The following is a 288,358-nucleotide window of genomic DNA, read 5'->3' as shown; positions in this document are numbered from 1 at the left end:
GTCTAGATATTAACTCAAGTCAACAAGGTAATACTTAAAAGTAGTTTTTCTTACCTTGCTCCGTGCACAGAGTTGCCTGACTTTCACTTTCACGGCGTGCCTGCCGCTATAATCCGTTATTTGCTTCTTCAGAATGACTACCCTAGGAACGTGTTCAGTTGACCGTGGATGACTACTCAAGACGAAGTACGAGACCGTTTAAATAACGGGACGCGTCTTCTCGGTTCCTCTTGAGCCGCCCCCCTCGATCAATGAAGACTATCCCGGACAGAGCCCCCAATTGTGAGAGACACCGCTCACTTGATAATAATTTACACTTAGCCAAATTCTGAAGAAGTATTTTATTCAATCGATCTTGCGAGAACGGGTGCCGCCTGTCAACATTAGCAGACACACCGAATCAATACAGCAATATTTCTTATATACAATCTCTGAGAAACACAACCCGCCCTCTGCCTTGCTTGCCGTTTCCTTATCAGTCATTCCTTATTCGGACTTATGTTCATTTTGGCTTCCGCCTTGCTTCGCCTAGCAGTGATTTCTGAGAGCTCCTGGTGCATCCTTGAACCATCAGCTAAAATGATGTAGAATGAGGCCCCCATCTGCACCTGCATCTTGTTATTGTAAGTTCTGTTCATTCCCGAAGGTCAGTCACGTACAGTTACAAAAACTTTAGCACTGCAGCTTACACAAAACTCCACTTGACATCTGGGGCGTCATTCTCCGACCCCCCAGAGGGTCGGAGAATGGCCGTTGGCCGCCGTGAATCCCGCCCCCGCCCCCGCCGAAGTCTCCGAAGGGAGAAAAGTCGGCGGGGCGTTAATGGCGCCGCTGCCGCGGAGAATGTCACGGGTCTGCGCAAGGCAGCCGATTTTCGGCCTGCCGATATTCTCCCTTCCGGATGGGCCGAAGTCCCGTCGACGTGATGACCGTTCACGTCGACGTGAATCAAACCTCCTTTTCATCGGCGTGACCCGGTGCTCCAGGCTCACGCCGACCAGCGTGGAGGTGAGTGACGGCCTGGGGGGTTGGCTCTGGGCAGGAAATGGCGTGGCCGCAGTCTGATTGCGTGAGGAGAGGTGTGTCTCGGGTTGTGTGTGTGTGTGTGTGCGGCGGGGGGGGGGGGGGGGGGCGGTGGTTAGAGAAGGCTGGGCTCCGGGGGAGTGCCGGGAGGGGGGTCCGTGCCGGGGAGGGGGATGGGGGGGGGGGTCCGTGCTGGGGTGGAGGTTGGGGGTTGGGGGGGGGTTCGTGCTGGGGTGGAGGTTGGGGGGGTCCGTGCTGGGGTAGAGGTTGGGGGTTGGGGGGGGGTCCGTGCCGGGGTGGAGGTTGAGGGGGGGTCCGTGCTGGGGTGGAGGTTGGGGGTTGGGGGGGTGTCCGTGCTGGGGTGGAGGTTGGGGGGTGTCCGTGCCGAGGAGGGGGATGGGAGGGCAAGTGAGTTAGTCCACCTGGCCAGGTGCCAGCCTCCAACAGTTGGACCCATGCGGTCCATGCCACCTGGCTGGGGGAGGAGGGGATATGGGCAATGATGACATGTCGTCGTTCCCCTCCCCCCCACCAGGCCGTCATGTTTTCAGATCATCCAGCGATGTTGGCCGCCGTGGTGGCAGCCGTTCATGTCTATGTTGCCCTGGATGAGGAGGAGGAGGAGGAGGAGGTGCGTGCCAGAGAGGCGGCGCAGGCTGCCGCAGAGGGGCAGGCGGCAGCCTCCCAGGCTGGAGGGACACCTGACCGACAGGACGAGGAGGGGGAGGAGGACGTCGCGGCCCCACGGCAACGGAGGCACCCGAGGGCGCCCCGTGTGTACCGGCCCCGGCAGTCATACCAGGACCTCATGGACCGGGAATGCAGGAGGAGACTCCGGATGAGCCGGGAAACCGTGGCACACATCTGCCACCTGCTGGCACACCTGTCACCGCGTGGCACTGGCGGGGGACACCCTCTCCCCGTGTCCATCAAGGTTACGGTGGCCCTGAACTTTTATGCAACGGGGTCATTCCAGGCACCGAGTGGGGACCTGTCCGGCATATCGCAGACATCGGTGCACCGGTGCATCCGGGCAGTGACAGATGCCCTATATGCCATGGCGCACCGCTACATCCGCTTCCCCGTGGACCGGGCCAGCCAAGATGCCCGGGCCGTGGGCTTCTCTGCCGTGGCCGGGTTCCCCATGGTCCAGGGCGCTATCGATGGGATGCACGTCGCCGTGCGGCCACCTGCAGATAACAGGGCCGTGTTCACTAATAGGAAGGGGGCCTATTCGATGAACGTACAGGTGGTCTGCGACCACCGCATGATGATCCTGCACGTCTGCGCCCGTCACCCAGGCAGTGTACACGACTCATTCGTGTTGTCGCGGTCATCGATCCCCGGCATGTACGAGGGACGCCATCCCCGGCTGAGGGGCTAGTTGCTGGGCGACAGGGGCTACCCATTGCGATCGTGGCTGATGACGCCTATACGGAGGCCACGCAATGAGGCGGAGAACCGCTACAATGATGCCCATGTAGCGACAAGGGGAGTGATCGAGAGGTGCTTTGGCGTGCTGAAGATGCGTTTCAGGTGCCTGGACCTCTCTGGGGGCGCCCTCCAGTATCGGTCAGATAGGGTCGGCCGCATCATTGTGGTGTGCTGCGTCCTGCACAACATAGCCCAGCAGAGGGGCGATGTGCCGCAGGCAGAGGAGGGCGGAGTGGAGGAGCAGCAGGAAGAGGCGCAGTCCTCCCCAGATGAGGGGGATGGGGGCAATGGTCAGGGCAGATGGGGTAGACACAGGCGGGTGGCTGTCCACCGTTACCGGCTGGCCCAGCGGGCACGGGACAGACTGATAGACGCCCGCTTCACTGACTAGATGGGCGTGGGAATCGGGTAGTATGGCCACAGACCGCACACCATGGCAACAGCCGACCACCCACACCCCCCACCCATCCACCCACCCAGCACCCTCACCCCCCTCCCCAACCCCACCCACCCCACCCGCATGCACACCACCCACCCCCCCCCCCATTGCCGATCCCCCTGCGGCACAACGGGCCGGGCTCACACAGTTGCGGGTGGACGCGTGTCTATCGCAGGCCATGGAGGATGATGACAACCCGCCCTATGATGAGCTCCTGGCTCGACATCGTTGGACTATGTCTGACCCATGGCCACAGTACCACCATCCACCCGGACCATCCCTGCATGCGGCTGTGACACGGCAGCGCACGGTCCCGTCCTCTGCCCGGGGGATGTTGATGGCGGCCCAGGGGGAAGGGGGCAGACTCACCTGGGGCTGAGGTAAGACCACCCCTCACGCACACACTTGCGCTCAACGTACATGACACCCCCGCACACTTTGGACAGAGCACAAGGGCAGCTTCGGTAGGTGTAACATTAACTTTAATAACGAAAGGAGTTCATGCACGTGCCCTAGCCCCTAAAACTCATCTGTGCCCTGCACCCGTGCCAACTTACTCAGTGTCTAATTGTTTGGCCTTACGGGCCCTTTGACTACGTCTACGTGGTTCCCCAGACGGTACAGCAGAACTGGAGGTGGACTCCTGTGATTCCTGCCCTCTGACACTGGATCCCTTTGGCGGCCGTTTCCTGGGGCGTCCTGGCCTAGATGGGCCAGGCTGCGGCCCGGGCGACTGGGATGGCGAGCTGCCAGCCTGTCCTGCCGTTGCCCACCCGATGCACCTGGGACGGAAGGGGGGGAGTCCGAGGTGTCGCGGTGTACCGGGACCTCCCCTACAGAGGAAGCCGGGACGGACCACACCACCTCCTCCTCCCTCGGGGTGCCCGATGGCCCCCAGGCCTCTACATGGGTGGGGGGATGCGAACGGACTGGCCATCCGACGCCCCCCCGACATCTGGCGCTGGTATCGACAGGGGTCTGCAGGTTTGCAGCCATGGAGCCCAGGGGTTGGCAAACCCTGTCTGTGACAGTGCGACGCCGGCTCGCACATGGCCACTGGCGCTGATGCCCTCAGCGATGGCCTGTAGAGACTGGGCCATGGCCTGCTGAGACTGGGCCATGGCCTGCTGAGACTGGGCCATGGCCTGCTGAGACTGGGCCATGGCCTGCAGAGACTGGGCTATGGCGTTGAGCGCCTCTGCCATCTGGCGCTGGCACTGGCTCATGGCCTCCTGTGAGAGGGCAGCCATTTCCTGGGCCACAGACGCCGCCTGCACGGAAGGCCCCAGGCCTCGCAAACCGTTCCCCATGTCTGACACCGTCGCACCCATTGCCTCCACCGCGGACGCCACCCGTGCGGTGTCAGCCTGGGTGGCACGCATGACCGGCACCACTCCCAGCTCCTGGACGCGGGTGGACTCCTCCACCTGCGACCGCAGCCGCCGCAAGCCGCCCGTCACCCTCTTCGCTCGTCTCCGGGTCGGTGGTTGCATCGGACCTATGGGTTGGTGTGGTAACTCCAGGAACCCGGGATCCATCTGGGCGGCAGATGTTCGCTTGGGCTGGGCTGCCCTCCGACCGCCCGGCTCCTCTGCTGCTCCTACCTCCACCTGCTGTACCGGGACGGCTGTGTTGTGAGCACCAGTGAGTGTACCAGACGCCTCATCACTAAAGTGCCCAACCGTGGTGAGTGTTTCTGCGATGGTGGAGGGTGTTGGTGACAGCAGTGGCGTTGTGTCGTGCTCTTCGTCCCACTCTGAGTCCATGGCACTTTGGGGTGGGGGTTCGTCTCCACCCATCCACTCTGACTCACTGTCCGGTATTTCGTCTTCCTGGGTAGTGCTGTCCCGGGTAGGGGTGTCCTGGGTAGTGGTGTCCTGGGTAGTGGTGTCCTGGGTAGTGGTGTCCTGGCTCGGATGTGACGGGGGCCTGTGGCTGCCCCCCTCATCGCTGGGTGGTCGCTCCCGCACGTGACGGGGGTGTCGTCTCCCTGTTGCTCCAGGTCTCTCCGTCTCCTGTGGTCTCCGAGGGGCATCCTGCGGGCGTCGCATGCTGGAGGGTCCGGGGTCTCTCCGTCTCCCGTGGTCTCCGAGGGGCATCCTGCGGGCGTCGCATGCTGGAGGCTCCGGGTCTCTCCGTCTCCCGTGATCTCCGAGGGGCATCCTGCGGGCGTCGCATGCTGGAGGGTGCGGGTCTCTCCGTCTCCTGTGGTCTCCGAGGGGCATCCTGCGGGCGGTCTGCATCTGCGGGGATGGGTGCCTGGACGTTTGGTCCTGCGATACACAATGAAGCATGCATGGTTAGACATCAGGCAGTGATCAGGTGATACGGGGGAGGGGGATATAGGGGAGGGGGGATATGGGGACGGGCTGTCGGTGGCTCACTTGCCAATACGCCCCGACCTCTGCATCAGCAACCTCCCGGTCCTCAGGTCCACCAGCCAGTTCCAGGGCCCTATCCTCATGTACGGTCAGTGGCCTCTCATCAGCGGGGCCTCCTCCAGTCCTCACATGCTCCCTATTGTTGTGTGCACGCTTCTCCTGTGGGTGGGGGGGGGAGGGGTGGCAGGGGTAAAAGGCAACACTGTTAGGCAGGTATATGAATGCACGCCATCGGTTGCACGTGCATTGCAGAGGTTAAGGTTAGGGCTATATTCACTTGGGGATATGGGGGAGGGGGGGATATGGGGGGAGGGGGGGATATGGGGGAGGGGGGATATGGGGATATGGGGGAGGGGGGATATGGGGGAGGGGGTTATGGGGGATATGGGGGAGGGGGGATATGGGGGAGGGGGGATATGGGGGAGGGGGGATATGGGGGATATGGGGGGGATATGGGGGAGGGGGGATATGGGGGATATGGGAGAGGGGGGATATGGGGAGGGGGGATATGGGGGAGGGGGGGATATGGGGGAGGGGGGATATGGGGATATGGGGGAGGGGGGATATGGGGAGGGGGGGATATGGGGGAGGGGGGATATGGGGGATATGGGAGAGGGGGGATATGGGGGAGGGGGGATATGGGGGAGGGGGATATGGGGGAGGGGGGAATATGGGGGAGGGGGGATATGGGGAGGGGGGATATGGGGGAGGGGGGATATGGGGGAGGGGGGATATGGGGGAGGGGGGATATGGGGGAGGGGGATATGGGGGAGGGGGAATATGGGGGAGGGGGGATATGGGGGAGGGGGGTATGGGGGAGGGGGGATATGGGGGAGGGGGGATATGGGGGAGGGGAGATATGGGGGAGGGGGGATATGGGGGAGGGGGGATATGGGGGAGGCTCACCCTGCCTGCTCTGACGAGGTTGTTCACCTTCTTGTGGCACTGGGTGCCTGTCCGTGGTGTCAGGGCCACAGCGGTGACGGCCTCTGCCACTTCCCTCCACAGACGCCGGCTGTGGCGTGGGGCAACTCTGCGGCCGTGCCCGGGATACAGGGCATCCCTCCTCTGCTCCACCGCGTCCAGGAGCGCCTCCACATCGCGTGACTCGAACCTCGGGGCTGAGCGACGGCCAGCCATCCAGTCGGGTGTTGCGGTCGGGTGTTCCGGTCGGGTGGGGGGGAGCAGCGCGGCCTTATGATCCGTTACACCGTGCAGCGCGTATGACGCTGCACGGCGTGAACCACTGCGCAAGCGCGGATCCCGTTACGTCGCTGCTAGCCCATTTCGGGCCGGAGACTATCGACCCATTTTTCCGACGTGACGTAAGTCGGATTTGCGCCGTTTTTTGCGCCGATCGGCGGACTTTCCGCCGATAACGGAGAATTTCGCCCCTTATTTGTGAACCAGAGTTATTCATGTAAAAACAACATAAAATGCTCATTTCTCATAACCTCAAGTGAATGTCCCAATCAACATTTTGCTCTGTACAAACATCTTCAAGAAGTGATTTGATTTTAGCGCTTTTCATTTCCTGGTTAGCCGTCTGTGAGAATTCTTTAATGTGATTGGCTGTTTGGACAGCTAGAGATTCCCATTATAGAGCTATGATCAAGTTGTGGTGGTATGTATTAGGAGTAGTACGGTACCCAGTGATGCCGAGAGGCTATTGGTGGACAGACACTGGGTCCTGATTGGATCTGCCGCCTGCTAGCTCCACCCAGTAAGGCGGAGTATAAGAACCCGGGTTCTCCCAGCAGCTGCATTCTGTAACCGAGCTGCTGGGGAACAAGTCTGCCTAATAAAGCCATCGATTGACTTCATCTCTTCTCGCCTCGTGAGTGATTGATTGTGCTACGTAAGTGCACTGTGAAAACATTAAGTTCTCGCTACAGTGATTGCTGGATGTCTCAGCAAGGTTTTCTTCAAGGTCATTGACAAGTGTCCTTGCTTCACGCCGGCTGCCAAATCCAGGCCAGGATTTAGGCTCCTCAAAATTTATTTGGGCCTATACTTGAAATTAAATGGCTACAAATACACACTTCACTTGCTGGAAACGCTACAAAGCTTCTTCACCATAACCATTCTAACTGTTGTGATACTTGTTTGTAGGTTTATCTGAAACTAATTGGGAAAGAACCCCAGCGGACAATGATCGGTACATATCTCGGTCCCCCTCAATCAGGCAGGCTGTCATCAGCAATGCCCTGAAGTAACATGGACCAGGCCTGGACAGTTACATAATGAACAAGTCTGCCACAGGGGACATCTTCAGGCACGTAGCGTGAAGCCAAGCCGGTATACCTGCATTAAACAGCTCCCAAGTGCTCTTTTCACATTCACATGTTACACTGCGCAGTTACGATACTACAATGTTGTTTTTGAAGAGCTGTATTAAAGGTTACATTTTTTTCTTTAAAGAAAACCTTGGACTGAGTTTAAAGACCATTTTAAAATAGCTCATAGTTATCAAATAGAATTGGGGACTTACGGCTGAGTCTCCACTTCCGCAAAGGATGAAAGTGATCCTTATTTTTAATTATAGTTCATGTCGAGGAGATAACAAAGTGTTAACGTCCCATGGTAAGAATGTAAATTGTTCCTTGGCCAGGGCAAAAGTTAAGAACCACATGTGAGAAAAAGGCTGGTTGAAGTGTCGAGACCTTATTTGGGAGATGACTTGGCATTTTGTACAGGTCACATGATAACAGCGGCCATCTTAGCTTATTAGCAAAAAAAGCATTGAAAATGGCAGAAGGCACCAGATCTTCGAAGAACCATCTTGAAGAAGTTTCAACCAGGGAGAGACAGAGAAAGACTTCCAGAAGCAGCCAAGGCTTTTGCAGTAAGTAACTGGGCAGTTTGAAAGGGCCACACATATGCAGAATCAGAGCAAAGAACCTTCTCTGTTCCCTGTTAACCTGATTTCATCTGTTAGGTTCACCTGTAAAAGCGACCTCCAGAAATCCAACAATGGAAACCATCACGGCTGCAGAAACAATCCTACAACTTCAAAACCTTTGCTTCGTGTCAACTTCAAAAAGTACCAGGCCTGCATTGAGTATGGACAAAATTGAGCTAAATGTTATAGACACTGTTTCAACCATTTGTGTGCATGTGTGTGCCTGCATTAGTAACTTTTTCCAGAGCAATAGAATTAAATAAAATAACCTTTTATTTTTTAAGTAAAAAGGCTTTGCTGCTGGGTTATTTTTCAATAGATTCTTCTCAACTCCATATGTATGTGAGCACACATACAAATATTTTATTCATGGGTGGCTTTGTCTGTGATAGATGCAAACACCTACATGGTGCTGATGTCCAACTTTCATTTTAAAAAATCCATAAAAATGTCGGGCACTGTATTTTGCGCGATCGTCACAGAGTCAGCAATCTCGTTTGATTTTATCTTTTCTATCCTCGGAAAGGGGATTAATGCCACTGTCTGCAGCATTCCATCAATCACTTCATCTTTCACTCCCTGCTTTCAAATACAGTATATTAATAAAAGTCCACAATAGTATACACTGGAGTTCAGCCTGGTGCCAGTATGTTATACAAAACATTTATCTCGGCCTTGAAGTTTGATTTGGAGCCTGCTACTTGGATATGGGTTAGGAGCCACTATGAAAGTGAATGGAATCTTTCCTATTTCGCCCCCCCCCCCCCCCCCAAACTTGCCAGGTCTGTGAAAAATCTGTCCCCAACCAAGAACGTCTAGAAAATCGAAGTCCAACTGATCGAATTTCCCACACAGGACAGTCATTGGGTGCAAGTAGGAGGGTGAATCTTTTAAAAAATAAATTTCAAGTACCCAATTCGTTTTTTTCCAATTAAGGGGCAATTTAGTGTGGCCAATCCATCTCATGGGGGCAAAACTCACACAAACACTGGGAGAATGTGCCAACTCAACGCAGACAGTGACCCAGAGCCGGGATCGAACCTGGAACCCCGGCGTCGTGAGGCAGCGGTGCTAACCACTGACGTAACCATCTGACGTGATCTGTATGACCACAAAGATCCCGGTCGTAGTTGGAGAAGATGAGGATATGTTTCCAAATCCACCAATGATCATTTGAGTGAGGTTTCAGGATATACTAGCTACGCTTGCCAGCTGCCAATCACACCAATGTGCCAACTACTACAAGCTAAATCTATTTTTTGCACTTTTCATTAGCGTACATCGATCTGTGGTTCCTGCTAAAAAGAAAAGTTACTCTGTTCATTAGCAGAGCAAGTGTACAATAAATAATTAATCCATTTCTGGTGTTCGGTTATTCAGAAAAGAGGAAGAGTGTCAAAAAACATAGGAGTTTCCACCGCTTCTGAAAAATGTGGCATAGTAGCACAGTGGTTAGCACTGTTGCTTCACAGCTCCGGGTTTCCAGCATCGATTCCCGGCTTGGGTCACTGTCTGTGCGGAGTCTGCACGTTTCCTCCGGGTGCTCCGGTTTCCTCCCACAGTCCAAACATATGCAGATTAGGTGGATTGGCCATGCTAAATTGCCCCTCAGCGTCCAAAAGGGTTAGGTGGGGATAGGGTGGAGGTGCGGCTTAAGTAGGATGCTCTTTCCAAGGGCCGGTGCAGACTCGATGGGCCGAATGGCCTCCTTCTGCACTGTAAATTCCATGATTCTATGATATTCTTTTTAAGTCTCTAATTGATGAAAAGGCTGTTCAGAATCCCCCCTATAGATAATTGTACAGTAAACTGTGAAATAAGCAAGACTGGTCACTCTGAATGTTGCAGTTTCTACAGTTCCAACACTTTCTCCCTCCTTCAGTTCTGATGAGGAGTCAAAGGACTTGAAACTGTTTCTCTCCTAATAGATGCTGGCAGAACTTCCGCGCAAAATTATTCACATTTCTTTTGAAAGAAGGCAATTGGTGCAAGATGACCAGGTATAAAACGAAGCCTCAGTGGACCATTTATAAGCAGTCCGGTTTTCAGAGACTTCAGGGAGTGCTCACTCACTGAGGATGCAGTCCTTTCAATGAGATTTTAATCAGAGGTCCCTGGTGTCTGTTGGTTCAGTTGGATATCAATGATCACGCTTTGAGAAAGAGGATCATTCTGCGCTCAATCAACACAGCAAATAACATCCACGTCTCACTCAACTCATTGGCGACCTGCCTCCACCACAGGAAACCCCAGGCAGGTCGCCACCAGCTGCCGGCGGGACAGACCTGCCCTAGGTCTTTTATTATTTTCCTAAATATGTTTATGTTAAACTCCTGAAAGCCAGTTGATGGGTTAGGAGACAATCTCAACTCAGTTCTAGATTTATTCACGGAGTGAAACATTACAAGTGTATAACCCTGTGGTAGTATGCATTAGGGGTCATGTGGGACTGTGAAGCCGTGATGCTATTGGCTGACAGATCCCGGGTCCTGGTTGGCTGTTGATCCCTAGCTCCGCCCTGAAGGCGGAGTATAAGAACCTGGGCTTCACCCCGCAGCTCCAGTCTGTTGCTGAATTGCGGGGAACAAGTCACGCTTAATAAAGCCTCATCGACTTCACCTCTATTCGTCTCTCTCGTAATTCATTGTGCGCTACAATTTATTAAGCGTGCTTAAAGGACTATGGAGCTCAGGATCGCCCCGGAATGCCTGCGGATCAGCCCCCACGCAGTGAACGCGGCAGCAGTTTTTAAACACTGGCAGACTTGTTTCAAAGGCTACCTCCGAACGGCCCCCGGCCGGATCACAGAAGACCAGAAACTACAGGTCCTGCACTCGAGGGTAAGCCCGGAAATTTACCCTCTCATAGAAGACGCAGAGGATTTCCCGACGGCGCTCGCAGCACTAAAGAGCGTCTACGTTCGCCCAGTGAACCAGGTCTACGCACGCTACCAACTCGCAACGAGACGGTAAAGTCCCGGAGAATCGCTAGAGGAGTTCTACGCCGCGCTGCTAATTTTGGGACGGGGCTGCGGCTGCCCGCCGGTAAACGCGACTGAACACACGGACATGTTAATTCGCGATGCGTTTGTGGCAGGTATGAACTCTCCCCAAATCCGCCAAAGACTTTTAGAAAAAGAGTCGCTAGGACTCTCAGAGGCACGGGCCATCGCAGCTTCCCTAGATGTGGCCTCGCAAAACGCCCGCGCCTACGGCCCCGACCGCGCGGCAGCCCCTTGGGCTCCGTGCATCGACGGCTCCACGGGGTCCGAAGAAGACGCTGAGACACTACGACCACATCTGGCCTCGGTGACGCTGGATCAAGCACGGCCCCGGACGCTCCAGACGACGACAACAACGGTGCAGATCAACGGACACGAGACACCATGCCTGATCGACTCCGGGAGCACCGAAAGCTTCATCCACCCCGACACAGTAAGACGCTGTTTTTTGACCATCCGTCCCAGTACGCAAAAGATTTCCCTAGCTGCAGGATCCCACTCCGTAGAGATCAAAGGGTTCTGCATAGTGACCCTAACGGTGCAAGGAAGGGAGTTTAAAAACTACAGGCTCTACGTCCTTCCCCAACTCTGCGCGCCCACATTACTGGGATTAGATTTCCAGTGCAACCTGCAGAGCCTAACGTTTCAATTTGGCGGCCCAATACCCCCACTCACTATCTGCGGCCTCGCAACCCTCAAAGTTGAACCGCCATCCTTGTTTGCAAACCTCACCCCGGATTGCAAACCCGTCGCCACTAGGAGCAGACGGTACAGAGCCCAGGACCGGACATTTATCCGGTCCGAAGTCCAGCGATTGCTGAAGGAAGGCATAATCCAGGCCAGCAATAGTCCCTGGAGAGCACAGGTGGCAGTAGTAAAGACCGGGGAGAAGCAAAGGATGGTCATAGACTATAGCCAGACCATCAACAGGTACACACAGCTAGATGCGTACCCTCTCCCCCGCATATCCGACATGGTAAATCGGATTGCCCAATATAAGGTCTTCTCCACCGTGGACCTCAAGTCCGCCTATCACCAGCTCCCCATCCGCCCAAGTGACCGCAAGTACACAGCCTTCGAGGCAGATGGGCGACTATACCACTTCCTAAGGGTCCCATTTGGCGTCACAAACGGGGTCTCGGTCTTCCAACGGGAGATGGACCGAATGGTTGATCAACACGGGTTACAGGCCACGTTCCCGTATCTCGACAACGTAACCATCTGCGGCCACGATCAGCAGGACCACGACGCCAACTTCCAAAAATTCCTCCAGACCGCAAACGCCTTGAACCTCACATACAACGAGGACAAGTGCGTGTTTAGCACAAACTGGCTGGCCATCCTGGGATACGTAGTGCGCAATGGGATAATAGGCCCCGACCCCGAACGCATGCGCCCCCTTATGGAATTTCCCCTTCCCCACTGCTCCAAAGCCCTGAAACGATGCCTGGGGTTTTTTTCATATTACGCCCAGTGGGTCCCCCAGTATGCAGACAAGGCCCGCCCACTAATACAGACTACTACCTTCCCCCTGTCGACAGAGGCTCGCCAGGCCTTCAGCCGCATCAAAGCGGATATCGCAAAGGCCACGATGCGCGCCATCGACGAGTCCCTCCCCTTCCAGGTCGAGAGCGATGCCTCCGATGTAGCTCTAGCGGCCACCCTTAACCAAGCGGGCAGACCCGTGGCCTTCTTCTCCCGAACCCTCCACGCCTCAGAAATCCGCCACTCCTCAGTGGAAAAGGAAGCCCAAGCCATAGTGGAAGCTGTGCGACATTGGAGGCATTACCTGGCCGGCAGGAGATTCACTCTCCTCACTGACCAATGGTCGGTAGCTTTCATGTTCGATAATGCACAGCGGGACAAAATTAAAAATGACAAGATCTTAAGGTGGAGGATCGAGCTCTCCACCTTCAACTACGAGATCTTGTACCGTCCCGGAAAGCTGAACGAGCCGTCCGATGCCCTATCCCGTGGCACATGTGCCAACGCACAAATAGACCGTCTCCAAACCCTCCACGAGGACCTCTGCCACCCGGGGGTCACTCGGTTCTACCATTTTATAAAGTCCCGCAACCTCCCCTACTCTGTGGAGGAGGTCCGTACTGTCACCAGGAACTGCCACATCTGCGCTGAGTGCAAACCGCATTTTTTCAGGCCAGATAGAGCGCACCTGATCAAGGCTTCCCGCCCCTTTGAACGCCTCAGTCTGGATTTCAAAGGGCCCCTCCCCTCCACCGATCGAAACACATACTTCCTGAACGTGGTGGACGAGTACTCCCGTTTCCCTTTCGCCATCCCCTGCCCCGACATGACAGCGGCCACAGTTATTAAAGCCCTTAGCACTATATTCACACTGTTCGGTTGCCCCGCATATATCCATAGCGACAGGGGGTCCTCCTTCATGAGTGACGAGCTGCGCCAGTTCCTGCTCAGCAAGGGCATAGCCTCGAGCAGGACGACCAGCTACAACCCCCGGGGGAACGGGCAAGTAGAGAGGGAGAATGGCACGGTCTGGAAGACCGTCCTACTGGCCCTACGGTCCAGGGATCTCCCAGTTTCACGGTGGCAGGAGGTCCTCCCAGACGCTCTCCACTCCATCCGGTCGCTGCTGTGTACCACCACTAACCAAACGCCTCATGAGCGCCTCCTTGTCTTCCCCAGGAAGTCCTCCTCCGGAACGTCGCTGCCGACCTGGCTGGCGGCCCCAGGACCCATCTTGCTCTGGAAACATGTGCGGGCGCACAAGTCGGACCCGTTGGTCGAGAGGGTTCATCTCCTCCACGCGAACCCGCAGTACGCCTACGTGGCGTACCCCGACGGCCGACAAGACACGGTCTCCCTGCGAGACCTGGCGCCCGCCGGCAACACGCACACCCCCCGACACCGATCACCCCCTCCCTGCCACCGGCGCACCCCGCGACCGCCCCCTTCCCGGGAGGATCGGTCCTCCTCCCATGTCCGACCAGGAGTGAAACAGAAGCAGACACCGTAAAGCTCCCGGAGACGACAACGCGGGAACAAGCACCTGCACCACCACCGGGGCTGAGGCGATCAACAAGGAAGACCAGACCGCCCGCTCGACTCGTGGCATCGGTGTAACACAAGAATGTTGTGGACTTTAACGAGAATGTTCTTTTCCTCTTACGAATATTGTAAATAGTTCACAAACCCTGTACATAGCCCAATGTAGGGCAAAGTGTAGAGCATTGAAAGGACATGCCAAAAATTTTCTCCGCCCAGGACCAGCCTTGTAAACCCCTACCACCATGCGAAGCACCACCCTGCCGGGTTCATTTTTAACAAGGGGTGAATGTGGTAGTATGCATTAGGGGTCATGTGGGACTGTGAAGCCGTGATGCTATTGGCTGACAGATCCCGGGTCCTGGTTGGCTGTTGATCCCTAGCTCCGCCCTGAAGGCGGAGTATAAGAACCTGGGCTTCACCCCGCAGCTCCAGTCTGTTGCTGAACTGCGGGGAACAAGTCACGCTTAATAAAGCCTCATCGACTTCACCTCTATTCGTCTCTCTCGTAAGTCATTGTGCGCTACAAACCCCTAACTCCACTCCCACACCAGTGTCAATGTGTCCCTTTATATTCCTTTGACAGTACAAATGAACCAATTAACTAAAGCGATACTGTAACAAAAAAACAAAAACTTCAACGGAATCTTATCAAATTCAATTACCATGTTTTGGGGTAGCCATGATGTGGAGATGCCGGTGTTGGACTGGGGTGAGCACAGTAAGAAGTTTTACAAGACCAGGTTAAAGTCCAACAGGTTTGTTTCGATGTCACTAGCTTTCGGAGCGCTGCTCCTTCCTCAGGTGAGTTCCTGTTGTAAAACTTCTTACCATGTTTTGGGGGGCGCTGATACACTCCAGTCACTGCCAGTGGTTGTGAAAGGCCGGAAGCATTTTGGTGGGTACCACATGGTCTTTCTCCAATAACACCCACAAAAGAGAGGCAAGCACTCAGGACGAATTACACCCCCCCCCCTCCCCCATCTGCCCGCTGCCTGGACCTGTTCACAGCCACTTTGGCCAGGTCCAGGAACAGGCTAGCGAGGGGGTCTTCCGTCCTGCCCCCTGGGCTGGGTGGCCAAACGTCAGGAGTGTGGGGCTGAAGTGCAATCAAAATTTGAGGAGCAGACCCTTTAGATAATTAAACAGTAGCTGAAACCTCACACAACCTACGTAGAGATAGAACTCCTGAAGGGTGCAAACGTTAGAGACCATGATGTGCTTGAGCCATCTTAACCCTCTATTGCACGGGATTGCTGCATGCAACACCCTCTACGACAAACGCCCGATAGATAAAGGGAAGGGTACTTTGAGGCCCCTCCCACTGGAGGCCGCTGCCACCTCCAGACAGCAGGACAGGACACCAAGGCATGTCTAGACAGTTGATGAGGGTGAGGAAGTGGAGGGTGTCCGGCAGGAACCCGCACAGGAACTCCTCCAGCCTTGGTGGATTGGTGTAGAGTGAATGTATCTTTAGACTCTTCACAATGTCCCAAATAAACAAATGAACAAATAAACAAATTTACAAGTTAGCATCCAAATAAAGGGGCACTGTAACAAAAATCAAAATTTGAAAGGAAATTTATTTCAATTTTAAAATGTTTCAGAGGAAGATGTTGCTCTCGAGCCCCTGAGGCGCACACTGGTCATGGAAGGCCTGAAGCTGACTGGTGGACACCATGTGTCCCCCTCAACCACCCGCTGCCTGGACCACTTGGCCAGGCCTGGGGGCAGGCTAACGAGGAGGTCCACCGTTCTGCCTGACCCCCGCCCTCCCCCCCCCCCCCCCCCCCCCCCTCCACATCGGGTGGCCAAAGATCAAGAATGTGGGGTTGAAGTGCAACTCTCAAATAATCAAAAAGGTGCTGAAACCCCACACAACAAATGTACACATGAAACGCGAACTCCTCAAGGACCACAAAAAAATAGAGGCGACCTGGGGGGTCCGAGAACTATCTTATTCTTTTATTGCATGGGACTGCTGCTTGCAACAGCCTCGGTGATGGGGAGGACTCACATATAAAGAGCCCCTCACTGGAGCCTTCAGACAGCTGGGCATCATGGAATGTCCAGACGGTTGTCACGGGCGAGGAAGTGGTCCGTGCAGGAAACCTCTCTGTGCAGAGTGGAAAGGCACAGAGTGAATTTCCCAGTGCCTCGTTATACGTACTCAAGTATTCATCTAGTCAATGCCCATCACTCGTATGTGCTTAACCTTACTTTATACAATTAATAGTCAGCATTGTTAAGAGATCAACATGGAAGGTGGGATTAGGAACATAGGAACAAAGGAAATAGGAGCATGTCATGGGAATGTCACTTTAAGAAATATTTGTCTGCTCAAGTGGCTGCAGTGATGTCAGAGTGTGGGTGGAGCTGAGCTCTGGCTCTGCTTTTTAATTTCGCTTTGAGGAAAAGCTTGGGTGTGTCTGTGTTTTTTGGTTTTGTTTTAGTGTTGGAGCTGAAGCCAGCCAAAGAAGGTGTAATTTCGATCTCTGCAATCTAAAGACTATCTCTAGATCATTTGGTGAATTCAGAGTGATAACTGCTTTCAGTGGAGAATTTAAACCTGATGTGCTTCTGTGAAAAGGATTTTTGTCTTATGGATGTTGAACAGGAAAGTTTAAGGATTACTTAGAGTGTTATATTCTTTGGGGGGGGGGGGTGTATTTTAATTGATAGCTGCTAAGATGTTCACTATATGTTTTAAAAAGGTTAACTGAGTTCATAGAATAAACATTGTTTTGCTTTAAAAATTACTTTTAAATTTCTGCGGCACCACACCTGTAGAGTGGGCTGTGTGCTCCCTATACCACAATCTAGTAAAATACATGGGTCAGGTGAACTCAGTGATACACTTTGAGGTTCCTTAAACCTGGCCCATAACAAATTGGTGGCTCGAGGGGGAGAAAAGTCTATCTATTGGATTGGCTTAATTAAATTAAAGACAGTGAGGGGTGAGCATATTGTGGTTGCTTTTCAGGTAAGGTATTTCAGTTTAAGTAGGGAGTGTGTTGTGGACAACCTCAGAGGCTCTGAAGTTGTTGGGGGTGGAGACGGTCACATGTAGTACCTTATGGACAGAGACTAAAAACAGTCTTTTAGAGTTGGCAAAAACATTGCAGTTAATGTTACCTGACAAAATGTGAAAAGATGAGATAATTATGGCTTTGGCTAAGCATTTAAAATTGCCTGAGATACAGTTTGACTAATTGGAATCAGCAAAAATTAAGTTACAAATTAAACAAATGGAACACGAGAAAGAATTAAAGCAGCTTGAATATGAAAGAGACGAGAGAGGAAAAAGAAAGAGATAGAGAGGAAAAAGAAAAAGAGAGAGAAAAAAGGAAAACAGAAAGAATAGCCCTAGCAGAACAAAAAGAAAGAGAAAGGGAGATACAGATCAGGGGAAAAGATAAAGAGAGAGAGTAGAACTTCAGAAAATGGCCATGAAACATGATAGTCAGTTAAAATTGGCAGATGAAAAGGGAAATGTGCAGTTGGAGGACAGTGATGAGGATAGTGAGAAAGAGCGAGAAAGATCCTTGGTGAGGATCTATTTAAATATGTCCACGCAGTGCCAAGGTTTGATGAGAAGGAGGTAGAAGCCTTTTTCATTTCATTTGAGAAGGTAGCTAAACAAATGAAATGGCCACAGGACATGTGGGTATTACTGATTCAAACAAAGGTGGTAGGTAGGGCTAGTGAAGTGTTTGCATCACTATCGGAGGAGGTATCTGGGACGGATGAGGTGGTGAAAAAATCCATCTTAGGTGCATATGAACCAGCTCATAAATCAAAGCTTGGTTTCCGACATCAGTTTCAGCCTGTGAGGGATAGAAACTGGGGACATGAGAAATACTCAAGTGGTAGAGGCAAAGGTGATCTGATGGGAGATAATAAGGAGAGTGTACCTCAGATGAAAAAGGAAATCCAGGAGGGTGGAAGAGACATGAAAAGTTTCAAATGTTTTCACTGTAAGAAACTAGGCCATGTAAAGTCACAGTGTTGGTGGTGGAAGAAAAGCACTGGGAAGGCTGATATGGATAAGACAGTAGGGTTTGTTAAAGTGGTAAAGGAAAGCCCAAGTGAAGCGAAGGAGGTGCAAAAGATCGTACAGCCTGTTTACTTATGTGTATCAGGAGGAGCAGGTAACAAAGTCACAATTTTAACAGATACGGGAATTAGTCAATCTTTAATGGTAAGAGATGAGGAGTTATGTAGTTTGGGAGGAATAATGCCAGACAAGGTGGTAATATGTGGAATTCAGGGTGAGAAGAGTAGTGTTCCATTATATAAGGTAAGGATGGAAAGTCCAGTGAAGAGTGGTGAAGTGGTAGTAGGAGTAATAGAGAAACTATCTTGTCCAGGAATACAGTTTATCTTGGGTAATGATATAGCTGGATCGCAGGTGGGGAGTGATGCCTACTGTGGTTGTTAAGCCAGTGGAAAATCAGATAACAGAAGTGTTGAAGGACGAGTACCCTGGGATTTTTCTGGATTGTGTAGTAACAAGGTCGCAAAGTCACAGGTTAAGACAAGAGGAGAAATCAAAGAGTGAAGATAAAGTTAAAGTGCAATTATCAGAAACGATTTTTGATCGGATGATTGAAAAAGAACAAGAACAGGTGGAGGATGAGGCGGGTATTTTAGTTCAGGAAAATTGGCGGAGTTACAACAGAAAGATGTAGAAATAAACCGGATGTATCAGAAAGTATACACGGACGAGGAATCTGAGTGTATACCGGAGTGTTATTACAGTAAAAATGATGTCTTGATGAGAAAATGGAGACATTTACATATGCAGGCGGATGAAAAGTGGGCAGTAGTTCATCAAGTGGTATTGTCGGCAGGATATAGAAAGGAGGTGTTGCGAGTTGCACATGAGGTACCAGTGGGAGGTCATTTGGGAGTAAGGAAAACTCAAGCTAAAATACAAAAACATTTTTATTGGCCTGGACTACATAAAGATGTAGTTACATTTTGTCAATCATGTCACACATGTCAAGTGATAGGGAAACCTCAAGCAGTGATAAAACCAGCGCCCTCAATACCCATTCCAGCATTTGGGGAACCTTTTACAAGGGTCTTAATTGATTGCGTAGGACCACTTCCTAAAATGAAAAGTAGAAATCAATATCTTTTGACTATAATGGATGTGTCTATTAGGTTTCCAGAGGCCATTCCAGTACGCAATATTGCAGCTAAAACGATTGTGGAGGAGTTACTTAAATTCTTTACTAGATATGGACTACCCACAGAAATACAATCGGATCAAGGATCACATTTTACCTCAAAGTTATTCAAAGAAGCAATGGATAGCTTAGGAATAAAACAATTTAAATCAACTGCGTACCATCCAGAATTGCAGAGAGCATTAGAAAGGTGGCATCAGACATTAAAGACAATGTTGAGGGCTTATTGTCAAGATTATCCGGAGGATTGGCTAAAGGAATTCCATTTGTACTGTTTGCAATTAGGGATGCACCTAATGAGTCAACCAAATTCAGTCCTTTTGAACTAATTTTTGATCATGAGGTAAGAGGACCACTTAAATTGATTAAGGAAAAATTGGTGAGTGAGCAGTCGGAACTTACATTATTGTATTAAGTGTCAAATTTTAGGGAATTATCAAATAGAGCAGAGGAATTAGCTGGACAACATTTAAAAGTTACACAACATGTGATGAAACGGGTAGCGGACAAGAAATCCAAAGTTCGTAGTTTTGCCAGTGGGGATAAAGTTTTAGTATTGTTACCAGTGGTAGAGAACCTTTAAAAGCAAGGTTTTGTGGACCCTATCAGATTGAAAGGAAATTAAGTGAGGTGAATTATATGGTAAGAACGCCAGATAGAAGGAAAACTCACCGAGTGTCATGTGAATATGCTTAAAAGGTACTTTGAAAGGGAAGGAGAGAAAAAGGAGGCGGTTTTAATGATTCTACCTCAAAGTGATGAACCAAATCCAGATGACTGTGAATTTGCCATACCACAAATTAAATTGGAAAACGAGGATGTTCTTAAAAATTGGCATAAATTGTTGAGTTACCTTCCAGAGGAAAAATGAACTGACCTGAAAGAGTAATTGATGTCACATGGGCAAGTTTGTGGAGATAACGTGGGAAGCACTAAAATAGCTATACATGATGTAGATGTGGGAAATGCTGTTCCAATCAAACAACATCCATATAGACTTAACTCTTTAAAATTGGAACAGGTTAACAGAGAGATTGAGAGTATGCTTAAAAATGGCATAATTTAAGTGGGTTGCAGCCAATGGCGCTCACCCATCGTGATGGTACCAAAACTGGATGGTACCCAACGGCTGTGTGTGGACTATAGAAAGGTTAATGCAGTTACAAGAACGGACTCTTATCCTATCCCACATTGGAGGATTGCATTGAGAAGGTGGGACAATCCGCTTTTATTTCCAAATTGGATTTACTTAAAGGTTACTGGCAGCTACCTTTATCCGACAGGGCAAAGGAAATGTCAGCTTTTGTGACTCCAGATGGTATATACCAATTCAAAGTTATGCCATTTGGCATGAAAAACGCCCCAGCCACATTTCAACGGTTAACTAACAAAGTCGTTTCAGGATTACCCAATTGTGCGGTATACATCGACGATCTGGTAATTTTCAGCCAAACATAGAAAGAACATTTAAAGCAACTGATGGACTTGCTGGAGAAACGTCAAAAATTTCAGTGGACAGCAGAGTTTCAACAGGCATTTGACTGCCTGAAAGCTGTGATAACCATTGCTCCTGTGTTGGAGAATTACAAGGGACTCTGTGATCAGATTGAACTAAAGTATCTGACTTTAAAGAGAAATGCTGAGACGTAGAGAAATGGACGGATCGTGCAAAGATCTTCTTGTTCAAAGAGACTGTCAATCGAGAAGGATTCCAGTTGGAGGAAGAACAACTAAAATGGACTATGTTAATATGCCTGTTTGCGTGTGTTGTTTTTTGAAATGAACAAGTATATTTACTGTCTGCATTTCTTAAAGGATAGTGAAAAGGTTAAAAATGAAACCATCTTGAAGTTGATGGTTTATTTTTTTTCTTGTAGGGAGGTGTCATGGGAGTGTCACATTAAGAAATGTTTGTCTGCCCAAGTGGCTGCAGTAATGTCAGAGTGTGGGTGGAACTGAGCTCTGGCTCTGCTTTTTAGTTTCGCTTTGAGGAAAAGCTTGGGTGTTTTTTGGTTTCATTTTAGTGTTGGAGCCGAAGCCAGCCAAAGAAGGTGTAATTTTGATCTCTCTGCCATCTAAAGACTACCTCTAGATCATTTGGTGAATTCAGAGTGATAACTGCTTTCAGTAGAGAATTTAAACTTGCTGTGCTTCTGTAAAAAGAATTTTTGTCTTATGGATGTTAACAGGAAAGTTTAAGGATTACTTAGAGTGTTGTATTCTTTGGGGGGATGTATTTGAATTGATGGGTGCTAAGATGTCCACTGTATGTTTTAAAAAGGTGAACTGAATTCATAGAATAAACATTGTTTGCTTTAAAAAATACTCCCCCCCCCCCCCCCCCCCCCCCCCCACACCAACAAGGTCTAACAGCACTTAAACAGCACTTGCACAGGCAACCCCACTCAGTTCAAAATCATGGAGCTGAGACGACCGCCCCCATGATTCAGGGATGCAGACCTGGGGAGGCTCCTCCTTATGGGCACCAAGCAGGAGGAGGGCACTGGGGCCCAACACGGACTTGTCCCCTGGAGTGGGGATGGTGACCATCAGCTCCCAGAGTTCCACCCCTCAGATGAGACCGCCTCGCGAAGTCAGGACACAGGACAGGGCGACACGGCTATGCTTGTGCCGTCGACAAGTGCGTTGGGATCCTCCGGCCCCAGAGCCCCCAGAGGATGCCCGTCAGAGGCATCGAAGGCCACGGGACGAGGTAAGCAGCTGGCTGCCTCCACCTCAGATGCGCATCCTGGGGACACACCTTGATGTAGTGGTAGATCTAGGAGAGCGAAGTATGTTGAGAATCACTGAGGGCACCGGGGGGGAGGGGGGGCAGAGGGCAGGGGGCTGGGTAGGGGGTGGGGGCTGGGGGAGAGGGCAGGGGACTGGGTAGGGCGTGAGGGCAGAGTGAGGGGATGGGGGGGGGGGGGGGGGGGGGGGGAGTGTGGGGCGGCATCATCACTAGAGTGGGGCATTGTTGGAAGCCTGTGACACAATAAACACCTTTGACCACAAGCAGTACGACACCTCTGTCACTTTCTTCCGCAATGCAGCCCAATCTCTGAACCCTTGGCCTATCTCTCAAAGAATCTCCCCCTCCCCATAGCACTCATCCACTCTTCGGCCGTGGACATGTCCCTGGAGCTTCCACTGGGTGTTCGGATGTTGGCTGCTGCGAGTGTGGTGTTGCCTCCCGCAGTGTTCAGGCACAGTGTCCATGCATCAAAGTGTGATTGGGATGCTAGGCAATGCCTCCCACATGCCACATGGACCACCTACCCATAGGGATCCACTTGGCATGTGTCAAGTGCTCACTTAACCACAATTGCCAATTCCCTATTAGTTATAGCCTCGGCAGTCGGTGGGGCAGATGGGCAGGGGCTAGGGCTGCCCTCAGAATGGGTACACACGATCCAGAGGTTGGCATGCTAGTGCCATGCGCGGTTGCCCCTCCAGCTCCTCCCATCTCCCTATCGTCCCCCAGCTTTGCATGGCAGAGGGTGCCCCCCTCCTCCCCAGTGATGGACCCCCACCCCCTGCCAAGCATTGGAGCACTGGAGTGGCAAGCACAGTGCCCCGGGCTCTTTGCCTGTGAGCAAAGATGGCCATTCATCTTCTCGGCTCCCCACAGAAGCCCTTCCGCCAAGTTCATGTTTTTAAAAATCGGTGCCAGTGTGACCACTTGCTGGGGAGTCCGATGAATAGTGGGAGGCCATTGGATATGGGGTGGCTCCCGTTAATTGTATGGAAGTAGGGCTTAAGTGTAAATAATTGGTTTCTCGCCACGCTACGGTGGGATCCCGATTTCGCCGACGGGTTCGGGCTGGTTGCATCGCAAAGTGTTTGGCGCCTGGCGCGGTTCTCGTTTTCGGCCTTGTTTTGCCCGAGCGAGAGTGCAATGAGGCCTGAGAATCGTGCCTTCTGCCCCCTGGTTCTACACCTTCCAGCCAGGGGGAACATCCTTCCTGCATCTACCCTGTAAGGATTTTGCATGCTTTAATGGGATCACCTCTCATTCTCCTAAATTCTAGAGAATACAGGCCCGGTCTCTTCAATCTGTCGTCGGAGGACAGTTCCCCCATCACAGGGACCACTCGGCTAAACCTTTGTTGCGCTCTTTCTGTGGCAAGTATATCTTTCCTCAGATAGCCATCCCCGATGCTCTGGGTGTGGTATCACTGTGGTTGCATCAGTTTACAGGAACCCCCCAGGGTTAAGGACAGACTCACTGCTGAAGGAGCCCACAGCTCTTGATTTATTAATGTGCTGCTGTATAGATTCTACTCATCTTTCAGTTCTCTTTCAAAGGGGAACCCCAGGGAGCCGTTTGTTACATTAGGATTCCTGGTGAATGCTGAAGTGGGACCCACTTCCATTCCGGTTTCATCGAAGGCTGGACATTTACAATTTTTGAATAAAGCTGAGTGTAATGATATGTATATTAACCGGGATGTAAAGGGTTAACAAGTTAATGATAATATTTCTTACCACTAGAGGGAACCACAGAACAGTCACATATATATCATGTGGCTTGGGGATTCTGGGAGAAGATGGTGAGGCATGATAGAGAGCTTGATGTACTTGATAGTTCTGTTAGTTAGCGATAGCATAGTTTAATATAGAAACCTTCTACTTTAGGAATGTGAACAAATCTTTGTTAGTAGTGTAATAAATTTATAGTTTTGTCCGTTAACAAAGCTTTGTGTTCTTTATTCAACACTACGCATCCAAGTCATCCAGGTAAAACAAAATAGAGAACACAACATGCTACCAGAAGTGGACAATTTTAAATAGAGAACACAACACTGAGGAATCGCTAGAAGGATTGCACCTTCGATGAAGGAGGACTCGCTCCGATATTCATACTGTTAACCGAGGGCGCAATCCTGTGGAAGTGACAGGTGTCTTGCCCACCAATTAGAGAGCTGGGGTGAGCCCTGATTCGCATCTTTTCAGGAAGGCCTGCCACTCTGGCACTTAGCAGGCTACCTGTCGGCCTCCCCCCAGGATTAAGGACCCCCCCCCAGGTACAGGTGAGCGATGGCGGGAAGGGGATTGTGAGGGGGGGAAGGGGAGTGTGGGGGTGGCTGTCAGTGGGGCCTTCCCACCCCCTCTCCCACCTTCCCGTTGCCCAGTCCTTTAATCAGGCACCGAGTGCCTTTGAACGAGGGACCGCACCCAGCCCTCACCCCCTCCCCAGGAGGCCGCAAGCGAAGATTACTACCCGTGATGGAAGGATGAGGCCCTGAAATGAGGCCTACTTAAGGATCTCAATTGGCAGTGGGATGGGAAGGCCGTGCACAAGCCTCCCTGCCATGGACTCAATTGAGATGAAACCCCCACCTGCCACCCTCCTGCCAGTTTAAATGCTCCTGCCCCCAAACTCACCACAGAGGAGGGCACAAGATTCTGCCCACATGGTCTATCGATGATTCCTTTCTACCTGGCCACATCATTCAAATGTACTTCTTCCAAAAGAAATGTGAATAATTTTCCACCATGAAACTATCACTGTCGAGAAAATAATCGGCACAACAATAGTCAGTGTTTACACTGACAACAGCAAGCCAGACTATAAATCCAGATAGACAGGAACAGTCCGGCATATTTTCCTATCAGCGCTGTTTTGGTATAAACTGTGAACATGTTTATGCCAAACGTTTGTCTGTGTTTTGTAATGCAGGCATTAAATATTTTTAAATGAATTGATTAATCATGTGTTAAAATAATAGGCAGAAATTTGATACAAGCACATTAAAGATTCATATTAAATTAAAGTATGCCCCAGTGTATATTAAAAATAATAAACTTCAAAGTTACTGTTAGTAATATTAACAGATAAATGCTCAACATGTTGATGTAACGTTTCTCTATCCTCAATTAGACGGTTCATTGACTGGATCAGTTCCAGGGATATGGGCCAGGATTCTCTGGAATCCCGGCCAAGTGTTGACGCCGGCGTCAAATCCAGCGCGAGCGACTCCGGCATCAACGGGCCTCCAGGCACAGGCATTCACCCCTTCCTAGGGGACTTGTACGGGACCGGAGTGGGGTCCGCTGCTCAAGCGCAGACAGCTGGCCCACCATGGCCGGCGTGGGTCCGCGCATGCGCGTCTCCACGCCGGCCACCGGGCACAATGGCGGATCCCTACAGGGGCCCGGCGCGGAGGAACATAGGCCCCCACCAATATTAGCCCACCCGCCGATCGGTAGGCCCTGATCGCGGGCCTGGCCTCCGTGGAGGCCCTCCCCAGAGTCGGATCCCCCTGCCCCCTACCAGGACAGCCCCCGTAGCCAGAGCTCCGAGGTCCCGCTGGGTAGGACCATACGTAACCCACACCGGCGGGACTCGGCGGGCACTCGGCCTGTCGAAGCGCGGAGCGGCTTCCCTATGGGGGCGATTGCCGCTGATCCTCCAGTCGCCAGAGAATCGGCAGCCCGGCGGCGGAGCGGCGTGGCACGATTCCCGCGCGGATCAGTGAATCCTGGCCATGGTGTTCTATGTAATACAACCACTCCTCACATTGGTATCAGGGCATTAAAGTTACTGCTGTTATTATTACCACTCTACCAAATTAGGACAGGGCTGATTCTGGGGGCGGTACGATGGCACAGTGGTTAGCACTGCGGCCTCACGGCGCTGGGGCCCCGGGTTCGATCCCAGCCCCGGGTCACTGTCTGTGTGGAGTTTGCACATTCTCCCCGTGTCTGTGTGGGTTTCACCCCCACAGCCCAAAGATGTGCAGTGTAGGTGGATTGGCCACGTTAAATTTGTGGGCCCAGCACCGACCCCTGAGGCACACCACTAGTCACTGGCTGCCATCCTGAAAAAGACCCCTTTATCCCCACTCTCTGCCTTCTGCCAGTCAGCCAATCCTCTATCCATGCCAGGATCTTATCCTTAACACCATGGGCTCTTACTTTATTTAACAGTCTCCTGTGCGGCACATTGGCATTCTAGAAATTCTAGAAAGGCTTTCTAGAAATCTAAATAAATCACGTGCACTGGTTCTCCTTTATCTAACTTCCTTGTTACCTCCATAAAGAACTCTAACAGATTTGTCAGACATGACCTCCTCTTGATGAAGCCATGCTGACTCACTCAATAAAGATGGTACCCTTTCTCAGAAATGCCATTTGCAATAGAAGTTGCCTCTGCCTTTGTGCGCCCGAAGTGGGACTTCACAGTGACATTCTCCACACACTTCAAAATCAAGGTTGGCTCATAAATGGCAACTTTTGCTGCTCTTTTGAAGTTTTCTGATTCCCCTATTTTTAAGGTTAGAGTCCCTCTCCCCTCCAAGTAGCCTCCTTCCTGTGGTTTATGGCTTCCACTGATAGGTACCACAACACATTCGGTAAAAGGTCAATTTCCCATATTCTTGACCCGGATTCTCCGAAATCACGGCCAAGTGTTGACGCCGGCACAAAACCAGCACGAGCAACGCCGGCGTCAACGGGCCTCCAGGCCCAGTCATACTCCCCTTCCTCGGGGGCTAGCACGGCGCCGGAGTGCTGTGCGCTGCTCCGGCACTGAAGGCCGGCCCTACATGTCCGCCGTGGATCCGCGCATGCGCGCCATGGCCGTCTCCGCACCGTCCCCCGGGCAACATGGCGGAGCCCTACAGGGGCTCGGCGCGGAAGAACATAGGCGCCCGATCGTGGGCCTGGCCACCGTGGAGGCCCCCCCCCCGGAGTCGGCTCAACCCGCCCCCCCCTTCCACCACCCCCCTCCCCAACCAGGACGGTCCCCGCACCCAGAACTCTGAGGTCCCGCCGGGTAGGACCATACGCGAACGACGCCGGCAGGACTCGTCGGAATTCATTGGGCACTCGGCCCGTCGAGCGCGGGGAATCGCCACGGGGGCTGCTTTCAACGGCCCCTGACCAGCGCGATTGCGGCCCGGCGTCGGAGCGGCATGGTGGGATTCACCCCCCCCCACCCCCCGGCGATTCTGCTACCCGTCGCGGGCTCAGAGAATCCCGCCCAAGTCTTTTGCCGCTATCTGTCATCAACATCTCCTGTCAAACGCGTGAATCCGCTGTCCTTTTAGATTCAACCGTTCATATTGTAAGGAGTTTGGTTCGAGCCATTAAATACTCGCCGGGACTCTCACTTTTCCCGCTGGCAATGCACCTTCGCCACCGAGTTCCGCTGCGGCGTGGGGTGGCTTCAATGGGAAACAACACTGACAAGCGGCGGGAAGATAGAATCCCGCCACCAGCGAATGGTGCGCGGCGGGAAACACGGCCGGGGTACCGGAGAATCTAGCTCACTGTCTCAATAGTACAGTTCACAAACCACGGCATCAGTAAATCATTCTCCGCACAAACAGTTTCAGCCGAGGGCTTGGTTTTCATTGGGAGAGAAGGATAAATTTATCAATTTTATTTTTATTCCGTATAAACTAAAGATAGCTCGCGGTCTGTCTGCCCACAGGCTGCATTCTCTATGCAATGTACTTTTCTCATCGTAAGTGTATTTTTCTAGTAAAGTACCTGACGTTGTTAGTCTAGAGAGGCTGGATTTATAATGTTATCAGAGGAGGAATCAACACAATCTTCTCTGTGACAAGCTGTGCTTACCCAAGAAGCTAAAGTGGATAAACAAAGCAGTGTGCGCTGTAAAAGTCAGCTTTGATTTTTATTATCTCTGGATACTTTGGACGCCCACCGTACCACGGCAACAAGAAATGTTTAAGTTCAGTAGGTGGATGTGGTAATCTGTGTAGAGGTATTACGGTACCTGGTAATGCTGGAACACCATTGGTAGATATTGTATGTTTCCTATTGGTCAAGCTGTATGGTAGCTCCGCCTTGCAAGGCGGGGTATAAGAGCCCGTGCCGCCCCAGCAGCCTTCATTCTGTACCTGAGCTGCTGGGGGAAACATTTAGCTTATTAAAGCCTTCAGTTGGACTACAACCTCGCTTTAGTGGTCACTGATCGTGCATCAGTGGATCAAGGAAACATTGAAGCCAAGAGATTTAAGAATAAGCTGGGGTCTGGCATTTTAAAGCAGCAAATAAATTCTGTCTGGTTTTACAAGTTTGCAATGACAAAAAGCATTACTGTGCCCAACTGATGGCAACTTCTCATTATTTCTGGTGATTTTTGTATTCAATCTCGACCATAGGCGTGTCCCATTTTGTCTCACTGTACTCCACAACGATGGTGCAAGTACTTGTTACCTGGCTGCTTCACCCGAGACAGGTTTATTCCATGGAGCGACCAACTGCAAAAAATCAAAATGAGGGTAACTCTAGTCCCTGAACTTTAATGTGGTCCATCCAACCTTCAGACAAACAGCTTGAGAACATTTCAGATTTAGGAATGAGAAAGTTCAATAAAATGATGAAAGGTAAATGTTGGTAAATAGACGGCAAAGTACCAGGGTGGACGTTGGAGAGGTGGGCGAGGGCCATTCATGATGCAGAAACTCTGCTGGGGCGGGTCGAGCCATGGGTGACAGGCCGGGAAAGTGGCATTGAAACCCGTGGCCCCAATGGTGTCATCCTCCACTGTGCTGCTTGGAATTTAAATGAAAAGATTTGATGAGGCGCATCCCACGACGTTACACTGACGGGTGGGCTCAGGCTCAGTTTTTTTAAAGATCGGGGCATCATTTTTAAAGTTCACTCCGGTACATAACAGTTAAAATGGAACCCAGCCCACCCCTAGCCCCCTGCCCTACCCCGGACCACTCCCCCTCCTCTCCAGCACTTCATGGGCACTGCCCCTTAGCACTGCTCCCTGGCTCTGATCACTGTCACTCCGCACTGGCACTGCGCCCTGGCTCTGCCCCCAGACACTGCCCAGGCACTGCGCCCTGGCTCTGTCCCCAGACACTGCATGGGCACTGCTCCCTGGCTCTGCCCCCAGACACTGCCCAGGCACTGCACCCTGGCTCTGCCCCCAGACACTGCATGGGCACTGCGCCCTGGCTCTGCCCCCAGACACTGCATGGGCACTGCTCCCTGGCTCTGCCCCCAGACACTGCCCAGGCACTGCGCCCTGGCTCTGCCCCCAGACACTGCCCAGGCACTGCGCCCTGGCTCTGCCCTCAGACACTGCATGGGCACTGCGCCCTGGCTGTGCCCCCAGACACTGCATGGGCACTGTGCCCTGGCTCTGTCCCCAGACACTGCCCAGGCACTGCTCCCTGGCTCTGTCCCCAGACACTGCCCAGGCACTGCGCCCTGGCTCTGTCCCCAGACACTGCCCAGGCACTGCTCCCTGGCTCTGTCCCCAGACACTGCATGGGCACTGCACCCTGGCTCTGTCCCCAGACACTGCATGGGCACTGCTCCCTGGCTCTGCCCCCAGACACTGCCCAGGCACTGCACCCTGGCTCTGCCCCCAGACACTGCATGGGCACTGCGCCCTGGCTCTGCCCCCAGACACTGCATGGGCACTGCTCCCTGGCTCTGCCCCCAGACACTGCCCAGGCACTGCGCCCTGGCTCTGCCCCCAGACACTGCCCAGGCACTGCGCCCTGGCTCTGCCCTCAGACACTGCATGGGCACTGCGCCCTGGCTGTGCCCCCAGACACTGCATGGGCACTGTGCCCTGGCTCTGTCCCCAGACACTGCCCAGGCACTGCTCCCTGGCTCTGTCCCCAGACACTGCCCAGGCACTGCGCCCTGGCTCTGTCCCCAGACACTGCCCAGGCACTGCTCCCTGGCTCTGTCCCCAGACACTGCATGGGCACTGCACCCTGGCTCTGTCCCCAGACACTGCATGGGCACTGCGCCCTGGCTCTGCCCTCAGACACTGCATGGGCACTGCGCCCTGGCTCTGCCCTCAGACACTGCATGGGCACTGCGCCCTGGCTCTGCCCCCAGACACTGCCCAGGCACTGCACCCTGGCTCTGCACTCAGACACTGCCCAGGCACTGCGCCCTGGCTCTGCCCTCAGACACTGCATGGGCACTGCACCCTGGCTCTGCCCCCAGACACTGCCCAGGCACTGCGCCCTGGCTCTGCCCTCAGACACTGCATGGGCACTGTGCCCTGGCTCTGTCCCCAGACACTGCATGGGCACTGCGCCCTAGCTCTGCCCTCGGACACTGCATGGGCACTGCGCCCTGGCTCTGCCCCCAGACACTGCACCCTGGCTCTGCCCCCAGACACTGCCCAGGCACTGCGCCCTGGCTCTGCCCCCAGACACTGCCCAGGTACTGCGCACTGGCTCTGCCCCCAGACACTGCCCAGGCACTGCACCCTGGCTCTGTCCCCAGACACTGCCCAGGCACTGCGCCCTGGCTCTGCCCCCAGACACTGCCCAGGCACTGCGCCCTGGCTCTGCCCCCAGACACTGCCCAGGCACTGCACCCTGGCTCTGTCCCCAGACACTGCCCAGGCACTGCTCCCTGGCTCTGTCCCCAGACACTGCCCAGGCACTGCGCCCTGGCTCTGCCCCCAGACACTGCCCAGGCACTGCGCCCTGGCTCTGCCCCCAGACACTGCATGGGCACTGCGCCCTGGCTCTGCCCCCAGACACTGCATGGGCACTGCTCCCTGGCTCTGCCCCCAGACACTGCCCAGGCACTGCACCCTGGCTCTGCCCCCAGACACTGCATGGGCACTGCGCCCTGGCTCTGCCCCCAGACACTGCATGGGCACTGCTCCCTGGCTCTGCCCCCAGACACTGCCCAGGCACTGCGCCCTGGCTCTGCCCCCAGACACTGCCCAGGCACTGCGCCCTGGCTCTGCCCTCAGACACTGCATGGGCACTGCGCCCTGGCTGTGCCCCCAGACACTGCATGGGCACTGTGCCCTGGCTCTGCCCCCAGACACTGCCCAGGCACTGCGCCCTGGCTCTGCCCCCAGACACTGCCCAGGCACTGCGCCCTGGCTCTGCCCTCAGACACGGCATGGGCACTGTGCCCTGGCTCTGTCCCCAGACACTGCCCAGGCACTGCTCCCTGGCTCTGTCCCCAGACACTGCCCAGGCACTGCGCCCTGGCTCTGTCCCCAGACACTGCATGGGCACTGCACCCTGGCTCTGTCCCCAGACACTGCATGGGCACTGCGCCCTGGCTCTGCCCTCAGACACTGCATGGGCACTGCGCCCTGGCTCTGCCCTCAGACACTGCATGGGCACTGCGCCCTGGCTCTGCCCCCAGACACTGCCCAGGCACTGTACCCTGGCTCTGTCCCCTGACACTGCCCAGGCACTGCGCCCTGGCTCTGCCCTCAGACACTGCATGGGCACTGTGCCCTGGCTCTGTCCCCAGACACTGCATGGGCACTGCGCCCTGGCTCTGCCCTCGGACACTGCATGGGCACTGCGCCCTGGCTCTGCCCCCAGACACTGCCCAGGCACTGCACCCTGGCTCTGCCCCCAGACACTGCCCAGGCACTGCGCCCTGGCTCTGCCCCCAGACACTGCCCAGGCACTGCGCACTGGCTCTGCCCCAGACACTGCCCAGGCACTGCACCCTGGCTCTGTCCCCAGACACTGCCCAGGCACTGCGCCCTGGCTCTGCCCCCAGACACTGCCCAGGCACTGCGCCCTGGCTCTGCCCCCAGACACTGCCCAGGCACTGCACCCTGGCTCTGTCCCCAGACACTGCCCAGGCACTGCTCCCTGGCTCTGTCCCCAGACACTGCCCAGGCACTGCGCCCTGGCTCTGCCCCCAGACACTGCCCAGGCACTGCGCCCTGGCTCTGCCCCCAGACACTGCATGGGCACTGCGCCCTGGCTCTGCCCCCAGACACTGCATGGGCACTGTGCCCTGGCTCTACCCCCAGACACTGCATGGGCACTGCGCCCTGGCTCTGCCCTCAGACACTGCATGGGCACTGCTCCCTGGCTCTGCACTCAGACACTGCATGGGCACTGCACCCTGGCTCTGTCCCCTGACACTGCCCAGGCACTGCGCCCTGGCTCTGCCCTCAGACACTGCATGGGCACTGTGCCCTGGCTCTGTCCCCAGACACTGCATGGACACTGCGCCCTGGCTCTGCCCTCGGACACTGCATGGGCACTGCGCCCTGGCTCTGCCCCCAGACACTGCCCAGGCACTGCGCACTGGCTCTGCCCCCAGACACTGCCCAGGCACTGCACCCTGGCTCTGCCCCCAGACACTGCCCAGGCACTGCGCCTTGGCTCTGCCCCCAGACACTGCCCAGGCACTGCGCACTGGCTCTGCCCCCAGACACTGCCCAGGCACTGCACCCTGGCTCTGTCCCCAGACACTGCCCAGGCACTGCTCCCTGGCTCTGTCCCCAGACACTGCCCAGGCACTGCGCCCTGGCTCTGCCCCCAGACACTGCATGGGCACTGCGCCCTGGCTCTGCCCCCAGACACTGCATGGGCACTGTGCCCTGGCTCTGCCCCCAGACACTGCATGGGCACTGCGCCCTGGCTCTGTCCCCAGACACTGCATGGGCACTGCGCCCTGGCTCTGCCCTCAGACACTGCCCAGGCACTGCACCCTGGCTCTGCCCCCAGACACTGCCCAGGCACTGCACCCTGGCTCTGTCCCCAGACACTGCCCAGGCACTGCGCCCTGGCTCTGTCCCCAGACACTGCCCAGGCACTGCGCCCTGGCTCTGCCCCCAGACACTGCATGGGCACTGCGCCCTGGCTCTGCCCCCAGACACTGCATGGGCACTGTGCCCTGGCTCTACCCCCAGACACTGCATGGGCACTGCGCCCTGGCTCTGCCCTCAGACACTGCCCAGGCACTGCGCCCTTGCTCTGCCCTCAGACACTGCCCAGGCACTGCGCCCTGGCTCTGCCCCCAGACACTGCATGGGCACTGCGCCCTGGCTCTGGCCTCAGACACTGCATGGGCACTGCGCCCTGGCTCTGCCCCCAGACACTGCCCAGGCACTGCGCACTGGCTCTGCCCCAGACACTGCCCAGGCACTGCACCCTGGCTCTGCCCCCAGACACTGCATGGGCACTGTGCCCTGGCTCTGCCCCCAGACACTGCCCAGGCACTGCACCCTGGCTCTGCCCCCAGACACTGCATGGGCACTGCGCCCTGGCTCTGCCCCCAGACACTGCCCAGGCACTGCGCCCTGGCTCTGCCCCCAGACACTGCATGGGCACTGCGCCCTGGCTCTGCCCTCGGACACTGCATGGGCACTGCGCACTGGCTCTGCCCCCAGACACTGCACCCTGGCTCTGCCCCCAGACACTGCCCAGGTACTGCGCACTGGCTCTGCCCCCAGACACTGCCCAGGCACTGCACCCTGGCTCTGTCCCCAGACACTGCCCAGGCACTGCGCCCTGGCTCTGCCCCCAGACACTGCCCAGGCACTGCGCCCTGGCTCTGCCCCCAGACACTGCCCAGGCACTGCACCCTGGCTCTGTCCCCAGACACTGCCCAGGCACTGCTCCCTGGCTCTGTCCCCAGACACTGCCCAGGCACTGCGCCCTGGCTCTGCCCCCAGACACTGCCCAGGCACTGCGCCCTGGCTCTGCCCCCAGACACTGCATGGGCACTGCGCCCTGGCTCTGCCCCCAGACACTGCATGGGCACTGCTCCCTGGCTCTGCCCCCAGACACTGCCCAGGCACTGCACCCTGGCTCTGCCCCCAGACACTGCATGGGCACTGCGCCCTGGCTCTGCCCCCAGACACTGCATGGGCACTGCTCCCTGGCTCTGCCCCCAGACACTGCCCAGGCACTGCGCCCTGGCTCTGCCCCCAGACACTGCCCAGGCACTGCGCCCTGGCTCTGCCCTCAGACACTGCATGGGCACTGCGCCCTGGCTGTGCCCCCAGACACTGCATGGGCACTGTGCCCTGGCTCTGCCCCCAGACACTGCCCAGGCACTGCGCCCTGGCACTGCCCCCAGACACTGCCCAGGCACTGCGCCCTGGCTCTGCCCTCAGACACGGCATGGGCACTGTGCCCTGGCTCTGTCCCCAGACACTGCCCAGGCACTGCTCCCTGGCTCTGTCCCCAGACACTGCCCAGGCACTGCGCCCTGGCTCTGTCCCCAGACACTGCATGGGCACTGCACCCTGGCTCTGTCCCCAGACACTGCATGGGCACTGCGCCCTGGCTCTGCCCTCAGACACTGCATGGGCACTGCGCCCTGGCTCTGCCCTCAGACACTGCATGGGCACTGCGCCCTGGCTCTGCCCCCAGACACTGCCCAGGCACTGTACCCTGGCTCTGTCCCCTGACACTGCCCAGGCACTGCGCCCTGGCTCTGCCCTCAGACACTGCATGGGCACTGTGCCCTGGCTCTGTCCCCAGACACTGCATGGGCACTGCGCCCTGGCTCTGCCCTCGGACACTGCATGGGCACTGCGCCCTGGCTCTGCCCCCAGACACTGCCCAGGCACTGCACCCTGGCTCTGCCCCCAGACACTGCCCAGGCACTGCGCCCTGGCTCTGCCCCCAGACACTGCCCAGGCACTGCGCACTGGCTCTGCCCCAGACACTGCCCAGGCACTGCACCCTGGCTCTGTCCCCAGACACTGCCCAGGCACTGCACCCTGGCTCTGCCCCCAGACACTGCCCAGGCACTGCGCCCTGGCTCTGCCCCCAGACACTGCCCAGGCACTGCGCACTGGCTCTGCCCCAGACACTGCCCAGGCACTGCGCCCTGGCTCTGCCCCCAGACACTGCCCAGGCACTGCGCCCTGGCTCTGCCCCCAGACACTGCCCAGGCACTGCACCCTGGCTCTGTCCCCAGACACTGCCCAGGCACTGCACCCTGGCTCTGCCCCCAGACACTGCCCAGGCACTGCGCCTTGGCTCTGCCCCCAGACACTGCCCAGGCACTGCGCACTGGCTCTGCCCCCAGACACTGCCCAGGCACTGCACCCTGGCTCTGTCCCCAGACACTGCCCAGGCACTGCTCCCTGGCTCTGTCCCCAGACACTGCCCAGGCACTGCGCCCTGGCTCTGCCCCCAGACACTGCATGGGCACTGCGCCCTGGCTCTGCCCCCAGACACTGCATGGGCACTGTGCCCTGGCTCTGCCCCCAGACACTGCATGGGCACTGCGCCCTGGCTCTGTCCCCAGACACTGCATGGGCACTGCGCCCTGGCTCTGCCCTCAGACACTGCCCAGGCACTGCACCCTGGCTCTGCCCCCAGACACTGCCCAGGCACTGCACCCTGGCTCTGTCCCCAGACACTGCCCAGGCACTGCGCCCTGGCTCTGTCCCCAGACACTGCCCAGGCACTGCGCCCTGGCTCTGCCCCCAGACACTGCATGGGCACTGCGCCCTGGCTCTGCCCCCAGACACTGCATGGGCACTGTGCCCTGGCTCTACCCCCAGACACTGCATGGGCACTGCGCCCTGGCTCTGCCCTCAGACACTGCCCAGGCACTGCGCCCTTGCTCTGCCCTCAGACACTGCCCAGGCACTGCGCCCTGGCTCTGCCCCCAGACACTGCATGGGCACTGCGCCCTGGCTCTGGCCTCAGACACTGCATGGGCACTGCGCCCTGGCTCTGCCCCCAGACACTGCCCAGGCACTGCGCACTGGCTCTGCCCCAGACACTGCCCAGGCACTGCACCCTGGCTCTGCCCCCAGACACTGCATGGGCACTGTGCCCTGGCTCTGCCCCCAGACACTGCCCAGGCACTGCACCCTGGCTCTGCCCCCAGACACTGCATGGGCACTGCGCCCTGGCTCTGTCCCCTGACACTGCCCAGGCACTGCGCCCTGGCTCTGCCCTCAGACACTGCATGGGCACTGTGCCCTGGCTCTGTCCCCAGACACTGCATGGGCACTGCGCCCTGGCTCTGCCCTCGGACACTGCATGGGCACTGCGCCCTGGCTCTGCCCCCAGACACTGCACCCTGGCTCTGCCCCCAGACACTGCCCAGGCACTGCGCCCTGGCTCTGCCCCCAGACACTGCCCAGGTACTGCGCACTGGCTCTGCCCCCAGACACTGCCCAGGCACTGCACCCTGGCTCTGTCCCCAGACACTGCCCAGGCACTGCGCCCTGGCTCTGCCCCCAGACACTGCCCAGGCACTGCGCCCTGGCTCTGCCCCCAGACACTGCCCAGGCACTGCACCCTGGCTCTGTCCCCAGACACTGCCCAGGCACTGCTCCCTGGCTCTGTCCCCAGACACTGCCCAGGCACTGCGCCCTGGCTCTGCCCCCAGACACTGCCCAGGCACTGCGCCCTGGCTCTGCCCCCAGACACTGCATGGGCACTGCGCCCTGGCTCTGCCCCCAGACACTGCATGGGCACTGCTCCCTGGCTCTGCCCCCAGACACTGCCCAGGCACTGCACCCTGGCTCTGCCCCCAGACACTGCATGGGCACTGCGCCCTGGCTCTGCCCCCAGACACTGCATGGGCACTGCTCCCTGGCTCTGCCCCCAGACACTGCCCAGGCACTGCACCCTGGCTCTGCCCTCAGACACTGCCCAGGCACTGCGCCCTGGCTCTGCCCCCAGACACTGCCCAGGCACTGCGCCCTGGCTCTGCCCTCAGACACTGCATGGGCACTGCGCCCTGGCTGTGCCCCCAGACACTGCATGGGCACTGTGCCCTGGCTCTGCCCCCAGACACTGCCCAGGCACTGCGCCCTGGCTCTGCCCCCAGACACTGCCCAGGCACTGCGCCCTGGCTCTGCCCTCAGACACGGCATGGGCACTGTGCCCTGGCTCTGTCCCCAGACACTGCCCAGGCACTGCTCCCTGGCTCTGTCCCCAGACACTGCCCAGGCACTGCGCCCTGGCTCTGTCCCCAGACACTGCATGGGCACTGCACCCTGGCTCTGTCCCCAGACACTGCATGGGCACTGCGCCCTGGCTCTGCCCTCAGACACTGCATGGGCACTGCGCCCTGGCTCTGCCCTCAGACACTGCATGGGCACTGCGCCCTGGCTCTGCCCCCAGACACTGCCCAGGCACTGTACCCTGGCTCTGTCCCCTGACACTGCCCAGGCACTGCGCCCTGGCTCTGCCCTCAGACACTGCATGGGCACTGTGCCCTGGCTCTGTCCCCAGACACTGCATGGGCACTGCGCCCTGGCTCTGCCCTCGGACACTGCATGGGCACTGCGCCCTGGCTCTGCCCCCAGACACTGCCCAGGCACTGCACCCTGGCTCTGCCCCCAGACACTGCCCAGGCACTGCGCCCTGGCTCTGCCCCCAGACACTGCCCAGGCACTGCGCACTGGCTCTGCCCCAGACACTGCCCAGGCACTGCACCCTGGCTCTGTCCCCAGACACTGCCCAGGCACTGCGCCCTGGCTCTGCCCCCAGACACTGCCCAGGCACTGCGCCCTGGCTCTGCCCCCAGACACTGCCCAGGCACTGCGCCCTGGCTCTGCCCCCAGACACTGCCCAGGCACTGCACCCTGGCTCTGTCCCCAGACACTGCCCAGGCACTGCTCCCTGGCTCTGTCCCCAGACACTGCCCAGGCACTGCGCCCTGGCTCTGCCCCCAGACACTGCCCAGGCACTGCGCCCTGGCTCTGCCCCCAGACACTGCATGGGCACTGCGCCCTGGCTCTGCCCCCAGACACTGCATGGGCACTGTGCCCTGGCTCTACCCCCAGACACTGCATGGGCACTGCGCCCTGGCTCTGCCCTCAGACACTGCATGGGCACTGTGCCCTGGCTCTGTCCCCAGACACTGCATGGGCACTGCGCCCTGGCTCTGCACTCAGACACTGCATGGGCACTGCACCCTGGCTCTGTCCCCTGACACTGCATGGGCACTGCTCCCTGGCTCTGCCCCCAGACACTGCCCAGGCACTGCACCCTGGCTCTGCCCCCAGACACTGCATGGGCACTGCACCCTGGCTCTGTCCCCTGACACTGCATGGGCACTGCTCCCTGGCTCTGCCCCCAGACACTGCCCAGGCACTGCGCCCTGGCTCTGCCCCCAGACACTGCCCAGGCACTGCACCCTGGCTCTGCACTCAGACACTGCATGGGCACTGCACCCTGGCTCTGTCCCCTGACACTGCATGGGCACTGCTCCCTGGCTCTGCCCCCAGACACTGCCCAGGCACTGCACCCTGGCTCTGCCCCCAGACACTGCATGGGCACTGCGCCCTGGCTCTGCCCTCGGACACTGCATGGGCACTGCGCCCTGGCTCTGCCCCCAGACACTGCCCAGGCACTGCACCCTGGCTCTGCCCCCAGACACTGCCCAGGCACTGCGCCCTGGCTCTGCCCTCAGACACTGCATGGGCACTGTGCCCTGGCTCTGTCCCCAGACACTGCATGGACACTGCGCCCTGGCTCTGCCCTCGGACACTGCATGGGCACTGCGCCCTGGCTCTGCCCCCAGACACTGCCCAGGCACTGCGCACTGGCTCTGCCCCCAGACACTGCCCAGGCACTGCACCCTGGCTCTGCCCCCAGACACTGCCCAGGCACTGCGCCTTGGCTCTGCCCCCAGACACTGCCCAGGCACTGCGCACTGGCTCTGCCCCCAGACACTGCCCAGGCACTGCACCCTGGCTCTGTCCCCAGACACTGCCCAGGCACTGCTCCCTGGCTCTGTCCCCAGACACTGCCCAGGCACTGCGCCCTGGCTCTGCCCCCAGACACTGCATGGGCACTGCGCCCTGGCTCTGCCCCCAGACACTGCATGGGCACTGTGCCCTGGCTCTGCCCCCAGACACTGCATGGGCACTGCGCCCTGGCTCTGTCCCCAGACACTGCATGGGCACTGCGCCCTGGCTCTGCCCTCAGACACTGCCCAGGCACTGCACCCTGGCTCTGCCCCCAGACACTGCCCAGGCACTGCACCCTGGCTCTGTCCCCAGACACTGCCCAGGCACTGCGCCCTGGCTCTGTCCCCAGACACTGCATGGGCACTGTGCCCTGGCTCTGCCCCCAGACACTGCATGGGCACTGCGCCCTGGCTCTGTCCCCAGACACTGCATGGGCACTGTGCCCTGGCTCTGTCCCCAGACACTGCCCAGGCACTGCGCCCTGGCTCTGTCCCCAGACACTGCCCAGGCACTGCGCCCTGGCTCTGCCCCCAGACACTGCATGGGCACTGCGCCCTGGCTCTGCCCCCAGACACTGCATGGGCACTGTGCCCTGGCTCTACCCCCAGACACTGCATGGGCACTGCGCCCTGGCTCTGCCCTCAGACACTGCCCAGGCACTGCGCCCTTGCTCTGCCCTCAGACACTGCCCAGGCACTGCGCCCTGGCTCTGCCCCCAGACACTGCATGGGCACTGCGCCCTGGCTCTGGCCTCAGACACTGCATGGGCACTGCGCCCTGGCTCTGCCCCCAGACACTGCCCAGGCACTGCGCACTGGCTCTGCCCCAGACACTGCCCAGGCACTGCACCCTGGCTCTGCCCCCAGACACTGCATGGGCACTGTGCCCTGGCTCTGCCCCCAGACACTGCCCAGGCACTGCACCCTGGCTCTGCCCCCAGACACTGCATGGGCACTGCGCCCTGGCTCTGCCCTCAGACACTGCCCAGGCACTGCGCCCTGGCTCTGCCCCCAGACACTGCCCAGGCACTGCGCCCTGGCTCTGCCCCCAGACACTGCCCAGGCACTGCGCCCTGGCTCTGCCCCCAGTCACTGCATGGGCACTGCACCCTGGCTCTGTCCCCAGACACTGCATGGGCACTGCGCCCTGGCTCTGTCCCCAGACACTGCATGGGCACTGCGCCCTGGCTCTGCCCCCAGACACTGCATGGGCACTGCTCCCTGGCTCTGTCCCCAGACACTGCATGGGCACTGCGCCCTGGCTCTGCCCCCAGACACTACATGGGCACTGCGCCCTGGCTCTGCCCTCAGATACTGCATGGGCACTGCGCACTGCATGGGCACTGCGCACTGGCTCTGCCCTCAGACACTGCATGGGCACTGCGCACTGCATGGGCACTGCGCCCTGGCTCTGCCCCCAGACACTGCCCAGGCACTGCGCACTGGCTCTGCCCCCAGACACTGCATGGGCACTGCGCCCTGGCTCTGCCCCCAGACACTGCATGGGCACTGCGCCCTGGCTCTGCCCTCAGACACTGCATGGGCACTGCGCACTGCATGGGCACTGCGCACTGGCTCTGCCCTCAGACACTGCATGGGCACTGCGCACTGCATGGGCACTGCGCCCTGGCTCTGCCCCCAGACACTGCCCAGGCACTGCTCCCTGGCTCTGCTCCACCCACCATCCCGCCCTGGTCTCTGAGCAGCAACGCCGGGATTCCCGTGAAGTCGCTGGTGGGGACAATCGCAACGAGACCTCCCGCCGACGTAAAACACCATTTGGGCCTTTTGCGAGATTTTCTTCTCCCGTCTCAGAACCTGCCCGAGAAGATTGGGAGCGGAATATCTCTGCCAATGACTTGACTTTCGCCAGGACTGGAAGCTCCCGGCAACAGGCAGGAAAACTCCATTCCGCTCATTTGGCTGTAAAGCGTTTTGGGAAGTCTTGTGACCGGAGAAGATACAAGTTGTTTATTATTTTAAAAATTATTTCTCAAAGCCATAAGGCAAGGATCAGAATTAACAGGTCGTTCACCCCAGTGGGGCTTTCCAGTCCCGCCAATGGCACACCCTCATCCTGGATTTCCCGGCATTTCAATGGGAAATCCTGTTGACAATGACGAGACCAAGAGATCCCGCTGCCAATCAATGCGGGCCACCTATTCTGCGGTGGATCATGCAGTAAATCCCACCCATTATGTTCGATACAGTTCTTCAGGCAATTGGAATATTCACAAGAAAAAACTCCCTGTAAACAAAAGCAGTGGCATGTCTATCCTCGGGAGCAGAAAGTGAGGCACGAGTTACCAGTCAACTGAATGGAGTGCCCTATCGTGTCAGGAAAATGCGCGTAAACTACTTGATTGGGCTCTCAAGGTGGACCTCAGGTGAAGGTGACCACACAGCGGTTAAACTGAACGCTGTGGAACGCCTGTGAAACAAAACAAATTTAAACCCTGAGGATGTTTAAACAGTACATTCCTTACCAAAGATAAGACAGTTAGTGTTGTGGCTAGGCTAAGGAGTAGCTGAGTCATGTGCGACATTAATATACCATCCCTTTTGTGACTGTACAAAAGCTTAGATTGGAAAGTTAAGGTTTAAATATTTATGTGTTAGAAGTGCCTGACATTGCAAGAGGTGAACATTTTGGACACATGTCCACACAGATTGGTCAATTGTATAGTGTCATAATATCCACTCATGTATATAATAAGATGCAGACAGGCAGTGAATGACACATAGGATGACCAGTGTGGTGGTATGTATTAGGGGTAGTGCAGTACCTGTGATACCGAGAGGCTATTGGTAGACAGACACTGGGTCCTGATTGGATCTGCCGCCTGCTGGCTCCACCCAGTAAGGCGGAGTATAAGAACCCGGGTTCTCCCAGCAGCCGCATTCTGTAACTGAGCTGCTGGGGAACAAGTCTGCTTAATAAAGCCTTTGATTGACTTCATCTCTTCTCGCCTCGTGAGTAATTGATTGTGCTACAACCAGTAAGCATACAATACAGCACAGCCAATCACCAGACAGGACACTACCACTATAAAGCCAGAGGGCACTAGGTTTCCTTCTCTCTCGGGACTCAGCTACTGAGACAGTCAGATTCCACGAGCTAGCAAGCACAAACACCATGCGGTAGCTAGGAAGTCTGGTCAGGCTACTGCAAGGTCACTAGTCAGACCAGTATAGTGTTGACCCACAGTTGAATATGTACAGCAGTTCATCTAGTTGAATAAAATAGTGTTGGATCTTCTCCTGTGTTAGACGTCTGTTTCTAACTTCCCTGCATCGAGTGCAGTCCACATCGAACCTACCTGCCAAACACATCATGGTACCAGTGTGATATTGATCTTGACGGACCTACCTCGAGTGAATCAGCGTCGACCAGCAAGCAGCCATGCAGCGAAATGGAAAACATCCAGCCTCTTCTGCAGCTCCGCATATCCGGCAACCTCGGCGCCATCCAGCCTTCTCCGCAACTCCGCATCTCCGGCTACCTCGCGCCAACTGGAAAATCTTCAAGCAGAAGTTCCTCTTGTACATCGAGGCCTCCGACCTCGAGGCAGCATCGGATGCCAGGAAGATCGCGCTATTTCTCTCCACTGCGGGGGACCACGCCATCCATATCTACAATTCGTTTACGTTCACTGATGGCGAAGACAAAATGAAATTCAAAACAGTCCTGCTGAAGTTCGACAGCCACTGCAACATTGGGGTGAATGAGAGCTTTGAACGGTACATCTTCCAGCAGAGGCTTCAGGGTAAGGATGAACCTTTTCAGTCCTTCTTGACCCATCTCCGCATCCTAGCGCAGTCATGTAACTATGACTCGATGGCTGATTCCATGATCCGGGATCAGATCGTTTTCGGGTTCCAGTCCGACTCCCTGCGGCAGCAGCTCCTTAAAATCAAACAGTTGACCCTTTGTCGTTATCGAGACGTGCGTTGTCCATGAGCATGCCAAGAATCGTTACTCCCACATCAGGGCGGCAGAAACTGCAAAGCTGGCCTCCCACGAGGCAGAACGGGTGCAGGCTATTGCACAGATGCAGGGCCTGAGCATCGAGGAGAGTGGCCGTTTTGCGTGCTTTTCCCGGGTCCCTGCGCATGCGCGCCACGACCGCAGTGGACGACGAGACCGAAAACCCGACTGCGCAGGTGCGTATGTTGGCCAACCGCACTGCGCATGCGCGATGGCGCATGGATCGCGCTGACGTCAGCGTCATGACATGTCTGAATTGTGGCTCCGCCCACTTAAAGCGGCAATGTCCGGCAAGAGGACGGCGATGTCTCCAGTGCCGCAAGCTTGGCCACTACGCAGCCCTCTGCAGATCTGCCCCACCGCTCAGCAGCCAGCGATCCCAGCTGCGGCGCAGAAGTATCCGCTCAATACAACAAGGCACGCCAGATTCTGATCCCGACAGCCCAACGGACCCTGATGCTGACTGCCTCAAGTCTCCATATCGGTTGGGCATCATAACCACACATGAGCTGGCCTCCACCACACCTGCGCAATGCCTCTCAATCCTCAGTGTGGATCCCGACGACGAATGGTGTGCTGTCCTCACAGTTAACAAGGCTCGCATCTGATTTAAACTGGACACCGGTGCGTCTGCGAACCTCATCTCACAATCTGACCTTGACACCATCCGTGCCAGACCAAGCATTCTTCCACCGGCCTGCCAGCTCCTTGACTACAATGGCAATGCCATATCTGCCAGTGGCTCGTGTCAACTAGGGGTATCCAACAAGGTGGTCAAGGCAACGTTACGATTTGAAATCATCAGGCCTGACAAGGCGTCCCTGCTCGATGCTCGCGCCTGCAAGCTCCTGAACCTGGTTCAGCGAGTCCACACCATGTCATCATCACCGGCGACGGCCTCGCCCGATGGAAATTTGCAAGCCGATATCGGCGACATTATCACGCAGTACCACAGTGTATTCGATGGGATCGGCACGCTCCCGTACCGATACAAAATACTGCTCAAGCCGAACGCCACCCGTGTAATCCATGCGCCACGCTGGGTGCCGGCACCCCTCAAGGATCATCTGAAAAAGCAACTACAGGACCTCCAACACCAGAGCATCATCTCGAAGGTCATGGAGCCAACAGACTGGGTCAGCTCCATGGTCTGCGTAAAGAAGCCATCAGGGGAGCTCCGCATTTGCATTGATGCCAAGGATCTAAACCGCAACATCATGCGGGAGCACTACCCGATCCCGAAGCGTGAAGTGTTAACCAGTGAGATGGAAAGGGATAAGTATACACCGCAGGGCAAGAGTTATAGCTGGGGGAAGGGCAATTATGATGCCATTAGACGTGACTTGGGGGGGATAAGGTGGAGAAGTAGGCTGCAAGTGTTGGGCACACTGGATAAGTGGGGCTTGTTCAAGGATCAGCTACTGCGTGTTCTTGATAAGTATGTACCGGTCAGACAGGGAGGAAGGCGTCGAGCGAGGGAACCGTGCTTTACCAAGGAAGTGGAATCTCTTGTTAAGAGGAAGAAGGAGGCCTATGTGAAGATGAGGTGTGAAGTTTCAGTTGGGGCGGTGGATAGTTACAAGGTAGCGAGGAAGGATCTAAAGAGAGAGCTAAGACGAGCAAGGAGGGGACATGAGAAGTATTTGGCAGGAAGGATCAAGGAAAACCCAAAAGCTTTCTATAGGTATGTCAGGAATAAGCGAATGACTAGGGAAAGAGTAGGACCAGTCAAGGACAGGGATGGGAAATTGTGTGTGGAGTCTGAAGAGATAGGCGAGATACTAAATGAATATTTTTCGTCAGTATTCACTCAGGAAAAAGATAATGTTGTGGAGGAGAATGCTGAGCCCCAGGCTATTAGAATAGATGGCATTGAGGTACGTAGGGAAGAGGTGTTGGCAATTCTGGACAGGCTGAAAATAGATAAGTCCCCGGGACCTGATGGGATTTATCCTAGGATTCTCTGGGAGGCCAGGGAAGAGATTGCTGGACCTTTGGCTTTGATTTTTATGTCATCATTGGCTACAGGAATAGTGCCAGAGGACTGGAGGACAGCAAATGTGGTCCCTTTGTTCAAAAAGGGGAGCAGAGACAACCCCGGCAACTATAGACCGGTGAGCCTCACGTCTGTAGTGGGTAAAGTCTTGGAGGGGATTATAAGAGACAAGATTTATAATCATCTAGATAGGAATAATATGATCAGGGATAGTCAGCATGGCTTTGTGAAGGGTAGGTCATGCCTCACAAACCTTATTGAGTTCTTTGAGAAGGTGACTGAACAGGTAGACGAGGGTAGAGCAGTTGATGTGGTGTATATGGATTTCAGCAAAGCGTTTGATAAGGTTCCCCACGGTAGGCTATTGCAAAAAATACGGAGGCTGGGGATTGAGGGTGATTTAGAGATGTGGATCAGAAATTGGCTAGCTGAAAGAAGACAGAGGGTGGTGGTTGATGGGATATGTTCAGAATGGAGTACAGTCACAAGTGGAGTACCACAAGGATCTGTTCTGGGGCCGTTGCTGTTTGTCATTTTTATCAATGACCTAGAGGAGGGCGCAGAAGGGTGGGTGAGTAAATTTGCAGACGATACTAAAGTCGGTGGTGTTGTCGATAGTGTGGAAGGATGTAGCAGGTTACAGAGGGATATAGATAAGCTGCAGAGCTGGACTGAGAGGTGGCAAATGGAGTTTAATGTAGAGAAGTGTGAGGTGATTCACTTTGGAAGGAATAACAGGAATGCGGAATATTTGGCTAATGGTAAAGTTCTTGAAAGTGTGGATGAGCAGAGGGATCTAGGTGTCCATGTACATAGATCCCTGAAAGTTGCCACCCAGGTTGATAGGGTTGTGAAGAAGGCCTATGGAGTGTTGGCCTTTATTGGTAGAGGGATTGAGTTCCGGAGTCGGGAGGTCATGTTGCAGCTGTACAGAACTCTGGTACGGCTGCATTTGGAGTATTGCGTACAGTTCTGGTCACCGCATTATAGGAAGGACGTGGAGGCTTTGGAGCGGGTACAGAGGAGATTTACCAGGATGTTGCCTGGTATGGAGGGAAAATCTTATGAGGAAAGGCTGATGGACTTGAGGTTGTTTTCGTTGGAGAGAAGAAGGTTAAGAGGAGACTTAATAAAGGCATACAAAATGATCAGGGGGTTGGATAGGGTGGACAGTAAGAGCCTTCTCCCGCGGATGGATATGGCTGGCACGAGGGGACATAACTTTAAACTGAGGGGTAATAGATATAGGACAGAGGTCAGAGGTAGGTTCTTTACGCAAAGAGTAGTGAGGCCGTGGAATGCCCTACCTGTTACAGTAGTGAACTCGCCAACATTGAGGGCATTTAAAAGTTTATTGGATAAACATATGGATGATAATGGCATAGTGTAGGTTAGATGGCTTTTGTTTCGGTGCAACATCGTGGGCCGAAGGGCCTGTACTGCGCTGTATTTTTCTATGTTCTATGTTCTATGTTCTGTGGCTCATGCCAAATTCTTCACTAAGCTGGACGCCTCCCGGGGTTTTTGGCAAATACAGCTGGATGCGTCCAGTCGCAAGCTGTGCACGTTCAACACCCCGTTCGGCCGCTACTGTTACAACCGCATGCCTTTCGGTATCATATCTGCCTCCGAAGTGTTTCATCTCATCATGGAGCAGATAATGGAGGGCATCGAGGGGGCACGAGTGTACGTTGACGACGTGGTCATCTGCTCCACAACGCCTCAGGACACATCGCTCGCCTCAAGCAGGTCTTCCAGCGAATTCATGAACATAGTCTCCAGCTCAACAGGGCCAAGTGCTCATTTGGTCAATCTGATATAAAGTTTCTAGGTGACCACATCTCGCGGCAGGGTGTGCGGCCAGACGCCGACAAGGTCTTGGCAATCAACGCCATGAAGACCCCAGAGGACAAGATGGCGGTCCTCTGCTTCCTCGGGATGGTCAACTTTCTCGGGAAATTCATTCCCAATATGGCATCCCACACCACGGCCCTCTGCCATCTCGTCAAGAAGTCAACGGAATTCCAGTGGCTGCCCACACATGAAGAGGAATGGCGATAGCTGAAAGCAAAGCTCACCACAGCCCCAGTTCTAGCGTTCTTCAACCCAACCAAGGAAACCAAGATATCAACTGATGCAAGCCGGGACGGCATTGGGGCGGTGCTCCTCCAGCGAGATGACTCCTCATCCTGGGCTCCAGTGGCGTATGCCTCCAGGGCCATGATGCCCACTGAGCAACGGTATGCCCAGATCGAAAAGGAGTGTCTGGGTCTCCTGACCGGAATAGTCAAGTTTCATGACTACGTTTACGGCCTGCCGAAATTCATGGTGGAAACGGACCACAGGCCTCTAGTCCACATAATCCAGAAGGATTTAAATGACATGACACCTCGGTTACAGAAAATTCTTCTTCGACTCCGCCGCTATGACTTCGAACTTGTCTACACGCCAGGCAAAGAGCTGATCATTGCAGATGCCCTATCCCGGTCCATCACCACACCGTGTGAACAAGGTGACTTCATCTGCCACATAGGAGCGCAAGTGCAATTGTGTGCCACCAACCTTCCGGCCTCTGAAGAACGGGTGGTCCAAATTCGTGAGGAAACGGCCAAGGATCCTTTACTGCAGCGCGTGATGCAGCACCTTACCCATGGCTGGCAGAAGGGACAATGTCCCCAATTCTTTAATGTTAAAGACGAGCTGACGGTTGTGGAGGGAATCCTTCTGAAACTCGACAGGATCGTTATTCCTCAAAGCATGCAGGCTGTGGTGCTGGGTCAACTCCATGAGGGTCACCTTGGAGTCGGGAAATGCCGACGCAGAGCTCGGGAGGCGGTTTACTGGCCGGGCATTAACCAGGATATTGCCAACACGGTCCTCAACTGCCCCACCTGTCAGAAGTTTCAACCGGCTCAACCCAAGGAAACACTGCAACAGCATGAGATCGTGACCTCTCCGTGGTCCAAAGTAGGTGTAGACCTTTTTCACGCCAAAGGGCGTGACTACGTACTCCTGGTCGACTACTTCTCCAGTTATCCAGAAGTGGTGAAACTGTCCGACCTCACATCGAAGGCGGCCATCAAATCCTGCAAAGAAACGTTCGCCAGGCACGGGATTCCGCTCACGGTAATGAGCAACAACGGTCCATGCTTTTACAGCCAGGAATGGTCTGATTTTGCACAGTCCTACAACTTCCGTCACGTTACCTCCAGTCCCCAATACCCGCAATCAAACGGGAAGGCCGAGAAAGGGGTCCATATTGTCAAGCGGTTGCTGTGCAAAGCTGCACACTCAGGCTCCGACTTCAACCTGGCGATGCTGGCATACAGGGCAATCCCACTGTCCACTGGGTTGTCTCCAGCGCAGATGCTCATGAATCGCACTCTGAGGACCACAGTTCCAGCCATCCATGTTCCAGACCTTGACCACCTCACCGCACTACAAAAAGTGCAGCAGTCCCGGGCCCAACAGAAGGCCACTTGTGATGCTCATGCCACGGATTTACCTGAGCTGGCTCCAGCCGATCATGTTCGCGTCCAGTTGCCTGAAGGCGGTTGGTCAGCCACAGCTGTTGTTGTCAAACAAGTTGCCCTGGGGTCTTTCATTGTTCGCATGGCTGATGGCTCCCTGCTACGGCGCAACAGACGGGCATTGCGAAGAGTTCCACGCCCACCACCTGACCGCAGTGCTCCGCCGGCTATCATGCTTCCTCCGGACGTACCCTGCCACGAGGCCACCGATCTGCCAGCGATCCTGCCGGCCCACGCGACCATTGCAATGGCAGCGATCCCACCTCTCCACGGGCAGGCGGCTCCTGATCCACCTCTGCGGCGATCGACAAGAATTCGTCGCCCACCACAAAGACTGAATCTGTAGACTTAACTTTTGTAAATTTTTGTGACTGAATCCATCGACTTAACTCTTGTAAATATTGCTTAGTTTGCCATGTATCTGCACTATCGACACCTTCCCTTGTATATATGTTTGTTCAATCACCGTTTGTATATAGTCAGGCTTATATATATATATATATATATATATATATACACACCTCAGTATTTATTTAACTCAAAATAAAAGGGGAAAATGTCATAATATCCATTCATGTATATAATGAGATGCAGACAGGCAGTGATTGACACATAGGATGACCAGTAAGCATACAACACAGCACAGCCAATCAACAGACAGGACACTACCACTATAAAGCCAGAGGGCACTAGGTTTCCCGCTCCCTCGGGACCCAGTAACTGAGACAGTCGGAGTCCACGAGCTAGCAAGCACAAACACCATGCGGTAGCTAGGAAGTCTGGTCAGGCTACTACAAGGTCACTAGTCAGATCAGCATAGTGTCAACCCACAGCTGAATATGTCCAGCAGTTCATCTGGTTGAATAAAACAGTGTTGGATCTTCTCCTGTGTTAGACGTCTGTTTCTAACTTCCCTGCATCGAGTGCAGTCCACATCGAACCACCCTGCCAAACCCATCATATAGAATAGGGGTTGCCTTTAAACTTAGGATATATTGAGGGCTGCTTGGAAAACGCGTTGTTAAATTCTCCTTGTCTTCATTAGAGTGTGCGTGTGTGTCTGTGCGTGTGTGTGAGTGTGTGTGTGTATGTGTGTGTGTGGCAAATGACAATATGGGCACAACAATGCAACAGGGCAACCATGTAACCACGCAACCATGCAACAGGAAAATAAATTCTGTTGTGCAACTGAGAAAAATGGAAGTGGAGCTCTGGCCACGCCAGCAATTCACCCATACTGTGGAGGGAGACCCTGACACCAATTCCTTTGGCTTCTTGTTTCGGATGCCTGGGCCCGACTAAAAATCTATTGCTCCATTCTTTCATCCAGGCCATGAATGGGATGGAGAAAAGTTGAACCCCGCCCCCCCCCCCCCCCCCCCCCCCCGAAATGTGAGACAGGCTGAGGAAGAGGGAAGGCCCGAAAATGAGTTTTTCAAAAGCTCTGCAGGCGACAGAAATTAGCTTGTAGTTGTTCCCTCGTTGGAAAGATTGGTGAATATCTCATCATTGTTTACTAGACGGAGAACAGTTTTCCATGTTGCATTCGCCATAGCAATGTCTCCACCAATCAGAGACCACTTGCCAAGCCACACTCTCTTCCCATGCAGTATAAATTGTTGTTCCATTTACTGTTGGTAATGTTGTGAGCTGTCCTGATCAGTGGAAGATACAAAAGCTGAGACAGCATGAGCGGGGTTCTCTGTCCCACCGCACCCGTTTTCTGGTGCGCCGCACCCCCGCTGACAGTGGGATCCTCCGTCCTGCCAGCTGGCCAATGGGGTTTCCCATTGTGGGCACCCCCACGCCATTGGGAAATCTGCGGGCGTGAGTGCGCTGCCAGCGAAGGGGAGGATCCCGCTGACAGAGAATCAGCCCCATGTCTCTTCATTCAGCACGACTCAACCTCTGTCCTACCAGGTGACTGGAAATGTTCTTGAAGGGTCATCGCTGTTGAAATGTCGGAAGCCCAGCAGCCAATTTACTCGCAGAAAGCTCCCGCAAACAGCAACGTTATAATGACCAGATAATCTGTTTCTTGTGCTGTTGAATGAGGAATGAATATTGGTCAGGATGTCAGGAATAACATCCTGCTCTTCATAGATTCTTTCACACCCACCTGTACCGGCACATGATGTGTCGCATTACCATCTCGGCAGAACAACAGCACCACCTGCGGTGCCACACTCCCCCAGTATTGCCCTGGAGTGCCAGACTTGAGTTTTGTGCTGAAGCCCTGGAGTGGGATTTGAACCTGGAACCTTGTGTCTCAGGGGTGAGAATGCTGCCCACTGAGCCATGGATGACAAATGAAAAAGAAAATACAGAAGAGAAAAGTATCAGTGGTGGGGGAGCAGGGGCGATGGGGAGAAGGTCAAAGAGGTTATCTCTATACAAGGAGTTGTAAGATTCCAAAGCCCTGGTCAAGTTGATTATTATTCAATGTGGCTTTACTCCAATTAAGATAATAAATTAACGCTTGGAGCCAGGACGAGATGACCTTTTCCCCTTGGTGGAGGGATCAATGACCAGAGGGCATAGCTTTAAGGTCAGGGGCAAGAGTTTCGAGGGGATGTGAGGGAAAACCCTTTCACCCAGAGGGGGGTGGGAGTCTGGAACTCGCTGCCTGAAAGGGGGGTGGAGGCAGAGGCCCTCATAACATTTAAGTATTTAGATGTGCACTTGTGATGCCAAGGTATACAAGGCTATGGGCCAAGTGCTGGAAAATGGGATTAGAATAGTTAGGTTTGTGCCACACAAGTGCCAGGCAATGACCATCTCCTACAAGAGAGGATCTGACCACCGCCCCTTGACATTCAATGGCATTACCATCGCTGAATCCCCCACAATCAACATCCTGGGGTTATCATTGATCAGAAACTGAACTGGACTAGCCATATTAATACTGTGGCTATCAGGACAGGTCAAAGACTAGGAATCCTATGGAGAGTAACTCACCTCCTGACCCCTCCAAAGCCTGCCCACCATCTACAAGGCACAAGCCAGGAGTGTGATGGAAAATTCCCCACTTGCCTGATGAGTGCAGCTCCAACAACACTCAAGAAGCTCAACACAATCTAGGGCAAAGTAGTCCGCTTGATGCTACACCTTCCACAAACATTCAAACCCTCTACCACCGACGAACAATGGCAGCCGTGTGCACCATCCACAAGATGCACTGCAGTAACTCACCACGGTTCCTTAGAAACCACAATCCAAACCCACGACCACTACCATCTAGAAGGACAAGAGCAGCAGATACCTGGGAACCCCACCACCTGGAGGTTCCCCTACAAGTCACTCACCACCCCGCCTTGGTGGTGTTCCTTCACTGTCGCTGGGGCAACATCCTGGAACTCCCTCCCTAACAGCACAGTGGGTGTACCCACACCTCAAGGACTGCGGTGGTTCAAGAAGTCAACTCATCACCACCTTCTGAAGGGCAACTAGGGATGGGCAATAAATGCTGGCCTCACCAGCGACGTCCGCATCCCGTAAATGGATTTTTAAAATGGTGGTCATTTTGACTGGCGTCTGCCCGATGAGCCAAAGAGCCAATTCTGTGCTGTAGAACTCCACCACTCTGTGACTTTCAACGTCATGTTCTGTCTTTCTGCATAAACTCTGCCCCATCTCTTCAGTAAAAAGTTCACTTGCTTTTAAAGCCGACATTGCGCTGGGAAGATGGCTGGTTACTCGCAGCACGGTCGTAAAGCCTGTTCAGAGTCCAGCGTTTACATCTCTACTTCACCCAATGCATCATCATACAGATATCGAACATAAACCGCCGGACAAGAGGAGGAAGTGCGAGTTTGCAGGCTGGTAATGAGGCTGTTGAAGTCTTTAAAATGTCTGTGACTAGATCTGTTTTTTTAAATTCTGGGATGTGAAGTCAGATCTCCTGGGTAACAATGAATCATAATTGCAGCTTATTCTGCGGCTTTGTCTCAGAACATCGAATTTATACAGTGCAGAAGGAGGCCATTCGGCCCATCGAGTCTGCACTGATCCTCTGAAAGAGCACCCTACCTTGGCCCACTCCTCCGCAATATCCCCGGACCCCCACATCTTTTGGACACTAAGGGCAATTTATCATGGCCAATACACCTAACCTGCACATCTTTGGACTGTGGGAGGAAACCGGAGCACCCGGAGGAAACCCACGCAGACACGGGGAGAAAGTGCAAATACCACGCAGACAGTCACCCGAGGTCGGAATTGAACCCGGGTCCCTGACGCTATGAGGCAGCGGTGCTAGCCACTGCGCCGCCGTGCCGCCTTTGTTACGAAGGCAAAAAAGACTTGCATTGGTATAGCACCTTTTGCACAACCTCAGGCGGTTCCAACGTTCTTTCAAGCTGATGAAATATTTGTTGAAGTCTAGTCCCTTTCGTCAGGTCATCAAGGCAATTGCTGCAAATGCTGGAGCAGCCCTGGCCCTGGAATGGAGCTTTGGGTTTTTCCGATTTTCAGACAAGAAAATGCGACGCTCGCCCCCAGTGGCTAGCGGGGTGTGAAGACCAGACACAAAAAGAGGTTGAAAAAAGTGAAATGAAATGAGAGATCTGGATTAAGCTGTGATGGACAGACACTCAAATGCACACACAAGGAGAGCTGTGTCCAGCTCCCTCCCACCAGTGCAACTTGGTAACAACTGTAAATGTAAGTGTAAACATTTCAGAATCGCAATGTAAATGTAAGTGTAAACATTTCAGAATCGCAATGAACCGGGCTGTGTTGGGGCCAGATCTCCCATCCCAATCCCCTCGCCATATTAATGCTGTGGCTACCAGAACTGGTCAGAGGCTAGGAATCCTACGGCAAGTAACTCCCCTCCTGCCCCCCCCCAATCAAGCAGCCCCGCTTGATTGCTCCACCTTCCACAAACATTCAATCCCTCCACCACTGATGAACAGTGGCAGCCGTACAAGATGCACTGCAGTAACTCGCCAAGGTTCCTTAGGCAGCACCTTTCAAACCCACAATCACTACCATCTAGAAGGACAAGAACATAGATACCTGGGAACCCCACCAGCTGGAGGCTCCCCGCCAAGTCACTCACCACCCCGACTTGGAAATATATCGCCGCTCCTTCACTGTCGCTGGGGCAAAATCCTGGAACTCACTCTCTAACGGCATAGTGGGTGTACCTACACCTCAGGGACTGCCGCGGTTCAAGAAGGCAGCTCACCACCACCTTCTGAAGGGCAACAATTCTTGCCCTTGTTCTCAGGAGATGTAATTCAGTCGGTGTAACCGCAGTGTATGTGACTCAAAGCAGCAAATCCAGTGGTTCCAGTAAAGTCACATCATCGTTCCAGGATTAGCAATGCCTCGATTAGAAAATTCCCATCCTTGTTTTCAAGCCCCTTGATGACCCGGCCCTTCCCTGTCTCTGAAATCTCCCCTCAAACCTCCAAAATATCTGTCCTCTAAGTCTGGCCTCTTGAACATCCCGGATTGCAATCGCTCCCCCATTGGTGGCCATGGCTTCAGCTGACAGGTCCCCAAGCTCTGGACTCCCCTCACTAAACCTCTAAACAAGCTGGATTCTCCCGCTGGAAGTGAGAACACCGTGCAGTTAAAATGCAGGTGATGCAAATGGGCCAGAACTCTGCCCACACGAAACACAAGCGATTCCCGCCAACGCTGGCGTCTGATTCGCTGGGGCCAGGAATCTGGTTAAAGAGCCCCACCCGCTGGAGCTGATTATTATGAGCGCTCCACTCAACACACTCTGTCATTCCAGCCAAGACGATGGCTGCACGGAGACCTGACACCCCCCCCCCCTCCCGATTCTGAGAGTCCGTGATTGACCGTATGCTGGGTGCCATTGAGGAGAGGAGGGACATCCTCTTTCCCGGCGTGGGACAGAGACTGAAGCCCGCCCTACTGAACAGCTACTGGGAAGATAAAAGGTGTGGATAAAGTAGGCGTGGAGCGGATGCTTCCTGTTGTGGGGCATTCTCGAACAAGTTGTTGTGGTCCTAGGATAAGAGGTAGCAAATTTAAAATGGAATTGAGGAGAAACTACTTCTCCCAAAGGGTTGTGAATCTGTGGAATTCGCTATCGCAGGATGCAGTGGATGCTGGGACAGTGAGTAAATTTTAAGAAGTAGTTAGACAGATTTGTAATTGGGAATGAGTTGAAGGGTTATGGAGAACGGGCAGGACGGTGGAGTTCAGGCCAGGGTGAGATCAACCTTGATCGAATGGCGGAGCAGACTCGATGGGCTGAATGGCCTAATTCTGCTCCTATATCTCATGAGCTTTTGAAGAGGGGGGCAGAAGCTGTCAGTGTGGCCAGCCTCACCAGGACAACTGGCACACAATGGCCTCCTTAGGGCAGCTCGGGTGAATGACCACCTCTGTGTCCCCGGCATTGCTCTCATCCCTCGCTCCTCACTTCACCCCCCAAATTCCACTCCACCTGCCCGCATCTCACAACCCACCATCCACCAAACCACAACACATTTATTGCCCTCTTTGGCCAGGAGCTTTGTACATGCATTCTGCCAGAGCCCCCATAATAATAATAATCTTTATTGTCACAAGTAGATTTACATTAACCCTGCAATGAAGTCACTGTGAAAATCCCCTAGTCGCCACATTCTGGCGCCTGTTCAGGTATGATGTGTTATATGAGTTGGTTTAACACTGCCTGCAACGGGATGCAGTGAGACTAGAAACAGGCTTCCGACACAGGAGATGGTCCAACACTGTTTTATTGAACCTGCTGGTTGCTGTACATAATCTGCTGTGGGTTGACATTCTATTAATCTCACTGATAACCTCCTACTGGCTTGACCAGACTGGCTCTCTGTCACATGGAGACGGTGCTCACGGCCCTGTGCACCCTGACTATCTCTGTAGCTGTATCCAGTGAGAAGAGGCAGAGTCTTGATGCCTCGTGTGTTTTATAGTGGTGGTGTCCCCTGCAGTGTCCTGTCTGGTGATTGGTTGTTCTGTGTCCTGTGTGTTTATTGGTTATTCTGTGTGTCCGTCGCTGCCTGTCTGTACCTCATTATATACATGAGTGGATATTATGACAGGGTACACAGAGGGAGAATTCAGAATGTCTAAATGACCTAATAGCACGTTTTTCGGGACTTGTGGGAGGAAACCGGAGCACCCGGAGGAAACCCACGCAGACACGGGGAGAACGTGGAGACTCCGCACAGACAGTGACCCAAGCCGGGAATCGAATCGAGGACCCTGGCGCCTTAAAGCAACAGTGCTAACCACTGTGCTACCGTGTGGCCCAATGTTGTAACAATGTTGCAGGAAATTGACAATCCAAAGCGGTACACTTTGTACACTGGTACAGTCATAGTGGTATTGTCACTGGACTACTAATCCAGACACCCGGGATAATGGGCTGGGCACCTGGGGTCAAATCCCACCACAGCCGGTGATTAGGGCTTAGGGCACAACATTGTAGATTGGTAAATTGTCATAATTAAACACTCTAGCACCACCAGTCCGACCTGCCTCTAACCTCTGTCTGACAGGTGTGAAGGATGGGCTGGGCCTGGGTGTTGTGCGTCCTGTTAGATGGTCAGGGGAGGGGTGAGAGGGTCAGGGGAAGGGGGGTGCTGTGTGTGTGTGTGGGCGGGGGGAACAAGTGGGACAGGACAGCAGAGCTGCCAGTGGCCAGGGCTCCTAGTGTATAAACCGAGAGGTGGTGAGGTTGTCCCGTGTGTGCCGGCCCTGGTCACACATTGGGCAGCGTGCCCTGCCAGCTCCGGCTCCACGATGGATCTTCCTGGAAATGATCCTCGTCCTTCCTCTGTAGATGAGGCCTGCCGTTTTTCTTCCTCTTCCAACATGTCATCCCTCTGCTGCGGGATGTTATGCAGGACGCAGCGGGCCAGCGCGATGCTCGAGTCCCTCAGGGGCTTCCCACCAGAGCGGTCCAGGCATCGGAAACGCATCTTGAGCAAGATGATGTACCGCTTGATGACGCTCCGGCTTGCTGCATGAGCGTCGTTATAACTGGTTTCCACTCGAACGTCTGGAAGGTGCCAGGAACTGATGAGTGCGCCAGGATGCACACGTCATACACGCTGCCTGATTATCAGGTGCAGAGATCCATGATGTGCAGCTGGTGGTCACACACCAACTGAACATTCATGGAGTGGAAGCCCTTCTTATTGATGAACCGGTGTTGGAAGGTGACATTGATAACCCCCTGGGCCTGGGGCATGCCAATGAGGGTGGCATAGTGCATAGGGCATCTGTCTCAGCATGGATGCACCTGTGTGCGACCGATTACAAAATCCCACACAGGTCCTTGCTCGAGCCCTGAATAAGCCAGAGGCAGTGGGCAGCACGGTAGCATTGTGGATAGCACAATTTCTTCACAGCTCCAGGGTCCCAGGTTCGATTCCAGCTTGGGTCACTGTCTGTGCGGAGTCTGCACGTCCTCGCCGTGTGTGCGTGGGATTCCTCCGGGTGCTCCGGTTTCCTCCCACAGTCCAAAGATGTGCAGGTTAGGTGGATTGGCCATGCTAAATTGCCATTAGTGTCCAAAATTGCCCTTAGTGTTGGGTGGGGTTACTGGGTTATGGGGAGAGGGTGGAGGTGTTGACCTTGGGTGGGGTGCTCTTTCCAGGAGCCGGTGCAGACTCGATGGGCCGAATGGCCTTCTTCTGCACTGTAAATTCTATGAAATAAACATTCAGAGCGACATGGGGTGGGGTCAGGAGAGGGGGGACTCTGATACAGGTGTCAAATTGAGGATTCCTGAAAGGATGGACCTGGTTGATGGGGATCTAGCCAAAGCAGCAGCCTGGCTCTGTAAGTCCTGGCTAAAGACCGCCACCCGCTGGCAGATAAGGGAATAGCAATTGATGGGCAGAGCTGTGGTCGCTGAACTGGTAAACAACAAACCCTCGAGCAATGCGCCGGGGTTCCAGGTTCGAATCCCACCACCGCAGTAGATGGTAAACTGTCCTGGGGCAGGCACGGGCGATTCACTAAAACAAAAAAACAAAAAAAAGCCCACCAAAATTAGTCTGAGCCACAGGCACGGAATCACTTTACGATACGACAAATCTAGTGAAAGGTAAAACTACAAGAGAGACCAATGGTTTAGGTTTAACCAGCTTGAACCAGATATTTTATTTGAACTTCTCTCAAATTATTTAGAAGTCACCTGGTGAAAGTTAAGATTGTGATAGGTAAGGGCAGCACGGTGGCGCAGTGGTTAGCACTGCAGCCTCACGGCGCCGAGGTCCCAGGTTCGACCCCGGCTCTGGGTCACTGTCCGTGTGGGGTTTGCACATTCTCCCCGTGTTTGTGTGGGTTTCGCCCCCACAGCCCAAAGATGTGCAGGGTGGGTGGATTGGCCACGCTAAATTGCCCCTTAATTGGAAAAAATGAATTGGGTACTCTAAATTTATTTTAAAATTTTAAAAAGAAAAGATTGAGAGAGTTTGGCGCATCTGGCCGCCACTTTCTGTAACAAGGTTAATCAATTTTAATACAATTGATTTTACCCCTCTTCTGACCGTACTGAGTCATGCTGACTTTCATCTCGGGAGAACCAAATCAGGCACTGTTGGCAAGCTATTCCTCTACGGAAGGCATCGTGATCGAACCCAATGCTGTCTCCCGCTGACGTGTAGGTACACGCTTCCCAGCAGAAGTCAATGATGTCCATCCGGGGGAGAGTGGGGCCCCCGGCTGAATTCTGACCAATGTTCCAGCTCAGTGGGGACAGTTCAGCCGGATCCAGGTTTGGATGTTCCCGTCACCACTGACGGAGCCTACAGTGGCTTTGCCTTCAATCATCTTGGTCCCAAGCTCTGGAATTCCCTCATGAACCGCCCTTTCCTCCTTCAAAACCCTCCTTAACACCTATCCCTTGCCAAGCTCCTATAGACACCTCTCCTATGTATACTTAGTGAAAAGACAAGCATCCAAATTTGCTGGTTTAATTGGTAAAATAACAGGCACTTCAGTGGGCACTGTAACCGGGATATTTTACCAAGTTACACTGAAGCACCATGGGTTACATTTTGCCTCATGAGACACAATGACATTGGGAAGACTGAATCAGTCACCTTCAGCACTGGGTGTCCTCAATGTTGACAATTGAAAGGGTCCAGAGGAGGGTCACAAGAATGTTCCCTGGAATGAAGAGCTTGTCGGTTGAGGACTCTGGGTCTGTACTCGATGGAGTTTAGAAGGTTGAGGTGGGATCTTATTGAAACTGAGGTGGGATCTTATTGAATACTGTAAGGCCTGTATAGAGTGGACATGGAGAGGGCAGCACGGTAGCACAGTGGCTAGCATTGTGGCTTCACAGGGGCAGGGTCCCAGGGTCCCCGCTGGGTCACTGTCGGTGAGGAGTCTGTACGTTCTCCCCGTGTGTGCGTGGGTTTCCTCCGGGTGCTCCGGTTTCCTCCCACAGTCCAAAGACGTGCAGGTTAGGTGGATTGGCCATGCTAAATTGCCCTTAGTGTCCAGAAAAAAAGGTTAGGAGGGGTTACTGGGTTACAGGGATAGGGTGGAAGTGAGGGTTTAATGTGGGTCGGTGCAGACTCGATGGGCCGAATGGCCTCCTTCTGCACTACATGTTCTATGTTCTGTGTCTAAGTTCTATGTTTCCAGTAGTAGGAAAAAAACTAGAACCAGAGGGAACAACCTCAGTCTTAAGAGACGATCCTTTAAAACTGAGATGAGGAGGAATTTCTTCAGCCAGAAAAGCGTTTCAGTAAAGCGTTTGATAAGGTTCCCCATGGTAGGCTACTGCAGAAAATACGCAGGCATGGGATTCAGGGTGATTTAGCAGTTTGGATCAGAGATTGGCTAGCTGGAAGAAGACAAAGGGTGGTGGTTGATGGGAAATGTTCAGATTGGAGCCCAGTTACTAGTGGTGTACCACAAGGATCTGTTTTGGGGCCACTGCTGTTTGTCATTTTTATAAATGACCTGGAGGAGGGCGTAGAAGGATGGGTGAGTAAATTTGCAGATGACACTAAAGTCGGTGGAGTTGTGGGACAGTGTGGAAGGATGTTACAAGTTACAGAGAGACATAGATAAGCTGCAGCGCTGGGCTGAGAGGTGGCAAATGGATTTAATGCAGAAAAGTGTGGATGATTCATTTTGGAAGGAATAACAGGAAGACAGCGTAACTGGGCTAATGGCAAGATTCTTGGTAGTGTGGATGAGCAGAGAGATCTCGGTGTCCATGTACACAGATCCTGAAGTTGCCACCCAGGTTGAGAGGGTTGTTAAGAAGGCGTACGGTGTGTTAGCTTTTATTGGTAAAGGGATTGAGTTTTGGAGCCATGAGGTTATGTTGCAGCTGTACAAAACTCTCTGGTGCGGCCGCATTTGGAGTATTGCATGCAATTCTGGTCGCCGCATTATAGGAAGGATGTGGAAGCATTGGAAAGGGTGCAGAGGAGATTTACCAGAATGTTGCCTGGGATGGAGGGAAGATCTTATGAGGGAAGGCTGAGGGACTTGAGGCTGTTTTCGTTAGAGAGAAGAAGGTTAAGAGGTGACTTAATTGAGGCATACAAGATGATCAGAGGATTAGATAGGTTGGACAGTGAGAGCCTTTTTCGTCGGATGGTGATGTCTAGCACGCGGGGACATAGCTTTAAATTGAGGGGCGATAGATATAAGACAGATGTCAGAGGTAGGTTCTTTACTCAGAGAGTAGTAAGGGTGTGGAATGCCCTACCTGCAACAGTAGTGGACTCGCCAACACTAAGGGCATTCAAATGGTCATTGGATAGACATATGGATGATAAGGGAATAGTGTAAATGGGCTTTAGAGTGGTTTCACAGGTCGACGCAACATCGAGGGCCGAAGGGCCTGTACTGCGCTGTAATGTTCTATATAGAGGGTGGTGAATCTGTGGAACTCTTTGCCGCAGAAGGCTGTGGAGGCCAAGTCACGGAGTGTCTTTAAGACAGAGATAGATAGGTTCTTGATTGATATGGGGATCAGGGGTTATGGAGAGAAGGCAGGAGAATGGGGATGTGAACAATATCAGCCATGATTGAATGGCGGAGCAGACTCGATGGGCCGAGTGGCCTAATTCTATGCCTTATGGTCTTATGTTAGAAGGGCTGCTCCAGAGCTTGGTTACAATAGCAGCGGACGCAGGCACGTCGGATATGGAGCAGGAATGGTCGAACCACCGTTTTTTTAACTACTTATCAGTGGTTAATTAGGCTTAACATTGTTACTGCTCTGATCCGCTCAAAAACTGATATTTCATCGATTCCCAGGATTTGGGGCAAAACTGCGTTGCCGGAAAAACAAACGTCACCCTGCCGGCGAAGTGGTGAAATTTGGTTTAATTCTGACACTGCCACTAGATGGCGGTGCCAGTCTGCAGAAAACTGAAACTTGTTGACATGAATCCAGAAGATAGCGCCACCTAGGGAAGGGGAGAAGAAATTGTTACAGAGGTCGATACAGCACAGAAAAGACCCTTGGACCCATCGCGTCATTGTCGGTCAAAAACAACCATCTCAGTAGTCAAACCCCATTGTCCAGCACTTGGCCCATTGCCTTGTCAGCTTTGGCATTGCAGGTGCACATCCAAATATTTCTTAAATGTTATGAGAGTAGAGGGGTCAATAACCAGGCGCCATCTAATGGTCAATTATAATATTACATTAACCGTTTATATTTTTTTATTATAGAATTTACAGTGCAGGAGGCCATTCGGCCCATCGAGTCTGCACCAGCTCTTGGAAAGAGCACCCTACCCAAACCCACACCTCCACCCTATACCCATAACCCAGTAACCCCACCCAACACTAAGGGCAATTTAGCACGGCCAATCCACCTAACCTGCACATCTTTGGACTGTGGGAGGAAACCGGAGCACCCGGAGGAAACCCACGCAGACACGGGGAGAACGTGCAGACTCGCTACCGGAGGAGGCGGTGGAAGCAGGGACGATAGTGACATTTAAGGGGCACCTTGACAAATACATGAATAGGATGGGAATAGAGGGATACGGACCCAGGAAGTGTAGAGGATTGTAGTTTAGTCGGGCAGCATGGTCAGCACGGGCTTGGAGGGCCGAAGGGCCTGTTCCTGTGCTGTACATTTCTTTGTTCTTTGTTCCGCACAGACAGTGACCCAAGCCGGGAATCGAACCTGGGACCCTGGAGCTGTGAAGCAATTGTGCTAACCACTATGCTGCCGTGCTGCCCTTTATGGTAAGGGGCAGGAGGTATGAGGGGATGTGAGGAAAAACCATTTCACCCAGAGGCTGTTGGGAATCTGGAATTCCCTGCCTGAAAGGGTGGTAAAGGCGGGAACCCTCACGACATTTAAAAAGCATTTAGATGGCCACTTGGAAAAAAAAGAAAGACAAGGAGGAACATCAGGGACGCACAACACAGGGGGGGGAGGAAGAAGAAGAGAGAGCCTGAGAGGGACAAAAGGAACGGCAGGGAGGGAGGTGGGAGTGGGAAATCCCCCCCTCCTCCATCCACAAGATGGACACGGCCGAAGCCGATGGGGGCGGGGGGGGGGGGGGGGGGGGGAGAGAAACGAGAAGAAGGGGGAACACCTCCCAGATCGATCAGAGTGGGCATTTGGGGCGTTGGGCAGGTGGAGGGGGGTTAGGGAGAGGGGGGCTGGGGTGGGGGGGGGGGGGGTAGGGAGGACTGTACGCCGAGTCAGGTGGCGGCAGACTGTAAAGAGAGAAACCTAAGAAAAAGCCTTTTTGTACTGGACAATAAATGAAAACGAACGGCAATGTATATAATTTTGCAAATGCCAATAAAAAGATTTTTTTTAAAGTGAGCACTTGAAACGCCAGAGCATACAAGGTTAAAGGCCAAGTGCTGGATAGTGGGATGAGCATAGATAGGTGCTTAATGGCTAGTACACACATGATGGGCCAAAGTGTCTCTCTTTGTGCTGTAGCGCTTTATGACTCTGTGACTCATTCGGCCGGTGTGCATGACTCCCAGTGGCACAGAAGCACAATCATATTTTCTGGAATACTGTCAGTAGTTTTCCTCCAATAAGAATAAGATAACCAAGAATAACAAGAACTTGAATTTATATCGTGCCCTTAATGCAACAAAATGGCCCAAGTTGCTTCAACAGAGCATTATAAAACAAAGTACACCGCAAGGTGGAGAGTCAGGGAGGAGGAGGGGGCTGGAATTCCAGGGCCGAGGGCCTAGGGAACTAAAGGCATGGGTCGCCAATGGTGGAGTAGTTAAAATCGAGCTCAAGAGGCTAGGAATAGAGAAGCGCAAAGATTTCAGAGGGTTCCGAGGCTGGACAAGGTTATAGAGGGGGGGGGGGGGGGGGGGGGGGTAGAGGCCATGGGTGAATTTTCAAAGCAAGGTTGATAATTTTAAAATAAAGGTGCTGCTTAATTAGTTGCTAGCGGAGGCCAGTGGACATGGGGGTCAGAGCGAAATGGGATTCAGTGCGTGACAGTAGAGTTTTGGAAGGTCAAGTTGATTGAGGGTACAACATGGGATGGAGCCACCAGTGTGTAGAAACGGTCAAGGTTTGAGGTAACGGAGCTGTGGGCGAGGGTTTCAGCGGCCGACGGGCTGAGGAATTGGCAACGTTGGGCAGCGCTACAGGTGGAATTAAGCAGCCTTATTGATGCCATGGATATGCGTTTGAAAGGACATCTTGGGGTCGAATGACTCTGAAATTGTGAACGGCTCCTATTCCAACCCCTGTGCGAGAGATGGAGTTGGCACTGAGGGAGTGGACTTTGTGGGAGAGACTAAAAACAATAGGAGTAAAATCCCGCTCACCCCAGTACCGGATGTCGGAAAGCCATTTGACAATGTAGAGACATGGGAGGGACTAAGAGAAGTGGTGGTGTTGGTAATCTGGGTGCTGTCAGTGTACATGTCAAAATTGTGACGTTGAGGGATATTTATGGAACTACTTCATTTATGCACAAAAGCACTACCATCTGGTTTTGAATCAAGAATATTGGTTTGGCACACCGTAATTGAGACAGACATACACGATCGACCTTCCTTGGTTAACTGCAATCCTCCTGGCTGCAAGCTCCTCCCCAGTTGTTTCCAAAGGCCCTCTGTGGAGTGGACCCATCAGTTTACTCCAGATAAAGTGAAACTCACCCATTGAGGAGGAACATCATGCAAGTGACATATAGGAGTGGCAACCAGATCTAGGCCGCTGTAGATGGAAGCCTAGTTTCACCACAGCACGTAGAAGACTCGACCCCAAGATAATTCCATCAGGATGGACTCAACCTTATTCTTTCTTTAGGGGCGGCACGGTGGCACAGTGATTAGCACTGCTGCCTCATGGTGCCGAGGACCCGGGTTCAATCCTGGCCCCAGGTCACTCTCTGTGTGGAGTTTGCACATTCTCCCCGTCTGCGAGGGTCTCACCCCCACAACCAAAAGATGTGCAGGCTAGGTGGATTGGCCACGCTAAACTGCCTCTTAATTGAAAAAAAGAATTGGGTACTCTAAATTTTTTTTTTTTTTAAACGTATTCTTTCTTTTATGCATTCATGGGGTGTGGCTGGGCCAGCAATTATTGCTCAGCCCTGAGAGCAATTAAGAGTCAACCACATTACTGTGTTTCTAGAGTCACATGTAGACCAGACCAGGTAAGGATGACAGATTTCCTTCCCTAAAGGACGCTAGTGAACCAGATGGGTTTTTACGACAATTGCTTCATGGTCACCATTAGACTTTGTTTTTAAAATTCCAGATTCGTATTTAATTCACATCTCACCATCTGCCACGGTGGGATTCGAATCCTGGTGTTCAGAGCATTACCTAGATTACTAGTCCAGTGGCAATTCCACTGCGTCACTGCCTCCCCACAAGCTCTGAAACAAGCTTGGCTGAGAGCAGCCCATTTTGAGAATGTTATGGAGTTAATCGGAAAATCAACAATCATACTGCCCCAGCAAAATTATCTCCGTTTGAAATTATATAAATCCGTTCTGACATTCAGATGGCAGAAACATTCATTGTTTGTTGAGAGACTTTTATGTGTGCTGTGAAGTGGTTCTTGTGATATACAATTTCCCTAATAACACACAATGTGCACCTATTTCCAATGCCCCCAATAACACAGGATGATGTGCACCAATGTACAATTCCCCCAATAACATAGGATGATGTGCACCAATGTACAATTCCCCCAATAACACAGGGCAATGTGCACTAATATACAATTCCTCCAATAACACAGGATGATGTGCACCAATGTGCAATTCCCCCAATAACACAGGATGATGTGCACCAATGTACAATTCCCCCAATAACACAGGATGATGTGCACTAATATACAATTCCTCCAATAACACAGGATGATGTGCACCAATGTGCAATTCCCCCAATAACACGGGATGATGTGCACCAATGTACAATTCCCCCAATAACACAGGATGATGTGCACTAATATACAATTCCCCCAATAACACAGGATGATGTGCACCAATGTACAATTCCCCCAATAACATAGGATGATGTGCACTAATATACAATTCCTCCAATAACACAGGATGATGTGCATCAATGTACAATTCCCCCAATAACACAGGATGATGTGCACCAATGTACAATTCCCCCAATAACACAGGATGATGTGCACCAATGTACAATTCCCCCAATAACATAGGATGATGTGCACTAATATACAATGCCCCCAATAACACAGGATGATGTGCACCAATATACAATTCCCCCAATAACACAGGATGATGTGCACCAATGTACAATTCCCCCAATAACATAGGATGATGTGCGCTAATATACAATTCCCCCAATAACACAGGATGATGTGCATCAATGTACAATTCTCCCAATAACACAGGATGATGTACAACCAATATACAATTCCCCCAATAACATCGACGATGTGCACCAATATACAATTCTCCCAATAACACAGGGTGATCTGCACTAATGTACAATTCCCCCAATAACACAGGATGATATGCACCAATATACAATTCCCCCAATAACACAGGATGATGTGCACCAATATACAATTCCCCCAATAACACAGGATGATGTGCACCAATATACAATTCCCCCAATAACACAGGATGATGTGCACCAATATACAATTCCCCCAATAACACAGGATGATGTGCACCAATATACAATTCCCCCAATAACACAGGATGATGTGCACCAATATGCAATTCCCCCAATAACACAGGGTGATCTGCACTAATATACAATTCCCCCAATAACACAGGGTGATGTGCACCAATATACAATTCCCCCAATAACACAGGGTGATGTGCACCAATATACAATTCCCCCAATAACACAGGGTGATCTGCACTAATATACAATTCCCCCAATAACACAGGGTGATGTGCACCAATATGCAATTCCCCCAATAACACAGGGTGATCTGCACTAATATACAATTCCCCCAATAACACAGGGTGATGTGCACCAATATACAATTCCCCCAATAACACAGGGTGATGTGCACCAATATACAATTCCCCCAATAACACAGGGTGATGTGCACCAATATACAATTCCCCCAATAACACAGGGTGATGTGCACCAATATACAATTCCCCCAATAACACAGGGTGATGTGCACCAATATACAATTCCCCCAATAACACAGGGTGATGTGCACCAATATACAATTCCCCCAATAACACAGGGTGATGTGCACCAATATACAATTCCCCCAATAACACAGGGTGATGTGCACCAATATACAATTCCCCCAATAACACAGGGTGATGTGCACCAATATACAATTCCCCCAATAACACAGGGTGATGTGCACCAATATATAAAGTCACCCAGCACCTCCTTTCAATTTTAAAATTATGAATGAATAGTAAAATAAGTGCCCCATCCCACAGTATTCTCATTCAAAAGGAGAGAATCCCCCAAATTCTAATTTTTCTCTGACATTTCTAGGTTGCTTCAGCTGGCACTGTGATACACGGACCATGTTCTCCACCACAAAGAATTTTGCTGGGAATCCTTTGCTAATATCTTTGCCCAAATCGCCCCCATAATTCTATCTCTAGCTGCAAGGCAAAGCCGGGACTTGGGAAGCACTACTTCTGGCCTGGATTCAAAAATTCTTTGTCTGCAAGATGATTTGACAAGACAACCTAAAGGGGAGAAATAAAAACCCCATTGTGTATTAGTTCAGATCCCAACTTCAGATGTGCAAACGGTATCTTATTGATCAATGCACACAGTGTGAGGAAGGGGCCGACTGATTCTGGTATATGGGCAATGTGGTGTGATGTACTTTAATAGGCGGAGAAACATGGTCCAAGAGTCTGGGCGCAGTGGGCAAGTGTGGAGACATGTAGGGGAATTGGAGATGGAGAATTGTCAGACTTATTGTTCCAGCTTTTTTATCTACATGTACGGAAATGGATCGGAAATATTCCTCGGTGGGATGAAAAGAAGTGCTCAGCAAAAATAACAGTGAAAGAAAGCCCAAGGTGAAGACATTAAGTGGAGTCTTGCGAGCAAGACAGACACAGGGTGATGCAGGGCCTGCCTCCCCAATTGGTGATTAGCGTGTACCTACATTCCCGTGAGGCCGGCTGCAAAATGGTGCTCGGCTGGCAGCCCAACGCTCCATTTAGTGATCAGCGCTCGCATCCAGTGGGGCTGCACACCAAACCACCATCCAGACCTTGCAAAAGGACGGCTGCTGCTTAAAGTATTCCACAGCCTGGAAATCGCCACCAATGGGACCAGTAGATATAAAGCCAAATAAATGATTGCGGCCAGCGTTTGAACAATACCGCCATGCCTGCACAATTAGGGGCGGATAACAAATACAGGCCTTGCCACCAATGTTCACATTTCATGAAAGAATAAATGCTCAGCAGATCAGGAAAATGGACTGTATTTCAACCTGCGAAACATGCCTTAGCTTTGCATTTCGGGCTTACTGCAGCTGACATCAAAAGGATAGCTGCGTGATGTTTTGAAGTGCTGAGCATGCCATGGCATTTAGAGAACTGTGGAAGAGGGAGATTGCAAGCGAGACAAAAATGACTCCCTAGATATGAAAATCTGAGTGGAAAGAAAAAAAACTGGCTGTTCTGTAGTACTTCCCAAAACCCGTACTCTTGAAGCGCTGTTATAATGTAAGAAAACACGGCAGCCTAATTAGCCAGGTCACGCTAACAAAATTCATCAAACTATTTTTGTCCCGGTCTCCATGCTTCATTCAGGCAGGATTATCAAGCAAAAGTCAGCCCAACGTGTCCAATCAATGATGAGCAGCAATTAATAAAGGAAATATAGAACTGTCCGGCCAAAACAGTAGACCATATGTCATGGTCCAATCGCATGGTGGTCTTTGTGGTGATCTTTGTGAGGGTGACTTCAGGATGGAACGTGTTGTGATAACAAAGCCAGTTGAAGTTCTTTTCATGAACTAAACTAATTTTATTTACACTACTTGATTTAAAGTTCAACACTTATTCCTATGGTAAACAAATATATTATTAAACTACTCACTAACACTATCTCTATATTCTATATCAATTTGGATTGATCTCTGTTTGTGTTAATACATGTTTAGTTAATGTGAAGTCAGTACAGCCAGATGATCACTAGATTGGGGCAGCATGGTAGCATTGTGGATAGGACAATTGCTTCACAGCTCCAGGGTCCCAAGTTCGATTCCGACTTGGGTCACTGTCTGTGCGGAGTCTGCACATCCTCCCCGTGTCTGCGTGGGTTTCCTCTGGGTGCTCCAGTTATCTCCCACAGCCCAAAGATGTGCAGGTTAGGAGGATTGGCTATGCTAAAATTGCCCTTAAGTGTTGGGTGGCGTTACTGGGTTATGGGGATAGGGCGGACCTTGGGTAGGGATGCTCTTTCCACGATCCGGTGCATACTCGATGGGCCGAATGGCCTCCTTCTGCACTGTAAATTCTATGATCTATGGCAACACTAATTTTTTAAAAAAATATTTTATTGAAAATTTTTGGTCAACCAACACAGTACATTGTGCATCCTTTACACAATATTATAACAACACAAATAACAATGACCTATTTTATAAACAGAAAATGAATAAATAATAAATAACAAAAATGAAAACTAACCCTAATTGGCAACTGCCTTATCACAAGTAACACTCTCCAAAAATATAATTTAACAGTCCAATATATAATTATCTGTAGCCACGACCTATACATACTATACAGTATATATTAACAAACCTGAGAGTCCTTCTGGTTCCTCCCCCCCCCCCCCGATCCTGGGCTGCTGCTGCTGCCTTCTTTTTCCATTCCATCTATCTTTCTGCGAGGTATTCGACGAACGGTTGCCACCGCCTGGTGAACCCTTGAGCCGACCCCCTTAGAACGAACTTAATCCGCTCTAGCTTTATAAACCCTGCCATGTCATTTATCCAGGTCTCCACCCCCGGGGGCTTGGCTTCTTTCCACATTAGCAATATCCTGCGCCGGGCTACTAGGGACGCAAAGGCCAAAACATCGGCCTCTCTCGCCTCCTGCACTCCCGGCTCTTGTGCAACCCCAAATATAGCCAACCCCCAGCTTGGTTCGACCCGGACCCCCACTACTTTTGAAAGCACCTTTGTCACCCCCCTCCAAAACCCCTGTAGTGCCAGGCATGACCAAAACATATGGGTATGATTCGCTGGGCTTCTCGAGCACCTCGCACACCTATCCTCCACCCCAAAAAATTTACTGAGCCGTGCTCCAGTCATATGCGCCCTGTGTAATACCTTAAACTGAATCAGGCTTAGCCTAGCACATGAGGACGACGAGTTTACCCTGCTTAGGGCATCTGCCCACAGCCCCTCCTAGATCTCCTCCCCCAGCTCTTCTTCCCATTTCCCTTTTAGTTCATCTACCATAGTCTCCCCTTCGTCCCTCATTTCCCTATATATATCTGACACCTTACCATCCCCCACCCATGTCTTTGAGATCACTCTGTCCTGCACCTCGTGTCGGGAGCTGCGGGAATTCCCTCACCTGTTGCCTCGCAAAAGCCCTCAGTTGCATATACCTGAATGCATTCCCTTGGGGCAACCCATATTTCTCGGTCAGCGCTCCCAGACTCGCGAACTTCCCATCCACAAACAGATCTTTCAGTTGCGTTATTTCTGCTCTTTGCCACATTCCATATCCCCCATCCATTCCCCCCGGGGCAAACCTATGGTTGTTTCTTATCGGGGACCCCCCCAAGGCTCCAGTCTTTCCCCTATGCCGTCTCCACTGTCCCCAAATCTTCAGTGTAGGCACCACCACCGGGCTTGTGGTGTAGTTCCTCGGTGAGAACGGCAATGGGGCTGTCACCATAGCCTGCAGGCTAGTCCCCCTACAGGACGCCCTCTCTAATCTCTTCCACGCCGCTCTCTCCTCCTCTCCCATCCACTTACTCAGCATTGAAATATTAGCGGCCCAATAATACTCACTTAGGTCGGTGGTGCCAGCCCCCCCCTATCCCTGCTACGCTGTAAGAAGCCCTTCCTCACTCTCGGGGTCTTCCCGGCCCACACAAAACCCATGATGCTCTTTTCAATCCTTTTTAAAAAAGCCTTCGTGATCACCACCGGGAGGCACTGAAACACAAAGAGGAATCTCGGGAGGACCACCATCTTAACCGCCTGCACCCTCCCTGCCAGTGACAGGGATACCATATCCCATCTCTTGAAATCCTCCTCCATTTGTTCCACCAACTGCGTTAAATTTAACCTATGCAATGTGCCCCAATTCTTGGCTATCTGGATCCCCAGGTAACGAAAGTCCCTTGTTACCTTCCTCAACGGTAGGTCCTCGATTTCTCTACTCTGCTCCCCTGGATGCACCACAAACAACTCACTTTTCCCCATGTTCAATTTATACCCTGAAAAATCCCCAAACTCCCCAAGTATCCGCATTATTTCTGGCATCCCCTCCGCCGGGCTGCCACATATAGTAACAAATCGTCCGCATACAAAGATACCCGGTGTTCTTCTCCTCCTCTAAGTACTCCCCTCCACTTCTTGGAACCCCTCAACGCTATCGCCAGGGGCTCAATCGCCAGTGCAAACAATAATGGGGACAGAGGGCATCCCTGCCTTGTCCCTCTATGGAGCCGAAAATATGCAGATCCCCGTCCATTCGTGACCACGCTCGCCATCGGGGCCCTATACAACAGCTGCACCCATCTAAATTACTCCTCTTCAAAACCAAATCTCCTCAACACCTCCCACAAATAATCCCACTCCACTCTATCAAATGCTTTCTCGGCATCCATCGCCACTACTATCTCCTTTTCCCCCTCTGGTGGGGGCATCATCATTACCCTTAACAGCCTCCGTCTATTCGTGTTCAGCTGTCTCCCCTTCACAAACCCAGATTGGTCCTCGTGGACCACCCCCGGGACACATTCCTCTATTCTCATTGCCATTACCTTGGCCAGGATCTTGGCATCTACATTTAGGAGGGAAATAGGTCTATAGGACCCGCATTGTAGCGGATCCTTTTCCTTCTTTAAGAGAAGCGATATCGTTGCTTCAGACATAGTCGGGGGCAGTTGTCCCCTTTCCTTTGCCTCATTAAAGGTCCTCGTCAATACCGGGGCGAGCAAGTCCACATATTTTCTATAGAATTCGACTGGGAATCCATCCGGTCCCGGGGCCTTTCCCGCCTGCATGCTCCTAATTCCTTTCACCACTTCTTCTACCTCGATCTGTGCTCCCAGTCCCACCCTTTCCTGCTCTTCCACCTTGGGAAATTCCAGCCGATCCAAAAAGCCCATCATTCTCTCCCTCCCATCCGGGGGTTGAGCTTCATATAATTTTTTATAAAATGTCTTGAACACTCCATTCACTCTCTCCGCTCCCTGCTCCATCTCTCCTTCCTCATCCCTCATTCCCCCTATTTCCCTCGCTGCTCCCCTTTTCCTCAATTGGTGTGCCAGCAACCTGCTCGCCTTCTCCCCATATTCGTACTGTACACCCTGTGCCTTCCTCCATTGTGCCTCTGCAGTGCCCGTAGTCAGCAAGTCAAATTCTACATGTAGCCTTTGCCTTTCCCTGTACAGTCCCTCCTCCGGTGCTTCCGCATATTGTCTGTCCACCCTCAAAAGTTCTTGCAGCAACCGCTCCCATTCCTTACTCTCCTGCTTCCCTTTATGTGCCCTTATTGATATCAGCTCCCCTCTAACCACCGCCTTCAGCGCCTCCCAGACCACTCCCACCTGGACCTCCCCATTATCATTGAGTTCCAAGTACTTTTCAATGCACCCCCTCACCCTTAGACACACCCCCTCATCTGCCATTAGTCCCATGTCCATTCTCCAGGGTGGGCGCCCTCCTGTTTCCTCCCCTATCTCCAAGTCTACCCAGTGTGGAGCGTGATCCGAAATGGCTATAGCCGTATACTCCGTTCCCCTCACCTTCGGGATCAACGCCCTTCCCAGCACAAAAAAGTCTATTCGCGAGTAGACTTTATGGACATAGGAGAAAAACGAGAACTCCTTACTCCTAGGTCTGCTAAATCTCCACGGGTCTACACCTCCCATCTGCTCCATAAAATCTTTAAGTACCTTGGCTGCTGCCGGCTTCTTCCAGTCCTGGACTTTGACCTATCCAGCCCTGGTTCCAACACCGTATTAAAATCTCCCCCCATTATCAGCTTTCCCATCTCTAGGTCCGGAATGCGTCCTAGCATCCGCCTCATAAAATTGGCATCATCCCAGTTCGGGGCACATACGTTTACCAAAACCACCGGCTCCCCATGTAGTTTGCCACTCACCATCACGTATCTGCCCCCGTTATCCGCCACTATAGTCTTTGCCTCGAACATTACCCGCTTCCCCACTAATATAGCCACCCCCCTGTTTTTCGCATCTAGCCCCGAATGGAACACCTGCCCCACCCATCCTTTGCGTAGCCTAACCTGGTCTATCAGTTTCAGGTGCGTTTCCTGTAACATAACCACATCTGCCTTAAGTTTCTTAAGGTGTGCGAGTACCCGTGCCCTCTTTATCGGCCCGTTCAGCCCTCTCACGTTCCACGTGATCAGCCGGGTTGGGGGGGCTTCCTACCCCCCCCCTTGTCGATTAGCCATCCCCTTTTTCCAGATCCTCACCCGGTTCCCACGCAGCTGTATCTCCCCCAGGCGGTGCCCCCCCGCCCATCCCCTCCCATACCAGCTCCCCCCTCTCCCCAGCAGCAGCAACCCAGTAATTCCCCCCTCCCACCCCCCCTCCCATACCAGCTCCCCCCTCTCCCCAGCAGCAGCAACCCAGTAATTCCCCCCTCCCCCCCCCCCCCCCGCTAGATCCCCCGCTAGCGTAATTACTCCCCCCATGTTGCTCCCAGAAGTCAGCAAACTCTGGCCGACCTCGGCTTCCCCCGTGACCTCGGCTCGCACCGTGCGACGCCCCCTCCTTCCTGCTTCTCTATTCCCGCCATGATTATCATAGCGCGGGAACCAAGCCCGCGCTTCTCCCTTGGCCCCGCCCCTAATGGCCAACGCCCCATCTCCTCCAACTCCCCTCCTCACCACCTGTGGAAGAGAGAAAAGTTACCACATCGCAGGATTAGTACATAAAACTCCTCTTTCCCCCCTTTTTAACCCCCCTCTTTGCCCCCCACATTCGCCCCACCACTTTGTTCAAACATTCTTTTTAATAACCCGCTCATTCCAGTTTTTCTTCCACAATAAAAGTCTACGCTTCATCCGCCGTCTCAAAGTAGTGGTGCCTCCCTCGATATGTGACCCACAGTCTTGCCGGTTGCAGCATTTCAAATTTTATCTTCTTTTTATGAAGCACCGCCTTGGCCCGATTAAAGCTCGCCCTCCTTCTCGCCACCTCCGCACTCCAGTCTTGATAAACGCGGATCACCGCGTTCTCCCATTTACTGCTCCGAGTTTTCTTTGCCCATCTAAGGACCATTTCTCTATCCTTAAAACGGAGGAATCTCACCACTATGGCTCTGGGAATTTCTCCTGCTCTCGGTCCTCGCGCCATCACTCAGTATGCTCCCTCCACCTCCAACGGACCCGCCAGGGCCTCCGCTCCCATTAACGAGTGCAGCATTGTGCTCACATATGCCCCGACGTCCGCTCCCTCCGCTCCTTCAGGAAGACCAAGAATCCTCAGGTTGTTCCTCCTTGCGTTGTTCTCCAGTGCCTCCAACCTTTCCACACATCGTTTCTGATGTGCCTCATGCGTCTCCGTCTTCACCACCAGGCCCTGTATGTCGTCCTCATTCTCGGCTGCCTTTGCCTTCACGACCCGAAGCTCCCGCTCCTGGGTCTTTTGTTCCTCCTTTAGCCCTTCGATCGCCTGTAGTATCGGGGCCAACAGCTCTTTCTTCATTTCCTTTTTGAGCTCTTCCACACAGCATTTCAAGAACTCTTGTTGTTCAGGGCCCCATGTTAAACTGCCACCTTCCGACGCCATCTTGGTTTTTGCTTGCCTTCCTTGCCGCTGTTCTAAAGGATCCACTGCAATCCGGCCACTTTCTCCTCCTTTTTTCATCCGTATCCAGGGGGGGATTCCCTTCTGGTTTACCGCACAGTGTTTTTAGCCGTCAAAATTGCCGTTGGGGCTCCTATCAAGAGCCCAAAAGTCCGTTTCACCGGGAGCTGCCGAAACGTGCGACTCAGCTGGTCATCGCCACACCCGGAAGTCTATGGCAACACTAATAAGAACTATATAAGGAGTTTCCCGCTCTTTCTAGGTTAGTGTGTGAGGAGAACAGCTGGAGTGAAGACGTGATCAGATCAGAGTGTAGTGTATTATCATAATTGTTAGTTTAATCTAAACTTATTTGTTTTACTAGTCTAGCATTAAAGTGAAAGAACTCGAGGATTATTATAATATTATTCAATAAATAATGTCATCATCCAGAAGACTTCGACTATTTCTCACCAGTATTCAATACAACTCGGCAAGACAAAAGAGTAATATTTATATTACAATACAGTAATATAACACAATTATACTCTATCTTGCTAGCTCTATAATGCACTCTACTCCAGTCTCCTCTAAACTCTAATCTACCCTCTCCAGCTCACTCTCCCAGAAATCTAAGAGTCAGTTCAATTTATAGCAGTCCCTTAGCTCCCTCTAGTGGCTAGTTTTAACATAACATTAACTCTTCACATGCTGTACATTTGTATAATGTCACACTTGTCAAATTTCACCTAGAGTACAATGCCTGATTGTAGTTGCTGAGATACAAGGCTGACTTTCAGGTAGTGTTCTCTGAACTGTTTCTACTGTCAGATCCCACAACATAGTCTACTCTTGTGGGGTCCGGCGATTCTCCATCTTCAATTCCCCTGCATGTCTCCACACTTGCCCACTGCGCCCAGACTATTGGACCATGTTTCTACACCTATTAAAGTACATCACACCACATTGCAATCCCTTTCCCAGGCCCCCTCGTACTTCTACCCAACCTGTGACATGGAATATATTCTTTACCAATTTCCTGTGAATCTTTGACGAAGATAAAGTGTAAGGTAAAAAATTATCCACAGCTGAACAATTGTACAGGAATTGCCGAGGACACTTTGTTTACATGCTCCACAAGTACATTTGGTATAATCGTGCAAAACACCATCAGTAATCCCATGACATTTTGCATGAAATATATTTCAATCAGCATAAACCGGAGGCTCTCATAATATATTGAACTGCTACTTACTTCAGAGGCAAACATTGGGAAGAAAGTTCATAGCCTTGTCCTGCTCACACAAACATTGTACCAGCTCAATGTAGATTGGAAAAGCTTTGTTCATCCTTCTTAAAAAGTGGAAAGAAAGGGCAGCGCAGCGGTTAGCACTGCTGCCCCACGGTGCCGAGGTCTCAGGTTCGATCCCGGCTCTGGGTCACTGTCCGTGTGGAGTTTGCACATTCTCCCCGTGTTTGGGTGGGTTTCGCCCCCACAACCCAAACGATGTGCAGGGTGGGTGGATTGGCCACGCTAAATTGCCCCTCAATTGGAAAAAATGAATTGGGCACTCTGAATAAAAAGTTGAAAGATTTGTCGGGGTGTTCAATATTCATGGGGGGGTCCAGACAGGGAGCAACTGTTTCCCTCGCAGAAGGGTCGAGAACCATCAACGTGAATGGCAAAATAATGACAATTTCCATTTGTTCATCACACTTGTCCTCACTAATTTACATTGGCTCCCACTGTCCACCAGGTTTGAACTTCATAGCCTTGTGTTTAAATTCCTCCATGGTTTTACCCCTCCCTATCTGTGCGAACTCCTCCAGCACTAGAAGCCCCCCCCCCATATATTCTACATTTCCCTTAATCTAACCTCCTGCACCACAATCTCATTGCCAGTGCTGTGCTTCCAATTGCCTGGAATTCCTCTCGAAAACCCTTTCCATCTGTACATCAGTTAAGAACCTCTTTAAACCCTACTTCCTTGACCAGACTTTTGCGTCAGATCTCCTAATCTTTCATTCTTTGGCTCAAACCCCAAAATAACAACACTCCAGATTGATATTCCAGTTAAATACTTACATTTGAAAATTGTTGTATAAGTAATGGCAATTCTCCAAACATTTTCTGAAACTAGCATCTGGTGTTTATTTTAGTATTCAAAATAGACCATCTACCATGGTGGGATTCAAACATGGAATCCCAGAGCATTGCTCTAGGTTTGTGGTTTCCTAGTTCAGTGACCTATACCATAGAATTCCTACAGCGCAGGAGGCAATTCGGCCCATCGAGTCTGCACCGACCCTCTGAAAGAGCACCCTAAATATGTCCACTCCCCCATCCTATCCCCCTAACCGGCACATCTTTGGAGATTAAGGGGCAATTTAGCATGGCCAATCCACTTAACCTGCACATCTTTGGAGTGTGGGAGAAAACCGGAGTACCCAGAGGAAACCCACGCAGATATATGTAGAAAGTGCAAGCTCCACAGTCACAGAAGGCCAGAATTGAACCCAGTTCCCTGGTGTTGTGAGACAATGCTAACCACTGTGCCACCCCCTCTGAGCCACAGGGGGAAGACAAGCATCTAATTGTCTTACCCTCCCATCAGCTACATGGAATGGTGCGCAGCTGCACGCACTTACCCTATATATACCGACAAACTAAACTAGCCAGTATAAACATCCTTTGAGTATAAGTTTTCATTACTGCCAAACTCTCCAGCGCTAAAAATTAACTTTTACAAAGGTGGAGTCTCCTTCTTTCCGATCTAATATATTTTAAAAAAAGCTTTTTTCTTCTCTACCTTAGAATCCAATCTTGCCTTCCCCTAGCTTGTTTTCAGTGCACAGTATCTGATTTGACTTGAATACACTATTTTAACTGGCACCTTGTGTTCCTGACTGCGCTGTTAGTTCTTGAATTTGTTTGGTTAACGTTGCTTGCCTTCTCCACACAAGTGCCAGATGCTCTGCACAGCCGTTTCCCTAATTTACAGCAACTTGCAGCTCAAAATTCCATAGGCAGATGGAAGAGTAATGCAGAGAGCAAAGTCCAGTCCATTGCATCTTCTAATTTGCCATGAGCAATGCCACAAGTTTTTACAGTAACATCACACTTTTCCATTATAATTTCACTCTCAGACAAATGTATTCTTACCATGGCCAATTTATTTGACCATACTTGTTTTGGGCTGCATGCTTGACAACAGCTCTGGTTGCTGTTTCAAGTACTGGATGGAGGACATCACTTAAGCAGGAAAATGTATTATTGCCATGTATTTATATGATGTGCAGATGCCGGCGTTGGACTGGGGTGAGCACAGTAAGAAGTCTTACAACACCAGGTTAAAGTCCAACAGGTTTGTTTCGATGTCATTAGCTTTCGGAGCGCTGCTCCTTCCTCAGGTGAATGAAGAGGTATGTTCCAGAAACACATATATAGGCAGATTCAAAGATGCCAGAATGCTTGGAATGCGAGCATTAGCAGGCGATTAAATCTTTACAGATCCAGAGATAGGGGTAACCCCAGGTTAAAGAGGTGTGAATTGTGTCAAGCCAGGACAGTTGGTAGGATTTCGCAGGCCAGATGGTGGGGGATGAATGTAATGCAACATGAATCCCAGGTCCCGGTTGAGGCCGCACTGATGTGTGCGGAACTTGGCTCTAAGCTTCTCCTCGGCGGTTCTGCGGTCGCGCGTCCTGAAAGCCACCTTGGAGAACGCTTACCCGGCGATCAGAGGCTGAATGCCCTTGACCGCTGAAGTGTTCCCCGACTGGAAGGGAACATTCCTGCCTGGTGATTGTCGCGCGATGTCCGTTCATTCCATATTTATATATATGGTTTTATTACACATGCCCTGGACTTTTGCAGACAGAAAGAGCATGTACACACATTGCACTGGTTTCAGTTAAACAAAATGGCGGCAATTCACAGGTTCATTCCTCAGGGTAATGCCTTGACCAGTGTCAAAACTGCCTGGATTAAATTTCGAACAATAGTTGGCAGATAACTATGATTCATCATCAACTGGTGCATTCTCCACAGCAGCACCTTTACCATAGTCCATTTGCCAACCGATTAGCACTCATCGCACAGCATAGATTTGATGTCCCTTGCATTGTATTCTTGTGAATGTCCTGAGGGTGCAAGATGAAAAGCTGCCACAAAGATCCTTTTTCAGCAATACTCAAGCTCTGCACTACCAAATTACTATTTAAATTCACATAAGGAACTGATCCTTTCCAATTATTTTTCTTCTGAATATATTTTTCTTGCTCACACTTTAATTACTCCAGAATTTAATTGCTCACCGTGTTTAAATTTTCCGAAAGATCCCAGGAAACTGAAATACATTTAAGGTACAAGTTTTCAGTCACACTGTTAGCATCAGTGGAGTTTATGCAGTTTCTTTTTTGGACTAAAAGCTATTCACTATTCCTAATTTTAGCAGACTTTTGTTTGCTTCAAATGCTTATTTTGGTTTTAAAAAAATATTCTGACAAGAGTTTTAAAATCAAGTGTTGGTAAAATATAAACATTTTAAAACTGGAATCCTTGACTGAAATGTGTTGAATGGGAAATTGTGGATATTACATTATGGATCAGTGCACAAGCCTCTTCCTTATTTCTATTTAAAATGACTAATTTTGCATATTTATTACACATTTGGTGATTCTTTAGCAAATTACATCACGGTCACAAGGTGCAATCTCAGAAGCTAGATTTGGTTTACCAATTATAAAAATCAGGCTTTCCTGAATTTCGAAGACTTGCATCACATTTTGGGATTTAAGAAAAATATGGGTAGGATTTCAAGTTGAATTATGGTTTTAAGTGTTGTTTAAAATCCAAAATGAATAAGATAAACCACTGGTTGCAAACACAAAATTTGCATTAATTTGAAAGAAATACGAAGAGTATCAATTATCTCATCCTTGGCCCAATAATGAGGATCCTTCACATTCCCAAATACATTTTGAGAGCAGATGATACTTTCTTGAAAAACCAAGATGCCAAGGAGGGATTCCTGGTTTGGCTGCCAAGTCCAGTAAGTGCCAAGCACCTAGAGATGCACGAATCAAGCAATGGGAATACCATCACCCACAAGATCTCCAAATCTCACGCCAGCCCAACTAGGAAATATATCTCTGTTCGTTCAGTCGGTCAAAATTCCCAGAATTCCCTCCCTAACAGCATTGTGGACATACCTACATATGGACTTCCAACAATTCACGGTGACTCATCATCTCATTGCTAACAATTCCCACAAACTGGTAACAAATTAAGAAAAAAAAAGCAGCAGGAAGTCAATCTCTTCTTACTGATATAGGAGAAAAGGAAGAGATTTTCCAGCTACATTTGATGAAGGTTCAGAAAGAATAAACGGCCTGCCTGGAACTAAAATGCAGGTCACTTGCTTTTCAAAGAATTCCAAAAGTAAATAAGTCAGCAAGCTCACACAAAGGTTAGAACACGTAGCTCTTTATTTTTTCCTATTTTCGGAGGACAAGTGAGAATCTCAGTGAGTGGAATCCTCTTTGACCAGTAGACTGTATGTTCACTTGTGTAAAAGCAGCTTAATGATTAATATCTGGGCTTATCTCATATGTTGCAAACTGCCTTTGAAAAGGTTGTCGAAGAGCATAGAGAATGACATGATATCATCCCATTCAGACCACAAGAGGATATTATTATACTCCTGTTGCACCATTGTATTAGACAGAATAGTCCAGGTACATTGCTGGACACATGGACCATCTTCGGATCAGCATCACTGCTTCCAAGATAATAGCCAAGGTACAACCAAAACGTGTTACGCCCGTTTCATAAATATCACCAGCAATGATTGAATGAAGAGACAATTTCTCCAAATCCGTAATTGACCGGAATTCTGTAATTTTGAGCAGAAGACTTCTAAATATTGATCTTTTTCTGTTTTTGAAATACACTGTTGGCTTTGATGCTGCTTATTCTGGAAAGTGGTTGAGTATTAATTTTGGGTGTCAATAGACCTTGGCACAATTGGTCTGCCCCTGCATTGTCTACCTGCTTCTGCAATAGCTACCGGCTATGTGAAATGTTGAGCTTTTGCCAAAATTAAGAATTAACCTCTGAGCTGTTCATGCTTCTTGTATTGTCTGATAATCTCATCTGGAAAAGATGGGCATCCATACTGTTCATTATTCTTTTCAGACCACGCAAATGGAAGGGGAGCATACCAACCACCAAGGAAAGCATTCAACACGTTAAAAGCCACAGCATTTAACACAACAAGCTGCTTCAAACACATGCCTCGAGGCCAGCATTTTAGGTAATGTTTCTTGGTATCCTTAAAACTTTTAAAATGTGAAAGAAATCACTATCTATCTGTCCTGCTGCCTTCAGGGATCTATGGACATACATCCCCACGGTCTTCCTGTACTTCCGGTTTGTGTATTCCCATACCTTGTTAGTCCTCCCAATGTGTATCAATATACACTTTTCAGGGTTAAATTACATTGGTCACTGTTCTGCCCATCTATATCACCTCTTAAGGTTTTCCTCCTCACTATTTACGCCTGTGAACCTAAAGTGATTGGGGTAAATCTTGACTTTTTGCAAAATCGATGATAGTGAATTACTAGCCCATTTTACATCTCTCCCATTTATTTCTATCAAGGTCCTCTTGTCCTAACATTGTGGCACACCTTTCCCCTTTCAGTTCTGCAGTCTGGCATTTCATTAAAAAAAAAAATTGGCGTGGTTAATTTGTGTTGGGCAAGTACATTAGATTTATCGCTCTCACTAAACATGGAAGTTACATGAAAAGCTTGTAACTGTGTGAAGTGCCAATATAACACTGGTCTAATAGCAGTCAGAAAAAACAAGTTTAGGCGTTGGCTTGTGCAAAACAGTTCAATCACGCTGGCAAACTATTTAATGCCAGGCAACCTTCAAGAATGCGGTGCCCCTTACCAGTATTTCAAGCCTGGGTCACCCAATACATGGCAAGTGATCAATAAACTGCCTAAAATAACAGACACTGTACAAAAATTCTCAAATGACTACAATCCCCCAAGCAATTTATGGACTACACAATGCTTTGCAACAACCGGAGGATGTGAATGCTACCATATATATCTAACTACCCCACTTGCACAGATGGGTCAGTCATTTCTAGTGTCAGGGCATCAGAAACTGCATCATAACATCGCATGATTATTGCAGGCTTGTGTGCTTTGGGCCAGTGATTTTTTTTAAAGAACTAAATGCGAGATAACCATGTCTGATTCTGGCACACATCAACAAAATCACGAGCAACCCAGTGGCTGCTTTCCTATTCTACAACAAAACTGCCAACTGTTTTTTTCCCCATGAAGGGCCACTATGCCACTTATGAACAGCTGACTAGGTGGAGATTCACTCACAAGGGTGGCCTGGTCACTGCTCATAGCATCCAGATCATTCTGCATTCTTGTTGTGCAGAAAGAATAGAACAGTTTGAGTCACCCACCTATTATAAAACCTGAAGATCTTTACAAGGGGTGACAGTGGCTAACCAGGTCTTTAAAGTGCTCATCTCAGATTTCAAATAGAACTCAGCGCTCCCATTGCAAAAACTGATTTAAGAACTTCAAATAGTTTAGAAGATTTTGAATTGCATATATATTCTTCAGAAAGTCAAAACTTAAAACCCTACAAATTGCGAAAACCAGTCTTTCTTAATTTGCATCTTCAACATGACAATTAATTGATTATTGAGCCAAAAAGGCTTGCATAACCTACTAATTATCACCTACCCTTCCTTCCCTCAAACATCCCATCGCTCTTCATACACAATGAATTACTGTGTAGTGGAATGATTTCCTGGCCTGACATGGTCCCAAAAAAAGCAAGTGGATGCTTGGCTGGTTAACATGGGAGAACAGGTGCTGTCTGAAGCACACTAGGATATTTACCATTCATCTGCATCACAAAGACACATTTAATATCTCAAAGGGCAGCATGTGACATGGAGGTACTGCAATAACTAGTATTCATATAGTAATCTTGGCTGATATTTCATTGCATGTTCACTTAAACCATAGATTTACATAGAATTTTACAGTGCAGGAGGCCATTCGGCCCATCGAGTCTGCACCGGCTCTTGGAAAGAGCACCCGACCCAAGGTCAACACCTCCACCCTATCCCCATAACCCAGTAACCCCACCTAATCTGCATAACCCAGTAACCCCACCCAACACTAAGGGCAATTTAGCATAGCCAATCCACCTAATCTTTGGACTGTGGGAGGAAACTGGAGCATCCGGAGGAAACCCATGCACACACGGGGAGAATGTACAGACTCCGCACAGACAGTGACCCAAGCCGGGAATCGAACCTGGGACCCTGGAGCTGTGAAGCAATTGTGCTATCCACAATGCTACTGTGCTGCCATGGTCTCTAACGCCAAAGGCGAGTTAAAACACAAGGCGAGGCGAGACCTTTTGGGTCACTTTTAATATCCTTTTGGATCACCTTTAATATCCTAAGCTCAAAAGATGTTAGAGAGGTCTTTATTTTTAAGAAAAACAACAGATTAAACAATTTCTATCACTGAAGGATTATTTGGCATGGGATACCTTATACTCAGTTGTGGAACAAATCGTTAACTGACTCAACTCTATGGAATGCACAAATCTAATGCTGTCTCCATATTGCCGGAAGGTGTGGCACATCACTTACAGTCCTACATAAGATACAGAAAGAGAATCTAACAGGACATTCTCCTTTCACCTTCAGGCTACCTCTACAAAACTCAATGTCTCCGACATATTACTTCCCAGGACCGTAAAACTATGCAACACCCAACTCTCCTTAAATCTTCATTTCCTTTTACAATTTAAAGACCTTTAAGAATTCACCAAGCACCATTTTTCAGTTACTTCTCTCATTCAACACATTGTTTGCTTTAGGAGCCTTCACAAAAACTGAGTGCATACGCCAACAAATATTCCACAAGCCCAATCTTTAAAATATATAATTATGGTTTGCATAAAGCATCGAGATGAAAATAGTGAGGGGAAAGAGAAGGGATGATGTCTCGCTCTTTGGTAGACAGAATGCTGACACTACTCATGAATTACTACTTATGGATACTGGATGAATTTAGATTGGACTTCAGCATTCATAGTATCATCAGAATCCCTGCATTGCAGGAGGCCATTCGGCCAGTCTGCACCGACCCTCTGAAAAGTGTACCCTACCTAGCCCCAATCCCCCACCTTATCCCTGCAACCCCACCTCTGGGCAATTTAGCATGGCCAATCCACCTTGCTGTCACATCTTTGGACTGTAGGAGGAAACTGGAGCACCCAGAGGAAACCCACACAGACAAAGGGAGAATGAGCAAACTCCACAGTCAGCTGAGGTCAGAATTGAACCCAGGTCCCTGGTGTCGTGATGCAGCAGTGCTAACCACTATGCCACCACATTGTCGTCATTTTGAAATTTAGGAGATGGGGTTGCTCTCCCTCCCCACATGCAGTATGATCTAGTGTTCAGTAATGCTTCTTTGGAGTTAATTACGAGGAACTCAAACACAAATGTACAAAGTTTCAATCAATCAGCATTAGTCTAAATATGCAGCCAGTGTGATCCAAGTTTTAATAGTCCAAAGGGATAATTCCACAAGAACAAGATCAGAGACAGGGGGAAAAAAGCTGTTGTCAGGACAAGACCAATATACTTAGCGATGTTCTATCAAGTAGGATCAATGTGGTGCCATTTGTTTCGTATTACAAAGGAGCCTTGTACTATTTAGACTACACAGTTTGTGTTCATATTATGTAGATTACAGAAAAGGTTTGATTACTTCCATTTTGCCTCGCTTGCACACATCATGAAGTGCATTAAACACTGCAACACTAATAATCTGTCGAATGTCACAAAAGTAGGGGAATAAGTTTTGTAATGCTAAATATACTAATGAAGGAAGCAATAGGAGTATATGGACGGCAGCAAGTACAATGAACTCAAATTTCTTTTATTTTAATACAAAAATGCACTTTTCCACATGTGCACTGGTTTGCCAACTCTTTGGTACAGTACACTTTGATATTTGGAACCTCAATTTAATAAACCATATTTCTTAAACTTAACGTGATTACCCAAACCAATGATTTTCATAAGTAGTTTGGATAAACAGAAGCATACTGTACAACCTGTGCAATAGCAAGGCTCAGTTTTACATTTTGTGACTGAAATATACTGTCAATACCAAACTAAATTTCCTTATAAATTAACGGAGGAGATCGGTGTACCAGTTTTATATCACTTGAACAATGGATTGGCAGAAGGATGAAGAGAATATATTTCACCTCGATTAAAATTAAGAAATCATAACATTTCATTTAAAATTTACCCAATGATGAATGGATGAGGCAAACAAAAGGGCTTTTCCCATCAGGTTTAATAGTCACACACAAAATGTAAAGCATTCTCTTGTTTTATTCGGAATTTCCCTACTTCCCTCTTTACAAGAACCTTTGATGAAACTTTTGACAAAGGCAGCAGTGAAATTTCAGAAACATTTTCAGTTCTCCTAGGCCAAATGACCATAATCACAGTGTAACAATACATGATCTGCTGTCATCTTTGGCTGGGGTTAGGCTAACAGGTTACTGACTAGCCAAAGCCTAGGTGGTTACGGTCAAAGCCACTACAGCCTGTGGTTTGGACTTTCAGCTACAAGCCAAATACAGGAATGTTTACCACCACTGAACCTCCAGGTGTGTGACAGCATTAACTTCCATAAATTTTATAGACAAATGAAAAAATTAATCTACAAAACCTGGACCTAGTTATATTATTACACACAATACACACATTTTAATATACTCTACACAAAACCAAAGTTCTTTGTCTTAATGGCTAGTAACAGTTTTTGTTTGAGAATCTGTTTGGAGGAATAAAGTGGGACGTATAGACGCGAAATACAAGTGTTTGCAGTTGGAAGGTGCTGATCATCGGGTGGCCTAATGGTGATTGATGGCATTGGCTGGAAACCTTCCTCACTGGCAGGCAACGAAGGGCTTGATGTCCAGAAGTAAACCTAAAATATAGAAAGAAAACAATTCACATCCATCAGCCAATTTAGGTCAAAACAATTCATTCCTCAGCAACTTGTTTTACAACCATTAAGTGCACTTTTTCCTGGTTACAACCTATATCACCAAACTTTCTACACCCAATTAAAACAAAAACACTCAAGAGTCATACCAGATCTTGTCTTTCTGTCATGCTCATCTTCTCCACAATAGACCAGAACCACCGCTTGAATTGTAACAATTTCTCAGCGTTTTCCCCTATTGCAACAAAGCAAGTGTTAAAATGTTACATTTGTGTGCAAGGGACTACCCTGAAATCTTAAACCCGTGTCTGAATTGCTTAGATTGCCTCTACTAAACAGACTCAACTCAAGACATAAGTGAGAAAGGATGCGATATTCTGCCTCCTCTGTGGAGGCAGGGGGCAGTATCAATTACTGAAGGCAAAAAACAGTATCTAAAAGTGAAGGGGCGACAATATTGACACAAACTGAAGCATCCAATTGAGGAAGGCAGTTACACAGACTTGTGTCTACAAGTAAGCTCACTTTCAAGGGTGTTCGATGCCTTCCCATCAGGAAGAAAAAAATTCCAGTCACTCCTCATGCAGTAACCCTTCCCAGCACCTAAAATATCTATAGAATTTCAGATATATATGAAGAAACAGAACTGAGTAAATTCAAAGTATCCTTGGTTTTTTAAATTAATTTACTTTTTTCATGGGATGGTAATGCTAGCATTTGTTATCCATCCCAAATTGTCCTTGAATTAAAGTGGTATGCTTGGCCACCTCAGAGGGCATTTAAGAGCAACATTTCTGTAGATCTGGAGTAACATCTAGGCCAGAGCATGCAAGGATGCCAGGTTTCCTTCCCCAACAGGCCAATAGTGAACCAGATGGGTTTTCTCCAGTAACTGATGATCGTTTCAGTCACCAATTCTAAAATTGTATTAATTGAATTCAAATTCCGCTAGCTGTCTTAGTAGGATTTGAACCCTCGCCTCCAGAGCATTAGCCTGGCCTCTGGATTACGGGTTCAGTGACATCACCACTATGCCACCATCTCCCATATTGCATTTTTGGTTCCGTAATGATTACACATTCATCGAAAGACGTGCCTGTTAGGTGAATTGGACATTCTGAATTCGTTCTCAGTGTAACACGAACAGGCGCCAGCCAAGAGTGTGGCGACTAGAGGGTTTTCACAGTAACTTCATTGCAGTGTTAGTGTAAGCTTACTTGTGACACCAAGAGATTATTATATACGTTTCCCATACTTAAACCCAAGTAGACAGTTGTCCCATACCAGATTCATCATTGAAAGACGTGTAACTAATCAACATTTGAACATTCACTTCTCCGCATCCATTGACCAAGAGCCTAAAATCTTCTGCTGTTAGATCTTCTAGTGAATTTTTAGGAAGTACATCCAGCAGTCCTTTCCGCATAGCCTGTAATTCGACAAAACATGAATATTACAGACAGCAATATGTATTAAGTAATGGTGATCAAATAGCAGCATTTTAAAAGGAGTTTAGAATTTAAACCAGAAACAGATGATCTTGGGGAGGTTGGGACAGGGCCTGAGCTTAACATCTCATTCAAAAAAATGCAATACTTACTCAGTTGGATGCGTCAGCCTCGGCTACTGGTGAGGGTATTATAATGATATTGGGAGAAGTTCACATAGGTAACTTACATTTCAATTCTAGAAATATAACCTGAATCACTGTGGTACAATTATTCGCCATGCTCTGACTCCATTTTACCTGAAAGTAAATCTTGAATCCCTGTGTGCAATGCCATGAGGGGTCTCCCGGTATATTAGACATATTGCAAGCATGCAAATCTTGTCCAATTCCCATGGTCATATGTTTTGGTTATTTTTGTGTTACACCAATGAACACCAAGGGACTTCCGGTTGCGGCTATGCGGAGCTAAGCCGCACGATTCGGCAGCTCCCGCGAAGACGGACTTTCTGGCTCGATAAAAGAGCCCCAACGGAACTTTTCACATAGCCAACCCGTGGGGAAGAGAGGAGAGAGGTCCCCCACTAACCTGTATGGACCGGACCCGCAGCGAAACAGCCAAACAAACGGCACTGGAGCAGCGAGAGAAGAGGGGGAAAACAAACAAAATGGCAGCAGCCAGGGACAAAGAGAGAGATGCAAGAATTCATCAAGCACTGCTTCGAGGAGCTGCGCAAGGAGATGGTGGCGCCTATGCTGGCAATAATTGATGGTAGCCATGATGTGGAGATGCCGGCGTTGGACTGGGGTGAGCACAGTACGAAGTCTTACAACACCAGGTTAAAGTCCAACAGGTTTGTTTCGATGTCACTAGCTTTCGGAGCGCTGCTCCTTCCTCAGGTGATGGGCTTGGGGCAACCTAGAAAGCCCACGAGGTGAAGATCCAGGAGAAAGTGAGTGAGAATGAGGACGAGCTCTTGGGCCTGGCGGTGAGAGTGGAGCGGCACGAGGCGCTACATAAGACGTGGGCGGGAAGACTCGAAGACCTGGAGAACAGGTCGAGGAGAAACAATCTGAGGATCCTGGGTCTCCCAGAAGGAGTGGAGGGGGCCGACACCGCGGCATATGCGGGCACAATGATCGGGGCGCTGATGGGCGCGGAGGTCCCCCCAGGGTTGCTGGAGCTGGAAAGGGCGCACCGGGTGCTGGCGAGGAAGCCCAAGGCAAACGAGCCGCCAAGGGCGATGGTGGTGAGATTTCACCGGTTCACAGAGAGAGGGTCCTGAAATGGGCCAAGAAGGAGCGGAGCAGCAAGTGGGACAATGCAGAGATCCGAATAAACCCGGACTGGAGCACGGAGGTTGCAAAGCAGAGAGCGGGTTTCAACTGGGCCAAAGCAGTGCTGCATCGAAAAGGAGTGAAATTTGGAATGTTGCAGCCAGCGCGACTGTGGGTTACACATAATGGCCAACACCACTACTTCGAAACGCCCGAAGAGGCGTGGACCTTTATACTAACTGAAAAGTTGGATTCTAATTGAGGGTTTGTGAGGGTGGGGGGTATTTGAGGGTTGAAGTATGATGGCGGTTGTATATAGGGGGGCAAGCACGCGCAGGGAATGTTATATGGGCTGGGGACGAGAGACAAGGCCGCAAAAGAAGCTGCGTCAGGGGTGCCGGGGCAGGCTCTGGAAAGCGCGGGGTTTTTCTCCCGCACGCGGGAAGAAAGGTGGGAGGGGGAACATAGGAACGTCTACTGATGGGGAGATTCCCACACGGGGGGGGGGTCAAAGGGATGGCGGGGGAAGCCGGGGTCAGCAGGCGTCAGCTGACTTACGGGAGTGATATGGGGGGGGGGGGGGGAGAGAGAGCAAAAAAGCTAGACAGGGATCTAGCGGGGGGGGGGGGGGGGGAAAGAGAGAGAGAGAGAGAGAGAGATAGGGAAGGGGGGGGGGGAGAGAGAACAGGGTTGCTGCTGCACTGGCCGAAAGGGAATGGGACACAGAAGAGGTGGCCGGGACGGAGGTCCCCCGGTTGGGGGCCTGGAGGGTGAGGGAGACGCGGACACTGGACTGGCCCAGAAAAGGAGATGGCTAGTCGGCGGGGCGGGGGGTATTTCACTCGGGACTGGACGCGAAAAATAGGGAGGGGTGGCAATTCTGGTGGGAAAACATGTGTCATTTGAGGCCAAGACTATCATAGCAGACAATGGAGGGAGATACGTGATGGTGAGTGGCAGGTTGCAAGGGACGTGGGTGGTGTTGGTAAATGTATACGCCCCGAACTGGGATGATGCTGGATTCATGAAGCGCATGTTGGGGTGCATCCTGGACCTGGAGGTGGGAGGACTGATGATGGGAGGGGACTTTAATACAGTGCTGGATCCAGCACTAGACCGCTCCAGATCAAGGACGGGAAAGAAGCCGGCCACGGCCAGGGTGCTCAGGGGGTTTATGGACCAGATGGGGAGAGTGAACCCATGGAGATTTGCAAGACCGCAGGCCAGGGAATTTTCTTTCTTCTCCCACGTGCACAAGGCCTACTCCCAGATAGACTTCTTAGTGCTGGGCAGGGCGCTCATCCAGAGGGTGGAGGGGGCGGAGTATTCAGCCATTGCCGTTTCAGACCATGCCCCGCACTGGGTGGAAGTGGGGCTGGGAGAGGAGAGGGACCAACGCCCGCTGTGGCGGTAGGATGTGGGACTGCTGGCAGATGAGGTGGTGTGTGGGAAGGTAAGGGGGTGTATTGAAAGGTACTTGGAGGCCAACGACAACGGGGAGGTGCGAGTGGGGGTGGTATGGGAGGCGTTGATCAGGGGAGAGCTAATCTCCATCAGGGCTCATAGGGAGAAGACAGAGGGCAGGGAAAGGGATAGGTTAGTGGGGGAGATTTTGCGAGTGGACAGGAGATACGCAGAGGCCCCGGAGGAAAGATTACTTGGGGAAAGGCGACGGCTCCAGACGAAGTTTGACCTGTTGACCACGGGGAAGGCGGAGGCACAGTGGAGGAAGGCGCAGGGGGCGACCTACGAGTACGGGGAAACGGCCAGTCGGATGCTGGCACACCAGCTCCGTAAGAGGGCAGCAGCGAGGGAAATAGGGGGAGTCAAAGATGGTGGGGGAGCCATGGCCCAGAGTGCAACGGAAATAAACAAGGTATTCAAGGCCTTCTATGAAGAGCTGTACAGATCCCAGCCCCCCAGGGGGGGGGGGGGGGGGGGAAGAAGAGGGGATGAGAAGATTCCTGGACCAACTGCGGTTCCCCAGGGTGGAGGAGCAGGAGGTGGCTGGTTTGGGGGCACCAATTGGGTTGGAGGAGCGGAGTAAGGGTTTGGGGAGCATGCAGGCGGGGAAGGCCCCGGGGCCGGACGGGTCCCCGGTGGAGTTCTATAGAAAGTATGCGGACCTGTTGGCCCCGCTACGAGTGAGGACCTTTAACGAGGCAAGAGAGGAGGGGACCCTGCCCCCGACAATGTCGGAGGCGACAATTTCCTTGATTCTGAAGCGAGACAGGGACCCACTGCAATGTGGATCGTACAGGCCGATTTCGCTCCTTAATGTGGACGCTAAGCTATTAGCAAAAGTGCTGGCCACGAGGATTGAGGACTGTGTCCCGGGGGTGATACATGAGGACCAGACGGGATTTGTAAAGGGCAGGCAATTAAATACGAATGTGAGGCGGCTCTTAAACGTGATAATGATGCCATCGGAGGAGGGAGAGGTGGAGATAGTGGCAGCCATGGACGCGGAAAAGGCCTTTGACCGAGTAGAGTGTGAACACCTCTGGGAGGTGTTGTGTAGTTTTGGGTTCGGGGGAGGGTTTATTAGCTGGGTTAAGCTCCTTTACAGCGCCCCGGTGGCAAGTGTGGTGACGAACCGGCGGAGGTCGGAGTACTTTCGGCTGTACCGAGGAACGAGGCAGGGGTGCCCTCTGTCCCCCCTGTTGTTTGCATTGGCGCTCAAACCCTTGGCCATATCACTGAGAGAGTCTAATAAATGGAGGAGGGTGGTCTGCGGGGGAGAAGAGCATCGGGTGTCGCTATACGCGGACGACCTGCTGCTGTACGTGGCGGACCCAATGGAGAGGATGGTGGAGGTCATGCAGACTTTGAGGGAGTTCTCGGGCTATAAGCTCAATGTAGGGAAGAGCGAGCTTTTTGTACTACAGGCAGGGGACCAAGCAAGAGGGATAGGGGACCTACCGCTGAGGAGGGCAGAGGGGAGTTTTCGGTATCTAGGGATCCAGATAGCCATGAGCTGGGGGGCCCTACACAAACTGAATCTGACGAGGTTGGTGGACCAAATGGAGGTGGACTTCAAAAGATGGGACATGTTGCCGCTCTCGTTGGCGGGTAGAGTGCAGTCGGTAAAAATGGTGGTCCTTCCGAGGTTTTTGTTTGTGTTCCAGTGCCTCCCCATCGTGATTACCATGGGCTTTTTCAAGAGAGTAGGTAGGAGTATTATGGGGTTTGTGTGGGCGAACAAGACCCCGAGGGTAAGGAGAGGGTTCCTGGAATGCAGTAGGGACCGAGGAGGGCTGGCGCTGCCAAACCTAGGGAGCTACTACTGGGCAGCAAACGTGGCGATGATCCGTAAGTGGGTTATGGAGGGAGAGGGGGCGGCATGGAAGAGGATGGAGATGGCGTCCTGCAAAGGAACGAGCTTGGGAGCGCTGGTGACGGCACCGCTGCCGACCTCGCCATCAAAGTACACCACGGGCCCGGTGGTGGCGGCAACGTTAAGGATCTGGGGCCAGTGGAGATGGCATAGGGGTGCAGTGGGAGCTTCGGTGTGGTCCCCAATCAGGGGTAACCACCGGTTTGTCCCGGGGAAGATGGGTTCCAGGGCTGGCACCGGGCGGGGATTAGAAGAATGGGGGACCTGTTCATCGACGGGATATTTGCGAGCCTAGGGGCACTGGAGGAGAAGTTTGAGCTACCCCCGGGAAATGCATTCAGATATATGGTGAGGGCTTTTGTGAGGCGACAGGTCAGGGAATTCCCGCTGCTCCCGGTACAAGAAATTCAAGACAGGGTGATCTCGGGTGTATGGGTCGGGGAGGGCAAGGTTTTGGCAATACACCAAGAGATGAAAGAAGAGGGGGAAGCGCTAGCAGAAGAGTTGAAGGGTAAATGGGAGGAGTAGCTGGGAGAGGAGATCGAGGAAGGTTTGTGGGCTGACGCCCTGGGTAGGGTTAATTCCTCCTCCTCATGTGCCAGGCTCAGCCTGATACAATTGAAGGTGGTTCACAGAGCGCACCTGACGGGGGAGAGGTTGGGTAGGTTCTTTGGGGTAGAGGACAGATGCGGAAGATGTTCAGGGAGCCCGGCGAACCTTGTCCATATGTTTTGGTCATGCCCGGCACTGGAGGGGTTCTGGAGAGGAGTGGCGGGAGCAATATCTCAGGTGGTGAAAGTCCGGGTCAAGCCAAGCTGGGGGCTAGCAATATTTGGAGTAGTGGACGAGCCGGGAGTGCAGGAGGTGAAAGAGGCCAGCATTCTGGCCTTTGCGTCCCTGGTAGCCCGGCGAAGGATCTTGCTAATGTGGAAGGAGGCGAAGCCCCCTAGCGTGGAGGCCTGGACAAACGACATGGTTGGGTTCATAAAGTTGGAGAGGATTAAGTTTGCCTTAAGGGGGTCTGCGCAGGGGTTCTACAGGCGGTGGCAACCGTTCCTAGACTAGCTCGCGGAGCGTTAGAGGAAGGTCGGTCAGCAGCAGCAGCAACCCTGGGGCGGGGGAGGGGGGGAACGAGAGATTGCTAGAGGGGACGGATGAGCGGGGGATAACATGGAGGGTGGGGGAAACTGGCACGAATGGGCGAGAGCCAGTGTATAAAGCTATGTAAATATATCATCTTACCATGTATATGTCTTGCTCAGGGCGACTTTGTGTTATTTTGTTACAGGGGGGGGGTTTATTGTTTGTAAGGGGAAAAAATTGTTTTGTTAAAAAACTTTAATAAATATATATTTGTTAAAAAATACACCAAGAGAGTCTGTAATGCTGGCAAACAGGTCAAATCCTGCATGTAACCTGTTGCAAGGGAGTTGCAGCACTGGTCAGTGGGTGGTTTTGTAAAAGTTTCTGAAGTTTTTCACCAACCATCACCATTATGTTTTTTTTTAAACGTTCTACTGGTTTTTATTAGTCTTTGAATCCCAAAATGCAGGAAGCTAATCCCCACCTCACCTTTATAGCTCAGTAGAAATAGCTGTACTTCCCTATTCGCTTTTCTATATTTATAGGTTTTCCTTTAAAATTCCTGTCTGGAAACAAGCAGCTGCTTTTGGCTCAGAGTTTAATTCAGCCGCATAAATTGGAGAGGATTCTTAAACTCAAGTCATAATCCACACAGTCAATCACTGCTGTGGCAATATTAGCGGCGTGCTGGCAGTCTGTCTTTCAAATTCCTGACTGCCATCCAGTAACGCCAAGTACACATGTGGAAGTAGAATGAGATGAGAATGGCCTCGATTGTGAAAGTCACAAAGGTTTGTAGACTGCTGACACTCACTTTAAGGCTAATTAACAATACGGGGCTGAAGGGTGCCTCATTCACATGAAACCATATCAAAGCAGAGCAAACACTTTCAGGAGAGGACAGCAGGAAGCATGGAAACAAAGAAGAGTTGTGCAATGTAATTGAAACCACATTTTATCAGTGGTACTGCCTTTTGTGATGTTGCTTTGAAAGTAGAAGTCTCACCATGGAATTGGAGTGTCAGGATAGATCGAGTGGTAGCACATTCTCCTCCAAATCTAACATTTGATAGTTCAAACCCCCACCCTTGGACTCAAGCACTTAACCTGGAATAGATTTTGGCATTGTACTGAGGAAGTATTGCAATGTCTTGCTTGAGGGGTTAAGCTGAACATGTATCTGTCTGGTCAGTTGGGCATAAGCACTCAATGGTAGTATGAGTTCTCCAGGCCAACATCACCAAGACAGAAAGTTGGCATCATGTCATTCAGCTTGTGGGGCATTGCTGTATATAAATTAACTGACAGGTTTGCTATCATAACAATTATGATTGCATTTCAAAAGTATTTGTCGATGTGAATCCCTCTGGAACATCCTGGGAATGTGAAAGGGAATGTAGCTTGCTGTTCTGCTAAATACAGGATCTTTTGGAATGTTATGAGAATGAAATGAATGGATGGGATCGGGGTAAACAATGGTGTCTCCAGAAGAACATGAAGTCTTGCCATTGATGCCCAAAAAGCACAGGGACCCCAAAACTGGAGACCTGAAAGAGCTGGATGTGGGAGCACAATTTAATTTTCTATTAAAAAAAAAAAACACTGCCATGATCCCCAATTATCAAACAAATGTCAGAAGAGTCAAGGGACTGTTGAGCAATAGTGCTGTTCTGCTGGGGTTCTCAACATGCACAAGGAAGTGAAAGCAAAAAAAAGTAAAAAGAAACTTCGCTGCAAGTTATTTACTGTAAGAGGAAGCGAGGAGGGAAAAACAGACTTTGTATTCTCAGGTTGTTTACATCAGGATTCAGCTCCACCTGAAGTCAAGTACAGGACATGGGCAAGTGGGACTACCCAGGAGTTAGTTAAAGTGGTCTCCTATGCCTGAATTCCATCACCTAGAGATGGTTTCGTGTGACAGCAATGCCATTCTTTGTTCTTAGCAGGTTGTGGGTGGGGAGGGGTTTACATATCTACACTTAAAGTTCAATAAAAGGCAAATATATTTTCAAAACATTACGTTCAATTTGTTTTCATCTCAACACAACTGATAAGTCAGTTTATCGATTGCCTTGGCATTGGTGGCCATATCCACAGCTGCTGAGACCCAAAGCTCCGGAAATCCCTTCCTGAACCCCTCTTTTCCAAGACATATTTCTTTGACCAAGCCTTTGGTTATTTGCCTCAATATCACCACAAGCTGTCAAATTTGCTTAATAACAACCTGTGAAGAGCCGTGGGATGTTAAAGATGCGATATAAATCAAGCATTTTTTGTTGTAACACTGTTAAGTGCCCAGTAAGCCAATTTAGTTTACTGAAGGATTCCGCAGGTTAGATCCACAAACTCCAGGGTACAGCAAAGGTTTTAAATGACTATTTTGCATCACTCCACAACAGAAGACGATGCTGAATTACCAATGCTACATTGTACACTGAAGTAAAAGGTGTAACATTAATGCAGATATAATGTCATAATGCAGATATGTCATGCTGTATATCTGTGGTCTCTTCAAGCTAATTGGCTCACCAGACTCGCCACCACTTTCTATTCAGAACTGGTGAGTCTGGTGAGCCAATTAGCTTGAAGAGACCACAGATATACAGCATGACAACTGTAACAGAAGATACTATTAAAAATCCCGTTTTCATTAAATCATTGCAACGTGCAAGTCTATGCAATGTGTTCCTGGCAACCAATCAGGAGCTCCCAACTGTGGCTGCCATCTCTGCATATAAACTGTAGCTGGGATATCTCTCTCAGTCACTGTAGTCTTCTAGAACTTGTTTGATTGGGGAAATTCCTCACCCCATAGGCAAACTGTTATGTCCCAATCTTAAATGGTCCATGGTGGTTTGCACTTTTATTTGCCTTTTCCAGAGGGTTGTGAAGCTGGCTTGTGGGAGTGGGATGCAAAGATGGTACACAGTATGCAAAAGCTGCAGCACAACTCTATGGCACAGGCTTGATGGCCCTGCCAACCTTTTCCTGTCCATTGTTTCTGTACCTCTACATAGCACAGAAAGATAACATTTAACCCAGCCTGCTTGTACTCGCTCTTTGCTACATAAATCCAGGGTTAATGCTACAACAGTTCTCTGCTGCTTGCTAGACTGTTTTCAGGTGTCAGTTGAAATTCCTCAAGATTTATTTCCTAAATATAATTTTGAATATAAAGAAAACCTCCTGGGAGATGAATATAAAGATGTGGGATGGGGGGTGGAGGAGAAGGAGGAGGGGGAGGGATAGCTGCAGTTAATTTTTTTAGTGCTCCTTTTGCATACTTGGGCTTCAGCTAATTACTCAATCATACTTGGCATGGATAACATTTAATTTATAGTTACGACAAAAGGATTACTTTGTCAATTGCTACTGCAAAAATTGACCAAACTCCTGATATCTGAATCATTCTTACTGCAGTGAGCTGAGAATAACACATGTAAATCCTTTTTATTATCTTGGGACTTTCCAATGGATTTCACACCATTCAGCAAATCTCATTAAGAAGGATCAGAGAGACACATTTTCTGTCAAACAGAAAGTGTTTCCATAGCACTGTAACCAATTTACTGTGGTCTCAATGAATTGACTTCATAAGTGATCTTTCCGACAAAAGCAATACATTTGCATTAGAAATAGAGGAACTCACATGAAGAGGCTGCTCAGCAACCACCAACATTCGATACTCTGCATATTTCCTAACATACTCATAAACATTCAAAGGAGTGACTGGTATATTGGCTCCACCGGGAACAAGTTCAACCTGCAAGGAAAACAGCTGTCAGAATGTGTCTCGAAATAAGAAAACTGCTCAATTTCCTGAAAAATCAGGATAGCAACATATGGTGTTTTTTAATCTTGGTAGAAAAGCACTGGATTCTAATGCCTTTCCTTTAGGCAGACTAGAATATCACTGTTCAAAATAAACTCTACAGCTTTACTTAACAATGGAAATTTACTGTAAAGTAAAAGAAACTGTTAATCACGTCACTTTCATAAAAAGTCTAAGCAAATCAATGAAAACAAAACAGTGGTAACATGTACTGTGATAAAACTTTGGTGTTTGCTGTGCATTTGATTTAATTGATTGACTACAAGCCTGGTTTTGCTGCCCTCCTCCTCGGAACATTACAATTTTCACATATAAATGAGTGGACTCCCATACAATTAGGAAGGGGGAAGCAAACGGTATGAGTCAGTGGAAGCTCGGAGCACTTCAAGAGAATGACTTCAACCAAGTGCCACAGATTCAGCAAATTGTTCCAATGTTGTTCATTTTATTTAATGTTTATTTAGCCAGTTGAGTCAATCAGAACCAACTCTCTGGTCAAGAGGCCAGCATCGCGGCAACAGAAATACAATTAATTTAGAAAAGAAACATTAAAATATAAGTTAGCAGTAAAAAGAGAATTGACAGTTTAGCAAGTACAAGATTCAGTCAATAGAGCCTTGTGCAAACCTAGTGCTTTGAATCCTTCGTGCTTACTGACAAAATCTGTATTGTTGTGTAGCAGCAAAGTTATGAAGAGAAGAAACAAGATTTTATATCAAAGTAGACTTTTGCCTTCCAGCAAAGAAATCAGCCGCACCGAGCTCTTGTACTGAATTTGGTACATGCTTCAGGAAAGATGACAGCTGGTTGCCATGAACCACTTGCATGTTGATGAACTTAACAGGCCAGTAGAATCACAATACTATGGTACAGAAAGGAACCACGTGGCTCCTCAAGACTGCTCATGTTGTTAACATGAGTCTCTAATAATATTTTTTTGCTCACTCCATGTATTCTTTGACATCTAAAATGAAACGTTTCTTTGAAGCAACTAACTCCCCAACACCATGACTTTGTTTTAACAGCTTGGGAGAATTCCATTCTAACCTCCGTTAATTTTTTTAGTCAATTTTTTTTTTTTTTTTTTAAAGACAAGTACATCAAGGGTTATGGAACAAAGGTGGCTAAATGGAATTGAGGTACAAATCTGCCGTGATGTGACTGAATGGCGGCTGGGTCAGGTTTGAGAAGTTGAATGTCCCAAGCCTGCCCCTTAATTCCCCTCATCTACATTTGCATCCTCACAATCATGTCCACCAATCAATTGATTGCCATTTACCTCAAAATAACTTTAATTTTGAAGGGTTCTACACCCAGTTACAGAAATTTCTCAAATTGAAATAAAAAGGCCCAAACATTTCTAGTCTATTTGCTCTTAGAAGACAAGAACTAGGAGTAGACGACAATTCAGCCCCTCGAGCCCACTCCGTCATTCAATAAGATCATGGCTGATCTCATCTCGGCCTCATCTCTTTCCTGCCCGTTCTCCATAACCCCTCAACCCATTGCTACTAAAAAATCTGTATCTCTCCTTACATTTACTCATGTCCCAGCATCCACCACATTCAGTGAATTCCACAGATTTACAGCCCTTTGCGAAAAGCAATTTCTTTTCATCCGTTTTAAATCTGCTACCCCGTATCCCAAGACTATGACCTCTCGTTCTAGATTGCACCTCAAAGGGAAGCACGTGCTCTTCATCTACTAGTGGGGCACGGTAGCACAATTGCTTCACAGCTCCAGGGCCCCAGGTTCAATTCCCGGCTTGGGTCACTGTCTGTGCGGAGTCTGTGCGTGGGTTTCCTCCGGGTGCTCCGGTTTCCTCCCTCAGTCCAAAGATGTGCAGGTTAGATGGATTGGCCATGCTAAATTGCCCTTAAGTGTCCAAAAAGGCTGGGTGGGGTTACTGGGATATGGTGGGCTTAGGTAGGGTGCTCTTTCCAAAAGGGTCGGTGCAGACTCGATGGGCTGAATGGCCTCCTTCTGTACTGTAAATTCTATGAATCATCTTATATATCTCTCATTCTTCTAAACGCCATTGGATTTTGATTCTAGACTCTGGAACCCATATGAACCAGTATTTATTTTCTCCATGGTCTCTGTACTGTAAATCCTTCTTTTCTCTATTCCTTTCCTTAAGTCTTGTATGGAGGTAATGTTATGACCGCTCCCTGTGTTTTGATGTGTGAAGTGATCTAACTCTTTGGATTTATCCTATACTAATTGCAAAGTCACTGAAAAACCATCATACCTGTCCTCCACCTTCTTCCTTACATAGATCAATAGCAAAAGCTAAGTCCATTGCTGCAAAGACTGCATATGCATCCTGGCTCTGAGAGGCGAGGATGAGTTGGCGTAAACTTTCATACATCACATGATCAAAGAAAGCAAAATCATGCCAATTCACCTGGAAAGTTAAGAAATGATTTTCAGATCAAGCGAAATACGTGTGTTTGTGTCTGTATATATTATATACACAATAAATAGAAAACGGCAATAAAGTATGCATTCTATAGAAGTCGGTACTTGCCTTTCTTCCTAGCAGAACTTTAATAACATGCCTATTTAGGGTTATAGGGCAGAGTTCATTTTGCAGTAGACATAGACCCAATATCCTGAAAGCAAGGCAAGAGTATATTAATGACACTAAAGTATAAATTACTAATATCCCCACAGCCACGATGCATTCACAATTGCTAGTGGTCTAACTCCAGAATATTGTTGCATCTTATTTTACCTGCCGATATTACGGAAACAATTGAGGCGTGCTTCTGTATTTTTGCCTGGCCTTGGTGAGTAGAATCCTCGCTTTCCAGGCTGGTAGAAGAGAGGTGCATTGTCATCACCGTCATCTGGTTCATCCAATTCCATATCAACCACACTTCGACTCGAACCATGTCGTTTTCTAGTGTCCTGCTACAGATTAATTAAAAATCATCCATCGGTTATACCGGGGCTACATACTTCCTGGCTAATTAAATTATTGCTTTTCTTTCCTCCTTTGCTGCAGCAGAACCACAAAAGAAAATAGTACAAGAACTTAAAGCAGTGTTCGCATAGATCAATAACTCGGGCTTTGATATTAGAGTACGGAGTAAAGTTTAAAAATTTGATGACACTGAACTCGGAATGGCAGACACTGACGATGATACCAATCTAATCGAACCTGCCAGATAGGCAGGAGAATGGATGGACAAGTAACAGATATAATTTGGCAGAAGGAGTAGGGAGAGGCAATATAGAATCAAAGGCTAAGTTATGAGAGTGTACGGGCATAGAGCGACATGTGTCCATGTGCACAGAGCTTTAAAAGTGGCAGGACATTAGAGAGTAGTTAGCAAAACATATGGGATCCGGAGCTTCATAAATAAAACTGGAGTACAAAAGTAGGAAAGTTATGCTGAAGCTTCATGGAGCTCTGGCTAGGTCAGAACTAGGGTACGGAGTCCAGTTCTGATGACCACACATTAGGAAGAATGTGACAAGGTCCTTGAGAGGAAGTAGAGGAGATTCACCAGAATGGTGCCAAGGATGAGGAGAGTTTAGCTACAAGATTAGGTTGGAGAAGTTTCATAGATTTTACAGTGCAGAAGGAGGCCATTCGGCCCATCGAGTCTGCACCAGCTCTTGGAAAGAGCACCCTACCCAAGCCCACACCTCCACCCTATCCCCATAACCCAGTAACCCCACCCAACACTAAGGGCAATTTTGGACACTAAGGGCAATTTAGCATGGCCAATCCACCTAACCTGCACATCTTTGGACTGTGGGAGGAAACCGGAACACCCGGAGGAAACCCACGCACACACGCTGGGAAAGCTGGGATAAAAACAGAACATTCTGGAAAAGCTCAGCAGGTCTGGCAGCATTTATGGTGAGAAAGGCAGAGCTAATGTTTTGAGGCTATGTGACTCTTCAGAGCAGAAAGAGATAGAAATGGGAGAAGCTCAGGGTGGTTCTCCTTGGAGCAAAGATGATTGAGGGGAGATTGGAACAGGTATACAAGATTATTACAGGTTTGGAAACAGTGGACAAAGAAAAGTTGTTCCCTTTAGCTAATGGCACAAAGACTAGGGGATACAAATGTAAGTTTTTAGACAAGGGAATATAGGGAAAAGTGAGGAAGAATGTTTTTGTTTTTTTAGTACAGCCAGTGGCAATGATCGGAGTGAAAAAGACTCGTAGGGCTTCAGGGATAAAGTGAATAATGGGAACCGACTGGACTAGTCTACAAAAAAGCTGACATTAACTTGGATGGATCAAATGACTTCCCTCTGTGCTGTGATGATGACTCCATGATTTGGGAAATAAAATGGAAAAAGCTAGGACTTGAATTCAAACCAGTAACCACTGTTTGCTGTGGTCAAAGATTTAGCTGGTTACCCACAACTGTAGGATCACGAGCATTAAAAGCTGCTGAAAACAAACACGAAAGTCATGGAAAAAATTTAGTAACACAACCATATTATAGTATTTATCTCATTCTTTCCATTCTGGAAAGTTTTCCTTCACTGTAACACTATCCCATCGTCTCCAACACAAATGGTTAGATTTAGTCACAGAATGAAATTTTTCTCTACCTGAGATTTATCTGATGAATCGAGCAATCCCAAGTCCAGTATACTATCAGCACCATTTTCCCTGCAAAAAAAAAAAAGCACTATTTAGTGGGCCAGATTTGAAGATCACAAATGCAGGATTAGCCACGGTCATAATCTTTCAAATGTATTTTACCTTCCATGCGCAATGATGAGTTCCATGGCTTCATCAACTCTTGCTCTCAATGAGTCTTCACTAGCTAGAAGCAGCAAGAGCTGTGCAGGTGATAGCTCTAGTAACATTCCTGTAATTTTACTGGCAAATGCCTGAAATAAATAATGAATACATTATCATTTTTAATCCAAGTTAAAATTTACATTATTCACTTTAGAAGATTTTACAAACTAAACCCAGCCTTGATAGGAATCTACAGGTAAGGATTATCACAACATGGATTGACTTTGTATTATCCTTACTGGCTGCATTGCTTGAACTCGAGGGTACAGCCGCTCTCCAAGTGCTTGTCGGTGGGCTGGCAGTGGATCTGGGTCATCACTAGGATTTCCTTCTGATGCTGGCCGGAAAGGTCTGGTATCTATAGAAAGCTGCCTTCTTGATTCCCTAAACAATTGAGAACAAATAATAAATTTTGTGTTATATACAGCTGAACAATGAGCTATATATACTTTCATTATTTCTTCAACACTAAAACTAAACTGGAAACAAGAGCGGCACCATCCTTCCACTCTTAATTCTTTTAAAAAGTGTGGAAATATACCCCCAAGTAACAAAATCAGCACCTCTATTCTTCGTATAGAATACTAATTTGTTTTCGAGCCCATACAGCAACACTAAATTATAAGCTGGAATAATTTGTTATATAACTTCGCAAGTTGAGCTATTTAATTCTTGGATTTATCTTTTAGGATCTATTCTGATTATTCTGTACCACATGCAGAAATTGTGCAAAGTTTATTCAGCATTTTGTTGATATTTCTAACGTGATTCTACAGTACTAGCATTTTATTGGCTCAGGCACATGCCAGCCATTGTGTAGTTAAAATGGATGACAATGACCAAGGTTTGGTTGAATAATGTGAAAAACTGATTAAATGTTTTGGATTTGTGATCACAACTCCAAGGTAAGGTAAAGTCGCCATAGTCCCAGCTTTCCCCTTTGAGGGGGAGAGCTGACTGGTGGTGACTTAACCCGACAGTTACCACACCTCAGGCGAGGGGCAAGGTTACGAAGCTGGGACCTTCATCAATAACTTCAGCTGGTACAGGAATTGAACCCGCGCTGCGGGACTTGTTCTGCCTCACAAACCAGCTGTCTAGCCCACTGAGCTAAACCAGCCCCCAGCACCAGTTTGATGTGAATGTACTGAAATGTGCTGAGTCAATTTAAACATCACAATTGTTTATAACAATTCAGAATATCAGAGGAGATCCATTCTATGGATTTTCACAAACCCTGGTTGTGGTGGTATAGTCCAAGCGATTTGATTGAAAAAAGTTGACAAACTTATTAAAATGACAAAGGCAGTTAAGTACAATGTTTAACAGAAGCACTAACCATTCCAGCAAACATACTTCAAAAAGGAATCTGGAATGACAGATCATCACTTGTCAAGTTTGATGACTACTAATTTCAATCGTAAAACAGCAATTCTTAAGATATTCATAGGGACAGCATTGGTGATGATACATGTAAGAACATGGATGTGTTGAGAAGACAACAGATTGGGCAGAAAATAGGAATGATTTTTAGGCTTAGCTGTCAAGACTGCAGAAATAAAGACTATGTCTCAAACATAAGCTGGAATTAGGTTTCACTGAACTAGTAAAAACCAAATTCAATTTATTTCACAAAGTTATGCTATTATTAACTACAACTTAAAGGGCATTAAGAAAACTATTACATAAGCTGTAACATGTTTTAAATTAGTTTAAAATGAGACGAGGCGACAAATGAAGTCATAGAATTACATAGAATTTACAGTGCAGAAGGAGGCCATTCGGCCCATCGAGTCTGCACCGGCTCTTGGAAAGAGCACCCTACCCAATCGAATCGAACCTGGGACCCTGGAGCTGTGAAGCAATTGTGCTAACCACCATGCTACCGTGCTGCCCTTTTGGGTTGAACCCTGTATGCCACTACATAATATTCCTCTCTCTTCAATTAGAGGACTCAAATCAAAGCAAGACCCAACTTCCGAACTAAACAGAAACAGTATAAAAGTAAATCATGAGCGGGATTTCACTAAATGAGAACAAAGTCCCATAGCGAGCACATTTGAGTGCCGAATAACGGCACCCCAGTTAGAATGGGTCCTCAGCGGGGAACGCCTAGTGGAGGCTGCACATAGCCCGGGTTTGTGCACCGAGGAGCTCCGCTGGAACTCCGGAGCGTTTATAAATGGCGCCCAATTACTCAAGCCCCCAAAGGCCAGGCGCAATGCACTCGGGGAGGGTCCCCCAGTCTCCCTCTCTTCCCACCCACCCCCACCCAGTGCAGGGCACCTTGGCAGTGCCAAGCTGGCACTCGGTGGCAGCAGGGTGCCACCCTGCCCAAAGGGCATGCACCTGCGGGCCTCTGATTCCCCGGGAAACCTCCACGAGTGTCGTTCCATCTGGTCCCTATTTGTGGAGACCAGCACTATCTCTCTCGCTTTAATATGCAGATTTTCTAAACGTGATCCCGTCCACAATGGGTGGGATTCACATCGCAACATCTCACGAGACAGTGTTAAATCTCACAACGCGCTGCAATCCGGGCAGATTCCGGGAGCAGTGTCTCCCGGCTTCTATCGGCCTCACTGCACTGCAACAAGCTGCTTTTCAGGTGCAGCGTGGCCATAAAATCGAGACCCACGTGTGAGTACACCCATGCGTCCTTGCGCGTGCTGCAGCATATCATATGGAGCTATTTGCATCTAACAGCTGTTATTCAGACTCACCTATCTCTGTCTCGACGAGAGCCTGCTCGCATTCCACCACTTCTCCTCATTTCCCTTTCTCTTTCTCTTTCCCGCTCCCTCTCTCGGTTTCTCAGGCGCTGCATTAAGCCTAAATAAAAATATTTAAATAAAATTCAACTTGGTGCTCAATTTTATTCGTTCTATTAAAATGCTGAAAAAAAGATGGCATCATTGATTAAATTAATTTTACATGACTTAGAAACTAAATTTTGCAGGATTTCAAAGCTGAGAAAATCTACAAATATTATGAATGTATTTTAGGTCTAATCCTAACACAGAACATGAATGCAGAGAAGATCAAAACCCACCTCAGTGTACATACATACCACTAACAAATAGGAAGATCCAACAGAATAGGCTTTGTAAATCAATTATGCACAACATAATAGAATGCACAAAAGGAATTTGTGGAATTTGACCAAGCTTAAAATGGCAAACAACTGTGTACTTCTGTCTAGTATCTGATATTGTGTTTGCAGAAAAAGCTATGTGCCCAACTTGCAAAAACAGTTTGGTCATGAGTAAGATCAGTAGCTTGGCCATAGGCTTTGTTTTTTAAGAAAGGGAAACCACATTTCAACAAACAATTCACTCAAAGGCCGTAGCAAACTATTTGCCCTTTTAAACTCTCTTTTCATTGCTCCGGCTGTTTGATAATTTGCCCCTTTGATGCAATAAGGATCAGTGGGGTTAGAGACTAAATGATGTGGAAAAGGCAAGCGTTCTAGGATTAGTCATAGCTGTGTATCTCTGGCCACATCAGCAAAGAACAGGTACTGCAACTTCACAAATTATTGCAGATACAAATTATGCCCGCCAAATTTAACCTGCATTTTAAATCAATTTAGATGTCATAGCATTAAGCACCACCGTTAATTTTTCTTCCAATGAATTGGTGAATGATTTGTACACAAACTGTTGTTGTTTTATGGAATACTCAAAGGTCACATACTGGTTTGTAAGCCCTTGCTAGCATTCTGTATACAGTCCAGGTTTGGCAATTTTTCACTCGACAGAAATGCTTGTGCAATTGCGGTGTAAAAGCTTCGAGCCACTCCACTGCCCTCTCCTGGCTCATCTTTGAAAGTGACCTTCACCCTGTGCACAGTCATTGGAGTTGTAGTGCATCGACGGCCGAAGTGATTATTCAGTTGTCTCATTGTTTGCTGAATCAAGAGGTCCCGATCCCGATCAACCTGAAACACCAGAGAAATTAAATATCAACAGCCTCCCAGTTCACAACATGTTCAAAAAGCTGAGACTTACATGAACTTAGATGAAGAGAGCAAGTATTATCCAAATATTAGAGGCAACTTCCACTGAAAAAATGTTACCTGATGAAAACACTTAAATAGCAAATATGCATCCATTGTTTCAACTACATGTCAGCTAAAACCAGGTTAAGTTTTCAGGGAACTGGCAATATCAACCCATGGAGTTCTCTAATTTAGCCCGTGCACTGTATGAATTAACTACTGTAACTGGTTAAGAGGTGGGAACTATAACTGATTAGAACATATTGAAGCCAGGAAAGAAGAAAATAACAATCCAATTTCTTCAGTGTTGACCGTCATCAAGTTATCCAACGCTGTAAAAATGGGCACATGGAAACTGGATCAGGGAAAATTAGCCTCCACTGTGATGTTCCCTACAGTCAAGAACCTATTGCCCAGGCTCATTTGTGTGATAGGAGTGAAGGACTAAATAGAACTACCAGCATCCATGCCAATATCATCAGCTCCCAAAGAGAAACAAATTCATGTAGGAATTTGAAACAAAAATAGAAAATACTGGACAATCGCAGCAGGTCTGACAGCATCTGTGGAGAGAGAAGGGAGCTAACGCTTCTGGTCTGAATGACTCGGTCATATAGGGGTTTACTTTTATTACAATAAAAAGCCGCTTTTATTCAAAAGAAAATTCGCAAAACTAAAATAACCATTTGAGTATCCAAGAAATAATCTTACACTGTCTTCCAGCAAGATTTAGAAAGGGATAAAGGGGTGTTCAGAGACCAGAAAAACAAGTGAGCGTTGCTTAACCAGCAGTCATGAATTCAAGTTACCTCCAGAGTTAGGTCTCTAGACTGAGCATTTCTTAGTTTCTCCATTTCTCGCCGGAATTTCGACTCTTTCACTTCAAACCCACCAAGTTCGGTCAAAATCTGTCGGAGGAAAAGTCCGCTCTACATTATTTGAAGTGCTGCATAAAACCACATTCAGCTTGAAAACAAAATGATCAAAATTATCCAGCTTTCTATTCGACTGGAATGCTGTACTTTAAATATAATCCTTACCGATCCAGGTTCAGCTCCTACGTCTTCCATAAACACTCTCCCAAAGAGTTCCAAAGACAGGCGCCAACGTCCTAACAACATGTCATGAGAAACAACCATTCCCATGAAACTGCACTGTGGCCTGGTAATTAATAAAAAGAACGAGAAATAAATGATACAATTCTAAAACTGTAAGCCAGTGTTCTTCAAAGTGGGGTCGCGACCCACAGGCGGGTGTCGGGAGGGTCGCGGAGCTGTTGTCCGCGGCGCTCCCGATCGCGCAAATCCCTGCGCAGCAGCCGGCTTTTCAGAACTCCAGCTGCAAGAGGCCGCGAACGTCTTTAAAAAATAAATGAATAAATAAAAAAATTGTCCGCATTGCGCATGCGCGCCGGTAATCGGGCACGCATGCGCAGTGCGGCCGCTGTTTTTTTTTTAAACGGTTGCAGCTTTTTGTTTTACAAGTTCTGTAGTGGTATTTATTCATTTAATCTTTTTTCTTCATTTTTTTTTTTTTTTAAAACAAGTTCGGGGGGGGGGGGGGGTTATTTGATAAAATTTTACAGGAACAAATTTCCGAACTTTTGACAGATGGAGACTGCATACTTTCCGACACCAGAAGGCTTCACCTTCATCCAACAGGTTCCATTGGAGGAGCGTGTACGAGGGCCAAAGGGACCCAAAGCATTTCCTCCATTTTTGTCAGCAGCAAACAAGGGAAGATAAAATCGTGGCTCGCGAAGGGCGGCCGGCGTGGCTCGCGAAGGGCGGCCGGCGTGGCTCGCGAAGGGCGGCCGGCGTGGCTCGCGAAGGGCGGCCGGCGTGGCTCGCGAAGGGCGGCCGGCGTGGCTCGCGAAGGGCGGCCGGCGTGGCTCGCGAAGGGCGGCCGGCGTGGCTCGCGAAGGGCGGCCGGCGTGGCTCGCGAAGGGCGGCCGGCGTGGCTCGCGAAGGGCGGCCGGCGTGGCTCGCGAAGGGCGGCCGGCGTGGCTCGCGAAGGGCGGCCGGCGTGGCTCGCGAAGGGCGGCCGGCGTGGCTCGCGAAGGGCGGCCGGCGTGGCTCGCGAAGGGCGGCCGGCGTGGCTCGCGAAGGGCGGCCGGCGTGGCTCGCGAAGGGCGGCCGGCGTGGCTCGCGAAGGGCGGCCGGCGTGGCTCGCGAAGGGCGGCCGGCGTGGCTCGCGAAGGGCGGCCGGCGTGGCTCGCGAAGGGCGGCCGGCGTGGCTCGCGAAGGGCGGCCGGCGTGGCTCGCGAAGGGCGGCCGGCGTGGCTCGCGAAGGGCGGCCGGCGTGGCTCGCGAAGGGCGGCCGGCGTGGCTCGCGAAGGGCGGCCGGCGTGGCTCGCGAAGGGCGGCCGGCGTGGCTCGCGAAGGTCAGCCGGGTTGGTAAAAATGGGTCCCCGGGAATAAAGTTTGAAGAACACTCCTGTAAGCTATTAAGGAAACATGGCAAAATACTCAACATAGCTTTGAGCCGCTTTATTCCATTTGGAAAGACAATTAGAATGTATTTAACAACAAAATTACAAAGGACTATAAAGAGCAGTTACCTAAAAGAAGTAAGTGGTGGTCCTTCGCTTTCAGTAAGCCCAATCTCAGCCAGTAAACTGCTTTTTAGTTGTGCTGCAAGGTCCTGAGCAGATGGTCCTATTCGGGAATTTTCAGATTCATCTTCTGGCAATACTTGCTCATCGGCTGCCTTTCGCTGACGATTCTGCATACTCATAACATTCTTCAGGTTAGATGAGTAAGACATTTTTGTGGGAAGCACCTGAAGAATAGGAGCACAGTATTCCAGCCGATGAGTAATGTTCAGATTTTAAAAATATTTGGTTAACTCAGCTCCAAGTTTAATTCATGGACAAGAGCTATGTTTGTTGTGGGCTGGGTGCTGCATGAATACAAGTTGCTGCTGTACTCTAGCAACCCTGAAGGCAAAGCCTGCAGCTCAAAAGAAAAATATGTTGGAAATACAAAAACATGTACTCTGCTGGTGTCTACCGAGAAAAAACTCCATGGAGATAAGAGGTCACGTGCTGCAGCAGTAAATTGGTAGAACAGATGGCGTTGAAGGAGTACTTAAGAAATTCCTACCAGAGGTCCCTTGTCCAAAACATTACTCTTACACACTTATGCAGATCTATTTTTGAAGACAGCAAATTATAAGTAATCATGAAAATCTTACCTCTAAACAGTTTCGATCCACCGTTACTTCAGTTATACCTTTCCCAAGGCCTGAAAAGGATGAGTATAAACCTTGGCTTGGGCGACCAAATAAATCTTCCTTTCTAGCATTGGGCTTGAGAAAGAGAAAGGAAACAAAAAACATCCAATTAAAACAATTTGCGCCAAAAGAATCAATATATCAATTTAACACACATCATCCTCTCAAAGCTCAGGAATACCATTTGCAAAGGCAGCCATTGCATTATTAACGCTATTACAGCAAGTAACCTCCACAAAATGTGCCCACGAATAGACCAGTCACTGCTTCTGTCATTTACCTGTAAAAGGTGAGGTTGGTCTGCCAGTGGAATTGCTTCCGCCAGAGAAACTTCAAATGGATTTGGTGGAATACAGCCAAGGAAGGTCATGGAATCAGAACGGCGGAAGAATGGGTGATTTTGGCCCGCTTCTGTGGACAGTGTTTCATCATCCTTGTCATGGAGACCAGAGCCTGAATGGAAAAATCCAATTTTGAGAACACAGTATGCCATACCTACTATGAGTAAATTAACCAGTTCAGTAATGAAATGCAAGGCAGAAATGTACTCATCCAGCAATTAAAATAAACAGGAACTATAAATAATGCTCACAAAAAGTGGCCTGTTAAATTGTGCAAGTAAAACGGATGAAGTCAATATTGGCTGTGCAAAACGTTCCGTGTCGAGACAACTGATTGACACTGGGCATTGAAAACAGTTGTTGCATTTAATATACAGCACTTATATAATTCTCCCCCATTGAAACACATAGAAAACACAGCAAGAAAAATGGGAATGCAGTGCAGGAGGTATCGCATAATATCCATAAACATAATTCAACACAATGAGTCGGTTCCTGAATTAGGATCAGTGGCATGTCCATGTACTGCTTAGCAAGGCAGGTGACTTGACTGACCAGGGCCCCAAAGCAGAGCCCTGTAGATTGAACACTTCAAAGGTCCATCCTGACTTTCAGAAATGCCTAAAGATTACAATTTCATAAACCCGGCTGAAAAACACTGCATCATATTGGCGAGAACATGCCAGTAAAAGTTGGAACTAAAAATAGCATGTCAATACATCAAAGAATATCCAGGATGAGGAAACAAACTCAGTTTTGAAGACACCAATCTATGACAAAAAATAAAGAATCAAAAAAATTAACCAACTGGTGCTACAGTTCTAGGCAGCACGGTAGCCTTGTGGATAGCACAATTGCTTCACAGCTCCAGGGTCCCAGGTTCGATTCCAGCTTGGGTCACTGTCTGTGCGGAGTCTGCACATCTTCCCCGTGTGTGCGTGGGTTTCCTCCGGGTGCTCCGGTTTCCTCCCACAGTCCAAAGATGTGCAGGTTAGGTGGATTGGCCATGATAAATTGCCCTTAGTGTTCAAAATTGCCCTTAGTGTTGGGTGTGGTTGCTGGGTTATGGGGATAGGGTGGCGGTGTTGACCTTGGGTAGGGTGCTCTTTCCAAGAGCCGGTGCAGACTCGATGGGCCGAATGGCCTCCTTCTGCACTGTAAATTCTATGAAATTCTAAATGACTGAAGGCTCTAGATGCAAACAGTAAAGATAAATAGGGAAAGATGTGAAAAATGCATCTCCCAATGGAATTCCAGGGGGGGGGGGGGGGGGGGGGAGAGGGAATGGTGACTGCGTGCTGCTGCTGGTCACCATTTTTTTGGCAACATAAACAGTTCATGTATAGGGCAAGGGGTAGTCCATTTTTAGGCCGGCATAAAGCTCGTGCTATTACTAGGAGAATTGAGACTCGCACAAATCGGGCATCAGGTCTCATATAAATAATGTGGGCAGGCTAACTGTTGGAACTGCACAGGTAGCATTCTAGTGCAGATAACCAATTTCAAGCCGCTTGCTTCACTGGCAGTGGTTTTGTGACAGAGTGGAAGATGAAATCACGGAGGAAAAGAGTACAACAGGGTTGGAGTGGGAGGGGGAGAGGAGATCACAAGTCAGCAACAGTTCTGCAGACCTCTCTTTGCACCGTATCAACTTTTCTTAAAACCCCAAAACCGGTATTAAGAGTCATTATTGGCATAAACAAGCATTTAAATTCCTGTTCTGGAGACTAACCTACACACCTGGGGGGGGGGGGGGGGGGAGAAAAAGTTCACCCGAGATTAGGTTGAATGTTTTCAGGTGTTCTTGAGGCACAGTTTTTGCATATTCATTCATAGGATGTGGGCGTTGCTGGTTTGACCAGCATTTATTGCCCATCCCAAATTGCCCCCAAGGCAGCAGTAGGGAGCTGCCTTCTTGAACTGCTGCAATCGATGTGTAGGTACACCCACAGTGCTATCAGGGAGGGAGTTTCAGGAATTTTGACCCAACAACAGCGATGGAACAGTGATATTTTTCCAAGTCAGGGTGGTGAGCGACGTGGAGGGAAACTTCCAGTTGGTGGATCTCTCATGCGTTTGCTGCCCATGTTCCTCTAGATGGTAGTGGTTATGGGCTTCGAAGGTGCAGTGTAGGGGGCCTTGGCGAGTTCCAGCAATGCATCCTACAGACGGTGTACACTGCTGCGACTGTGCGTCAGTGGTTGAGGGAGTAAAAGGTTTTGGTACGGGGTGCCAAACAAGCAGGCTGCTTTGTCATGGGTGGTGTCAAGCTTCTCGAGTTGGAACTACTTTCATCCAGGCAAGTGGAGATTATTCCACCACAATCATGACTTGCGCCTTGTAGGTGAATGTCAGAATTTGTGTAGACGGGAGGAGAGTTACTTACCGTTGAATTCCCAACCTCTTTGACCTGCTCTCATAGTCACAGCATTTTTTTTATAAAATGTTTTCTTTTTAAAAATAAATTTAGAGTACCCAATTATTTTTTCCAATTAAGGGGCAATTTAGCATGGCCAATTCATCTATCCTGCACATCTTTTGGGTTGTGGGGGCGAAACCCATGCAGACATGGGGAGAATGTGCAAACTCCACATGGTCAGTGACCCAGGGCCTGGATTCGAACCCGGGTCCTCAGCGCCGTGGGCAGCACTGCTAGCCACTGTGCCGCCCCTCAGTATTTTAACGGCTATGGGTTAAGCAACATTTCACTTCCACTTCCTTCAATTTAGTCTTATGATATTCGCTGCTCCCAATGCAATCTCCTCTACATTGGAGAGATTAAATGCTTACTTGGGTGACTGCTTTGTGGAACATCTTCGCTCAGTTCGCAAGCATGACCTCAACCTTCCTGTGCTCATCATTTAACTCAGCACCTTACTTTCATACCCATATGTCCGCCCTTGGCCTGCTGCAATTCCCCAGTGAAGCCCAACACAAGCTGGAGGAGTATCTCCTCTTCTGATTAGGCATATTACAGCCCTCCAGGCTCAACATTAAGTACAACAACTTTAGACTCTGACTCTTCGCCACCACGTTAAACCCACTATTTAAAAAGAAAATCCCATACATATTTAGTCTTAACGCAATAACCCTCTCTCCACCAATGCCCCCCCTCCCTCCGCCAAACATCCACACCAGGCCACCTGTCTTGTGTTCTTAATGTTACTACAGGATGTTGTATTATCTCCCAGCTAGTTGAATATCTACCACATTTTCCCTCAGTTCTGAAGAGTCAGATGGACTCGAAACATTAACTGTTTTCTCTCCTTACAGATGCTGACAGACCCGTTGAGTCTTTCCAGCATTCACTGTTCTCATTTATATGGCTTACTCAGTTCAATTTCTGGCCAATGGTAACCCGCCCACAGGATGTTGATAGTCCCCGAAGTTGGCTTTGTGATGCCCATTTTGTATCTTTAAACAAGGAGCAATAAAGTCCAATTTCTTTCCCACCAAGTCTACATTTTCCTGTTCTTCCATAATGCATGAACAACTTTTAGCCACAGTGGAGAGATTCCACTTTCTGCAACATATTGCGGAAGTCCACAACAGCTGCGGAAATGCAATGAGGATTTTATTTAATGACAGGATTTCTTCAGCCCATTAACAGTTTGCAGGCTTCTTTTTTGCACAAACATACTCACTTTGATTGGTATCATCATCATTTTCATGTTCCGAATCCTCATTGTCAAGACCAAGCTCCAACAACTCTCGAGTCCTGCAAAGAATGGCCCATTAGACTTAGTTTCAAATATAAAACTATGGTTCTGGTGGTGACATTTGCTTTAAACTGTATTTGAACTAAGATTTCCACTTTTGCTTTGAATACCATAAACCCAAGAACAATTAAATTTTATGCCAAAATACCTCCTTCAGTGCATAGCCTTTTTTCTGAAAATGTAGTCATTCAAAAAACAAAATGATTTGGTCCATTTTATCTATAGTTTGAGAACACCAAAATACCGGAATATATTCCAGAAATATTTAGGTCAAATATTAAGCAGTTCATCAATTTACGTGAGCTTTTGAGTTTCTGGTTTAAATAGCAATATATAAAGCAGCTGAACATTTTCAAGCATCATTTAAGCCAGTTCTATAATTCACATCTCGTAACTTCAAACACCATTAGTGAAACATCTATGGTTGTACAATTTTATACCCAGCCTGAGCAGCAACCAGGTAATTCTGCTTCTTCATATAGTGCACGCTACGGGATGTTGCCAAATTTTAAAACTAATTTTTCCAAAAGGAATGCATCTTTGTGATGTGAAGGACACACTATATAGGTCAAGCGCTTCCCTCACAAGCATACAAACAACCAAATTAGAACATAAGAACTAGGAGCAGGAGTAGGCCATCTGGCCCCTCGAGCCTGCTCCACCATTCAATGAGATCATGGCTGATCTTTTGTGGACTCAGCTCCACTTTCCGGCCCGAACACCATAACCCTTAATCCCTTTATTCTTCAAAAAACTATCTATCTTTATTGTAGATACATTTAATGGAGCCTCTACTGCTTCACTGGGCAAGGAATTCCATAGATTCACAACCCTTTGGGTGAAGAAGTTCATCCTAAACTCAGTCCCAAATCTATTTCCCCTTATTTTGAGGCTATGCCCCCTAGTTCTGCTTTCACCCGCCAGTGGAAACAACCTGCCCGCATCTATCCTATCTATTCCCTTCATAATTTTTGTATGTTTCTATAAGATCCCCCATCATCCTTCTAAATGGCCTACTTCTAAATTAGAAGTAGGCCATTTGACCCCCTTGAGCACTTGTGAACATATGCCAACACACTTTTCTCCAGTAATTAACTGTTATTGACGGAATCATTACAAATTTATCAGTTCATTTTAGTGCCATGTTGATTGCTCAGTCACACAAAAAATCTATGTCAACATCCATCTCTAAACCAAGTAAATGAGCACGATCCACAAAATAGAAAATAAAGGGCCTCCACAAACCTCCTGGCATACATTATAAGAACTACCAGTGTCTGATTGGCTCAATTGATAGCAGTCATGCCGTAAAGAATTGCTGTTGACAGCACCAGTGTTGTCCAACAGTAACTCGAGGGCCGCAGCTTAAACTGTAACAGCCATAATGTTAACAAGAGCTGGGCAGAGGCCAGGAACTCAGTAGTGAGCATGTGGCTTTGTCCCCTCAAAGACTCTACACCATCCATAAAGCTGAATTCAAAAGTGCGATGGAATTCTCTCCTGTACAGTTACAGCCTCAAGAACACAAGCAGCTCAATATCATCCCGGGAGAGCGCAGGACTCTCCTTTGTAGCAACAGAGCAGCTCACTGGACCCAGTACTCACCCGCTCCACCATCAGCTCACTGTGGCGGAAGAATATATCTATGGGACATACTGCAAAAATCTCAACCCGGTGACCTCCATTATCAAGAGACAAGAGCACCAGGATTATCACTGCATGCTGCCATTTTATATACTGCTCTTCCTATAATCACCGCCATTAATGTTATGTTAACAGTATTAACGTTAAGGATAAACAAGGAGGATATTAACTGATTAAGTATCTTCAGAATATAAAAAGATGGACTTTTGTTTTTATTATAGTATCCCTTTAAGGGGTTGTCAATTAATTAATTAGTCTATTTGCTAATTAGTTCATTTTGTTAATTTCAAAATAAAAAGAGACTAATTAGACACTGGATGTTGGTGAGGGAGGAAGTAGACATATGTAATGCTGCACTCTGCAAATAAACCTAATGTTAAATAAAAAGATTGGCTTTTGGTTTCTTAAACCAGCTGACACAAACGTGATTTAATAACTGCTGAGTCAAAACCAATATTGCCATCAGAATACCATAAGCACAAGGACAATTGGGGGTATCAAGGGTGAGAGATAAACAGGCAATTTTTCTCAAAACACTCAACCTGAAAGTAAAGTACCGTTTTCGATCAAGTTGTGGTGTATCCAATGTTGTCTGCTGGTTCATCGCTTTAATCCAATAGATAAGTGCCTGGAAAACGTAGGCTACGTGCTTTAATGAACAAACATCCAACACGGGCAGGACATCGGAATGTTCATCATTATGGGAACGCATCAGAGAAAGGGCATAATTGAGAAAATCACCACGTGCAGACATCATTCCTTGACGAGCATTCAACAAAGTAGCACGTCTGTGGAGATCAAAAGAATTGGCAAGCAAAGAATGAAAATCAATATTTAATATTCATCCACATCAACTTAGTTAAACAAATCTAATCAGATCAAACAAGCATGCCTTCAAAAGCTGCATCTGGTTTAATTTGATCAACTATATTAACACTGTGCTGTAGAATTTTAACATTTTCATGCGTTCAAAATGTCACTGATTGAATTTTATTACAGTAATACTTCCCGACTCTGAACAGAGCCAATTGAGATAACTTCAGCTAAAATTAAATGCACTTCTTCTCAATCCATGTGCAAAGATAGCATTTGAACATTCATAGACGTTTACAAGACAGGAGACATTTGGTCCATTATGTCCACACCAGTCAACAAAGACCTGACTACATAAATCTCATTTGCCAGCTCTTGGCCCATTGCCCTGAAGGTATAGCAGTGCAAGTGAGTATCTAAAGACTTCAATGTTAGGAGAATTTCTGACTCAGCCACTCTCTCAGGCAGTGAGTTCCAGACACCTACCACCCTCGGTGAAAAGGTTTCCCCTCAGCTCCTCGAAATCTGCTGTCACTTACCATAAATCTATGCACCCCACCCCCGAGCTATTGCCTCCTCTACTAATGGAAAAAAGTGCCATCCTATCAATCCTATCTATACTGCTCAATTTTACATATCTCTATTAGGTCCCTTCTCAACCTTTGTTGTTCTAAGGAAACAGCCCCAGCCTATTCAATTTCCCCTTATAGTTCAGACCCTCCAGCCTAGGCAGCAGCCTGTAAAGCTCCTCTTCACCCTTTCCAGTGCCATCACATCCGTCCTAATGTGGGTGACCAGAACTGAACGCAGTACTACGGTTGTGGCCTAACCAGCTTCAAATTATGTCTACATTTGATCTCCAGATCGAAAAGCTGCCAGCTGTTATTGTGCAAAAAGATGGGCCAACCTAACAGCAGTTAAAAACATTTAATTCACTGTCCGTGTGGAGATTGCATTGTCCCTGTGTCTGCATGGGTTTCACCCCCACAACCCAAAGATGTGCCGATAGATGGAATGGCCACACTAAATTGCCCCTTAATTGGAAAAAATGAATTGGGTACTCTAAATTTAAAAAAACAAAAACATTTCATACATTATACAAAGCAAAATGTTTGATGGCACCCTCGTTAAATAGTGCATAGAGGTACTCTATGTGATAGAAGAGATGAACATAGTGGTCCATCAGGTCAACTCCTCCCAACGATTAAACATACTGATCTTAAATCTGGTATTAATTAGCACCATTTTGGATTTCTCAACATTGCTCAACATCCTTTAACCTATGTTCCCAGTCATATAACTCAACTCCCTTATATACACACTAACATGTAAAGGAAAAATGATTCTTGAAAGTAATCCAGGAGAAGGAAAGGGCTGGCTGACCCCGAGTGAAGTCATTCTAGTGGTGACATTTGCTATTGAACTGCATGGTAATGAGTGATGATCCAAGTTCTCCAGCAAGACAACATCAACGTTCATTGTAATCAGAGGCCAATTATTCCCCTCACCCCTTTCCAAAATACCCAAATTTATTTCAGGGTTCCGTCACAACACAGTAACATATTTCTCGGTTAAAATTTGAATGATCAATTAAAGGGCATGTACAGTACTGTACCAAATCTACTTTTACCAGCGTAATCCCAAATTGATTATTCTTGCATTGAAAAATTTAAGGCAGGCCAAAATCATTTTTAAAATAATTTATTTTAGGGAACAGCAGTGTTGCAGTGGTGAGCACTGCTGCATCACAGCACCAGGTCACTGTGTGGACGTTGCACTTTCTCCCGTGTCTGCGTGGGTCTCAACCCCACACCCCAAAGATATGCAGGTTAGGTGGATCGGCCATACTAAATTACCCCTTCATTGGAAAAATTTAAAAAATAATAGTAATTTATTTTAACAGGAAACTCTTTACAAAGGAGGGGGAACTGGAAATAATGCTGTGTTTTAAGTACATGCCCATTTTATGGAAGAAAATAATCTGAATAGAAACTTGGGGGCAGGGGGTGTGTTTATGCAAGATTAAGTATGGCTTCCTCTTTCTTCGACCATTCCAGTTATGCCAATCTTTGGGCAGCTCCACAGAAAACCGCAAGCTGCTAGTTAAAGCCGGCTGGAAACATTAACTGGGAAATTGGCATCCGCAGATTTCTAAAATTTCCAAGGGCATGGTCAAGGGCAAGAAACATGCAGCCCTTTGCATTTAGTAGTCAATCTCACTTCAATGTCAACACATTACTATGACATAATAGCAAGATTCCATGAAATGAGAGCTCACCTTCTTCCTTCTAATGTTCTCAGACTGGCTTCTTCACGTGCTGTTAACCTCTCCCGCCTGGCAGAATTTTGGGAAGCATGTAAAGGATGGCTCGGATGACCAGGGTCCCCAGCAGAAGATAATGCTGAACCATACCGTAACTGTGCCTCAGTGGAGTCCATGATGCTAACCATCCAGTTCCATGTTGGCATCAGCTTTTCCTCCACATAATTCTGCGGAAATAAGTGAATCAAAATCTCAAATGCTGCTTTCTGGGCTCAACATTTAGCTACCTTAGGTGTAAGTCTGCAATTTATGAAATTAGTTCAACTTCTGCACACGAGTGCCATCTATTTGGGGGTAAGGGGGCAGTGATTGAGGAGAACCAATAGCTCCTTCAGAGCTCAATAGCAGTTAGGGTCCATTTCACTTGTACATGACCACATGAAGATTTGGTGCTCATTCCATCAGCATTATTGAGTTACTTTGGAAAGCTGCAGTAATAAGTTAGTTGTGATAACAAGAAAGTTGAGTGCACAGAGGAGACTTCAATTCTGGACAATTGGCGGGCAGGTAATGAGAAATTTGTAAATTGCGTGCTGGATGAAGTTCAGCAAGGAATGCAAGCCCAGTCAATTAAATCCTCATAAATTAAAGAAAAAAATGAGTACCATCCAGGACTAAATTTAAACTTCATGTCGAGAACACAATAGTATCAAAACTCTTAAACTGTTAAGCATTTGCAAAGTACATTTCTTGCTGCATTTCGCCATGTCAGTAAGCTCAAGAAATACCTTTTGTACTAACTCAGCAGCACAGTAGGCCTAACCTTTCTTTGAAGTTTACCAGACGATAAACAGAATAAATATGTTTTGTAATGATTTATCTAATGTTTTAATACTCTACAAGTATTGGCAGATAGCCCTGGTTGCAGCAACCCACACATGGCCTGTAATTACCAAAATACATGTTTTCATGAGAATAAAGGTGGAAGAAAAGTGCAATGTATAGATAAATGAAATACAAACAAAAAACCCGAGAAACTTTGTGACCACCAATCCTCACACTAGATGCATTGGGATTTATGGTTTTTCCCCAGGCGGTTTCCCTCTCTTCCTATTTATTATAAATACCATTCAAATTATTAACTATGAACATTTTAAGCGCAATTAGTTCATGTTAGGAAAAGCTACATTTATTATTCTATCCAGTTTTGTGGCTTGAACAGGTCAGAACGTCACAAGTGGCAATCACCACGGATTGCCACTCCACTCCTATTTAGTCTGGAGCTGCATATTTCTCACCTGGACTTCTGTGCTGGGCCTGGTGAGAAACGTAGAGTGCAGCAATTCCAAAGTCCTTCCAGTAAAGGGCAACAGGGAAAAGTGAAGCTGCTGTAAATCAGGTGCAATCCAGAATAAGCAGCGCCCCCGCTTCATCGCTCATCCTTCCACAAACATTCAAACCCTCCATCACCGACAGTGTCAGCCGTGAGTACCATCTACAGTAACTCACCAAGATTCGTTAGTCAGCACCTTCCAAACCCACGACCATCTAGAAGGACAAGAGCAGCAGATACCTGGGAACCCCACCATCTGGAGGTTCCCCTTCCAAGTCACTCACCACCCCGACTTGGAAATATATCGCCGTTCCTTCGCTGTCGCTGGGACAAAATCCTGGAACTCCCTAACAGCACAGTGGGTGTACCTACACCTGAAAGACTGCAATGGTTCAAGAAGACAACTCACCACCACCTTCTGAAGGGCAACTAGGGATGGGAAATAAATGCTGGTCTAACCAGGGACGCCCACATCCCGTAAATGAATTTTAAAAAAGAATTAATGGCCCCCAGCCACATTGTGAAGCCAAGGAGAAGGTAAATGTTTACTGTACGTAAGTGGATGAGGGGTTAGGGTGGTTGTAGTGATGGAGAGTCAGAGCACTCCCGGAGTTACCCAGGAGTTACAAACGGTTTTAATCCTGCTAACCATTCCTGGATACATATCCTGCTAAGAAAGTCAGAACCGTCCAAAGTCTCCAATTCAAATCGGAGTATCGGATTGTTCCAGGTGCAGGGTAGTTGCCCATTGGAAGTTTAAGCTTCCTGAGCAATTCCCATCCAATCCTTACATGGAGCCTTCCGAGGGGAGGGGGGGTCCCCTGAGGCCAACAGTCCGGGTTCATTTCCCGTACTGGCTGAGATTATTCATGAAGGCTCTGCTTTCTCATCCTCAGGTTAAATCAGCCGTCGTCATTTGGGACGATGGCGACTGTGCTTTTACTTTTGCGGTACTCCGGGGTTTGACCAAAAGCTGGAATTTTAAGAAGCTTAAAAAGGAGAGGAAGATAGAGAACTCGAGTGGCTTAGAGATGGAATCCCTAAGGTAAGCCACTGGCAGCAATGCTTTGTCACCTAAGAATCAAACTATTGTTTAGAGGAGATTGCGAATGGCAGAATAATGAACAGTTGCCACCCTATAGTGAAAACAGATAAATTAGAGCAAGGCCTAAACACGGAAAGAAAAAATGAAACAAAATAGGGGCAGAGATTGCAAACTCAATTCCTTTGTCAATTTTCTTTGATTTTCATTGGAATACTATAGGAGACAGAGGACAGGTGGAAGCAGGGTAGAGAATTAAAAATGGGAGGCACCCAGACGATCACACCAGTGAATTGAATGGCAGTGTTCCACAAAGTGCTCACTCATTAACTCATCATTTAATCATTCCCTCATCTTACTGGCTTAAACCCCATTTATAGTTCTAACATTTTCCAGTTATGATGAAAGATCATTGGCCTGGAGTGTTATCTCTGTTGCTCTAGCCATATAAATACTGTGGCTACAAAGCAGGTTAGAGATTAGGAATTCTGCGGCAAGTAACTCACCTCCTCACTCCCTAAAGCCCATCCACCAACTACAAGGCACAGTCAGGAGTGTGATGGAATTCTCTCCACCTGCCTGAGTGCAGCCCCAACAGCACACAAGACAATTTACACCATCCAGGATAAAGCAGCCCACTCGATTGCTCCCCCTTCCACAAACATTCACTCCCTCATCCGTCAATGCATAGTGGCAGCCGTGTGTACCACCTATGAGATGCACTGCAGGAACTAACCCAAGCTCCAAAGGCAGCTCCTTCCAAATCCACAACCATCCATCTCCACATCATGATTACCATCTACAAGGACACGGTTAGCATACTTGGGAACCCCACTGCCTGGAGGTTCCCCTTCAAGTCACACACCAGCCCGACTTGGAAATATATCACCGGTTCTTCACCGTCGCTGGGTCAAAATCTTGGAACTCCCTCCCTAACAGCACCGTGGGTGGAATTACACCACAAGGACTGCAGTGGTTCAAGGCGGCAGCTCACCATCACCATCACTCACCTACAGTCAGAAACTGGGGAATTCAGAATGGGGAACAAAGAAATGGCGGAGGAACTAAATTCGTACTTTGCTTCGGTCTTCACAAAGGGGAACATGAATAATGTACCAAAGTTCTGAGAGGAGCACAAGTTTCAGTAAGAAGCCGGAGGAAATTAGTACTAGTAAAGAAATGGTTTTGGGGAAATTAATGGAATTCAAGGCAGACTAATCTCCAGGATAGTCTTCATTTCTTCATCCAGAGTTTTTAAGTAGCCCTTAAAATAGTAGATCCATTGGTGGTCATTTTCCAAAATTATTTGGACTCTGGAATGGTTCCTACAGATTGGAGGGTAGTTAATATAACTCCGCTATTCAAAAACAGGGAACTATGGACCAGTAACAGCCTAACGTTGGTAGTAGGGAAGTTGCTAGAGTACATTATCAAGGATTTCATAGCACAGCATTTGGAAAGCAATGGTATCATCAAAGTCAGCATGAATTTAAGAAGGGGAAACCATGCTTGACAAATCAACTGGATTTCTTCGAAGATGTAACTAGTGTGGTTGACCAGGGAGAACCGGTGGATGTGGTTTGTTTTGACTTTCAGAAGACTTTCATTCCACGGACTGAAGAACTTGCCATACGAGGAACGGTTGAGGTCTCTGGGTCTGTACTTGGAGGTTTTTTGGGGGGGGGGGGGAAGAGAGGATCCCATTGAAGCTTGCAGAATACAGAGGGGCCTAGATAGAATGAATGTGGAGAGGTTTCCACTAGTAGGACAGTGATAGATAGATTTGGGATTTATAAGGGGATCAGGGGTTATAGGGAGAAGGTAGTAGAATGGGGTTGAGAAACATATCAGCCATGATCAAATGACAGAGCAGACAGAACAGCCTAATGACCCAATTGTGTTCCTATGTCACATGGTCTCACATTGCAGATTGCTATGTAAAGTTAAAGTGCATGTGATTGTGGGTAGTGTCTCGAGATGGATAGAAAGCTGGTTAGCAGACAGGCAGCAAAGAGTTGGAATAATTAGGTCTTTTTCCGGTTGGCAGGCAGTGACTAGTGGGGTACCACAGGGATCTGTGTGAGGATCCCAACTGTTGACATTATATATTAATGATTTGGATGAGGGAACTAAATGTATCATCTCCAAATTTGCAGATGATACAAAGTTGAGTGGGAGGATGAGCAGTGAGGGTGCAGAGATGCTTCAGCGGAATTCAAACAGGCTGAGTGAGTGGGCACATGCATGGCAGATACAACATAATGTGGATAAATGTGAGGTTAACCACTTTGGTGGCAAAAATAGCGAGGCAGTTTATTTGAATGAACACAAGAACACAAGAACTAGGAGGAGTAGGCCATCTGGCCCCTCGAGCCTGCTCCACCATTCAATGAGATCATGGCTGATCTTTTGTGGACTCAGCTCCACTTTCCAGCCCGAACACCATAACCCTTAATCCCTTTATTCTTCAAAAAACTATCTATCTTTATCTTAAAAACATTTAATGAAGGAGCCTCTACTGCTGCACTGGGCAAGGAATTCCATAGATTCACAACCCTTTGGGTGAAGAAGTTCCTCCTAAACTCAGTCCTAAATCTACTTCCCCTTATTTTGAGGCTATGCCCCCTAGTTCTGCTTTCACCCGCCAGTGGAAACAACCTGCCCGCATCTATCCCCTTCATAATCTTATATGTTTCTATAAGATCCCCCCTGGGTGTAAATTGAGAGAGGTGGATACTCAGCAAGACCTTGGTGTCCTCGTGCATCAATCGCTGAAAGCAAGCACGTAGGTACGGCAGGCAGTAAAGAAGGCAAATGGTATGTTGGCCTTCATAGCAAGAGGATTTGAGTATATGGATTTTCTACTGCAATTTTATAGGACATTGGTGAGGCCACATCTGAAGTAATGTGTACTGTTTTGGTGCCCTTATCTGAGGAAGGGTGTTCTTGCTATGGAGGGAGTGCAGCAAAGGTTTATCAGGCTAATTCCTGGGATGGGGGACTGTCATATGAGGAGAAACTAAGCCAGCTAAGGTTGTATTTCATTGGAGTTTAGAAGAGTGAGAGGGGATCCCATAGAATAGAAACTTCTAAAATTCCAACAGGATTAGACAGGGTAAATTCAGAAAGAATGTTCCCATTGGTGGGGGAGTCCAGAACTAGGGGTTATAGGATAAGGGACGTCCTTTTAAGGACGGAGGCGAGGAGAAATGTCTTCACCCAGAGAGTGGTGAACCTGTAGAATTAATTACCACAGAAAGTAGTTGAGGCCAAAATGTAGTGTAATTTCAAGAAGGAATTAGATATAATTCTGGAGGCTAAAGGAATCAAGGAATATTGGGGTTGGGGTTGGGGGGGGTCAGGGTATTCAACTTGATGATCAGCCATGATCATAATGAATGGCAGAGCAGGCTTGAAAGGCCAAATGGCCTCCTCTGCTTCTACTTTCTATGCATATTTCTATGTGTTTCTCTTGGGCAATTAGGGATGGTCAATAAATACTGGCCTAGCCAGTGATCCCCACATATATAAGTTACTTTTTTTTCTAAAAAGCGATGCACGACAATCTGAGTCAGGGTAATAGGACCCAGTGCATGATAGCATAGAGGTAACAGAATATCAGATAAAGGTGACGTTTCCAGAGGTTAGTAAATGCAAACCAACACATTGAAACAGTCAAGTTTGCAGGCGACATTTCATAGATGCATACTTCAGTATCTTCAGATCGCCTGGGGCCGGGTGGTGCTAGGTGATGTTATGTAGGCTTAAGTCTTTGAGTTGGAGTGAATATGGACTCGGAAGCTCAGCTCAGGATCAAATAGGACACCGGGTTCGCAAACGTTATTGTACAGTTTGAGTCTGGCTGGGGATGTGGCTGGACTCATTGGGAGGCAAAAAAGGTTGAACCTTCCCATTGCTTACCTGGAGGAAATTGCAATTCGCCAGAGACTGGATATCAGACATGCAATCTGACAACAGATGTAGCAAAGGCTGGATAGAGGTGGTGGGGAGGTAGAGCTGCCTATCGCCAATGTCTGCATGTGTGAAAATTGAGCCAATGTCTATGGATTCACTGCCGTGGGGAAGTAGTTGTGTGAGAAATGAGTGGTGGCAGGGCGAAGACATACCCCTTGAGATTACATTGCAGGGACTACATCTGGATAAATAAGAGTCTCCCAAGCTGAACAGAGGCAAAGGAGAAACGTAATATTGTGGAAATTCTGAAAAACAAAGTTTTGAGTACATTGGGAGAAAGAGGTGAATACTGGACCTTTACCAGTGGATATCTGAAGGCAAGCCATGTTTTAAAAACGATGGCACAGTGGTTAACTGCGAGTGGCAGAGACCCAGGTTCGACTCCGGGTTTGGGTGACTATGTGGAGTCTGCATGTTCTCCCAGTGTCTGCGTGGGCTTCTTCCGGGTGCTCCGGTTTCCTCCCACAGTTCAAAGATGTGGTTAGGTGGATTGGCAATGCCAAATTGCCCCTTAGCGTCTAATGGGTAGGTGGGGTTACAGGGATGGGGCGTGTGCCTAGGCAGGGCGCTCCTTCCGAGGGTCAAAACTGACTTGATGGACCAAATGGCCCCTTTCTGCACTATAGGAATTCTATTAAAGGCAAAAGCAATACTGCATACGCTTACATCTATTTTATTAGTACTTAAAAGGAACAAACCTGTAAGTTCATGGCATCCTGGTATGTTATTTTTAAGGCAGCTGGTATCTGAGAGTACACCAAGTGGTTGTACTTTGGGATTAAACCCATGAGGTCAGAGATCTGCCCTATGACGATACTATAGGCTCGTGCCAGGCTGCTTGCTGATGTGAGGTAACTGCTGGAATTGCTCGCTTCCAGAGCTGCAGCTGCGGCAGCTGCACTGGTACTGATTGTAGCACTGCGTCGTAAGGTGGAAGGATCAATATAAATTAAACCTGCTGAGCCCCCTGAAACATAGATAAATGATCAAGATCACAGTTCTTTATAAAATATTTACAAGGAAATATATACATCATTTGAAAGTAGGTGTCTTTCCCCACACCGACATCTCTACACACACACACACACAAGTATTAGAGTCAGTTACAATAAAACAGTTTTCAATTGCAATGGGCTGAATTTTCTGGCGGGTGTCAAGATCCCAACGTTGAGACCATATGGGGATTCCAAGCAGGTCGTCAGGGTTCCCAGTGGCACAACCTTTCAGGAGGCAGGTTTCTAATTGGCTGTTTCCACACTTGTCATCGCATTGGTCATCCCATTGAGGACAGCTGATGACTTTCCAAGGCAGGAAGGGTCTGTAGCACAAAACGGACTGCAGACCCATCAGGAGAGATAGGCAGAAATGTGATTGTGGCTGACGTCTGCGTCCGAGAATAAAATGGGTCTACCAGCTATGTGGCTGTTTCTTTGTTGTGGAGGGGGAACATCCCCACAGGATTGTTTTTGTCCGTCACCGTGGCTTTAATCCTGGTGGCTCCTTCATAGGGGTATGGGGACGCTGATGACTCCCAGCCTGCTGCCTGGAGGCTGCCTCCAAAGAGCTGCTTAGGATTCACACTCAGGCCAGGGGGAGGTGCACGCACTTCAACGGCAGGAAATTGCTACCGCCTTTAGGAACTGATCCCCAAGTGGGGTCTTCTTTGGCTGCTTGCTTTCATGGAACAGGCTACAAACCTTGTTCCTACATTACCCCTGGAGACGGGAAGTTGTCAGAAGGTTTGTCCCAACATGGTTTATCCCTATTTTCTTTGTCCTCTCGACTCCAAAAACGTCACAAGGCCAGGAAAATTCAGCCCAAATGTCTTCCTAGAGACATTTCAAATTAGATCTCAAAATTAAGCCACAAATAAAAATCTTAGGGATTGAGCCCTCTGGAATTGTTATTGGGCTCTCCAAACAGCCTATCTCATTTAAGTATTTTGGCACAAAACAGGAAACTTAAAGCTATAAAATAATCATTAATTTTTATTTTTTTTTTACAAGGAGGAAATTAAAGATTGTGACATTCACATGGGGTGAAAGAAGCTAACATGTTCTGAAAAGTATTTCCCAGTAATCACTTAACTCCACAATTCTAAAAGTATTTTTCAGATCCAATTCTGTTGTTCATCAAATTTTATTTAAACCCAGTTACACCTGATTGAAGAATGTGCAACTTTTTAAAAGGGGTTTCAACAGCCAATCTGGTGGAGGGAGTCGAATTTCTCACCGATTGCCAGCTCTGGGACAGGCCACAGCGTAGCCTGTGCTGGAGGTCTGAGTAGCAAACTTCAACTTTAGGACTCCTGCACTAATTTGTACACGTCCAGCATACTGATGTATAGTGGTCAGTTTCAGAGGGATAATAATAGCGAACATGGACCCGTCAACCCCATCTTGCAAAATCCCACCCCACCTCCGGTTTAAAGTTTTCTAAATGTTAGGGCTTACCTGCAGGAGCGCTGGTGCTAGATGGAGTGGTATTAGTTGACCTTTGGTTCTGGGTGCTGCGTACAGCCCATTGCATGGAGCGTGGCGCCTGTGCTGCACTATTTGCATGAGAACTGCTGGTGGTTCTTTCCAAAGGCTCATCCTGCAAAAATGTATCCTGTTCTTCATCATCACTCTGGCTGCTGCTACTGTCTGAATCACTAGAGTCATTTGATTGAGAGTCATCCTCAGAGAAAAATGCTGGAACACTGCTGGCACCTTGGTAATCATACAATTTATTGATTGCTCAGGTTAAAAAGACAAGCAGCCACGTTTTGTTTATAAAGACAAGTAACCATCTTTTGTTAATTAGATTTAGGCTGATAAAAATTAACTGCAACATTCAGATGAAACAGGTACTTTAAAATTTCAGAAAGTTGCAAAAGAACAATATACTGCAGAGCTTCAAGAGATACCACATTATGGAGATTAAATACGCTTTGGTAAATGATAATGATTGTTACAAAACAGATGGCACCGGAGAATGGCGACTTTCTGCAAGCTCTCTTCCCCCCCCGTCCCTTTTCTTTCATCTCCTATCAGCGTTCTGACCTACTAAAACTATTTTCCTCTTCTTATATAATTAATACGCCCTACGCTGCTCTTGCTCATGCATTTGCTTTGTTTGGCCCCTTGTTCCGCACTGTAACCAATCACTGTTTGTCGATGTACCATTTGTCAATGTTCTCTGTTGATTATTCTTTTGTCTACTATGTACGTACCCTCGGCCGCAGAACAATACCTTTCACTGTACGTCGGTACATGTGACAATAAATCAAATCAAACAAAACTGTTTTAAGTTATCCCATTAAAAAGAATCAGAGAAAATGCACTTCCTACAAATAAGACTGTTTGAATAAAAAGATAGAGCTTTTTAGCAATCGGCATTTTTTTCAAGTGGCTTACTTACCAAGTTAACGTTAAGCAGAAGCGGTTTAAAATTTTGAATTTTAGTAATTTAAACACAATTCTAATTAAATCACCTGCTTCAGACCCTGCAGTAGCTGCTGTGACTACACTCCTGCGTCCGCTGGCATTGTCCTGGTTGCTATGGTTGCTCTCACTGTCACTTTCAGTCTCTGCTGCCGCCAAGAGGTCAAGTTCCATATCACTCCCTAAATTAGCCGAAATAAACATTTCTCAATGCAAATCGTGAAAAAAGCACAACACAATCTTTTTCCAAGTTGATTTTCAATAATCATTCTTTTAAAGGCCCTCAACAGCATTGAGTGAATCATAGAATTTACAGTGCAGAAGGAGACCATTCAGCCCAACGAGTCTACACCGGCCCCCGAAAGAGCACCCAACCTAAACCCACACCTCCACCCTATCCCCATAACCCAACCTAACGTTTGGACACTACGGGGCAATTTATCATGACCAATCCACCTAACCTGCACATCTTTTGACTGTGGGAGGAAACCGGAGCACACGGAGGAAACCCATGCAGTCACGGGGAGACCGTGCAGACTCCGGACAGACATTGACCCAAGCCAGGAATCGAACCCGGGTTCCTGGCACTGTGAAGCAACAGTGCTAACCACTGTGCTGCTGTGCCACCCAATGCATACACTGGTGTAGTTCATCGTGAAAGCCAACAGAAATCATTCAAATATGCTGGATTAACAGGAAAGATTCTCTCTCAGACATGCAAACAAATGTCTAAAGCAAACTTCCCAGCAGGGATAACTGGGGAATACTCTGAAGAGGGAACCCTCAATATGTATCTGATGAAAAAAAGTGACATTAATAGTACACTAATAATCAGTACCAGAACTGATTATTTATAAATGAAGGGAACGTAAAGCACAAGTTCCATACCATCATCGTCATGTTCATCATGTTGCCCTTCAGCTTCGGTATTTTCTTCACCCTGTTCCTCTTGCTCATCATGATGATCCTCTTCTCCAGCTACCCCCTCAACCACCTCAACCTAGAACAGTGCAAAACAAGTTCTGAAAATCATGGTAATGCAAATGTTTGTCGTTAGGTCAAAGAACCATGAAGTCATCACGATCGGCATTCATGTTTTCATTACTTCCCCAATGCATTTTGCAGCTGATTTAATTTTCAAATGTAGTCACTACCATGTCAGAAACAACAGCCAGATTAGAAAGCTGAACACTAGTGATGCTGGAAATCTGAAATACAAATTGCTTAAGTTATGGTATCATCTGTGGAAAGCATTTCCTGTTTTTATTTCAGCCTTTTAACCTGCTGTAATGAAAGCTGTTGGCTACAGCAATACATGCCACCACCAGCTAATTAATTGGAAATGGCAAACTATTTCTGAAAAGTAAACAAAAATCAGTAATAGTGACCGTTGTTGGTCATGTGATCTTTAACTGTGTTCGCACACTGTGTGATGTGTACTTTAGTTTTTATCGTGTTTCTTGGTAAAGTGGCAAGCAGAGTGTGCCAATTTCTTTTTGACCTTCTTGGTTACTGAATGGTGGTAATGTTTATTTGTTAAACATACACATGAAGCACTATCCGTTTTGAATGTTTACGTACATGGTGTTTTCTAATGAAATTAATCGGCAGATTTTCAAAATGTTAATATGGACCATAAAAACCCCGGAATAGCCAAAACGATAATACCATAAGCTATTAGTAACTCCAATTTCAGGAGGTGAGAGTGACACCCTTGGGGGAAAAAAACATCAAGGCAGCATTTGACAGAGTGCGGCATGTGACCCACTGGTTGGAGTCATATCATTGAACAGTAACTGAACCAGTCATATAAATACTGTAGCTACAAGAATAGGTCAAAGACAGGGAATTCTGCACCGAGTAATTCACCTCCTGACTCCCCAAACCCTGTCCCATCTACAAGTCACAACTCAGGGATGTGATGGCATGCTCTCCACTTATCTGGATAAGTGCAGTTCCAACAACACTCAAGAAGCTCGACATTATCCAGGACTGCACAGCCCACTTGAGCCACCTTCAAGATGGGCTCCCTCCATGAAGGACACACAATTGCAGCGATGTAGATAATCCACAACAAGCAATGCAGCTCACCAAAACACCTTCGACTGCACCATCCAAACCCGCAGCTTCTACGACCAACAATGACAAAGGGCAACTGATGCATGAGAACACCATCACCAACAAGCTCACCTCAAAGACACTCACCATTCTGAGTTGGAAGTAAATCATTCCTTCACTGTCGCTAGGTCAAAATTCTTGAACTCCCTTCTTAACAGTACTGTGAATATTTCTATAATAGACTGTAGCGGTTCACAAAGGCAGCTCACCACCGCCTTTGAGGGCAATTAACAATGGGCAATAAATGCCGAATGTGTCAGCGAGGCTCACATCCAGTGAATGAAAAATAGATAAAATGAAGACATTTTCAAAAGACAGCCCTAAAACAATCCTGCACATCCATCAAATTTATGTATCTGGGTTATTACAAGAATCTAAGTGTTTTTACTACTCTAACATGGCTATCAACACAAAAAATTTATATGTTTCTCACTTGAAATGAAATGAAAATCGCTTATTGTCACAAGTAGGCTTCAAGTGAAGTTACTGTGAAAAGCCCCTAGTCGCCACATTCCGGCGCCTGTTCGGGGAGGCTGGTACGGGAATTGAACTGTGCTGTTGGCCTGCCTTGGTCTGCTTTAAAAGCCAGCTATTTAGCCCTGTGCTAAACCAGCCCCTGACCCCTGGGATGCCATTTCCAACACTGAGGTTTGCTTCACCTTGTTACATTCACTTTTTATTCCCCCGTTCAAATAGTTTTGCAATGTGTGACATGAGCTATTTTTGAATATCTTCAACAAGAAACTGTTAGGAATTGTGGGCAAGAAGCACTCAAATAAAACAGTTTATAATTCACTGTCCAAATATTTTTTTCATTACCTTCACTAAAAATAAAAATTTCCAATGAGGAATGAATTACTCATTTAATTTACAATTTGAAAATACAGTAACTCAATATACAAAAGTTGTTTATAGCTGTGGTGTTGGGAGGCCCAGAGAGTAATCAGAAAGGAACAGGCAACCCGCAACTTTAATGATGTTCACTGAGACTCTTTAAGGTTTGGGGTAATCCCATGTACAATGCTTTCATCACATATCATTATGGCCTCATGAAGTTGGAAGATAAGTAACTTTATGGCTCTACCTCAATTGTTACAGTGCAGAAAGCTGTGCGTCTGTGCTGGCTCTCCGAATGAGCAGTTCACCGAGTACCATTCTCCTGCCCTCTGTAACCCTGAATATTTCACCTTTTCAGATAACAATGCTTTGACTGAACCTCCCTCTACTAGACTCTCGGGCAGTACTGATCTTAACCACTTGGTGCTGTTTCTTCTGCCAATTACTTCCAAATTTGTGTCTGCTCATTTGCAATCCTTTCAAGTTTCACCCTATCTACTTATGATTTTCAATACCTCGATTAAAACTCCTCCCAGCCTTCTCTTTTCCTAACTGCTTAATTCTATCTTTAACAGAGATTCCTCATCATGGAGTCATTCTCATAAATCTTTTCTGTACACTCGCCAATGCCTTTGCACCTTTCCTAAAGTGCAGTGCCCAGAACTGGACGCAATAGTTTGGCCTCAGCCAATGTACATAATATACATAACCTCCATGCTCTTGTACTCTTATACCCATATTAATAAAGCCTACGATACTGTATGCTTTATTAACTGCACTCTCAAATGGTCCTGCCATCTTCGATGGCTAATGCACATGGACACCCAGTTGCCTCTGCTCCTGCACCCCCTTTAGAATTGTACTCTTTATTTAATATTGTCTCCAACTCCAAAGACTGTATGGGATTAGAAATTTCCAGAACACTTATAAATTGAGGCAAGTCTAATTGAAGTCAACATCACAACGTGTTGAATGGTGGCGCAAGGCACAAACTAAAGTGTCTATTTAGGGAATTTTGAATGTTTTTCAGTATACTTTGAACTCAACATGATGGGCCTGGATAAAAAGGTGATAGAAATGGCTGTGAAAAAAAAACATTTGGCAGGGCTTAATTTGTTTTTTAAATCAAGTAAGAATTCTTATGGTAAACTAATAGGCTTACCTCTTCCACATCTGCTGTCACAATGTCATCTTGCTCCTCATCACGGCCACGGACAGGTTGTGACTGGCTGATGTGTCTCTGCTGAGGATTGCGAATGATGTACGAAGACTGTGACTGGCTAGAACTGAAACAGATAATGGATTACTAGAACACAAATTCATCTCCTTCCAGCTGAAATCATTGAGCTGAAAAAAATCAATGGTTCAGTCAACAACAAAAAAAAGGGCAGTTGCGAAGTTACCTGCTGGATTGATCAGAGGACTGTCTTGGAGGAAGCGGCTCTACGGAGAACAGTTCTTCACTGCCTTGCATAGCATCTAGACTGGTGCTTGCCAAAGTAAAGGGAGCTGTAGGGCGTGCAATGCCCATTCTAACAGGAACAATGAGCGATTCAGCTACATTACAGAGTTCTTCCACGGCATAGGGTAACAGAGCCTGGAATACCCGCTTGCATTTGCCAATTGGTTGAGGTACAAAATTGCTACAAAAGAATGGGAAACAATTTGAAACAACAGAACTTTATTAGGTAGCATAAACCCTCCGTAAACTCTTTGGAAAGACTATCCAAATAGTTGCTTCAACTTTCTCAAAAACATACAAGATTTGATGGGACTGACTGTACATAAATCTTTCACATCAACGAACAACCAAGTAAAGGGACATCTCTGGTTCTACCAAGATAAAATTGTTAGCTCAACAAAACAGTAGATTGTCAATAAATTTACAGTAAGTAGGCTATGGTGAATAAGCAAATGCTTTTGTTCAGCAAGATAACGGTAAAATGTTTTATTTCTGGAACACATTTAACTAGTCAAAAGTTCTAGACAACTTTTTGAGAATCTGATAATTCTGAAGATGCATAATTTCAAGCTACAAAATACATGAAAAGGTTGTCACTATTTCTGTGCATAAACATTTTCTTACTTTTTTTTCTTCGATGAAGCCATTTCTACACTAAGTATAACAAATACTCTTGCTACCGAGCGCAGAAATCTCATGGTGACGGTGATGGCTTCTTCTCGGCGCCCTGGAGTATATTTATTCTGTAGTTCCTTCACCAGTGTTCCAAGTAAAGTATCCAAAAGCTTCAAAATATTTTTTAAAAAAAAAGATTAAAGCACATTACAAAGTCTGAACAGGCATTGTTGATACATGCTTGAACGCATTATGAAGTGAAAGCAAGAAAGCAGCTTTGTCCACTAAGCAGTTTACATCACCATCCAGGGATACCTAATCAACACAATTTCAGTCAAAAAATATAGTACCCCAAAATACTCATATACAAGTACCCCTATACAACCCTAATAAACTCTTGGCAAAGTTAATTGGTCACATCTTGAGTGAACATCATTGCATTGTTGCTCTGAAATTAACCTACAAGAGCTAGCTACCTGCCCTGTGCTGAAATACTGAACTCATTGCTGGACCTTTAAAAGAGGTACTTACCAAAATGTCAGCTGTACACTTTACAATGAGGCAGTGTGTAAAGCAATCCAGCCGGATTGTGCCACTTTGTTGAGATAGGTATACCTGCTCTTCTGGTAGCAGATGAGCTATCCGACTGCTTGCGCTAAGACTAAAATAGAAAAAAAATGTTTTTCTTTGCTTTCATATGGTATACAAGGCACAAACAAGTAATTTGTGTAATCTACTTACGGGTCCTTGCTTTCCTGTGATCCAAACATGATCATAGATTTCAATGCATTCCAGTCCTGAAGGACACGCTCCAAAGCCAATTGAGCAAATCTAGGAGGCTCCAAATCATGGTCAGGCATATCAGAATCTGAGAAGGAATAGGACAAAAGTAATGTAATAGATTTTACATTGCTATTAGTAATACACATCCACTCAAAACCAATCAAACCAAACCAATGATCAACGTTCAAAGACATCATTCATCCTTACATTATACTCCAAAGCAAGGCAACCATTCCAAGGACAATGATGTCCTAATCACTTAGATAGTCACAAAGGTTGAGCACTTTGCAGGCTTCAATCATGCACTCAAACCATAAATGCAGAAGTAATATGTAATTAAGATTTTCCATCGTTAATACTGCACCATCACTTAAAATAATCAAATATTAAAGTTTCTTTTAAGTGGTAGCTTGCTGGACCACATCCATATCCAGCTCCAGCTACTTAAAATTTGATAGCTCATGAAAATTGATACCGAATTCTCCTCCTCGGTTTCAAAACATTGGAGTGAATTCTGCAGCTGTGACATTAAGAGCAAACATTTGTGCAACTCCCATATGCAGGAAGATGTTACAGAATGATTTGGAGTTGGGGACCAAGTGCAATGTGTCCAAGTTTGCAGATGACACTAAGATGAGTGGTAAAACAAAAAGTGGAGGGGATACCGGAAGTCTGCAGAGGGATTTGGATAGGTTAAGTGAATGGGCTAGGGTCTGGCAGATGGAATACAATGTTGACAAATGTGAGGTTATCCATTTTGGTAGGAATAACAGCAAAAGGGATTATTATTTAAATGATAAAATATTAAAACATGCTGCTGTGCAGAGAGACCTGGATGTGCTAGTGCACGAGTCGCAAAAAGTTGGTTTACAGGTGCAACAGGTGATTAAGAAGGCAAATGAAGTGTTGTCCTTCATTGCTAGAGGGATGGAGTTTAAGGCTAGGGAGGTTATGCTGCAAATGTATAAGGTGTTAGGGAGGCCACACCTGGAGGATTATGTTCAGTTTTGGTCTCCTTACCGGAGAAAGGACGTACTGGCGCTGGAGTGTGCGCAGAGGAGATTCACTAGGTTAATCCCAGATCTGAAGGGGTTGGATTACGAGGAGAGGTTGAGTAGACTGGCACTATACTCGTTGGAATTTAGAAGGATGCGAGGGGATCTTATAGAAACATATAAAATTATGAAGGGAATAGATAGGATAGATGCGGGCAGGTGGCAGGTGAAAGCAGAACTAGGGGCATAGCCTCAAAATAAGGGGAAGTAGATTTAGGACTGAGTTTAGGACGAACTTCTTCACCCAAAGGGTTGTGAATCTGTGGAATTCCTTGCCCAGTGAAGCAGTTGAGGCTCCTTCATTAAATGTTTTTAAGATAAAGATAAGATAGTTTTTTGAAGAACAAAGGGATTAAGGGTTATGGTATTCGGGCCGGAAAGTGGAGCTGAGTCCACAAAAGATCAGCCATGATCCCATTGAATGGCGGAGCAGGCTCGAGGGGCCAGATGGCCTACTCCTGCTCCTAGTTCTTATGTTAATACTTTCAATTAGTGTTCAACTGTTCCCATTACTTGCCAATATCATATCACAACTTCATTGGGCGTTCATGTGCAACAAGGAGAACAAATACAAGGTCTGACATTTTTACTTGGGTTACTGGACAGATTTATGTACATAAGACCAACATTTGGTGAGAGATGAGACTCCAAGGCAACACAATCCAACATTTAAACCAGATGTCTTTCCACCTCCCTCTCCTTTGAAGACCGTTAACCCTTAAAACCCACCCGAGCCATATTTAGTCGCCCGTCCTATTTTGTTGCACTACAGCTGGACATCCATTTTTGTTTGATTATGCATCTGAAGTTTGTGGGACATATTTCAGCCTGTTTGGCAATTTTCCTTGAAGAATTAGAACTGCTGAGTAACAAAGGACCTTCTTTCTGAATATACATCTTTTTATAAAATATGAATTTAGAGTACCCAATTATTTATTTTTTCCAATTAAGGGGCAATTTAGCATGGCCAATGCACCTAACCTGCACATAGAACATAGACATAGAACATAGAAAATACAGCACAGAACAGGCCCTTCGGCCCACGATGTTGTGCCGAACCTTTGTCCTAGATTAATCATAGATTATCATTGAATTTACAGTGCAGAAGGAGGCCATTCGGCCCTTTGAGTCTGCACCGGCTCTTGGAAAGAGCACCCTACCCAAACTCAACACCTTCACCCAACACCAAGGTCAATTTGGACATTAAGGGCAATTTATCATTGGCCAATTCACCTAACCTGCACATCTTTGGATTGTGGGAGGAAACCGGAGCACCCGGAGGAAACCCACGCAGACACGGGGAGGACGTGCAGACTCCGCACAGTCAGTGACCCAAGCCGGAATCGAACCTGGGACCCTGGAGCTGTGAAGCAATTGTGCTATCCACAATGCTACCGTGCTGCCCTTGAGAACAAATAAATCTACACTATATCATTTAACCGTAATCCATGTACCTATCCAATAGCTGCTTGAAGGTCCCTAATGTTTCCGACTCAACTACTTCCACAGGCAGTGCATTCCATGCCCCCACTACTGGTTGTGGGGATGAAACCCACAGACACAGGGAGACTGTGCAAACTCTACACAGACAATGACCTGAGGCCGGGATCAAACCTAGGTCCCCAATGTAGTAGGCAGCAGTGCTGACCACTGTGCCCCCCTGAATATACATCTTAAAGTAGCTAGAAGCATACAACTAACTACTTGTGTGGTACACTGCACTATTTAAGAATTTAGGAAGTTGGGATTCTGTAGGCACAGTAGCATTAACATGGACCTTGGAACAGGTCACCTGATTGCAAGGAAATAATAATTGGAATGGGAAACGAAAATTAAATTTAAAACGAGGCAAGCATATGCAATTTTTGAGGGATTAGAAACAAAATGTAAATTTATTTTCTGTTCGCAAGCTGATAGCTCAGAATCAAATATCCAACAGTAGTTGAAAAGGTATTTCCAAATCTTTAAAAGGCAGCTGGAAATTGATAGTGAATGGTTACTTAGGTTGCAAATAATTCTGTTATTTGTTGACAATTTATGCTTATTTGCATATGTCATTATATCAGCTAGTACTGGATTATCTAGTCAGTAGTACTTCCTAAATGGGTAGGAACATGGGTGGTAGTTACCTTAATGGTGATACTCGCCAATTAGTTGCTACTCAAATTTAAAGTTTCAAAAGAAACAATTATCCACTATTTGTGTTAAATTTGTGCAGTGTTTATTAGGGACGGATAATTTACAATGAGTTTTTCTCCCTTGCATCAAAGGGCGTTTGATCCCATGACTGATTTCTTTTTTCTTTTTCTCCCCTTCTACTTTCCCATGGTGACAGCCCAAGATGTAAATGAGATCATCACCAAATTTTCAAATGGGATCTAGAGTAATCCTCCACAAACCCCAACTAGAAAAAATTATTTAATTTGTCACTGGATCTTTCAATGACTTGTAACTTCATCCATTATTTAATCTCCATAACTTTTTATACGCAGTATAAGCAGCTTTCAAAACATTGATAGAAGACTATAAACTTCCACACATTTGTACTTTAGTTCTCATGGAAGTGGTCCACAAATTGTACAAACCTTCAACATTCGCGGTCTTGCGGTTTCTATCCTCCCTTATTCGTGGTGGCCGATACTGGCAGTGCTCCACAGTTTGCCTAGCAACTGTCTGCACTAAAAAGAGCAACAGATGTTCACCCCTGAAAAGGTTTAAACATAGATGAAAATGTGTGAAATGCAAAAGAGACTTGCATCTGATATGGCAACAATCGTTTAGTGCACCAGTGAAGAAACTGGTGATAAAGTAATGCTTCGGTAGCCTTAAGAGAAAGGTTTAGTAGATTTCTACTTAACTTCATGCTCTTTTCATCCATTTATCTTTAGTCCCTACTAGCTAATCGTGGCAAAACTAATTTTCAAATACTTTTCTCCACAGCTGCGAAGAAAGCACGCACAATCCTTTTGTGCTGAAGGGAACTACGTTAATGGCACTTACTGCTCGAATCAGCTTCTTGTAATTATGTGTCTTTCAGACCAGTAGCAACTTCAGAACTATTTCATTGGGACTAGAATTTTAAGAGTTTCTGAGCTGCTGGCATCTGCATTAGAGCGGTCCAAAGGCTACATAAGAGGTCAAAAGTCGAGACAATCCAGGCATTTTCCCCAAAGCCAAATAAAAGTGTCTGGCTGGCGCTATTCATTCGGATTGCATTTAAAACACATCTCATTCTGTGCCTGATGCTATAGTGCTTAGAGGAAATAGAATTAGAGATTCCCCATGGAACACCAACATTCCTGTGGTAAGAATTAACTGCCAGTAAATCAGTTGACCCTTAGGCAGAGCGTGGCAATTTTGGACATCATGCAAAATAAAAACACTGGGCAAGTTCAGGACGTACAATTTTAAAGCAAGAAGCCAGAGTTAAAAGGTGATTTAGTCAGAAAAGATAATCCTGAGGCTAGATCTTGGTTGATTATACAAAAATGCAAAATATCTGATTTGAGCAAAGTTGTATCTTCCACATTTCAGATGATTCCAATATCATAAATGTACATCTTAATTCTTTCCTGCAATCACTATGATGTAGCTCAATTTCACAAATTGTTGCAATCACTACAATGCAGCTCATTACACAAATGCTATTCTCAGTCACTTTTGCCACTTGGTTTAGATCTAGTTGCATAACATTCCAAACATTTACCTGCTATTTGGCAAAGTCACGAGATTGGTTGTAGTAAGGAGCCTATAGAGCAAATCAAGACGAGCAGACTTCTGTCCTGCAATCAATGTTTTACACTTGCACTTCTCCCAGCAGTCACAATATGCAGTAGGAGACGTCCTTTTCAGCCTGAAGATAGAGTTCCACATAATAAAGTCATAAGAGTTTTGGTTTCCAAGTGAATCGGAATTCTAGAAAAGCACTAAATTGGTGGCACAAAAGGTTAATTTTGAGAGAAGTTGTTTAGCCAGATATGCAGATATGAAAGTTAGCACTGACATGGGGAGGGAATTGAAGAATAGATAACTGTATCAAAAACTGACACCCCGTGGGGCAGAGAGGGGTAAAGACAGTGAGACTTTGGGACAGAGAGCAGTTAAAATAGTGAGACTGTTTGTTTGTGTGTGTGTGTGTGTGCGTGCGCGTGTGTGTGCGTGTGCGCGTGTGCGCACGTGTGAGAGTGAGTATTTTCTATTTACCTCACCTAAACGAGGGAATTGTAATCAGGATAAGTAGAACATCACATGAAGAAAGAACACAAGCGCCGGCAGGACTACAGACATTAAATACAATAATACAATTTACCATGTGATTTTATTAGTGAATTAGAATGCTCTAAAGATAGTAGGGAAGATGATGTGTTGCAGCTGCAGTGAGAGAACATTGTGGATGCCAGTGTGATCCACGGCAATCGTGCTGCAGCTAGAGAAACAGCTCAGTTAATGCGCTGGAGTCTGAGCTTTCGACAGATATGCAACATGGAGGGGGAAGCTATTCCACAAGGCATTCAAACCCGACTTAGAACCGGTCTTTGGATTTGGTCCTTGGTCAGGGACAGGAGGGTGTAACTGCAAGCAAGGCAGGTATAAGAATAGAGATGGTAGAAGAGTCCAATAAGTTCCAGGTTCTTGCAGCCTGGTATGGACAAAATGAAGGTTACAGCGTGGATGAGCAAACTGACCATGGTACGTTGGTACAGGAAGCCATTCAAGTGGTGCAAGTAAATAGGAATCAAATGGTAGTAGGAGACAGTATAGTCAGGGGGATAGACAGTTCTCTGCAGCAAAGAACAATAGTCCAGAAGAATGCGTTGCCTGCCTGGTGCCAGGGTTTGAGACATCTGCCCTGGGCAGGAAAGGAACTTGTAATGGGAGGGGGAAGAATCCAGTGGTCATGGTCCTTGGAGATACCAACACCATAGACAGGACCAGGAAAGAGGTACTGCTTGGGGTGAGCAGTAGGGTCTAAATTAAAATGCAAACCTTGAACAGTAATAATTCCTGGATTATTAGAGACACAAGCAAACCGGCATAGGCGAAATAAGATTATGGAGATGAATGTGTGGCTCAAAGACTGGTGTGGAGAAATGGGCTTTGATCTATGGGACACTGGCATCAGTGCTGGGCAAAGTGGGAGCTGTGCCACTGGGGCAGTCTTCACCTGAATTGTGCAGATGCCAGTGATCTGGTGAGTCATATAACTTGGGGGTAGAGAGAGCTTTAAACTAAATTGTGGGAGCGAGGGATCAAACAAGGGACGATGTGATAAATTGTGAGAGAACAAGGCAAGTTTGCATGATAGCAATATAAGATTTAACAACATAGCAGGAAGGGATGGAACATACGGATGCAAGAGTGCACCAGCAGATAACGCCAGAGGTTGTTTTTAAAAAAAAACAAGTAAAAACACAAAAGGCTCTCTTTCTGAATACACACAGCATTTGGATCAAAATGGATGAATTGTCAGTTCAAATAGAAATAAATATGTATGATCTGATAGACATTATAGAGAAATGACTGCAAGACGCAAAGACTGGTACCTGAATATTCAAGGACACATGAAACTGGAAAACAGCAAATGTAATTCCTCAATTCAAGGAAGTTCAGAGCCAGTCATGGGAAAATGCTAGAATCTACTCAGGATGCAATGCCAGGGCACCTTGAAAATCTCAATGGAAGCAGGCAGAGTCAACATGGTTTTATGAAAGGAAAATAGTGTTTCATTAATTTATTAGAGTTCGTTAAGTAACATGCAATGTGGATAAAGAGGAATCTGTGAATTTGACAAGGTGCCTCATCAAAGGTTATGGAAAGAACTCATGGTGCAGGGAATATACCTTCTGATTGAATGCATGTTTGCTAAATATGCTGATGACACAAAAGATAGGTAGGAAAGTAAGTTGTAAAGAGGACAAGAGTCCACAAAGGGATATAGATAAAGTGCATGCGCACAAATTTGGCAGATGAAGTATATGGGCAAATGTGAACTTGTCCACTTTCTCAGGAACAGAAAACCAGCATAATATTTAAATACTGGATAAAAGCAAATTACTGCAGATGCTGGAATCTGAAACCAAGAAGAAAATACTGGAAAATCTCAGCAGGTCTGGCAGCATCTGTAGGGAGAGAAAAGAGCTAACATTTCAAGTCCAATGACCCTTTGTCAAAGCTTTGTCAGAGCCTTGACAAAGGGTCAGCTGAACTCGAAAGGTTAGCTCTTTATTCTCCCTACAGATGTTGCCAGACCTGCTGAGATTTTCCAGCATTTTATTTTTGGTTTAATATTTAAATAGACAGATTACAGAACTCTACAGTACCAAAGGTTCCGGGCCTCCTCGGGCATGAATCACAAGTAGGAAGCTTTGCATTAGATGGTGAGACCACATCTGATACAGTGTACAGTTTTGGTCTCTGCATTTAAGAAAAGATTATAATTAAATTAACAATGCAGTGAAAATTCACTCAGCTGATTTCTGGGATAAAGGAGTTATCTTTTGAGGTAAGGTTGGGCAGACTGAGAGGTGATCTTATTGAAACATGAGGTCGCTGAAAGGATGTTTCCCCTTCTGGGTGAAACCAACACTAAGGCATACAGTTTAAAAAGAAAGGGTTTCCCATTAAGATGGCAGAGGAGAATTTAGGGTGGTTAATTTCCCCCAGATTGTAGTGAAAGTAGTGTCAATGAGCAATTTTTAAGGCCAAGTTAGATAGATTCTTAGGGTGGACAATGAAGTGGAGGTCACAATCAGGTTAGCCGTCATCAAATGGGAGAGCAGGCTCAAGGGGTCAAACGGCCTAACCCGGTTAGGCCGTTTGCATCGGTCTTCACGGTGGAAGACACCAGTGGGATGCCCGAGCTCCAGGAGAACCAGGGGGCAGAGGCGAGTGCAGTGACCATTACGAAGGAGAAGGTTCTGGGGAAACTGAAAGGTCTGAAGGTGGATAAGTCACCTGGACCGGATGGACTACACCCCAAGGTCCTAAAAGAGACAGCGGAGTAATTTGTGGAGACATTAGTGATGATCTTTCAGGAATCACTGTAGGCAGGAAGGGTCCCAGAGGACTGGAAGGTGGCTAATGTAACACCACTGTTTAAGAAGGGAGGGAGGCAGAAGACGGGAAATTATAGGCCGGTTAGCCTGACTTCGGTCATTGGTAAGATTTTAGAGTCCGTTATTAAAGATGAGATTGCGAAGCACTTGGAAGTGCATGGCAAAATAGGAAGTCAGCACGGCTTAGTCAAAGGGAGGTCGTGTCTGACAAATCTGTTAAGAGTTCTTTGAGGAGGTAACAAGCAAGTTAGACAAAGGAGAACCAGTGGACGTGATTTATTGAGATTTCCAGAAGGCCTTTGACAAGGTGCCGCATAGGAGACTGTTAAATAAGTTAAGAGCTCATGGTGTTCAGGGTAAGATTCTGGCAGGAATAGAGGATTGGCTGACTGGCAGAAGGCAGAGTGGGGATAAAGGAGTCTTTTTCTGGATGACAGCCAGTGACTAGTGGTGTGCTGGGACCATAACTTTTTACAATATACATTAATGATCTGGAAGAAGGTACTGAAGACACTGTTGCTACGTTTGCAGATGATACAAAGATCTGTAGAAGGACAGGTAGTACTGAGGAAGCAAGGGGGCTGCTGAAGGACTTGGACAAGCTAGGAGAGTGGGCAATGAAGTGGCAAATGAAATACAATGTGGAAAAGTGTGAGGTTTTGGACTTTGGAAAGAGGAATCTAGGCATAGACTATTTTTTAAATGGAGAAATGCTTCGGAAAGCAGAAGCACAAAGGGACTTGGGAGTCCTTGTTCATAAGGTTAATGGGCAGGTTCAGTCGGCAGTTAAGAAGGCAAATGCAATGTTAGCATTCATGTCAAGAGGGCTAGAATACAAGACCAGGGATGTACATCTTAGGCTGTACAAGGCTCTGGTCAGACCCCATTTGGAGTATTGTGAGCAGTTTTGGGTCCCATATCTAAGGAAGGACGTGCTGGCCTTGGAAAGGGTCCAGAGGAGGTTCACAAGAATGATCCCTGGAATGAAGAACTTGTCACATGAGGAACGTTTGAGGACTCTGGGTCTGTGCTCGTTGGAGTTTAGAAGGATGAGGGGGGGATCTCATTGAAACGTACAAGATACTGCAAGGCCTGGATAGAGTGAACGTGGAGAGGATGTCTCCACTTGTAGGAAAAACTAGAACCAGAGGACACCATCTCAGATTAAAGGGACGATCCTTTAAAACAGAGATGAGGAGGAATCTTTTCAGCCAGAGCGTGGTGAATCTGTGGAACTATTTGCCGCAGAAGGCTGTGGAGGCCAATTCACTGAGTGTCTTTAAGGCAGAGGTAGATAGGTTCTTGATTAATAAGGGGATCAGGGGTTATGGGGAGAAGGCAGGAGAATGGGGATGAGAAAAATATCAGCCATGATTGAATGGCGGAGCAGACTCGATGGGCCAAGTGGCCTAATTCTGCTCCTATGTCTTATGGTTCCTTATTCATAAGTGTGTCTAACTGGATAATACACAAATCCATGTTCATGATTTCCCATATGACAGGGGTTTAATCTTCGCCATGTTTGATTTGAAAACTACGGGTATGTCAGCTCAAACTGTTATGTTTTCATGTAGCTGGTTACACAGCATTAATGGGAGACAAATGGCAGCAGATTGCCTGCATGTTCTCATAGCTATGAGAGTTAAAAAATAAATCACAAAGGTAATTAGCTTAAAATACATTAGTAATTGTTCTCAACGATTTGCTTTCAAATCTGATTTCATCAGATTTTTAACAAGTATTTAAACAATTGCTTTGGTTTCAATCAATGGAATACTTAGGCAATTTAAAATGGTACAGTTACTCACTTGCAGTCATGCCCTTTGTGACATACTCTTGCACACTCGGTACAGCAGCAGAGAGACTCCAGCAATCCACATGTCCGACATTCAAAAATATCCTACCAAAATTTTGCATAAAACTTCAGTACATACAGTTAACTCCAAATTATATTAATATACTATACTATTTTACACTGTCTTCTGCCAACGGAATATGGCTGTGCAAGATGGCTGCTGTTACGCATCTGGGCATGTGCACTGGTTTGTGCATATGCATACATCCAACGACATCACTACTGGATCCTGCAGCCAGGAACCCCAGAATGGCAGGTGGAGGAAACGTGGGAGGAGGCGCAATATATCCAACACTCAGAGGAATCTACAATTCACTTACACTTTTGGGATAGTGAGACCTCGTTTAGAAGCACTGACCAACATGACTGCAGGAAAAGATTTTACTTTCCCATATGATAATCCTTCCCTTCTAAACCACCCCCCCCCCCCCCCCCCCCCCCAATAAAATACATTTTCAAAATCCATCACTGTCACTCCGGGATAGAAATTCACAACATTATCTCCAGCTGCTGTCAGGGGGCAGCGATGGCTGCAAATGAGCCCTGCTGCACAGTGCCCCTGACAAACACCAGCGACCGCTAACCTGGGCCTACCATCAATATACAACTGCACATACATGGCAGCAGCAGCAAATGCAGCCATTATTTTATTAGGAAACTTGGGCCCATAACACAGGACATTTCCTAAAATAAAGGCAGTACAACAGAAGACAAATAGGAACTTGTATTTATATAGATGCTTTCAGGTAGTAAAACGTGCCAATTTACTACAGAATCACAATGGGATAAAGAGTGACACTGCGCCAAAGGAGGAAGTAACTACAAGTGACCAAACACTTGGTCAAATAGAGAAGAAAAGGGCTGCACGAGTGAGGGTGAGCACAAGGGCAGGCGGCGGAGTTTGGGTGGGCAAGAGAAAAAGAGGAGAATATCTTTGGGAGGGAATTACAGAGCTTGAGGCCAAGATGGCTAAAATCACATCCACTAATTGTGAAGTCAAGCAAGTGGTTTGTACACAAGTGGCTATAATTTCTGGATTGGGGGAAGGGGGGGGGGGGGTGCAGCTGTAGGGCCTAGACAAAATAAATCACATTGGTTGTGGATTGCTGGGGGGGGAGGAAGGGAGAACAGAGGTTCCACAGGTTTGAGGGTTTAGGAATGAATGAGTAAAGAATATTTGAGTACATTTGTAAAAGGGCTTTTAATTTCCAAATTATTTGAAGTTGACCATTTTCAGAGGACAGCTTCCTCTGAAAACTTCTTCTTGGGTGTAAGATACAGCACTGCGCAAAACGGGAAACCAGTGGAGAATGGTCTCTTGGAATTTGGCACTTTCTTCGCCCACCTATGTACTATCTTTTCATTTCTTTATGGAGTTTGACACAATGAGGAAGACAACGATGAGACCAAAAAAATGAGGATTAGGTAGGATTTGAATTAAAAGTACATACATATTTGTAAGATATATCTAATTGCTGACTTGGAGTCTTTTGCACTCTGACTTCAATTAGACCTATTCGCACAATATTAAGTTGATTTGTTACAAGTACCTGGTTGATGTGCTCTGCTCCAGTCCAGGTAAAACTGCAAGTATCATTGCAGCACAAAACATACAATGGAGAGTCATCTGGATTAGTACCAGGTGGACAAATCATGCCCATAAACACATCCTCTTCCTTTTCACTCGAGACATCGCCTGAGAAGGAAGAAAATTGCCCATTATAATTTGTGACTTCTTCACCGGAAAGGTTCAAAACATAAAACATTGTGCAGCTAGAAGTGAGGGACAAAGAGCTGTGTTTGCAAAGGTAAATTCAACAACACATTCTCGAGGCAAATGTTGTGATCCATAACAGCCAAATGAACTCTGGATTACAATGAGTCTCAGCCATTTTTGAAAGAAACTAAGCAGCTTAAGCAACAAAATTCCAGCTAACGCCAGTTCTGTATTTATTGTATTCTCCCTGCAGAATCACAGAGGCAAGCAGTTGACTTGTCCCATGGTTTCCACTCTAATTTTCAACCAGCTAAAATTTGTTCATGGCGCTATTTATTTCTGGTTTCTGATTAAGGGTGGAAATAACTCAAAAAGATGCTGAATGTTAAGAACACAAATATTTGGATTGGTATTCAGAACTAGTTTTAAAAAATTGAATTCAGGCCCTCATCAACAAAGGCTGGTACTGTCAGCTACTGCATTACAGAACAAAGCTTTGGTTGAGACAGCACTCTTACAATCATTTCGTAGCTGGTTTACTATGTTTGCTTAGATAGGATTCTGAATTACAAATATGGGACAGTTCCACAGGTTTGGCGAGCTTTTAAATGTTAAAGGGTGGTTTCCTTCACTCAAGTTTTACACTTCTGGTTCTGCTAGTTCTAGACAGTCTTAAGATACACTTAAAAAAAGATTCCTTGAAAAGTAGGAGAGGACTAAGAAAATTTGCTGTCTCCAGAAAATCTAAGAGTATAAGTTGAGGTCATGACTTGTGAGACCTTAATTCCAAATCCATAGGAAACCCAACAGCTGCAATATTGGCATGAATTTTGCATTGCCTCGAGTTCTTGACTTATCAGAAATGTGAACAGAGACTTCACTGGATAAAATAACAGGACGGGCCTTTAAATTGTTTCATAAAACTGTAGGAATGATGCCAACTGATATTTGAGGTTTCCTCCTTGGAAAAGCCTCCAGGTGGCAGATACGAAAAAGACCAAGATTACCAGGTATAAATTGGACCCAAGATCAGCAGTAACATGAATTCTTATTTGAAGCTTGACAATTATGCAGAATTTTATACAGGAAGACCCCAATATTGGTGACTTGCTCAACTCTTGTTCTGGTGCATATACACAAAGGTCAAAGCACTTGAACACAGTGAAGATTTGTGTAAAAAAAGGCTGTCTGAAAACATTGCCCCCCAGGCCATTTTGAACAGAGCAGAAAAAAGGCGACAAATTCAGAGGCTCACTCATAATCTATATATATTTTTTAAGATGACAAAGCAGATACCTTTGGCTATTTTCTGTGCAGTTTCTAGTATGGTAATTGCGGCTGGGTAAGCTCTTCCACCAACGGCTAGCATAAAAGGTGTCATGCCTCTTGCATCCCTGAGAATGGAGAGTCAAGATTGAGATACACAATTTAAAAGTAAAATATATTAGATATAAAAATGCATAATCTAAAATTCTGGTACTCAAGAGCACAAATTATTACCCTTTGCCTAGTGGAAATTATTTACTGCAGCACACTCTTGCCAAAGAGGAAAAACACCTTGTGCTGATGACAGTTATCTTGCCTTGCTGAAATATGCATGGATTAAAATGGAGCAAGTTTCAATTTGCACTCATGACTCTCTTCCCACGTCCTCATCATCCACTACCTTTCCTAAATTCTTTATAGCATAGGAGGGCATTTTGCCCATCGTGGCTGCACTGGCTCCCCAAATGCGCATTTTGACTTAGTGCCATTCCCGTCTTTTCTCTTACCCATTTATCGGTTTAGATTCAAATAATTATCTAATGTCCTCTTGAATGCCTCGAATGAACCTGCCTGCACCACACTTCCAGACCCAAACCACTCGTTGTGTGAAAAAGTTCTCCCACAGCACATTTGTTTCTTTTGCAAATGACTTTAGATCTGTGTCCTCTCACTCTTGACCCTTTTAAGAGTGCAAACTCCCTATCTACTCTGTCCAACTCCCTCATGATTATGAGCATCTCCTTCAAATATCCAAGGAGAACCATCCCAACCTCTCCAATCTACCTTCATAACTGAAGTTTCTCATTCCTTGAACCATCCTTAACCTCTTCTGCACTCTCTCCGGTGTGCTCACATCCTTCCTATTAGTGTGGCACCCAGATCTGTATACAATAAAGATAAGGACCGATAATGTGGATCGTATCATCCTATTTTATTATTGAATATAGATGCAAAGTTGTCAGCAAAGGTATTTCAATGAGCTTGGAGCCCTGCCTTCCAGAGGTTAGATCAAGACCAGTCTGGGTTTGTTAAGGGTAAGCAGTTGTCAGCCAATATTTGGCGATTGCTTAATGCTATTCTGTCCCCCACTTGAGCCCCTGAGCCGGAGGCAATTATTTCATTGGTTGCTGAAAAGGCATTTGATAAGGTGGAACGGTGGTGTCTGTTCGGGATCCTTGGAAGGGTTGGTTTTCGACCTAAATTTATATCTTTGGATCCAGCTCCTATGTAGGGCCCCCACCACAAGCGATCATGCGAATGACTTGAGCTCAAAATATTTCCAGCTGACGAGACACAGGAGGCAGGGGTGTCCCATTGTCCCTGCTATTGCTCGTCTGGGCAATTGAGCCTTTGGCCATAGCATTGAGATCATCTGAGGGGGAGGAGAGCATAGGGCGTCTCTGAACACGGGTGCTTTGTTTTTGTATGTGACGGACCCTCTCTCCAGTGTAGATGAGATAATGAGTTGTTTTGGAGTGTAGCCATCTGGGATGGCCACTTCCAGATTACAAAATGGACACTTTGCAAAGATTGCAGGGAAAATGGACAGTGCTGAGAAAACAAGCAGGTTCAGAGCTTGGCTGTATATTGGAGCCGCAGCTCCCAGACAAGACCAAAACTGTAGGCCCATTAGCATACTAATGGCCCATCTCCGGGAACAAAAGAGTAACATTTGAGTAACCGATACCAAGGCAGGCACCCGGCGCCAGAGGAGACCGAAACAAAGCAGGCCAACGGCCACCTAGGACACGCCCAGCCATCAGGGCACCCAGCCCTTTATTGGATGAAATCAATAGGAATGATCAAGAAAAGGCCCAATTGATTGGGGCCAAGTTCAAGGCCCGTCCAAAAGAGCGCAAAGCCCCTTTGGGTATAAGAAGGAGCCCCCAAGAGAGAATCGCTCTCTTGGACTTGGCTCTCACAGCGGAGACACCCGTCCACCAGCTGCACCAGAAGCAAGTAAGTCAACGCTCGCTACCAGGCGGACGACCTTAGCTGTTTCCCCTTCACCACTTCGACCCCAGGAGCCTGAGATCCGAACAACGGCCATTGTTCCTCTGACTGTGTGGGCGCCCGAAGCCAAGTGTAAGCTTTAGCAATAGTGATAGTTTAGTTTGTAGAGTTTTCGTGCATGAGTAGATTTAACTGTGTGTGTAAAGAAATAAGCATTGACTTTGAACTAATTAACTGGTGTACCGAATCTTTGATCAGTATTCGGTTTTGTACCTTGTGGCGGTATCAAAAGATACCTGGCGACTCTAGAGCAAATGTAATTAGAATTAAGGAAGGCGAAATATTGACCGCCATATTCAGAGCCAACCAAAGAGAGCAACAGGAGTTTTGCTTTCTTTTCGGGATATAAATTGAACCTGGGCAAAAGTGAATGCTTTCCGGTAAATCGCACAAGGACAGGATCTGGACAGGTTACCTTTTCGCCTGGCCAGGTCCAGCTTCTGTTATCTGGGAACCCAAGCGGCCCATGATTGGGTCCCGCTTCAGAAACTAAATTTTGCGGGTCTGGTAAATGGGGTCAAGGCTGACTTGAGGAAGTGAGATGACCTCCTTCTGTACTGGTGGGCAAGGTCCAGTCAGTAAACATGAATATTCTCCCAAGGTTTCTATTTTTATTTCTGTGTCTCCCAATTTTCCTTCTCAAATATTTATTTTATGACAGTCAATAAAATTCTCTTTTGTTTGGGTGGCAGGACGTCATGAATTGGATGGCGAATATTGACAAGATGTGGGGATGGCTTATGGGTACGGAATCCATATGGGGGCAGGTGGAGAGGTGTGCCTGTAGAGACATTAGTTTGATAGCTTTGATTGCAACTCCTCTTCCGATTACCCTGCGAAGTGGACTTTAGTCTGTGGTTGTGGTCACTGAGAATATGGACAGTTTAGGCAACATTTTAAGCTGGGTGACATGTCATTGATAGCCTCACTCTGCGGTAACCAACGTTTAGTTCCAGCGGCCTTGGACTCGCGATTTGGGGTGTGGGGGCGGTTGGAGCGGCTTGATGGCATGTTTATAGACAGGAAGTTCGCTGGTTTTGAGAAGTGGTTGGGCAGGTTCCAGCTTCTAACAATTAATCTGTGTTGGGTATTATTAGGTACATAACTCGTTATGCAAGGATTCTTTCCTTTCGCTCAACGCCCTCGCTTCTTTGATGGATAGGTTCTCTCAATGGTTGAGCTGGGGGAAGGGAAGATATCGAATATTTATAGTCAGCTGGTGTTGGTGAAGCAAGTTCCATTGGATGAGATTAATTGGAAGTGGGAGGGGGAAGATGGGTTAGGGAAGGGAGGGGGGGGAAGTAAAGCTCCAGAGTCAACTCCACCTCCTTGTGTGCTCAGTCCAGCTTAATTTAGTTCAAGGTGGCACATCTCAGGGCATGGTTGAGTGGAAGGGGGATCCAGAGGTAGAGGACAGGTGTGAGCGTTGATCACAGGGTCCAGTGAATCTCACACTTACGTTTAGGGCAAGACCAGAACAGGAGAGCTTTTGGGTCCCCTCCTTCGAAACAATGTCAGGAATTCTTGGTATCGAGTTGGGACCTTGTCCTTTGGTGGATATCTTTGGGGTCTCGGACTCGCCGGAGCTGCAGACGGGTGCGCGGCAGATGCTCTGGCCTTTTTCTCGCTGATAGCCCGTAGGTGAATTCTGTTTGGGTGGAGGACTCCGTTTTCACCCGTGCTTCGTCATGGTTAAGTGACCTCATGGAGTTCTTGTACTTGGAAAATGTCAAGTATAGCATGAGGGGTTCGGTGGAAGGGTTCTATTTGAGGTGGCAGTCGTTCATTCCCTATTTCAGGAAAATGGTCATAGTCAGATGTCAGGGAGGGGATGAGGATTTGTTTGGGGTTTTTGTCTCGGTTGGTTTTCATTGTGGGTGCGAGAATGGTTGAGTCTAGAATTGTAATTGTACTTGTGTAATATGTTTTTAAACGGTGCTATATTGAAAAGATTTCCTTAACTTCCTCAAATATGCTTGGATGCATCTCACCCGGTCCCAGTGCCTTGTCAACCTTTATGTACCGACAGTCTATTCAACAGTTCAGCCTCAGTTTTGAACCTTCAAGTGACAAGAGTTTCCTCTTCTGTCATCATGGCCTGGATAGCATCTACCTCCTTGGTAAAGACGGAGGCAACGGATTCATTTACTACCTCAGCCATGCTCCCTGCCTCCATGTGTAAATTCCTTTATAGGTCCTCTTTAAGCCCTACTCCTCCTTTTACCCACCCTTTCACTATTTATTTATATGCCTAGAGAATTTGTGTTCACTTGGGTAGGAATTTGAAGCCACAGACAGCTATGGAACCAAATTATGTTTCTGTTTCTATTTGTAGAGACTACACGAACATAAAAAGGAACGGCATTCATACATCTGGAGTCAAAGGTGAAGTCACCATTGCCATACACTTTCAGGTGTGTCATTTCAAAGCTGTACTCGAATCTTTGGCTGTCTGTTCACGCCAGTTTCTACAATGCTGGCATGTAGGATGCAACACTCTTACTGATATCTCAAGAACCTTCACTTTATTTTTATACCAAATTTACATCTGATTAAGTTTCACTTGTGTTATAGAAGCTGTTTGAATTATACACTACTTACTTGGCTGAAAGCAATTCTCGAAGATATGGTCGCAGTACCACACTTTCACAAAGTAATTTTAAGATCAGGTGAGCATTAGCTTTTCTGTCCTTGGACTCCACTACAGGTGGCTCAGATGAAGGTCCTAGAGTGGAAAAAACAAAATGATATTGAGTGAAATGGAGAGAAGTATGCTTTAGATTAGATCAGATTCTTTTCATACTGCAGTGTATTGCAGTTCACTAATGCCAATAAATTCTCGACTTCAAACAAAATTCAATGACAGAACACTTGGCCTTGCATAAGCCCATATCATGGATCAAGAATTGTACTTTCATGTGACATAATGTAATTTCAAAGTGCTGGGCCTGACTGATGTCTGTGTATAAATGCCCAATCTCAATAATCCTGTTAGGGGGAGGCAACACACAGCTGTCAAACATGTTCCTGAGGATGAGTTAAGCCTAGGATCACATTTGGCTCCTTGCAACAAACTGGGTCGAGAAAATGTTATGCAGGGAGAGTACTTTTTGTTTTTGGAAAGAGAACAGGCCATGAAAGTCCAACTGGATTATGTTGTTTATGCTCCACATGAACAACCAGGAAATCATTTTTTGAACTTGTCCGTTGAAATATATATTTAACTGCTCTCCTATAATTGTACAGAATCTGTTATTTTCTTCCTCTTCCATTTGGAATTTCGCATTCACCCGCCACCCACATTTTTCTGAAGAAAATCAATGCCTGTTTAACGCTCACATTCTGATTTCAAAAGCAATAATTTCTAGATTGGAAAAACATTCCTCACGCTTTGTTTTAATACAGCAAAGTTCATCCCTCCAAAGTTTGCATCAGATATAAAATATTTGTTTTTATTCCTGCAATTTACAAATCAACAGGTACTAAAAATGAATGCCGTAAACAAAGAACCCGAGTAACAGCTGCCTTCAAATAAATAAGGCTGTTGGGCGTTTCCTCCCATATAAGCTGCTATCTGAAAATACCCACTTGAAAAAAAACAGAGGGTGGGCATGAAAGTTATGTCAGATCTCTTTCCCAACTGTGCTGACTTGTGATTTACTGATGTGTTCCTTTAAATGTATCTGGATCTATGCCCAGTTTCTATTTCATCACATGTTACCATTAAGATTTCAAGTGTTTTTTTATTCCCTGCTTTTGTTTGTGAACGGTAGCAGAATAACATACTGTTGCTTAGATTGGAAGGGTTTATGGATTAGATCAAGAGTTCCGGTCAAACCCCACGCTGTTTCCAAATGATTCATTATATCCTCTTATTTTGAATGATTAATGGAACAATTGTCTTTTATCTGATTCTTAGTCTCAGCGCAAATTATTTTTCATGAACGATAAAGAACCTTGCAGAAGCACAAAGTGAAGCCAACTTCTTATGCAAATCCTTTCCAGCAAATTAAAAGCTCATAATGAGCTCTGAACCCTAATCTACAATGGATTGCCTGCCTCTAGACATAAAATAACAAATAAAAATTGAAAAAACTAATTGGACAGTACCAGCCAAAGTGGAGAGTGAATCTACACAGACTTATAGGGAGTAAAGATGAAGAACAAAAATTAGCTTAAATAATTTAATGCAAAAGACAACTTTGCGACATTTCAGGAATAATTACACAAAAGCTTGGATGGCAAACTGCATTTTTTGGTTGGAGGGGGTGGGCGGCACAATGTAAAGTGACAAAAGACAACAAAATGGCTACAACAGGTCCAGGGGTTATTCCCTCTCGAAGATGATTCCAGAACAAGAGCAGAATTTTAATATTAGAGCTAGGTCATTTAGAAGTGAAACACTATTCTACAAATTAATATGGAATTTTACATTAGCGAGCATTTATTGCTCTTTTAATAGGAGACCCAAATGTAATGTGTACGAGAAGTAAAACATCATTCTTTCATTTAAGATAGTTTTTCTGCATTTAAATTTTAAATTGAGCAAATGAGTACTTTTGAGTGCAGCTTAGTAAACAATGACAAACTAGAAGGCAAAAAAGGAGCAGATCTGGATCTTCTGATCAGAGAAGACCGAGAGAAATACACATCTCCTAAAATGAGGTCTTGTACTTTTAAAGAAAAATGTCATTATCAGTCACTTTGAAAACAGAAATCAAGCAACAGTATAAAAAATTACACTGTATAGAAGCTAAAAAATTTAAGGCGCTCTACAAAAAGGTATTTTAAAGGTTAAATTGTGATTTATGAATTTATGAAAAGTTTTATTTTGTAATATGCAGAAACAAAATGAACAGTCAATTGTGTAACAGCTTGGTTAGTTACAGTAGTACTTGCTGATAAAGCCTGCAACCTTCTTAGCTCTGATGTACCATGTCAACCAGGAAATTAATAAAGGCAAAATACTGCAAATGTTGGAGATCTGAAATAAAAACAAGTGCTGGAAAACTCAGCAGGTCTGACAGCATCTATGGACAGAGAAACAGAGTTAACGTTTTGAGCCCATGTGACTCTTCTTTGGAACTGGAACCAATGTTCCCAGGTTCCCAGATTATATTCCCCAATTGATGCTAAGAGGTAGGTGAGCTCAGCCAGGCCAATAATAAAAGGGTGCTGAAAACAAATGGGCATCAGTGACTATGGTTAAGAGATGGAACCATGCAGGGTTGCTGAGAAATACGAAGAGCCCAATCTCTTCCACCAACTTGAAAAGAGTCCTTTGTGAATAATCAATATAGCCTTTCACATGGGGAGATAGGCGGTTTCAAATTATGTTTTTTTTTGGTATAAGCACATCAATATGTATTAAAAGTAAACATTTTGAAAACGATATGCAAATAACAGTCAGTTTGCTATGACTAACAGAAGAGTAAATCTGAAGCCAGGAATCTGTGAAAATAATTTGAATCTGCCACTGCAACCACCATGGCCAATGTCGCCATTGGTAAGGATTTGACCTCTTAGAAAATGTGGCAATAAGAATATGAGGGGCTGTCTTAGTGTTCTGCGGCCAATGTGGTGAAAGTTCCACAGGATTTCCCTTCTTGAATTCTATCCAATTACACCTACTTATTCTATCCAATGACACCTACTTAAAAAGTGCAAAATAGGTGAGGTTAGGATAAAACTTAGTCTGATAAAGCCTGTACTGATCACACAAGAAAGGTCCCTTGAGCAAGGTAACCGACTCCAGCACAAGTCAAAACTTTCAGGTTGAGGAAGAAAATGCGTGGAGAAAAAATAAACTTAAATCCTCACCTGGTATGGTAGATGTGCTTGGTCCTTGTCCAGTACCAGATGCTGCTGTGGTAAGAGATCCCACAGCTGGGGCCAGGATAAAATCAATGTCACCATCTTTCAGTAAACAGAATATAGACGTTCATCAATAGAACAAAACGATCCCCGACAAAGACACTTTGTTTAAAAAATGCTCCTTTCCTCCACTCAACTTGGAGGGACTCCAAGTGGTAAAATTCAATAGTTTGCTGCAATTTCTTGTACATCTTTCTGAACCACAAGATTTTGTGTGGGGATACCAAAACCTTTCACCAGAAGACAGCATTCTGCTCAGAGTATTCATTTCAAAGCGTAATGCTTTGAAAATGAATGTCAGAGACAAGTAGGCAAAGTTCTCTTGGGTTTCCAAAAATAAAGAAACAAGTTCTCAGTGTTTATAAGTCTTTCAAAAATAAGTTAAATCAGAAACTTCTCAAATACTTCAAACTGCAAAAGGAAGTTTGAAGAGTTTGCAGTGACTTCAGATAAATCAAAAAATAGCTTCTCATCTTGACTATCAAAAATTCAATATACATTAACAGTAGAATAATTAAACTCGCTGCATACAACTGGCGTACAACTATTAAAATGTATTTTAATTTAAAAAACTAGTCAAGCCATTTGGGTGGACCAGAAAACACCAGATGATGTCCTAAAAGTTAAAACTGCTCCAGGTGGACACCTTAAACCCTCAAAATACTTGGGAAGATAATTGTGATTCAGATTAAAACCAGAAATATCCAAAATAAAATCACATTTTTCAACAAGTCAGACTATAAAACACCTACACATTTCCAAAATTACAGGTATTTTGAGTTAACCAAGATACAGCAATGCAAAAACATGAAGTACATTCTTACATCTGAGTACTTATTGTACTGAGCCTGGTGATTGTGGAGCAGGAGCTGTATTGTCCTTTATTTTCTCAGCCTGAAAACTAGGGGCTTTAATTGTTCTCAATCCCAAACTTTCTACATAGAATAAACTGAAAAACTGAACTCCCAACCTATCGTTAGTTCCAGGAAAGCACAATGAATTGACACCATGTACATTACAACAGCTGCTTTAAACCAAATGTGAAGGACAAGGTGTAACTTAATGTTGCACATGGAGCAGTAGCCAAGTAGGACCTCTCATATCGTCAATCATCAATTAAAATAATGTTTGATTTTGATTTTTAAAAGGGGAGGTGTGTTGGGGAAACAAAATTAATTTGGTTGTTCTTATGGGCTTCCAGTTACCTCAAGGTGGATGTTTGGATTTTATTGACATACTCCAATACAAGGTGGAAGATTTTGTTGCAATAATCAATAGTCCATCAGCTCTGTGCCTGCTAACCTACATAAGTTCCCAGTGGCCTGTTAATTTTACAATTCTCATTATTGTTTTCAAATCCCTCCATGAAGCAGAGAAATTTGCCGGACAATGGGGAAAGAGGAGGGTCATGGTCCTAACTGAACAATTAATTGCAGCAGCAATGGATGCCCACAATGTATTTGAGAGACTTGCCCCATCAGAAGAGCAATATTGTTCAAAGCTGAACAGCTTGTGTGCTACATCACCACTGCTGGTCCCAGGCATTTTGAAGCCATGTCCTCCAAGGCTAAGCACAGCATTTGAAGGGGGAGAGAAATTATCACAGCTACATGAAACCACAATTTACACTTACAATGTGCTTAGATTACATCTGAAAACCATGATTGTTCCATCCAGATTGAAGAAATCCAGGGACAATTATGAAGGGAAGTACAGCTGAAACAGCCTCAGAATTGGAGGCTACCATTAGGCTTGAATGCACAAGCGGCATAATTGGGCATATTGGATAATGCAGAGGTTCAAACAGAATTGTCCTCAGGTAGTCAGAACAAATAACGCAGCCAGACAACTTTAACTGCCAGACCCTCCTCAGATCCAGTTGTAATTAACGATGTTCACAGAACACCAGAATGCTCAAATTAAGAACGGAAGGTACCTTTTATACTACAGTGTGGAAAAGACTGCAGTCACTGGAGATAATTTTTCTGACTATTCTGGTTGCAAATAAAGTAAATGGGTGGGCTGTGACTGGTCGCTAACATGGATTTCGTGAATCTCAAGTATTTTCTGCAATATCTGGATATCTTAATGTAGAAATACACACTCCAATACATCTGGTCAACCTCCCAAATCTCTTGTAGCATCAGGACCTGCCCTTTGGTGTGGAGTTCAAGACTTGGCATCCATGACAAATAATTTTCACAGTGGTAGGGCCACATAGAACACAATCGATTCCGATGAGAAACAGTGCTGGATTCGCTGGGTCCGTGATTGGCACTCAGGAGGCTGACAATCTGGAGCTGCAACTAGGGATGGGCAATAAATGCTGGGCTAACCAGCAATGCCTACATTCCGTAAACAGCCAAGAAAAGAGCTTTCCCAACCCAAGCATTCCAGCCCAAAAATATTCCAATCGAAACACCTCCAGCGGGTCGTGCTTAATTCACAAACTCGCCCGAGGTTGGAACTTCTTTTTGCTGTGTGACAATCTTCCAACTGGCTGATCATTTCAAATATGTACTCCAACATTGATGATAATATTTCTGCTTTACATACAACTGGTTTTCAAAGTCAAAAGTTTCTTGGCAGCAGAATTTTTAACTGAATAATCATTCCTTTGAACTGCAGCTTCTTCTGCTAAAAAAGTGGAATTAGTTTTCTCACACAACTAATCATTGTATTTTGGGCCCCTTTTGGCAAGCTTCGATACAGAGACTAGAGTCAGGAATAGAGTCGGTAAATCAGTGTCAGGGCATGAGAATGCAAACATTAGCGAAGTGCACTCTTGGACCTTTGCCTGGCTCTTTTAAACTATTGAGAGGCCTTCTCTGAAAGATAACTAACTTCCTGCAGTAGTCACATTTTACCGTACAAAGTGCACCAGAAATTGTCGCGAAACTTTAACACCATCTTAAAAACTTTCCAACACATTTTTCTAATCTCCAGCCGAAATTAACATGCACCGAAATGGGAAAATTTAATTAATTGGCATGCAGGTTGAAGAACGCCTGAAATTTAAGCTAGGTGCTTCTACGGAGCCAAATTCCAAAGATTACATCCACTTTAACGACAATACTTAACACAGCCAGTCCAAGAGAATTTATGAAGTGCTTTCCTTTATAGCACAAAATGCCTGACTCAGTGATATACTAATCTAAGCCATTAATGGTTCAATAAACACCTGCATTTGAGGAGTTCAGATTTGGATATGCATTCAACTTTTTGGACTACATATATATATATATATAATTCAACATTACATTTTGCCTGCTCACATCAATATGCCTTACTTGGTTGGTACATGGAACCAACATATAAATTGGAGAAAAGAAGTAAACGGGATGCTGGGAGGAAAAATTCCAATACAATTTATGGCTCTCAGACTTAACCAAACTGAAGGTGATGTGAGCCATCCATAAGTTCATGGATTGGAAAAGATTGCCACAGCTTTATAACATATTTTTGGCTCTGGCGCAGCTGCTGGTAGTATACTATCCTCAGACTAATCCTTTCTGCTCCAATTATTAGATCTGTATTTATTGAGTGACACAGGACATAATAGCTTGCAGAGCAATGGAGATGAGATCACTGTTACACAATAACCCAGTCACAGTTTTGGCAATTATCAATGAGTGTCAGCCACGGCTAATGTTCAATTAAACACTACTCTGGTTTTACTAGCAGTCTGAGATTTTCATTACAAAAAAGAACAGGTTGTTAACGCCAGACGGTATTATCTTGTCCTCAGTTTTGAGTGAACGCCATTCCATTGTTGCGCTGATTTGTCTGTTCTCTGAACAACCTCAATGAGCAATGATAAACTCTATCTGTCTGAAGTTGGAACTCTTCTTCAACAGGCCTGACTCCACAGTCACTTAAAGGCTAAATTATCCATTGCTATACTATCTATCCACCATTGGCTTACACATTCACTATACCAATGTATTGCACAGAGTAGACCACCGACCCTTAATAAATATATGTGCATTTATACAGCCCCTCACCATATCATTAAGTGCCCAAATCCTTGAGCTTGAGTCAATGGATTATTTTGAAGTCCCACAATTTGTGTAAGCCCTCACCAGAAGTAATCTGACAAAATAAACAGATCACCAGATCCCAGCATCAATAGAACGTTTGAATATTGGTATATACCCACTCAAAAGAGTTTGACATGAAAAGAAAATCATCCAAGACTGCAGTTGCCAAACGATTGAACAAAAAAAGGTGAAAGATTACTGAAAATCTTGCCAAGCATAGGAAAATATTTAAACTTGCGCAAATTCAGAAACATTAATTTTAAGCAATGGAGGTGCATTCCTAAAGCTATTGATGACTTAATATCAGAAATATGCTCCCAGAATCAGTGAAATGCAAATAAATGTTTTAAATCACTCAAAAGTTAAATGAACTATATATGTCACTATAACCTTTTTTTGAGTAGAAAGGACAAGTGCCCTCCTTGGCACAGCAGTAGCATTCTCACCCAAGTCAGAAGGATGTGGGATAAAGTCCCACTCCCACATGATTTAGGTTGCCAGACCAGTGCAGTAATGGGGAGTAAATAAAAACAGCAAATGCTGGAAACACTCAGCATATGAGGCAGCATCTATGGAGTGAGAAACCGTTAACGTTTCAGGTCATGGACATTTGTTCAGAACTCCAGTAGCATTGGGGAAGTGCAGCATTTTCAGAGGCGGCAGCTTTTTAAATTAGATGTTAAATTGAGGTCCCAACTGTCCTCTTAAGTGAATGCAAAAGACCTCATTGTTAAAAGAGAAACAACAGGGTATACCTGGTAAAAGCATAATACGGCGGATGCTGGAAATCGGAAATAAAAAACAGAAAATGTTGGATGAACACAGGACTGCTAGCATCTACGGACAGATAAACAGAGTTAATATTGAATCCGCATGACTCTTCTATAGAACTGTAGATGGGTCACACTGACTCAAAACTTAACTGTTTCTCCCTCCACAGATGCTGTCAGACTTGCTGAGTTTATACGAGCTAAAGATACATGAGCAGAAACAGGTCATTCGGCCCATCGAGTCTGCTCCGCCATGGCTGATAAGTTACTCATCCTCATGACCCCTGATCTCCTTATTAATCTAGAACACCAGATTTGTGCTTGAGGTGCTGTTATCTACAGGGCTACAAACCAGGAGCTGGAAGGTCTGGAATGCTATGCAGCATTTTGTTTTTATTTCAGGGTTCAGCTGGGAGCCCTGGTCTTCATTTCTGCTTCAACCAACACTAAAATCAGTTTATTTCCTTACTGTTGTGGGACTGTACTAGAAAGTGTTGCTTACACTAGAAATCTTCAACGCTATTTATTTGTCTGAAAGTTCGGATGTCTTGAGGTTACAAAAGGCTTGAAAGAAACACAAGTCTTACATTCTTATTCAGACACTTCTAACTTTGTCTAGAAGTGCGAGAAGTCTGGTTACGTCAAGATCAAAATGGCTAGTCACACAAGTTCTCTACAACTGAACATATGGGCTTGCACTGAAAGGGAATATAGCCATTTTACCTCTTCAGCAAAATCAAACTTTTTTCTTTCGTATGTACACTCAAAATTATATGTGCATTAACTACAGGAAAGCTGTTCTTGTCCTAGATGGCTGTCTACATTGCAAATGCACTCCAATACCTAATGAAACTTCATTGCATCGCAGTCAAGATATAGTGAAATTACTCTTCAAATCCTCATATATATTGTTGCTAGAACTTTAACCAGAATTCAGCAAATTCTTGCGTCATAAAATCTGGAAACACTAACCTGGATCAATTGCAGGTGGATCTGGTGCCCAGCTAAGCGGGGCAATCGGGGGAGATACTGGGTCCTGATGGTCACTGGATGAAGCACCAGATTCATGTCGCCCCAAGCCCGCTGCTCTAAGCGAGCGCCTCATCATCTCACGCAATCTCAAACTGGATGGAGAAATTAGTGCAAGACATTTATTTATTTGGGGGTTAAAAAAAAAAAATCTCATTTCCTAGCATGACCCAATTAGTTGCTACAATCATTAGCTAGGGACACTTGATATTAGGTCACTGGGTTTTGCTCAAAAGTAAACCAGTTGTAACATGAATAGAATTCCAATCACATAATAAATACACTGAAAATTAAATGAAAAGTTGGAATCATATTTTGCTTAACTTTCAGCCCTAGTGGGTGGTTTATTAACCAGATTGAGATAGCTTCAGCAATTAATGCTCCCACAAAAACTTTGGAATGCATTAAGTGCTGCCTTTCATCTCAGAAGCCAACACCAAATCATTCAATTTAATTTGGAAACCTGACGCTCCAATGAAAAAAGTAGAAATTTATACTTGTAGAACTATTCAACAGCTATCTTGTAACCAGCCCAATCCCCGAAGAATTGAATGATAATAATTGCCGCAAACTTCTTTCTTACCCCAGTTTCTCACCCCACCCGCAATAAAAATATTCAGTCAGAGCTCGGGCTTCCAGAGACCCCCACCTGGGAGGGTAGGTCAGGTCCATGCTGCATTTGGATGATGATACAAGAGTCTTTCCTGTTTATTTTCTTTGATCCCATTTTATTTTATTATTTTTGGTGCATGGGCTCATATTCAGAATGTGCCTTTAAGCAGAGGACTTAGGCTGAAGCAAACAGCTCGTGGAGGAAGTCATTTTAATTGGTTGGTTGGCAACCGGTGGGTTGGCCAGGGACAGTGTTCTGCCTGACAACAGCCAGTGTTGTTCCTGCGTGATGCTTTGAGAGAATTGGGCAGAAGTATTTACACTCGGGAAGTGAAAGGTACATTCTCTCTCACTATTGAAGAACTGCTTTATTGTTCTAAAACCACTGAATGCCTAGCCCATGGGCAGCGGCACAATGGTTAGCACCGCTGCCAGGAAACCAGGTTCAATTCCAGTCATGGGTCACTGTCGGTGTGGAGTTCACACGTTCTCCCCGTGGGTTGATTTGATTTATTGTCACAATAAATCGGGTTTCCTCCGGGTGCTCCAGTTTCCTCCCACTGTCCAAAGATGTGTGGGTTAGGTGGATTGGACATACTAAATTGCTCCTTAGTATCCAGAGATGTACAGGTTAGGTTATGTGGCTAGGGTAGAGTGGACAAGTAAGTGGACAAAGGTAGGGTGCTCTTTCGAAGGGTTGGTGCAGACACGATGGGCCAAATGGCCTCCTTCGGCACTGTAGGGATTCTAGGATTTTAGATCTTTGCTGTAAACGTGAAGTAACTGAATCCACAGAGAATATAGTCAACCTTGCCAGAGAAAAATCACCTCAAGCCCAGAAGTACCACTGAAAAATCTTGAACTCCAGAAAGATATTAACTGAAAGCCATCCTAGTGTAAAGATCCTTTATCCTTTGATTTTTATTATTTTCTTATCCACTCAGGTCACCCTTTCCCTTCTGCATTGTGTGTGTATAAAAATACATATAATATAGAGGGTGTGGGCAGTTCAAGGTTAGAACTATTAGATAAGTCAGTTACATTTTTCTGTCAGGATAATTATAATACTGTACATAATAACAGGTTACTTGTGATAAAGTTACAAACCTGGTGACGCCAGTTTATTGGGTTCAGCCAAGGACCTCGGGTATTTTAAAATAACGTCTAATTTGACTTGTGTTCCGACTCCGGGTCAAGTGGGGCTGGAATTGACCATGCACTGGACCAGCGTGCCATGACAATGGGCACAACGTTAATAATGTCTAGTGACAATTACAGATTATCTTTGTATTTACACTTACCTGCGACTGCTGGATGGCCCAGTCCTGTTCCCACTGCTGTTACTCGACACCACTGAAATTGCATTTGCAATAGCTTCAACTGCTGATAACCTCTCCGCAAATGTATTCCTCTCAGAGCGCTCTGCTTCTGTGGGACAGAAGTACTTAAGTCACTCGGTCTCAGTAACAATGATACAAAAGGAATAGAATTCAAACCACAAGCAAGGCTCAAAATATACCTCAAATAGGGGCCATTTTAAGGACATTCGCCCAGGTAAGTTTCCTGAAATATGCTAAGTGCAGCAACTGAGAAGTGAACTTGGCATAAAATGTATTTGCAGCTAATTGTTCAAAAGCAGCCCCCCCACCAAAAAAAAACATTTCAACTTTCCTCCCAAGGAAATTGAATAATCAAATCCAAAGTTCTTTCAATAAACTTTGCAACTTTCAGGACAAACAGCGCAGGATTCTGGATGTGCTCTCAAAAGTCTTGAAGTATGCACATCACATGGGTCATCGTGTTCTTTTCCTCCCACTCAAATTATTTTTAATACTCAATACAAATTTCTAAAGATTCGCTAAGGAGTAGAAGGATATGTTTTTTGAAACTATAGCCGGTCTGCATAGCTCTTATATTATGCTGAATAAAACTTACCAGGATTGATAAAACAGATTTTTACGAACATAATTCCCATTCTTGTCCAGTTAAACAATCAAGTGAGACAAAGCTGACAATTTTAAAGACCGTCACATTAAATGATCAATTACCTGGAATATATTAAAATTAATGGTCTGGAAGTTATATTATTCAAACAGTCCCTGTTTGAAAGATTTTGGCCAGACAATAATGTGGCGAGACAGAACGACACCATACAGGTGTCAATGCTTGCTATATTACTTCAGCTTTTAACAGGGTTTACTAAACTGTGAACCATAGCCTACATAATCCCCAAGCCCAGACAATCCTACCCTATTTCTGGTGTTCATTTTTGCTTTAATTTTGTGCACTTGAAGTTTTACAAATGTCTTCTTAGTACACTTTGTAGACGTCTTAATCTCACTGTATAAATCCCAACTCATAAATGCCAAAATGTGCTGATATTAGTAAATTAAAATATATGTAAATTACGGAAAGGATGGTTTTGTAAACTTTCCACATGACCCTTGAACCTTCAAAGCTGCAAGACCCATAGCGATAAAATACTCAGGTCATCCCTTATGCCGAGTAAATGAACATCAACATTTTATTAGGAAGCTTTATAGTTTAGTGTGAACAGATGGAGAAGCATCCAACTACAAACCATGAAGTTTATGTGCTATATTAGCTTTACCCCTTTTTAAGCTGTGAATGTAAATGGGACAATGGAATTGTAAGTGGACTTCAGCCAGCAATATCAGTTGCTACATAGCTGCAGAAGCACAGTCTGGTTGAGTGGAACACCCAATAAATAGCCTTTGAACAAATTATGAACGCTGAAGAGGAGTCGGAAGGGTATCAGAAAATGACAGCTTTAAAAAAATATATATAGCCAATAGCTGAGCCATCAACAATAAATTTGGTTCTATGGGAAGTGACCCAAATGGTTTCAGTCAGAATGCAAAAAACTCATTCAGCGCTAAATCAGACATTATTGGAGTATTTGAGACGAGAACCACTGTTTTCAGGTATCTCAGTGTTTTACATGCTTTTCCTGACAACTGTGCCAAGGAGTCTCAGTCTAGGTAAAATTCTGCAAGCTGTTGTCTTTTATTAAAGCCAGTTTTGGCTGTCAATGACAATATGGAGTTCAGAGGAGAAAGCGCTTGTCTAATGTAAATGCCTATCTCTATGCCATTCTGTTTATTGGATTTATAAAGAGCATGGACAAAAGATTTTCAAACCGTTGCAAACGGATCCAGATTTTTTGCTAGTCAGTTATTATTTTATAAGTTTTTTTAAGTTTCTCTGAAATTCTAATTATTAGTTTAACAGATTTAATTTGAATAGAACCAAACAGCAAAGACTGAAGTCATTCTGCACATCATGCCTGTGATAGAATTATCCAATTAAGCCTACGACCCTGCTCTTTCCCCATTGTCTGGCAATTTTCTCTGCTTCATATATCATTTTATCATCTCCATCCAGACGAAATGAAAAATCCTTTCAATCCTCCCACACGTTAACTTGTGTTTTGTATACAAGGACTTCCAAATCCCTCTTAACACCAACATTTCATAATTTTTCATCAATTAAACAATATTCTGTTTTTCTTTTCTTCGTACTAAAATGAATGACCTCTCATTTCTCTACATTATACTCCCAACTGCCACCTTTTGCCCACCCATTTAACCTATCTGTATCTCTGTGCAGACTCTGTGCCCTCCTCACAGCTTCGGGACAATTTCAGTTGACCTCCTGTCAGTGTTCTTGAAAAGGAAATGAAATGAATGAAAAAAATGAATGAAACTGACAGGCTGGTTTCTCCACTTATTCTGAGCAAAACGTACATTCGTAAAAGTGCAATTATTGGTTCTGAGGGAAAGTTCCCCATTCATAACATGTTAAACGATCCCTCAATCTATCCCTCAATGCCAGCAAAACTAAAGAGCTGGTCATTGACTCCAGGAAGCAAAGTACTGTACACGCCCCTGTCAGCATCAACGGGGCTGAGGTGGAGATGGTTAGCAGTTTCAAATTCCATGGGGTACACATCTCCAAAAATCTGTCCTGGTCCACCCACGTCGACGCTACCACCAAGAAAGCACAACAGCGCCTATACTTCCTCAGGAAACTAAGGAAATTTGGCATGTCCACATTAACCCTTACCAACTTTTACAGATGCACCATAGAAAACATCCTACCTGGCTGCATCACAGCCTGGTATGGTAACTGCTCGGCCCAAGACCGCAAGAAAATTCACAGAGTCGTGAACACAGCCCAGTCCATCACACAAACCTTCCTCCCATCCATTGACTCCATCTACACCTCCCGCTGCCTGGGGAAAGTGGGCAGCATAATCAAAGACCCTTCCCACCCAGCTTACTCACCCTTCCAACTTCTTCCATCGGGCAGGAGGTACAGAAGTCGGAGAACACGCACAAACAGACTCAAAAACAGCTTCTTCCCTGCTGTTACTATTCTTAAATGACTCTCTTATGGACTGACTTCATTAACACTACACCCCTGTATGCTTCACCTGATGCTGGTGTTTATGTAGTTACATTGTGTACCTGGTGTTGCCCTATTATGTATTTTCTTTTATTTCCTTCTCTTTTCATGTACTTAATGGGCAGCTCACAGAAAAATACTTTTCACTGTACCTCAGTACACGTGACAATAAACAAAATCCAAATCCTAATTGTTAGATCCTTGGGACATGGGCCTGAATATATAAAAGGAAATTAGTTTTTTGAGTGAGTGCGAGTGAGGTCAAATGTCTTAATTGTACTATTATTGTTATTAATGTTCTGAAAGTGAAATTTGAGCTTCATTTGAACCAAAGAACAAAAAAAAGTACAACACCTGTGCCGACCATGCTGCCCATCTAAACTAAAATCTTCTACACTTCCTAGGTCAGTATCCGTCTATTCCCATCCTATTCATGTATTTATCAAGATGCCCCTTAAAGATTCCTCTGGTAGAAGTCATATTCAATAGAATTATAATATTCTAAGACACGGATTTGATGTCACCAGGTGCCATAAGAGCAATAGGGTCATCCTGAGTTCAGGTCTAAATTAGGAGGAACATAACGGAGTCTCGTCGTTCTCTTTAATTATCCAGATCTTAAATACTTACCTTGTTTCCACTGAGCCATAAACCTATGAGAGAATAGAATGTCAAAGGTCCCAAAAGCTTTCAGGCTCTTTTTTTCTTTAAAAAAAAAAGTGCTGGCAGCAAACTTCATTCTCAGGCGAAAAAGTTTCTGAATATTAGTTAATGATCTACGTCTGAGAATAAGGCTTGACCAAATTGTCTCAGGCTGAACTGTATGGAACACCACAATCTCTTTGATTATGTCTGTGATACAGAGGCCGAATAATTAAGTGGAAGGAGAAATTAGGCCAAATTAAAATATTCCTATCTTGACAACTGAGGGGCAATAAATACCGAAGCTGCGATCTCCACTCCAGAAGTGGGTCACGTCAAGTTCTGATTCTTCACTCATTAAGCAAACATTTAGAAATGAAAAGGCCTTCTAATAGAATGCCTCATTGCAGATTATGGAAACATAAGAAATTGAAGCAGGGGAAGATCATTCAGCCTTGTGAGTCTGCACAGTCATTCAATGCAACTATGGCTGGTATTCTACCTCAACTTCACCTTCTCACACTAGCCCCATATCCCGCAGGGGTATCGCGTAACGATATATTACGTCCAGGACGGATGAGTAATCTTTCCTCCCAGGTGCACTAAAATGCTACCGTCACCAAACATGTGTATTTATCCTGTATTAATTTTTTATTAAAGATACTGATGGGACTCAGCAGGCATTGAAACAAGCCAATCAGCGTTATTTCTGAAACTTTTTGTTCTAAGTGTCAAAAAAAGCTTAATCTTCAAATACCAGGCTGTATGGACAGTTTTAACTCACCTTCTTCCTCTTTTGTCTCTTTATTGCTTGTGGGGAAGCAGACAGACACACAGGCGTGTAAAACGTTACGATTCCCATCACATCGATTGCTTAAGAATGTATTTAGTGCTTGCGGTGTTTGTTCTAACAGAACAGCCTGCTCAAGATTCATCAAGTACTGCCTGGAGGCTTCATAATCACATCGCAGTATGTGCTGCATTAATGCTTGCTTCTGTGGATGGTGACAAACAAAAAAGCATGCTTAATTATATAGAGAGATTTTGCTCAGTTTTCATAATGGCAATTGTCCTGGTTCAGAATATCTAACACATACATGCACACAGCTAAACTTCTCTGCCCTTCTCGCATAAACTAAAGATCTCTTTCAGTATAATTGCACTAAAGACAGGTCTCTAAGTATTGTGTACTGGAAGTAGTACATGCAAACTTTCCTGTATGCAGTATTATATCTGGGTGACACGGTAGCACAGTGGTTAGCACTGTTGCTTCACAGCACCAGAATCCCAGGTTTGATTCCCGGCTTGGGTCACTGTCTGTGCGGAGTCTGCACGGTCTCCCCGTATCTGAGTGGGTTTCCTCCGGGTGCTCCAGTTTCCTCCCACAAGTGCCGAAAGACGTGCTGTTAGGTAATTTGGACATTCTGAATTCTCCCTCAGTGTACCTGAACAGGCGCCAGAGTGTGGCGACGAGGGGATTTTCACAGTTACTTCATTGCAGTGTTAATGTAGTCCTACTTGTGACAATAAAGATTATTAAGCGCAACTCCCATACGAGTTTAAAACACCTAACACCATGCTCTTAAAGAACCAAAGGAATCAGATAAAAGATTTCTTTTTTTTTTTTTAATAAACATCTTCAAATATGACATTTCCATTAATTGTAAATAAAAAGTTTATTGAAAATGTACAATAGAACTAACAATTTGACATATAACCAGTTTTACTAAAAGACCCTCTGTATAATGACCTCTTATTGAATTGCTGAATAAGATCTTTTTAAATTTATATCAATTGCTAAAGAAGGATGCTAGTTTTTAAACTTCAGTAACAACCTTTTATCACAAAACGTTTATGCGGCACGATATTTAAAAATATTGATTTACTGGGGAGAGCAAGGTACATGGGGCACTATTTCAAAGCAAAAAGTTCCCCATTGGGTCTTGGACAGGATTTCTTTAGAGCTATTTCCGCATGGGTAGGTTCCAAAATTGGAAGAAAATTTCTCCAATGATATTCATTGTTAGATATATTCCAATGTTTCCTGGCTGTTCCCAAGCTTGAGCTTATCCAAATCTGAGCTGCATGCATCTTAATTCACACCAAATCACATTTATCAATCAATCTTCTGTGCTTTACCAATGCAGGCTCCAGTCCAGCAATGGCTTTATTTTAAACTGTTCATCCTTACTTTCAAACCTCTCCATGGCCTCACCCCATGCCATTAACCACCTCTAGCCCAACAATTCCGCTTCATCGTTTTAACCTTTAAGTCATCCTTAAAACGTACTGCTTTGATCAAACATTTGGTCATCTGGCTATTTTATTTTTTTGGTCAGTGTCAAATTTCACATAAAATGTACGGCCAGGCGGCTCGTGTTATATTTACAGCCCTAAATTTTGGTCTTCACCCCAAACGAAAATATATTCTCTGCATCTACCCTGTCGAGCCCCTTCATAAATTTAAAGATCTCAATCTCTCAATTATCTCTTTCCAGCCAAAAGAGCCTCATCCTGTATAACCTTTCTTGGTGGGTTTAGCTTCTCAGTACTGGGATCAACCTTGTGGCACCTTTTCCAATGCTCTATGGAGATCAGAACTGTTCACAATATTTCACGTGTGGTTTCACCAAGATTCTGTACAAGTATATCATAACCTCTCTACCTTTAGCGATATGTGCATCTGTACCCTTCTATCTCTTTGCACTTCTACCCCATTAAGACTCATTCTCCGAGCAGCAGCAAATCCATCAAGATTTAATACCTCACATTTGCCTGTATTGAAATTAATTTGTCAATTACATGCTAATTCTGCCAGTTAACTGATGTCTCTTTACTGATAAAATCCTAAGATAGGATCCCGAGGTTGTACGCGAGGGCTGGTTGCTAGTGACTGCTGCACAGGCTGTTGCTTACCACCTTTGTCAGTAATTTAGATGAGGCTGTTGGGATGGAGGAGATGTGTGTGGGTGGCCTCAGAAGGGAGAGATTGAATCCAGATTCACTCTAGGAAGGAAAGAGGCCTACTTCTTGCAGATGTCAGTTTAGCGTAGATTAATCCATTGTTGTACAAATGGTTGGCACTGGCATCAGGCATGAACACCAAACTGCTTAGGAGCTGCTTCCGTGTTGCGGAGTTTAGGTCTTTGCAAGTTTGCAACCAGTGCTGCAGCAGTGTGGTAAGAGTAGGAGTGCTGAGAAGTATCACAGGATAAGCAACTTGGGTTGCAAAATCATAGAGCAAAAGTATTGTATACAAAATAAGGACAATGTCTAAAGTTACTGGATTTCACCTGCATGGCCTTGTCTGACTCTCCCTCACTCTCAAACACTGGTTCAGCTGAAGACTACATGTGGTACACTACATTCAAATAAAGTCATTTGTGTTCTACTGATTTTAACATTAACGCAGAACCTGATGAATCCAAAACACCAATAATATAAATGTGCAATATTCAACTTTTTATTATGTTGATCAACCTACCTCTACAGCCATTACTATGACAGCTGCTTTCTTCTTAATGGATGAATTTGCAGGAAGATTTGTCAAAGAATGAATCCCCATTCCAAGGCTCGTAATTGGTGGGAGATCTAACCAGTCAGGATCACGGATTCCACCCATACAATCTTTCGCCATTGGGTATATTGTGCCATTTCCATCCCTTAGGATGATGGGAGATTCCTAAAAATGGAGTAAAAATATGCAATCAGGAAAGTTGATTCTCAAACATGCCTAAGATGTAATCTATATGAATTTCCCTAGCATTCACAGCTCATAGCCAATTCTGATAGTTTGTGAACATTCCTCCCATCACAAGCACACCTAGCTATAAAATAAACATAAACGGTTAAAATTTGAAGCCAAAGATAGCTTGCTCAGTGATTTGATCCTTTGTCATACCAGCTTGGTTAGTATATGACTGCTCATTCACGGTTCACACTTGCAATTTACACAAAATCAAGCCAACTGCTTAAAGCTTCTTTCTGAACTTTAGCTGAATTTGTTAGAGCATGGCAAATAGTTAAGAAAATAAATTATATTCCTGAAAGGAAACAGTGTGTGAAATATTTAACCTTTCAAAACACACAAATACCTGTCAAATTAAAAATCTTTAACTGGCATGGTCACTCATACTGCCTGTGATGAGGTTATCCATACTCTGTCTAATGACAACTTTTCACCACACTTTTCTGCCAACATTTACAATTATAAATTGTTCAATCAACATTGACCAATGCTGCCACATTAACTGTCACCATATAATTGCAGCCGCTGGGTGCTAGCTGGGTTTGTTAAGCAGCCTTCAGATCTATACAAAATATTTCCAGATTCACTGCAATCCACAAATCAACATTAGGTCTAAATTTAGCAAGTTAAAAAAATGCTTTTAAAAAGGTTTGCTCATCATCAGAAAGTATTAGATTTCCTACTGTGCGTATCGTCACAGTTTTTGACTTTCAGCCTCTACTGATGTATGACTAAGAGGCGCCATCATCCCATTGGTATGGGGAACGATAGAAATTACCTGGGGACACTGTCTTTTTATGTTAACCAATAACTCGGGCAACAGACTCTCCCTCCAACCTGCAAACACCACCTTTAACTTGGAGCAGGAAATGCAACATGGAATTTAACAGCAGGAATGTCAATGGCTCAGCAGTTCACATTTATGCACAGGCTTAGAGGGCCGTAGGGTCTGTTCCTGTGCTGTATTGGTCTATGTTCTATACTACACTTAACTTAGGAATATGTCCAAGGACAAACAATGGCCAAGCTTTCAGTCAGTTGACTTAATCTTTCTAACTCAAAAGGAGGCAGGAGTTAAGGAGCATCATGAAAGGAGTGGAGAAGCAGAGAGCATTAAGCAGGAAACCAAAAAGTCTGAAGCTCAAGTAGCTGAATACACAGCCACAAAATAAGGGAGTGGAGGACGCACAAGAGACCAGAATTGGAGGATTTTAGAAAATAGGGAGGGGCGAGTCCATGAAGCATCTTGAATGAGGATGAGAATTTTTAAATTGTACTGTGGGTGGATCTGAAGGCAATGTAGGTCAGCAAGCACAGGGATGATGGTTGACCAGTACTTGGTGCAGCTCAGAATATGTAGCAGCAAATTTTTGGATGTTAAAAGTTTACATGGGGTAAAGAAAGAAGGCTGGCCATGAGCGTATTGTAAATAGGAGTCTGAAGGTAACCAAAACAGAACACAACTTGAGACAGGGTAGAGGGAGGAGATTTTAGAAGGCAGCCTTTGTGACGGAGGATATGGAGTCAGAAGCTTAGTTCTGGGTCAACAAGAATCCAGTGGTTGATAACAATCTGGTTTAACCTTGTGCAAGGGAGATCAAATCAGTAGCAAAGGAGCAAAAGGGTAAAGGAACCAGTGGCGAGGGAGAAAAATGCGAAGTGGCAAAGAAGGGAAGGGGCAAAGAAAAATGGCTTGGGTCCTCCCGAGGTCTAATTGGAGGAAGTTTTATCTCACCCAAAACTCCATGTTGGACCAGTCTGACAACACAAAACCTGTGTATTCAGGATGCGTCGAGAGAGTTGGTGGTGTAGAACTGGGTGGCCATTTGGAGTCCAACATAGTGTCTTTGGCAGATATCACCAAACGGCAGCATGTTGAAAAGAAATGGGAATAATTGAATACCACTAGATAATGATCAAGGCACAAGAACCTTGTGTATGAAAATTCAGATACTTTTCATTTTCCTTTATATATTAAAAATAAAAATTCAGAAAAAATTGCTCCCTGCATTCAGTAAGGAATCTAACCACCATCACTATTTCAATTTCCACATGTAAAATTGCACAAAGTAACACTAGCACTATGTAGGCAGCATCAAGGCCATCTGCACAGTACAGTCAAACAGATCAACATCAACACAACTTGCTGAAAGAATTACATACAAAGAGCAGCAAAAGGAGACCTCACAATTGGTCAAAGGGTATCCAGTACCCGCTCATCTAGGAGTGCTACTCATCAGGGATGAACACACAAGTTACATTTTGAATCTATTATCTAAACTTATTAAGCAATTGTTCAATGTTTTGCTCCAACTGCGATAACGCAACAAATTGATGCAGGTATCAGCTTTCTATGCTCGGTGCAGGCACATTAGCTAAATATTTTTATCCAACAGTGGAAGAAAATAAGTAGGAATGTTAATTTTTAGATAATAACGGTTGTCCCATGTCCAACAGTATTAGTGCGCTGCTACCAAAGTAAATTTTTTAACCAATCTGTGTCGAGTGGCTCACTTCCGGACTTCCCAAAGGATTTCCACCACCACCAAGACCCAAGTTAGGAGTGTGATGAATACTCGCCACCTGCCTGGACAAGTGCAGCTCCAACAACACTAGGGTCAACATCATCCACACTTGCCTGGACAAGTGCAGCCCCAACAACACTAGGGTCAACATCATCCAGGGCAAACCATAAAATTGATTGGCACCCTACCCACCACCAGCACAACATGGCTGCAACGTGTTCACAAGATGCACTGCAGCAAATCAACAGCACTTTCCAAACTTGCAACCTCTACTACTTAGAAGGGTTGCAGGCACATGGGAAACCACTATCTCCAAGTTTTCATTAAGGTCCCATACCACCCTGGCTTGGAAATGTATCACTGTTCCTTCATTGCATTGGGTTAAAATCCTGGAACAGCATGGTGGGAGTACATTTAACACAAGGACTGCAGCAATTCAAGAAAGTGGTTCACCAACTTCTTCTCCAAAGGTAATTAGGGGTGGACAATAAATACTGGTCTTGTTGGTCACATCCCATGAATGACTAAGCTTACAAAAGTAAAAATTGACAAACTTTGGAATGGTAATATATGAAAATGTGCAGCAAGCAAACTGGCCCTTGCGTTCATCAATGGTTTGACTATTACTAAAAATCGGTTACCCTTACTCCCTTTCACAACGGACCTCACAGCCATGTTACTGCCTGGGAGATTCAGGTTGTTTATTTACATATTGCCCCTCTATGCTATCATCCATTCCAACCCTAACTATTCCTCTTCACTTGTCCAGGGGCCCCAGAGCAATGGTCAATAGCTCAATCGTTAATGCGAAAGTACAGGAGACATACACGGGGCCATATCCCCGTGTAACTGAATAAAACCCAAACTATTTGTACGAATGCTGCCAAAGAAGCCTTGTACAGCAGACGTACCCATGACACAAACCGGGGGCCCAACCCAAACTTCTCTAAAACCAAACTCCACCCTATCAAATGTCTTTTCTGCATCTAATGACACAATTATCTCTGGCTCTGGCCCGGCCACCAGGGCAAGAACCACATTCAGCAGTCACCGCACATTTGACGACAGGCATCAGCCATTTACAAATCCCATGCGGTACACCCCAACCACCTCAGGGAGACATGGTTCCAACCTCAATGCCAGAACTTCAGCCAACAGCTTAGCATCTATGTTAAGCAGTGAATATGGTGGCACAACCTGCATTTCGCCAGATCTATGCCTTTTTCAGGATAAGGGAGATGGATGCCTGACCAAGCATCACAAGAAGGGAACCCTGGGACAAAGAATCATTGAACATCCCCATCAGTAACGGAACCAGCTGGTCCATGAACATTTTATAAAATTCCACCGGGAACCCATCAGGCCCTGATGCCTCCCCTGTTTGCATCTGCCCTAGGCCCAAACCTCCTCTAGGCCCAATGGTGCCTCCAGCTCTTCCTGCATTTCCTCCCCATCTCAGGGAACTCCGAGCTCTCTAGAAACTGTCATCCCCGACTCTTCCTCTGGCAGCTCCAACCTGTAAAGCCGCTCACAAAAAATCCGAAATGTCCCATTCACTTTATCAGGGGCGGAAACCAGCCTGCCTCCGGAGTCCCTGATCTGGATAATCTCCCAAGAGTCCACCTGCCGCCTAAGCTTGTGAGCGAAGAGATGGCTAGCTTTCTCCCCACATTCATCGATAACCACCCCCCCACCCCCCCTTCCCTCAGGCAGCCGCATCTGGTGCACCGCCTTACAAGTAGATCGCAGATCAAACCGTGTCAGCAGCTTTTTCTTGCTTGCCAGGAGTTCCAGGGTTGGGTCACTCCCATATCCACGGTCCACTTCCAAAATATCAATTAACTTCGGCCACTTCTTCCTAGCCTCCCTGTCTGTGTGTGCCTTATACAATATCATCTCCCCTCTAATCATCGCCTACCATAGAATAGAGGGCAAAACCATCCTGTTCCCACTGAACTCCACGTATTCATCCAAGGTTCTCGAAGGGCTCTCGAAACCCACCCACAAAACCACACATCCGTCGAAAGGCCCACATCCATCACCCGTCCTGTGCGCTGCACCAGGTCTGCCTCCAGCACTAAATCAATGAAATGCGGAGTATGGTCTGAGATGACTGCAGCCACGAATTCTGCCTTCTTCACCCTGGGAAGAAGAGACCTGCCACTCACAAAGTAATCTATCCTTATGCACTGGGGAGGAAAACAAGAACTCCTTACCCCCAGGGTGCATAAACGGCCACAGGTCCGCTCCCCCTGCCTCCTCCAACCCCCGAAGGAGCCAACGCCTTCAACTTAGATCGGTCGAGTTACAGATCTAAGACAATGTAAATCTCCCTCAATAATCAGTTGGAGTATCTAGATTCGGCATTGCGGTCAACAGCCACCTTATAAAGGTTATGTCATCCCAATTCGGTGCATACACGTTTACCAAGACTACTGATTTACTCTCCAGCAAACCTGCAACATCACATATTTGCCCCCTTGATCAGCCATCACCCTTTCTGCTAGCCCCCCCCCCCAAAAGTGGAATACCTGGCTTACCAGCCCTTCCGAAGTCTGGGCTGGTCCTGCACCCGGAAATGAATTTCCTGTAAAGACACCACATTGGACCCTAGAATCTTTAGGTGAGAGAAAGCTCACGCCCTTTTCACAGGTCCCTCAGCATTCCAGGTAACGAACCCTTATGTCCTATGTCCAGATAAGATGGCCACTATCCTCCTCCAAAGAACAAAATAAAAAGTCCCCTAGTCTCTCTGCACCCCCCTCCTCTTCCCCCCCCCCCCCCCCTCCAGACTGTCTGCAAACCCCCCTCCTCACACTTAATTACCGACTGAAACTCATCGAATCATGTCCAACAAATCACAGCACCTCTCGCCACTCCGCTCCAGTTCACTAGCCTGCAGCTTACCGCTAGTGAGATAGCCCCCCACAGGATCCACACCCACAAGGAAACAGAAATCAAAAAACACGCAAACGCCCGACCCATCCTTGCTGCACAAATGCCTTAGCCCGTCCCAGCAATCCTACTGTGTTCTATTTCCCACCAGGGGCCATTCACACTGTGCCATTTTAGTTACAACTACCGTGGCACCCCCACTCACGCCAAGAAATTAAACCTTCCCCTGCTGCCCGGAAACCAAGAATTAACACCCAACAAATCCTTCCCGTCCTCCTCCCCATTTGGCCTTCAGTCAAGTCCAAATTCTTTTGTCTTAATGAAGGCCTCTGCCTGCGCAGGCATATGTCGAAGTAGTGATCTTTCTACTCCATCGTGACTCACAACCTCGCCGGGTACACCATCCCAAACCACACTCTTCTCTTGTTAAAGGCCACACGCCTCTTTGCTAGTTCGGACCGGATATCCTGGTAAATTTGTTCACTTTTGCTCTGACTCTTGTTCCACTCTTCAGTGAGCAGTTCCTCTGCTTCCAACAAGGTGAGCCACACTTCATGCTGCGACACTGCCTCCTCCACGCCCTTCAGTGTTTTGCTTGCTCCCTCACAGCTTTCAACGTCTTCCCCAACTGTTCTTTGATCGGGCCCAATGCTTCACTGGTAGCTTTGAAGGACACCCTCAGCTCCTTGCCTTACCGACCAAACTGCTCGGGCTAGACAGTTGGTTTGTGATGCAGAACAAGGCCAGCAGCGTGGGTTCAATTCCCGTACCAGCTTACCCGAACAGGTGCCGGAATGTGGCGACTAGGGGCTTTTCACAGTAACTTCATACTTGTGACAATAAACGGTTAATATTATTATTTGTATCCCAAACTTAAACTCTTGCGCCATCACCCCAGTCAGTATGTGTACCGTGATGGGCGCTGTTGCGCCAGATATCTTCCCTCCCTCAGCAGACTATTTACCTGAGACTTCTTTCCTGCAGGCTTCTTCGACAACATTTGATATATTTCCAACCATAATTCTTCACAGTTCGGCAGGCCAGGTTTGACCACAAAAGTCCTCCAAATACCGGGCAAAAGGAATCGAAAAAACAGTACTCTGACGGGACCTATCTTGTGTGGCGTGCTCTCACATGACATCAGCAGAAGTCCCCAAAACACCTGACTAAACCGGACTGGTTTACAGTCTTGGTGCCATATTTGATTCAAAGATAAATGTTGGACCATGTATTCTCACCACAGAAACTGCCTAGTTTCACTTCCATAATACTGCCCAGTTTCACCCCGCTTCACTCACCTGCTGAAAGGCTCATTCATAACTTTATCACTAGACTCAACTATTCAAATGTACTGCTGGCTGGTCTCCACATTCTACCCTCTATAACTGGAGGTGAATCAAAATTGTGCTGTCTACGTCCTATCTAATAGTGTTATCAAGCAGCATTTGCTTGGCTAGAAGCTGCTCACGGACGCTCAGTTTGGGTTCCACCAGGGTCAATCAGCTCCTGACCTCATTGCAGCCTTGGTTCAGACATAGACATAAGAGCTGAACTCCAGAAGGAAGGTGAGAGTGACTGCAGCAAGGCCTTACTCTTCTACTCAAAAATCCCCTTGCAATAAAAGCTAACATGCCATTTTCCTTCTTTGTTGCTTGCCTTATCTGCATACTAACTTTATGTATTTATTGTCCAAGGACAATCAAATCCCTACATTGGATGGGCAGCCCACAAAGTACAATCTATTTAAAAAAGTCTACACAGGGGCTCAGATTTCTTAAAAGAAACAATGCCACTGAATGATTGCCAGCAATTAAATTAAGTGTCTGCACAGACTGATCAAGTGAAGAAAACAAATATGCAGATTTTTATTAATATTTTGATAATTGCTCACAGGTGACCAGGCAAAGCTGTATTTTTTTTTTATCCATCACTTGTTCCTTCAAGGGCATTAAAGCCAACTATGTAGCAGATTAGAATCTCATGCGTGCTTCACAAAGGGGAGTAGATTTTTTTCTACAAAGTGGTTGAGAATGAATTCATTGGTACCTAGTTATTTTATGTTCAAAAATGACCAGATTTATTGAGTTCAGGGTCACAACCTACCATGATAGGATCAGAATGTACAGCCTGTAGCCTGTTTGTCGAGTAACAACCACTAACCTAACTGATCAAGCTGCTGGATTAAAATTTATGAAGAGATAAATACGACATACCTGCCCAGCTGTGTAAATTGCCACATTGCGCTCATTCTGACCAAGGAAGGCAACACTACTTGTAGGAAAGTTGTGCTCCTGTTCAGCTTTTCCTGTAGCTAGGTCAAAGATACAGTAGCGTACCCAGCTACCCGTTTTCAGCACAGTATGAACACCTGGTAGAGTAGTTAAAATAGACTTGATTAAATCACACAACTTCTATTAGGTGACCATTATTTATACAAATATTCCATAATTATCTTAACTAATAATAGGTCCAAATTACAGACGAAGCGTTGTTAAATAAATTATTTTCTTTGTATTTTGATCATAAACTTTAATTGAAGAGTTAACATAGCCATGTAACAATTTTTCAAATAAACAGCCAAAAGTTATTGTACAAGCTTGCAGGTGACATATGCCAGTTTCAGCAAGGTGCCAGAAGGCAGCTGAAATCTGTGATAAAGACAACACAAGTCTTTCATTTTCAAAAATTGAAAACCACAGCCATACTGATCAATTTATGGAGTACAAGACCAGCTGATGCACTTACCCTTGGAATCCACATTCACTGCAAGGATCTCTGCCTTGTCTGGGATAGTAAGCTTTTTAGGGGTGCGCTGGAAACAGTCCGGAATCTTTGGTGTCCCACCTGTTTTCACAACCTGAAGCAATATAAAGAACCAAGATATAAACAATAATCAGCATATTGTTGCGAGAAGCTCCACTAACGTTTTTAGTTACAATAACTTAATTAGAGTCATAATTCCACATGCACACTTGATAACCCTTTTTCCCCATAGCAACAAAACACACCACTGCTCTTGCACACACATCCATCAGTATCATGGAAGGAAGAATAGAGAGACAGTTGATTATCCACGACACAGCCAAAGGTGCCCCCACAAAAGTAGGAGCAATACCAGCATGAAGCAAGTGGTTATCGGGGATGAAGAAGAGAGTTAAGTGCACAGATACAGTGGGAGAGCCAAGGGGGGAGGGAGGAAGGGGAGATGTGGAAGGGAGAGAGAGACACCCATCCACACAGGAAGGAAAAACAAATTGGGGCATGTGTGTGTGTGTGGGGGGGGGGGGGGGGAAAGAGAGAGAGAGAGAGAGAGAGAGAGAGAGAGAGAGAGAGAGAGAGAGAGAGAGAGAGAGAGAGAGAGAGAGAGAGAGAGAGAGAGGAGCGTGAGGACAGGTCAGCAGGTATTTCAAAGACGAATGGGAGATTTTGACATTTGCCAGATTAAACTGTTCAGTGGATAGGGGATTAACGGGTGGCAATGAGGATAACTTGATATTGGGGGTGGGATGCTTTTATGTCTCCATTTCCACTTTACCTGTGGACTGCACTTGCTTTTACTTCTGGTGTGCAATGCCACAGAAGATCAGCTAGTTTGAATTTCTACTTTGAAATGACTGAAACCAATTCTTGACATTAAAACTTACCCATGAGTTGGCACACGTCAGCCCAATGTTCTCAGAGGTGCTCTCTGATGATTTTCAGATTAAGCACAAATCCAACTAGGGACCAGACTATGTAATTACAGTGTGTCAAGTTTATAGTGTCACAACACAATGAAATGCATCAAGTAAATTAGAATATGAAAAAAATTACAAAATGCGGCAATGGAAGAAAGCTTTAACTGGGAGATTTAAAAAATAGGGATGAGAAAGTTATTAAATTATGTGAAGAATACAAAGGCTTTAATACAAGCGCATTCAGAGGAAGCAAAGATTGTCATGTGATTAAATAAGCAAGCTTTAAGTGGAAAAGATGGAAGACACTAGGCAAGTATTTGTCTGTTTTCAGAGATGTAGATACTAGGATTGCAAAAATCAGAGAGGTGGATGACGAACTGTTAGCAGAGGTTGCTATTTCGAGATTTTCAAAGTTACACAAACAGACAAATCTCTGGGATCTGGATATGTACACTCCAGGACCTTACGATAAACTAGGAAGGAATAGCTGATGTGCAGACTTTTTTTACTATGGAAAGAAAACTTTTGACAGAACTAGTGGGCAGCACGGTAGCACAAGTGGTCAGCACTGTGGCTTCACAGCGCCAGGGTCCCAGGTTCAATTCCCTGCTGGGTCACTGTCTGTGTGTAGTCTGCACGTTCTCCCCGTGTCTGCGTGGGTTTCCTCCGGGTGCTCCGGATTCCTGCCACAGTCCAAAGACTTGCAGGTTAGGTGGATTGGCCATGATAAATTGCCCTTAGTGACCAAAAAGGTTAGATGGGGTTATTGGGTTACAGGGATAGGGTGGAAGTGAGGGCGGTGCAGACTTGATGGGCCGAATGGCCTTCTTCTGCACTGTATGTTCTATATTCTAACTAAAGAACAGGATGTGAATTCCTTGTCAAAAGAGATGGATGAATAAGTTGAGACAATAAATCTTTTTTTCAGTTGATAAACTACTGAAGCACAAAATACAATTATTAAAGCACTTGGCAAAACAAGTGGCTATTGGGACAATAGGCATCGATACCTAAAAGGTAGATCATGCGTGACCATCTTATGGAATTCTTTGAAGACAGAGGGAACTAAAAGTGCAGACAATATGCTTTATAGGATTTTTCAAAAGGTATTCTGAATTTTCAGAAAGCATTTGATAATGAACAAGAAATTGAAACACCAGGTTATGGATAGATGGACAGAGATAGAGGACATGAAGCAAAGAGTAGTGGCAAAGGAAGCTTTAGACTGAGGATATTTGGTCAGTGTTTCTCCATTGACTCATGCGTTGGAACTGCTTATTAACATCATAAAATTATCTGGATTTTGTAACTGAAGGGAAGAATATTGGTATTTGTTGATGATACAAAGTAGGGCCATCATATGTAATGAGGATAGTGAAAGATTGCCATGGGCCTAAATAAGCCGACAGAATAAGTAGATAGATGATAAATACAGTTCCATGTAGAAAAATAAATTAATATTTTGTTAAAGCAGAGGGGGAGAACAGGAACGCACATCAAAATGATAATATTTTAAGCAGAATAAAGGAATAAACTTTGTTCTCAGGTGCTTGGTCATTAAGAGTGACAACACGAACAGCGTCATAAACAGGCAAAAGCAATTTTGATTTTACATCTAGAACATAAAAGCAAGACCTTCGTTATACCTCAGCTGCAGTACTAGGCACAGATTTCGACACTCCAAGGACAAAGAGCAATGGAAGATTTGCAGTGCAGGCTATCTAGTATGTGTCATGGGATCAGAGGTTACAGTAATGAAAAAAAATACTTATTTTAGGATTTTTTCCACTATAGCTAAGGGGTGACCTGATTATAAAGGGATAACAGTAATAGAAATCAATGGTTTCCACAGGTTGATGAGACAGTAACAAGGCAGCACTGATGTTTAAAACACAAAAAGAATTCAATGGACAGTTCAAAAATATTTACAGTAAGGGTGGTTAGAATTTGCACTTCTCTGACATAGTCAATGAATTCTTGTCAAAGGAAATTAGATGGTTGTTTAAAAAAAAAAGCATATTAAAGGATATGAGGAGCAAGCAGTAGTGTAAAATTAGAAGTGCCTTGCGTGGACTAAAAAAAATAGCCAAGAGTTGATGGTCAAAAGACCTGTTTCTGTACTGTCATTGTTTTATATACAATACTGGGGCCTGCTTGACATAGTGTAAATCAGTGCTATACTTCTGAGACTGGTGAAAAGTTCACGAGAAAAGCAATGTGCTCACACCACTCAAATGTCATGCCATCAGTCTACTTTTGTAACTACTGACAGCTCCAGGCGTCAACATGGACACGTGCAGGAGCCACAGAGTGGTGAGCAGATAATGTTGTACAAGTGAAACTTTAAAACCATGCAGAAGTCAAATAGGAGCAAAAATTATTAGAGCACCTGAAAGCTTCCAAAAAGGTAGCTCAACCCACTTGCCAAGGCTGAATGGGGGGTGCACACAGGTCTGCAAGCAAATTACAGATCAGCTCAGTGCTTGAACCTATTTCGCAGCTGAAGTGAAGGTGTGCTGTCCAAGGTGGCTGTAAAAGGCGTACTATCTGTCATTCCGCAGTATGATCCCCATAAGTCAATGCAATTGACTCTTAAATGCCCTCCGAAATGGCCTAGCAAGCCACTCAGTTCAAGGGCAATTAGGGATGGGCAACAAATGCTGGACTTGCCAGCGATGCCCACCACCCACGAAAGAATATAGGGAAAAAAATGCTCAGAGAAAGGCGCAGCAGCCAACTCACACTGGCATTGGTTGTGCCAACTCTCGGTTGCCCAATTCTGAGGGCAACTCAGTAGAAGATGTAGCTTTAAATCTGGCTCTGCGATGACCCAGACCCTGGCAAGAAAATTTCTAACAAGCTTTGCCTAGTAGGTGCGATAGATAATGCCTGCAAAATATGCTTGGCAGATGTTCTATTCCCCCCGGCGTGCCTTCTTTCAAGTACCACTAAAAGTATGACATACTGTGATTGGGCTACTTCTAAAGAACCATCTAACATTACAGGTAGTCAAAACATTAACATGTCAACAGTACCATTGGGTTGGGTATCCCAGTTTCTTATGGAAATAGGAGCCACCACATGCACTAATTATCTGCCAAAGCAAGGTCTAGTCACCTCTGTCTGCAGATTCGGGTGTGAGGGTACTGCTGGGTGGGCACAGAATACCTCACGTGCAGTCTGACCTGGTTGGCATCCTTCCGTTGGTCCTCGTTTTCCAAACACGTTAGATAGGGAGGATTCCCACTGGAGAACCCATTGGTACCAATAATAGTGCTGGGAGTAAAACAAAAAATACTCTAATTGTCACAAAGGCTCAAGATTTCCTATTTGCTAGCAGAAAAAAATAAAACTGGTGCAGCGATGACTTTAAAACTGTTGAATGTCTTTTCAAATTACTAGTCATACATAGGTCAGCACTCAACCCTGGATTGCCTATTAAATACAAGCAGACATGGCACCTGTGCTGACCCAGTTTGTTAGCAAGAAAACTCCAAATAACAACCAAAATGTGTGCTACAAGGGGTAGAGAACCCACATTACAAGTATCCACCCCTTTTCCATCCTATTATAGTTAGTAAAAAAGCCTAATGAATCCACATTACAGTGAAAGACCCTTTCTGCTCTGGTTAATTTGAGAGTGTTCAGATCTATGTGCAAAATATGCCAAATTAACTTTCAATCCAAAAATACACTAATCATTTATTTTATATGCTTTCACTGAAAATTTAAAATTTGGAAGCGGTGTTTGCATTCATTTACAATTTAGTATTTCAGAAACTATTTTTTCCACTGGGGAGGAAAGTGTGTTTGCAAGATAAAAGTGACAAGATTGTGCTCTGCACAGAGCTTCTTCCAAGTTAAACCTATCGCTGCTTAAAAGAACTTAAAGAATTGTTAACTTATGGAATAGAACGAACGCCTAAAACAGTAAATGCTAACCTTATTGAATCATTCAATTTGGAAGGTACTCAAATTAGAATTGAAAAATATGGATTTGAGACGAGAAAGATCAAAATGGTAAGATTGACTTTAAAAAGAGCAACCTGAAGGTTTTTATTAATTCTTTTTCATTCTTGTGTTTATTCAATTTTTGTATTCTATTTTTGGAGTCTGCAAAGTTAACGCTCCACACAAGGAATGCATATGGCTGATTTTGGCAGCAGATTTCCATACAAATTATTTGGTGCTGAGCCACACAGATGAGGAAGGTACGTTGCTTTCATCAAGTAATGACAAATGTGGAGTGCTACAAATATATTAGAACAAGATTTTTTTGATAATAGGATTGGGGAGTGAGTGGAGAAGTTGAAGATAAGAGTAATGAGCAGAAGGCCCACATCTGATCCCAAAAGGAAAGTAAATGTGCTTGGCTCTGCAGGAATTTGTGTCACGGGTAATATCATCTCGGCTCGTATGAAGAACAAGCATTTCAGCAAGCTACCAAAGTCTTTTGATGTATGACTTATTTTGGTTGGCTCAACTGCTAATAATTACTGAGATTAGCAAAATCAAAATGGAAAACATTAAAACCAACTTTTAAAAAACTGAAGCTGTTGTTCTAAGTATTTGAAATGGTCTAGCCAGGGTGGCACGGTGGCAAGCATTGCTGCCTATGGCGCTGAGGACCCTGGCTCGATCCTGGTCCCAGATCACGGTCTATGTGGAGTTTGCACATTCTCCCTGTGTCTGTGTGGGTTTCACCCCCACAACTCAAAGATGTGCAGGCTTGGTGGATTGGCCATACTATATTGTCCCTTAATTGGGAAAAAAATTATTGGGTACTCTATTTACTTTCAAAAAATGAAATTGTCTAGCCAATGTCATAAGGGGCCACCTTGAACTCTTGAGCTACATATCTACAACAATTCCCACGTCTCCAGTTTTTCCACATATGAGTTACATTTAATAACATTTAATAATTGGTTTGAGAATAGAAATGACTTACTTGAAGTTCATCAATTCGAAGTAGCCTACAGTCTTGCAGAAGGGAAGTTGGATCAGCGTCTGTACTAGTACAGCTCTGATTACTGACACTGCTAGAAGTCCCAGGAAATTTCACAGCAACATAGGCACCATCCACTTTCAATACCTTTTGGAGAAATTAAAGTGCATTTTGTTGACAAGCACTGTGGAATTATGGTCAGCATAATGAAGGGCCAGATTTTGCTGAAAAAATAATGGCTTGTTAAGGCTGTATGCCATTATTCACATACAAATCGGCCAGCCAGTTCAAAGATATGTCCAAGCTACAAATTTCAAACATACTGGCTGATTTATGCTTCTCTGCTGTTTCCTCCACACAAACTGCATCTCATCTCTGGCCGCACAGTTATTTTTAGACTTTTTGGATTAAACCTGCTGGTGATTATGCGCATACACAGCCTTTAATAATATGCAGATTCTTAATACGATGCCAATCGATCTTGCTGGCCCAGAATGGGAACAATTTATATTACTGTAGTTAGTCCAATTTTAATTTGTTACTTCATCCTTGTCACTCTCTCACAATCCAAATTTTCCTTCCTACTCTTTCTGTACTGGATTTGGCTCTAATTCACCTCCTCCATCACTGCTCTCTCTTTTGAAATCCTTCAACTCCATTGGTTAAGGAGTGCACAGCCTGTCCCACCTTTCATGAAGGATCCCTATTGCCCTTCCTGCACGGTTATCAGCTTGAGTTTCTAGCAGATTTTTGGGTAAGCTCTTCCACCACAAAGTTATATCAAGTAATTCAGAACATTTCATTCAGATGGGCAATCTTCCGTCCAATTGATGCAGTATCCCACTAGAGCAAGTTCCAGCCCATAGAATCGCTTGAAAAATTACTCACCAATTCATGAAAAATATTTATACCATAGGAATCCTCAATGAAATACTGGATTTCAATAAACCAGGGAGATATTAATATTATTAAAATGACAAGAATCTTTAAATGAATAAAGTTACAATATCTCCCAGTTACAGTAGTATGCCAGCTCAACCAAAACATACTGCACTTGCCACTAATTTGAGGCTCAAATATGCTCAAAAGTTTCACACTTCTCGCTTGGCTTGAAACTACTTGCCAAAATGGTTTCCTGCAACCAAATTTTAAACTACTACTATGAAAGAAAATGTGGATTAAACATTGAATCTGGCTGTTTATGCCTAGAAATGTATTTCCAGAGCTGTGTTCCACTATTACTTCAAGAATTAAAAGCGGCACACTGTAAATAGGTTGACATTTTAACAGCAATGTTCTCAGTGTACAGCCAAAGGATAGGAGGAACTGATGTTAATTGGCTTCCGCTATAAACAAATTAGATGGCAAAGTGTCTAATGCAGAAACGTGAAATCATTTCTGTAGTTTATATACACCACTTTCGCACACAAGTCTCGTTAGTGAGAGTCGAGCTTTTTTCCATATAAACAATTATTTATTTGAAGTCACGCTCCTCACGTCAAGTTTATTAGTCAGTATTTTTACAGTACCAAATATATCTGTGAATTGCATACCTTCCCCACTGGTACATTTTTTACATCTTCAACAAATACCACTTCTCTAAGTGGCCACTGCTCTTCATTTACTTTCTCTTCCTCTTTAGGTGCTGGAGTGGAACGCCTGCGCTCTGTATTAAAAGATAGTTAACCAATCAAACTGACATACATAACTCATTAGTATTAATGAAACACTATCTGCTGCTTCTGTTTATTATCGAATCTCTGCACAGGAGGCCATCTGGCCCACCGTGCCTCTGCTAGCCGGAGAAAGAGCTATCCAATTATTTCCATAGTTTTAATCATAGTCTTACAATTTTACTCCCTGCAAGTATTTACCTGACTCCCTTTCAAAAATTACCGCTGAATCTGCTTCCAACCTTTTCAGGTATTACATTCCAGATCATAACTGATCACTTGAAAACTGGGAAACTGAAGAATCTCTCTTTTGGAATACTCACTATAGGGTAGTGATGCACTACTAGCAATAGAGGATGCATCACTGCAAGTAGATGCTGGAGATGGTGGTGGTCCCATCTCGGTCTTCACAGATTCTTGCTTGCTCTCAGTCCTGCACCAGAAAAATAACATTATGTCCATATTTCAAAACAAAGATGTAAGCTCTTCCACCATGAAGTTATATCAAGTGAAACTAATTCAGAACACTTCATTCAGATGGGCAAGTGGAAATCAAAAGATGAATCATTCTAAATAAACTGATTCAACCTTTTATTAAAAACCCACTGTACTAATCCAGAATTCACTGATGTTCTTATTCCAAAACAGTTACTTCTTTTCTTCATACAAAGCTATATTCTCAATATTACAAAGCCATGTTCTCAACATTACAAGTTCGATCAGGTAACATCTAGAATGTGGTTCAACATGTCGATTTAACAGTCAAGTCAAAAGTGAAATTAAGATATTTATGTACAATTTCAAACCTTTAAAATCAGACATTCTACTTCAATAAAGTTTGTCTTCAAACTGAGAAATAATGCGCTGAAATTTGCAGTAGAAATGAGGTCACCCACATTCACCTTTAGTTACCTGGAAATCAGACAGCAACTTCCAGCAATCATACATGTGGTTAAATGAGAAAGTGCCCACGGTGTGACGCTCCAAAGCTTCCCCAAAAAGCCTCACCGCCTGACTCACTACTCAAGCAGGTTAGGAGGCAAGAGTTTGAGATTGTTGTATGTATGCACTAAAAGTCGCCAGAAAAATGTTAGGGGTTGTTCATTCCAGTGCAATTACATGTTTAACAGAATGGTAAGTCTTAATTATGTCTAAATAACCTCTCTGGTCTTGAAAATCAACTTTTACAGCACAAAATCTAGTTCCTTCAGATTTTACTTACTGAAGAGTTTTTAAAAATAAAATTAAGCATTTTCTTTGCCTTGCATATTTTCTCAATTCAATCGGTTTCCTCTCTTTTTTCACTTTCTGTACCTGATTCCAAATTAAACTAGATTTTCTAACAGACACCCACTCTACCTTAAAACTCTGCATGACAAATTATTCTTTAATCTGATCGGTTAAGGAACTAGTTAGTTTTGCTGTTCACACAAGTTGCAGCTGTGCTGTAGAGGGGGCGTTACTTTCTGCGTTTCTACTTTACACTAAGCCTTAGTGCAAAACCCCGCAGAAAGTTAATGGACAAGTACATCAAATGACTGGTTCTGTTCATTTGTCAGAGAGCAAAATTTGGCCCAAAGTGCTCAAAGGAGAGCCTTGGGCCAATTACTTTTAATAACTGACACTAAGTGCAGCTAAAAAGGACTCAATTTTGCCTGTTGAGCAAGCATGGGACAGAACAGGATAACAATTAATCTTTTACGTCGTGAGTGGCAGGAAGGAGGGTGCGAGCAAGCAAGGGAGAAAAGACGTAGTCCCTGATGCAGTGCAAAAAAATAATCCAGAGGGAGCATTTACTGAAACTATCCTGCAGGGTAAATACTTCAATCTAAATTGTGCCTTTCAAGTTAAAAGTTCTCGGGTAGCATTTCAGTTGAAATCTTTCATCTGACAAATGGCACCTCTGGTGAAGAAGCATTTCCTCGGTACTACACAGTACCACACTGAAGTGCTGCCTTGATTATGCATTCAACCCCTGCTGTGTGGATTGACTTGTGAACCTTTCAACTCCTTTCAAAGCCAGCACGTCACCAAATGAATTGTGACTAGTAGATTAATATGCAATTAAACGACTAATTAAATTTGCTATAATTAAAATGGATTCTCTAACTTTTCTTCTACTACATTTTGCTTCTAAAAAAAGATGTATAAAATTAGTGTAGGGTTTAAAAGTTATTTTAGCAAGACACATTTGGCCATGTTTTAGATTAATGAGTGCAATGGCTCTGAATGATACTTTGAACTTCAAAATTGGTATGTAGAATTAACCAAGCTAATGGTTTTCACCCAATTAACACACCAAACACACTGTTGCTCAATCCACAGACACAGCACACATAGGAGATGTATTAATTACATATACCCATCCTAAGATATTTCAACTACAAACATTTATAGCATTACATCATAAACTTACTTATTTTCGGTGCTTTTGGACAATTTTTCTAAATTTTTCAAACTTTCTGGTGATCGCAGCTGGAATCGACAGCTGTCGTTCATATTCCAAACTGACTCCATCAATACACCAACTTTTGGAATGCCAGCACTAATGGAAAAAGCTACTGCTCCAGCATGGTAAAGTGGATTATTTCTCAAACACACCTAATGGAATAAAATTATATTTCTTGACTTGAAACTCAGTTTAGACACAACTAATTGACCCAATTTAACTTATTCAGCTTCTGTACGTATAAAATTTAAATTAATCTGTTGATTTGAATGCATACAGTGGAATCACCTGCATAAACATACAATGCAAGTTTATTGGATTTAAAATATCCCTTCCCTCTTCTCCAATAAGACTACCGTATTCAATACCTTTACAAAACAAAATGTCAAAAGGACATTGGAGATTCGCTTTACATCATTCTAGATTACTATTGGAGTTAAGGTTTCAGAATTTGTTTTAAAAACACAAAATGGTTCCCCTGACCTGCGTTCCAACAGTGATATTGGGCATTGATGAAATGCCTGCATTGGACTTTGGTTTTTTGTTTTTGGCTCTTGCCTTCTCGAGCATCTTTTTCCGTTGGCTGAAAGGCACTACTCCCCTAAAGAGAGATGAAAAAGTCACCCGATTTAGCAAATTGAGATGCAAAGTAGTTTATTATTACACTGTAGAAAGGTTTTAAAAACTAGCTGAAGTACACACTTTAAACAAACATGGAATGGCAGTACCCGGAATGACTTCAATTTTGTCAATGACTATCTTCGCCATAAAAGGCTAGAACTGAGAGGGCAAGAAAACAGATATGAAAGATCAAAAGGCATCTAGGCTGTCAGACAGTGACGAGGGGCAAATTTTCTCAGTCAGATCCTGATTCATACTGTAAGTGAATCATTAAATCGACAAGTTGAGAGAGAATAGAGTGGTTCCAATCTATAAAATTAAAAGATAAACTAGAATTATAGACCAGTTAGCTTAGCATCAATACAAATTAAAAAGCATCAAGAGATCTTCAAGCCTCCTCAGTTATTTTTAATCCATTTACAGGATGTGGGTGCCGCTGGTTAGGCCAGCATTTATTGCCCATCCCAGCTGCCCTTGAGAAGGTGGTGGTGAGCTGCCTTCTTGAACCGCTGCTGTCCCAGAGGTTTGGTAGAGAGGGAGTTCCAGGATTTTGGCCCAGCAACAGTGAAGTAATGGCGACATAGCTCTAAGTCAGGGTGGTGAGTGACTTGATGGGGGAATGTCCAGGTGGTGGGGTTCCCAGGTATCTGCTGTTCGCCCTCCCAGATGGTAGTGGTCATGGGTTTGGAAGGTGCTGTCGAAGGAACCTTGGCGAGATGGTACACGCGACTGTTAGTGGGTGGTGGAGGGTTTGAATATTTGTGGAAGGGGGAGCAATCAACCGGGCTGCTTTGTCCTAGATGGTGTTGAGCTTAGAGTGTTGTTGGAGCTGCACTCATCCATATAGATGGTGGTGGTGTGGGGGTGTCAGGAGGTGGGTTTCTCGCTGTAGGATTCCTAGCCTTTGACCTGCCCTGGAAGCCACAGAACTAATATGGCTAGTCCAGTTCAGTTTCTGATCAATGGTAACTCCCCAGGATGTTGATTGTGGGGGATTCAATGATGGTAACGCCATTGAATGTCAAGGCGCGATGGTTAGATCCTCTCTTGTAGGAGGTGGTCATTGCCTGGCACTTGTGACACAAATGTAAGTTGCCACACGTCAGCCCAAGCCTGGATTTTGTCCAGGTCTTGCTGCATTGCTGGCAAATGGACTGCTTCATTAGCTGAGGAGTCGCGATGGTGCTGAACATTCCCGCAAACATCCCCACTTCGGACCTTATGATGGAAGGGAGGTCAGTGATGAAGCAAGATGTAGATGGTTGGCCCTAGGACACTGAGGAACTTCTGCAGTGATGTCTTGGAGCAGAGATGATTGACTTCCAACCTCCACAACCATTTTCCTTTGTGACAGGTATGACCAACCAGTGGTGGGTTTGCCCGATTCCCATTGACCCCAGTTTAGCGAGGGCTCCTTGATGCTATCAGGCAAATGCTGCCTTGATGTCTTATTCAATAAGATCATGGCTGTTCCAATCATGGTCTGAACTACAATTTTCTGTTTGATTCACATATCCCCTGACTACCCTGTGCAGATAAAAATCTGTCTCTAACCTATGTTCAGCCTCCAATGCTCGCTGGGATAGAGAATTCCTAATATTAACAGCCCAAGAGAAATTTCTCCTCATCTCAGTCTTAAATGACAAATCTCTTTATGAAACTACACACCTCTAGTTCTAGATTCCCTCATGAGGATAAATATTTTCTCAGCACCTATCAAGCCCCCTCAGAAACCTACATGCTTCAATAAGATCCCCTCTCATTCTTCTAAATCCCAATGGGTATTTACCTAACTAGGTCAAAGACAACCCTTTCAAATCAAGAATTAGCCCCGTCAACTTTCTTCCAACCATCTCCAATGCAAGTATATCCTTCCTTAAATGAGACCAAAACTGTACATAGTACTATGGGTGTGGTTTCACCAATACCATGCATGGCTGCACCAAGACTTCCCTACTTTTATCTCCCCCCCCCCGCCCCCCCCCCCCCCCCTACAAGACCACATGCCATTTGACTTCCTAATTACATGGCATGCCTGTAAGCTAACTTTTGTGATTCAGGCATGAGGACACCCAGATTCCTCTTTCCTGCAGCAATCTGTAGTCGCTCGCTGTAAGACTGGTTGCCGCGTTTTCCTACTTTGTAACAGCGACCACACAACAAAAGTACCTCGTTGGCTGTGAAGCATATTGAAATCTCCGGACATAATAAAATACAGGATATGAATGGAATGCGATTTCATATCAAGTTAAAAGACAGTGTAAGGAGGCCAATTCTTGAATATTGAAGGTTGAATCATGAGGAAAGCTGGCCTCAATTAGGATCAAGAGGGCGGGAGGATTAAGCAAATGGAAAAATCAGAACTCAAAATATTTCTCTGCTCCACCAATTTGGACACAATTTAAAGAGAGAAGGGAAAATTAATTTTGGCAGTTATTGCTCTTCAGTAACAGAATGACAAATGTTAAACAGAACCATTCGCTTCAGAACCAGTGTGGACTTTGTTAGGTGGTTTGCACGGTTAACCAGATGGGCAATTAGTGCTATCTTGTCCAAAGTATTATTTATTATCATTTAAACAATTGCTCCACATCTCAGCTTAATCCACTCAATATTTCAACCAAGCTGCATAATTATTCACTACCTAAGAAGATATCGTCCAAGAGATGACTGTACAGGTGGCAGTTAAGGAAGGTAAGCAAGAACGTTATTAAGTTATATTTCATCACTTGGTTCAAACTCAAAATACAAATTTAGAACAAGTATCAGGATGGAGGGCTCACAGGTGGAGATTTGGAAACTTGGAGAAAGGATAAGGCAATAGTGAGGGTAGCAAAGCGGGTTCCTCATAGTAAAGGATCCTCTCGTGAGATTGAATTACACATCTCGTTTGGAGGGTGATGTGGGTATAAGTGTCTTAAATTTAAATAAAAAGGCAATTACAAAACGTACAAAGACAGAGCTGGTGTGGAATGGGAAAACAGATTAAAAGAGGTGGCAGAATAACCATATCAGGCATTTAAAGAAATATTTCATAACTCTCAATAAAGGTATATTCCATGGAGAAAAAGATACAAGAAGGATGCAACTTCGCTAACTTAGGAAGTTAAGGCTGGTATCAAAAAGAGATATCAACATGGTTTTGTGAAATGAAAATCATGTTTGCTAAATTTATGAGAGCTCCTGGAGGTTGTTAACAAGCAGGGTGGATAAAGGGTAACCAGCAGATGTAATGTATTTGGATTGCCAAAAGGCATAAGATGCTACATAAAGGTTACTGCACAAGAGCGCAAGGTATTGGGGATGATATGTTTACATGGTTAAAGGATTGGCTAATTAACAAATAGGGATTCATGATAAATCAGTAATTTTAAGATTGGTTAACTAACAGTTGAGTGCTACCGGGATCAGTGCTGGGGCCTCAAACCAGTTACAGTATATATTAATGACTTGGGTGAAGTTAGAAGAAAGAATGGAGCTCCAAAATGGAATGGGAAGAGAACATTGACCAAGACAATTCTTGCATTATGCCAACACCTGAAAAGTGGTTTCCAGAATGGCTGATTGTGAAGCATCCATCTGTGCACATTGCTTGCCTGAAGATTAACTTCCTTAGTCAAGCTTAGGATATCTTGCAAGAAAATATTAACCTTTCCAGGAGTATTTTCCCATTTAAAACATTGAAGTTTTTTTTTTAAAAACATAGCAATCTATTTGAACAGAACCTCATGTTAAAATAGCGACAAGGAAAAGCAGCAAGCTGCACAATATTATTTGATTGGTTAATCAATTAAATCCAACATACATACGTTGCCAACATATTGATATTTTAAAAATGCATTCAATACTCACCACCAATAGAGGCTATTTTCCAGCTGGACACATGTATATAGGGCACAACAATGCAAAGATATAATTTTTTCTCCTTGCAACTCTGGAAAAATCTGGGCACTGTGCTCCAGTTTAGAAGCTACAGAACATAACGTCTCATCTACCCATGTGGCAACCTAAGACAAAAAGTACAAGCATACATTACAATCATGTTGATAAAGAAATTTACAACCTCCCATTACAGTTGAAAAGTGCATTTTCTCATACACCAACACAGGACTTGGTTGGTTCCCAGATATACAAGAGGATATTGTTGCATTAATAAAACAGATGTTGCGACAAAACAGTTCAGATTCCTTTTTTAAAAACCTCAAATAAGGTTTTCCATATCATTGGAGGAAGTAGGTGACTATTGGTTACGTGCATAGCTCCAAGTACCAGTAACTAAAGGCACCTTCCAGTGTAACACTGAACTATAAAGATCAGAATGTGCCAGAAGTCAGTACAGGTCTGTGCTCACTGACTAACTGCAGTCTAAGGTAATGGCGTGATTTCTACTTGATTACTACCCAGTTGCCCTGGCCAGCAAGTGTGCATTCTTGGACAGACATTAGGATGAGATTTAGCTGTGCTGCCCTCTCAACACAACAAATAACAGATGAACAGTTATCCACTTAATTACGGTGACCCATAAACCAGCCCAAGCAAGAATTCCCATCTACAGGTAGGAATAAAATTTGTCAAAAGAAAATGCACATGGAACCTCTCTGAAAACTGCTCCACTAAATCATTGTGCCAACTTAAATCATTTCATATTTATCAGTGATTTAAGTACTTTTACACAATCCAAATCAGTTACACAGAACTGGAACTATTACATATTGAGTGCACATCATATCCCACAGGCTGTTACTTCATACCCAGCTAGTACAATGAATCCGGCTTCACAAGACCTTTCCTGAGTTAGCATATTAAATCTTTTTCTAAAACAAAGTGTGGAAATAGAGAACACTTAGCAGCATGCAGCACAGTGGTTAGCACTGGGACTGCGGCACTGAGGACCTGGGTTCAAATCCCGGCCCTGGGTCACTGTCCGTGTGGAGTTTGCACATTCTCACCATGTCTGCATGATTTCACCCCCACAACGCAAAGATGTGCAGGTTAGGTGGATTGGCCACGCTAAATTGCCCCTTAATTGGAAAGAAATAATTGGGTACTCTAATTTGTTTTTTGTTTTTTTTTTATAAAAAGAACACTGCAGCATCTCAATCCAATATTATATGCATACCTTGCTGACAAAGCAAAGGACAGTAGCTACAGTGGAGGTGTGTGGAGGGAATAAAAAGGTAAGAGTCCAAGCTAAACACTTGCATTTACAGAAAGTACTTGAGAACAACCAAGAATAAATACCCTAAGTTCTAGATAATACAACAACTGAAAATAAATCAGGAAATTTATGCAGTGATTATTTTCATCCATCTTTAGCAAGCTATTTCAGAAGCACAGCTGCAACATACACTTACCAAACCACAGAAGAGTCTAGATTAATTATTTTAAAATCAGATTTGTATACAAGGCCAACCCATATCCAAGGAACAAAACTGAGATCTGGTGACAGTCTGAAACCAACTTTATCAAATTCTGCATGTATCTTTTCAGTTATATTTACCTTGCTGTTCTCCGTGGTAACTGTGGCTCTGATACTATTGGCAGCCAGAAGGACAATCTTCTCATTGGTTAAACTTAACTGCGTGGTTCGAGGATGATGCACAGAGGAATTCTTTAGAGTATAAAGAAGGTTAAAAATTCAGTTTGCACATAAACAGCGATATGCCATTAGGCAAGAATCAGAGACAGCGAAACAAAAATTAAAACTTCCATACCTGTGTATTTCTATATGGTTCAGATTCATTCCATTTCCACTGGTACAATTCACCTTTACTGCTTACAGCTATAAGCTCAGAGTATAGGGCTCCAATTGCTACAAATTTGGTACCATCCTGGGGTTGGGGGGGGGGGGGGGGGGGGGAGAAAGAGAGAGAGAGAGAGAGAGAGAGAAAAACAAACGGGGTTGAAATGATTCATTTCTCTTGGACTTGGCTGAACTGCTCTATAGAATAAACTTTTCCAGCAGCAACATTCTAATCATTGCGGTACATTTATTCCACCGGGCAAAGTTGTTGTCTAACCTTGTATCATTCAGGTCAAAATGAAGCTCATTACAAATTTCAGAGGCATTAGAGTTATATTAAATATTAGCCTCCATTGACTGGCATCTGCCTTCCCTCAATGTTAGCCACATAATCAAACCAATTCAGTCCCACATTAATATTCATCAGTTGTCTTTGAATAGTGAGATTTAAATCATTTTTCTCTCACAAACGAAAATATTTACCTCTTCCGCTCTTCGGAGTGCGAATCGGTGCTAGTGCAATGATAGACATAGCAAAACACATGCACAGTCAACCCTTTCAATCACTTGTATCACTGTTCCACTACAGGCAAATTGTCTAACTAATTTCCCACCTCAAATTAAAAAGAGGGCAAAAAATTAAAAAATTAACCATTACAAAATAAAGCTAATTTGTTAAGTTCTATCAAATTTTGTGATACTAAATTTTGGTTCGAAAGTGAGCATCAACATTTTGTGGTCCTGGCTAGTTGAACACTCATGGAACTATTCTAAACTACACATTTTCAGCTTTGGTCTTCCAGTAACTCAAACTCTGCAATGTAATTTCGGGTGCAAACCAGCTGAAATCAAATGTCAACAAATTTTCAAGTTGGTACCATTTTAGCTTTGCGTCAACTGTAACATGACCAAATTTTAAATAATAAAAATGTAAAAAAGCCAAGCAAGGTGATTTAATTGACCGTTGAATGCCAGTGAGTACAGCTCTCTGCTTGCACATGCAATTTCCCCCAAACCAGCATGTGATATTAAGCTCAGAAAGAATGACTCAAGCTGCCAGCCATGTTTCAAACTAATGCAGCATAAGATAGTATGCTGGACTTGGTCGAGCCATAAATCTCTTCTGGTCAGATTGTTTTTATTTTAAAAACTGTGCACAAATTTAAAATGGTTACTGAACCACTTCCAAAAACAAATAGCTTCAGTCAACCATCTTTTTCTCAAAAACTCACCCGATCAGGCCACCACTGCAGTTCCTCTCCCAAGGAAACAGGACTTTGAACCGGAAGGCTTTTCTTATCCAAGCTCGATTCACCTTCTCGGCTTGTGGAGCCTCGTTCATTATCAAATGAGGAACCATCAAGCCATCTCCTTTCACGTAAACGTAAAACTGACTCTCGTTCACGCAACAGATCGGAGTCTCTCTCTAAGGGAAGAAGGAGAACTGGTATGCAATGGGGTCACACCAGTGGAATAAAAATAAGCCAATCTCTAGGAAAACCCTCCACAGTACAACTAAAAGCAGTGTTACACAAAACAAGTGCGTAACAAATCTGCACCAAGCCAAATCAAATATAATGAAGACTACTACTGAAAGGAAAGTCCCTACTAATGTATGTTGACCCTGATTATTCTCTCGTCTTCAAAAGTAAAACCTAATTTTAGGCCAATCCAAGTTACCTACCATTGCCTACCAATAGAATGGGCAGCCAACTGGTTTGCCAGGATAATGAATGACTGCTAGGTGTTCAAGAGCACACAAGTTGATGACGTTTAGAACTCCCTCATTTCTTGGATGGAATACCCTCAATTCCACTCAAACTCCTCCCCCTCACCCACCAACCAACCCTTTCTATTTCAGACACAAGTATTTAAGTTGAACTTTGACTGCAAGACTAGACAAACGAATGGCAAAATTAAAAGTTTTAACATTTTGAAAATTTCTACAGTCCAAAGTATTGCATCCTCTTGAAGTTTGAACATATCACAGAAAATGCATATTCTTTGTAGTTTTGCACGTCAATAAAACAGCAGTTAGCTTGAATCAGTTACTGTGGCACGTCCCATTATTTTCTTCTTCAAGGAAACATCATCTTCAATTTGGGAACCAGATCACTTGAGCATACAAGTTTTACAAGATGACACATGTGCATTTTAGACTAAAGTGGCAAATGGGAAGCAATAGTTTGTTGATTACCTTTCAGTGCTGGGACTCTAAATATATGCTGGGACTCTAAACAATGCAGGCAAAAACAAGTACAGTAATTCATGGCTGCCCATCTGTCACTGTATCAATGTCATTGCATTAATGGTTTGATTTGTAATGTGGAATAAACATGCAACAAACAATATTTTAAATTTTGCATTTCTACAATTATTCAAAGTTTATCAAGTCTATTCTTTCTGCACCTCGGCATTACCATGAGTATGTCACATTTAAAACAGCAAGAACATTTTAGATGTAAACTGTTATGAACCTCAGGCTTATTTGGGACTGCATCTTTGATATAGGGTAAAATGAAGGCAGTAATGTGACCTATGAAGACTGCCCAAGAACAGGGCCAAAGTGCCAGATTATTTTACTGGGGAGAAGGTGCAAGGTGTCCGCACCTGGAGACAACAGAAGCATCTGCATTTAGAGGTTTGACTGCTAGTCTAACAAGTCCCAGGAAGGTGTTGAGAATGTCAGGTTGCAAACGGTTATACTTTAAATTGTCGATTTACTTCCAAGATAGAATAGAGGTCTAAAGAATGGCTAGTCAGCACTTACACCAGAATACATGGCCCTTGAGCTTCACATTGTCATGGAGATTAGATTTGAGAGGGGAACGGTTTCTAAGGTACCCCCTGAAACACTCTCACAGATCTGGGAGAGAAAGCAGCTAGATGCCTAAAGTCTCTATGGTTTACTGCGCAAGAATGCAAAGGGGAACTCGCACTCTGATTGAACAGACCAAATTCATGAGGATTTGGAACGAGGTTGGAACATGTGTCGAGCTTGTACCAAGGGGAGAATCTCCAAGAAAAACCCTCACGATGGAAGACTGATCTGGGGTTAAATGATATCAAGTTGAGAAAGATAGTGGAAGTAAAGCCTCAGGAGCCAAGAAACCCTTTTGGAGTGGTTCCTACTTAAGGGACAGTAAAGTGATTTTTTTTTGTTCGTGCTAAAAGTAAAAAGGGAAAGTTCTGTAATTAAAGTACAAGTCACCTACAAAAATTGCATTTGGTAAAAGTGCTTTTAGTCGGTTTGATCTAGTAAAAGTCTCCAAACATGAAATCTTGTGGCATTGTCCTTTCATTTATAGACTGGGAGCTCAAATTCCTTTTCTTTTAAAAAAAGTTACTGGTCTCTATGGGGTCATAACCCTATTGTTATGTCTTCAGTATACAATATGACCAAATAATGTTCCTATCTCCTTAAACTAATTACCCAACTTCAGATGTATTCCAAATGAATTTGTTCTGACTCAGTTAAAATGTTGAGTGTTGTCAGGATCAAAAGATTTTGTTTAATGTATAGCCTCTTGAGGTGCGCACAGGCTGCATTTGATGCCCTATAACATTGCTCCAACAGACCTGCAAGAAGCTTGTACATTTTTAACTTGAAAGAACAGTAAAATATTTAGAACAATAGAACAATCAAGAGTGTAACTTTCTAAATTAGAATTTTGTCCTCATATACAATTGCTATATAAGACAAAGTATTTGTCCTTACACAAGATCTTGGTCAGACCTTCGTTGAAAAAAAAAATCCAGTCTTGATCATCTCGTATCGTGGAATGATACTGACACTTTGAAAAGGGTAGAGAAGGACTGCTGAATTAATTCCCAGCATTAAAGCTTCTTCGTTATCAAGATAGGCTAAATGAGCTGGGATTCTACATTTTAGAGAAGCAGAGGTTTGGGTTATCTGATCAAATGTTTGACGATGATGAATAGATGATGCCGTTTGAACTCATAATCTGCTCCAATTTAATTAGGAAGCACCCACGTCATATTCTTAAGTCATAAAAGTTTAGATGTTATGAAGTGATTCTTTCCCCAGAGAATAGTGGACATCTGGATCTATATCAGCACACACAGTAGACTTTTTGTTAAATTGCCTTCATGCGAGAGCTTGATCAGTTTCTGGCAGGGCCAGAAATTCTAAAGATAGACACTACATAGAATTATCAGGACTAAATTTCCGAGACTACTTGGTGGAGGGGCATCAATGAAAGGTTTTTCAGTTTTTGCACCATTACTGCCCAAATTGGCCTATGTTTTTCAACCATCCCAGATCATATGGTTTGGGTGGGGTGGAATGTATATAGGTATCACATTTTTGCTGGAATGATCAAGTGGAGTCAGAGGATAATTTCCTGTCAGTCACTGATCATATGCTCACCAGAAGTGTCAACTTCTAAAATACCAAATAACTCTAAAGCGCATCTAGTAAAGAAAGCAGACCACTTCAACATAGTTGTGGTTCTTGTGTAAATGTAGAGATATTGATAACAAAACAGTGTCTTTTGGCAAATGCATGTAGAATACTCAAAGATGAGGAGATTTTTATGGGGGAAAAGATAATTCTCTCAAGTTTCTCAGTTCAAACGATTCATCATGGAGAATTTTGAAAAACAGAGTGACAAGGTTTTTTATCTTGTACATGCTTTTGAGATATACCCAGCTCTCTGCTTTGCCTGCAACCACTTAGCTATCAAACAAGCAATATTACTCTAAATGATTCATTACACTTACCACCAGAAGTAAAATTATTTTTGGAAAGCACAAGACAAGGAGAAAACACCTAGAAAGATATAGAAAAGCTTGCAAAATTATCTTGGCTTCAAAATACCTCTTGATGAGCCTAGTCTGGAGAGAGAAGAGCGACGGAAGGAAGGATAACCAAAATAGCTGATATCTTCAGAAAACATAGCATCAGCATCTATGATGACACTCGGGTGTGCAGAATGGATATCTGCATCCAGTAATGACATAAGATCCTCTGAGAAGGGAACATAGCAATGTCAATTGTACAAAAGAAACGGCAAGTAAATTTGTTCAAAAAATTAAGATTGGTAATATATATTCCCTCAATATAAAAAAAACTAGCACTTGAAAGCATGAATGGAGCACCAGGGATATATATCATACAAACGTTCTCGGTGGAAAAATTCTCAATACTGTAAAGAATTTAAGCAGACTAAAACTACAAATAATCATGAACAGCATTTCTCACATTAAAATGCAAGAGGCCCAGGGCAGCACGGTGGCGCAGCGGTTAGCACTGATGCCTCACGGCGCTGAGGACCTGGGTTCGATCCCGGCCCCAGGTCACTGTCCGTGTGGAGTTTGCACATTCTCCCGGTGTCTGCGTGGGTCTCACCCCCACAACCCATGTGCAGGCTAGGTGAATTGGCCACACCAAATTTCCCCTTAATTGGAAAAAGAAAAATAATTGGGCTCTATAAATTTATTTTAAAAGATGCAAGATGCAAGATGCCCATCCATGTGATTTGTAGATTCAGGAAAGCAATTTTGAGAAAATGGGAAGTCATATCAGAAAGACTGCAGATATTTTTATACACATTGAGCTCTTGACAGATGCACCCGAGGCCTACAAAACAAAAAAATGAATGTGCTTCTCCAGGATACTCCATTTTCTTGCTAACAAAAGAAAATAAAAAGTCTCAACCGGAAAGCCCAGTATCAAGCTCACAAACCTCCAGGTAAATAAGATTCACTCGCTGTATCATCACCATCATCTCCATCTTCATCATCACGGCTAAGTAGGTTGTTTACGGCAAGGTTGACATCCAAATTAGTCCTCTGTAGTTCCCGAATAATAACACTTCTGGACTTGCCTTGCAAAACAACTTGTGCCTGTTTACAAAAAAAAAAAGACTAAGCTGCTGCATACAATAAGGAATTCCATTTAACAAGATGTTAAATGCTAATTAAGAAAAAAAATCAATTAAGCTTCCCAAGGAAAGTTAGTAGAAAGCTCAAGACTTTTGATAAGATCACGGGTTTTCTGAAGACAAATGCAAAAATGCGGCAGACACTTGAAATCGGAAATGAAAATAGAAAATGCTGGACAATCCTCAGACATATCTGCAGTCCTCGAATTCTGGTCTCTTGTGCATTCCCCAACTACAACCAGTGGTGACTATGTCTTCAGTTGTCTCAGCTCAAGCTCCAGAATTCCCTCCCTACGCCTCTCCGCCTTCTCTACCCCACATTCCTCCTTCAAGACACTCCAGTATGAAATGAAATGAAAATCGCATGTCACAAGTAGGCTTCAATGAAGTTACTGTGAAAAGCCCCTAGTCGCCACATTCCGGCGCCTGTTCGGGGAGGCTGTTACGGGAATTGAACCGTGCTGCTGGCCTGCCTTGGTCTGCTTTCAAAGCCAGCGATTTAGCCCAGTGTGCTAAAGTGTGACAAAGCTTTTGGTCATCTGACCCAATAGGCTCGCTGTTCATTTTATAATGCTCCTGGAAGGACCTTGGGATATTTCATCACAGTAAGGGTTTGATATACATACAAGTTGTTGGTGAAATACTCAGCAGGTTAATAAACATCTGTGCGGAGACAGAGTTACTGTTTCAAGTGGACAACCCAAAATGTTAAACGGTCTCTCTCCACGATGTTGCACGAGTAGAGTATTTCAGCTCTGAAATACTTTTGTGTTTTTCATCTCTAAACTAAGAACTGCTGCCTTAGTGGCTCAATTGGAAATAGAAAAACATCAAGTGAAGATGAAAAGCTAGAACTTTGATGTCCAGGTATTAACTTTTATCTTTAGCTATTCCAAGAATTCATGTCCTGAATTCTCTACTCAAGATAATCAAGAAACAAGTCTATAAGCAGCCCAGCTTTCCAACCATCCATTTAACCTGGCACTGGTTAGCACTGCTGCCTCACCGCGCCAGGGACCCGGGTTCCATTCCGACCTTGGGTCACTATCTGTGTGAAGTTTGCACTTTCTCCCTGTGTCTGCGTGGATTTCCTCTGGGTGCTCTGTTTTCCTCCCAGTCCAAATATCTGGTTAGGTGGATTGCCCATCCTAAATTGCCTCTTAGGGTCGAGGGATATGCAGGTTAAGTGTGGTTACGGGGGTTGCAGGGATAATGTGGGAGCCTGGTTAGGGTGCTCTTTCAGAGGGTTGGTGCAGATTTGATGGGCTGAAGCTTCATTCTGCACTACAGGGATTCGATGATTGATCTTTCAATTTTATTTTTTTTAAATGCCCAAGATATCTCCATTACTGGCAATTCCAGCATTTACCAGCTATCCAAAGATGCCTCAAGGTGGTGGTGGGGGGCCTTTTTCTGGAGCCGCAGTCAATAATATGGTGACGGTACTCTCACAACATTGTTGGGGAGCGTGGTCCAGAATTTCGACACAGCAATGATAAAGGGTGTTCTTAAATGTTCCTGAAAAGCTGCATCATGCCTCCGGCAAACACTAAAAGAACACATTCATGCAAATACTGAAAATATGCAGAGCCAAAAATGAGCATCCCTCTTTCAATTGTACATACATCTTTCAGACTGCACTACTCATTTAGCCAAAAAGTGCATCATGTTACACTTGCATAACAGAACTGCTCAACAATGTAGCCCATATGCATTCTTTCTATTGGGGAATTTACTGCACTTGTTTTGAGGGACATGGTACTGGAAAACTGAAAACATATTCACAAACTTAGACCTACACAATTGTTCAAATTGCAGTTCGTGGCATTATTTCTAGGCTTTCAGACTTTCCTCATTAACTGGGGAAGATCAGGTGAAATTAGCATTATTGGGCTAGTAAACGTGGTGATGCAGTCTTTCCGTCTTGTTAAACCAGCAATAATAATTTCATCGGGTTGTCATCTTGTTACCATCAGTCCCTGGGTCAAACTCCTGAACTGTTGGTACACATGTGGACTGCAGTGGTTCAAAGCGGCAGATCACTACCACCTTCAAATGTAATTAGGGATAGGATATAAATGCTGACTTAGCCAGCGACGCCTACATCCCAGGAAATAATTTTTTTTAAAAAAGAAAGCCTCTGGAGAAAACAGTAAGAAGTCTTACACCACCAGGTTAAAGTCCAACAGGTTTGTTTCGAATCACTAGCTTTTGGAGCGTAGCTCCTTCCTCAGGTGAATGATGAGGTATGTTCCAGAAACATATATATAGACAAATTCAAAGATGCGAGACAATGCTTGGAATGCGAGCATTAGCAGGTGATTAAATGTTTACAGATCCGGAGATGGGGTAACCCCAGGTTAAAGAGGTGCGAATTGTGTCAAGCCAGGACAGTTGGTCGGATTTCGCAGGCCAGATGGTGGGGGATGAATGTAATGCGACATGAATCCCAGGTCCCGGTTGAGGCCGCACTGATGTGTGCGGAACTTGGCTACAAGTTTCTGCTCGGCAATTCCGCGTTGTCGCGCGTCCTGAAGGCCGCCTTGGAGAACGCTTACTCGGAGATCAGAGGCTGAATGCCCTGGACTGCTGAAGTGTTCCCCGACTGGAAGGGAACATTCCTGCCTGGTGATTGTCACGCGATGTCCGTTCATTCGTTGTCGCAGCGTCTGCATGGTCTCGCCAATGTAACACGCTTCGGGACATCCTTTCCTGCAGCGTATGAGGTAGACAACGTTGGCCGAGTCGCACGAGTATGTACCGCGTACCTGGTGGGTGGTGTTCTCACGTGTAATGGTGGTATCCATGTCGATGATCTGGCACATCTTGCAGAGATTGCCATGGCAGGGTTGTGTGGTGTCATGGTCACTGTTCTGAAGACTGGGTAGTTTGCTGCAAACAATGGTTTGTTTGAGGTTGCGTGGTTGTTTGAAGGCAAGTAGTGGGGGTGTGGGGATGACCTTGGCAAGATGTTCATCTTGTTGTAAGACTTCTTACTGTGCTCACCCCAGTCCAACGCTGGCATCTCCACATCTGGAGAAAACTGCAGCACTTAATTTACTGCAGTGTCGCCAAAGACGAAGCATCGAAGTACAGATTAACTTACTTGCCTTGCAGGTCAGCTGTTGAGTTCGGGAGTGAGAGCTGGGACCTTAGAATCAGCGCGGGAATTTTGAAAAGCGCGGGGGCTGCGAGACAGAGGGGACCATTTAAAAGGTTGCTGTCTGTGGTGAGGTGAGTACAGATTAACTTACTTGCCTTGCAGGTCAGCTGTTGAGTTCAGGAGTGAGAGCTGGGACCTTAGAATCAGCGCGGGAATTTTGAAAAGCGCGGGGGCTGCGAGACAGAGGGGACCATTTAAAAGGTTGCTGTCTGTGGTGAGGTGAGTACAGATTAACTTACTTGCCTTGCAGGTCAGCTGTTGAGTTCGGGAGTGAGAGCTGGGACCTTAGAATCAGCGCGGGAATTTTGAAAAGCGCGGGGGCTGCGAGACAGAGGGGACCATTTAAAAGGTTGCTGTCTGTGGTGAGGTGAGTACAGATTAACTTACTTGCCTTGCAGGTCAGCTGTTGAGTTCGGGAGTGAGAGCTGGGACCTTAGAATCAGCGCGGGAATTTTGAAAAGCGCGGGGGCTGCGAGACAGAGGGGACCATTTAAAAGGTTGCTGTCTGTGGTGAGGTGAGTACAGATTAACTTACTTGCCTTGCAGGTCAGCTGTTGAGTTCGGGAGTGAGAGCTGGGACCTTAGAATCAGCGCGGGAATTTTGAAAAGCGCGGGGGCTGCGAGACAGAGGGGACCATTTAAAAGGTTGCTGTCTGTGGTGAGGTGAGTACAGATTAACTTACTTGCCTTGCAGGTCAGCTGTTGAGTTCGGGAGTGAGAGCTGGGACCTTAGAATCAGCGCGGGAATTTTGAAAAGCGCGGGGGCTGCGAGACAGAGGGGACCATTTAAAAGGTCGCTGTCTGTGGTGAGGTGAGTACAGATTAACAACTTGCTTACCTTGCAGGCCAAGTCGATTTCAGCAGGAGCGGAGCAGGTTAGTCCATTTCTGCGGGGGCAGTGCGGAAGTGATTTCTGGGAGGTAAGTTTCTCCTTTAAATAAATTTTTTTTAAAAAAAAATTCTAGTGTTTAAGGTGGGAACAGGAAGTCGACCCGCGGACGTCTGGGAAGACCCTCACCAATAAATTCTGGTGGAGAGGAAACCCGAGACACTACACGTGTAGTGTCTCCCACCCGCCCTCCTCCTCTAACCTAATAATAAAACCCTTTGGTGTGAGGTAAGTACCATATTTTATTATTGTTATTAATAATTTTTATTCTTTATTTTTTTTTTATATATAAAATTTTTTTTAAATTTCGTTGTTAGCCAGATCTTGGTAGAAAGTTAGAGGAATGGCAGGGAAGGGAGTGCAATGTTCCTCCTGCAGGATGTTTGAGGTGAGGGATGCCGTTAGTGTCCCTGCTGATTTTACCTGCAGGAAGTGCTGCCATCTCCAGCTCCTCCAAGACCGAGTTAGGGAACTGGAGCTGGAGTTGGAAGAACTTCGGATCATTCGGGAGGCAGAGGGGGTCATAGATAGCAGCTTCAGGGAATTAGTTACACCAAAGATTGGAGATAGATGGGTAACTGTAAGAGGGACGGGGAAAAAACAGTCAGTGCAGGGATCCCCTGCGGTCGTCCCCCTGAGAAACAAGTATACCGCTTTGGATACTTGTGGGGGGGACGACTTACCAGGGGTAAGCCATGGGGTACAGACCTCTGGCACAGAGTCTGTCCCTGTTGCTCAGAAGGGAAGGGGGGAGAGGAGCAGAGCATTAGTAATTGGGGACTCTATAGTCAGGGGCACAGATAGGAGATTTTGTGGGAGCGTGAGAGACTCACGTTTGGTATGTTGCCTCCCAGGTGCAAGGGTACGTGATGTCTCGGATCGTGTTTTCCGGGTCCTTAAGGGGGAGGGGGAGCAGCCCCAAGTCGTGGTCCACATTGGCACTAACGACATAGGTAGGAAAGGGGATAAGGATGTCAGGCAGGCTTTCAGGGAGCTAGGATGGAAGCTCAGAACTAGAACAAACAGAGTTGTTATCTCTGGGTTGTTGCCCGTGCCACGTGATAGTGAGATGAGGAATAGGGAGAGAGAGCAATTAAACACGTGGCTACAGGGATGGTGCAGGCGGGAGGGATTCAGATTTCTGGATAACTGGGGCGCTTTCTGGGGAAGGTGGGACCTCTACAGACAGGATGGTCTACATCTGAACCTGCGGGGCACAAATATCCTGGGGGGGAGATTTGTTAGTGCTCTTTGGGGGGGTTTAAACTAATGCAGCAGGGGCATGGGAACCTGGATTGTAGTTTTAGGGTAAGGGAGAATGAGAGTATAGAGGTCAGGAGCTCAGATTTGACGTCGGAGGAGGGGGCCAGTGTTCAGGTAGGTGGTTTGAAGTGTGTCTACTTCAATGCCAGGAGTATACGAAATAAGGTAGGGGAACTGGCAGCATGGGTTGGTACCTGGGACTTCGATGTTGTGGCCATTTCGGAGACGTGGATAGAGCAGGGACAGGAATGGATGTTGCAGGTTCCGGGGTTTAGGTGTTTTAGTAAGCTCAGGGAAGGAGGCAAAAGAGGGGGAGGTGTGGCGCTGCTAGTCAAGAGCAGTATTACGGTGGCGGAGAGGATGCTAGATGGGGACTGATCTTCCGAGGTAGTATGGGCTGAGGTTAGAAACAGGAAAGGAGAGGTCACCCTGTTGGGAGTTTTCTATAGGCCTCCAAATAGTTCTAGGGATGTAGAGGAAAGGATGGCGAAGATGATCCTGGATATGAGCGAAAGTAACAGGGTAGTTATTATGGGAGACTTTAACTTTCCAAATATTGACTGGAAAAGATATAGTTCGAGTACATTAGATGGGTCGTTTTTTGTTCAGTGTGTGCAGGAGGGTTTCCTGACACAGTTTGTTGACAGGCCAACAAGAGGTGAGGCCACATTGGATTTGGTTTTGGGTAATGAACCAGGCCAGGTGTTGGATTTGGAGGTAGGTGAGCACTTTGGGGACAGTGACCACAATTCGGTGACGTTTACGTTAAGGATGGAAAGGGATAAGTATACACCGCAGGGCAAGAGTTAGAGCTGGGGGAAGGGAAATTATGATGCCATTAGACGTGACTTGGGGGGGATAAGGTGGAGAAGTAGGCTGCAAGTTTTGGACACACTGGATAAGTGGAGCTTGTTCAAGGATCAGCTATTGCGTGTTCTTGATAAGTATGTACCGGTCAGGCAGGGAGGAAGGTGCCGAGCGAGGGAACCGTGGTTTACCAAAGAAGTGGAATCTCTTGTTAAGAGGAAGAAGGAGGCCTATGTGAAGATGAGGTGTGAAGTTTCAGTTGGGGCGATGGATAGTTACAAGGTAGCGAGGAAGGATCTAAAGAGAGAGCTAAGACGAGCAAGGAGGGGACATGAGAAGTATTTGGCAGGAAGGATCAAGGAAAACCCAAAAGCTTTCTATAGGTATGTCAGGAATAAGCGAATGACTAGGGACAGAGTAGGACCAGTCAAGGACAGGGATGGGAAGTTGTGTGTAGAGTCTGAAGAGATAGGCGAGATACTAAATGAATATTTTTCGTCAGTATTCACTCAGGAAAAAGATAATGTTGTGGAGGAGAATGCTGAGCTCCAGGTAAATAGATTAGATGGCATTGAGGTAAGTAGGGAAGAGGTGTTGGCAATTCTGGACAGGCTGAAAATAGATAAGTCCCCGGGGCCTGATGGGATTTATCCTAGGATTCTCTGGGAGGCCAGGGAAGAGATTGCTGGACCATTGGCTTTGATTTTTATGTCATCATTGGATACAGGAATAGTGCCAGAGGACTGGAGGATAGCAAATGTGGTCCCTTTGTTCAAAAAGGGGAGCAGAGACAACCCCGGCAACTATAGACCGGTGAGCCTCACGTCTGTAGTGGGTAAAGTCTTGGAGGGCATTATAAGAGACAAGATTTATAATCATCTAGATAGGAATAATATGATCAGGGATAGTCAGCATGGCTTTGTGAAGGGTAGGTCATGCCTCACAAACCTTATCGAGTTCTTTGAGAAGGTGACTGAACAGGTAGACGAGGGTAGAGCAGTTGATGTGGTGTATATGGATTTCAGCAAAGCGTTTGATAAGGTTCCCCACGGTAGGCTATTGCAGAAAATACGGAGGCTGGGGATTGAGGGTGATTTAGAGATGTGGATCAGAAATTGGCTAGCTGAAAGAAGACAGAGGGTGGTGGTTGATGGGAAATGTTCAGAATGGAGTTCTGTCACAAGTGGAGTACCACAAGGATCTGTTCTGGGGCCGTTGCTGTTTGTCATTTTTATCAATGACCTAGAGGAAGGCGCAGAAGGGTGGGTGAGTAAATTTGCAGACGATACTAAAGTCGGTGGTGTTGTCGATAGTGAGGAAGGAAGTAGCAGGTTACAGAGGGATATAGATAAGCTGCAGTGCTGGGCTGAGAGGTGGCAAATGGAGTTTAATGTAGAGAAGTGTGAGGTGATTCACTTTGGAAGGAAAAACAGGAATGTGGAATATGTGGCTAATGGAAAAGTTCTTGAAAGTGTGGATGAGCAGAGGGATCTAGGTGTCCATGTACATAGATCCCTGAAAGTTGCCACCCAGGTTGATAGGGTGGTGAAGAAGGCCTATGGAGTGTTGGCCTTTATTGGTAGGGGGATTGAGTTCCGGAGTCAGGAGGTCATGTTGCAGCTGTACAGAACTCTGGTACGGCCGCATTTGGAGTATTGCGTACAGTTCTGGTCACCGCATTATAGGAAGGACGTGGAGGCTTTGGAACGGGTGCAGAGGAGATTTACCAGGATGTTGCCTGGTATGGAGGGAAAATCTTATGAGGAAAGGCTGATGGACTTGAGGTTGTTTTCGTTAGAGAGAAGAAGGTTAAGAGGAGACTTAATAGAGGCATACAAAATGATCAGAGGGTTAGATAGGGTGGACAGTGAGAGCCTTCTCCCGCGGATGGAAATGGCTAGCACGAGGGGACATAGCCTTAAACTGAGGGGTAATAGATATAGGACAGAGGTCAGGGGTAGGTTCTTTACGCAAAGAGTAGTGAGGCCGTGGAATGCCCTACCTGCTACAGTAGTGAACTCGCCAACATTAAGGGCATTTAAAAGTTTATTGGATAAACATATGGATGATAATGGTATAGTGTAGGTTAGATGGCTTTTGTTTCGGTGCAACATCGTGGGCCGAAGGGCCTGTACTGCGCTGTATTGTTCTATGTTCTATGTTCTATCTCTCAATCAGGAGTCCTGTAAATTTTAAGTACTCAATTCATTTCTGTTCGTTGCCATAAGTGTATGTTGTCATTTCCAGTTTATACAAGGGTAACAGAATCTACATTGGATACATTTTAGAATGAAAACGTAATTGTCAAGTTGAAAAAAGTATTGAAAGTTCAAGGTATTTAGCACATTAATGTTATAGAGTCCTAGAGTCAGAGTTTTACAGCACAGAAAGAGTCCCTCCGGCACATCAAGCCTGTGTTGGTCACCAAGCACCTATTTATTCCAATCCCATTTGCCAGTACTTAAGTCCTTGGCCTGGTATGCTATGGTGTCTCATATGCTCATCTTAATGTTTCTTAAATGTTGAGGGTACCTGCCTCCACCACCCTTCCGGGCAGGGAGACCCAGATTCCCACCTGGGTGAAAAATAGGTTTTGCCTCAAATCCCCTGCCCCTCATCTTAAATATATGCCCCTGATTGTGGACCCCCCCCTACAAGGGGGGAAAAGTTGCTTCCTATCAACCCATGTCCCTCAATTTTGTACACCTCAATCAGGCCCCCCGTCAGCCTTCCCTACTCTAAGGAAAGCAACCCCAGCCAAGTCAGCCTCTCGTCATAGCAGAAATATCCTGGTGAATTTCCTCTGTATCCTTTCTAGTGCAATCACATTAGTGTGGTGACCAGAGCTGCACATAGTACTCCTAATGTGGCCTAACCAGCGTTTTATACAGTTCCATCATAATCGCTCTGCTCTTGTATTCTATGCGTCAGCTAATAAACCCATTAGCCTTCTTAACCTCCTTATCTAGCTATCCTGCTGCCTTCAGGGATCTATGGGCATGCACCCAAAGGTCCCTCTGGTCCTGTACTTGCTAGCATCCTGCTGTTGATTGTATATCCCCTTGCCTTGCTAGTCTTCCCAAAAAATTATCACCTCTCACTTTTCATGGTTAAATTCAATTTGCCACTGTTCTGCCTATCTGACCAGCCCATCTATATTGTCCTGTAATCCAAGACTTTCCACCTCGCAAGTGATGATTGGGTCCTGCCGGAGTGGAATGATTTTCAGAGACCCAAGGAGCTCAGTTTGAATCTTGGACACTCAGGGGAAAGGACCTCCACTCTTCTTTCTCCAGAAAGGTTCTGAGCTGCTGTATTTCTCAAACTGCAAGAGACCCGAATGAATCTACAGTGAAAACCATTACAAACTGGAAAGCAGGAATCTCGACCCGAAAGTCTGATTTGAAGGATAGTGTACTAAAGACAACCATCTGAAGCAAAGACTTTCTTCTCCCTTTTACTTGTTATTATTCACCTCTCTCTTCCCCTATGTTTGTTTGTCTTGTATAGAGGGCAAGGGAGGGAATTATGAATTAATTGATAGTTAACCAGTTGCATTTAATGCATATTTCATTTTAGTTCTGGTTATAAATAAAAAAGTAACCGTTTAAATTTACAAGCCTGGTGACTGGAATTAGTGGGCAGCTAAGAGTCAAAGACTTTGGGTATTTTTCTAAGAATTGTTGGTTAATCCAATTGTGTAGCGACTTGGGGGCGGGAGGGCTGGAATTGACCACACCCTAGTTCAGGGTGTCATAATAGATCCTATTTGCCAAATTCCCCTGGATCCCATGGGCTCTTGCTTGTCTCCTATGTTAGACATGATCGTCCCTGATGAAGCCATGCCGACCATCCTAGATCAACCCTTGCCTCTCCAAGTGGAGATTAATTATGTTGTTCAGAGGATTTTTCCAATAGATTCCCTCCCATTGAAGGGAGACACACTGGCCTGTAATTACCTGGCTTACCCCTACTTCCCTTCTATAATAATAATCTTTATTGTTGTCACAAGTCGGCTTACATTAACACTGCAATGAAGTTACTGGATTTGATTTATTGTCACATGTACCAAAGTACAGTGAAAAGTATTGTTCTGCGGCCGAGGGAACGTACACAAGTACGTACATAGTAGACAAAGAGAATAATCAACAGAGAACATTGACAGATGGTACATCGACAAACAGTGATTGGTTACATCCCCTAGTCGCCACACTCCGGCACCTGTTCAGGTACACCGAGTGGTAATTCAGAATGTCCAAACTACCTAACAGCACGTCTTTCGAGACTTGTGGGAGGAAATCGGAGCACCCGGAGGAAACTCACGCAGACATGGGGAGAATGTGCAGACTCTGCACAGACAGTGACCCAAGCCGGGAATCGAACTTGGGATCCTGGCGCTGTGAAGCAACAGTTAACCACTCTGCTATCGTGCCGCCCTTGACTAATGGTACAGCATTAGCTGTTCTCCAGGCCTGGCACCTCCTGTGGCAAGACAGGACTTGAAAATTAGCATAGTGCCCCTGCAAGCTCTTCCCTTGCCTCCAACAGCAGCCCAAGATACATCTCACCTTGGTCTGGGATCTATTCACTTTTAAGCCCACTAAAGCCTCCTCCCTCCCAACATTAATTGTTCAGTTATATCACAATCCACCTCCCTGATTTATTTACTTACATTGTCCTTCCCCATTCGAACACAGATGCAATTTAAAACCTCACCTACATCTTCTAGCTCCACAGATATGGTTCATAATGAGTCCTATTTTTTCCTTGGTTACACTCTTGTCTTCAATATACTTAGAAAACAGCTTGGGATTTGCCTTTATTTTGCCCGCCAGTGTTTTTCTTTGCTCTCCTAATTTATTTATTTATTCATTTAAAGTACCCCCCTGCTCTTTCTAGACTCCTCCATGGCTTCACGGTTTTGAGTCCTCCTGTATCAGCCATAAGCCTCCCTTTTTTTCCTCCTTCTACAATCCTGTATGCCTTGACATCCAGGGCTCTCCAGGCTTGTTGGTCCCACCATTTACCTTTATGTTGGCCCTATAAATACCATTTTCTTTTTGAATGACTCCCCCACTGCTCCGATGTGGATTTTCTTACAAGTAGCTGCTCTCAAGTCGCTTTGGCCAAACCCGGTCTTATCATATTATCACTCTCAACTTACTAGTTTAAATGGTGAGCAGTGGCATAGTGGTATTGTCCCTGGACTAGTAAACCAGAAACCCAGGGTAATGCTCTGTGAACCCGGGTTCGAATCCCGCCACTGCAGATGGTGAAATCTGAATTCCATAAAAATCTGGAATTAAAAGTCTAATGATGACCACAAAACCATTGCCGATTGTCGTAAAAACCCATTTGGTTCACTAATGCCCTTTCGGGAAGGAAATCTGCCATCCTTACCTGGTCTGACCTACATGTATCTCCAGACCCACAGCAATGTGGTTGACTATTAAATGCCCCCTCAGGGGCAATTAGGGATGGGCAATAAATGCTGGCCATCGACACCCACATCCCATGAACGAATAAATAAAAAATTGCACTAATTCAAAGTAATTTTGATTCTTAAACATGCTCCATATTCCATACTATTGGTTTTAGTCAGATGACAAATGTCTGAAAAAAATGTCAGCAATACTGCCAACCTCTGGAGCGTATAACGACCTTATAAAGCTTTTTCAAATGACTATTCGTAAAAGAGCCAGTGCAGCATTGGGACCTTTTTACATTTAATCTTCAACAATGCTGCTCTGTACTTTCTAACCCGAGCACCATTTGTCACCAATTAGGTTCCTACACAAAATGCTAGAAATTTGAAATTATCCAAACACTTTTCACAATCTCAGGGCATCTGAAAACACTTCACAGCCAAATGGTACATTACTGAAATGTACTCACTGCTGCAAGGAAATAGATCTTCAGTCCAGCAGCTGCAAGGGAAATGACAAAAACAAAGCAGACCACCTTCTATTGCCTTCGCCGAGCTCACCAAGGCATTCGATCATGTGAACACAGGCAGTCTATTTAAGTTGCTGGAAGATTGGTTGTCAACCAAAGCTGTTCAATATACTCTCCTTTTTCCATGATATGGGTACGGTCAGATATGACGCACGACATTAGAAACTTTGAGATCCACAGTGGGTCAAATAGGATTATATTCTGGCACCGAAACTCTTTAGCATATTCTTCTCTTTGCTGCTGTCAGGTTGTCTGCAGAGGGTGTCGATTACATCACAGAATTGTTCAGCCTTGCTTGCTAAGATCCAAGACGAGTTGCACTGCACTAACAGTGCCGCACCTACGTGCCATAACAAAGCAACACGTGCAGCATCAAATGGGCATATTTTATCACATCACACATGCAAAGTGTTCAGTTTGACCATCAACAGGAAGCTAAATGGCTTGATCCAGAGTGCTGCCGTATCACCATATCTATCAGCATTTACAACGTGACGCTGAAGGTTGTTGATCGATTCACATATCCAGGCTCCGCAATCACCTGCATTCTGGCTTGATGCTGAAATCAACACATGCTTTGCAAAAGCTGCCGCTGTATTCCCCGAGTGAACAAAGTGTGTGGAACAGCAACCTGACTGAGAACACCAAACTGCAAGTCTACCAAGCCTGTGTCCTCAGTACACCCCTCAACGGTATGAGATTAGGAGAACATATACAAGGCAGGACAAATTTCACTGTCTTAGACATATCTTCGGCATCTCCTAGCAAGATGAGGTCACCAACTCCAAGATCTTGGACCATGGTAATTCCACCAGGATACATTAAGTGCTAAGTCAACGACATCTGCGCTGTCTTGGACATGTTGAATAGGGATACGGCCATCATCCATTCAAAGACCTTCTGTACAGTGAATTGGCCTCTGGGTCACAACCTCCTTGGCATCAATATCACTGTTACATAGATTGTTGAAAGCGAGATATGAAGATGGTGGACAGTGACACTGACAATTGGGAGACAGTCGTTGATGCCGTGATATCTGGAGGCTGACTATTTGGAAGGGCAATGGAAGAGGCGAACAGAAATGGAAAGCTCTGATGGCTGAGATGAGGGTCCAAAGAAAACAGGCAGTGAATCATGCACCTTCTCGGCCCACTGTCTTCCTCTGCAGTCAATATGGCAGAGATTGCCAAGCCAGAGTGGAGCTCTCAAGTCGCACCAGACAATTCTTAAACACAGAGCTGACCATCATGGAGCTTTGAGATGGAACGCTACCACATTGTTGTAAAGAAATACATCCGCCAATTTGCAGACAGATGGAAATGATACTAATCAGATAAGCTATTACATTAATGTTGGTTTCAAGATTAATTATTGACCAAAGTTTTTGTTTTTGTTTTGTTCTAGGTATACCTATTTGTATATATTACATATTGACTAATGTACTCATGAAAAAAATGCCCAAGTTTAAATACAGTAAGTGAACCATCCTGGTATTTAGAAGTTGTAATCAACACATTACAGTTCAGCATTTATTAAACGTTTATTTGTCTCAAGTATCTCAGCTGGTAAATTTAAAATGTGGAGTGAAACAACCATACATACCAGAAATATCACAGGATCAATCCCCTGCGATGTTGTTTTCTAAGCTTGTGGCAAAGAATTTCAACTACTCCTGATTCTATTGATGAAAAATCCCTTCTTGAAAGTCTCTTGTGGTCAAATTGCCCATCAGTCACTAACCTCCTCACACAAGGAATGATCATTACAGGAGAGTTGAAAATGGAAGGTGAAATGATGCCAACCTCTAGCTATTTGACTGAACTTCACCCCCCTTCCACTTTCTTCCCTCTTTCTCCGCGCCCTCACCCAAATCCCCCTCTCTCCATTTCCTAACATTACTCATCTCCAGCTACCTCTTGTCGAAGCCCTCATCCGTGCTGTCAGAATTTCTGGGTGGGACTACAAGTATTCCTTGCCAAGTGTCCATATTTCAGTTAATTTGAAACATGGCTGTAACTATCCTCATTGGTTTCTGGTACTTCAAAACCTCAAAGTTTCTAATTCCTGTTTTGTTTTGTTTTTGCTTCAGCCTGGTCCAAGCATATCCCTTTCAGCTCCCCACTCAACTCTCCATTTCACTAACCATGGTCTTTGATGCAACCCTCTCCCTCCACCAATGGTTGCTGTGCCCTGAGGCGATTTGGCCCCAAAGCTCTGGAAATCCTCACCCCCACCTCGATTTCTATGAACTTTTTATTTATTTATTTTTTTACAACCCAGTCCTTTGATTAAGCAATCTTCTTTTGCCTAGTGTTCCATAGCTATTGACTACACTTCAGTGAGATGCTTTGATGACCATCAATTCAGTCGAGACAGTTTGTACCAAAGAACAGTGGCTTTAATCAACTAGATGTGTGCCAACCTGTAGCTTCTCCCGCACTGAGAGCCTGTCTCAGTTCGGCCGGTTATATACCTCCTCAGAGAGGCGGAGCCACAGGCAGAGCCAACAGCATCAACAAGCAAATTAGCATTTAGACTCATACCATTAAATTATTGACCAAGTTACCAGGATGAGCTTTCCACTTCCTCTTCATATAATGCCATGGAATCTTTCACATACACCTGTTTGGGCAATGCTTTAACCGTCTCATCCAAACGATAGCACCACCCGGAGTGCAACACTCCCTTAGTCGTTCAGTCAGGTCTCAGCCGGACTGTGCACTCGGGCCTTTGAGGTGGAAGGTAAATCTTCTGACTTAGGATTGGAGAAGGGTCATTAAATGATATTGCCTGAGCATGTATCTAATACCGAACTGCTTTGAAAAGTGACTTATGTACTATTCAGAGGGGGCTTGTCCACCTGGGGACTGGAGCTCAGGTGGCAGCAGTTTTACCAACGTGAGGGGGAAAATAGTGAGCAAACGCCACAGGCACAGTTTAATAGATACTTATACAATCAAGGTATTCTTTCACCTGCAAGGATATTTCTTATTAAATAAAAACTAAACTTCCCAAATGTATTTAAAATTTTGGGCATCACCAGGAAAATATAAAATCAGTCAGTAGGTGTCAGCAACACTGACCAGACGGTTACAAACAAGCTGTCCTTGCCACAATCCTTTACGAGGGAAACAAAGAAAATTAAAAGTTCGGCAAGGGGCAACATTCAGAAACCCAAAAGGGATCTGAACTATGCACACCTTTTGTCTCTTGTTTGCACATGCATTGGGTTGAAAGTTTTTGCACATGCCAATTGTTATAAAACAGATTACATGTTGCAAATAAATTAGATCAATGACAGACACACCAGTTGCATAGCAATAGATTTTATGGAGAAAATAGATTACACCAAGGGGCATTTTGTATCCTTAATAGAATTTCAATCCGAACTCACAATAATTGAATCCAAAATTACAAAAGAATTCTTGGGTGAGCCAATTTACAAATCTCAGTGCTCAGCTCATTATAATATATGTGCACAAATACACACGGTTTAAAATCCCAAACTTAATTGCAAAGTTTTAACAATATTGACAATTATTTGGCATTGTGCACAATTTTCTTATTCATTGTTTCAATTTAGTTATCAAGCATCACCATTAGTAAGGAGTTATAATTACAAACTTGCAATGTGGTGAGCACTGCCAGAAACCCGGGTTCAATTCGGCCTTGGGCGACTGTCTGTGGAGTTTGCACGTTCTTCCCCCCATGCAAAATCGCCCCTTATTGTCCAAAGATGTGGTTAGGTGGGGGCTTGCAGGGATAGGTCTGGGGCCTGGGTAGGGTGCTCTTTCAGAGGGTCGGTGCACTCGATGGGCCGAATGGCCGCCTTCTGCACTGTCGGGATTTTATGATCATGCTTCTACCATGTGGAATTTTATGCTCAATATCATATCTTTAAACTTTTTGGCTTAAAGTTTCAAATTAGACCAATCTTTTTTCATTCTGTCCCAATCGCTTCTCATTCAAGTTCGCGTCTCATTCACCAAAATCTCTCCATGCCCACTAAAGTTCCCTCTAAGTTACATGGATGAACAGCAACGTGGAAGGAACTGTGCAGTCCACCAAATAGTATGCACACAAGAAAACAGAGGAAATGTCAGTGCCAACCCAATGTAATTGTTTCAAATGAATTCAAATCTTTGCTTGGCCCAGTGAAATTAATTCCCTTTCCCTAGCAGCCGCTGTCGCATTACCTGAGAGATAAGTTCCTCTGGAATGACTGATGCCGGTATAACTGGCTGTGGCTGACTTCCCAAAAGTCCAGATCCTCGATCACGACCAGTACGTATCACTCTAGTCTGCCTCCTTGAATCTCGTGCCCCTGTTGATGATCTCCCAGAGGCCCCACCACTCACTCCAGAACTCCAACGGCTCCTGAGTGTGCAATTCATGAAGTCTAAGTTAGTTGAACTAATATAATTGGAATTAGAAAGGGGTGAAAACGAAGATTCAGACAAGAAACCTGTGAACACGAGAGATTATAACAAACACCGCCTTTATAATTTCTCCAGGAGCATTTTATGCGCAATAATTTACTCAGAAGCTTCAAAGCTTTTAAATGGCAAACGGCAGAAGGGTTAAAATAATGCATCAGCCATTCGCAGCTTCGAACAAGTGCATTTCTTAGCCTGGACAAATTAACTGCAGATATGAAATTCAAACATGCATTAAATAATGGGGAACTTTGGTCAAAATCTGTTACTTAACAATGTACATCAGTCAGTGAAAATTGGTAATGAAAAATTGGACAACAAAATAATACAGCTGTCAGCAGGGTGAAGAAAACCTAGAAGATAGAGACAGTATTGTGGAATTAAAGTACTGGCTAACTATAGTTCTATATGGTGTCCTGCCAAGATACGCAGATTTTGCAATGCAAATATTCAGCTACATCTCAAGGAGCAGATTCTTTAGGATGGAGGAGAAATCTTGATTATCCATCTAAAAATGGGGAATTGGGGGGGGGGGGGGGGGGAAGAGATCAAGGCCACCCTTGGTGTATATTCCAAATGCGCACATACATCTACAGTAAACCTATGTATGACTGTTTTTGCTAAAGAATTCTGGTTTCAGTTTTGGAAATATTCATGTGCACATCCAAGGTTCCACATAATAATAAAATGTATAATGTAGTGGCTGAGAGTCTGCAAAACCACATCATATAGCACCCAACTTTAGTTAGAAAGACTCAGTAAATACTTTCCTTTACAGATGTGTACTAATGTGGCAGGATCCCAATATTTTTCTACTGTTCAAAATTATGGTAGATTTTGGTAGTTGAAATTTTCAGAGGACTGTGTCATTGACAAGTATGCCCATTATTTTAAGTCATGTTAAATCCCATTTCACAGATCATTTACAATGCTTCACAGCTGGAATTGTTAATGGATGCACACTAAACACTTCAAGTCATCTGTTTGCACATGAACAGCATAAAACATTTATTGCTCTGCAAATCTTCTACAGTGTGTGGCAGTGTTAGAAAAGCAATCACCAGAGCCCCATTCATGAATTCAAAAGAATATGCTTGTGCAAGTACCACTTCATTGCCACTACATCTCCAACTGAATTGTTAACAAGTAATTGGTAATGTACACTAGTAACATTTAGCAGCAGAAAGCCCATACACAAGAGGAAACCAAGCATCCCATTTTAGCTGTGAGGAATGATAAGTCACATTCCTGAATGCATCAATGACATGCGCTATAAATAACAGCTAAAATTTACAGCAAGCAGTTTTCAAAACAATTTTCAACCACCCTAGTAAAGCACATTTCTTTGGCACATGGGTTGACTTATAGGTCATGTTGACCTGGAACCCTGCCAAAACTTACCCAAGGGGGTTGCCTGCCAGTCTGCCCAGAGTATCAGAACCAGACAGAAACCATGGGGAATCACTACTCCTGCCTGGCCTGGAAGTCCTTCCTGTGCCTGAACCACTGCTCAACTTTGAACTGGAAACAAAGATGGGAGATGGGTTACAACACAGGTATCCCAAGCCTTGCAGCTCAGGGACTTTACATTTGCTATAACTGGTCAAAGACCAGCCAGAGCAACACCCTTGGGCAATTTTTAGCACTCAAAACGTTTATAATGTTTTACTACTTTTTGTGGCCCGCTGCCCAATTTAAAAAAGTTAAGATATGAAAACAAATTCTGCCTTTGTACTGAAGTGGAAAGTTTTCTTTCATTCCAGCTCAGTTGTAAACTAAAATAAAAATTTGGAATAACTCATTAAATTACACTTTTAAACAAGTAAACTGGACAATATGGATTGTAAAACATTTTAACTTGTGTTTCACGCTTTAATTCAAATACCCGTCAATAAAAAAATATATTCATTGCCAGAAATTTTTTCATCAGCATGGTTGCGGTTTTCTCATGTTACCATGATTCCTTCACAAGTCTTAATTTATAGTGAACTTAATTTTTATTTTTAAACATTCATTATTTAGCTTTTTTTTGAAGACTGAAACTTGTCCACAGAAAAAGCAACCTTCAAAAACACAGCATACACAACTTTTGTTATGCTTAATTTTCACAGATCAAAAGACAAAACCTCATCAGTTCCAGAGATATTGGAGGACAATACCATCACCAGCATGTGCAGCCATATGTGTGGCAGAGAAATCCATCTTTAATATCTCAGCATCTGTAATAGATGCACACAAGACTGCTGGACATGTTTCAATAGATCATGACTAAAGTTTAAAGCAGACACGACTGCTGCAATGTGCAGTTACATATTGAAGCAGATGGCATACTTTTATCAAATAACTTTAGTCAAAATGCATCACCTAATTTATTTCGACAACAAACATGATAAAAAGCACAAAGCTGACCAGAAAACTCATCTTAAATCAAAGCACAGCAATTTGAATAAATAGAACACTACATCACACTTTTGTAGCCAGATTATATTGCAATTTGATGCTGCTCAATTAAATAAAAAGAATAAATATCGAGTTCATCTGCAAAGCTTTGTACAGAACACAAAAGCTACCCACTATTGGGCTCCCCTTCAATGTTTATATTTGCATGCAACAATTACTAGTATCGGCATCAAAAATGTAATTGAATTTGCACGCGCAAAGAATTAGACATTTGAATACACACCTTAAAAAGATAAACTGAAAAATTAAGTATATCGCAGAAATTAACAGCAGAAACAAACACTTACCCATCGCTAGTATCTGGTTTTCCCAGCTCCAACCTGTCCGGTTGAACAGCAAAACTAATTCTACAGATGCGGCCATCCTGGGACGTTTGGAGAGAGAGAGAGAGAGAGTGGGGTTGTGGGCAGGGTGGGAAGTTGCAAAAGAAAAGGTACCAGCATGAATTACCATTAAAAAGGTTTAGAAATTCAAGTGATGTCTGTAATGGCTAAAAATAAAAGCCATCAATTATGAGTACACATACTAATGAAAGCCAAGGTTTTCACTTAAAGGGAAAATGAGTGAATCATTAATGTAGTTAGTCAAATAATTACAAACCAGTTATTTAGATTCAATGTATGTAGTACATTAACATTAGAATTACCAGACTTCCAGCACCTTCAGCAGTTCTATACCAAAACCGCAGACCTTGCCTCAGAAAAATGCAACTTAAAATGATTGAACCAGAAAGCAAAGATTCTGATTAATACACCTTTTTAAATAATCAATTTTAAGGATGTGCATTTTTAGCCAATCACCGAGCGGTTGGATAATCTATTATACCATTAATATACCAAAACTTAATTTGTTTTCTGCAGCATTAAGTTACTCTCACATTACCAGTTTTTTCACCAAGACATTATACCAATATAATTCATGTTAGACCCGATGATAGTTACGGCTATAGGGCAAGTTATTTCAATCTGAATTTTGGGCCCAAATAAAGATGAGAGTCGTCAGCATAGGAGAAGGGCATACTTCCCATTTCACATATAGCAGTTTGATGCAGAGTAAAGCATTTACTTCAACATGCTTCAGTCCTCAAACTAATATAACAGCACAGGTATGCAGAATATTTTGTTTCTTGTGGGTCACTTGATTGAATATATAAGAGCACCAGAGTGCATTTATAAAGTTTAAATTGATTTGAATTAAAATGCATATATACCAAGGTAGTGATAAGAGATTTTAGTACTGGTCGAGAATTTATTTGAGAACAGGGGAACAGTCATAAAAACATAACTTTCCATGTCTCCAAATCCATAAAAGTCTCACTAGGCCAACCAATTCAGAAACCAAACACATACAGGAATGAATTGCCTTGGTTGAGGACTAATTGAGAGGGTGGGGGGCATACTGCGAGGACCGTGAGTTGTATACTCCTACATAACACGCAAATTACATTTTTGTTTTTCTCCAGAGCCATCTTCTAGCCCAAATAAGATTGTCAGTTTAGTAATTATAGGCCGTTTCTGTCACAAACTCTTTATCATAAGAAACTGAATGGAAGATCACCTAAATTCATATCATGCTCATCAGCTGACCAAGATTTTTTTTTTTTTACTGCTGGCTAAATTTGAACCAAAGTGAAATGTCACCTGTATGAAATCCACTGTTCAATCCATCTCCCTCACCTTGCGTTTGATATTATCTCACTTTAGGTGTCGGGAGGGGGCAACTTTCAGAGGATAACTAGAAAAAAAAAAGCTTGCTCACATGGTTTTTTGGAATGTGTAATTCATGTAAATTACTTACATTCCTTAAATGTTTGCCCAAAACGTGGATGGACTTCAATACAATCTCATTTTGTTGATTTTTATAGTAAAAAATACATGGGTGTTGCAGGCTTGAATTCAATCCTTTCAAACCTATTTTCTGAGGGTCATGAGTTTGTGGAACTCTTTCCGAAGGAGTGATAGAATATAGTGAAGTTGGAGAAAGATAAATTCTTGACTAATAAAAGGTTTAGGGAGTAGGCAGGATGGTGACACTGATGTCACATTCAGATTGGCCATGATCTTACGGAGTCGTGAAGCTCGCTCGAGGCCTACTCCTGCTCCTAATTCATACGTTGAGACTTTTCATTCACATGTTCTTCTCCCTCTAGAGAAAACAACAGCTTTAGAACAAAACTTGGGCAACTGATCCCACAGCAGGTCTTTTGCTGCCTCAGGTAACATTGTACGGCAGGCCCTCAATTCTCAATGGCTCTAAATGAAGCTTCACAGTTGCAGTGGCCTCAATTCTGTCAATCTTACTGCTGCTCATAAACTCAAATAAAGAATTCACAAAACTCCAGCTCAACCCACAACAAAAAGGCAGCCCTGTATGACAAATTGTTGTCCGTCTTGATATTCTCTATTTGACACTGATTGCACAGGGGGAAGGTGCTTCCCCCATAGTTAAGAGGCAGAATGAGTACTTGGATGCATTTCTATTATATGCATTTTTTTAATGTATGCATGCAGATCTCTCATACATTGCTCAGACTACACTGGATCATAGGCTATTAAAATAGAAGTGGTTATAGCACATAATGGAAAATCAATTCTATTATGGTAAATTTAATATTACAAATTGTGTTCAAGGTAATTCAGAGTCTAATCGATGTTCAGGCTGCATATCAAATCACATTAAAAACATTTTCACTATCAGTTAAGAGATTGCAGATCTTGTAATCCAGTATTTTCAGGTGGAGTGTTTCTTGGCATAGTGTGGCATCTTTCGATGTGAAAACTAAAGCAATACTTGGAAGTGCAGCAACAGTCAAAATTTGCTATCGAACCCTTTCTGGCTCTATACATGAATGGATAAATTGACACTGCGCAAGTGAAGTAAATTTTCCAAGCACACATTTAAGAGTTGGTTTGAAGAAACAATGGCAAAAAACAACTGAAGCTCACCTATAACTTCTGCCAGCCCGAGTGCAAAATAAAAATCTAATGATTTCCAGGACAAAATTTGTTCTGTTCCCATATGAAATATCCTACACACAGTAGTTATCTAGGTCAGTGAAAATCCACAGATATTGGTTCAGCAGAGCTGAACCAGATATTGGTTCATCAACACTAGAGCCTTAAATTAAAAACAAAATACTTCCAAGTTCATCTCTGTCCATTGAAGAGCTATGCTAAGTATATTCAACAGTGGAAGGAATGCACTAAACAAGACAACCAAACTCTCCCTCGGTCTTTAATTTCTGCCAAGCGGTAGGAAAGGTACACAAAAATAGGTGGGAAGGAAAGTGGTGAGAATGGCAGTCTTCAGAGGGATATAGACACATTAAGTGAATGGGCAAAAACTTGGTAGATGCAATATAATGTAGGAAAGTGTGATGCAATAGAATGTAGGAAAGTGTGAAGTTATTTAAATGGAGAAAGACTGCAGAAAGCTGCAGCACAGAGGAAATTGGAAGTCCTTGTGCATAATTCACAAAAAGCTAGCATGCATGTTCAGCAGTTAATAGGGAAGGCAAGTTGAATGCTGGCCTTTATTTAAAAGGGAATGGAGTATAAAAATTGGGATGTCCATCTAAAACTATACAAGGCACTCGTTAGACGACACCTGGAATCGGTGAACAGATTTGCTCACCATCCGCATCTCAAGTAAGTGGGGGAAAGAGGTGAAAATATGGCCTCAAAATACCACCACAGGGAGGTGCGCATGGTTGGAAATCAAAAGAGAATAGGTTTAGGTTAAGCTCTGATGTCCCTATAATATTCAAATATCTTGCTGAGACACATTGAACAACTGCATTCCCCATTCTTCTGACACTTCCAGATGTGCCAATGCTTAACCCCTGCTCCCTCTGTGACACTACATTTTTAGATAATTGTCCAAAATTATTGCTCCCTTCTTTCCTTTCTCTCATTGCATGCCACACTGCTCCTCTTTTGTCTTTCTCTTCAAGTTAAAGCAAGCCATGTGTGGAAAGATACTGCCAGATGATAAATTATTTACAAGATATAGGATTAATAAGAATTCTCCTAGGTTAAATATTAACATTTAAGCTCTAAACCATGAACTGTGGCAGTAAAAGGAATGCAGATATGCCAGTATTCAAGAAGATATGCTTCACTTACAGCCGAAGCCCTTGAAAATTACAATCTCAATGCAGTCATCAAGAAACTACACATTAGTTAAAATATGCAATTTGAGAAATTGTGCATCATACAGAAGGGATTCACTGTCAATTGTTTAAGTAAACTTCATGTCCTCCATAACTCCAGGTGCATTTTTACTGCCCAATATCTAGTAAAACTGCAGTGCTCACCCAGGAAACGCAACAAACCCCCTTTGCTATATATACACCTTCAAGTAGAATCATATACGCGAGTCTGTCTTCACGGTGGAAGACGCTAATAACATTAGGAAAAAGTACTAGGGAAATTAATGGGGCTAAAGGCCGACAAGTCCCCTGGACCTGATAGGCTGCATCCTAGGATATTAAAGGAGGTAGCTACAGAGATAGTGGTTGCGCTGATAATAATCTTCCAAGAATCTGTAAATTATGGAAAAGTCTCAGCGATTGGAAAGCTGCCACATAACACCTTTATTAAAAAAAAAAAGAGGGAGACAAAATGTAACTATAGGCAAGTTAGCTTAACTTCTGTCATTTTGAGAATGTTAGAGGCCATTATAAAGGATGCAAGAGCAGAGTATTTAAAAATGCATAATATAATCAAGCAGTCGGCATGAAGAGAAAATCATAACTGAAAAATTTATTAGAGTTCTTGGAGGTGGTAATGAGCCGGATAAATGAAGGGGAACCAATAGATGAAATACACGTGGATTTCCAAAAATCATTTGATAAGGTAGGAAACTGTGCAGTTATGCACTTTGGTAGGAAGAACAAAGGACCTGAATATTATTTAAATGGAGAAAGACTGCAGAAACTGCAGCACAGAGGGATTTGGGGATCCGAGTCCTCGTGCAAACATCACAAAAAGCTAGCATGTAATAGGGAAGGCAAATTTAAATGTTAGCCTTTATTGCAAAGGGAATGGGGATAGGGAAGTCCTGCTAAAACTGTACAAGACACTAGTTAAACCACATCTAACTGACACAAACAGGATGGGCTGAATGGCCTCCTTCTGTGCTGTAACATTTCTATGATTCTGTGAATGCGGTCTACAGTTTTGGTCCCCTTATCCAAGAAAAGATATACTGGCAGTGGCGGTAGTCCAGAGAAGGTTCACTCAGTTGATGCTGGGTATGGAGGGATTTGCTTACAAGAGGTTAAGTAGATTAGGCTTGTATTCGTTTAGAAGAATGAAAGGTGACCTTATTGAGACATATGGATTCTTAGGGGGCTTGACAGGGTAAATGATGAAAGGATGTTTCCTCTTGTGGTCGAGTCTAGGACCAGAGGGCATAATCACAGAATATGGGGTTGTCCATTTAAGATAGAGACAAGAAGGAATTTCTTCTTTCAGTGGGTAGCGAGTCTGTGGAATTCTTCACTGCAAAAGAACTGTAGAGGCCGAGTCATTAAGCATGTTCAAGGCTGAGATAGACAGATTTTTAATCAGCAAGGGAATCAAGGGTTACGGCAATATGGTAGGAAACTAGAATTTGAGGATCAGATCAGCCATGACTTCATTGAATGAAGGAGCAGACTTGATGGGCTGAGTGGCCGAATACTGTTCCTACATCTTACAGTTGTATGCTCCGGTTTCTTGAAGGCAGGTCGAAAAGCACTCTCAAGTAGTTTAATTCACATTTTAAAAATGAATTCATGTATTTCCTGCCACCCTGGTACCACTGCTAACTCATTCAGAAGCCGGATGAACTCGGAAAACAGACGTTAAACCTTTTACTTGATACTAGATTTATTTGCAAAATTCAAGATTACAAATGCCTGCCTCATCCCTAACCAATGCAGTCTTTATGTACTCAAGGTAATCAATGCCCTTCACCAGTGTACCCTTAACCTTGTGTGGTAGTCTGTATTAGGGGTATTACGGTACCGAGGTTGAGGCTGTAAGACCATTGGTGTGGGAGGTACCGAAGCATGAAGACCATTGGTGAAGCCTGCCTTCTGGTTCCACCCAGTAAGGTGGCGTATAAGAGTCTGTGTCTCCCTAGCAGCCGCATTCTGTACCTGCGCTGCTGGGGGAAACATCTAGTCCAATAAAGCCTTCACTTGTCATCCAATCTCGCTCCTGGAGTTATTGATCGAGCATCAATTTATTGGACTAGTTCTTAAAGAATGGAGTTCCGAATCAAGCCGGAGTGTCTGTACCTCAGCACCCACGCAGCAAACTCAGCGGCAACCTTTAAACACTGGCTGGCGTGCTTCAAAGGGTACCTCAGGACGGCCACGACTGCACCCACGGAGGACCAGAAACTGCAAGTTCTCCACTCGAGGGCGAGTCCAGAGATCTACACCCTCATTGAGGATGCGGACGATTGAGGCCACAATGGCCCTGTTGAAAGGACACTACGTTTGCACAGTAAACCAGGTTTACGCCCGGCATCTGCTAGCGACAAGGCGACAAATCCCAGGGGAATCACTGGATGAATTCTACCGCGCGCTCCTGGTACTGGGTAGGAACGGTGACTGCCCTCAAGTTTCAGCCAGCGACCACACAGAACTTTTAATCCAGGACGCATTCGTTGCAGGTATGCTGTCCTCCGAAATCCGTCAGCGGCTGCTGGAGAAAGAGACACTAGGCCTCAAGGCAGCACGGGCCCTTACTAGCTCCCTGGACATGGCCTCCCGAAACACCCACGCGTACGTTACCGACCGCGCGGCAGCCCCTTGGGCAGCGTGGAAACCACCCGCGGCCGACCCCGATGCACGCCCCACAAGCTTGTGCCGCGCGGCTACCGGGGGGGGGGGGGCTGTTATTTTTGCGGGTATTCCAAGCTCCCCCGGCAGCGCTGCCCGGCCCGCTCCTCCACCTGCAAAGGTTGTGGCAAAAGGGGTCATTTTGTGGCAGTATGCCAGGCCCGGGCAGTCACCGCTGTCTCCAGGGCCGTCACTACAACTCTCTCCACGGGCCATGTGCGGGTCGCGGGCGCCGCCATCTTCTTTTTCCCCAGCCATGTGCGGGCCCCGGGTGCCGCCATCTTGTTCCCCAGGGACCACGTGCGGTGCGTGGGTGCCGCTATCTTGCCCACCCCCAGCCATGTGCAATCCATGGGCGCCGCCATCTTGGCTGGAGTCTCAGGACCCCGATTCGGATGACCACACACCGCCCGAGTGAAATCTCCAATTTGTACCACGACTTGCCTCAGTGACCATGGACCAGTCTTGGCCCTGAGCACTCTCGACTGCGACGACGACCGTACTCATCAACAGGCGCAAAACATCCTGCCTGATCGACTCCGGGAGCACAGAGAGCTTCATACACCCCAACACGTTAAGGCGCTGTTCTCTTCCCATACACCCAGTTAACCAAAAAATCTCCCTGGCCTCCAGGTCTCACTGTAGAGATCAAGAGGTTCTGCGTAGCGAACCTCACGGTCCAGGGAAGAGAATTTTAAAATTACTGACTTTACGTCCTCCCTCACCTCTGCGCTGCCACACTCCTGGGGTTGGACTTCCAATGCAACCTCCAGAGCTTAACTTTTAAATTCAGCGACACTATACCCCCTTCACTGTCTGCAGCCTTGCAACCCTCAAGGTCGACCCGCCTTCCCTTTTTGCAAACCTCACCCGGGATTGCAAACCCGTCGCCACCAGGAACAGATGGTACAGTGCCCAGGACCGGACCTTCATTAGGTCGGAAGTCCAGAAGCTACTGAAGGAAGGTGTAATCAAAGCTAGCAACAGCCCCTGGCGAGCTCAAGTAGTGGTTGTGAAGACCGGGGAGAAGCACAGGATGGTCATCGATTATAGTCAGACCATCAACAGGTATACGCAGCTCGACGCATACTCTCTCCCCCGCATATCTGATTTGGTCAATCAGATTGCACAATACAAGGTCCTTTCCACGGTGGATCTCAAATCCGCCTACCACCAGCTCCCCATCTGCCCGGACGACCGCAAGTACACTGCATTAGAAGCAGATGGGCGGCTCTACCACTTCCTAAGGGTACAAATGGAGTCTCGGCCTTCCAACGGGAAATGGACCGAATGGTTGACCGGTACAGTTTGAGGGCCACGTTTCCGTACCTCGACAATGTCACCATCTGCGGCTATGACCAGCAGGACCACGACACTAACCTCCGCAAATTCCTCCATACCGCAAAAACCCTTAACTTGACCCACAACAAGGACAAATGAGTGTTCAGCACCTACCGTCTAGCCATCCTCCGCTACGTAGTGCATGATGGAGTCATAGGCCCAGATCCCGAACACATTGCCCCCTCATGGAGTTTCCCCTCCCCCACTGCTCTTAGGCCCTGAAACGCTGCCTGGGATTTTTTTCATATTACGCCCAGTGGGTCCCCAATTATGCGGACAAGGCCCGCCCGCTAATCCAATCCTCAGTTTTCCCCGTCGGCAGAGGCCCGCCAGGCCTTCAGCCGCATAAAGGCGGACATCGCAAAGGCCACGATGCACGCAATCGATGAATCCCTTCCCTTCCAAGTCGAGAGAGACGCATCCGACGTAGCTCTGGTGGCCACCCTTAACCAAGCGGGCAGGCCCGTGGCCTTCTTCTCACGCACCCTCCATGCTTCAGAAATCCGTCATTCCTCCGTGGAAAAGGAGGCCCAGGCCATAGTAGAAGCTGTGCGGCACTGGAGGCATTACCTGGCCGGCAGGAGATTCACACTCCTCACTGACCAACGGTCGGTAGCTTTCATGTTCAACAATGTACAGCGGGGCAAGATAAAGAATGATAAGAACTTACGGTGGAGGATCAAGCTCTCCATCTACAACTATGAGATCCTGTATCGTCCCGGGAAGCTAAACAAGCCTCCTGACGCCCTATCCCGCGGCACATGTGCCAACGCACAAGTGGACCGACTCCGGGCCCTCCACGAGGACCACTGTCACCCGGGGGTCACTCGGTTCTTCTATTTTATTAAGACCTGCAACCTGCCCTACTCCCTCGAGGAGGTCAGGACCGCCAAATCTGTGCGGAGTGCAAGCCACACTTCTACAGGCCAGAGAAAGCGCACCTGATAAAGGTTCCCGTCCCTTTGAACGTCTCAGTATGGACTTCAAAGGGCCCCTCCCCTCCACCGACCGCAACACATACTTCCTGAACGTGATTGACGAATACTCCCGGTTCCCATTCGCCATCCCCTGCCCCGACATGACCGCAGCCACCGTCATAAAAGCCCTCCACAATATCTTTACCCTGTTCGGTTTCCCCGCCTACATACACAGCGATAGGGGGTCCTCCTTCATGAGCGACGAACTGCGTCAATTCCTGCTCAGCAAGGGCATCGTCTCGAGCAGGACGACCAGTTATAACCCCCGGGGAAACGGACAGGTAGAGAGGGAGAACGGAACGGTGTGGAAGACCGTCCTACTGGCCCTACGGTCCAGGAATCTCCCAGTCTCCCGCCGACAGGAGATCCTTCACTGCTGTGTACCACGACAAATTAAACAGCTCATGAACATCTCCTGGTCTTCCCTAGGAAGTCCTCCTCCGGGACCTTGCTCCCAACATGGCTGGCAGCTCCTGGACCCATTCTGCTCCGCAAACACGTGCGGGCGCACAGGTCGGGCCCATTGGTAGAGAGGGTCCACCTCCTTCACGCCAACCCTACGTGGCGTACCCCGATGGCCGGCAGGATACGGTCTCCCCATGGGACCTGGCGCCCGCTGGATCTCCTCCCCCCCCCCCCCCCCAGCGCACCTCACGGCTGCCCCCTTTCCAGGTTGATCGGTTCTTCCACTGGTCCCATCCAGGGGTGACGAAGCTACCGAAGAAGCCGAAGTCATGCTCCCGGAGTCACGGATGCCCGGGTCGGTGCCTGCATCATCGCCGAAACTGCGACGATCACAGAGGACGACCAGGGCCCCCGATCGACTAATTGCTTCATTCTGACATGGACATGTAAAATGAATACTGTAAATAGTTGGGAAATGTAATAAGGCAAAACATTGTACCACTGTATGACACGAGAGCACCACCCCCACCGGACTTTTTTTTTAAACAGGGGGTGAATGTGGTAGTCTGTATTAGGGGTATTACAGTACCTAGGTTGAGGCTGTAAGACCATTGGTGTGGGAGGTACCGGTGGCATGAAGACCATTGGTGAAGCCTGCCTGCTGGTTCTGCCCAGTAAGGCAGAGTACAAGAGTCTGTGTCTCCCTAGCAGCTGCTGGGGGAAACATCTAGTCCAATAAAGCCTTCAATTGTCATCCAATCTCGCTTCTGGAGTTATTGATTGAGTATCATCTTGATAGTACAATATACCATTAACAACCATAGAAATAATAAAACTTGACAGTCAATAGTCTAATATAAGTTAACTGTTCGAAATCCAACTTTTAATAGAGCCATGAGCAAGATCCTCTAACCCAGTGTTTCAACAAACTTTTTGACCAATGTGACCTCATTTTAATGCCTCTGACTTTGTGACCCCCAGAGTGAAAATTGGTGAGGAGGAGGGAAAAAAGCTAGTTAAGGAGTCAGTTTGCCCTTAAAAAAAGCAAAGATGCACTTTTTTTTTTTTAAAAACATGCTGTGGTTACAGCAGATCAGGCCTCAGAACAGACTATTAAGTCATGCCCACTGACAGAAAAAAACCCGAACATGTAAAAGGGACTTTACAGCTGTCAAAACTCAGATCAGGCTTGACAGCCGCCACGGAACTCTCAACCCCAAATTCTCATACTGAGACACACCACTGGGGTTGCAACCCACGGTTTGGGAACCCATGCTCTAAAGCCGCCTTATTCAATCCCTACAGTGCAGACGGAGGCTGTTTGGCCCATCGAGTCTGCACCGGCCCTCTGAAAGAGCATCCTTCCTACCTTGGCACGCCCCCCCCAGCCCTATACCTGCAACCCCACATAATCTGCACCTCTGTGGACTGTGGAAGCAAACCGGAGCACCCGATGGAACCCACGCAGACACTGGGAGGACGTGCAGACTCCACACAGTCACCCGAGGTTGGAATTGAACCCAGGTCCTTGGCGCTGTGAGGCAGCTGCGTTAACCACTGTGCCACCGGGCCATTCTTCAAATCAGTGTGCCAAGGACTGATCCACTTGGGTGTCTCATCACACAAAACATCATGCCCTCACTTTAACATGGGACCTTCCTTGTGGAACCTGTGTGCATGCAGCTACACTCCTTGCAACAGATGAAAATACTTTTCAAAGCTCAAGTAACAAGTAATCCATTTCTCCCCCCTGGGAACCCGTAACACAAAATAATCCTTACCCTCGGCCTTCTGACTTTAAATGTGAAGTCAATAGTTTATTTTATAAATAAAAATCTAACCTGTTTGCATTATCAAAACAAAATTTAAAAGTACATTCCTTAAGGTCATGCAAGGATTCCAATACGCCATCATCATATTCCAAAGAGGCAGAACAATAGGTCCTAATAAAATTCACTGATCCTTTGGTTGATGTGGATTGTATGTTAATCAATTGCAGCACTAAAAACATCACTAGGCGATTTACCAAAAGAAGATTATTTTTATTAAAATTCTTAGTTTTATATACTTGTTATCGCAATTACGTCCTGCACCTTTCTATCATCAAATGCAATTATCTCTACTTTCACTTTCCTTCGATTAGTTGTTTCTTCCAATATGATCTCTGAATATTACAAATTTTCTAGTTATACATGTTGGATGTACCACACTCCAACAGCTAGATTTCAAGCCCTAGGATCGGTGTTCTTTTTATTTCTCAATGTAGCTTTCAGGATGAGAAAGAGCTAAAGTTTTCTGTACCTTCATTTGTTGGACAACCTCCTGTCACATTTTCCCTGCAGTTGATAGTAGTGTTAAAAGATATTCGCTGCTCTTGGTCACTGCTCCAAAAATTAAATTTTTTGAAAATTACACTTCCCATTCTAGGCCGTGAAAAACAGGGGTCAGTCCGACTTGGACAAATTAAACAAAAACATTCATATTGTTCCTGGCCCACGGTCAGGGAGTTAAGTGGAGATGGCCAAAAATAGATTTTTTTTTTTGATGTAAAGACTGTTCCTACCTCTTGTTTGGAAACACTTGGAAGGAGTTGGTGCTTTTCAAACCTAAATACGCGGCCAGCCCATCTCACTTCTTTCAGATTCACTCCTCAGGTCATCTATATGCTTTGCATTATATCACGCCCGACTTTCCTGCTGCTCCACCCTCCCTCCCCCCCAACCTGCTTTTCTTCATTCCCCTTCAATCAACAAACGCTCAACTTACAAAGAAATGTAACATACTCAAGTCTGAATTATAACCATCACTGGCTGGAAGGTGTAATGCAGCATGACCTCTGTTCCTCAGAAGATTGCACTGTCTTAATCCTCTGTGCAATGCCCCAAATCAGTCCACTTTTTAAAAAAAAAAAAGGAACGACTTTGCAACAGCGTTTTTTTCTCTTTATTTTGACCCGCAATCCCAATCCGAAAGGGACTTTTATCTTGAAGGCAATAGTTATCCAATGTGAAACTTGTGGTGCAGCAGGAAGCCTGTCATGCTTTTATTGATGAGAGTACACAGTGTATGGAAATAAATCCAAACTATTTAACTAGTTTATGGAAATAAATCCAGGCGATTTAACTACTTTATGGAAATAAATCCCAGAATATTTAACTATGTGAATATACATTTCCAAAGTTGCATAATTAGTACCGAGCTGAGGCAATCGATTCTCCTTGTCACTTGAAGTAATTCTTGGTCAATGTCTCCCATTTCTTTCCACTCCCTCTTACAATTGCACTCAAGAGCTGCCAATTCAAACAGCTGCTCCTCTCCTCAGAAGGATGCAACATGTGTTGGGGCATGTTTCCTTGGCATCAAAAATTTAAACATTGTTCAAACAATTATCCACGTTAGTGAGCACTGAAGCACAAATGTTAGCGGTGACCTTAGTTCTGCCCTTGCACAACATGCAAAAGATGACAAAATTGCACTCAACATTAACCTTGTGTTTTTTTCAACAACAAAAATAACCTGGTACACCGAGGATCATCTTAACAGCACAGAGCCAGGGTGGCCCAAGCAGTTTTAAAGAAGACATTTTTTTCTTTCAAACAATCCATATAGCAACCATTCCCAATCGCAGTCAGAGAGCAATCAAAAATATGCTCAACAAACCGCCCACGGTTGTCTTGTGCTTTCAGATGGTCAGCAATGTGCCTGTAAGCTGCAAGCGTGTAGCTGTGCAGCAACTGTGCAGTGCTCACAAGTTGGCCCCTTTTGCACAACACGCATGCATGGCAATGCAAAAAAATGCAAAGATAGAATATTCAAAAGAGAAAGCCGTGATCAACGTAACAATTTGGGGGTGGGGTGAGATGTGGTCATTGATGGTCAATCCTAAAGTCATTATTTCCTAACTACTGTTTCCTGTCCCACTTCCGTAAAGGCCATCAAAATATACACGGAACACATCAACGCCCTAAAGGCGATGTAGGGAAAGGCCACAGGATTGAACCCTTGTATCAAAAGGCCGATGCTCTTCGCCCTTGTAAAGAAATCATTCAGATTGTTCACCTAAGCAACATTGGAAAGATAGATTAGGAAAACTTAATTAAACTATTGCAGGACAATGAGACTTCCACATTAACTGCTGAAAAGAAAGTGCAAAGACTGACAAGAGGAGAATCTCTTCAGTCAAGATCAATAGAACTTGTAATTATATAGCGATTTTAATGTCATAAAATGTTCCTTAGTATTTTACATGAGCATAATCACCAAGTCAAAGAAACATGACATTGGAAAGGTCAGCAGACTCCTGGAGCCATGATGTTGCCAAGGCAGCAGCATGCAGATGAGAAATATGAAGGAGTCAAGGAGACCAGGAGAAATCTTCCCGGCAGGGTAGTGAAGGCAACAATTCCAATAAATCAAGATCAGTTGGGCAGTGCAATAGGAAACAGTATATATTAGGATGAGCTATATTCTTGAGCTTGTACTCAGGATGCTAAAAATTGTAATGGGCTCCACCCAGTTTTTGCTCTAATTTTAACCCTACTCCAGTGGAATATGCAATCCCCTATAAACAAGAAGTGCAACTTCTTTGTACAAATATGCCATGGAAAGATCAAGGTGGGAAAAAATTGTTAGCACAATTACTTCCATCAAACATACAGCTTCCTCATTTTTGTAGATTGTCCGACCAGAGGAGGGGCAATATTGGATTTAGTACTGGGTAATGAACCAGGGCAAGTGATAGATTTGTTAGTGGGGGAGCATTTTGGAGATAGTGACCACAATTCTGTGACTTTCACTTTAGTAATGGAGAGGGATAGGTACGTGCAACAGGGCAAGGTTTACAATTGGGGGAAGGGTAAATACGATGTTGTCAGACAAGAATTGAAGTGCATAAGTTGGGAACATAGGCTGGCAGGGAAGGACACAAGTGAAATGTGGAACTTGTTCAAGGAACAGGTGCTACGTGTCCTTGATATGTATGTCCCTGTCAGGCAGGGAAGAGATGGTCGAGTGAGGGAACCATGGTTGACAAGAGAGGTTGAATGTCTTGTTAAGAGGAAAAAGGTGACTTATGTAAGGCTGAGGAATCAAGGTTCAGACAGGGCATTGGAGGGATACAAGATAGCCAGGAGGGAACTGAAGAAAGGGATTAGGAGAGCTAAGAGAGGGCATGAACAATCTTTGGCAGGTAGGATCAAGGAAAACCCCAAGGCCTTTTACACATGTGAGAAATATGAGAATGACTAGAGCGAGGGTAGGTCCGATCAAGGACAGTAGCGGGAGATTGTGTATTGAGTCTGAAGAGATAGGAGAGGTCTTGAACGAGTACTTTTCTTCTGTATTTACAAATGAGAGGGGCAATATTGTTGGAGAGGACAGTGTGAAACAGATTGGTAAGCTCGAGGAAATACTTGTTAGGAAGGAAGATGTGTTGGGCATTTTGAAAAACTTGAGGATAGACAAGTACCCCGGGCCTGACGGGATATATCCAAGGATTCTATGGGAAGCAAGAGATGAAATTGCAGAGCTGTTGGCAATGATCTTTTCGTCCTCACTGTCAACAGGGGTGGTACCAGGGGATTGGAGAGTGGCGAATGTCGTGCCCCTGTTCAAAAGAGGGACTAGGGATAACCCGGGGAATTACAGGCCAGTTAGTCTTACTTCGGTGGTAGGCAAAGTAATGGAAAGGGTACTGAAGGATAGGATTTCTGAGCATCTGGAAAGACACTGCTTGATTAGGGATAGTCAGCACGGATTTGTGAGGGGTAGGTCTTGCCTTACAAGTCTTATTGAATTCTTTGAGGAGGTGACCAAGCATGTGGATGAAGGTAAAGCAGTGGATGTAGTGTACATGGATTTTAGTAAGGCATTTGATAAAGTTCCCCATGGTAGGCTTATGCAGAAAGTAAGGAGGCATGGGATAGTGGGAAATTTGGCCAGTTGGATAACGAACTGGCTAACCGATAGAAGTCAGAGAGTGGTGGTGGATGGCAAATATTCAGCCTGGATCCCAGTTACCAGTGGCGTACCGCAGGGATCAGTTCTGGGTTCTCTGCTGTTTGTGATTTTCATTAATGACTTGGATGAGGGAGTTGAAGGGTAGGACAGTAAATTTGCAGACGATACGAAGATTGGTGGAGTTGTGGATAGTGAGGGCTGTTGTCGGCTGCAAAGAGACATAGATAGGATGCAGAGCTGGGCTGAGAAGTGGCAGATGGAGTTTAACCCTGAAAAGTGTGAGGTTGTCCATTTTGGAAGGACAAATATGAATGCGGAATACAGGGTTAACGGTAGAGTTCTTGGCAATGTGGAGGAGCAGAGAGATCTTGGGATCTATGTTCATACATCTTTGAAAGTTGCCACTCAAGAGGATAGAGCTGTGAAGAAGGCCTATGGTGTGCTCGCGTTCATTAACAGAGGGATTGAATTTAAGAGCCGTGAGGTGATGATGCAGCTGTACAAAACTTTGGTAAGGCCACATTTGGAGTACTGTGTACAGTTTTGGTCGCCTCATTTTAGGAAGGATGTGGAAGCTTTGGAAAAGGTGCAAAGAAGATTTACCAGGATGTTGCCTGGAATGGAGAGTAGGTCTTACGAGGAAAGGTTGAGGGTGCTAGGCCTTTTCTCATTAGAACGGAGAAGGATGAGGGGCGACTTGATAGAGGTTTATAAGATGATCAGGGGAATAGATAGAGTAGACAGTCAGAGACTTTTTCCCCGGGTGGAACAAACCATTACAAGGGGACATAAATTTAAGGTGAAAGGTGGAAGATATAGGAGGGATATCAGAGGTAGGTTCTTTACCCAGATAGTAGTGGGGGCATGGAATGCACTGCCTGTGGAAGTAGTTGAGTCGGAAACATTAGGGACCTTCAAGCAGCTATTGGATAGGTACATGGATTAAGGTAAAATGATATAGTGTAGATTTATTTTTTCTCAAGGGCAGCACGGTAGCATTGTGGATAGCACAATTGCTTCACAGCTCCAGGGTCCCAGGTTCGATTCTGGCTTGGGTCACTGTATGTGCGGAGTCTGCACGTCCTCCCCGTGTCTGCGTGGGTTTCCTCCGGGTGCTCCAGTTTCCTCCCACAGTCCAAAGATGTGCGGGTTAGGTGAATTGGCCAATGATAAATTGCCCTTAATGTCCAAATTGCCCTTGGTGTTGGGTGGAGGTGTTGAGTTTGGGTAGAGTGCTCGTTCCAAGAGCCGGTGCAGACTCAAAGGGCCGAATGGCCTCCTTCTGCACTGTAAATTCAATGATAATCTATGATTAATCTAGGACAAAGGTTCGGCACAACATCGTGGGCCGAAGGGCCTGTTCTGTGCTGTATTTTCTATGTTCTATGTTTTGCCAGCCACCGAGAAACATAGTAAGACAGTATTTGATGCTCCCAACGACCTCTGTGCTGGAAGGCAAACAGCAATTTCAGAACAATGTATATACCCAGGTATGGCCTTGGCTGCTGCTGCTGTGCAACATAAATGGTGTGGCATAAACAGCCCAAGTTTTGGAAGTACTGGATGATTTGATTGCACAGTGAAAAAGTGACAGAATCACAAAAAGCTTCACACAACACCAGAAAAGAAACTACCCCAGCACATCTTAATTGCGGAAAGTAATTTATAACATTGCATATAAGCTACCCAAAACATTTCATTTTAAGTTAAATGATCATGCACCAAAGTTGGATCTTATTTCAATTGCCCTGTCATTGCAAGCAAACTTCATTTTAATGACATTTTCAAATGGTCATTTGTTTTTGTTTCTCTAATCCCTCAAGGAATATTAATGAAAATTAATTTCCAAGTCATCACTTTAGATAAGCATTATCGATGTAATCATTTAATAGACATTCTTAATAAATATACGCTACCTCTAGGAGAAATGCAGCATGGTTTGGTCCTACCACGCACTGCTTAATTGTGGCCTGTTCCAAAACATTCAGAGGTGGGTGACTGAAAAGAAATTGCAAAGTCACTCGAGATGTAATAATGCACTGCACAACATGCTGAAAATTTGTTGTTCTCTTTTCCATTTCTAAGTTTTTTTTTTACACCGCATTTCTCAATCAACAAACTGGAAACCTAGTCCCAAGCCTCCATTCATGTCACTCATTAACTTACTACTGGTACACACCCAAAAGTGGATCTCCTGTCAAGGGAAATTCCTGGCTTCCACCTGGCAGCTCTGTACATTTGCACTGATCAAGACCGAAAAGTCATAACCTATAAAAAGCTGAGTTGCACCATTCTATTTTGAATTCCAAACACGCTACTATTCCTGAACATATGCAGTTGAAACTGCCAAATGCTATAACCAAAATTAATTTATTCAGATTGAAAATGGAAACATATTCAAAATAGCAAACTGATCCATATCAGTGGAGTAACATAATCACTGTTAGGTTTTAGTAAATCACTGCCAATTGTGTTTTACTTCAAAGGGAGCCCACTAGCCAGGGATATTAGGACCTGCAAGCAAATCATTTTAGCTTTAAGTACTCCAGAAATAGCTTTTGCATAAATGGAAGAAATTTAAAAAAAATAAAGCATTTCTCACAATTGGTCATATTGACCTAGTACTAAGAATTGACCAGTGATTTTCAGATCCTACAACAATAGCCCTCAAATTTGAAAACCACCTCTAGTGGAATAAGTTGCATACTTATAAGTTGCATTGTAATTGCAGTGCATTTCACCCTCCAAAAAAATAAGTTTCATGGGTGCTATTCTCCTCCCCCCACCCCCCCCCCCCCCACCAAAACGCCGGGTGGGAGAATCGCCGGGGCGTCGCGCGAATCGCGCCACGCCGCCCCGACCCCCACACGTGATTCTCCCACCCCCCCCAGAAACCAGCGGCGCGCGACTCGCACCGGGCCGCTTGGAAAACCGGCGAGCGGCGATTCTCTGGCCGGATGGGCCGAGCGGCCGCTACGACACAAAAGGTTCCCACCAGCACCGTCCACCCCTGGTCGCTGCTGGTGGGAACTCTGCGGGAACGCTGGGGGGGGCGGCCTTTTTGGGTGGGGTGGGGGGGGCTCCTTCACCAGGGTGGCCTCCGATGGGGTCTGGCCCGCGATCGGGGCCCACCGATCGGCGGGCTGGCCCCCACCGGGCCTACCTCCTTCCGCGCGCGGTCCCAGAAACTGGCTCCATGTTGGTGAGGGGCCGGCGTGCGTAAGACGTTCCCCTCGCATGCGCGGGATCGGGCTGCCCCCGACTGCGCATGCGCGGGATCGGGCTGCCCCCGACTGCGCATGCGCGGGATCGGGCTGCCCCCGACTGCGCATGCGCGGGATCGGGCTGCCCCCGACTGCGCATGCGCGGGATCGGGCTGCCCCCGACTGCGCATGCGCGGGATCGGGCTGCCCCCGACTGCGCATGCGCGGGATCGGGCTGCCCCCGACTGCGCATGCGCGGGATCGGGCTGCCCCCGACTGCGCATGCGCGGGATCGGGCTGCCCCCGACTGCGCATGCGCGGGATCGGGCTGCCCCCGACTGCGCATGCGCGGGATCGGGCTGCCCCCGACTGCGCATGCGCGGGATCGGGCTGCCCCCGACTGCGCATGCGCGGGATCGGGCTGCCCCCGACTGCGCATGCGCGGGATCGGGCTGCCCCCGACTGCGCATGCGCGGGATCGGGCTGCCCCCGACTGCGCATGCGCGGGATCGGGCTGCCCCCGACTGCGCATGCGCGGGATCGGGCTGCCCCCGACTGCGCATGCGCGGGATCGGGCTGCCCCCGACTGCGCATGCGCGGGATCGGGCTGCCCCCGACTGCGCATGCGCGGGATCGGGCTGCCCCCGACTGCGCATGCGCGGGATCGGGCTGCCCCCGACTGCGCATGCGCGGGATCGGGCTGCCCCCGACTGCGCATGCGCGGGATCGGGCTGCCCCCGACTGCGCATGCGCGGGATCGGGCTGCCCCCGACTGCGCATGCGCGGGATCGGGCTGCCCCCGACTGCGCATGCGCGGGATCGGGCTGCCCCCGACTGCGCATGCGCGGGATCGGGCTGCCCCCGACTGCGCATGCGCGGGATCGGGCTGCCCCCGACTGCGCATGCGCGGGATCGGGCTGCCCCCGACTGCGCATGCGCGGGATCGGGCTGCCCCCGACTGCGCATGCGCGGGATCGGGCTGCCCCCGACTGCGCATGCGCGGGATCGGGCTGCCCCCGACTGCGCATGCGCGGGATCGGGCTGCCCCCGACTGCGCATGCGCGGGATCGGGCTGCCCCCGACTGCGCATGCGCGGGATCGGGCTGCCCCCGACTGCGCATGCGCGGGATCGGGCTGCCCCCGACTGCGCATGCGCGGGATCGGGCTGCCCCCGACTGCGCATGCGCGGGATCGGGCTGCCCCCGACTGCGCATGCGCGGGATCGGGCTGCCCCCGACTGCGCATGCGCGGGATCGGGCTGCCCCCGACTGCGCATGCGCGGGATCGGGCTGCCCCCGACTGCGCATGCGCGGGATCGGGCTGCCCCCGACTGCGCATGCGCGGGATCGGGCTGCCCCCGACTGCGCATGCGCGGGATCGGGCTGCCCCCGACTGCGCATGCGCGGGATCGGGCTGCCCCCGACTGCGCATGCGCGGGATCGGGCTGCCCCCGACTGCGCATGCGCGGGATCGGGCTGCCCCCGACTGCGCATGCGCGGGATCGGGCTGCCCCCGACTGCGCATGCGCGGGATCGGGCTGCCCCCGACTGCGCATGCGCGGGATCGGGCTGCCCCCGACTGCGCATGCGCGGGATCGGGCTGCCCCCGACTGCGCATGCGCGGGATCGGGCTGCCCCCGACTGCGCATGCGCGGGATCGGGCTGCCCCCGACTGCGCATGCGCGGGATCGGGCTGCCCCCGACTGCGCATGCGCGGGATCGGGCTGCCCCCGACTGCGCATGCGCGGGATCGGGCTGCCCCCGACTGCGCATGCGCGGGATCGGGCTGCCCCCGACTGCGCATGCGCGGGATCGGGCTGCCCCCGACTGCGCATGCGCGGGATCGGGCTGCCCCCGACTGCGCATGCGCGGGATCGGGCTGCCCCCGACTGCGCATGCGCGGGATCGGGCTGCCCCCGACTGCGCATGCGCGGGATCGGGCTGCCCCCGACTGCGCATGCGCGGGATCGGGCTGCCCCCGACTGCGCATGCGCGGGATCGGGCTGCCCCCGACTGCGCATGCGCGGGATCGGGCTGCCCCCGACTGCGCATGCGCGGGATCGGGCTGCCCCCGACTGCGCATGCGCGGGATCGGGCTGCCCCCCCAGACTGCGCATGCGCGGGATCGGGCTGCCCCCCCCAGACTGCGCATGCGCGGGATCGGGCTGCCCCCCCAGACTGCGCATGCGCGGGATCGGGCTGCCCCCGACTGCGCATGCGCGGGATCGGGCTGCCCCCCCAGACTGCGCATGCGCGGGATCGGGCTGCCCCCGACTGCGCATGCGCGGGATCGGGCTGCCCCCGACTGCGCATGCGCGGGATCGGGCTGCCCCCGACTGCGCATGCGCGGGATCGGGCTGCCCCCGACTGCGCATGCGCGGGATCGGGCTGCCCCCCCAGACTGCGCATGCGCGGGATCGGGCTTCCCCAACTGCGCATGCGCCGGTTGGCACAGCGCCCATTTGGCACCGCATAAGGACGCTGGAGCGGCGTGAACTGCTCCAGCGCTGTGCTGGCCCCCTGTGGGGGCCAGAATAGGTTTTGTCCGGGCCCGGTTTGCGCCGGCGTGAAACGCGACGGCGTTCACAACGGCGCGAACACTTGGCGTCAATATCGGAGAATCGCCCCCACCGTTTGTTCAGATACCAGTGACTAAAAATTTGCAAGATCATTTGAAGATGTCAACATTACTTTGTGATTTAATGTTAGCTTTTTAAACCAAAATACCTCAAATGTTCTATTTATCCCAAATGCTAATTTATCCTCTATGTTTCTCAAAATGTGGAATTACACATTATAAAATGCAGCCTTGAGTACATTTATAAATTAGGCTGGAAAATTCAATAAGATTTAAAATTGGAAGAGAAAATCTTACTGCAATTATCATGAACATTCCAAAAAGCAAATGACAAAATTATTGAATGAAAAAATGTTCTAGTACACCAAGTCTCAATTCACAACTTTCTTTCTTCGACCTTTTAACTACTTGAATGAGTTAGATACCAGCAATAAATTACTAACCATGGTTCTTGCAGCATTACAAAATAGCTGTCCTTGGCAAAAACCATATGAAAGTTGTGCAACAGATTAAAAATGTTCAATGGTGAAGACACCCACAATTCCTTAAGGTTCGGTGAAATGAGGTAAACTCTTGTATTCAAGATATATGCAAATCGATATTTTAAATAACAGAAGGCTGATAATTCACAAGTAAAAGAAAGGTATTTGATTTAACTCCCATCGAACTGGTGTGCTGGAAAAGGGAATAGGGAGAGAAAATTGACAGAAAACAGTAGGTTGTAGATCGAAATCCCAAACTAGGACTTGAACATGTAATCTAAATTGGTACTTCAATACATGCTGTACTATCTAAATACTCCCAGGGGCCAGTTAGCTCAGTTGGGTGGATGGCTGGTTTGTGAAGCAAGGTGAGCCAACAGCGTGGCTTCAATTCTCGTACCGGCTGAGGTTATCCATGAAGGCCCTGCCTTCTCAACCGTCTCCATCACCCGGGATGTGGTAACCCTCAGGTTAAATCACCACCAGTCAGCGCTCTCTCAAAAAAAGGGGAAAGCAGCCAATAGTCATTTGGGGCTATGGCGACTTTCATTTCCTTCAGATACTTTTGGGGCTTATAATCAGGACACTATACTATTTGTTCAATTTAACAAGTATTCCCGTTTTGATTCTTGCGATCATACTACTTGCACACTTGACATTTAATTGTATTTACATATGTTGGTCAGCGAAGTAAAAAAAAATATTTTCAAACAAGGCTCTGCGGATTTGAGCTTCTGGTCGGGAAAATTGGTCACACGAGTAATGCCAAGAATTTTACATTTTATAGTTTAGAAATTACTGATATATAGGAATCAAATGCGTCAAAAAATTGCTTTAATGGAAGGGCGGTGGTATTTATACATCTTGACTAACATGCATGTTATTTCTGAAGCAACATAGGAATTAAAAATGCTTTCTGCAAGAATAACCCTTTTCGTCCAATTAGCTGAAGAGTTTGACAATATTTGCAGAGGGACACACTTGCAGAAGTTTTTTTTTTAAATTGTGCCAAAGGATACAGGCCATCACGAGACAAACCTCTTCTAATTTTATTCCACCTCCCCCCCCCCCCCCCCCAAATTCACTCCACTCCCAATTTATTTGTTTATTTATAAATTCAGAGTACCCAATTATTTTTTCCAATTAAGGGGCAATTTAGCATGGTCAATCCACCTAACCTGCACACCTTTGGGTTGTGGGGGCGAAACCCACACAGACACGGGGGAGAACGTGCAAACTCCACACGGACAGTGACCCAGGGCCGGGATTCGAACCCGGTCCTCAGCGCCGTGAGGCAGCAATGCTAACCACTGTGCCACCGTGCTGCTCCTTCCACTCCCAATTTAATATTACAGAAATATCAGTAGCTTTTCTACAATGTTGCTCATGGAGAGTTAAAAGACCACTCTTCCACCAAGCATTGTGTAAATAGTGAATTACAAAGGGTCACCAGTACAGCTGTTTTACATGATGGAAGTGATGCATTTATAAGAATTCATATTTTTTATAAAGTTGAAGGGTGGGATGAGAGATTATACAGTTTACTTTGTAGTCTGGTTTCTGTTACTTAAGTAAATCTGCTGGAATTAAAAGTCATGATGTGGAGATGCTGGCGTTGGACTGGGGTGAGCACAGTACGAAGTCTTACAACACCAAAGATAGACAATTCCTAGCATTGTTTGGCATCTTTGAATTTGTCTATATATGTGTTTCTGGAACAGACCTCTTCATTCACCTGAGGAAGGAGCAGCGCTCCGAAAGCTAGTGACATCGAAACAAACCTGTTGGACTTTAACCTGGTGTTGTAAGACTTCATACGGAATTAAAAGTAACATGGAATTCACTTCCCCTTGTCCCAAAATTCCTTTAATTCAGAAAATCCCTCAAAATCCAGAAACTAACCAAAAGTATCAGTACGTTAAAAGGAATGAATGTGCAGCACGCAAGGTATGCTCAACCAAGCAATGCCTATGGTACTCAATTTTCTGTGGCAATTTAGCTTGGCCAATCCACTTACCCTGCACATCTTTGGGCTGTGGGGATGAGATCCACGCAGACATGGGAAGAATGTGCTAACTCCACATGGACAGTGACGCAGGGCTGGGATCGAATCCAAGTCCTTGCCGCCGTACGGCTGCAGTACTAACCACTGCACCACCATGCAGCCCAAAGTACTCGATTTTCAACATGCATTTAACAAACATCAGAAATTGACAGTCTAAAATGATGCCCATTATGCATGTGGCAGTCAAAAGAGCTATCCAGCCAATACCACATTCCAGCTCTTCTTCCATAACTGTAGATAAGTGCATATCTAAACTTTACATTTAAAAGATCACATTCTGAAGATTACTGCCTCTACCATCCTTCCAGGCATCGAGCTCTGCACCACCTCGATCCGCATCGAACTCTGCACCACCTCGATCCGCTGGGTAAAAATATTTCTCAACTCCCCTCTAACCTTTCCACCAATTACTTCAAATCTATCTCCTCAACCCTCTCTCCCTCCCAGTGAGTTATTGACACCTCTGCTAAGGAAAACAGGTCCTTCCTATATTCAATCTATCAAGGCCCTTCATAATGTCATAAAGCCCAATTAAAACACTCCCCCGTTCCAAAAAGGACAACCCAAACCTATCTCATCTTTCCCAATAACCAAAATTCTCCATTCCTGCCAACATGCTCAGAAATCCACCCCATGGGCTTTTACTTTCATGACCAGTCTGCCAAGTGGACCTTATCAAAAGCCTTGCCAAAATCGACGTGAAATGAACCTTCTTAGCCCTCCTAGTTATCTCCTCAAACAATTTAATCAGGTTAGTCAGATATAACCTTCCCGACCAAATTCTTTTCAACTTCCCAGATTAATTCATGCTTTTCAAAAGGACAATTTGTACTGGCCCTCAATTGTTTCCTGTAATTTTCCCATCACCAAGGTTAGACTGACTGGCCTGCAACTTTTTATACACAGAAACGGTACAATGTTAGCATTCGTCAAGCACCACAGCTGTAGCCAGAAAGGAATATAATCTATGGTCAGAACCTCTGCTATTTATCTCTTGATTCACTTAGGTTAGGATACATTTCATCTGGGCCTGGGAATTTACCTGCTTTTACAGATGTTAAACGTCATATTTCCTCTCTCAATGTTTATCCTGTCCAATACTTCACGCTCCTCCTTAACTGGAATATATGTATTTTCTTCCTGTTTTGCAGAAAGAGGTACAAAAACCATGTCCATGTTTTCTGTCTCCATACATAGGTCATCTTTTTGATCTCCCACTCTGCCCTAATTATCTTCTTGTTCTCAAGTGTATTTTAGGTATTGTTCTTTATGTCTTTGGACTATTCATGATTTTACTTGCCAATATTTTTTCATGCCCTCCCTTCACTGATTTTCTTTCTAATTTCAAACGGCACTTTCTTTACTCCTCCAGGTTTCCCGCAGTGTTGAGCTCCCAGTATCGGACACAAGCTTCTGCCTTATCTTTTCCTGTAAGTTCTCTGATTTGATAGGGTGCAGTTAGGATGGAGGGGCACAATGGAAAGAGCTCTAGATTGTTCAGAATCCTCAGTCTCTTGCATGAATCACAGTAGCTGCTTCCAGTTCACTTTTGCCAAATCACAGCTGTTTATTAAAATAGGTGTTTCCTCAAGTTAGAACCTTTACTCCAGGTCTATCTTTGTCCTTTTCCACAACTACATTAAATTTAACTGGATTAAGATCACTATCTGCAGAACGTTTTCCTAACACTTCTCTCACCTTTCTAACTTTATCCCCAAAAGTCCAGGACAGCCCCCTCTCTCATTGGGGTTGATATGTAGTGGAGAAATAATTGCTGAATACATAGCAAGAATTCTGTACATGCGGGCAGCACAGTGGTTATCACTGATGCCTCACGGCGCCGAGGTCCCAGGTTCGATATTGGCTCTGGGTCACTGTCCGTGTGGAGTTTGCACATTCTCCCCGTGTTTGCGTGGGTTTCGCCCCCACAACCCAAAGATGTGCAGGGTAGGTGAAATGGCCACGCTAAATTGCCCCTTAATTGTAAAAAAAATGAATTGGGTATTCTAAATTAAAAAAAAGAGAATTCTGTACATTCCATACCTTTTGCACCAGTTAATATTAGGGTGGCTTCTATGGTCAAGTCCTGTGTTTTCCATAATTAAGTTCCCGGTCCCACTTTTGCCTACCGGAAGACCTTTGTGACCCACGCCGGATGGCCTTTGCTACCCACGCCACGTTTGCTTAGCTTTAATGTGAAAGGGAAACCTGCTTGGCCCTCAGTCTCACAAGGGAAGAGGGAAATGTGCAGGTCGTCAGTTCCTTTGTGCTGTCTTCATCTTTGCAAAAATGGAAAATCCAACCTCGCACATGCAGGTCATGAAGGGCAATAGCAACGAAATGCTGGTTTTACTCAGCGCACAATACTCCTGGGAGATGCTACTCCAGAATGCTGACAGCCTCATGGTGTGCTTTTAATGTGATATCACAGTTCAGGTGCACGTGTCGTCTTTCCATTTGGAATCAGTTGTAAGTTAATAAGTGACTCTAGGAACTCAACCTCAAAATAAATTTTTCTGCCACCACTTCTATTCAAAATCAGAAACTTCTCTCATTTGCCAGTATTCACTTCTTATAACACACATGGACTTTGCATCCTTATTTGCGTTGACACAATTGGCAAAACCCACAACAAGAAATCATCTGTATCCCGCTTGACTTGAGGCTGTTTTCGTTAGAGAGAAGAAGGTTAAGAGGTGACTTAATTGAGACGTACAAGATGATCAGAGGATTGGATAGGGTGGACAGTGAGAGCCTTTTTCCTTGGATGGTGATGTATAGCATGAGGGGACATAGCTTTAAATTGAGGGGAGATAGATATAAGACAGATGTCAGAGGTAGGTTCTTTACTCAGAGAGTAGTAAGGGCGTGGAATGCCCTGCCTGCAACAGTAGTGGACTCGCCAACACCAAGGGCATTCAAATAGTCATTGGATAGCCATATGGACGATAAGGGAATAGTGTAGATGGGCTTTAGAGTGGTTTCACAGGTCGGCGCAACATCAAGGGCCGAAGGTCCCGTACTGCGCTGTAATGTTCTATTGTTCCCGCATTAAGTTTCTTTTTTGTAGGCGGTTAACCAGAGTCCCTGGAGCTCTGTACGGAGCCAACACTAGCAGTGCTCGGTCCTACCCTGGACTCTGCTGAATAGCTCTCTCCAACAAATTCAGAGATCCTGTCTAGTAGGTACACTGCCCGTGTGCGTCGCTGGCCATCTCTTACTTGTAAGAAAATGATTCATCTTCAGTCCCCTTGTCTTGCTAGCAGCTAGAAAATGGAAAAAGCTCCCCTCAGTGATTTGGTGCAAAATGCATGTACATACAGGGCACTTGACGTCAAGCATTTGTGTAGGATGGTGACTTGCTCGCTGCAGCCACTTGTGGCCAGAAGACAGCACACAGCCTCATTTCCTTCTCACTTAAAAGGCAGCAACAGCTGCCATTCTCAATAAAAATGTCAGCAGCAGCCATTGGACGCTTCTCTCATGATCTGCATCACCACAGGGACGCAGTGACTAATCACTCTGCAACCCTCACGACACCCCACCCGCTGCCTTCACTTTGAAAAACCCTGTTCTAGTCTCTGTTCCCTATTAGACCTGCAGGGAAGTGTAACGTGGCACTCGCTCCAAAATTCTTCTCAGCAATGTGCTTTCCTGACTATTTTGGAATCTATAGTAGATGCCAATGTAAACACATGAATTCGGCCTCTTGAGCCTCTTCTGTCATTTGATAAGAGGCTGATCTCAAATGTGGCCTCAACTCCACTTTCCAGTCTGCCCCATAATACTTTACTCCATTGTCAATCTATAACCCATTTCACAGGGCAGCACGGTGGCGCAATCAGAGAGAGAGAGAGAGAGAGAGAGAGAGAGAGAGAGAGAGAGAGAGGAGAGAATTTCTAGGCTCATCCAGAAGTGGAAACATCCTCTCAGTATCCACCCCATCAAGTCCGTTCAAGGTCTTGTGTTTCAATAAAATCACCTACTAAACACCATTGGCTACAGCTCCAGCCAACTCAACAGTTCATTAGTTAACCCCTTCATACTAGGAATCAGTGAAATGGGCCTTCTTTGAACTGTTCATAATGCAATTTTATCCTTAAGGAAATCAACTGTACACAGTACTCCAGATGTGGTCTCAAAGGCCCTGCACAGCTATTACAAAACTTTCCTACTTTTATATTCTAGTCCCCTTGCAACAAGTGATAACATTTCTTTTGCCTTCCAAATCACTTATTGTACCTGCACACCAAATTTGACAATTCATAGAATCATAGAATTTACAGTGCAGAAGGAGGCTCTTGGAAAGAGCACCCCACCCAAGGTCAACATCTCCACCCTATCCCCATAACCCAGTAACCCTACCCAACACTAAGGGCAATTTTGGACACCAAGGGCAATTTAGCATGGCCAATCCACCTAACCTGCACATCTTTGGACTGTGGGAGGAAACCGGAGCACCGGAGGAAACCCACGCACACACGGGGAGGATGTGCAGACTCCGCACAGACAGTGACCCAAGCCGGAATCGAACCTGGAACCCTGGAGCTGTGAAGCAATTGTGCTATCCACAATGCTACCGTGTACCAGATCCATCCATACTGCCGTCTCTTCATTTAAATAACATCCTGCTTTTCTATTCTTCCTGCCAAAGTGGACAAGTTGACAGTTTCCCACATTATACTTAATCTGCCAAACTTTGTCCATTCACTTAACCCGTTTATAGGCCTTTGTACATTCCTTATGTCCTCTTCACAACTTACTTTCTAACCATCTGTGACTTTCTAACCATCTGTGTCATCTGCAAATTTAGCTACCATACATTCCATTCATTCCCTTTATCCAAATCATTGACAAGATTGTAGATAGTGATGTTGCAGCATAGCACTGTTCCCTGTGGCACTCCCACGAGTCACATCCTACCAACCCAACCAATTTATCCCTACTCTATGCATCCTGTTCGTTAGCCAACCCTCAATGCAAGTTTCCCCTACGCCATGACCTCTTATTTTATGCAGTAATCTTTAATGTAGCACCTTACTGAACGCCTTTGGAAATCCAAGTACACCACATGTAAAGGTTCCGCTTCATCCTTGTTCCTTTTTCAAAGAACTCTAATAAATTAGTAAAACACGATCTCCCTTTCACAAAACAATGTAATTTTCTAAATGTTGCTTAATAATGGATTCTAGTACCAATGACAGATGGCATGGTAACTGGCCTATAGCTTTCTGTCTCCCACCTTCTTTGAATAGAATGCTGCTTTCCAATCTGCTGGACCTTTCCAAAGTCTAGGGAATTTTGGAAAATCACAACAAATGCATCACTATCTCTGTAGCCACTTATTTTAAGATTCTACGAGGCAGGCCATCAGGTCCAGGGGACTGGCCAACCTTTAGCTCTCACAGGTTTTGCAGTGTCAATTCTAGTTTTGCTTCTTCTAGTGCAGAACGGTACCACAAGTGGTTAGCACTGTGGCTCCACAGTGCCAAGGTCCCAGGTTTGTTCCCCGCTGGGTCACTGTCTGTGCGGAGTCTGCACACTCTTCCCATGTCTGCGTGGGTTTCCTCCGGGTGGTCCAGTTTCCTCCCACAGTCCAAAGACGTGCAGGTTAGGTGGATTGGCCATAATAAATTGCCCTTAGTGACTGGGTTACAGGGTTAGGGTGGAACCGAGGGCTTAAGTGGGTGAGTGCAGACTCGATGGGCCGAATGGCCTCCTTCTGCACTGTATGTTCCATGTTCTTGTTTCTTCAAATATTTTTAGGGAGTTTTTGTGTCTCCTGCACCAAATATCTGTTCAATGCTTCCTCCATTGTTTCTCATTGTGAATTCCCCAAACTCTCTCTCTAGAGGACCAACACCTGCCCAGCTGTGTGATTACCCTGTTTCGTTCCTGCATTCAACCCATATGGCAACATCTTATGATCCTTTGAGTATACCATTCCTTTTTTTTTTTTAAATTTAGAGTACCCAATTCATTTTTCCAATTAAGGGGCAATTTAGCGTGTTCAAGCCACCTACCTTGCACATCTTTGGGTTGTGGGGACAAAACCCACGCAAACACGGGGAGAACGTGCAAACTCCACACTGACAGTGACCCAGAGCCGGGATCGAACTTGGGACCTCGGCGCCGTAAGACTGCAGTGCTACCACTGCGCCACCATGCTGCCCTGTGAGTATATCATCCCTGATCAGGATTACGACTGTTCAACCCATAAAGCAACATCCCCCTGCCCTTTTTTTTTTTTAAACTCCATTTTCTATCCTGCCGGGTAACCCTGCAACCAGGAACATTGGACTGGCATTCTTGCTCTCCTTTAATCCATACATCATTAAATAGTTATATCGTACTTCCAGTGTCTATGCGTCCCTCAGCTCATTGCCCTATTCACTAGGTCGCCTGCATTAAGTATATACTGCGAATCACTGAGAAACTCCTTTGCAAGAAGCAGCCTTTTCCCCCTGGCTTCAAAACACACTTACTAATTTTCCACTTCAGCTTTGTTGCTTTGCCTTCTGAATCTACCCCTCTGTCAAGTTAGTGTAAACCCTTCCCATTGGCACCAGTAAACTTCCCCACCGTGATACTGGTCCCAACCAGTCAGGCTTGTACAGGTTCTGCATCCTGCAGCACCAGAGTCCAGATCCCAGGAATCCAAACACATCCCTTCAGTCATGTACTCATCTGCACTATCCTCCCATTTCTGTATTCACTATTGCATGGCAGCATGAATAATCTACAGATTGCGACCTTTGACGTCGGCTTTACGTTTCTTTCCTCTCATATTTGGATCACATACTCCAGACGTCTTTACACATTTATGAACCATGCTGGGTTCATTAGGGTAGACACACTTTTACAGGTGGGGAAAGGCTTCCTGAAGTGGATGGGTAATGATGGCAGACTTGAAAGTGTACAACGCCAAAACATACAAGTTTATACACGTGACAAATACACTGTACATAGTTTTTTTCCTCCAACTGTCCCTCCTCTGCTCCCAATATTTACAAAAATTCTAAAATTGCTTCTCATGGTTCACGTGGGTTTTCACCTATAATTCATTATTTCAGAGCAGCAAGGCGGCACCGTGGTTAGCACTGCTGCCTCACGATCCCGGCCCTGGGTCACTGTCCATGCGGAGTTTGCACATTCTCCCAGTGTTTGCACGGGTTTTGCCCCCACATCCCAAAGATGTGCAAGGTAGGTGGATTGGCCACGCTGAATTGCCCCCTAATTGGAAAAAATGAATTAGGTACTCTGAACAATTTTTTTTTATTTTTTAAATAATTCATTATTTCAATGTCAACTATTGTACCCGACTAATTAAGCACTCCCAACTGAAACAGCAGATTTGTCATCAAATAGTTGAAAGAAATAAACTCGGAGAGTTAGAGGGATCGGGTGGGGGAAGTGGGAATGACTGGAACGCTCCCCGTGAAGCAGGCAAGGAAGGACATGAAGGACCCAACGGCCTCCACCTGTGCTGTAAATGACTATGACGCTAAATTCTTAATGTCATCTAACTCCCTGCAGGTTCAAAGCCAAAATTGAAACTTTGAAGTTGCGACTGCAGCATCATCCTGGGCAAGACTCCAAAGTTTTAAACAGAGAAACTTCACTGCAATCCTAATTACAAACTAGAATTTGCCATCTGTGCAGAATGGCATGTATATACAAATCAATGTCAATATCTGCTGCCATTCACGCTTTTGTAACTCATTTCCTGCTTGACAAAACTAATTGAGCACAATGCTCATCTACCAAGCTCTGTAAATGTAACTGAAATGCCATGTCTTGCACTCAATTCACAGAGAATGAGGCACAAATCGCATGAAATGAAGTCAATAGTGATTTCCATGAGGGTTTTATGCAAGTTGCCACCTTCGATTGCTTTTGTACATAGATTTGGCTCAGCAACAATAACAAAACTCAGCTTTTCACCTTACATTATGTTACAGAGCAAGAGATCACTGCAATAAAAGTGACTGATGAAATATATTTGAAATTCACTGAACTTCACTACCTTGGAGCTCACTTTTAAAGGGAATGCAGCAGAATCATGCACTGAACCTAACCCAACTCAGCCTGACAAGGTTAGGTCATGCAGCTAGATTTAAATGTTCTGGTCAGAATTCTGCAGCAATTTAGCTTCATGGTTATATAACTTGTAGCAGGGGGCAGCACGGTGGTGCAGTGGGTTAGCCCTGCTGCCTCGCGACGCCGAGGTCCCAAGTTCGATCCCGGCTCTGGGTCACTGTCCATGTGGAGTTTGCACACTCTCCCAGTGTTTGCGTGGGTTTCGCCTCCACAACCCAAAAATGTGCAGGCTAGGTGGATTGGCCATACTAAATTGCCCCTTAATTGGAAAAAATGAATTGCGTACTCTAAATTTTTTTTTAAAATATATAACTTGTCACAGATGGGATGCCTGTACATTCCCTACAAGTATACCATAAGCTGACAATGCACATGGCAACTATAAAATAAAACAAGTAACACACAAGCCACTTTTTGCAAACAATATACAGACTGCTCCCAAAACCAATGCGACAGTTACTCCAGCTGGTTGAAGAAATGTGGCCTGACCAACGTGTAGCATTATCAAAACGTAGGAAGAGTCTCAACAGCTTTTCAGGTACCGAGAAGCATCTAGTTTTAGCAATTGCCTCTGTGGTGTCAATACCTTGTGATTAACGATCAGTTTCTTTTCAAATATTTACAAATAATCTTAGATATTTTTAATCGCTGGATTTCCAATTTCCAGCGGAAGGCCAAATATGTATTGTAACTGATATTGTAACTTCCACCCGACATCTTTTAGTAATACTTCTGGATTCAGTTGCAGCCCAACGTGCCAACTTTGAGGTATAGTGGGATTAAAAATAAAATGTTAAAACACATTTCTCATGGGTTAAAATTAAAAAACAAATGCTTGACACAGCTGGTTCCACCTCCCTTTACTGTATTACAGGTAAGCCCACTGCATCCATCAGTATCATGTTACTTGATAAACAGACAAATTCATACACACCACTGCAGACTTCTGATTACTTACTACACCACTTGAGAATTTTAGCCACACATGCAAAGAAGAGCATTTGTAGCTCATCACATTCACAATATCCCAAAGCAGCTCACTCCAACAGTAATTTATGCGTGTAAATTCCCTTATGGAGTCAAATGACAATTTCCCAAAGCAAGGGTTCCACAAAAACTAAATGAGATGAATTAATTAAATCTCTTTTTAATGATGGTATCAGGTGAGGCAGGAATATTGGACATGAGAACAGGAGAATTCCTCTTCTCTGAAGAGTGCCGTTGAATCTTTTACATGTACGTAAACAGGCAGTTGTTACTCTGGTTTAATGATAGCATCCGCGACAATGTAGCAATCCCTGAATACTGCACTCAGCGGCAATCAAGACTTTATATGCAAGTCCTGCAAGGTTTAAACCCACAACCTTGAAACTTGCAAACAACGAGTGAATCTGGCACTGGGACAAAGCAGAGTTGCTAAGACTGTGAGGAAAGACCAGAGATTGAACAGAGCCACCAGTGGAGAAAACTTTTATAATTTCTTAGAGCAAGCTTGTCATGATAAACTACAAATGCTAAATATTTACATATTTTAATTTAAAAAGATTACATTTCAGGGAATTTCCATAGCTAACGTTAAGATGAATTTTAAAAGTTTCAGGTAAACCTTACATGTTTGTCAACTCATTGTAGAAACTTTACTGCAGTGCAACGTAACCTGTATTATTGAGACACCCATCGGGCTTCACCAGTTACTGGGAAATAATCTAAACACAAAGAGGTTTGCCAAATCCAGGTCTGTTTACAGAAGCCACAGAGATATAAAATATATATGACATTCAAGTGTCAGCAGATAGGAACAAAGCCAGAGTTGGCAACATTTAGCCTGCATCACTAATCTATTCCAGAGTACAGATATCCTGTGTACAAGATCTTGGCATGTGGAATAAAAAGCAAAACTTATTCCTCCCTCAAGTTCTAACATTTAGTTCACAAACTAAATTAATTCTAGGTACTGAACTTTTAGACTTCATATTAACATTTCATTTCAGAAGGCAATTTTCTATCTTTCAGCCTGTAAAAATGCACTAAATTACATTTATCTCGACCAACCCAATATGCAACAGGTGTTTAAGATTTACCCAGGCTAAAATTAGCCACAGGTAAAAAGATTTAAACCTCCAGGTCACAAGCAGAAAAACAAAAGAGTATAGCAATAAAATAAAAATGCAAGTTAAATATTCACAATACCTGCTAAGATTGAATTTGTTGAGTTTTTCCGATACCTCCCGTAATCTGAAAAGAGAGAAAGGTCTCGTTGAAGCAATGCAACAGTAAAACTTATCGGTCATCCTTTTCTAATTAACAAGTATATGCCACACAACTCCATCACATATGATAATGCTGAACTGTACGCAGTTTTCATCTATGGAGGATTTCCACACTTCACAAACTGTAATAACAAAATACTAAACTTTCCTCAACTACAATTTTGTTACCATACTAACTACATTGCAGAGTACTTAAGCCTTTTGTTTTTTCAAGGTGCAGTCGCACAAGATTACAGACACAAAATACTTTAATTTCACAATTAAATAAAGTTTTGTTACCTTCAGTGTTTTTAAAACCCATCCATAATTGGAAACAAGAGTTTAATTTTGAAGTAATAGTGTTTAATAGTATTTAGAGCAAATTGGTGCTCCTGTGTACAAAATAAGTCAGGAGTAAATGTAGAGTGCACATATTTACACCTAGATTCTCTTAGAACAAGGTCATCTCTGCACCCAGGTGCAAATGTACCACAATACAGGTACAGAGCTTTCTGTAAACCAAATAAATTAAAATTTGGAATCCATTCTAATATTTCCCTGTCTGCTTCCAAGCTGCATGAAAGGAAGCTGTTCCACTTTTGACGATATATTGTCTGAGTCTTGACGTCTTTCCCAAAAAAAATACACCTTTATAAAAGGTTTTAGCTGGCACATATTGAAACTGTAGATCCCACTCCTTTCTACATGCTGCCCACATCATCCTCTTTTTGAGATAAACCCCAAACAATTTACACCTCGGTTCTTATAAAATGGCATCCTCTTTGTGATTGTGACTACACCTCCTCATCCTTCTCAACCTGTCTCAAGCACTGTTAACTGCATATCCCCCCCCTCCGTGGTCCAGCTGAGTGGAACTATATTTGTCTGGTTCCATTCCTGCACACAAATACCTCCTAACTTTGGACCTTACTGCTTCACATATTTCTCACCTTCATGCTGCCTTTGGGTGACATTTATCTGAAACATTACCTGAAATGCAAACTTAGTTTTCACTGTACGCAGGTGACACCCAGGACAATTGTCAAACTGCCCATCTAACATTCAGTCTTGGATGATCTGAAAGTATCTCCAATTAAACATTAGGAACTGAAACCATTGTCTTCGATCCCCGTCATAAATTCTATTCCCTCACCACTAATATTACACACATCTGCCCACTGTATCAGGCTGAACCAGATTGTCCACAACTTCTGCATCCTCATGCTAGCTAGGCCGGCAAGTTAGGTTTTTTTTTGGGGGGGGGGGGGGGGGGGGGGGGGTTGCTGACAAAGGTGTGTTTGGTGTGCCGCAGTTGGGAAGAGATCGATGATGATGGTCATTAGAAGGTGGGCCTGAAGGGTCATGTGACACGGGCCGGCCCAAATGGAGATATGGCTGACCGGCAGGGGAAGACGGCGGGGAGCCCCCAACCAAGCTGGTCACGTGGAAAGTGAGGGAGTTGAATGGGCCGGTCAAACGGTCGCGTGTGCTCACGCATCTGAGGAGTTTGAAGGCAGACGTGGTTTCTTTGCAGGAGCCGCACTTGAAGTTGGGGGACCAGATGAGGTTGAGAAAAGGTGGGTGGGGCAGTTGTTTAATTCAGGGCTGGATATGAAGACGAGGAGGACGCACAGGGAGAAAACGTAAAGGGCTAGATTGGTGGATAAGATTTTGTGGGTGGACAGGAGATACTCGGAGGCAGGGCTGTTGAAGGAGAGGCAGAAGCTCCAGGTGGAGTTTGGGCTAGTTTCGATAGGGAAGGCGGTGGGGCAGCTATGGAGGGCCAGTGCAAGAGTATGGGGGGGGGGGGGGGGGGGGGAGGCGAGTAAGACATAGGCCCATCAGTTGAGAAAGTCAGAGGTGGCGAGGAAGATCAGCAGAGCTAGGGATGATAAGGGCAAGGTGGTGATGGACCTGGAGGGGGTGAATGGAGTGTTCAGGCATTTTATAGAAGGCTCTACGAGTTAGAGCCCCCAGCCAGGGAGGAGGGGATGCGATGGTTCCTGGATGGGCTTGAGTTTCCCCAAAGTAGAGATGGGGCTGGTAGGGACTGGGGGCCAAATTAGGCTGAGGGAGGTGATGGAGTATGGGAACAATGGAAGCAGGGAATGGCTCAGGGCCAGAGGGGTTCCTGGTAAAGCGATATAAAAGGTTTGGGGCAGACCTGGGTCCACTACTGTTGAGGACATACAATAAGGCAAGGGAGGGGGAAACACCTCCCCCTACATTGTCGCAGGCTTCCACCTCCCGGATTTTAAAAAAGGATAAGGATCCAGAGCAATGCGGATCGTGCCGCCCGATATCATTATTGAACGTGGACGGCAGGTTGTTGGCGGGTGTGTTGGCATTGAGGACTGTCCCAGGCGAACATCAAACGGGTTTGGTGATAGGGAGGAGCTGTTGGCGAATGTGTACAGGCTACTCGATGTAATCGTAATGCCTTCAGAGGAGCAGGTGGAGGAGATAGTGGTGGCGATGGATGCAGAGAAGGTATTTGATCGGGTGGACTGGGTGTATCTGTTGGAGGTGTTGGGGCAGTTCGGGTTTGAGCAGAGGTTTGTAGATTGGGTCCAGCTGTTGTATAAGGTGCTGGTTGCAAGTGCGGACGCGCCGAGTGAGTTTGGGATACTTTGGTCTCCATCGTGCGACAAGGCAGGGGTGCCCGCTCTCCCATTGCATTTTGCCTTGGCGATTGAGCCTTTGGCAATGGCGCTTAGCTGGAGAGGGATTGGGCAGGGGCAGGTCGATCACAGGGTCTCATTTTATGCGGACGACCTGCTACTGTATATTTTGGACCCCGTGGGTAATATCGGATGCATCATGGAGGTGTTTGGCCAGTTCTCGGGATACAAATTGAATATGGAAAAATGCGAGGTGTTCCCGATTGAGACTAGAGGGCAGGAAAGGAGACAAGTGGGGTTTAAGATGGTGGGGGCGAGTTTTAGATATTTGGGTATCCAGGTGGCTCAGAGCTGGGCGCAGTTGGACAAGCTGAACTTAGCTCCGTTGGTGGAGCAAAGGCGGACTTTACGAGGTGGAATGTACTGTTGCTGGCAGGACTGGTGCACAGTAAAAATGACAGTGCTGCCAAGGTTTCTGTTTCAAAATCTCCAATCTTCATCCCCAAGTCGATTTTTAGGAAGGTCAATGGGTGGACTCTGGATTTGTGTGGGCGAAGACCCCAACGGTTAGGAGGGCTTTTTGGAGCGGGGGCTCGGCATTGCCAAATACAATGAATTCATTCATTACTATTGGCGGTGAATAGTGTTTATAGTTAGGAAATAGGCTGTGGGGATGGGGGTGGTGTGGGGACAGGTGGAAGCTGCACAGTGTAGCGGTACGTATGCAAGGGCTTAGTTTTAGCACCTTTACCATTCTCGCTGGCCAGGTACTCAGTGTGACCAGTGATGGTGTCGGCCCCAAGGGTGTGGGAGCAGCACCTGGAGCTGGAGAATGCCTCAGTATGGGCGCAGATTTGTCACCACCATAGTTTGCGCCTGCGGGGCTGGACACAAGGTTTCGGGGGGTGGCGACGGACAGGGATTGGCCACCTGCTTATAGGGGGCAAATTTGAGAAGTTGGAAGACCTGGAGGAAGAGTATGGGCTGCCATGGGGAAATGGCTTTATGTACCTGCAGGTTCGGGACTTTGTAAGGAAAGAGGTGCCGCCGCCGCCCCTGGGTTTGCAGGACAAGGTGCTGTCGAAGGACAAAATATGAGAGGGGAAATGGCAGATCTCTGTGATGTGCCATCAATTATAACAAAGTTGAGTTGTGGAACGAAACTGTGGCTTTAATAAGCTAAACGAGAACCTGCCGGCAACTAATCCCGAACTGGGGCAGGCCCAGAGGTCAGCCACCTTTATACAGAGCCTGAGGGGAAGAGCCACAGGCGGAGCCAGCAGAGACAACAAACAATATATACAATACAGTAACAGTGGTTTACCACACTCCAAGGAGTTGATGGAGTGGGAGTGAGACCAAGTGGGAGGAGGAGCTGGGAGGAGCCTTGGGTGAACACATCCTCGCCATGGCTGGGGCTAAGCCTCCTCCAGTTCCAGGTGGTACATCGGCACATGTGGCAAGGATAAGTAGGTTCTTTGAGGGGGTAGAGGATAGGTGTGGGCGATGCGCGAGGAGACAAATCACGTCCAGATGTTCTGGGCATGTCCGAGATTGAGGGGTTCTGGAAGTGGTTCTTGGACCCGATGTCCGAGGTGCTGGGTGTGCAGGTGGCCCTGAGTCTATAGGTAGCAATATTTGGGGTGCCGGAAGACCCGAGAGTCCAAGGGGTGAGAGAGGCCAATGGTCAAATGGCCTCCTTCTGCACTGTAATTCTATGATATACGATCCTGTGCTGAACTTTCAATCACACTTTTTTCCATCACAAAGACTACCTATTTTCCAACTTCATATCAACTGTCACTGTTAAAACCCACATCCATGCTTTTGCTACCTCCAATTCACTATTCCATTGCTTTACAGGCCAGTCTCCTCCTAGCCATAAACCAATCCTTTCCAGGACTTTGCTGTCCATATCCTTGCTTGCTCTTAATGCCAATTATCCACTATCCTGCTCGCTGATTGCACTGGTTGCAAGATCAGCAACACATGAATTTTAAAACCGTGTCTAAACCTCTCCACGGTTTTCTCCTGCCCATTTCTAATCTCCTCCAACCCCACAACTCTGTTCCTCCAACTCTGATTTCTGGTGCTTTCCTGTACTTCTGTTGCCCCAACATGGTCAGCTAGACTTTCAGCCATCCCTAAGCCTCTCTTTAACCTGCCTCTTCTCCCCCCCCCCCCCCCACCCCCTCGAAAAGTACCCATTTCAAAATTGTAGTTTGCAAGCCCATTATTTACAATGGTTTTTTTGTATATGTGTAAACATAACCCCTTAGTGATGACCACAAACATATATTTGGATGCATTTCACCTCAGAATAAATTAGTGACAAAAACAAGTTGCATAGTGAACAGATGGCATATTATAAATCATAACCACAGATATGGCTGAAAGATTCCTCTTCAGATACTGCAGTTATTCTTTAATTCAGTCTTTCTTCATCTGAGAATCTGGGTTGCAGTTTTTCTTCAAGCCAATACCATTTTATTTGCCAATAGGAGCGTAACCCCCAACATTAATATTCCACCTGGCATGCTTGCCTTCATTGGCCGGGGCATTGAGTATAAAAATTGGCAAGTCATGCTGCAGCTGTATAGAACCTCAGTTAGGCCACACTTGGAGTATAGCGTTCAATTCTGGTTGCCACACTACCAGAAGGATGTGGATGCTTTAGAGAGGGTGCAGAAGAGATTTACCAGGATGTTGCCTGGTATGGAAGGCATTAGCTATGAGGAGAGGTTGAATAAACTCGGTTTGTTCTCACTGGAATGACGGAGGTTGAGGGGTGACCTGATAGCGGTCTACAAAATTATGAGGGGCATAGACAGAGTGGATAGTCAGAGACTTTTTCCCAGGGTAGAGGGGTCAATTACTAGGGGGCATAGGTTTAAGATGCAAGGGGCAAGGTTTAGGAGATGTACGAGGTAAGTTTTTTTTTTTTTAAACAGAGGGTAGTGGGTGCCTGGAACTCACTGCCGGAGGAGGTGGTGGAAGCAGGGACGATAGTGACGTTTAAGGGGCATCTTGACAAATACATAAATAGGATGGGAATAGATGGATACGGACCCCAGAAATGTAGAAGATTTTAGTTTAGACGGGCAGCATGGTCGGCGCAGGCTTGGAGGGCCAAAGGGCCTGTTCCTGTGCTGTACTTTTCTTTGTTCACCTCTAAGCTCCCATAGTTACTCAGCCAAGAGCAAACACTGCTTTCTTAAGGACAGCACCAGTCTGGAATACAAAGAATCTGCAAATCTCAATTTGAGCCTAGGCTCTGAATGGAAGGTCAACGCTATTATTAGTTACCAACCCCTTTTGAATGGTCCTATTTTATCTGTTCCTACAATTCATTTGCAGCAACTAACAAAAATTAATATTTGCAATGCTTTGTAATTAGAAATATAATTAGTAAAACTGGACCCGGGCCCTCGGGAGGCCATATTAAAGGTGTCGGACCAACCAGGGTTGGAAACGGGTGCGGAGGCAGATGCTGTAGCCTTCGCCTCGTTGATCACCCGACGGCGGATCCTGTTAGGGTGGAGATCAACCTCTCCACCTTGTGCCTTGGCGTGCCGGGGGGACCTGCTGGAATTCTTGACTCTTGAGAAGGTCAAATTTGAACTGAGGGGAAGGATGGAGAGGTTCTACAATTCATGGGCGTTATTCATTATGCACTTTCGAGAACTGGATTACATCGAACATGGGCGGTCCGGGGGGTAGGGGGGACTGTATGTATTAATGGTGACTATGGGTGATGCTTGATTCCTTTTGTCATTTGTTTATGTGAACATGTGGGCTAATGTTTGGGGGTTTGATGGGAGGATGGGATCGTTGTTATCGATATGGGGATTGACATTGCATTCATTATTGATTGTTGTTTATTGTTGGGTGTAAAATTTGAGAGCAAATGTGAAAAAGAATAAAAATATTTTTTAAAAAGAGAAATATTATGTAATTAAAGTCTTATTTATGGAGATCAGCTGCTAAACAAGGGTTTTCAAAATTCTTATATTGACCAATTTTCATCTTTCTTTTCATACCCTGCCCATTTCCCCCATAATTAGGTCTCCTGAATATTAGTGCTCCACAAAGATTTGAAGTCAATTAATTTTGACACACGAACTTGGATTTCCCCATTGGGAGATATTGCACAAGTGTCCACATTCTACTGACAAATACACAAACTTCTGAGAATAGTCAATTGCAATTACAAGCTCAAATTCACAACAGTCCGAAAAAGTTAGGAGAAAGCTAATGCCCAAATACTGCAAATGTGCACATATACATATATATATATATATATTTTAAAACAGGCTGGAGATACTGAGCATGGTGTCTGTGAAAAGCAGCTACAAGTCAACATTTCAGGCAGTTATTTGACGTCATCTAAAGGAAAATGTCCGAAATGTCCAACATTGCCTTGGCACTTCTCTCCATACATTCTGTACCTGATATGTTTAGTGTTTCCTGGCATTTTCTGTTGTTTTTACCCTGCATTTAACATGCACTACCTGGTTAGGGTCAAAACTAAATGGAATGACAATAAAATTAACTCATCGGAAAAAGTATGAATCACAATTGAAGATCAAATAATCATACATACAATTTACAGTGCACGTGAACATGAATGAAAATGAAATGAAAATCGCTTATTGTCACAAGTAGGCTTCAAATGAAGTTACTGTGAAAAGCCCCTAGTCGCCACATTTCGCCGCCTGTTCGGGGAGGCTGGTACGGGAATGGAACCGTACTGCTGGCCTGCCTTCAAAGCCAGCGATTTAGCCCTGTGCTAAACCAGCCCCAGAGACATTCAGTCCATCGCGTCTGCACCTGGTCTTGGAAAGAACACCCTAGTTAAGCTCACATCTCCACCCTATCCCCGTAACCCAGTAATTGCACCCAACGTTTTGGACATTAAGGGGCAATTTATCATGGCCAATCCACCTAACCTGCATATCTTTGGACGGTGAGAGGGAACCAGAGCACCCGGGAGGAAACCCACGCAGACATGGGAAGAAAGTCCAAAGTCCACACAGTCACCCGAGGCTAGAATTGAACCCGGGTCCCTGGAGCTGAGGCAGCAACGGTACTAACCACTGAGCCACCGGCACGTCCACCAAAGAAGGTCTGGTGATATTGCATCAACTAACCCATCGGGGTAAACCAAACAGGTCAGTGGTTGTAAAGCACTTTGGACGTTTCTGAGTGACAGCTCCAATAACAGCATCAAGCGGTCAGCGCTGTCCATGTTGTACAGCTAATTTTTGGGGGGGCTTTGAAACTCCTTCAATGTACTAAGTATCTCACTTACAATGTGTAAAGTACCTGAACACTGCCTGTTTTAACATTGTTAATTCAAAGCAACCAAAGAGATGCAGGAATCGCCTCCTCAGCATTTCTATTGCAATGAAAAATTTAAATTAGTGCTCATGTGCCAATCAGCAGAAATGCATGTCTCAACAGAAATACATATAATATGCAGCTCTTGTGATAAAGGACTAGTGAATACACAGACATCCAAGTAACTAATATTCTCTGGAATTAATTATCTAACTATGAATTATGAGATCAAATTTGCATCTTCTTTGCTGAAATAAGAGAAAATGTGGATAATTTACCAAACACCAAACCCAGTTTGCATCACGTACTGAAGGAAATTGCCAGATGAGTTGCAGTGAGCATGCCATTTTTATCCCTCAATAAACAAAGCTTTCATGAGACAGTGATCATATGTGCAAATGTCAGAATTGGAAAATGATGTGCAATTCTCAGAAGTGTGACTTAAATGCTTGTAGGCAAATCTGAGTGCAGTGAAGTCACACTAGGCTTAACCAAGCTGGTACTCTGACCACTGCTTTTCTTGATCTATATTAATAGCCGAGTGCATAGGGCACAATTTCAAAGCTGTGTTTATTTTACTTATACTTTAAAAATGAGTCTAACATAATTCCTAACATTGGTTTCCCGATTTAACTAACCAATAACAAAGTTTCCAATCTAGCAGGGAATAGAAACTAGAAAAATAACTCGCCCATTTAAAAAGTTTGCAGGTGACTTGCAGTTAAATCCACTATGTTTCACCATGTGTTTCTTGAACCCCTCTGCCTCAATGAACTGAGCATTTCTCAACCGCTTTGTTTTTTTTCTGGGGTAACTATGCTAAACAGAATTACCTTAATCGATGAATCAGGGACCCAAAGGAAACCGGTGCACAGATTGCGACACTTCAAAATATCAGTACCAGCAACTTCATAAACCACTGAGCATAAAAGCAAAACCCTAACAGGATGCAATTAAAATGAATATTCTGCCTTTAGAACATAGAACATACAGTGCAGAAGGAGGCCATTCGGCCCATCGGGTCTGCACCGACCCACTTAAGCCCTCACTTCCTCCCCATCCCCGTAACCCAATAACCCCATCTAACCTTTTTTGGTCACTAAGGGCAATTTATCATGGCCAATCCACCTAACCTGCACGTCTTTGGACTGTGGGAGGAAACCGGAGCACCCGGAGGAAACCCACGCAGACACGGGGAGAACGTGCAGACTCCGCACAGACAGTGACCCAGCAGGGAATCAAACCTGGGACCCTGGCGCTGTGAAGCCACAGTGCTAATCACTTGTGCTACCGTGCTGCCCAATAGTTCCACTCAGAACTGCAATACAATGCTGAAATCATGCCTGCCAAAGTTCTTGCTGCACTATTTAAGATAACCTGAGCAAAGCAAAGAAAATTGGGAAATTTATGATGTTCTAGTCAAAATGAGGCCCCAGTGTCATTCAAGGCATCTGAAGTACAGGTTGTAAATGCCTGACAATCATGGGGAGAGGAGGAGCAATTAGACGACAAAAGAAGCTGTCTATTTGCAACACAGTTCCTGAGTAGTAATGCCACAGGAGCGAACAGAACAAATATATAAAGAAATACTAATTTTCTCCTCACTTATTACTTAAGTGATAAAGTGCGAAACAGCTTGCCAGCAAGTCAAAGTCCATGAAATAAAAGGGAAAATGGCAGCATGGATACAAAATTGGCTGAATGCCAGGAGAGAGCAGTGGCGAACAGTTGTTTTTCAGACTAGAGGAAGGTACATAGTGGGGTTTTCAGAGGTTGATACTCTGACCACTGCTTTTCTTGATCTATATTAATAGCCGAGTGCATAGGGCACAATTTCAAAATTTGTAAATGGAAAATTTGGAAGTATTTGAACTGAGGAGGATAGTGATGGGATTCAACAGAATACATACAGGTGAAATAGGCAGACAGAATTTACTGCAGGTGTGAAGTGATCATTTTTGGTAAGAACATGGAGAGGCAATATAAATTAAAAGGGTACGATTTTAAAGGGGGTGCAGGAATAAAAAGACCCTAGTGTATATACACAGATCATTGAAGGTGACAGGGCAGATTGAGAAAGTGTTAAAAGGCTATATAGGATCCGTGGCTTTATAAAATGGAGAGAGAGTGCAAAGAAGTTGTGGCAAATCTTTATTAAATACTTGTATGGCCTCAACTGGACGATTACATCCAATTCTAGGCAGTTTAGTGAAGGCTCTAGAGAGAAGACAGCAAAGATTTAGAAGAAAGGTCCTAGGGATGAGGGCTTCAATTATGTGGACAGATTGAAGAAACGGGGATTGTTCTCCTTAGAGAAGCTTGAGAGATGTGAAAAACCTGTTCAAAACCATGACAGGCCTAGAGAGAAACCTTTCCCTTTTGGATCAAGGACCAGTGGGCACTGGTTTCAGGAGATTGACAAAGGAACAAGAGGTGACACGAGGAACACTTTGTTAAACCAGCAGTGGTCAGTATCTGGAATGCACTTCCCGAGAGTGTGGCAAGTTCAACCATAGCTCTCAAATAGGAACTGAATAAGCAGCTGAGGAGAGAAAATCTGCAGGGGAGGGGAGTGGGACAAACTTCAGTTAATCTTGCAGAAAGATAGAAACAAAACGAGCTTGCAAGTCAAATGACCTCCTGCACTGTAGCTATTCCCCGAAGAGACATTATAAGAGACATTATATTCTATACTTCCCTACATTACACAAATTAGCCTGTAATTTGCACCTAGTATTTGCTGCAGCATCATTCAGGTCATTATGAATGGAGCTCAAACCTGTTAAGCAGTATGAAATTTACCAATAGGTATAAAAATTAATATGTTTGCAGTAAATCAAACAAGTGCGCGTAATTGTCACTGGGTCCAAATATTTCCTAAACTTTCACATAGGTTTTGCTGACCTAATTCAGCTGGAATTTTTTGTGACAGAAGTATTAAGCAGGGACCAGGTAGCTCAAAGAAATGCTTTGGAGGGAAGAATGGGATTTTTTTTTTTTATAAATCAGATGAACCACCCATGTGTCAACACTGTTCATCACCAGGCTGGCCATCAGAAGCAGAACAACTTCAGAATGTGTGGCATACAAGTAGAATTAGGAATCAAGATTGAGGAGGAAGGTTTTTTCTGCCCTGCTAAAAATAGATGGCATACTTTCACCTATGTGATGGCATACTTTCCCTCATGTAATAAATTGCAAACAATGTGCATTATCCAAAAATAACTTCAAAAAGAATTTGCACAATGCACCAACATAATTTCATTGGATCACTTGCAAGTGCAACTACTACATTCAACTAGATTCCACCAAGGGGCAGCACGGTAGCATTGTGGATAGCACAATTGCTTCACAGCTCCAGGGTCCCAGGTTCAATTCCCGGCTTGGGTCACTGTCTGTGCGGAGTCTGCACATCCTCCTCGTGTGCGCGTGGGTTTCCTCCGGGTGCTCCGGTTTCCTCCCACAGTCCAAAGATGTGCAGGTTAGGTGGATTGGCCACGCTAAATTGCCCTTAGTGTTGGGTGGGGTTGTGGGGATAGGGTGGAGGTGTTGACCTTGGATAGGGTGCTCTTTCCAAGAGCTGGTGCAGACTCGATGGGCCGAATGGCCTCCTTCTGCACTGTAAATTCTATGATTTTATATTATAATACTAGCAAATTCGGCAATTGATCAAGAGCAGTCAAATCGGCCAATAAAATCCCTGCTATCAATGTCTTAATATCGCACCAAGAATCTTAATTTCTAAGAATCCAGGAATATGAGGTGCACTTGAAAAAGGGGAGGGAGATCAGTCATGAATATAGAGTGGTGGAGAAGGATCGAGGGGATAGCCTAAACCTGCTCCTATTTCTTATGCAATAGCACTCTTGGAGAACAGGGTCTGTCAGGCCAGATCAAAGTGACTAGTCAAAAGGCATACACGGTCTATCTTATCATATAGCAAACTGAGCCAACCAGCAAATCAAATATTCAAATTTTCATAATTAAAGTTTTTAATATAACGCATGTTTGCATTCACTATGCCAACACTAGTTACAAGCACAACTGATCAGTGAAAAGGTGAATTCAAGAAAGTAAACAACACTCCATTTTGTCTTAGAACAAGGTTTTAAAATGCCTTACCTCCAATCTGTTACTGTTGATAAAATCAGCTACTTAATAAAGCCTTAGATTCCATTTCAACTGGGTATAAAATTCCAATTGATAAACTTTAAGTGAGCAAGTGACTAACAAATTCCTGCCTTTGGTGGGCGAATGAACCAAGAAAAGAAATGCTCAAACTACAGGTTAAATGCTTGAATTTTTGATAGCAGTAAATTGTTATAAGGAACATACTTATTTTCCTAACAAAGCACCACACTGGAAAACAGAAAGGACTGAAGTAAAAGGTGACTAAAAGCATGGCTAGAGAAATAGGTTTTGTGAAACTGGAGACTGTTGGTATTGCTGCTGATAATGTGGTGCAGATGGTGGACTGTGTCTGGTAGGGCCTCTTCTATTAAGATGGCAGAGAAGGGATTACCATTGACTGGAGAGCCAGCCATATAAATACTGTGGCCCCAAGAGGCTGGGAACTCTGCAGCAAGCAACTCACCTCCTGACTCCCCAAAACCTGTCCATCTCATCTACAGGGCACAAGTCAGGAGTGTGATGGAATACTCTCAACTTGCCTGGCTGAATGAACCGCCAACACTCAAGAAAATCAACACCAGTCAGGACAAAGCAGTTCCTTCTGAATTGGCATCTTATCCATACCTTAAACATTCACTCCCTCCACCACTGGGATACAGAGGCAGTAGTGTGCACCATCTAAAAGATGCACTGCAGCAACTTGACATGGTTCCTTTGACAACAACATCCAAACCTACAACCTCCACCTGGAAGGACAAAGGCAGCAGGGGATGGGAACACCACCACCTGCAATTTCCCCTCCAAGCTACACATCATCCTGACTTGGAATTATAATCGCCATGTCTTCACTGTCGCTGGATCAAAATCCTGGAATTCCCTCCCTAATAGCACTGAGTTTACTGACACCACATGGATTGCAGTAGATCAAGTAAGCAGCCCACCACCACCTTCTCAAAGGCAATTAGGGATGGGCAATAAATGCTGGCCCAGCCAATGACGCCCACTTCCCATCAATGAATAAAATAAATTCTGCTGCACCTGACAAATGGCTGAAAATGTTCTTTCCTATCCATGAAAGATGCATTTAGTTGTATCTTGTATTCTTCCTTTTCTTCCACACTATTTATTGCTCGCACTACCTTCACTGCGGATGCTTTCCAGAGACTGTGGCGCAAGCCCAAAGAGATTAACTTTCAGGGTGACAGGCTAATGGACAGGTTGTCACTGGTGTAATGACACATGGGACAGGACACTAATCATAGAATTTGAATGACTTGGGAGCTTGTGTGGATTGCAGCTTAGTTATGAGGAGCATTGGAAAAACTTGGAAGTCTTGATCTGATAAAAAGAAAAAAGGTGCGGGTTTCAGCTGATGGTAATGCTTCAGAGACAAGTAGTCCTGGCCATGGACCACGTGTGTTTGAAGCTCAGCTTAGGACACCACCAAGGGTTATGAACCGGTGGATTCAGTCTGAATGACAGGCCCCTGTAAGAATTTCAATCTATGACAAATTGAACAGTATGGCTTTAGCAACGAAGCAAAATTCTAACTCATCCTGAGCAGGGAGAACGAAAGGCAACAATATCTAGAGTAAAGATAAGTAGGTAGCATTGGGAATTATCAGCACACATCTGGAAATTATCCCATGTTTGGAATGACTTCCACGGTCAAATACTGCATCTTCACAATGCTGGGCCACAATTTGGGGCAAACCAAGAATGTCCATAATCCAAGCCAGAAGTGCCATCGCTGGAGTATTAAAACAGATGTTATTTTCCTATGTGCAAACTAAAGATCACATCTAACAGAATTGTGCAAAATGGCCCTATTTTTACAACAGGTGGGCACAGATTTAAAGTAATTGGGAAAAGCAGGAGGAAAGATTTTTCATGCAGGAAGTGGTTACAGTCTAAAATGCACTACCTGAGTGTGGTGGAGGCAGGTTCAATTGAAGCATTTAAAAGAGAATTAGACAGTTATCTGAAAAGGAGGAATGTGCGGGGTCATGGGGTGAAGGTGGGGAGAATGGCACTAGGCGAGAGTTAGTGCAGACATGGACAATTGGCCTCCTTCCGTGCTGTAACAATTCTGCGATTCTGTGAAGAGCACAATTAACTGGTTTTAGACGTGTGTGGTTGTCCTGTTACTGCCCCAAAAGTCAATTTTCCCACAGGATTTAATCTGATTTCACTGCAGGTTATGAATATGTGCTACTGACTCAGTAAAATTGGTTAATGCTGTACTATTTTTTGTTACACAAATCAAGTATCTTATAGATTAAAACCACAACATTCTTTTAATCGGATAGCATGATGAAAATATATTACAACACCCATGAGTGCTCATTAATCTCCTTTTTCTCAATCCAAGTAATTTTACAAGATGTTAAAATCTGCAGGGGTTTTCTCAAAATCACAATTGCCCTCTATCTTGGATTATACTGTAGTAAAAAGTTCAATTTTCTCCCATCTTCTTCCCTGATTCCTTTTCCTCATAAGGCAGCAATCCTTCTGTACTTTGCCAAGTGTGGTTACTCATTTGATAGCAAATCAGCAAAGCCCCTAGTCGCCACACTCCGGAGCCTGTTCGGGTACACGGAGGGAGAATTCAGAATGTCCAATTCACCCGACAAACATGTCTTTCAGGACTTGTGGGAGGAAACCCATGCAGACAGGGGGAGAACATGCAGACTCCGCAGTGACACAAGCCAGAATCGAACCTGGCACTATGAAGCAACAGTGCTAACCACTGTGCTACCATGCCACCCTTAGACAGGGCCATAACTGCATTGAATAAAGAGAAAACCACAACTGATTTTTCACCCTCTCTCCAAAGCAAGCACCACCAATTAGTTGTTTTTTTCTTTTGAAGCAAAGCAAACTTGACCAAAAAAAACAAGTTATGAAACATTCATAACCAAGCAAAAAAGTCACAGCATTAGAATCTGCTTCTTTTATTAAGGATTCTAAACAGACCTGGTATCCAGGGAAGAAACATTTAAATACAGTTGATTGAACAGATTTTTAAGAATATAAATAGTTCAAGATGTTATGTTCTTCGCCCAAGATGGAGGTATTATGACAGTTTAAATTAAAATCAAAATAAAATATAATCTGATTGCATTACAAAATTTCAAGAACATTCAAGACTGACTCAGATCCCTACAATTTTATCCGTATTTAAAATGCATGTTATTCATCTTAAATACACCTTGGATTAAAACTAGTCAAGGAGTAGATCAAGGAAAACATTAAAGGCATCAGCTAATTTTACAGAACGTAGCTGGCAAACATTAGGTCTAAACGTAGCGAGATTAACAGTTCCAAGAAAAACACCCTTTCTCCTAAAACTATACAATGTGTTCTTTAAAAGGAAGAGACGATAGAGATTCGAAATTCCTTCCTCTCCCGAATACTCGAGACGTTACACGTCAGGAGCTGGTACAGGAAAATCTGCCCCCATTAATGGGAGGGATGAAGCCGGATGGAGAAGCGTGGTGTCACCGGCTCGATCCCCAGCCAAAGGAGGGAGGGGGGGAAGTAGGGCAATAATCGCTCTGCAAATGACGCATCGGCCAACACAAACCGGTTTCTCAGTGGCCAATCTGCCTGGCACCCAAAATAATCCGTACCAACATGTGCTCCGCGCTTTATTTCCGAACACAAAATGTTTCATCGGAGCACTTGAGCTTTTTTTCCTCCCCCTCCCATGGCAAAAACCAGGCTGGGTGCCCTGATCGTGGATGCGGAGCGGAGCGGAGCGGAGCGGGTTCCCAAGTCTTTTGTGTTCGGGCCCTATTAAAAGATCACTTGGGAGACGAGTAGCCTCGTCCTGCCTAGAACAATCGGTCCTCCCCCAATCCCCACCCAGCCACCGACAGACAGACCGACCTCTCAAGGGTGGGCGAGTTTCTCTCCCTCCGTTCGCCAGCATTGTCTCGCCAACTTTTCCGCCCCTCGCTCCGACGTCGGCCGTCGCTTTTGCCAGCGCCGAAGCCTCTCCCCTCCCCCCCCCCCGCCCGCTCAGCCCAAACCTCGGGCCCGGGGCCTTCCCGTGGCAAAGGCCCCGCCGCCGCTTGCCGCCTCCTGCTCACCTGTCGTTGAGCTGATCCTCGGTGCCCGGTAAGGGGTGAACCACAAAGTGAATGGAAGTCATGTTGTGGGTGGGGGCTGGAAAGGGCGAAAAGCGGCCGAACCCGCGCCGCGCCAGGGGAGAGGGGGAAGGGAGGGAGGGCGTCAAAATAAATGAACCTCGGATTTACAGACTCGATTCCTTTCTGATCTCTTTTTTTTCCCCACAAAAAAACAATTATTTTTTTTGAAGGGAGGGGTGGTGGTGCCTCTGCTGGGGGAGGGAGGGCGGCTGTATTCCTCTCTCTCTCTCTCTCTGACACCAGCCGCTTCAGCGAGCAGCCGCCGCCATCTTACTGTTGATGCGCCCGCACGATCAGAGCCGCCCGCCCATTGGTCGCGCCCGCACGGCCGACCGGCGGATGTGACGCGCCCTCCGATTGGCCCGCGCCGGCCGGATGGAGAGAGGGTGTGGCGGGGGAGGGGAGAAACGGGCCATGGGCGTGGCCCAGGTGACGCGGCGCCGGGCATGTGACTGCGGGTCAGCCGGGGGCCATTGTTAGGGGTGGGCACGTGATAGAGGTAGAGGCCCTTAGCAGCAGGTCCAGCAGCAGGGACATGGCTCTGACCCTCACCATCTATACACACATATTTATTTATATAACAGATTTTTTTTTGTTAGAAATTTGGTGTACCCAATTCATTTTATCCAATTTGTGGGGAATTTAGCGTAGCCAATCCACCTACCCTGCACGTCATTGGGTTGGGTTGGGTGCAAACACAGGGAGAATGTGGGCAGTGCGGTGGTTAGCACAGTCGCTTCACAGCTCCAGGGTCCCAGGTTCAATTCCAGGCTTGGGTCACTGTCTGTGCGGAGTCTGCATGTTTTCCCCTGTGTCTGCGTGGGTTTCCTCCGGGTGCTCCGGTTTCCTCCCACAGTCCAAAGATGTGCAGGTTAGGTGGATTGGCCATGATAAATTGCCCTTAGTGTCCAAAATTGCCCTTAGTGTTGGGTGGGGTTACTGGGTTATGGGGATAGGGTGGAGGTGTTGACCTTGATAGGGTGTTCTCTCCCAGAGCCGTTGCAGACTCGGTGGGCTGAATGGCCTCCTTCTGCACTTTAAATTCTATGATTCTATACAGACAAGCTCTGAACCTGCTTGTTTGCTCAGCATTGTCCATTTTCCCTGCAATCTTTGCAAAGTGTCCATTTTGTAATCGGGAAGTGGCCATTCCAGATGGCTACAATACCGTTACCTAAGAAATTATATATTTACCATAGAGGGAGTGCAGTGAAGGTTCACCAGACTGATTCCTGAGATGGGTTCCTGCAGGGTTGTCATATGAAGAGAGACAGGGTCGACTAGGCCTAAATTTACTGGAGTTTAGAAGAATGAGAGGGGATCTCATTGAAACATTTGAAATTCTGATGGGGCTGGACAGACTGCATGCTCTCAATTTCGTCTGGCTGGCAGATTCTAAGACAAAGAGTCACAGTCTCAGGAAACGAGAGCGGGCCATTTAGGACTGAGATGAGGAGAAACCTCTCAGAGTGTGGTAAACTTGTGGAATTCTCTATCTCAGAAGGCTGTGGAGGCCAATATTTAAGAAAAAAATAGATGTATTTCCAGTCTCTAAAGGTGTCAAGGGGTATGGGGAGAGAGTGGGAGTATGGTGTTGAGGTAGAGAATTGGCCCTGGTCAATTTGAATAGTGGAGAAGGCTTGATAGGCTGATTGGCCTACTCCTGCTCCTATTTTTCATGTTTCTATATATCCAATTGCTTTGCAATTTTTCTTTCCTTCAGTATATATCTAATTCCCTTTGGTTATTAACAGTGGGCCCCCAAATGCGGCTATGGCAACTCCTGCATTTATCCAGCACCTTTAGCACAGTAAAACATCACAATCTGCTTCACGGACATGCAACAAAATGTAACACAGAACCCCAGAATGAGATATCAGAACAGGTGTCCAAAAGCTCAGTCAGCGGGGGTTTTAAGGATGGTTTTGCAGGAAGAGAGCGGGGCAGAGAGGCTCAGGAAGGGAATTCCTCAGCTTAATCCACCTAAACTGCACATCTATAGACTGTGGACGGAAACCGGAGCACTCAGCTTATGACCTGGACAGCTGAAGTATCGATCAGCAATGGTGGAACAAAAAAACATCAAGGATGTACAAGAAGTCAGAACTGAAGGGCACAGAGATCGATCAGGGTTGTAAGACTAGAGGAGGTTACAGAGATAGGGAGGGGTGAGATCACAAGAAGATTTGAAAACAGGAATGAGGTTTAACTTAAGGCATTGAACCAGAATGTTCAATGTAGGTTAGCAAACATAATGATAATGGGTGAATGGGATAGGGTACAGGCAGCAGAGCTTTGGATGAACTAATGTTTACAGAGGGTGTAAGGTGAGAGATCAGCCATGAGATCATTGGAATTATAGGGTTTAATTTAATTGGAGGAGGAAATTTCGACTGACCAGATATTGGATGTCAGATGTAACAAATGAGAGCCAGCAGAGGGATTTGGAGGGTTGGTGGTGAGGTACAAATGATTGCCAACATAAATGTGGAACCTGACTTTGTGAGTTCAGAAGGATGTTGCTGAGGGACAGCGTGTAGCTGAGAAATTGGCAGGGACAAGCGTAAATCTGGAATTCCAGAGATAATGATCCTGGAGTGGAGAGAGAAGCCATTGGGAGAAATGAAATGAAAAATCGCTTATTGTCACAAGTAGGCTTCAATTAAGTTACTGTGAAAAGCCCCTAGTCGCCACATTCCGGCGCCTGTTCGGGGAGGCTGTTACGGGAATTGAACCGTGCTGCTGGCCTGCCTTGGTGTGCTTTCAAAGAAGGATGTGATCAATGGTGTCATACAAAACATGACAGGTCGAGAGGGATCTGGAGGGACAGTGCATTATGGTCACATTGGGTGTAGCTTGTGACTTTGATAAGTGCAGTTTCAGTACTATGGAGAAAGATAACAGCAGGTACATGGGAGTGGTTACAGCACTAATCCAATCAAGAATTTTCTTGCCCTCACAATTTCTTCATTATTATCATCAGATCCCTGAGTCAGACTGAACTACTTTCCTGTCATTTACAGGTAAGATTTTCTTTGTGGTAATTATGAATTAAAGTTTAGATGCTCTTAAACTTGCTGAGAGGTGCCAGAGTACCCCACGTTCTTAATAAGTGGGGATTTTTACAGAACATTATTAATATTTTGTTATGAAATCTTCAAAACATATATTGAAGTTTGGATGAAAAGTCAAAGCTCAACTAGCAGAAATCTGAAATCAAGAAGAGGTGACCAACTTTATGCCTTCACTGGCCATATTGATGCGTATATAAAGTCTCCAGGGCAGTAAGTGGCCACATGAGTGACTCTCTTTCATCTCAGTGGGCCACAAGATTGAAATCAGGTTTGCTCACAAACCATGACCCCACGAATTAGATTAAAATACATTTAATGCATGCTGAATATTTTGCAACAATTTATAGAAAATGCTTATTCACTTACATATTAATTCAATTATCATCAACTTCAAATGGTAAAATCAGAAGAAGTATTTATATTTTGGACGCAGAGAGAGCACATGGCTTTCACAGTCAACATTGTGAGCAATCAGCACGGACCTCACTTCACTTGCTTTACATGCGTATCACTTCAGTCATACCGGTAGGGAGAAAAATGACATGGACGGAAATCAGTGGAATGTGGCAACCCTGCACGTGGGCACCGGTCAACAAAATGTTCCATGAGCCTCACTCAGAACACAGATGGGCTGCATGTGCCCCCCCTCCCCGGGTCATAGGTTAGCCCACCACTGCCCCAGGGACACACATAAATGTGCAACAGAAAAGAACAGGACATTGAGCAAGTCTTTGAATCCCATTTAACCACCCAGTTCCTTTTACCCTTCAACATCTTTTTCTTTATTCATCTATCCAATCTAATCTCAAATGTTGACATTGTTTCTGCCACAACCAATAACCCTGGAAGTGAACTCCCCAGCTTCACCATTCCATATGTGAACATGAACTGCTTCATTATCTGAGGAGTCACGAATGGTGTTAACATCGTGCCGTCATCTGTGAACATCCCCACTTCTGACCTTATGATGGAAGGGAGGTCTTTAATGAAGCAGCTGAAGATGGTTGGGCCTTGAACACTACCCTGAGGAACTCCTGAAGTGATGTCCTAGAGCTGAGATGATTGATCTCCAACCACCACAACCATCTTCCCTTGTGCCAGGTATGACACCGACCAGCAGATAGTTTTCCTCCTGATTCCCATTGACTCCAGTTTTGCTCGGGCTCCTTGATGCCATATTGGCCAAATTCTGCCTTGATGTCAAGGGCAGTCACTCTCACCTCTGGCATTCAGCACTTTTTTCCATGTTTGAACCAAAGCTGTAATGAGGTCAGGAGCCAACAGGTCTTTCTGTACCTTTGTCATCTTCTTGTAACAGTACAGCACCAACGCTGACATCACTCGTATCAGTGGCCACTTTATATTGCGTGTCATAATTTGGTGTTTCCAGAACTGATGCAGTAGTTAATACAGTTTTCAGGTTGTCAAATAACTCCCAACATTCTGACGTTCAGTCAAATTTCCAGTTCTTTTATCAAAGTTCAGTCAGTGGAGCAACCACACCAATTAAGGGGTGGCGCAGTGGTTAGCAGTACTGCTGCATGGCACCGAGGTCCCAGGTTCGATCCCGGTTCTGGGTCACTGTCTGTGTGGAGTTTGCACATTCTCCCTGTGTTTGTGTGGGTTTTTGCCCCCACAACCCAAAGGTGTGCAGGTCAGGTGGATTGACCATGCTAAACTGCCCCTTAATTGTGGAGGTGAAACCCACGCAGACACGGAGAGAATGTGCAAACTCCACACGGACAGTGACCCGGGGCCGGGATTCAAACCCTGATCCTCAGCGCCGCAGTCCTAGTGCTAACCACTGCGCCACATGCCACCCTGAAACTTGACATTCACAATTGTCTCCCAAAAGATTCTTACTTAGTTACACTCACAAATAAACACCACTTTATACAACAATATTTATCAATAAAAAAATCCAGTAATATTAACACAAAGTGCAAACCAATGTTCCTGAAGGGAAAGTATTTCAGAGGCCTTTCTCCTGCTGCCACTGGGCTTGGAAATTCAAGAATTTAAAACAAAACGCTGCTCTCTGGATAAGCAGTGACTTTTCTAGGTTGCCGGAGATGGCTCACTTTGCTTCTTTGCAGCAGAGAGCATTCTCTTCAGGGAAGCATACATGGCCACACCTGACATTGCTTCCAACCTCTCTTTAAATATGTTTTCTCCTCCTTCAACTTTTCCCGTTGAACTTATTCTGCTTTGAAATTTACTATTCAGAGAAAATAAGAACTTGTTATGTTCTCCTTATGGTCACCCCTTTTGGGTGAAATTAAATTTAATGGTTGGGATTCTCCGTTGCCAATAACGTAATCGGCGATCAGGCGGAGAAACTATTCTGGCGCCCAAATTGGGGCCGGCGCCGGTCAGCCACGCTCCGCCCTCGGAATTAGCGTAATCGTGTCACGCGCCGCAATGGCATTGGCGCATCATCGGCAATCCCTCTTGTGATGCTCCGCCCCTGATGGGCCGAGTTCCCGACCATGCGGTTGACGTGTGGCCTGAGCGGTGGGGTACCCGACATGGCGGCTGCGGACTGTGTCCAGCGCCGCCGCACCCGGCCGGGATCTGTGTCGCTGGCCGGGTGGGGGCTTCTGCGAGGGCTGGGGAGAGTGGTCAGGGTGGCCTGTGGGATTAAGTATGGCACAGAGACGGCACCATGTTGTACGGCGCGACTGCTGCAGGTCGTTGCAGTGCGCATGCGTGGCCAGGGACCCGGCCATTCTCCGGCTGCTTTCGGCGCGGGAGCCGGGAGTTTCACAAGGCGCCGCTGCTAGTCCCTCAACGGTCCCGGAATCAGTGAGGGTTTGCCGTCAATTTTGGCATCGCAAAACACCCGCAAATTCTCCGTTTGAGCCGGCTGAAACGGAGAATCCAGCCCAATAACTTTGCCTTATTTATTTATGACCTTTTCCCGGCTGTAAGATCCTTTTTACTTCCCTTTGAAATTTAACACCTGAACACACAAACTTTCTTTATCTCCTCATGCAAATCCAACACGGTCCCATTCACTGCCTTTCACACCTATCCCTTTGATGTCCTCAACTTTGTAGACACTAAATTAGGCATACACGCAGACAGGCACACAAAGAGCGCCTACAAGCCGGCTTCACACAATATCACATGGACCACAGAAATATTAAAAATAACATTTTCTTTACAATGCTAGTTGAGAAATCTGCCAAGGGGCTTTCTACGAGGTCTACTGCAAGTCTCCATTAACTGATCAATACAGTCCATTGGGATTCTTACAGTAATACACTTTATAAGATTGGCCTTATTGACAACCTTGTGAATAGGGTCCAAGCCATTTACTCAGCATGCAAGCTTGATTCAAGGGCAGCACGGTGGCACTGTGGTTAGCACTGCTGCCTCACGGCGCCGAGGTCCCAGGTTCGATCCTGGCTCTGGGTCACTGTCCGTGTGGAGTTTGCACATTCTCCCCGTGTTTGCGTGGGTTTCGCCCCCACAACCCAAAGATGTGCAGGGTAGGTGGATTGGCCATGCTAAATTGCCCCTTAATTGGAAAAATGAATTGGGTACTCTAAATTTATTTTTTTTAAAAAAAATTTAAATGCAATCTGGATCCTGAAATAGGGGGCTGGATTCTCTGCAGCCCTACACCGAAGTTGAGTTTGGCGGAGAATCGCTCACGCGTGAATTACGCGATGCGGCTGGGGGGCCATTGCCAGAGGCCCTCCCAGCGATACTCCGGTCCCTACCGGCCAAGTGCCCGACGGCCTGGTTCTAACCATGTCTGGCCGGTCAGGACATAGGCGTGGACTCAGTCCGCGGCCGCCCTGATAGGGGACGGGGGGATCAAATACCGGGGAGGGGTGGCATTATGGGCGGCCGGGGCAGCGATCGGGCGGAATAGATCAAGTGGCGTGGGGCAGATCGTTGGGACCTTCTTTGTTGGTCCAGGTCCGTCGGCTGAGTCCGTTATCGCGTTCGGCGCGGCTGTCGTGCGCATGCGTGAACTCGCAACCGGAATGTGGTGGCCCGTTCGCGCAGCTGAAGCTGCGAGTAGCACTCCGGGGCAGTGCCAGCCTGCTGCAGGTAGGAGAATAGCTGTAAATTTTTTTATGGAAAGTCTGGTGTGAAACGCCAGGGTTTCTACACCGCGTGGGGGCATAGGCCCATTTTTGGAGAATCCAGCCCAGGGTGTATGAAACGCATTCTGCGGGACAATGGCTAACCTGTTCAGATCATTTCACATTGTATATAGTGCAAACCCATGAACTGGCCTAAGGACATCACTTTAGATCCTGAAAAGTGCCCAGATTATGCTGGAAGGACAAATATGTGAGCAATAGGTGAAGCCAGCTGTTTCACGCTGCCACTATGCAGCAGCATCACAAGAGGTATTTGTATCCAACAGGAGGCTGCCATCAAGCCAAAAAGATGCTCAGCCTATTACAGAAATGAATAATACGGTATATGAATTTCAGTGCCAGTGCGATGTTAGGTATGTAGCCAGTACACCCCAAAGATGATGGATTGTATCAAACAATATGTCCCTTCCACTGTTTGCAAGGGGCAAAACTCAAGACACAGTGTCAAACATTAAATGTGATTCTGTGATTGGAAAAGATTTGCTAAATAATCCTCAGTGTGCTAAAAATTACTCCAGGACTTCCGGGTGCGGCGATGACCAGCTGAGTTGCACGTTTCGGCAGCTCCCTGTGAAACGGACCTTTGGGCTCTTGATAGGAGCCCCAACGGCAATTTTGACGGCTAAAAACACTGTGCGGTAAACCAGAAGGGAATCCCCCCTGGATACGGATGGAAAAAGGAGGAGAGAGTGGCCAGATTGCAGTGGATCCTTTAGAACAGCGGCAAGGAAGGCAAGCAAAAACCAAGATGGCGTTGGAAGGTGGCAGTTTAACATGGGGCCCTGAACAACAAGAGTTCTTGAAATGCTGTGTGGAAGAGATCAAAAAGGAAATGAAGAAAGAGCTGTTGGCCCCGATACTACAGGCGATCGAAGGGCTAAAGGAGGAACAAAAGACCCAGGAGCGGGAGCTTCAGGTCGTGAAGGCAAAGGCAGCCGAGAATGAGGACGATATACAGGGCCTGGTGGTGAAGACGGAGACGCAGGAGGCACATCAGAAACGATGCGTGGAAAGGTTGGAGGCACTGGAAAACAACGCAAGGAGGAACAACCTGAGGATTCTTGGTCTTCCTGAAGGTGTGGAGGGAGCGGATGTCGGGGCATATGTGAGCACGATGCTGCACTCGTTAATGGGAGCGGAGGCCCCGGCGGGTCCGTTGGAGGTGGAGGGAGCATACCGAGTGATGGCGCGAGGACCAAGAGCAGGAGAAATTCCCAGAGCCATAGTGGTGAGATTCCTCCGTTTTAAGGATAGAGAAATGGTCCTTAGATGGGCGAAGAAAACTCGGAGCAGTAAATGGGAGAACGCGGTGATCCGCGTTTATCAAGACTGGAGTGCGGAGGTGGCGAGAAGGAGGGCGAGCTTTAATCGGGCCAAGGCGGTGCTTCATAAAAAGAAGATAAAATTTGGAATGCTGCAACCGGCAAGACTGTGGGTCACATATCGAGGGAGGCACCACTACTTTGAGACGGCGGATGAAGCGTGGACTTTTATTGTGGAAGAAAAACTGGAATGAGCGGGTTATTAAAAAGAACGTTCGAACAAAGTGGTGGGGCGAATGTGGGGGGCAAAGAGGGGTTTTATGTACTAATCCTGCGATGTGGTAACTTTTCTCTCTCCCACAGGTGGTGATGGGGGAGGAGGGGAGGTGGAGGAGATGGGGCGTTGGCCATTGGGGGCGGGGCCAAGGGAGAAGCGCGGGCTTGGTTCCCGCGCTATGATAATCATGGCGGGAATAGAGAAGCAGGAAGGAGGGGGCGTCGCACGGTGCGAGCCGAGGTCACGGGGGGAAGCCGAGGTCAGCCAGAGTTTGCTGACTTCTGGGAGCAACATGGGGGGAGTAATTACGCTAGCGGGGGATCTAGCGGGGGGGGGTGGGAGGGGGGAATTACTGGGTTGCTGCTGCTGGGGAAAGGGGGGAGCTGGTATGGGAGAGGATGGGCGGGGGGGCACCGCCTGGGGGAGATACAGCTGCGTGGGAACCGGGTGAGGAGCTGGAAAAGGGTGATGGCTAATCGACAAGGGGGGGGGGTAGGAAGCCCCCCAACTCGGCTGATCACGTGGAACGTGAGAGGGCTGAACGGGCCGATAAAGAGGGCACGGGTACTCGCACACCTTAAGAAACTTAAGGCAGATGTGGTTATGTTACAGGAAATGCACCTGAAACTGATAGACCAGGTTAGGCTACGCAAAGGATGGGTGGGGCAGGTGTTCCATTCGGGGCTAGATGCGAAAAACAGGGGGGTGGCTATATTAGTGGGGAAGCGGGTAATGTTCGAGGCAAAGACTATAGTGGCGGATAACGGGGGCAGATACGTGATGGTGAGTGGCAAACTACAGGGGGAGACGGTGGTTTTGGTAAACGTATATGCCCCGAACTGGGATGATGCCAGTTTTATGAGGCGGATGCTAGGACGCATTCCGGACCTAGAGATGGGAAAGCTGATAATGGGGGGAGATTTTAATACGGTGTTGGAACCAGGGCTGGATAGGTCGAAGTCCAGGACTGGAAGGAGGCCGGCAGCAGCCAAGGTACTTAAAGATTTTATGGAGCAGATGGGAGGTGTAGACCCGTGGAGATTTAGCAGACCTAGGAGTAAGGAGTTCTCGTTTTTCTCCTATGTCCATAAAGTCTACTCGCGAATAGACTTTTTTGTGCTGGGTAGGGCATTGATCCCGAAGGTGAGGGGAACGGAGTATACGGCTATAGCCATTTCGGATCACGCTCCACACTGGGTGGACTTGGAGATAGGGGAGGAAACAGGAGGGCGCCCACCCTGGAGAATGGACATGGGACTAATGGCAGATGAGGGTGTGTGTCTAAGGGTGAGGGGGTGCATTGAAAAGTACTTGGAACTCAATGATAATGGGGAGGTCCAGGTGGGAGTGGTCTGGGAGGCGTTGAAGGCGGTGGTTAGAGGGGAGCTGATATCAATAAGGGCACATAAAGGGAAGCAGGAGAGTAAGGAACGGGAGCGGTTGCTGCAAGAACTTTTGAGGGTGGACAGACAATATGCGGAAGCACCGGAGGAGGGACTGTACAGGGAAAGGCAAAGGCTACATGTAGAATTTGACTTGCTGACTACAGGCACTGCAGAGGCACAATGGAGGAAGGCACAGGGTGTACAGTACGAATATGGGGAGAAGGCGAGCAGGTTGCTGGCACACCAATTGAGGAAAAGGGGAGCAGCGAGGGAAATAGGGGGAGTAAGGGATGAGGAAGGAGAGATGGAGCGGGGAGCAGAGAGAGTGAATGGAGTGTTCAAGACATTTTATAAAAAATTATATGAAGCTCAACCCCCGGATGGGAGGGAGAGAATGATGGGCTTCTTGGATCGGCTGGAATTTCCCAAGGTGGAAGAGCAGGAAAGGGTGGGACTGGGAGCACAGATCGAGGTAGAAGAAGTGGTGAAAGGAATTAGGAGCATGCAGGCGGGAAAGGCCCCGGGACCGGATGGATTCCCAGTCGAATTCTATAGAAAATATGTGGACTTGCTCGCCCCGGTACTGACGAGGACCTTTAATGAGGCAAAGGAAAGGGGACAACTGCCCCCGACTATGTCTGAAGCAACGATATCGCTTCTCTTAAAGAAGGAAAAGGACCCGCTACAATGCGGGTCCTATAGACCTATTTCCCTCCTAAATGTAGATGCCAAGATCCTGGCCAAGGTAATGGCAATGAGAATAGAGGAATGTGTCCCGGGGGTGGTCCACGAGGACCAATCTGGGTTTGTGAAGGGGAGACAGCTGAACACGAATATACGGAGGTTGCTAGGGGTAATGATGATGGCCCCACCAGAGGGAGAAACGGAGATAGTAGTGGCGATGGATGCCGAGAAAGCATTTGATAGAGTGGAGTGGGATTATTTGTGGGAGGTGTTGAGGAGATTTGGTTTTGGAGAGGGGTATGTTAGATGGGTGCAGCTGTTGTATAGGGCCCCAGTGGCGAGCGTGGTCACGAATGGACGGGGATCTGCATATTTTCGGCTCCATAGAGGGACAAGGCAGGGATGCCCTCTGTCCCCATTATTGTTTGCACTGGCGATTGAGCCCCTGGCGATAGCGTTGAGGGGTTCCAAGAAGTGGAGGGGAGTACTTAGGGGAGGAGAAGAGCACCGGGTATCTTTGTATGCGGACGATTTGCTACTATACGTGGCGGACCCGGCGGAGGGGATGCCAGAAATAATGCGGATACTTGGGGAGTTTGGGGATTTTTCAGGGTTTAAATTGAACATGGGGAAAAGTGAGTTGTTTGTGGTGCATCCAGGGGAGCAGAGTAGAGAAATAGAGGACCTACCGTTGAGGAAGGTAACAAGGGACTTTCGTTACCTGGGGATCCAGATAGCTAAGAATTGGGGCACATTGCATAGGTTAAATTTAACGCGGTTGGTGGAACAGATGGAGGAGGATTTCAAGAGATGGGATATGGTATCCCTGTCAATGGCAGGGAGGGTGCAGGCGGTTAAGATGGTGGTCCTCCCGAGATTCCTCTTTGTGTTTCAGTGCCTCCCGGTGGTGATCACGAAGGCCTTTTTTAAAAGGATTGAAAAGAGCATCATGGGTTTTGTGTGGGCCGGGAAGACCCCGAGAGTGAGGAAGGGATTCTTACAGCGTAGCAGGGATAGGGGGGGCTGGCACTACCGAGCCTAAGTGAGTATTATTGGGCCGCTAATATTTCAATGGTGAGTAAGTGGATGGGAGAGGAGGAGGGAGCGGCGTGGAAGAGATTAGAGAGGGCGTCCTGTAGGGGGACTAGCCTACAGGCTATGGTGACAGCCCCATTGCCGTTCTCACCGAGGAACTACACCACAAGCCCGATGGTGGTGGCTACACTGAAGATTTGGGGACAGTGGAGATGGCATAGGGGAAAGACTGGAGCCTTGGGGGGGGTCCCCGATAAGAAACAACCATAGGTTTGCCCCGGGGGGAATGGATGGGGGATATGGAATGTGGCAAAGAGCAGGAATAACGCAACTGAAAGATCTGTTTGTGGATGGGAAGTTCGCGAGTCTGGGAGCGCTGACCGAGAAATATGGGTTGCCCCAAGGGAATGCATTCAGGTATATGCAACTGAGGGCTTTTGTGAGGCAACAGGTGAGGGAATTCCCGCAGCTCCCGACACAAGAGGTGCAGGACAGAGTGATCTCAAAGACATGGGTGGGGGATGGTAAGGTGTCAGATATATATAGGGAAATGAGGGACGAAGGGGAGACTATGGTAGATGAACTAAAAGGGAAATGGGAAGAAGAGCTGGGGGAGGAGATCGAGGAGGGGCTGTGGGCAGATGCCCTAAGCAGGGTAAACTCGTCGTCCTCGTGTGCCAGGCTAAGCCTGATTCAGTTTAAGGTATTACACAGGGCACATATGACTGGAGCACGGCTCAGTAAATTTTTTGGGGTGGAGGATAGGTGTGCGAGGTGCTCGAGAAGCCCAGCGAATCATACCCATATGTTTTGGTCATGCCCGGCACTACAGAGGTTTTGGATGGGGGTGACAAAGGTGCTTTCAAAAGTAGTAGGAGTCCGGGTCGAACCAAGCTGGGGGTTGGCTATATTTGGGGTTGCACAAGAGCCGGGAGTGCAGGAGGCGAGAGAGGCCGATGTTTTGGCCTTTGCGTCCCTAGTAGCCCGGCGCAGGATATTGCTAATGTGGAAAGAAGCCAAGCCCCCGGGGGTGGAGACCTGGATAAATGACATGGCGGGGTTTATAAAGCTAGAGCGGATTAAGTTCGTCCTAAGGGGGTCGGCTCAAGGGTTCACCAGGCGGTGGCAACCGTTCGTCGAATACCTCGCAGAAAGATAGACGGAATGGGAAAAAGAAGGCAGCAGCAGCAGCCCAGGATCGGGGGGGGGGGCGGTGGGGGGGAGGAGGAACCAGAAGGACTCTCAGGGTTGTTAATATATACTGTATAGTATGTATAGGTCGTTGCTACAGATAATTATATATTGGACTGTTAAATTATATTTTTGGAGAGTGTTACTTGTGACAAGGCAGTTGCCAATTAGGGCTAGTTTTCATTTTTGTTATTTATTATTTATTCATTTTTTGTTTATAAAATAGGTCATTGTTATTTGTGTTGTTATAATATTGTGTAAAGGATGCACAATGTACTGTGTTGGTTGACCAAAAATTTTCAATAAAATATTTAATAAAAAAAAAAAAAATTACTCCAAGAACGAGTTTACGATTGTCAGTCGGGCTCCCAGTGTGGTGCATTCGGTACTGGAAGCTACATATATTAATACACAGGGTCCTGTTATTTGCAGACAGAAAGACCGTGTACACACATTGCACCTATTTCAGCGAAACAAAATAGGTGATAACTACCCGCTGGTTCATTCCTCAGGGCAATGCCATGACCTATCAGAATCAAGCTGCCTGGTTTAAATTTCCAAAAATGCTTGGCAGTTAACTATCAGTCACCATGAACTGGTTCATTCTCCAAGGCAACACCTCTACCAATCAGAGTCCACTTGCCAACCAATCAGCTCTCTCTTCTCATGCAGTATAAAGTTGTTGTTTCCCCTGACATTGGCATTCCTGCGATTGTCCTTATGAGTGCAGATGAAATGCTTCAACAAAATGTCTTTTTTCAGCAATACTCAAGTTCTGTACTGTCAAACAATTCACTAAGAGTATGTTGTGGGGGCGACATGTGGCGCAGTGGTTAGCATTGCTGCCTACGGCGCTGAGGACCCAGGTTCACCTTTTTCTTAAAAAGGATCGACCTAATCTGGTTGAAGCCTGCTCTTCTCCTGGCCACCTCCACACTCAGGTCTTGGTAGACCCACAGGATACTATTGTCCCACTTACAGCTCCGTGTCTGCTTTGCCCACTGTAGAATGCGCTCCTTATCCAAGTACCTGTGGAATCTCATCACCATTGCCCTCGGGGGGTCTCCCGTTCGCGGCTTCCTCACGAGTGCTGTGTGAGCCCTGTCCACCTCCAAGGGTCGGGAGAATGCCCCACCCCCCTGCAGCTTCTCAAACATATCTGCGATGTATGCCCCAGCGTCCGCCCCTTCGGACCCCTCCGGGAGCCCAACGATTCTCAAGTTCTGCCGGCGGGACCTATTCTCTAGGTCCTCCACCTTCTCCAGGAGCTTCTTCTGCTGGTCTCTCAGCATCCCCACCTCCAACTCCACCGCAGTTTGATGTTCCTCCTGCTCAGCCAGCGCCTTCTCCAGCTTCTGGATCGCCCGGTCTTGGGCGTCCAATCTAAGCTCCAGCCGCTCAATCGACTCTTTTATCGGGCCCAAGCAGGCCCGTTTCTGCTTAGCTTCCTGAATAACTTGCGTCAGCTGCTCCGTTGACCGCTGGGTCGACTAACCAGAGGCCCGGTCCTCCGCCATGTTGTCTCCCGCTGCAGCTTCAGCCCAAGCCTTCTCTGTCTTTCTGTTTCTGCCTTTACGAGCATTTCTAGTCCTTCTCTCCATGCACCGATGTGGGAATTCAGTACACAACTGCCTCTGTCTTCAGTTTTACAGTTCAAGTCTGGTAGAAAATCGGGGGAAGAGGTCCAAAAATCCGACCCGAGCGGGAGCCGCCAAATGTGCGACTTACTCCTTCATAGCCACCACCGCAAGTCCGAGATTGCTACCTTTGAGGCCCTACTTTTTAGCTTAACTCCTAACTCCCTGAATTCAGCTTGTAGGACCTCATCAAGTTTTTTACCTATATCGTTCGTGCCTATGTGCACCACGACAACTGGCTGGTCAGCCTCCTCCCCGCAGAATGTCCTGCAGCCGCTCAGAGACATCCTTGACCCTTGCACCAGGGAGGCAACATACCATCCTGGAGTCTCGATTGCGTCAGCAGAACCGCCTGTCTATTCCCCTTACGATTGAGTCCCCTATCACTATAGCCCTGCCATTCTTCTTCCTGCCCTCCTGCGCAGCAGAGCCAGCCACGGTGCCATGACCCTGGCTGCTGCTGCCTTCCCCTGGTGAGCCATCTTCCTCAACAGTATCCAAAGCGGTATACCTGTTGTGCAGAGAGATGACCACAGGGGACACCTGCACTGCCTTCCTACTCTTGCTCTGTCTTTTGGTCACCCATTTTCTATCTCCCTCAGTAACTTTCACCTGCGGTGTGACCAACTCGCTAAACGTGCTATCCACGACATCCTCAGCATCGCGGATGCTCCAAAGTGAGTCCATCCGCAGCTCCAGAGCCATCAAGCGGTCTAACAGGAGCTGCAGCTGGACACACTTCTTGCACATGAAGGAACTGCAGCTGGACACACTTCTTGCACGTGAAGGAGCCAGGGTCAGTGGACGTGTCCCTGAGCTCCCACATCGCACACGAGGAGAATGACATGTGTCTGGGACCTCCTGCCACTAAACCTTATGTTAACTTATACAACTACAATTCCAAAAAACGTAAGGAAAAAAAAAAATAGACAAATGAAAAGAAAAACTTCTTTCCAGTTACCAGGGATAAAAATCCTGCAGTGAGTAACTCATCTCTTAACTCCCAAAAGACTGCCACCACCTACAAGGTAAAAGTCAGGGGTGATGGAATATACCCTCTTGCCTGGATGAGTGCAGCTCCAACAACGCTCAAGAAGCTCAACACCATCCCGGACAAAGCAGCCCGCATGATTGGAACCCTTTCCACAAACTCCCTCCACCACCGAAGCATAGTAGTAGCCGTGTGTAACATCTAAAGATGCACTGCAGGAGCTCACCAAAGTTCCTTAGGAAGCAACCTCCAAACCCATGACCACTACCAGCTAGAAGGACAAGAGCAGAAGACACATGGGAACACCACCACCTGGAAGTTCCCCTCCGAACCACTCACCATGCTGACTTGGAAATATATCACCGTTCCTTCACAGTCGCTGGGTCAAAATCTTAGAACACCCTCCCTAATAGCACAGTGGGTGTACCTACAGCACAGGGACTGCAGTGGTTCAAGAAGGCAACTCACCACCATCTTCTCAAGAGCAATTAGGGATGGGCAACAAATGCTGGCCTCACCAGCGAAGTCCCCATCCTGTAATAATGAATTTTTTTAAAAACTGGAGTCAAATCCACAGCAGCATCTGAGGAGAGAAAAAGATTTTCTGGCAAGGAATTGACTGAAAACATTAATCGGTCTCTTTAAACACTGAATAAAGAGGGCAACACGGTGGTGCAGTGGTTAGCACTGCTGCCTCACGGCGCCGAGGTCCCAGGTTCGATCCCGGCCCTAGGTCTCTGTCCGTGTGGAGTTTGCACATTCTCCCCATGTCTGCGTAGGGTCTCATCTCCACAACCCAAAATATGTTCAACCTAGATAAATGTGAAGTGATTCATTTTGGAAGGTCGATTTTGAATGCTGAATACAGGGTTAAAGACAGGATTCTTGGAAGTGTGGAGGAACAGAGGGATCTTGGGGTCGACGTACATAGATCCCTCAAAGTTGCCACCCAGATTGATAGGGTTGTTAAAAAGGCGTATTGTGTGTTGGCTTTCATTAACAGGGGGATTGAGTTTATGAGCCGCGAGGTTTTGCTGCAACTTTATAAAACCCTGGTTCGACCACACTTGGAATATTGGGGGCGATTCTCCAATCTGGAGCCCAAGTGTTCGCGCCATCGTGAACGCCGTCGCCCTGGTATGACCGATTCTGGCCCACACAGGGGGCTAGCATGGCGCTGGAGCGCGCCAACCCACCCATGCACAGTTGGGCCGCGCCAACCTGCGCATGCACGGGGGACATCTTGAGCGCACCGGCCCCGACTCAACATGGTGTCGGTGTTCAGGGGCCGGCCGCGCCAGAAGGTAGGCCCGGTGGGGGAGAGGCCGGCTCGCCGATCAGTGGGCCCCGATCATGGGCCAGACCCCATCGGAGGCTCCCCCCGGGTGAAGGAGCCCCCCTCCGACCCCCCCACAGGCTGCCCCCCGACCGTTCGCGCAGAGTTCCCGCCAGCAGCGACCAGGGGTGAACGGTGCCGGCGGGACTCTGCCGGATCGGCGTGGCCGCTAGGCCTATCCAGGCCGGAGAATCGGCAGCCCCGCCGATTCCAGCGGCCCGCGGCCGGTGCCGTGCTAAACGCGGCGGCGCAAATGGTGCCGATTCTCCGCACCTCGGAGAATCGTGTGCCGGCGTCGGGGCGTCGTGGCGCGGTTGCGACGATTCTCCAGCCCGGCGCGGGGCTCGGAGAATCGCCCCCATTGTGTCCAGTACTGGTCGCCTCATTATAGGAAGGATGTGGATGCTTTGGAGAGGGTGCAGAGGAGATTTACCAGGATGCTGCCTGGACTGGAGGGCATGTCTTATGAAGAAAGGTTGAGGGAGCTAGGGCTTTTCTCACTGGAGTGACGAAGGAAGAGAGGTGACATGATAGAGGTGTACAAGGTGATGAGAGGCATGGATAGAGTGGATAGTTAGAGACTTTTCCCCAGGGCGGAAATGGCTGTCACGAGGGGACATCATTTTAAGGTGATTGGAGGAACATATAGGGAAGATGTCAGAGGTAGGTTCTTTACACAGAGAGTGGTGGGTGTGTGGAATGCACTGCCAGCGGAGGTGGTGGAGTCAGAGTCATTAGGGACATTTAAGTGACTCTTGGACGGGCACATGGGCAGCAGTAAATTGAAGGGGTGCAGGTTAGGTTGATCTTAGATTGGGATAAATGGTCGGCACAACATCGTTGGCCGAAGGGCCTGTACTGTGCTGTACTGTCCTATGTTCTATGTGCAGGGTAGGTGAATTGGCCACGCTAAAATTGCCCCTTAATTGGAAAAAAAAAATTGGGTACTCTAAATTTATTTAAAAAAAACACTGAATAAATTCGAGCATCTATTGGTTTAAATGCATCGAGTTGTGTTTGAACTAGCTTGGTATGTTTTTCATGGGGTTCACTTTTGCAGATATCCCTTCAATAAATGTGGCCTGAGTGCAAATCATGTATTCTAAGAAAAAGAATACATGGGACAATAAGATATGTGTTTAAGATTTAGAGAAGAAAATCTCCTAGGAAGTAATCCAGAGGAGAAAATGTCAAACTCATCACAAAACTATTTTGCATGCACGTCAACATGAATAGAATTATTAAGGTTGAGGTAACAGCCCTGGGAGGGAGGTATTGGCAATTTGGAGAAGATGAGCAAAAAAATAGAAGTGGGTACTCAGTTAATATTTTCCATCAGAATTGTAGAGAAGTGATAAACTCCAAAGCGATTGAAATGGAGACAAGTGATATTGTAATGGATAAAAGGAAAATTTCAGATAAGTTACTGAAGCAAAGAGCAGACAAAATGTCAGGGCCTTACAAGATTCATCTATGGACTGTGAAAGTGTTGGAAGAATTTTGCAGGGAACTTAGAAAAGGCTTACACCCAATGTGAGTGTGAGTGTGAAGAGCAATACGCTTCAGTGTTAAGGAATAATTCTAGTTCAACTCGTCAATCTTTAATACGTTACCGAGGTGACAAGCTCACATTATCTAAATACAAGCCAATACAATAATAATAATAATATTCTTTATTAGTGTCACAAGTAGGCTCATGTTAACATTGCAATGAAATTACTGTGAAAAGTCCCTCGTTGCCACATCCCAGCGCCTGTTCGGGTACACTGAGGGAGAATGCAGAATGTCCAATTCACCTAACAGCACCCGGAGGAAACCCACGCAGACACGGGGCGAATGGGCAGACTCCACACAGACAGTGATCCAAGCTGGGCAACGAAACAATAGCCAGAAGTTGGCCAAAATCCAAGCAACCATAGAACTGAAAAGTTTTCAAACCTAACATTCATGATTGGCAAGTAAAGAGTAAATAAACCAATTTTACATTTGCCCAACTCAGAAGTGTACAAAATCTCTCGAAGATGTCGGGTGCGCATCCCGGTGTCATTATGCATTCCCATGATATTTCAGTCGGCAGGCACGAGGAGGGGTTGGGTGAGCACCCACCCAACAGTCAACCAGCTAGTTAAAGGGATTAAAAGTCCAATTACCTGGGACTTTATGTTGCCCGTGCAATTCACCCAAAACATTTTTGCTTATTTGTCATTCAAGGGTGGGATAAAAGGAGTCAGGATCAAAGGCAGCGTGATATGGTGGGAGAGAGTGAGAGTTTGGTGTGGGGTTAAAGTAGAGATTTGTTTCCGTTTTCCGTGCTTTCTTGTGAAGTTTTTGCATATTTTCTGGGACATTTTAGGACTCTTGCGTCTTGTAAGATCTCTCTAAGAATTTCGGCCCATTGGCACCTACAGTGCAGGGGTCAGCTCCATTTGCATATCAGCAAATAGATATTGTTTACTCCTCTGAGAAGGAAGAGAGAGACCAAAGAGAAAGGAGGCCAGGTGGATGCAGCATCACCAATCGTAGTTATTTTAGTAGTTGCCAAATTGGGAATGAACAGACCATAGTAGTCTACCATCCCGACAAATTATTTAAGCTCTGCGGCATTTTTTGGCGCAGGGACTTCTTTTATGGCCCTCACCTTTCCCTCAAGGGGTGCAAACCTTTTGAGTCTACTTTGAATCCTAAGTATATGACCTCGCTGGCATGGAATGTACATTTGTTTCGCTTCAATCTGATGCCTGCGTCTCTGAATCGTCTGAGAATTTCTTCTAGGTGTTCTTTGTGTGTCATTCCTGTCAGTAAAACATCATCAAGGTAAACTCCAATGTTCAGGATGCCTTGGGATAGATTCCATTGTGCGTAGAAAGATTGCAGGGGCAGAAGGGACCTGGTGTATTGAAAAAGGCCTTTGTGTGTATTAATGGTTGCCTACTTCTGGGAACCCTCATCCAGATCCAATTGCAAATAAGCATTGCTAAAGTCCAGTTTTGTGTACGTTCGGCCCCCTGTCAACTTCGCATAAAGGTCTTCTATTGGGGGAATTGGATATTTGTCGAGTTGGGCCGCTTGATTAATTGTTCGCTTGTAGTCCCCACCAATTTTGACAGAGCAGTCTGATTTTAAAACAGGGACGATGTGAGCTGCCCACACAACATTGCACGGGTTTTATAATCCTCAATTCTTCCAAGCATTTTAACTTGGCCTCAACCTTTTGGCGCAAGGAATAAGCCCTGAACAACTTTGG

At 46.2% G+C, this 288,358-nt stretch overlaps 1 protein-coding gene across 8 annotated transcripts; it reads right to left on the bottom strand.

Annotated features, from left to right (window-relative positions):
• Window positions 1–83,708: 83,708 nt before the first annotated feature.
• On the bottom strand, window positions 83,709–268,416 carry ubr5 (ubiquitin protein ligase E3 component n-recognin 5). Of its 8 annotated transcripts, none has more exons than XM_072467077.1 (60): window positions 268,062–268,416; window positions 251,817–251,861; window positions 235,116–235,197; window positions 217,971–218,047; window positions 216,625–216,744; window positions 214,984–215,164; window positions 198,513–198,672; window positions 197,645–197,794; window positions 194,037–194,248; window positions 192,776–192,892; window positions 192,562–192,672; window positions 190,914–191,068; window positions 186,924–187,041; window positions 186,408–186,592; window positions 184,315–184,424; window positions 183,872–183,984; window positions 182,322–182,465; window positions 180,491–180,649; window positions 176,442–176,553; window positions 175,910–176,064; window positions 168,013–168,210; window positions 165,313–165,523; window positions 160,760–160,886; window positions 158,790–158,941; window positions 152,954–153,049; window positions 149,735–149,858; window positions 145,151–145,248; window positions 143,688–143,833; window positions 142,091–142,182; window positions 136,934–137,080; window positions 135,813–135,931; window positions 132,131–132,257; window positions 131,921–132,050; window positions 131,399–131,559; window positions 130,716–130,955; window positions 130,475–130,598; window positions 127,246–127,357; window positions 126,408–126,539; window positions 125,386–125,643; window positions 123,631–123,899; window positions 116,598–116,809; window positions 114,064–114,294; window positions 111,788–111,861; window positions 108,083–108,255; window positions 107,764–107,877; window positions 107,129–107,349; window positions 105,609–105,729; window positions 105,378–105,497; window positions 104,265–104,508; window positions 103,292–103,400; window positions 100,808–100,952; window positions 100,527–100,657; window positions 100,373–100,433; window positions 98,530–98,708; window positions 98,323–98,407; window positions 98,044–98,199; window positions 95,610–95,723; window positions 86,100–86,244; window positions 84,965–85,050; window positions 83,709–84,797 (listed from the first exon to the last, which is right to left on the bottom strand). In XM_072467077.1, the coding sequence occupies exons 1-60, from the start codon at window positions 268,121–268,123 to the stop codon at window positions 84,585–84,587; spliced, it is 8,565 nt and encodes a 2,854-aa protein (XP_072323178.1). In that variant the 5' UTR covers window positions 268,124–268,416; the 3' UTR covers window positions 83,709–84,584. The 8 variants fall into 8 exon arrangements, with proteins under 8 accessions (XP_072323178.1, XP_072323179.1, XP_072323180.1 ...); XM_072467078.1 differs by having other exon boundaries at window positions 160,760–160,883; XM_072467079.1 differs by having other exon boundaries at window positions 194,037–194,230.
• Between the last annotated feature and the right edge of the window lie 19,942 nt (window positions 268,417–288,358).

This window comes from Scyliorhinus torazame, chromosome 11, assembly GCF_047496885.1.
Source record: "Scyliorhinus torazame isolate Kashiwa2021f chromosome 11, sScyTor2.1, whole genome shotgun sequence".
NCBI classification, from domain to species: domain Eukaryota; kingdom Metazoa; phylum Chordata; class Chondrichthyes; order Carcharhiniformes; family Scyliorhinidae; genus Scyliorhinus; species Scyliorhinus torazame.
Note: the sequence above shows the minus strand (reverse complement) of the source record. Positions and strands in the feature narration are given on the sequence as shown.

Bases quoted from the DNA above. Each gene is read 5' to 3' on its own strand.
- ubr5 (XM_072467077.1), bottom strand. From the start codon at position 268,123: ATGACTTCCATTCACTTTGTGGTTCACCCCTTACCGGGCACCGAGGAT. The intron at 104,509-105,377 runs GTAACTTGAATT...CTGGTGTTTCAG, and splicing joins CTAGAGACCTAACTCTGGAG to GTTGATCGGGATCGGGACCT. The intron at 84,798-84,964 runs GTATGACTCTTG...TCTATATTTTAG, and splicing joins TGACAGAAAGACAAGATCTG to GTTTACTTCTGGACATCAAG.